This window comes from Artibeus jamaicensis, unplaced genomic scaffold (genome assembly GCF_021234435.1).
Source record: "Artibeus jamaicensis isolate MK-2021 breed Jamaican fruit bat unplaced genomic scaffold, CSHL_Jam_final contig_387, whole genome shotgun sequence".
NCBI classification, from domain to species: domain Eukaryota; kingdom Metazoa; phylum Chordata; class Mammalia; order Chiroptera; family Phyllostomidae; genus Artibeus; species Artibeus jamaicensis.
The window spans coordinates 46222926-46511283 of record NW_026521812.1 but is presented as its reverse complement, the minus strand read 5'-3'; the positions used below and the strand labels follow the sequence as shown (position 1 = coordinate 46511283).

The 288358-nt window shown below is 35.0% G+C and overlaps 2 protein-coding genes and 1 non-coding gene across 3 annotated transcripts; 2 read left to right on the top strand and 1 right to left on the bottom strand.

The window, feature by feature from the left end:
* Nucleotides 1-49197: 49197 nt before the first annotated feature.
* IRAK1BP1 (interleukin 1 receptor associated kinase 1 binding protein 1) lies at nucleotides 49198-80227 on the top strand. Its single transcript, XM_053664905.1, has 4 exons — nucleotides 49198-49602; nucleotides 62310-62375; nucleotides 77866-77996; nucleotides 78101-80227. The coding sequence occupies exons 1-4, from the start codon at nucleotides 49288-49290 to the stop codon at nucleotides 78369-78371; spliced, it is 783 nt and encodes a 260-aa protein (XP_053520880.1). The 5' UTR covers nucleotides 49198-49287; the 3' UTR covers nucleotides 78372-80227.
* A 15013-nt stretch (nucleotides 80228-95240) lies between these two features.
* Nucleotides 95241-230368, bottom strand: PHIP (pleckstrin homology domain interacting protein). Its single transcript, XM_037142891.2, has 40 exons — nucleotides 230105-230368; nucleotides 229931-229989; nucleotides 229767-229796; nucleotides 229516-229575; nucleotides 215498-215648; nucleotides 215303-215401; nucleotides 195846-196006; nucleotides 181676-181897; nucleotides 181310-181410; nucleotides 177233-177303; nucleotides 175200-175300; nucleotides 175066-175106; nucleotides 174235-174333; nucleotides 173088-173241; nucleotides 172558-172692; nucleotides 161262-161390; nucleotides 159888-160113; nucleotides 155083-155220; nucleotides 154220-154403; nucleotides 147766-147883; nucleotides 141844-141984; nucleotides 139736-139812; nucleotides 137144-137375; nucleotides 132329-132448; nucleotides 128783-128890; nucleotides 128120-128244; nucleotides 127918-128000; nucleotides 125596-125707; nucleotides 125349-125410; nucleotides 123187-123342; nucleotides 121793-121913; nucleotides 119086-119211; nucleotides 115993-116062; nucleotides 115293-115343; nucleotides 114879-115028; nucleotides 107505-107657; nucleotides 106588-106751; nucleotides 105885-106147; nucleotides 104749-104946; nucleotides 95241-100738 (listed from the first exon to the last, which is right to left on the bottom strand). Exons 1-40 carry the CDS (start codon nucleotides 230142-230144, stop codon nucleotides 100107-100109), a joined length of 5463 nt encoding a protein of 1820 aa, XP_036998786.2. The 5' UTR covers nucleotides 230145-230368; the 3' UTR covers nucleotides 95241-100106.
* Nucleotides 230369-237570: 7202 nt separating this feature from the next.
* LOC119047471 (U1 spliceosomal RNA) lies at nucleotides 237571-237730 on the top strand. Its single transcript, XR_005082144.2, has one exon. It is a non-coding gene; the product is annotated as a U1 spliceosomal RNA (small nuclear RNA).
* Nucleotides 237731-288358: the final 50628 nt, after the last annotated feature.

The following is a 288358-nucleotide window of genomic DNA, read 5'->3' as shown; positions in this document are numbered from 1 at the left end:
CCTATGTTTTCTTGTCAGACTTTTATGGTCTCTGGTCTTATAGTTAAACCTTTAATACATTTTTAGTTTATTTTTCTATATTATGTAAGAAAGCGATTTAGTTTTATTCCTTTGCCTGTGTCTATCCAGTTTTTCCAACACCATTTATTGAAGAGACTTTCTTTACCCCATTGTATATCTTGCCTCCTTTGCAATAGATCAATTAACCCTATAGGCATGGTTTCATTTCTGGTATGTTTATTTTGTTCCATTCATTAATCTGTATGTCTGTTTTTATGCCAGTACCATGTTGCTTTAATTACTATCACCTGGTGGTATAGTTTAAGGTAGCATGATACCGCAAATGTTATTCTTCTTTCAAGATCGCTGTGCCTATCTGGAGTTATATGTGATTCCATATAAATTTTAGGATTACTTGTACTACTTCTGCAAAAAATGCTATTGGTGTTTTACAAATGGTTGCATTGAATCTATCAATTGCTTTAGGTAGCATGGACATTTTAATGACAAGAACAATTAATGACAATTGTATAGACAATTTAATTAAAATCATTTTAATGATTTTCTTCCTATCCATTAGCACATATTTCCTTCAATGTATTTGTATTTTCAATTTCTTTCTTCAATATCTTATACTTTTCCAAGTACATGTCTTTTACCTCCTTAGTTAAATTTTTTCATAGGTACTTTATTTTCAATGCAAGTATAAATAACATTGTTTTCTTATTTTGTCTAATAGGTTATTATCAGTGTATAGAAATGCAACTGATTTCTAAATATTGATTTTGTGTCCTGCTAATTTAGTGACTTCATCTGTCAATTCTAATAGTTTTCTGGTGGAGTCTTTAGGGTTCTCTATATACAATATTATATCACCTGCAAATAATAAGTTTTTCTACTTCCTGTCAAAATGGTTGCCTTTTATTTCTTTTTCTTGTCTGATTTCTGTGACTAGGCCTTCCAATACTATGTTGAACATGAGTGGTGAAAGTGGATATCCATATCATGTTTCTTTTTTTTTTTATTTAGTTACTTTTCAAGTACATTTTTTTTTCCTCTTTCCCCCCGCCGCCCGGTCTCCCCCCTCCCTCCCATTCCCCCCCCCAGTCCTCATCTCTGTGTCTTTCATACTTGTTCCTCAAAATCCCTCCCCCTTTTTCCCCTTAAGTTCCCTTCCCTCTCCCCTCTGGTCGCTGCCCACTTGTTCTCTATTTCAGCGTCTTTGTTTTTATTCTGTTTGCTTGTTTGTTTTATTCTTTAGCTTCCTGTCAAAGGTGAGATCATATGGTATTTGTCCTTCAATGCCTGGCCTATTTCACTCAGCATAATGCTTTCCAGTTCCATCCATGTTGTTGCAAAAAGTAGTAGCTCCTTCTTTCTCTCTGCTGCATAAAATTCCATGGTGTATATGTACCACAATTTTTGGATCCATTCATTTACTGATGGGCACCTAGGTTGCTTCCAACTCTTGGCTATTGTAAATTGTGCTGCTATGAACATTGTGGTGCATAGGTTCTTTGAAATTGATGTTTTAGGATTCTTGGGGTATAATCCTAGCAGTGGAGTTGCTGGGTCAAAAGGCAGGTCAATTTTTATTTTTCTGAGAAAATTCCATACTGTTTTCCATATTGGTTGTACCAGTCTACAATCCCACCAACAGTGAACTAAGGTCCCCTTTTCCCCACACCCTCTCCAACATTTGTTGTTTGTTGCTTGAACAGACACTTCTCTAAAGAGGACATACAGAATATCCAGAGACACATGAAGAGATGCTCAATATCTTTAGCTATCAGAGAGATGCAAATTAAAACCACAATGAGATACCACTTTACATATCATGTTTCTGACCATAGGAAAACACTTCTAGCTTTCCAATGTTGAGTATGATATCTGCTGTTTGTCATATATGGCCTTTATAATATTGAGGTATGTTCTATTCCCATTTGCTGAAAATTGTTATAAATGGATGCTGTATTTTGTCAAATGCCTTTTCTGCATCTATTGACATGATTATATAATTTTTTATCAAATGATCCTTCATTATATTTATGAGGAGTATCACATTAAATAATTGTGGATATTAAACCAACCTTGTATCATCCCAGAAATAAATCCCACATGATCATGGTCATGGTATATGTTTTTTTTAATGTATTGCTGAATTCAGTTTGCTATTTTATTGAGGATTTCTGCATCTATGAGGGGGAACACCAATAAATAGGAATGTATTTATAAAAATTTTGTATTTATTCTTACATGTTTAAACTTTATTCACCTTTAAAGTACTCTCCATTTGAGCAATATACCTGTCTTGATATATCAAGACATCTTTTCCAATGCTCTAAACAGTTTTTTAGTTTTGAAAAACTAAAAAGTTTCTAAACTGTTTTTCAGTTTCCTCCTTATAACTGATTTCTCACTTCATACCACTGTGATCACAGAATTTGTTTAATATGATTTCAACCTTCTTATATTGTTGTGACTTATGTAATCTGACATATGGTCTATTATAAAAAATACTCTATGTATGTTTGAATAGGATGTGTATTCTGCTGCTTTAAGCTGAAATGTTCTAAAAATATCAATTAAATCCATCTGGTCTAATATGGCATTTAAGGTCATGAATATTTTTATGATTTTCTGTGTAGGTAAGCTATCCATTGACACCAATGGGGTGTTAAAGTCTCTTGCTATGACTGTATTACTGCCATCTTCTCCTTTTATGATAATCAATATTTGCTTTGTATATTTAGTTAGGTGTTTATGAGTTATATTCTCTTGCTGTATTAATCTCTTCATAATTATGAAATGCTTTTCTTTGTCTCCTGTCACAACCTTTCCTTTAAAGTCTGTTTTGTCTAAGGATTGCTACTCCATTGAGCCTGTGCGTGTCTTCTGAAGTGGGTCTCTGGTGTGCAGCATATGTACAGGTCCTTTTTAAAAATCCATTCAGCCACCCTATGGTCTTTTAATTGAAACACTTATTTTATTAATAATTAAAGTATTTATTTAAGGTATATAGCTACTGTGATTTTATTAATTGTTTTGTGATTGATTTTGAAGTTGTTCACTATTTTTAATTTCAGCTTTCTTTTCTTGTATGTTGATGACTTTCTATAGTGTTAGTGTACAGATTTCTTTTTCTTTATTTCTTGTATATCTCTTACAGATTATTGGTTTATGATTACCATGTGCTTCATACATACCAAAACAGGTTCATAGCAGTCTTAAGTTGACGGTCATTGAAGTTCAAATGTATTCTAAAATCACTATAATAATTTTTACTCTCTCCCTTCACATTTATATTTTTGTCATTGCTTTTTACTTTTTGTGTATATACATGTTTGTGTATTCCTTGATATGTTGTTAAAATTACACATGATCTCCCTACTTTTGTCTTTTAACCTTTGTACAAAACCAACTTTATAGTTGGTTGAGCCACTGCTTTGACTATTTGCCCTTGTCAGTGAGATTTTCTTTTCTTGTAGAAGTCACTTTAACATCTCTTATAATATTGGTTGAGTGGTGATAAAATCCTTTAGTTTTTTTCTTCTCTGGGAAACTCTGTCTTGGTTGTAAGTCTTTACCTTTCATCATTTTGAATATTTTGTGCCAGTCCCCTGTGACCTAAAATATTTCTGTTGAGAAATCAGCCAACAGTCTAATGGCAACTCAATTGTAGGTAACGAACTGTTTTTCTCTTGCTGCTTTTGAGATTGTCTTTAACTGTGGCATTTTGATTATGAATTGTCTTCATGTGGGCCTTTTTGGTTCAATCTTGTTTGAGACTCTGTGCTTCCTGGACTTTTATGTTTCTTTCCTTTGCTAGGTTAGAAAAGTTTCCAGTCATCATTTCTTCAAAGAAAATTTCAATCCCTTACCCTTTATTCTCTTTCTGGTACCCCTATGATGCAAATGTTGACATACTTGATTTCCCAGATGTCCCTTAAACTATCCTCTTTTTTTATTCTTTTTTCTCTTTGCTGTTCTGACTGGGTGTTTTCTGCTACTTTATCTTCCAAATCACTGATTCGATCCTCTGATTCATCTAATCACCTTTTGATCGCCTCAAATGTAGTCTTCATTTCAGTTATTGTATTACTCATTCCTGACTGATGTTTAAAAAATACTTTTTTTTAATATTTTCTATTTCTTTGTTGATGTTCTCTCTTGAGTTCATCTATTCTTCCCCTAAGTTCATTGAGCATTTTTATATGTGGTGTTTTAAACTCTGTATCAGGTATAGTGCTTGTCTCCATTTCACTGACTTTTTTTCTGGAATTATGTCCTATTCTTTTGTTTGGGTAGTGTTTATTTGTCTCCTTATTTTAGCTGACTCTGTGTTTGTTTCTATATATTAGGAAGATCTGCCATGTCCCCTGTTCTTGACAGTGTGGCCTTATACAGAAGGTATCCAGTGGGACCCAGTGGCAATTTTCCTGTGTGGGTTTTGTGTATACTCCTTTTGTAGTTGAGCTCTGATTGCTGTTGCCATATCCATGTGTGGTGTTGACCCCCAGACTGACTGAAATTGGGATTGGCTGTGACTGAAATGAATGAGCTATTGTGTGGGACTCACTCCATGGAACAGCTATTGCATTTAGCAGGGCTCTGGTACCAGCCAAGTCTGCCCCTTGGGTGTGACATTTGTGGATGTGGTTGGGTGGTACTCCGGTATTATCTGAAGTCAACCAACCACCCAGTGTTGGAGCCTCCTGTAAGGGGCTCTGGTGCAGGTCAAATTCAGCTATCACTTGTGCCAGTCTTTAGCCCCTTGAAGGACCTAGAAATTGATCTGCAGTTTGTTGCTGCTTCTGCCACATTTGGAGGCTACTGGGAGAGAATACACTGCAAAATAAAGCTAGCCGCCACTTGTGCTAGCTTATGGCCATTTAGTTGAAGGTACATTCTATGCCAGTCTATCCACCACTTATGCCAGACTTTGCCAGACTTGGAGCCACCTGATGGGAGTTACAATGCAAATGAGACCGTTCTCCATTTATGATTAAAGTGAGGCCACTTAGAAAGCCCTACAAGGCATGCTTTGAGTGGCCACTGCTGTTTGGGGTTTAGAGAGCTTTGAAAAGTGTGGGGACTTGGCTGGTGTGGCTGAGTGGGTTAGAGCATGATCCCATGCATCAAAAGGTTATGGGTTCAATTCCCAGTCAGGGCACATACCCAGGTTGTAGGTTTGATCTCTAGTCTTGGCTTATATGATCTCTAGTCTAGGTATGTACAAGGACAACTGATCTGTATTCCTCTCTCACATCAATGTGTGTGTTTCTCTCTCATTCTGTCTCTCTACCCCCATCTTCACTTCTCTCTCTCTAAAATCATGAAATGTATCCTCAGGTGAGGATTGAGGGAAAAAAACAATATGGATTCTGTCTGAGAAATACAAAAGGTTTCTAGAGATCAATGTGCTCTTCTTAAAAACTTCCCCCCAACCACATGCACACTCATTCACTCATAAAATCTCTCACTCTAAGCTCTATCACAGAGGTAGCAGCTCAAAAAGTGCCAGGAACATATGGGAAGAAACTACAAACTTCAAGGTAAGGCCTTGATGGGCAGGTATCAGGGCAACTCTATTTGGGGACAGAAGCACTAGCAAGCACCACCGTTCCTTTGTTGAAATCTCTTCCCACCCAGCCAGTGTGGGGCAGATTGGTATCTAATCAGAGCTCTTTACTAACCTGGATAACACTGTTCACCCTGCTCTAGAGATTCCCCAAGACTCTGTCCCACTCATTTTTGCCCATTCAGTCCAATCTTTTCTCAGTGGCTTTTCTATACAAGTGACCTTCCTCAACTCATGCTGAAGACATTGCCAATTTTTAAAAATATTTTTATATCCTCACCTGAGGGCATTTTTACAGCTTTTAGAGAGAGAAGAAGGAAGAGAGGAAGGGACCCTGCTCATTATTAGAGTTAGGTTTTATGGAGACTTCTCTTCCCAGCTTTGATGCCTCAGACTGGGGAGCTCAGTGTGGTGCTAGAATGCCTCGCTCCTCAGGGGGGGCTCAGCAGCCAAGATACCTTCATATTCTTAATGCCACACTATGGGTGTGAAACCTGTCCATTCTGTATCTCTGCCCTCCTGCCAGTCTCCATGTGGCTTCTTTATATTTTTAGTTATAGGACTTCTGTTCAGCTAGTCCTCTGGTAGTTCTCAGTGATGGTTGCTATATGATTCAGTCGTAATTTTCATGAGGTCATGGGAGAGGGTGAGCAGAGTTTACCTACTCTGCCGTTAGAGGTCCTTTATATACCAGTTTGGATGCCTACCAGGATGATTTAGGGGCAACACTATAGTGTGTTGGGCCAAGCCATGCATATTAGCACACAGAAATAATTAATAAGATTGCAAGAATTTATATTGTTAAAATGTCCATACTACCCAAAGAAATCTACATATTCAATATAATCTGTATCAAAACTTAAATGGCATTTTTCACAGAAATAGAAAAAATCTCAAAAAATGGAACCACAAAAGACCCCAAGTAGCCAAAGCAATCTTGAAAAAGAAGAACAAAGCTAAAGACACCATACTTCCTAATTTGAAACTCTACTTTAAATCTACAGTAATCAAAAGAGTATGGTTTGGGCATAAAAACAGACATATAGCTCAATGGAACATAATAGGGAGCCCAAAATTAAACTCATACATACATGAGCAGTTAATTTATAATAAAGGAACCAAGATACACAGTAGCCAAAGCAGAGCCTCTTCAATAAATGGTATACAGCCACATACAAAAGAATAAAACTATACTACTTTGCTTTGGGTAGTGAGTAAATGATGGAGTGTGCAGATGATGTTTTGTTGAGTTGTGCACTTGAAACTTGAATGGTTTTGTGAACCAATATCACCCCAATAAATTCAATAAAAAGTGTACTGAAGAACTGAATGTAAGACCTGAACCCATAACACTCACAGATGAAAACTTTGGGTAAAGCTCTTTGATATTAGTCTTGGCAGGAAATTTTGGATATTACACCAAAAGTAAAGTCTACAAAAACAAAAGTAAACAAATGACACTACCTCAAACTAAAAAGCTTCTGCACAGTGAAGGAAACCTTTGAAAAAATAAAAAGACAATCTACTGAATAGGGGGAAATGTTCTCAAATAATTTATCTGATAAGTGGTTAATATCAAAAATAAATAATTTATACAACTCAGTAGCAAAAAAAAATCTGATTTAAAAAAATGGGCAGATGAACTGAATAGACATTTTCCAAAAAAAGTCATACGAATGGCCAACAGGTACTTGAAAAAGTGCTTAACATTGTTAATCATCAGGGAGATACAAATTAAAACCACAAAAAGATAATATCTCATGACTGATTATCATCCCAAATAGCTATCATCTAAAAAATAAAACAAATGTTGGTGAGGAGGTGGAGAAAAAGGAAACCTTGTGCACTATTAGTGAGAATGTAAACTGAAGCTGTCACTGTAGTGAACAGCATAGAGGTTTCTCAAAAATTAAAAATGGAACTACCAACCCTTGCTAGCATGGCTCAGTTGGTTGGAATGTCAACTCCTAGGTCAAAAGGTCACGGGTTCAATTCCCAGTCAGGTCACATGCCTAAACATGTAAATTTGGTCCCTGGTTGGGGCACATATGAGAGGAAACCAATTAGTAGATGTTTCTTTCTCATATCAATATTTCTCTACCTCTCTCTCCCCTCTTTCCCTCTCTCTAAAATCAATAAGCATGTTCTTGGGTGAAAATAAAAAAAATTGAACTATGATATGATCCAGCAATTCCACTTCTGTGTATATATCTGAAGGAAACAACACAACTATATTGAAGAGATACATACAACCTCATTTCAGAAGTATTTAAAATAACCAAAACATGGACACAACCTAAGTGTCCATCAACATATAAATGGATAACTATCCAGTTCTTAAAAATAAGAAAATCCTCCCATTTTCCATAACATGGGTGGATCTAAAGGACACACACTAAGTGAAATAACTCAGAGGAAGATAAATACTGTGTGATCTCATTTATATGGAATAAAAAAAAACTTCATAGAAACAGAGAACAGACTGGTGGTTGCCAGAGGAATGGAGTGGGATGTGGGGGAAATGGGTGAAAGTCGTCAAAAGGTACAAACTTCCCACTATAAGATAAATAATCCTGGGAATAAAATGTACAAAATGATGACTATAGTTAACAATGCTGTATTGTATTTTAAAAGTCACTAAGAGAGTATATCTTAAATGTGCCTATCACAAGAAAAAAATATAACTTTGAGAAGTAATGAATGTCAACCCAACTTACTAAAGTAACAATTTGGCAATATATACAAATAGCAAATCATTGTGTTGTACACCTTCAAGTAATATAATACGTCAATTATATCTCTATGAAACTGGGAAAGAAATAAAAGAAAATGTGGCATATATATAATATGGAATATCATTTAGCCTTTAAAAGAAGGAAATTCTGCCTTTTGCAACAACCTAGATGAATCTGGAGGACATTATGCTAGGTAAAATAAGCCAGACACAGAAAGACAAATATATGAGGAACCTAAAATAGTCAAACTCATAGAAGCAGAGAATAGAATGGTGGCTTCCAGGGGCTACAGATATGTGGAAATGAGTATCTGAAAAGCATCTGAAAAGTATCTGAAAAGCATAAGCGGAATTCAGTTAAGGGATCCTCAGGTAAAATGAGTAAGAGAAAAGCATAGAACAAGAAGGTAAGGTGGGCATAATTTACAGGGCTCTAGCCATGCCAAAACCATCACTCAAAGCCAGAGTTACCACAGTAATTCAATTACCAACTGCATAGAACTGACAGGAAAAGTTGTGAAGAATAAAAGAGCAAAGGGCACACACCTGAGAAGGCCTTTGAGTTGGAGATGTACACTTTTATTCTAGTGATCTCGAAGTCCATCTGTCCTCTCTTACTGATCTTTCTCCATGTTCCCATTCCCAATATTGTTAACAAACTGGACTAGTTGCCATTGCTCAAACACAGAATGTCTGTGCCTGAAAACACCTCCTCTTCCCACAAGGCTAAGTACCCAAATACAGAAGATGGATTTAATTAACGTCTATTGATTACACTGGTTTTTCCTTTGGTAAAGCTTACAATCTAGTGACCCCACTGAGGTAAGTATAGCAAAGTAACCAGAAGCTAAATAGTAAACTATCTTACGATGATCAATGTCTCCAGAAAGTGTTCCAATAATCTCAATAAAAATGGCTCCTAACATTACTGCAAAGTTGGATCCCTCTCACAGGTCAACTGAAATGTCCTTAATAGAAGATTGAAGGCATACCCAATTCCTCACAGTACCAAAAGCCTCAGGAATTTGCCATACCTCAGGATCCACATCGAGGACTTGGCATTTAGCACCCACTGTGCCATTTCCCCAAACCAATTTATCACTGCCTTTTCATATGGGGCATCCTAGTGTTAGTCACTTCCCTAGAAAACTCTGTGAAAACACATTAATCATTTCCCATATTTTCAGAATTAATAGCATTGGCTGAGTTTGAGTTTCAGACCTCAAAAAAAAGATTTTTAGATTTTTATGGCTATGAGAAATTATTTTAAGACTAAAAAGATGAAAGCATAATTAGTTTTCTGAAACTCTCTGATATCAGTGATTTACTCATACTGAGTTCAGCAACAAGATCATGCTGTTCCCTTAGCTCCTTCTGACTGACAAGGCAGGAACCCCATGAGTCTGAACATTCTGTATAAAACAACTAATAGGAATGTAACTGGGCTTTGAAGTTGAAGGGCCTAGGGCAGCTGTGAGATTAAAATGCTGACTGACCAAGGCCAGCTCTCCATTTAACACTAACGAGAAACATAATGACCAGGTCGACCATGCAGCTCATTTGATTCCATGAGATGTTGGGCTGTCATTGAAGTGCTGTCATTTTGCAATATATCTTCTACTATAGAGAACATAAAAGACCAAGTACTTGCATATCAGTTTCAGCACCCATACCAACACATTCTAAACTGGATTACTTCCATTCCTATTTCGGTACTCCTGTATTGTTTAAAGTTCAAGGTATGACCTAAAAGCAACTTTTTGAGTTTATGCTGTGCAATAAACCTCTGCTTGTATTCTCTGAAACCAGGCTATTGGACCGTATCTTTAAATAATATAATAATCAGAGTTAGTATTTACTCAGTGGTAGGCACTACTCTGAGTGCTTTTATTCTCATTAATTCATCCAAGCCTCACGCTGTTATTAGACTAGATAATGAGTGTTAAAGAAGTTAAATCATTTGCCCCAGGTTGTAGATCTGGGGAGTGTCAAAACCAGTCTCTTTACGTACAGAGAACTAAAATTCACTCATAGTATTTTTAATATTTAGAATTGTTTTTATTTGGAATTAGAATGAAAAACCTGTCATTAACTTTGAATTTGATTGTCTTAGCCTGGCCCACAAAAGGATTGAAAAATCATTCTGGAACATATGACAGATTTGGATTAGTTACTCACTATAAATATAGAACACTTTTTGGAACACAATTTTGAATTTATCACAAAATTTATATAGCCAGATCCCTAGAAACATCACTTTTATTCATTTGGCCACATTACTCACTCATTCTTAGAAAGAAAAAATAGAAATGTAATTTTCAAACAACAGTAAAGGTACTAAAAATGTTAACTCACTTAGGACCTGCAGTTTTCCCTAAGCATTCTCTCAGCAAAATTGCATTATTAGTTTAGCAGGAAAATGACAGCCTTTGAAGACTGTCATAGGTTCTTATTTCATCTCATCCATCGGACCATGCGGTGTGTGAGCTGGACAAATTAGGTAACCTTTTGAATCTTTTCCTCCTTATGTTGCAGGGAAGATAATTGGAATAATGAGAACTGGATTTCAGATGCTAAAATTTTTTGGTTATTTGTCTTTATTATCAACATCTTCATCATCATCAAAAAACTCATTCTAAAGGTCAGAAAACCTCTAAGATTATGTCTCCCAAAACACGACAGCAGGTATTACTGGTACACTGAGGACTGCTCTATGAGTTAACAGATTCTTCCTCTAAATAATTTGACTTTTATATTTCTTTGTCTATATGATGACTTATACAATAAAAAATAATGGTCTTCATCCTTTTCCCCCACAAAAACTAGAATTAGAAACTATGCCCCACATGTCATCATAGAGTCTTTCTTTATTAGAGACAACTTGAACCTCCAATGATATATGGAGTTCCATTCCTTGCTTTTGAGTTTTTAATGAGTTTCCATTAGGTCTATTAACTTCTCTATTTTTGTTTTCATTGTTGTTTAGACCAACCTTATACAAAAGGAAGGACATCAGGAATGAAATGAGGGATCATGTACCTTACCTAAGACTAGACGTCATGACAATGATGTATCTGTAGTCTGGGCTCTACAAATAGGAGAAAAATTTCTGTGTCACTTTTTGAGAATTCTTTCAACTGAACACTTAGCAAACGGGATGACTTCCTAGAAATGCACCCATACAACCCCACTCTACTGCCACCTCCACATGGCACTTTATTACATCAGCTGTGAACCTTGCTGAAAGGTTTTTAAGTCACTGGTCAAAGCAGAATTGGAACTCCAGAGTTTGCAAAGTATTTAGTAATTAGCTTAATTGAGACACTGAGTCCTACAAATAACTGTCTTTATGACAGAATTAGTTCAGAATTTGTGGAAACAGTTTAAGGCCCTCAAGTAAAGAGCAGAAAATGACAGATCCGTCACTATGAGAGATAATAGTGAACTATAGATAATACTAAAGGATACTTATTGTGGAAGCTGTTGGGTAAAAGTGAAGGGAATCATGTTTCTCATTGAGGTTACCTGGGGAAGAATTGGTATACAGGGGACTTCTGGCCAAGATAGAGGCATAGGCAGATACACTGTGCCTCTTTGCACAACAGAAAGAAGGACAACAACAATTTAAAAACAAAAACAGCCAGTACTGACAGAAAACGGAACTGTACAGAAGTCCAACAATCAAGGAGTTAAAGTAGATACATTCATCCAGAATGGTAGGAGGGATGGAGCAGCGGAGCCAGGACAAACAGGGCTCGGGGCAGGGCAGCTGGCAGACCCCAGGCACACAATGCAGCAGCTGGTGAACCCAGCAAGGTGACAGATTGTGGAGGGGCTCTGAGTGCAAGGCAACTGGTGGGCCAGGCGGTCCCACATTTGCATACAGATAAACCCAGCAAAAATGGGCAGCAAGACAGACCATGCAACCCAGGGTCCCAGCTTGGCAAAATACAGCCTCAAAACACCAATTGAAAACACCTGTGGGAGTTGAGGTGCTGGGAGAGACTCCCAACCTCACAGGAAAATCCACTGGAGAGACCCACAGGGTTCCAGGATGTACATAAACCCACACATACAGGAATCAGCACCAGAGGGGCCCAATTTGCTTGTGGGAAGTGGCAGAAGGGACCGAAATCCAAGAGAGAGCAGAGCAAGCACCATTGTTCACTCTCTAACCCCATCCCCACATATAGCATCACAACCCAGCGCCAGGGGTGGGGGGGTGTTTGCCCCACCCTGGTGAATACCTAAGGCTCCGCCCCTCACTACATAACAGGTGCGACCAGACCACAAAAAAAAAAAAAAAAAAAAAAAGGCTCAAAGGGAAGAACAGAACAAAGCCCCAGAGCCAATACATCTAAGCAACCATGAGATAGCCAACCTATCAGATGCACAGTTCAAAACACTGGTGATCAAGATGCTCACAGAATTGGTTGATTTTGGTTGCAAATTAGGTGAAAAATGAAGGCTGCACTAAGTGAAACAAAGGAAACCAATAGTGATGGAAAGGAAACTGGGACTGAAATTGGTGGAGTGGACCAGAAGGAAGCAAGAAACAACCAAACAGAAAAGAATGAAGAAACAAGGATTAAAAAAAGTAAGGAGAAGCTTAGGAAACTCCAGGACATCTGTAAACATTCCAACATCTGAATTATAGGGGTACCAGAAGGGGAAGTGGAAGAGCAACAAGTGGAAAACTTATTTGAACAAATAATAAAGGAAAACTTCCCCAATCTAGCAAAGGAACTAGACTTCCAGGAAATCCAGGAAGCTCAGAGAGTCCCAAAAAAGTTGGATCCAAGGAGGAACACACCAAGGCACATCATAATTACATAGCCAAGATTAAAAAGAGAGAATCCTAGGAGCAGCAAGAGATAAGGGGACAGTCACCTACAAAGGAGTTCCCATCAGACTGTCAGTGGATTTCTCCAAAGAGACCTTACAGGCAAGAAGGGGCTGGAAAGAAGTATTCCAAGTCATGAAGTCCAAAAACCTACATCCAAGATTGATCTATCCAGCAAAGCTTTCATTTAGAATGGAAGGACAGATAAAGTGCTTCTCAGATAAGGTCAAGTTTAAGGAGTTCATCATCACCAAGCCCTTATTATATGAAATGTTAAAGGGACTTATCTAAGAAAAAGAATATAAAAAGATGAACAGTGAAAGGACAGCAAACTCACAGTTATTAACAACCACACCTAAAACAAAAGCAAACTAAGCAAATAAAACAACTAGAACAGGAACAGAACCACAAAAATGGAGATCACATTGAGGGTTAGCAACAGGGGAGTGGGAGGAGGAGAGAGGGGAAAAGAGAATAAGTAGCATAGACAGTAGGTAGAAAATAGATAGGGGGTGGGCAAGAATAATATGGAAAATGTAGAAGCTAAAGAACTTAGGACACATAAACATGAACTAAAGGGAGAATGTGGGTGGAGAGGGAGAAAGGGAGGGAGTGTGCAGGGTGGAGGGGAATGAAGAGGGGGAAATGGGACAATTGTAATAGCATAATCAATAAAATATATTTTTAAAAAAGATCATGAAGCCATAAACATAAAATTTAAAATGTCAAATGTAAAATAATAGCAATATTATCCTACAATGTTATTTTAAATTATAGCTTGTAATACTTACTGATTGACATGTTTTAAGATCTATTAATTTCCAGGTATGAAAGTTCAGTTTGACCACTACACTCCTCTTATAATGGCAAAAAAAAGAACACTGACAACAACAAATGCTGACAAGGATACAGAGAAATAGACTCTTATTCATTGCTGATAGAAATACAAAATTGTACAGCCACTCTGGAAGACAGTTTATTTCTTAAAAAACTAAACTAAATATAGTGTTAACATATGATCCAGCAATCATACTCCTTGGTATTCACCCAGAGGAATTAAAAACTTATGCCCACAAACCCTGCACATGGAAGTTTATAGCAGCTTTATTTATAATTACTAATATTTGGAAGCAACTAACATGTCCTTTAGTAGATGAAGGAGAAATAAACTATGGTTTTCATGGCCATCAAGCCATGGAAAAAGATGGCAGAAACTTAAGTGCACATTACTAAAAGAAACACGCCAATCTGAAAAAGCTACATACTATATGACTCCAACTGTAGAAGTAATGGAAAAAGCAAAACTACGTAGACATTAAAAAGATCAATGGTGGCCAGGGACTGGAAAGGAGGGATGGATGAATAAATAGAACAAAGAGAATTTTTAGAGCACTGAAACTATTTTGTATGAAACTATAATGGCAGATTCATGCTATGCAGTATACTTTTGTCAAAACCCATAGAACAACAAAAATAACAAGAAGGCCTAAATAACACCAATAGTAAATCCTAATGTAAACTATGAACTTTGGGTGATTGTGATGAATCAATACAGGTTCATCAATGAAAACAAATACACTATTGCAGAGCAGGATGTTGATAATGAGTGATGACGGGGGTAACAGAACCTCTATACTTTCTGTTCAATTTTGCTGTGAATCTAAAACTTCTCCAAGAAAAATGAAGTCTATTAAAACTTTTCAGTTATAACAGGTTTATAATATGCATATAAATTGATATATGTTTAATAGCATTTTAGATAAAAATATTTTCTTGGGTCTAAGAATAATAATATTGTAAAATAAAAGCTGTGGCCTTATTTTTATCTTAAGAGAATGTTTGTTAAAACCTACAAAATACCAAATCCTCCATGTTTACATATTTAAAAGAAACATCATAACCCTTAGTATTCTAGAAAGTTAATGCCAAAGAACTGAAATATAGTTTCCTTAGCATAAAAAGGGTAATAGTTGAACAACACAACATTTGTCATAGATGGAGTGTTTCTCCCATGGTAATTTATTCATTGGTTTATTGAACTCAGTTCTCAAGTGGTAACAACAAAAACTGAGACACATAACTTAAAAAACTGAGGAAAGAGGAAAAAAGTATGGAATACCACCAAAATAAAAACAACAGACAGAAACACACACACACAGAAAGAATAAATGGAGGCACAGTGCTACTAGAAAACAAAATATATAATGGCTATAGGAAATTCTCATACATCAATAATTACCCTAAGTGTAAATGAACTGAATTCACCAATAAAAAGGCTCAGAGTATTAGACTGTATCAAAAAAACAAAATTCAACCATATGCTGCTTTATGAAGACACATCTAAGCTGTAAAGACAAAATGAAACGGCAGAAAAAGATTCTCTAAGTAAATAGCATCCACAAGAAAAGAAGGTATAGTTATGCTTATATCTGACAAAATAGATTTCAAGATAAAGGTAACAAGAAACAAAGATGGACATTTTATAATGATAAAGGAGACACTACATCAAGAAAACATAATACTTCTCAAAATACATGCACCTACTCAGGGAGCACAAAATACATAAAGTAACTACTAAGGGAAGTACAAGGAGAAACTAACAAAAACACACTATAGTAAGAGGCCTAAATACTCCATTGACAGCTTTACATAGAACATCCAAATAGATAATAAAAAAGATTGGCCTTAAATTACACATTAGACCAAACGGCCATAATTGACATTTACAGAGCCTTTCATCGCAGAACATCAGATTATGCATTCTTCTCCAATACACATAGAACAATCAAAAGGGTGGACTATATGTTGGGCCATAAAACTGGCCTCAACAAATTTAAGAAGACTGAAATCATACCAAGCATATTCTCTCTCATAGATGAAATGTTTCTCCCATGGTAATTTATTCATCAATTTATGGAACTCAGCTCTCCAGGGATAACAACAAATCTACGTAAAGATTCTATATAGATAAATTCAATATTTCCATTCCTGACTTAGCTGACAAATGTACAGAGTTGTCCACGTTCAGGTGGTCACCTGGTGCTTATGGCCTAGTGTTAAAGAATACAGAAGTTATTTCAATATACAATATACAATCATTATTAGTCATCCTCATGTGCGGGTATCTCGAAAGCAGAAAGGCAGAAAGCAATATGTTTATCCTTCTTGAAAGCAACAAAAAAAATAAAGCTTACTATCTACACCCTATAAAACCTAGTTCATCTCAGATTTTTCTAAGATTTAAAATAATAGCATACTCTAAAAAATAATCCAGTCCAATAATCCTCAGGGAAAAAGAAACAGTAAAGAAATGGATCATATCCAGAAATTTACCCTTTGACTATAGTTTACAGTGGGCAACTAAGTATTTATATATTAAGATGATAAAATATTCTAAGAAATCTTGGTTTACTCTGTGATGTCAAAACTCCACAAAATTAAGCAAAATTTTAGTTTTTAGAGAGTTAGGCAGATAAAAATAAAATGAAATGTAACACTATGTGTGATTTATTTAAAGAAGCATGTGAATTCAAAATTAGAAGCTTTCTTCTTTCCATTAAAAAGGGGGATAAGTAGTCAAAGAAAATAATATATGTGAGAAATCTCGTATTCTAAAATAGCCATTATGTAATTGTGTTTATTATGCCTCACTTGCCAATTCCTTGGAACGTGTCACTCTGAGAGAAAACATTTATAATCTCCTACTGCCATCTTATGTAATGCCTTGTCACTGCACAGTGCAAAAGGAGAATATACATCAAGGAAAAACAAGAGCAGTTGCTGAAGGTTTTTATCAACTCACAGTTCCCACATAAAAATTAAGTATCTTTTGTTTCATTCCCCATCTATTTATATTAGGGTTTTAAAAAAATTTGGTTATTGAGCAATTTATAATTGCTTTCCTATTAATTTCTTAAATGTTCTATTCTGGTCATATTTATCTCATATAGCTTATTGTAATTAAAATGCTGTGTAGCATTATATAATATTCAGATACATGAGTAATGTACAAGCTGGAGTTTAAAATGTATTATATAACAATAAAGTAGAAGCAAAGCATGATTCTATTTTTTTAAGCAATAGAAGTCAACAGACATTCCTACAAAAGTTTATCATGAAACCAGCCAAGCCATAAGACATGAATTTTATAAAGAATTTTAATTTAATGTGTCAAATGTAAACATATGCCAGCATTTTAATCTAAAAATCATAATGCAAGTAGGTTAATTTGTTTTGAGTTTTCTGTAAATTCTAACAATTTTTAATACATGTCACTAATCAATTACTATTCAAAAAACCATATGGCCCAATGCAAGTAGGAGAGCCTCCTCACTCCTGTTTGATTACCTAATACCAACATCCCAACTATTAGAGAAATAGGTCATTAGGAATGTGTTCATCCATAAGTAAACAACAAACAAACCAACAAACAAAAAACCCACAAACTAGCCATGGCTCAAACAAATCAAGGTTATCCTCCACAAGCAGGATATATTATCTTTAATTCTATTTCTCAACAATGTCAATAGTTACTAAGATTCCTTCCAGCTTTGCATTCTACCATCCTTAGGCCATTGGCCTTTTTACTCATGTTTTTCACCTCATGGTTACAAAATGGCAAATAAAGAAAAACATGCTATAGTTCCAAACAGTAAATCAGTGTCAAGATTAAAACAAAGTAAAAAAAAGAGAGTGCCAGAGTCATCCATCCCCATATTATCATTATTAGCCTCATGGCCAGGACTATATAACCTGGCAATTTCCAGATGCAAAGAAAGCTCAGTAAAACGGTATTTAGTTCAGCATATTCACTATGAACAAACTTAGCAGGATACAAGGAAGAAATGGATAGTGGGAAGAAATAAAAATGTCTGCCACAAGGAATGAGATTAACATTGCTCTATAATTCGACTTTGGGCCCAGATTACTTAATGCTAGGTAAAATGTTAGGGAAAAAATACACAGCCAAGCTTGAAGCAAGTAAGGAAACTTTCAAGTGCCATAGACAAAGAAAACCAATAATAATGCTTGGGAATTGAAGTGCAGATTTCACAGAAGTAACTGGAATCAGTATACCCAGGAGGCAAGAGTAGAGATGTCAGACCCAAACACACATAAGAGCTGGCACTGATCTGGATGGAGAGATCTAGCCAGGAGAACACCAACATAAGGACCCACCAACATAAGGACCCACACTTTTATAGGCAGTATACTTCAGTCCTCGGCTAAACCAGAGTCTTTTGTAAGAAATAAGAACACCTGTTCTACATTGCATTCAGATACAGAGCCTGGGTTCTCAACTCGCCCAGAACAAAAATACCAATGAAAGAAAATAATGGAAATGGTCTAGACCCCTTCTAGATATCAATCCTGTAAGTACACTATAACTAACAACCATAAAACCTCCTCAATGGGACACCTTTACAGCCCAGAGCACACAGAAAATTGCTGCAAAAGATGAAGTTGCTGGCAAGTAAGGAAAAGCATGCAAAGAAATGCCAAGAGGGGCACAACAAATGAGATAAGTCATCTCAATAGATAATAGAGTATCTATTACTCTAGATAATACAGTAATCTCAAAGGGTCTTTTCTAGGTCTGTTCTTTGTCAAACTCTTTCAAGTGTAATAAATAAAAGCCATAAACAGGCATTCTGGCCAAGATGGTGATGTACATAAATGCAGTACTTGCAACCTGCCTAAACCACATCAAAATTATAACTAAACTACAGAACCATCACTGAGAACCATCTGAAATAGAGCTTAACAGAAGTCCTATAACTAAGGATATAAAGAAGAAGCTACATGTACACAGCTAGAAAAGGCAGAGACACAGAACAGGCTGGTTCCACATCTGTGTATGGCAGATAAAAATTGGGAGGGATAGCTCCTCTGCAGATGTCCTCCCTGAGGAGGGAGAGGTCCCATCACTACACCAGACCCGCCCCCTCCCGCTGACTCCGGAGTTCCAGTGATTGGAAGAGAAGTCTCCATAACTTCTGGCTGTAAAAAACAGTGGGGGTGGTGGCTGAGTGAAACAGAGGGCTACTGGTGTCCCAGATAGTTCCTCTTAAAGGGCCTTCACACCAACTTACTTGGACTCACTCACTCTGAACTCTTAACACTGGGGCAGCAGCTAAAAAGGTGCCAGCGACATAGAAGGAAGAACTGAATTGTTTGGCTTCACAACATGGACTGGAGGGGTAACTTTCTCCCCAGACAGAGATGCTGGTAGAGGCTACTGTTCCTTTACTAAGCTTTCCCCCAGCCAAGCCAGCAGACTGACATTTTTTTCTGAGACTCCATTAACCTAGCTATTACCGTTCACTCACCTTGGTGATTCCCTGAGACCCCACCCTACCCACCTTCCAGGCTCACTCTAGCCATTTCCAGTGGGTTTCCATACAATGGACTTCTCTTGGCTCATGCTGTAGACTTTCCAAAATCTTTCAAAAAAGCAGCATCTGGCCTCTTCATATCCGTACCTCTTGCTAAGTGGTCTCAGGCCTTGGACTAGTGGCAATCAGCCTTGGTTTGCAGCTTGGCCTTTCCCAGGCACCTCTAAGCCTAGTACAATTAGCTGCCATCTGCTGGCCATTTTATAGCTCATGGTAGGTGGCCCCAGGCAGAACACAGGTGGCAGCTAACCTTAGCCTGCACCTCCCAGTAGCACCAGAGCCAGAAAATCTGGTGGACAGCTTCTGACCATAACAGATTACACCCAACCACTTTAACAAGTGACACATTCAAGGGGTGGATTCAGTGAGCACCAAGGCCCCACTGAAGCAAGCCCTGCTCCGTGGGGTCAGCCCCTGCATTGCAGCTACTCCACTGTAGTTGCAGTTGGTCCTCACAACTAATCAACCTAGGGGGCAATCCCTGGCAGTAGTGTGCCAATGGCAATCAGGGTTCGATTACAAAACAAGGGTGCACATAGCCCACACAGGGTTGTGCCACTGGGTGCAAGAGCACCTACTAGGTAAGGCCACTCTACCAAAACAAGGGTTGTAGCAGCTCTTCCTAATACATAGAAACAAACACAGGGAAGCAACCAAAATGAGGAGACAAAGAAACAGGTCTCAAATAAAAGAAAAAAGAAGAAATCTCCAGAAAAAGGAATTAATAAAATGGAGGCAAGCAAACTACCAGATACATAGTTCAAAACAATGGTGAAAAGGATGCTCAAAGAACTTAGTGAGAACTTCAACAGCAAAGAAAAGAATATGGAAACCATATAAAAGAGCCAGTCAGAAATGAAGAGTACAATAACTGAAATGAAGAATACATTACAGGGAATGGGAATCAAATTAATAATTTGAAAGATAAGGATGAAAAAACAACCAATCAGAATAGTAAGAAGAAAAAAGATTTTAAAAAATGAGGATAATGTAAGGAAGAGTTTCTGGGACAACTTTGAGAGTACTAACATTCTCATCATAGGAGTGCTGGAAAAGAAAAGAGAGAGCAAGAAATTAAAAACCTATCTGAAAAATTAATCACTGAAAATTTCTCTAATCTGGCAAAGGAATTAGACATACAAGTCCAGGAAGGGCAGAGAGTCCCAAAAAAGACAAACCCAAAGAGACCCACATAAAGACACATCATAATTAAAATGCAGGTTAAAGACACAGAAAGAATCTTACAAGCAGCAAAAAGAAGAGCAGTTAAGTTACCTGCAAGGGAGCTCTCAAAAGACTGTCAGCTGATTTCTCAATGGAAACTTTATAGGCCAGAAGAGATTGGCATGAAATATTCAAAGTGATGAAAAGCGAGGACTTACAACCAAGATTAATCTACCCAGCAAAGCTTTCTGCTGTCTGGGAAGCTCTCTATCTATCCTTCAAGTCAAGAATAGATAAAGAGCTTCTCAGACAGCAAAAAGCTAAAGATGTTCATCACCACCAAACCAATATTACAAGAAATGTTAATGGATCTTCTTGAAGGAGGAGGCAGAGAAGGAGGAGGAGAAGAGGAAAGAGAAGAAAAAGAAATATGAATTATAAAATGGCAATAAATACATATTAATCAACAATTACTTTAAATGCAAGCGAATTAAATACTCTAGTCAAAAGATATATCATAACTAAGTGGATAACAAAACAAGACCCTTACATATGCAATCTACGAGAGACTACTTCAGACTGGAAGACACATATAGACTGAAAGTAAAAAGGTGAAAAAATATATTTCATGAAAATGGAAACAAAAAAGCTGGGACAGCAATATTAATACTAAGATGCAGCAATTCCATTTCTCGCTATTTATCTAAAGAAACCCAAAACACTAAGTCAAAAAAACACATACATCCCTATGTTTACTGCAGCATTATTTACAATAGACAAGACATGGAAGCAACAGATGAAGGGATGAAGTGGTGCATATGTCCTTCAACAGATGAAGGGATGAAGTGGTGCATATATACAACAGATATGATTCAGCCATTCAAAAAATTGTGGTACATACACAATGGAATTCTATGCTGCAGAGAGAAAGAAGGAGCTACTACCTTTTGCAACAACATGGATGGAACTGGAAAGCATTATGCTGAGTGAAATAGGCCAGGTGCTGAAAGACAAATACCATATGATCTCACCTTTAACAGGAAGCTAAACAACAAAACAAACAAGCAAGCAGAAAAAAAAACAAAGACACTGAAATAGAGAACAAGGGGATAGTGACCAGAGGGGAGAAGGAAGGGAAGTTAAGGGGAAAAAGGGGGAGGGATTTGGAGGAACAAATAGGAAGGACACAAGGACGAGAACTAAGGGGGGTGGAAATGGGAGGGAGGTGGGGAGCAAGGGGTGGGGGAGGCTGGGATGGGAAAAATAGACAAAAAACTGTACTTGAAAAATAACTAAATAAAATTAATTTTAAAAAAAAGAATGAAATTTGGCCATCTACAACAATGTGGGTGGACCTAAGGGTATTATGCTAAGTAAAATATGTCAGACAGAGAAAGACAAATGCCAGACAATTACATGTATATATAAAATCTAAAAACAGAATAAATAAACAAGCAGAACAAGATACAGACAGACTTGGGTACAAAGAACCTTTTGATGGTTGGCAGATGAGAGGGAGGTTGAGGGAATGAGTGAAAAAAGACAAAGAGATTAAGAACTATAAAGTGGTAGTTACAAAATGGTCATGGGGGTGTAAAATACAGCATAGGGATTATATCATTAATATTGTGATAACTATATGGTGTCAGATGGGTACTAGACTCATTGGGTTGATCACTTTGTAAGTTATATAAATGTCTAATCATGCAGTTGTACACTTCAAACCAATTTCATATATACACCAACTGTAATTTAAAAATAAAAAAAGAAGCATAAACAGAGTCCATAGTAGGTGCTGGGAAGTTAGGAAAGGGGAACAAGAAAAAATATTAAAGAAAACAGAAGGCTTGACTTTCCCCTCTCCTCCCATGACCCTAAAATGAGTTTACCTGTCATTCAGAGAAAACAAATGAAAGGGCAAAAGGACAGAGTCATTTACAAGAAAAAATCAATATGAAATCAACTGAATTTTAAAGAGCTAAGGGACATAGGGCAGAGGTCATATAATGGAAAATTGTGAAGACTTACTCCATGCCCCTGCAGGTCTCCAAAACATCCTCACAAAGAAGAATATAGTAAACCAGATGAGGGCAGAGCAAACAAAAGAGGAAATTTACTTGGGCTAGTTGTTATGTGTACTGAATGAGATAATGTATATATAGTGTATCAGTGTCTAGATGTCTATTAAAAAAGAGTCAACAATGGTGCAATTATGGGGCATTTCCATTCCTTTGTACTTTGCTGGATTGTATAAGTGTGTACAACCTTTTATGATAAGAGAATTTCAAAAAATAAAAAATTGAAAAACTAAGTAATATGCTTCAGACCATCTGAAAAAGGAGATTAGAAAAGATATGAAAGTCTCTCTGGGTCTTATTTTTAAATTTTTCAATTGATTTTGAGAAAGAAAGACAGAGAAACATCGATATGTTATTCCACTGATCTATGTGTTCATTAGTTAATTCTTGCATGTGCCTTGACTGCAGATCAAACCCACAACCTTCACAATATTGGGACAATGCTCTAACCAACCAAGCTACCTGGCCAGGCCTCTAGGGCTTTTACTTTATATTAAAAAAAAAAAAAAAACCCTTCTACAAATTAGGTTCTGTGTAAGTAATCTTATAGAATATTAATTATTCTTTTTTTTTAATTCTATTTATTTATCTTTAGAGGGGAAGGGAAAGAGAGAGCAAGACAAACATCAATGTATGGTTGCCTTTCATGCGTCCCCTGCTGGGAATTGGCCTGCAGGGAACTGGCCTGCAACCCAGGAATGTGCCCTGACTGGGAATCGAACCGCAATTGTCTGGTTCGCAGGCCCGCGCTCAATCCACTGAGCTACATCAGCCAGGGCCTAATTATTCTTAATAATAAATCTAAGAATGTTAATATATTCAATCAGTTCTTTAATATATAAATAATAATTATTAAGACCTGGACTGCTCAATTACTTTATAGTTATTTAATTTCTTAACAACATTATGGATGATAGAAAAAGTGAGGAACAGTAGGTTACTCCCTCAAAATAGAAATATTAAAATGTCTAACCAAGAAAAAAACAACATGTCATTTATCATTACAGGAATAAAGAATAAAGAAAATGGAAAATAATAATTGCCCCACATACTAACCTTCCAGGTCTTTAAATAATTTTCATTTATATCATGAAATAAGTACGGCAATGAACATATAGGAATATTCTTAACAATGATGATGTTCTGGTTCATGATATAGCAGAACTGTAAAAATTAACCAACAAAGTTACAAAAGAACATAAAATAATTCTTCCACAAACAGCAATAACCCAAATAAAAACTGGACAAAATCCAGCCATAGTAATATATAACACTTCTTGCTAAGACAATGACACAAACAGGAACACATAAATGTAACGGATTGATTTTAGCCTGGTTTCCTAAGATACAAGTATCTTACAAATCATTGTTAAGTCAACTTTAATTACCAAGTCAATTTACACCAAGTTAGGCCTAAAGCAGGCTCACCTAGTTTCTGAGAGCTAACAGGATTATTAACCAAATAACCTAAGTCATTTCTCTATTTCTGTTTTGCTTATTTAGCCTAAGCTTCCTAAACTTAATTCAGATAACTGAATTCGAAGAATTAAGCTGAAAAAATGCTACCTTGATGCCATCCTGTTCATGAAGCTAAGGAGCAGAGATACTGGAAGTCAAACATGAAAAGCTAATAAAATGCTAGGCAACAAAGAAGAAAACACATTTGTAAAAGCAGAGCCTCTCAACCTGACAGTAAACTTGAATCTCCTGGAAAGTCTTTTTTAAATTGTCATATCAATTGAATCAGAATCTTTAGAAAGTGAGCTCCTGCTTTTTAAAAATTCACCAGATGATTCTATTTAAGAGAGAGGAATAAAAAGCATTGCAATAGACAATATCAAACAATATTACTCAGGTTGAATGCATCCAAAAGAGAGAATTGTGTTCCAAACTGAGTCAGCTTCAATGGGAATTAGAACATAAATATGATAATTTTTAACTCCAGAATACAAAGATGACAAATTTTAGTAGCCAAGTTACCAAGAAATTATCTCAGAGGTTGATTGCTGAAAGATAGTGAAAGAAACCAGAGCAAAAATCCTCCTTGGTGTCCTTACTCTTCAAAGGCCATTAAAACAAACAGCTAATAGCATCAAGAAGTGGAGCAATGGAAAAAAGTGTTTCCAGAATACATATGTTGTTATTTAAATGCTGTTACTAACCTCAAAGTAAAAAGTCTTGGAAATAACTATATAAGTATTTTTTAAGGCATTCATCTAAATTCAGGTCACAAAAAACAAACAACAACAATAAAAAAACCCGAGGTGAATTTGTTAATAAAACTTATTTTTTAGCCTGCATAACTTGGAGGAAAACTTGAGTGAATTTGAACTTTCACAAAAAGGTTTCTCAACTTTTTGATGACCCTCACAATCACCCAACTGAGACTGAATCAATGAGAAATTGAAATTAACCAGTGTGGACAGAGATATAAGAAATATATTACAGGCTGGGACAGGCGTGACTCAGTGGATTGAGTGCCAACCTGCAAACCAAAAGGTTGCCAGTTCGATTCCCAGTCATGGCACATGCCTATGTTGAAGGCCAGGTCCCCAGTAGGGGGCATGTGAGAGGCAACCACACATTGATGTTTCTTTCCCTCTCTCTCCGTCCTTCCCCTCTGTCTAAAAAAATAAATTAAAAAAATAGAAATATATTACAGATAAACAAGAAGGTATAGGGAATGACAAATACAAGTATACCCGCTGCCTGCCTTAAGATAAAAACCATGAAAAATACAATTAACATCTTCTGTGTTCTTCCTCTCCCATTATTTCTTTCATTCTTACTAGCCCTCTACAAATGAATAGAACTATCCTAAATTCAGTGTTTGTTATTTTCATGAATATTTTTATAATTTAACCAAATATGTGTAACTCTCCTAATATATAGTATGGTTTATGTTAAAATTTTATAAAATGGTATTGTAATATACAAGTCTCACATGTACATTTGCTTTTTTCAATATTATATTACATGGTTTATCCATGCGTATACTCAATTAATTTTAACTGCTATATAGCAATTAGATCATACCACAATTTGCCCACTGTCACACTACAAACATGCTGAAATATATTTTCTCATAGGTAACTTCTGAACAGAGGCAGGAGTTTCTCCAGACAGTGTTTCTGGGCTTTAATGTATGTAAATCACTTGAAAATCTTATTAAACTTTAGGTTCTGATTCAACAGGTCCGTGATTGAGTCTAATAGTCTAAATTTCTAACACGTTCCCAGTCTAAACTGTTCAGTATGGTAGTAACTAACCACATGTAGCTATTTAAGTTTAATTAAATTTTTTTAAAATTAAAAATGTACTTCATTCACACCAACCATACTTCAAGTACTCAAGGGTTCTTGAACAGCACAAAGAATATTTCCATCATCTTAGAACTTTGAACTGTTGGATAGCAATACTCTGGGGTCTTGCTAGTTGTCTGGGGACCAGCATTAATATCACCAGGAAGCTCTCTAGAAATGCAGAATTTTAGGCTCCACCTGATCACTAAATGTATTTAAATCTATGACTTCATAATGTCTTTAAAAACGAGTTGGTCACAATTGCAGGAAATATTTATAGATAAAACTATATTATATCTAGTTTTTTCCTCCAGATAATATGGCAGAGAATGCAGGTGAGATTGGAAAAAATAATATTGATATGAGCTGGTAATTGTTGCAACTGAGTGATGATGGTACAAGGGTATAAACTTTAGATATTTTGTCTACTTTATATATATCTTAAATACTATAAAATGAAGAATTAAAATAATTCAGTTTTGCTTTGAAGTATTCTCAAAAAGTTTCTGAATTCTGGCCAAGATGGAAGCATAGGTGGAAATACTGTACCTTCTTGCACAACCAAGTTTAAAGACAACAAAGTTTTAGTAAAAAAAAAAACCACAACCAAAACACAGAAAATTGAACAAGCAGAAGTCTGACAACTAAACAGTTAAGCCAGACCAGTAAGAGGGGCGGAACCAGCGACTGGCGGGACAGGGTTGCACAGGAAAACTCGGCCACACTGACCCAGGTGCTCGGGCTGCTGGCAGATCCAAGGTGTGGGGTTGCAACAGGCAGACCCAGTGAGGGAGGAAAGCGGCAGGCTGACCTCGGTCACACTTTTGCGCGCAGATAAACTATGTGAAGGAGCAAGCAGTGAGAAAAACCACACAGGCCCCGGTGGCAGGAAGCAGCAGAGGGGACCACTATTGCTTCTTCTCTGACCCCACCCCCACATACAGTGTCACAACCCAGCAACTGAGTTGCCCTGCCCTGGTGAACACCTAGGGCTCTGCCCCCATACATAACAGGCGTGAACAGATCAAAATATACTGCTCAAGAAGAACTCAAAGCCCCAGAGCCGATAACTCTAAGCGACCAAGAAATAGCCAACCTATCAGGTGCACAGTTCAAAAAACACTGGTGATCAGGATGCTCACAGAACTGGTTCATTTTAGTCACAAATTAGAGGAACATAGGAAGGCTAAACTAATTGAAATGAAGGCAAATGCACAGAAAACCAATAGTGATGGAAAGGAAACTGGGACTCAAATCAAGGGAGTGGACCAGAAGGAAGAAAAAAATGACCAAACAGAAATGAAGAAACAAGAATTCAAAAAAATGAGGAGAGGCTTAGGAACCTTCAGGACATCTTTAAACATTCCAACATCCGAACTGTAGGGGTAACAGAAGGGGAAGAGGAAGAGCAACAAGTGGAAAACTTCTTTGAACAAATAATAAAGGAGAACTTCCCCAATCTGGCAAAGGAAATAGACTTCCAAGAAATCCAGGAAGCTCAGAGAGTCCCAAAGAAGTTGGACCCAAGAAGGAACACTCCAAGGCACACCATAATTACATTAGCCAAGATTAAAATGAAGGAGAGAATCCTAGAAGCAGCAAGAGATAAGGGGACAGTCACCTACAGAGGAGTTCCCATCAGACTGTCAGCTGATTTTTCAAAAGAGACCTTACAGGCAAGAAGGGGCTGGACAGAAGTGTTCCAGGTTATGAAATCCAAAGACCTACATCCAAGATTGCTCTATCCAGCAAAGCTTTCATTTAGAATGGAAGGGCACATAAAGTGCTTCCCAGATAAGGTCAAGTTAAAGGAGTTCATCATCACCAAGCCCTTATTATATAAAATGTTAAAGGGACTTATCTAAGAAATGGAAGATCATAAACTATGAACAATAAAATGACAACAAACTCACAACTATCAACAACTGAACCTAAAAAAAAATAAACTAAGCAAAACAACTAGAATAGGAACAGAATCACAGAAAGAGAGATCACATGGAAGACTGATCTCTCAGGAGAGAGACAGGGGAAAAGGTGCAGGAAATAAGAAGCATAAACAGTTGGTACAAAATAGCCAGAGGTAGGTTAAGAATAGTACAGGAAATGGAGAAGCCAAAGAACTTACATGTACAACCCTTGTATGGGAACTAACAGAGTGGGAGTGGTGAATGCTGGTAGGAAGGGTGGTATAGGGCAGAGGGGGATAAAAGAGAAATAAAAATGGGAAACCTGTAATAGCAAAATCAATAAAATATGCTTTAAAAATAATTGAATTTTCATTGGTTCTAAGAATTTATGTTAAATCCTCTTATAAATATTATATTTTCAAGTATTTTGTTAACCTGCCTAAAAGGCAAGGCAATTTTATTCAACAGGTAAAACAGCTACAGTGCTTAAGGCATATGTTTACTTACTAAAAAAACCTTTTTTTTACTTTCTTACACAAAACTTTCCTTTCTGTTTTCCTAGCCCTTTTCTCTCTTCCTAGGAAAAGAGAGAGGGAGGGATAAAGGGAGGAAGAGAAGAAGAGAAAGAGAGAGAGAGAGAGAAACTAATTTAAAAGCAGATAATTCTATGATATAAAGCAAGGCTGTAATAATTACAATAATCAGAGATATTTTTTAAAGTCAATCACCTAACACCACTTTGGCCTGTCAATATCATTATTATAACCATACAATGCTGTTGGGAACCACCCTGTCTGGTTTCAGAAACTGTAATCTCCTGTGTCTAAGGCTGGTAAAGGACCTTGGGACCATAAGTATTAAGGAGACAAAGCTTATCTACCTTGTAGGGGCACTGCCTCTGCTCCCTTTCACTTCACTCTGCTTGGCCCAGGGCAGATGACTGGTTGGCCAGTGACTGGTAAGATTCCTCAAAGGAGAAACAACCTAAGACAGGCATAGTCATGAAGGGGCCCTATGGGAAGGACTCGGGGGAATAAAGAAAAAGAGAGTGATGGATCCTGGGCTTTGATATAGCCTGAGTCCTCATTCTGTCTGCTAGAAGTCTCCTAATCTCTTGGCTGCCTTACTTTCCCTACCCTACTTAAGTCTGAAACAATGCCTTAGCCTGAAATGTGGTAGAAGGTGGGTGTGGCCCTGTGCTGGAAAGGGAGGGTTCCCTGGGGTGATCAGGCCTAAGAAAGAATGCATAAAATCCTATGAAACCTACTTTGTTAATACCCTCAATTTAAATGATAAGGGTCCAAGCATGAAATGAGTTTGTTCACCAAAGTTTTATGGCCCTTTAGCTATCCAACACCCTGATTCAGAATAAGCCCTCAGAGCTCTTTGAATGTTATCTATTGTTTGATCATTACTGCCTGACAATGACTGATGAGCTTTACGTAAATGCCCTGTATTCCTATGCAAATTAAACCTAATAAAAGTGCATTGAGGAACAGGTTCCTGGTCCCTCTCCTTTAAGAGATTGGCCACCTTTCCTCCCCAGGTCTTGGTAGACTTATTCTCATCCATGGCAGCCAGGGGTGCCCTGCGGGCAAAGCCCTCCAACACACAATGCTTAATTTTAATAAATGTAATTTCTCAGTAAATTGTCCAAGAATAAAATATTGCAAAATGTATTCAAGTCACCTAATGAGTCAACTACTAAAGGGGTTCATAGCTACAACCAAGTTAAAGACCAGGGAATATGTCCCCAAAATGTGGCTTTGCTTTTGAATAGTTACTATAAATCACATCTAAATTTCTTCTACCAGAGGGGGTAAAAATAGCTGAGCAAGTCCCTCTATTTCTAGTTTGTTACCATAAAGGCATACTATTTACACTAAGAGAAAGTTTAGTCTTCAGTTCTCTGCAGTGTGGTGGGTGAGGGGTAGAGTGGAGAAATGACAGTGGAAAGGTGAGACTGCTGGATCAAATGGTAGTTGTATTTTTAATTTTTTTAGTAACTTCAATAATGGCTGTACCAATTTACATTTCCATCAGTAGTGCAGTATAATTTCAATATGAGTTATGATATAAAATAAATAAGTACTGGGAAATAATGTACAACATGATGACTATATATTTTTAAAGTTATATTAAAAATAACCTGTATCTTTCCTTTATTTTTTAACAAGCTATATGTATATAATTTTATTTTTTCCTTATATTATCTGATTTGTACATGTTACTTTCCCTCTTGAATTCCCCCCATTTTGCCTTATATAGCTAATCTTCTTTTTAAGATGGAAGAGGAAAACAAGGTAATTTACTTTTTTCTTAAAAACCTATCTTTTCTAACCATCAAATATCTCTCTGGTTTCTCTAACACAGTGTATTAAATTCTCCTTTGGTGTTTTGAATATCAAAGACATCATTTCTTTTTCATGAAATGACATCTTGAATAATCCATTTTCTTTCAACCTTGCAACATATTATTTCCCTCCTGGGCATGACTGCTTGTCATCTTTAAAGTAATCACACTATTCAAATATTATTTACTATGGTAAATCCAATGCCTTTGAATTAAAGTCTGTTTTTCATTATATACTGAAAAGTGACCAATATCTATTCTTTTATTAAAGTGAGGATAGATGTGCATTTCAATATTCTTACAAGGGTCTCTAAAAATCTATTATATTTTACAAAGAAGTTAAATTCCCTTTGTAAACAGTGACCAGAAGTTTTTCCTGAAGAAAAATAAGCTTTTTATTGCTATCTTAGATTATGGGGTAACTGTATTTGGGGCTTGCTTAGCTTCCCTTAGCACATAAGATTGTAATATGAGTTTTCCTGTAAGAGTTATATTTTTATTATAAATTTATAAATGCTGAATACATAATTACATGAACACTAATCATTCCCACCGATGACTTTTTGTAAGAACCTTGTACATAAAAGTCTGCAATAAATTTTCTAGAACTGTATCTCTAGATATATGACACCTCATAAGTAAAATCTTCATCTCCTGACCCTGATGATGTGAAGGTTTGCCCTACCACATTTACTCAGGATTCAGATGAGAAAACCAAAGAATATTTGTGTTTTGAAGGCTAGAAAAACCTATTTTCCCAGATCAAAAACACCCAGAACACCTTAATATCTATATGTATTCTGCAGTGCTATTGAATAACAATTCTTGCTGGCATTGTTGAGCCTAAGTCACTCCAGATTCTGAAATTTCATCTGAATTATCAAAGAGAGATTTTATTATATTTAATCTTATCATTAAGAATTATATTTTAAAATAACTCATTTAAGGCTGATAATTCATGCAGGCTACTTACCTTAAATCACCACATTGTTCAAATATTCAGAATTATTTCATTCCCTAATATTTCTGGACAAACAGAAATTGTTTGCAAATTAAGGAAAGGACAGAACTTGAAGTGATTAAGATGAAAGTGGAGTGTGTTCTTCAAAGGTAGGTGACTAGTGAGCTGGCTATGAAGTGTAGATAAAATTGTTAGATGTATGTGATATAACCACTCCAAAGGCACATCAAAAGATTATTTAGGTTAAATGCTGATATATCTCATAAGAAACTTTGAAGTTCACAAACTTGAAACTTGAATTTGATATGAAAGACCACCTCAGGCCATTGAATTATGCAATTGGTTAGGGTAGGAAAGTCTGGATGCAAACAGGACAACTGTCTAGAAGGATGTTAACTATGGTAGCAAAAAAAATGTAGATCCAATGACACCAGTCATTGGCTATTTTTTTCTCTATTTTTGTATCCATTGCATCTCAGGAGTCCTGACTACTAAGTTTTATGAACACAGTTCTGAGAGAATACTGTTTTTTTCTTCAGTTCTATTGCCATTTTCAGAATGTTATATATCTAACCTTAAGCCTCCTTGGGTTAATCTTTTACAACCTCATCCTCTCTTTGAGAAAGTCTACTGTGAGAAATCCCATTGCCCTTCATCCTACACACTTTAATTCTCATAGTAAACTGTTGCTTCTGCTTCTGCTGAACTCTATATCACATCTCTCAGCTCTTACAGAGGTTTGCTTCTCCTTGTCCTACAAAGCAGTTCTTTCCTTGATTTCCCCAAAACCACATAGATAATGCAATGCTGTGAGTTGTTATACTGCCAAAAGGCCAACAACTAAATATCACAATTACATGTCTCAAGTCTTTCAAGTTCTTGGCTATATGCCGCCAGGGAATTTTTCTATCCTCCTCTACAAAATCCAGCCTCTTACCTATATTGTATGACCTTTCCTCTAATTCCATCCTTGTTTTTCTTTCTGGCATTCCTCCTCCCATACCTATGTTCATTTCTTTTTGCATAACTCTTAGCTCTCTCTTCGTATTGCAGTCTCCTTCAGACCTCATTCTGAAACCTTCACCATCCACGCTCATGGAAGTTTCTCAAGGCATTTTTCTAAATGAAGATGGTTCCCTAAGTATGGCCATAATATTTTCTGAAATATAAATACGTGTATGTGTTCAATTTTAAAAATAAAGCAACTGAGACTCAAGGGAGATAAATTTCACAGCTCATGTATCTTTTTTTTAAATCCTCACCTGAGGACATGCCTATTTACTTTAGAGAGAGAGGAAGGGAAAAAGAGAGAAAGGGAGAGAAACAACAGTGTGAGAGAAACATCGATGGGTTACCTTCCATATGTCCCTCAACCAGGGACTGAATCTGCAACCCAGGCACGTGTCCTGACCAGCGACCTTTGTGTTTATAGTAGGACTCTCCAAACAACTGAACCATGCCAGCCATGGCACAGCTTACATATATCTTGACGATGAGGTCATTTTACTTAAGAATATCATTGTCTTTTAAAAATACAATGCTCTTTTTATTTTGGTTTAATTAATGACGTTTTAGAGCAATTTTAGACACACAGTAAAACTGAATAAAAAGAACAGAGTCCCCATGTCCCTATCCTCTCCCAAACACAACCTTTCCTATGGTTGGTATTTAACTGCACAGTGGTAAGTTTGCTATAACTGATGAACCAACCTACACTAACACATCATAATCACAAAAAGTCCTTAGTTTACATTAGGGTTTACCCTTGGTTTTGTATACTCTATGTGTCTATACCATTTTATATTCCCATGAACAATGACTGAGTTCCTGTCGTTTCACATTCTTATCAACATTTGGTGTTTTCAGAGTTTTGGATTTTGGCCATTCTAATACACATGTAGAGATATCTTGTTCTTAATCTGAAACTCCCTCAGGACATATGATGGTGAACATCTTTTTAAAATTTTTTATGAAGATGACAGTGGAGTAGGAGAATATATCATGCACTGCCCCCTAGAACCAAACTGGAAATAAAGAGAACAATCATTGCAGTTAAACCAAAGACTACCTGAAAAAAGAGATTTATAACCAAAGACTGCCCCAAAACCACACCTATACCTGTAGGAAGGGCACAGACAACTTAAAGGGGCTGGCATGGCACAGCAGGAGGTAGGCCAAGAAGGCAGGGCAGTGGGCCCAGGTGGTGGCATTGCTGTGGGAGCTTCCCCTTGAGAGGAGAGAATCCAGGACCACAGACCAGGCCCCCAAGCACAGAGAGCCAGCACCAAGATGGGCCCACTACATGGCATCCAGCAGTGAAAGGCCCCAGGAGCTCACTCTGCTAGGGAAAAATAAAAACCTACCATCCTTTTTTTTTTTATTCCTTAAAGGGGCAAAGTACAGGCTTTGAGTTTGTGGTTACACACCTTGGGACCCAGCAGAGGGAAGGCCATTAGGACTGGAGTTGTGTGAGGGCAGTCTAGAGTGGGAGACACTGGAGAGAGACCTGGAGGAGCTGCTGTGGGATTTTCTGGGCCCAGATATACCTGAGCTCCACAGTAGCCATCTTTCTTGAGAAGAGCTAGTTCCTCCCAGGGTAAAATGAATCATCTTACCCTGTGGGATACTGCTCCATCCACCCTCTGGAATTCCCCTCACCACACCTTCTGAAATCCTGTTCACTCCACCTTTTTTTGTTCTTTTTTCAGTTTTGCTGTGTTGGTATTTTATTTGGGTATTTTTTTTCTTTCTTTTCTCTCATCCTGCATCTTGCTGAGGAGATAGCAACATAAACAGACTAAGGGGTTGTCAGAGACTGGCTATAGAGCCCAGCCAATCCATACACTTTGCTGGGGAACAGACTGGTGCTAGCCCCTCATAGGAGAGACACAGAAGCACCCTCCCAGCATCTGGTGGACTCAAAATGTGGGTTCTGGAGGCCTACTAGGGGCTGGCCTTGTTGAATAGGGGGAAATAATCCTGGATGGACTCAAACTAATGGCTTGGAGGAGAGCGAACATACCCATCATCTTCCCTGAAGTTTCAAAGGCATTTGCCATGGGAGATCTGGGAATCACAGCTCCCTGTTTCTGCCAGAAACCCTTTCAGAAATAGTCTGGTCTACAACTAGTCTAATGTTGACAGCAGACCAACAGGCAAAGACAGGCAGAAGTGGATTCTTCAGTGACTTGGGAAATTTGTTGACACACTGTTGGACCCAGTGCTGAAAAAAGACAGCTTCACAGAGCAGTGTGGCCCACCCTGGAACCAGCCAAGTCTGGAGGAATCAGCCACAAACTGTGGATTGCTTGTAGCTTCAAAAAGGCTGCCAAGGGCCAGACGTAGACAGCATCTGACATTGGCTTACACCAGACTCAGACATCAGAGTGATCTCCAAAGGAAGAAACCAGCAGGCAAGATCTAAATTCTCCTGAGACAACCCACTTGGTTCTTTTTTTATTACTTTTGCTATTTTTCTTTTTCATAATCTTTTTATTATTTTTTTATCTATTTTTTCTTCTACTTTTGGTACTCTAATTTTACTTTCATATCTCCTACTTTACTCTTATCTTTGATTACTCCATTGTCCCCTTCTTCTCTGCTTTTATTATTTTTGTTACTTTTTCTGTGTTCCTGTTCCCTATGTTTCTCTTTCAATTAATTACTAGTATCATATTTTGCTGTGTAATGTGCACCCACATTTGGGCCCAAACCTTCAGGAAAAAAATCTTTTGTTTTAATTTTTAATTAAATTTTTTATTTATTTACCTTTAGATACTTGTTTTTTGGTATTATAAAGGAATGTTAGCATTTTTTAACATATTATGATACAAGGAATTTTATGTAACAAATAATTACAAAACACAAGAATGGACACAAAGTATTTTAGGTACTACCCATGTATAATGTGCATCCTTATTTTCCCCTCAAAAATTTGGGCAAAAAGTATGCATTATATGTAGCAAAATAAGGATTAGTTCTCTTGCCCTTTTTGATCTCATAATCACTTTTCTTTTCAATGGTCTTCTCATATTTCTTTTTCCTTTTCCCCTTTCTCTGCTATTCCATTTCTCTTTTCTTTGCTCTCTTTGCTTTCTTTACTGCTGTTGTGGATGGGGCATCTCACGTTTTGGTGTTTTTGTGTGTTTTCCTTTGTTCTTCTAACACCTACACGATAGCATACAATATGTGGTAGGGGTTGAGCCTCCTAGTCAGCCAGCCAGAGGGGAATTCCCAACAAATCAGCCAATAACAATCAGGACCCAAATACAATATGAGATACACATAACCCACATGAAGGACATTCCTAGGCATTCAGATAAGGACATAAAGGAGTCTCCACCACTGGGTCCCACAGGATTCCTAGTGCACAAGGCCACTCCACAGGACAGAAAGTCAAAGCAGATCAATCTACTACACAGAAACAAACATAGAGAGACAGTTAAAATGGGGAGACAAAGAAATAACCCCCAAATGAAAGAAAAGGAGGAATTTCCAGAAAAAGAGCTAAATAAAATCAAGGCAAGCAGTTTATCAGACATAGAGTTCAAAATAATGGTTATTGTATGCTCAAGGAACTTGTGAAAAACACATCAGCATGAAAAAGGACATAGAAAACTTGAATAAGAATGAGTTGGAAATAAAAATGCAATATCTGAAGTGAAGATTATACTAGAAGGAATTAAAAGCAGGTTAGATGAAGCAGAGGACTGATTAAGTGAGTTGGAAGCCAAAGCAGAAAAAAACACCCAGTCAGAGCAAAAAAATGAAAATAGATTCAAGAGGAATGAGGATAGTTTAAAGGATCTTTGAGGCATGAAATGTAACAATATTTGCATCATAGGGATACTGAAGGGAAGAAAAGGAGCAATATATAGCAAACTTGTTTGTAAGAATGACACGAACTTCCCTAACTTGGTGAAGGAAAAATTCATGTAAGCCCAGGAAGCGCAGAAGGTCCCAATCAAGATTAACTACAAGAGGCCAGCTCCAAACACATTAAAATCAAAACTGCAGTATTTAAAGACAAAGAAAAAATTTTAAAGGCATCAAGGGAGAAACAGCTAGTAATATACAAGGGAGTTCCAATAAACCTATGACATGATTTCTCAAAAGAAACACTAAGAGCCAGAAGGGATTGGCATGGAATATACCAAGTAATGAAAAACAAAGACCAGCAACCAAGACTACCGTATTCGGTGAGGTTCTAATTTAAAATGGAAGGCAAAATAAAGAGCTTCCCAGACAAAAGAAGGCTAAAAGAGTACATCTCCACCAAACCAGCACTGCAAGAGATGCTAAAGGGACTGGTTTTAAGAAAAACAAGAAATAGAGAGGAACACAGGTACAAAGGGGAAAATGTCAATGAATAAGTACCGATCAATAATAACCTTAAATGTAAATGGATTAAATGTGCCAACCAAAAGACATATGGTAGCTGAATGGATAAGAAAATACGACCCACATAAATGCTGTCTACAAGAGACTCAACTCAACATGAAAGATATACCCAGGCTGAAAGTGAAAGAATGGAAAAATATTCCGTCCAAATGGACAGGAAAAAAGAAAGTTTGGGTGCCAATACTATATCAGACAAACGAGATTTCAAAACAAAGGCATAACAAGACACAAAGGCCACTACATAATGCTTAAGGGAGTGGTCCAACAAGAGAATGTAACTCTTTAAACATATATGCACCAAATATAGGAGCACCTAAATATATGAAGAAAATCATAGAAGACTTTAAATAAGAGACAGATAGCAATAAAGTCATTGTCAGGGATTTTAACATCCCACTATCAACAATGGATAGATCATTCAAACGAAAAAATCAGTAAGAGTTTTGCAGCATTGAACAACACTCTAGATCAAAATGGACTTAACTGATATTTACAGACCATTTTACCCCAAATAAACAAACCATACATTTTTCTCAAATGCACATGGATCATATCCTAAATTAGACCATGGAGAAGGACACAAAATAAGCCTTAAAAATGTCAAAAAATTTTAAATAATATCAAGCAACATCTCAGATCACAATGGCTTGAAATTAGAAACCAAACTCAAGAAAAAAATTTAAATACATGGAGGCTGACTAACATGTTATTAAACAAATGAATGGGTTAACAATGATATCAAGGAAATCAAAAACTATCTGGAACCAAAGAAAATGAACACACAACAACCAAAAACCTATGGGACACAGCAAAGGCAGTCCTGAGTGGGAAGTTCACAGAAGTAGAGGCCTACATAAAGAAGATAGAAAATCTCAAATAAACAACCTAACCTTGCATCTAAAAGTAGGAGAACAAAAACAAACAAAGCCCAGAAGGAACATATGGAAGGAAATAATCAAAATCATACCACAATTAAATGATATAGAGACTAAAAAGACAATTAAAAGGATCAGTGAATCCAGGAACTGGTTCATTGAAAAGATAAACAAAATTGACATCTCTTTAATCAGGTTCATCAAGAAAAAAGAGAGAGGACCCAAATAAAAAGAAATTATAAATGAAAGAGGAGAAGTAACAACTGATACTACAAAAATACAAAGGATTATAAGAAGTTACTATAAGGGTAAAAGGCAGAAAACTGTACTTGAACAACAATTAAAATTTTAAAATGATAAAAAAGAAATTATTATGAGTAACTATATGTTAAGAAATAGGACAACCTGGGCAATATGGATACATTTCTAGAAACAATCTTCCAAATGTGAATCAGGAAGAAACAGAAAACTTGAATAGACCCATAACAACTATCAAAATGGAAGCAGTAATTTAAAAAAACTCCCAGCACAAAAAAGCCATGGACAAGATGGCTTCACAAGCAAAGTTTACCAAACATTCGAAGAAAAACTAACACCTACCCTTCTCAACTATTCCCAAAAATTCAAGAAGAGGGAAGACTCCCATACCCTTTTTACAAGGCCAATTTATCCTAATCCCATAACCAGGTAAAGTCACAACAAAGAAATTATAGGCCAGTATCTCTGATAAACATAGATGCTAAAATCTTCAACAAAATACTACCAAAGTAGATCCAACAATACATTAAAAAGATCCTATACCATGCTCAAGTGAGATTTATTCCAGAGATGGAATAAAATTCAATGGAACAGAATAGACAGCCCAGTAAAAAATCCAGATCCTTATGGTCAATTTGACAAGAGAGCATGAGCATATAATGAGATAAAAATAGCCTATTCAATAAATGGTGTTTGGAGAACTGGACTGGTACATGCAAAAAAATGAAACTAGACCACCAACTTATACCATACACCAGAGTAAACTCAAAATGGGTAACAGATTTAAATATGTCTTGATATCATAAAAATCCTAGCAGGAAACATAGGCACTAACATTTCAGATATTCCACATAGCAATATTTTTTGCCAATATATCTCCTAGGGCAAGGGAAATAAAGGAAAAAATAAACAAATGGTACTACATCAAATTAAAAACCTTCTGCATGGCTAAAGAAACCATCATCAAAATGAAAAGGGAATTGACTATATGAGAGAACATATTTGCCAACAAAAATATATATCAGACAAAGATTTCATCTCCAAAATATACAAAGAACTCACAGAACTCAACACCAAGAAGTCAAACAATCCAATTAAAAAATGGGCAAAGGACCTGAACAGACTCTATTTCTCCAAGGTGGACAAACAGAGGGCCCAGAGACATATGAAAGGATGCTCAGCATCACTAGCCATCAGACAGATGCAAATTAAAACTACAACGAGATACTACCTCACATCAGTCAGAAAGGCCATTGTAAACAAATCAACAAACAAGTGCTATGGAGAATGTGGAAGAGAGAGAACCCTAGTGTACTGTTGGTAGGTATGCAGACGGGTATAACTGCTGTGAAAAACAGTATGGAATTTAGTCAAAACACTAAATATGGAACTGCCTTTTGACCCGACAATTCCACTGCTGGGATTTTACCTTAAGAATCCTAAAACACCAATTCAAAAGAACCTGTGCACCCCTATGTTCATAGCAGTGTTATTTATAATAGCCCAAGTGCTGGAAATAGCCTAATTACCCATCAAAAATGAGTGGATCAAAAAACTGTGGTGCATTTACACAATGGAATATTGCGCAGCAGAAAGGAAGGACTCCTACCCTTCACAACAGCATGGATGAAAATACAGGCTAATTTGCTAAGTTAAGTAGGTCAGTCCATGTAAGATAAATATCATATGATCTTGCTTATATGAGGACTCTAATGAATAAAATAAACTAATGAGCAAAATAGAACCAGAGGCATGGAATCATATAATAAATACGCTGACAGCTATAAAAGGGTAGTGGGGAGGTGGAGACTGATTGAAAGAAGGTGAAGGGATTAGTCAAAGAACATACATGAAGAATCTACGGACATGGACAACAGTGTGGGGAGTTGGGGGATGGCTGTGGGGAGGAGGCAAGGGAGGAAAAAATGGGACAACTGTAATAGCATAAACAATAAAACAAAGTATATGCATATTTTAAATTTTAAAAAGTTTGATTTTTAGAGAGAGAGGGGGAGGGAGAGAGTAAGAGAGACATCAAATTGTTGTTCTATTTATTTATGCATTCATTTGTTGCTTCTTGCATGTGCCCTGACTGGAAATCAAATGTGCAACCTTGGTGCTCTCACCAACTGCACCAGAGCTGATGCTGAACATCTTTTCATATGCTTACTTACCATCTGTATATCTTCTTTGCTGAGGTCTTTGCTCAGACAATGCTGGTTTTTAAAATAAGACATTTATGCCATAGTGTGGAGGTTCAGTTGGTTGCAGTGTCACCAAAAAGTTGTAGGTTAGATTCCCCGTCAGGGCACATACCTAGGCTGTGCGTTTGATTCCCATATAGGAGGTAACCGAATGATTGTTGTTCATTGATGTTTCTCACTGTCTCTCTCTCACCCTTTCTGTCCCTAAAAAATCAATGAACATACACTTGGGTGAGGATTAAAACATAAAATAAATAACAAGATAAGACATTTATAACACCCATAATTTTATATTGTCATTGATTGAGCTTTTAAAATTAAAAAGAAGCTACTCTTGTTCTCTCTTTTTACAAATAAGAAAATTGAGTCAGTAGAACTGAAAACTGAATGAATTAAGGTAAATGCAAATGTAAAAAGAAAAGAAGGAGGCTGAGGACTGAGTCAGTTACAGGAAAGGAGAAGTCAGTGAAACCTGCAGTAAAAAGTGACCAGAGAGAAGGGAGTAGTAGAACAAGAATAGTTACAGGAGCCAAAGGAGGCTAGAGGTGAGCAGCAATAGGCCTGTATATAGTCAAATAATCATTGATCACTAGGAGGCAGCATGGCACAGTGGAAAAAGCATTAGACAGTCTCTGCCCCATAACCTGGAGCATATAACTGTAAAAACTTTCTGGTTTGTTTTAGTTTGTTCATCTATAACATAAGACTATGTTTCTTCTAGCTTCCAAATTCCATATTTTCTTTCCCATGGCATTTTCTCTTTTACTTTATCACAATTTTAGATATTAGCTTTTTCTCCGATAATTTTAATAATTTATTTAGCATCTACCTCGTTGTGTGCCCTGTTAGATCTCTAATGATTATCATGCAACCAAGATGTTACAATGATTTTTTAAAAATACCTAATAAGTATTTGTTAGAGGAAAAACATTTTATATAAGTAGCCCATTCTTATCTATAACAACTTCACCATAATGTTATAGTATAAATGACCATTTCTTCTGGAAAACCGAACAAATTAAATAAGGTTTCCTTTATAATTCATTGAGGTATCTACAACGTCCTATTAGCTTGTACAGTACTAGAATTTGAAATTAAATAATTTTTGAAGATCAAAATACCTATTGTTAAAGTCATGTCTAATCCACTGTTTTCAAAGGGAATTAATATCAAGAAGAAGCAGTCTTTATCCAAATCAGAGTTTTACAGCTTAAATTTACAAATGAGCTGTCAAATATTTCTTGGATACAAATAGTGTAAATCAGTTAAGATATAATTACAACTAATAATTGTTACTATTACTATAATAGCTTCATTTATAAAATATTACTTCTTCACTAATTAAAAGAAACATCCAGTTCTTTGCCTGAGCAATTAAAATATAAGTAAGTAGTTACATTATGCAGGCAAATATGTGAAAGCTAAGAATAATAAGCCAGATAATATCAAAGGAAACCAGGGATAATGAAATGGACTGGGGAGAAAATTAGTAAAGTGAAAAAAGATTTAAATCAAAAGCTTACTTGAAATATCGAAGTGTCCAAGAGGTCAGTCAAGTACATATACAGAGTCAGGTGGTTTCCAATCCAGAGGCAAAATGTAGAGCAGCTCAGCCCAACACCAAGATGATATAGTAGGGAGGTAATCTTGTTTATTTTGCCTCAGAGAGTAGACAGGTACTTGACAGTACTTTTTCTGCATTAATTTGTAACTTTCAAGGTGAAGATATAGTCAGTATACTCTGGAACTCCATGTAAGGTACCCTGGGGAAACAAGCAAATATGTCTGGCAGAACCCTCCTTAGACACAACACACCCTATGCCAACTATCCTGTTCTACCCACATCTTTTAAGGTACCAGAAGATAAACATCTGTAACCTGTAAGAAAGTAATAAACAAACCTGGAAATAATGAGAAAACACAAGATAGCTATTTCTAGTAACCAGGGTATTTGTGAGATAAGATAGGATCTTATCTACTGTCATTTCTGGAAACCCTAAAACCTATTACTTTTTCCAACAACAACAACAACAACCTCATTTCAGATAATATTAACACATTCTTATCTTTTTCTACTTTTTGTAGTAGCACACTCATCCTTTAACCCTTTGTCATCCAGTTCCCAGTGAAACAATTCTTTAAAGGTCACTAATAATCTTTTTTTCTTTTTTGAAACACCTTGATTGAGCTATATCAAATACAATTACAGTTTACCAAAGTATACAGTGCAAGAGTTTTTAGTATATCCACAGATTAAAGTAACTATCACCACGGCATATTTTTATCGCCCTGAAAGAAACCTTGTACCCTTTAGCTATCACTCTCTATCCCCTTACCTTCTCTACCACCTTAAGAAACCACTAATCTATTTTCTGTCTTTATGAATTGTCCTATTCTGGACTTTCACATGGATGGTCTCATATCATATGTGGTCTTTTGTGGCTAACTTCTTTCCTTAACATAAATTTTCATGGTTTTTGCAAGTTGTAGCATGTATCAGTACCTCACGTCGTTTTATGGCTGAATGATATTCTATGTGAATATGCCTCATTTTGTTTCCTCAGTTGATAAACATTTGTGTTGTTTCTATCTTTTGGTAGAATATTATATTTATAAACATATTTCCATCCTTAAATTTTTAACCTTTTTGTAGCAATTGGCATTATTAATCACCTCTCCCTTCTCAAAAAATTTTATATCCACTTGCTCTATAACATTGTGCTATTTAAATCTTTCTCCTACCTCTTTGAGTCTTTTCTGCCTCTGATTTATTTGTTTACTGATATATATTTCCATATGCAAATAATTACAAAGTATTATGACAAAGTCTAAAGCAATTCAGTATCTCTAGCTTCTTTTTATGTAAGTCAAGGACCTTAAAATTCTTTAGCCAAATGCAATGAATGCCTCTCCTTTGTCATAAATATCTAGAGCTTTTTTTAGTTTTTTTAAATTTAATCACTCACATACAAACAAGAAATCATTTTCAGAGACTTCTGCCAAGATGCAGGCATAGGTGGAAGCATTGTGCCTTCTCGCACAACCAAATTTAAAAACAACAAAGTTTTAGCAACAAAAAACTCAGCCAAACCACAGAAAATTGAACTATATGGAAGTCTGACAACAACGAACCATTCAGCCAGACCGGTAAGAGGGGCAGAGCCAGCAGTAGAGCGGGTCAGGCAAAAAAGATCCCCTGACCCAGGTGCACAGGCAGCTGTGGGTGGATCCCAGGTGTAAGGTAGCAACAGACGTACCCAGTAAAGGCACAAGGTGGCTGGCTGACGTCGGTTACACTTTTGTGCACAGATAAACCAGCGGAGGAGCGAGCAGTGAGGCAGACTGCGCAGGCCCCAGGGGCAGGAAGCAGCAAAGGGGACCGCTTTTGCTCCTTCTCTGACCCCACCCCCACATACGGCGTCACAACCGAGCGACTGGGTCACCCCACCCTCATGAACACTTAAGGCTTCTCTCCTCCTACATAGCATGCTTGAACAGACCAAAACATGGCTCAAAAAGAACTCAAACCCCCGGAGCCCATAACTCTAAGTGACCAAGAAATTGCCAACCTATCAGGTGCACAGTTCAAAACACTGATGATCAGGATGCTCACAGAACTGGTTCATTTTAGTCACAAATTAGAGGAACATATGAAGGCTAAACTAATTGAAATGAAGGCAAATGCACAGGAAACCAATAGTGATGGAAAGGAAACTGGGACTCAAATCAAGGGAGTGGACCAGAAGGAAGAAAAAAATGAAGAAACAAGAATTCAAAAAAAAAAAAAAATGAGAAGAGCCTTAGGAACCTCCAGGACATCTTTAAACATTCCAACATCCCAATTATAGGGGTACCAGAAGGGGAAGAGGAAGAGCAACAAGGGGTAAACTTTTTTGAACAAATAATAAAGGAGAACTTCCCCAATCTGGCAAAGGAAATAGACTTCCAAGAAATCCAGGAAGCTCAGAGACTCCCAAAGAAGTTGGATCCAAGAAGGAACACACCGAGGCACATCATAATTATATTAGCCAAGATTAAAACAAAAGAGAGAATCCTAGAAGCAGCAAGAGATAAGGGGAAAGTCACCTACAAAGGAGTGCCCATCAGACTGTCAGCTGATTGCTCAAAAGAGATCTGACAGGCAAGAAGGGGCTGGAAAGAAGTATTCCAAGTCATGAAATCCAAAGACCTACATCCAAGATTGCTCTATCCAGCAAAGCTTTCATTTAGAATGGAAGGACAGATAAAGTGCTTCTCAGATAAGATCAAATTCAAGGAGCTCATCATCACCAAGCCCTTATTATATGAAATGTTAAAGGGACTCATCTAAGAAAAAGAAGATAAAAAAGAGGAACAGTGAAAGGACAGCAAACTCACAGTTATTAAGAACCACACCTAAAACAAAAGCAAACTAAGAGGACAGCTAGATCAGGAGCAGAACCATAGAAATGAAGATCACATGGAGGGTTAGCAACAAGGGAGTGGAAGAAGGAGAAGGGGGGGAAAGGTACAGAAAATAAGTAGCATAGATGGTAAGTAGAAAATAGATAGGGGGGAGGGTAAGAATAGTAGGGGAAATATAGAATCTAAAGAACTTGAGACACGTGGTCATAAACTAAAGGGGGGAATGGTGGGGGAGGGGGTGTGCAGGCTGGAGGGGAATGAAGGGGAGGGAAATAGGACAACTGTAATGGCATAATGAATCACATATATTTAAAAAAAGAAATCATTTTCATAAGTAATTAAATTTCTGGCCTTGTTACCAATTTCTGTGATTACTGTTATTTCTCCTATACCATGCCTTTCCTTTGTTCTTATTAGTATTACAGAGGCAAACACTATTGAAAAAATAGTGTTTGTTTTAATTTTCATTCTAGAGAGTAGGGAAAAAATTTTGGTTTAATTTTCATTCTAAAGAGTAGGGAAGTAAGGGAGAAAGAGAGGGAAAGAAACATCAATGTGAGAGAGAAACATCAACTGGTTGCTTTCCACAAATGCCCCAACAGGGATCAAATCTATAACCCTGGCATATGCCCAGGAATCAAACCAGAGACCTTTTGCTTTGTAGACAATGCCCAACCAACTGAGCCACACCAGCCAGGGCATGATAATATTTTCGTGAGAGTCTATAGATGGCACACTCCCTTAAGTCTTTGTATGTCTGAAAATATCTCCATTTTCCCATCATTCTTCAGATTCAGTTTAATACCTACCTCTACATTATTTTTTTCACTCAGCATTTGAAATATATTGCTCCATTCTTCTCTAAATTTTCTGTGAGATATTCGGAATTGCCCATGATCACATGGGTCCTGTCAGACACTCCAAGCCAGCTCAGTGGGTCCAGGAAGACAGCTCAACAGAAACCCATCAAAAGGTGAAAATACTACATCTGGGACACCAAGCATGAGCAAGATCAGAGGACATATAAGCAAGCTGGATGAACAGGTTAGCCAGAGTCCCATGGCACCCAGCAACGTTACACTAGAACACCATTGTCAGCTCTCACCAATGGTTATATGGGGGTTCTTGTATATCAGCTAAAGGAAGAGGAAAAACTCTGAGCTTTTTATGGATAGGTTTATGAATGTGTTGGCTGGATAAGCAAGTTACAGTTAGAAATGGAAGACATGACCTGGCTGGTTTGGCTCAGTGGATTGAGTCCCAGCCTGCAAACCAAAGGGTTACTGGTTCAATTCCCAGTCAGGGCATATGCCTGGGTTGCAGCCCAGGTCCCCAGTTGGGGGTACACGAGAGGCAAGCACACATTGATGTTACTCTCCCTCTCTTTCCCCCTTCCCCTCTCTCTAAAAATAAATAAATAAAATCTTTAAAAAATAAAAAGAAATGGAAGGCAGCTGCATGACAGCATCAGATCCCAGTGTCCTTGAATGACCATGAAGAGCAAAATTTTCTTAAAGGGTGAAGCTCTGAGTTGTGCACCTAATGATCCACTTTGTGAGGAGCTCTATAAATTCCTTAGGCTGAAAGCTATACAAGAGGTTTGAATTCTCCTTCTCTATTATATATTATTTTCAGTTAATATTCTTAATTTTAATATAAAACTGAGTCATTACTTTAATATAAAACTGAGTGCAAAAAAGGGGGACAGATTTTATGATAAGGATACAAATATTTTTTTAGCACTACAGGGCAAGAGTGAAAGCAGGCCTAAGGAAAATTCCAGAAACAGAGACTGGAATTACCTCTGACTCTTCCTCTATCTCTTCTCTGTTCCTCTCTGAATGTATGATATCCTGTCTCTCGCATCATCCTTCCTTTTCTCTATACACTGACATTTTCTTCTTCTCCACTAGAAATGGTTTGTGAAAAACTGACAATCTGTATCTCCCAAGGTTTTATGTGTATATATGAATGCATGCCATGTTGTGATATCTAAGAAACTGAATTTTTTAAATTTGGTGTAAATATGGATTTCCATATTAAAAACAAAACCTGTAATTGGCCCAACTTGAATCAGGTGCCTATTCTGGGTCCAATCGAATTGTGCAAAATAGTCATCTTACTCAAAATGGTTGCTAGAGGATCAGCCTTGCCTTTGACAGAGAACTAGGGTCACTGTGAACTGCACAAATACATATATATACTCTATCATCCCCATTCATTCTCCCTGTTAGCCAGACTGAAAACCTCAAAGTCAGCTATGTCTTATCTTGACCTTTTATTCACTATATAATGTCACCAAAAACGATTCCGCTCTTTTTTCAAAATTACTTTTATCTAATTATATCTCCATTTTCACTGCATTTCTTGTGGGATAATTCAGAAAAAGGATATTTCATTATAGTTAAATCTGCATTCTTTAACTACTGGTGGGGATAAACTTTTTTCCCATGTTTAGACCATTAGTAGTTCTGCTTAAGTGGTTTGTATTATGGACTGAATTGTGTCCTCCAGCCCCCAAGTTCGTATGTTGAATTGCTAAACCCCAATGCGGCTATACTCAGAGATGGGGCCTTTCAAGAGGAAATTAAAGTTAAATGAGGTCGTAAGGGTGGAGTTTTGATCCAGTGAAACTGGTGGTCTTATTAAAAGAAGAAACATTATCAATGCTTGCATATATAGGAAAGGCCATGTGAAGACACACTGAGATTTTCTAAAAATCCAGAAAAAGGCACCAGAAGACACCAAACCTATCAACACCTTGATCTTAGATTTCTAGACTCCGGAACTGTGAGCAAATAAATTTCTGATAAGCCATCTAGTCTGTGGTACTCTGTCATGGCAGCCTTAGCTAATAGAGTTTGTCTTCATCACCTATTTTTTTTTTCTGTTAACAGTTCTCTGAAAATTAGGCTATTAGTCTTTTGTATGAAATAAATTCACTGGTATCTCAGTACTCATGGTTAATTCATTCTGGAACTTGCGGTAAGTGCCAAAATCAACAAATACCCAAAGATGAAGCATTTTCTCTTGAGGAGTGGCTAGTGACTCCCACAAGTTCTAGCAAGTGAGACACGTCCCCAAGCAAGCACCAAGTACTGAACCACTTTTTTCTTGTCAAAATGACATATATGGAGTTTGATGAGTTCTGAAAACAAGTAGTAGTGAGGTATGGCTATTTAATTTACAAATTTTCCCAATGTACTTGTCTTCTCACCTTTTTGTTTTTGTATACCAAAATTTTTTTTCAGTGGTCAAAATTTTCATACCTTTCCTAATGGTTGCAGCATTTTAAACTGTGCTTAGAAAATCCTTTCCATTTACAGAATTACAAGTCTATTTATATACACCTATATTTTATTCCAATTATATCTCCTCTGAATTTTATTTTCAGTATGTGATGCAAAATAGAGCAATTTTTTTCATGTAGCTAACCAATTATCCCTATACCATTTATTAATTTTCCCATTTATTTGAAATCTTTTATCATTTCCTAAATACTAATATGCACCTAAAACTCCTGCTGCTTTGTACTTGTGACATTCATTCACTCAATAGTTTACTTTGGAGATTGTTCTACATTTATCATTAGGAAAAATGAATTTTCCATCAAATTCAAGAATCATTATTTTGATTACCTCAAACTATTAAAAGTATGGAGAAAAATTTTTAATGTTTTAAATAAAAATACTATCATATAACTGTTTTTAGGTAATGAAATACAGCAAAATAAATATAGAGAAAATTACTTTAAACCAGTGATAAGCCAATGAGAAAGGGAGAGAGTATCATCTAATTTAGTTAAATTCTTACTAGAAAAGAAAAATGATGGAGAAGAAAGTACTTGAAGATCAACAGTTGGCTTTTTTAGGCTCCTTTGGAGAGACCAGTAGTCCTTTTCTCAAAAATTAGTTACTCAAAATTATTTTTTCCCCCTCATGGGACAAGTTGTATATTTTCACATCCATGGAGGTAGAAGAAAACCTATCTGATGTGGGTCAGTGGTTTAAAGGTTGTGTTGTTCTCCCCAAAAAGGGAATTGACAAGATCTAAAGCAATGCTCACGTTGAACGTACTTTGATACCATTAAAAACTCTCCAGTACATACTCAAGGCCAGAAAAATTCCAGGGACTTTACAAAAAAATCGAAAATCCTGCCAAAGCTTTAGCTACTATTACTGTCAGCTGTCGGTTTCTCGCAGATGTCCATTTGCAAGCACTTCATTACCACATTGCAAATGTGAAATGTATTACCACCGTGGCGTATGAGCAGATGAAAGTGAAATTCGAGTAAACTCCCAAAAATCAAATTGGCAAAAAGTCGTTCATCCCAACAAAAATCTCGTGCGAACTACGGCTTTATTACGACTTAAGCTGTGCGCAAAAGGAATGGCATAGTCAAAGAATACAGGGCTGAAAAAGATTACAGAACTGCGTCGAAGAAAATACTGCGGGTATAAATGCAATCCCGTTCTGCCCGACCTGACCTCTCAGGAAACCGAGGTGCGCACGGCTAGGGGCGGAGGAGGACGCTGGGCGTGGAAAGGCGGGGCTCATTGAGAGGGCGGCCACGAAGAAAGCTTACTAAGTTTTTGACGGACGTAAGGTGAACATGTTAAAAAGTATAACGACCCGTTCAACCAACACCGTGTAAAAAAGATTTGTGTGCCAAACCCTCCACCACAGACTGTACCTCCCGCTCTCTAGAAGTTCCGGGACCTCCACACCCACCCCAGCATCCTTTGCGCCGCGAGACAGCCCTAGAGCGCTTTGACCCCTACGGCCGCCGTCAGCTCTGAGTTACTATGGTAACTCAGCTGCCATCAGGATGTCGTTGCAAAAGGCCTCTTCGTCTCGGGTGTTCGTGGAACTGGTTCCCTGGGCTGACCGAGGCCAGGAGAACAATCTGGTCTCGGGCGGAGAAACGCTGCCGGGCCTGAGCCGTCCCCTCTCCTTAGCACAGGGCCAGACTTCGACCCGCGAGGTGCACGTAAGCGGCACCGCGGAGGTGTCTGTGGTCCCCGACCGAGCGCAGGTAGTGGTGCTAGTGAGCAGCACCAAGGAGACGGCGGCCGAGGCCAAGAAAAGCGTTTGCCGCCGCTTGGACTACATCACACAGAGCCTCCAGCAGCAGGGTCTGCAGGTGAGAGCTCTGCGCGAGAGGTGCCTGGAGCCGGATGGCAAAAGATGAGCTGGGGGTGGGGGGCGGGCCGGGATTCCCGCCCAGGGCTTCTGGAGCAGGTGTGGAGGGTGTGGGGCACCCGAGACACTTTTGTCTCAACGGTAATACATGGTACAAAGACCCGGCAGAATGAATTCTTGGCCCATCCTTCTAGATGAAAATAATTATTGGCCACAGTGACATGTAAAATAAGATAATAGAAATTGAGTAGGGTTTTATATGGCAGTATTTACTATAACATTTTTGCTTTTAGCCTTGAAATAGTTACTGTTAAACTTGAAACCTTAATAGGGGTGTCCAGTCTGCAGCCCGAAGGCCGCATGGCAGTCAGGATGGCTGTGAATGCAGTGCAACACAAAATTGTAAATTTACTTAAAACACTATGATATTTTTTTATCACGTGTCTCAATGTATTTAATGTGTGGCCCAAGAGAACTCTTCCTCTTCCAGTGTGACCCAGAGACGCCAAAAGGTTGGACACGCTGCTAGATGTAAATACATTAATCTCTTTTTGTTGCGATGCTGCTACACGGTAGAGCTGTAGCTTCTCACCAGCTGGCAGATGAGAAGCAAGGCCTCCCAGCCACGTAAAGCTTCCCATTGGAATGGTTTTTCAGAAATTTTTGCAAACAGTGATGGGGGAGGGGAGAAATTAAGGACTTAACATTTTTCTCCAAATTTTTTAGTTTAAGTTTAGTAAAATTAAAGCCATTATATTGTGGATGCCACATATATTAAATGCCTTTAATTACCAAATATGTCCATGAAACAAATCAGTATATAAATCTAACTTTAAGCCTACTTCTAAGAAAAGAACAAACAAAATGAAACAGCCTTAATTCATCCATACAATAGGCCTATTAGGCAGACTTTAATATCCTCATTTTCCAGATTTAAAGAGATTAAGTAATAAGTAATGCTCTGAACTTTAAATATAGGTTGCTTCTAACTATGCCAGGCTCCAGATAATTAGAATGAAAGAAAATCAGAAACCATAGAATGGGCGGACTATCTCAGTTCTTTTCATTTTACAGAATAGGATTCTAAAGGCCAAAGTTGTGATTTATTCAGGGTAACACTGAGTTTATAAAAGTTCTTCCAGTTTATTGTTAGAAATGGCACACCCCCGAAAATCAAGTCTTTAAGGAGAAAATATATTTGTGCTGCATTTACAAACAGAATTATTTAAAAATCATTTGAAAAAGATGTCTCTAAATGATTTGACAGTTTAGAAGAACTCATGCTAATTAAAATAATAGGAATAAAGTGAGTTTAATATGTAGAAAAATACTTCCTCAGAAAAACTGCTTCCAGTGCTGCTGTCCTATTTCAATATTACTAATTCTTTTGATACTTACATGAAATGTATACTACTCTCACATGACTGTTACTTCTCATATGTGAAACTCAATAAACTACTATGTCCAGGTGACAGTTAAGATTACGTTAAGATTTAGTGTTCAAGGCAAGACATACAAAGGTCAGTAATCTCTCAGTACCCCTGCTAATGGAGGAAGGCATGATATAATTTGTTCAATAGGTAATGCAAAAATAATTTATATTACTTTGCATGATGAATTATAATAGGTCTTCACAAAGTCTTATATTCTTTTTTTTTTTAAGATTCATTCATTTCTAGAGAGAGGGGAAGGGAGGAAGAGAATCATCTTTCTGTTGCTTCTTGCATATCCCCAACGGGGACCTGGCTCACAACCTGGGCATGTGCCCTGACTGGGAATCTAACCAGCTACCTTTGGTTTGCAGGCTGGCACTCAATCCACTGAGCCACACCAGCCAAGGCTCTTTATTTGCTTTAAACTTTGGAACCTTAGGTTTATAAACATCACTACCCTGTTTGAAAAGCTTCAGTTATTACAAACTCCTTTGCTTTATAGATGGACCTAACACTTCACATTTCCTGTGATCTCTCTCACCTGGTTGACTGGCTGACTCCCATTCTTTTTTCTCTAAGAACTAGCCCAAGTTCACCACCTTGGCATTCCTTTCCTGTGTAACACTTGCTACGTAGTTATACATGGCCTTGTCATGCCACACTCCATTCCCCACTTGTAATAAAATTTATTCTGTATTCTATTTATTCCTTTACTTGTCACTCCCCCCATTCTAAAACTTCTCTATAGAAGACACTATTTTGTCTCGTTTGCTTTTGCATTCATAGGTTTTGCTTCATATATATTACAGTGTATTCTTAGAAAATACCATAGTTTCTGAATTAATAAAAAAGCAAGCACTAAATAAACAATTGATTCATCTATATTACAGATTATATATAGATTTATGATCACATGTAGTGTCAATGAAAAGTCATAACATTCATTTTTTAGTGTTTATAGCAAAATGTTTTCAAGTTCTAAGCAGTATTTACTGATTCAATCATCAAGCATTTATCAGGCATTCCCTATCACTGTTTACTTTTAAATAGCATTTAGTGTAATATGGAATTATTTTATTTTATGGTTTGTATGTTCCTGTGATAGGCTGTAAGTTCTAATGTTTTCCCACTCATAACTGTATGTTTTTGGATAAACATGTAAATGAGTAGAAATTTTGTATTGCGCTGAAGGAGCCCCATGATAGGAATATAGTCATCTATAGTAGGTTGTTGTGATGAGACTATGTATGATACCATATAGTACAGTTAAAAAAAAGGAAGTAATGTTCCTTTTACTTAGGAATTCCAGAAAGATTTCACAATGGAAGTGATTCGTGTCAAATCTTAAACAGTGGCTGAAGGGAAAGCTTTCCAATTTCACACTAGAGTGCAGCAAGTGTATGTGTTCAGAGCTCTAGACCCTGTTCCCTATGGCTGGGACACAGGAGGACTTAGAGAAAATGGAGGGGACTCTAGATAAGACTGAAGAAGAAAGCCGAACACAGAACACGAAGGAAGGCCTTGTGTTCAATACTGCAGAGTTGGGATATAATTAATAATAAAAGCTTCTTGCTATTGCTAGACCTTTTACAAATGTTATCTCATGTGATACTCCCACCATATGAGACTGGTAGTTCAGTTGCTGTGTTTTATAGATGAGAACACTTAGGACCACAGTGATTAAGGTCACACAGCGAGAAAGTGCTAGAGTTTAGACTCCTGTCAAGAACTTTGACCACAAAGCCCATGCTCCTAACCACTAGAATATATTGCTGCTTTAATGTCTTGGCAGTGGATGGGTGAGGGCAGGGATGTAGCAGATGCTATTGATAGTTCACACTTGTATCCCTTACTACTTTACTTTTTTGTGCATGCAGGTCCAACTTCCATCTGCCAAAACTTTTGAATTTTTTGCCAGCTTTTCCAGGCTGCAGGAATCTGCTGTGCTTACAAGAGGGGCCACCCAGTAGTGCCAGAGAATTAACAATCTCTTTTCCAGTTCCAGGTGCTTTCAAGTAATAGCTAAGGAGAGTGATAAAAGGAGACCACAGATTTCTCACCCCTTGGGCAGGATAACCCTGAGACATGTGTTCTACCTGTGTCCCCAGAGTTTATCTGCATAAATAAGTTCCTGTTGCCCACAGTGATAACCATTTGACAATATACCCTTGAATGGCTTTCTTTCATTCTCTGTTTCATTTCTCACTCCCCTATGATATTCTTGAGATTATCTTAAAAAATCACTCTTTGTACTCAAATTCTTGTCTCAAGAATCTGTTTCTGGCTACACGTAAATTAAAACAGGGAGTTAGTAGAAACAGATTGAAAATATCATGAGTTAACTTTAGTTTCTCATTACTAAAAATGGTGACAGGATGAATATTCTTGTTGCTATGTAGTTATACATGTTCTTTGGACATTAATTACTGGCTTATGCAAACTTTTAAGACCTACAAAAAAAATTACACTTTAGGAAGATAAGCTTACATCTTCACTAGATAAATATCTTTGGCATCATATTTCTTAACTTTGTAAATCCAGTAGTCAAAGGAATGTTACTTTTCTTTCTTGTTTTATTGTTTTTTAACATTTGATGTTAAACTTTTTTCATGTAAATTGCTAGTTCATAATATTTCCCCATTCTTCTATTGTCTTTATTAATTGATGAGAACTTTAAAAATTAAGAGTGTCAATAACTGTGTCTCTCATATATTACAAAATTTTTCCCAATATCATATTTGCCATATAACTTTGTTTAGAGTATGGAACATTCAAAATGTTAAAGACTTATTTAGTCAAACTTATTCATCATTTCCATGTTTTCTGCATTAAATATAATGCTTATTGGGTCCTTCTCAAGCCTAAAGCTATATAACCATTAACTAATATTTCCCGGAATCTTTAGGGACCCCTTATAGTACATCATATATTTCCTGTGTTTGGAGTTTATTATGCTATAAGGAAAAAGGGTTTGTTTTCTCCTAAGTGGGAGAAATCATTTACTGATTTCTTGCTATACTGAAATCATTTATTGAAGTCTATGTTTCCCTTACTGTGTGTGCAAAAAGCTAACTCAAACTGCCTTTAAAAATAAAAATTATTGCTTTACATAATCTTATATATAAGTTATAATTTGGGCTTCAGGTATACAATGGTCAAGATTCTATTTTGACACATTTCTCTTGGCTGGTTACCTGCAACTTTCTGCATAATACGCCTTATATATTACTATACCATAAAGAGAAAGACAGTAATTTTTGTTTCCAGCAACCAACTAAAAATAATTTCTATAGTTCCCTCTTTTTAAAAAATTATTTTATTGTTGTTCAAGTACAGTTGTCTGCATTTACTCCCCACCACTCCCCCCCACCTCAGCCATCCCCAGGGAGGGGATGGTGGGGATGCATATAGTTCACTCTTAATGGACAACCTAAACTTACCTTTGTAGATAGAGAAATGCCATATACTAATTAGTTTAGATTTGAACTTCTACCCAATTTTTAACCTAATCTTTTGGCAAGGTAGATGTGATAATCCTGAATGCTTTAGACCTAGATGGCTTACCTTGAAGCACATAGTAGCTGTTCAGAGAGAGTAGGGGTAGCAAAATGTGTGATGTTAGGATTACATATTTCTTGTTACGCTTATTGTTTTGATATGTTACTGATATATTTGCAATCTGCAGACATTATTGGATCAGTTTCAGAATAGTACTACTTATTTTGCTTCTTATGTTCCTGTGTTAGTACCACATTGTTAAATTATTACATCTTTGTAAAATATGTATAGGGCAAGTTCTTCCCTCATTACTCCTATACTGAAAAGGTTTCCTGTCTGCAAGGGACATGTTAACTGACACCATGGGAGTATAGTCAGAAAATTTAGACACTGAGAAATTCTACAGTCCAAATAAAATTTCTGTTCATATTTTGCATTGTTTATCTATTAATTTTAGGAGAACTGCTGATTTTATAGTATTGGATCCCAGTCCATTTATTCAAAAAAATTTTCTCTAAAGTTGTATAATTTTATGTTTACATTTTTTAAGTTTATTCCTGCAATAACACTTTTTAAGATTATTGAGAATGTTGCTTTCCTTCTGTCTCTGTGGAGTTAGTTTTTCTTAAATTGACCATTTTGCCTTTTAAAACCCTGCCCTGGGTAGATATAAAATAGCTTCCCAGTAGCCTAATTGGGAAAACTAAATGGAGTAGACTGGTATATTTAAATATTTTTTAGTTTGTACTCAGTATGGCAGATTTCCATACCTTGGACTAGATCATTCTTTGTCATAAGGGGCTGTTTTGTGCATTGTAGAATATTTAGTTACATTCCTGGCCCCTACCCATAAAGTGACCATTCTGTCAATATACCCAGGACTGTCCCAGTTTTACAACTGAAATTCTCACTCTTCAGGAACCTCCTCAGTTTCTGGTAGACAGAAACATTTGTTGACCCTGTCAACTTACTACATCACAGTAATCTACTCCCCCTTGTGATGATCAACTATGTCTCCAGACATGAGCAAATATCTTGGGGAAGAACAAAATAGCCCTCTCTGATCGAGAACCACTGCCCTATAGAGAAACAGGCAAAAAATCTCATACTTTATGTGGGAGCTCACCAGGTAAACACTGCCACAGATATAGCTATATAGTGAAACAAATTTAGGTATATTTAGCATCATGCAGCAAAGAAGAATGCATCACAGAGGATCTTAGGAGTGTTTCAGAAAGGGGAGTAGAGTGGGACCTATTACAGATTTGGACTTGTACTGAATGATTCTAAGGATCAGCAAAGTAGGGGCAATTTGGCAAGTGACTATTCATTTTTTTCATAGGAAACCCAGAAGATTAAAATCAGGTTAGATTAGGTTAGAGTTGCTTTCTATAAAGGAATGCAATCAAGCAGGGATAGAATGTTAATCATTTTTGTGGTTGCAGTTAATTTCTGTTAGAAACTTTGCTTGGGTTTTGTCTGTCCCCTGTTGGAAATATTTACATTCTACTTAGAATTTCTCAGTCTGTGATTTTTATTTCTCCATTCCCTATAATATTATTTGGAATCATAAATTTATCAAATATATGACTACATTCATAAGGAAGGTAACTGTCTTCCTATATATGTAGTTCTAATTGTAGACACCCCCTTTAAGAATCACTGGAGTAAACCAAATAAAAACTCTTTAAGATTTTTTTTTCAGAAAGGAAAACACTAGGGTATAAAAGCAATTCAATAGAGAAAGGAATCTTTTCAGCAAAGGGTGCTATAACAATTGAATGTCCATGTGCAAAAGCAAACTTTGACACACACCTCACACCTTTTACAAAAATATGTTCAAAATGGATCATAGACCTAAGTGTAAAACATAAAGGAGAAAATCTATGTATCATTGGTTTGAAGATGAGTTTTTTAGATATATTACCAAAAGCACAATTCATGAAAAACACATACAAAAAGATAAATTGGGTTGTATCTAAATTAAAAACTTTTGCTTTGCAAAAAACATTAAGAAAATGAAAAAATAATCCAGTTGCCAAAACTTGGTAGCAACCAAGATATCTTTCAGATAGTGAATAGGTTAGTGAACTGCTCTACCTCCGGACAATGGAATGTTTATTCAGCACTAAAAGGAAATGAGCTATCAAGCTATGAAAAGACATGGAGGAAACTTGAATAGATATTATTGAAAAAAGAGGTCAGTCTGAAAAAGCTGTATAGTGTATTGTTTCAACTATATGACATTATGGAAAAAGCAAACTATGGAAACAGTAAAAAGATCAGTAGTTGTCAGGGATTGGGGGAGAGGGAAGGATGAACAGGTGGAGCAGAGAGGATTTTCAGGGTAGTGAAGTACTGTGATACATGTCATGCATTTGTTCAAACCCATAGAATACACAGCACCAAGAGTAAACCCTAATATAAACTATGGGCTTCGGGTGATCATGGTGTGTCAGTGTAGGTTCCTCACTGGTAACCAGTGCCACTCTGGTGGAGAATGTTGGTAATGGTGGAGACTGTGCATTTGTGGTGATAGGGGATAAATGGAAAATATCTGTACTCTCCATTTAGTCTTTCTGTGAACCTAAAACCACTCAGAAACAAAGAATAAAGTCTTAAATTACATTCCACAACCTGTAGAAAATATTGGTAAATCACATATCCAATAAAGGACTGTATCAAGAATATACAAAGAACTCAATTCCACAGTAAGTAAACAAGCAGCTTAATTTAAAAGCACAAATTATCTGAACAGACACTTCACCGAAGAATTTAGACAGATGGCATATAAACACATGAAAAGAGACTCAACATTATTTGTCATTAGGGAAATAAAAATTAAAACTACCACATACCACTTTGCAGCTATTAGTATGGCTAAAATCCAGTATCACTGATTATAGTAAATGCTGGCAAAGATGTAGAGCAACAGAAATTTTCATCAGTGCGAGTAAGGTTACAAAATGGTAAAGCTACTTTGGAAGACACTGTTTCTTATAAAGTGTACAAATGCTTATAATGGCTTTATTTATAAATCACTAGAACTGGAAGCCACCAGGATGTCTTTGACAGTGGAATACTGTTTGGATAAACAGTATTCAGCAATAAAAAGGTACAAGCTATTGATTCACAAAACAACATGGATGAATCATAGATGTGTACTATAAAAAGGTTTATATTTTATGATGCACTCATGCAACATTCTGGAAAAGGAAAAGCATAGGGGCAGAAAACAAATTGGTAGTTGACAGGGGTTGTTGCACAGGAAATTGGCTGACTTAAAGAGGATGCACAGAGGAACTTTTCAGGTGAAAGAATCATTCTGTGTGGTACTGGTGTGGTGGATACTAACTGTGCATATGTCAAAACCCATAGATCTGTAAATCACAAAGAGTGAACATTACTGGGTATAAATTGAAGAAAAAGGCATCAAAATAAGGATCAATTCTAAGACAGAATCCAGATTAGGACAAATGAACCTAATTCTATAACAAATAAATGACATAACATGGGGGAGAAGGGTGAAAGGAGTATCCTAAGTAATTTTGGAAAAAAATTTTGACTGGAAACTAAGGATAAAGATGAAAGATACATAAACACTACACTAATTGGTAGATTTGTTTTCCAACCAGATACTGGTTAAGAATTCTGAGACTATTTTATATAGATATATATCTGGAAAGACTTCAACCATTAATAATATAACAATAATGGTTTGCACAACATCAGTGTAACCTGGCAGCCAGGGAGAGTGGACTAGAATGCCTGCATGTGAACAAAAACAACTTCTCTGTACTAGTCAGTGGGGGGCAGTAGGAGCTGTTGAGTGAGCATGTATACTATGTGCCCATCACATTCAAATTGACTGAGCAAGTAGAGCAACAAATCTGCATCATTTTTGTGTTAAGCTTGAACATTCCTGCTTGGAAACTATTCAGATAATTCAGGAAGACCATAGCTACCTGCAGCCGGTGATTGGCAGCTTCATCACAGCAGCACTGCCACTCAAGCAGCACCTCTCATGTAGAGTTTTTTTGGCAAAACATCAAATCACCTAAGTGGCTTGGCTCCCATACAGCCCAGATTAGGTGCCTTGTGACTTCTGGCTTTGCCCCAAACTAAAATCACCTTTGAAAGAGAAGAGATTTCAGACCATTGATGAGATTCAGGAAAATATAACAGGGCAGCTGATAGCAATTGGAAGAACTGTGTGAGGTCCCAAGGTGACTACTTTGGAGGGGACTGAGGTGTCATTGTCCTATGTACACTGTTTCTTGTATTTTCTTCAATAAATGTCTCTGTTTCTCATAGTACATGGCTGGATACTTTCTGGAAGTTACAGATAAGAAATGATGGTTAGAATGAACTCTCGTTGAGTTAGAGTTGGAAACTCATGTTTAGCTTAGTATATATATGGATGGATAGAAAACAAACAATTGTAGATACAGGAGTATACATGAATTTATACACAAACTCTTTACTGAGAGGGCCTACACGGAATAACACTCCAGTAGCAATGAGCATTCCCAGCACCCAGAACTTAGTTTTAAATACCAAACTCAAAGATGATACTAAGCTTCTTGGAGAAGGGGCTGTGCAGGGAAGCTGCAACATGAGCTTGTAGCATCTTGCACCAGAAAGTAAGGAAATACTCAAAAAATAAAAGGATGGGGCCTGGCTGGTGTGGCTCAGTAGATTGAATGCTGACCTGTGAACCAAAGGGTCACTGGTTCAATTCCCAGTCAGGGTACATGCCTAGGTTGTGGGCCAGGTCCCCAGTAGGGGGTGTGTGAGATCCAACCACACATTGATGTTTCTCTCCCTCCCTTTCTCTAAAAATAAATAAAAAAATTTTTAAAAGGATGTGAATATGTTAGAGGGATATAGGAAACAGCCTGAAACAATTCCCCAGAGTCATAGCTAGGACAATTTGAGCAACAAATGCAGCATTTGTTGAACAGTGCATCATTTACTGGGCAAATGTGGACTGGACTTAGTGACTTGCCTTCAACAAATAAAGCATGGAAAGAGAAAAATAGTAACTTAGCACTGGAGGAACCATGCAGACACTACCTTAAATAAGTGATCAAGGTTAATGTCATGTGGATATTATTTACCCTAGGACATGTCATGATGAAAAGGGAACTTCACTTCTGTGGTATTCTTTCCTATTAATTCTGATTTGATCATGAGAAAACACCATCATACAAACCCAAATTGAGGGACATCCTACAAAATAACTGACCAGAACTTTCAAGGTCATAAAAAAAAGAGAAGACTGAGAAACTCATAGACCAGAGGAGACAAAGGAGACAAAGGAGACATGATGAATTAATGCAATGGGGTGTTGTATTTGGATCCTTAATAAAAGAACATTGTAGAAACAGGTGAAATCCAGATAAAGTTCGGAGTTTAGTTAGTTAATGTACCAGTGTTTGTTTTTTAGTTCTGACAGATGTGTCATGGTAATATAAGATAGTAACATCAGAGAAATCTAAAATTGAGGTATACAGGAACTTTCTGTACTGTGGGAAACCATTCTGCATGGCATGGGCCCAGCCCCCAGTGCCAAACATTTACTGCCAAGTAATTTCCTAAAATCCATGCTAAACCTACCAAGGAGTAGCGTAACCTGTTCAACCACTTTTGCCTTTTCATTGGCAAATACCCCTTTTCTGTGATGTGATTAGCGGCATTGGCTCCTTTGTTTTCTGTAAAAGACAACCACCTTAAGCAACCTGTGCATAGAAAATAAGAACCATTATGTAATGTGCTGAGAAACCCAATAAAGGCTGGTCATGGCAAGGGCCATGGCTTTTGCTCCCCTTGAGAGAAAAGCCATGCTTGTCCCTTTTCCTCCACTGCACTTGGTAGTCTGTGTGAATGTCTCATTTCATCCATTATGATGTGGACACTGCAGGCTGGTGTCTGCATCACTGTACTACCTTGGCAACCTTTCTGTAAGTTTTAAATTATTCTAAAATTAAAAATTATTAAAGTAGGTTCCAAAACAGCATGTAGAATATAATTTCATTTATGAAAAAGCTCATACATAGATGTAGATATATTTATATGCATGGATAGGTGGGTCAGTAAAATGTTTATTTAAATACTAACAATAATAGGGTTTGGAGACATTATTATTTCTTCTTTACCTTTTTTTTCTCTATTTATTAAATTTTCTTTAATTGGCAACAATAACAATTAAATGCAACAATAAAAGATACTTTCTTCCCAGCTACTTTTCCTAAAATTATTTCTCTGATAATTTTTTCAGTCAGAAGTTTTATATGTATTTATCAAATGAAGTGGGGGAAAGATTTTTTTTTAAAGGAGACATCCGAAAAAAATAGAAGATATGTTTATGTGTCATAAAGGATTATTAAGTGATAGCAAAGTTCCAGGTCAACCAAATGAATAAAGCTGATTACAAGAAATATATACCATAATGTTTCATATTTATTGGTATTTGAAATTATCTACAGTGAGTAGTTACTGTGTCTGTCTATGCATACATATTTTCATAATAGTGATGGATATCACAGCTATAATTGGTACCTCAGTTCATATTTTTCAGTTAAAGTTCTTCCACATTTTCTGGATAATATAAATTGCTTGAACTTTATATTTTAAAATTTAGATGCAGCTAAGTCCTCTAGAAAAGAACTTATAATTAAATCATTATTGGGCATAATAACCTTTACATTTATTTAGTATATATTTTGAAGGACAGAAAATTTTTGTAGAACATAGGTTCTATCAGTCCCACAAAATAAGAGTAGGTAAAGAGTTCATGTCTCTAAATTTTAAAACCCTTCAGAAAAGTACATATGAAATTTGACATTTTTGTCTGAATTGTGTACCTGTATTTACCCAGAGGTTCAGAAAACATTAATATTTTCTAAAAAACAAACTGGCCTGAGTTCAGTGTTTTAGGAAATTTTTATATGATAATAGGATAGCATCTATATTTGCTTAGTACCTTCTCTGTGCCCAGCACTTACATACAGCTTGTCATTAAATCCTCAAAACAATTCTGTGTGGTATACATGATGTCAACCTAGTTTTATAAATGCAGAAACTAAGGCTCAAAAACAAAAATTGAGTAACTTGCCTAAAGTTGCATACCATTGGTATTAAATTTGCATTAAATTATTTGTAAATTAAACATTTAAAAAATTCTAACACTCCTATAACATTTAGAATGTTTTATGTACAAATTATTCTTCATATGTATAATACTCTTAAGTTCATAACTTTTGTATACGCTAATGTAAAAATTACTACAAATGGAATTATAATGAAATTTTTAGCAATAATTTGTAAGCTGCTGAATTTATTTTGTTATATTTAGGGAAGTTTTAAAACATCAGTCAAACCAGTTCTTTCTGCATACTTTGTCATTTTGATGTTAAGAGGTTCAGGTTGCTGCTTTATGCTTCAGAACAGTGATTTTCAACCTTTTTCATCTCCTGACAAACAATTTCCTAAAATTCTGTGGCACACCAAACAACATATTTTTTTACTGATCTGACAAATAAAATAGGTGTAATTTGATTTATTTACACCACATGACTATTGGTGTGCTGGCTGTTATTTTTTTATTTGACAGTCTAAGGAAAGAGTTCATGCCACTAACTAAATAGGCATTGTACATTTTAAAAATTCTTTGGCATACCCAGTATGCCACAGCACACAGGTTGAAAATCACTGTTTTAGAGTAATTCCATTTAATAGCCACTTAGTAATTATACCCTTGTACTTTCTATTTCAGTCAGAAAATGTAACTGTAACAAAGGATATTAGAAGAGTAGAAAATGCTTATCACATGGAAGCAGAGGTATGTACTTACCTTAACAATTGAAAACAGCATGACTTTGTGGGGACAATTTACATTTATTTTTATTCTTGAACTGAAATGGACAGAAGAAATGCTTCTCATGGTATTGATAAAAGGTTATTTTTCTCACAATCATTTTTGATGTTACATACCTCTTTTCAAATTTAATGAGATGTACTTAAGAGAAATTTTTGAAATGAAATAAAAATAACAAGGGGGAAGTAGCAGTTACTTGCCACCTGAATAAAATTTTAGTAATGTTATTACATACTAAGCAAGGAGCACTACAGAAGGCACATTTCTTCTTAGATAAAAAGCAAATTAATATAACAAGGGATCAAAACACTCTAACATTCTTTTGTTTCACAATGCAATTTCACTGTGTTGTGGTAAGTTAAGAAGAACAAAATATTTTAGTATGCTCAATTAATGATAACATTTAGCTCCTACAACTGCCTATACTTTTTACTTATCTTTAAAGATTTTATGATCAGGATTTTATGAAATCAATGTATGTTAAAACAGACTGCTATCTGTTTCTGATTTGGAATATCTTGGGGTATGTGCTTGGTCCATGCTGCTGCCTTGCCACAGGAAACAAGAATGGAGTAAGACCACCCCACAAAGACAAAAATCCAATTAAAAATGGGCAAAAGACTTGAACAGACACTTCCTTCTCCAAGGAGGACATACAGAGGGCCTAGAGACATATGAGAAGATGCTTATCATCGCGAGCCATCAGAGAGATACAAGATACAAATTAAAACCACAGTGAGATACCACTTCATGCCGGTTAGAATGGCCATCATAAACAAGTGTTGGAGAGGATCAATAAATATCCAAGATAATTTACAATAACCAAGTGCTGGAAGCAACCTAAGTGCCCATCAGCAAATGAGTGGATCAAAAAACTATGGTACATTTACACAATGGAATTCTACAAAGCAGAGAGAAACAATGAGCTTACACCCTTTGTGACAGCATGGATGGAACTGGAGAGCATTATGCTATGTGAAATAAGCCAGGTAGTGAGGGACAAATACCATACGATCTCACCTTTAACTGGAACCTAATCAACAGAAGAAAAAATCAAACAAAACATAATCAGAGTCATTGAAATTAAGAACAATCTAACAATAGCAAGAGGAGAGGGGGTAAGGGGGGAGAGGGGAGAAGGGTTTTCAGGAACTACTATAAAGGACACATGACAAAACCCAGGGGAAGAGTGGAAGCAAGGGAGGGAGGTGGGTTTGGCGGGTGTAGGGGTGGCAGTGGTGGGGGAGGAGAAAAAGCAGACAACTGTAATTGAACAACAATAAAGTAATTATTTAAAAAAAAGAATGGAGTTAGAATGGAATCTTGTATATCTAGTCAAGAATCTTTGCCTTTAGAGGTGGGAATTATCTCAGAAATCACCTAGTCATACCTTCAGCAGATAATACATTATTTTTCTGATTTTAAAAGATGTGACCTTAGGCTCAGATCACTTAGTCTCAGACTTCTCAAGTGTCATGCTACAATAATTAGAATGAAATGGATATTAGAATCCTGGCTCCTTACCTCTGAGATAGTCATTTCCACAATACATTGTTGCCCCAATAATTAACCTAGCAGTTTTGTGATTTCTTTACTTAAAATTTAAGTCTCTCAAGAAATTTAAAAATTTCTCATGATGAGTTTAGGGATTCAATTATTTTGTACTAGTAGGGACTTAAAAATACCTTTTAAAAAGGATGAAGAGAGCAGTCTGGTAAGATCTGTATTACAGAGGTCAACAGCTGCTATTTGTTCTAGCACTCCTCTGGTAGTTATTACCGCTTAGTTGTAGTGAACATAGATAGGCTCATGATATCTTAGTTAATGGGATTTATTGTGAGGGTACACCAAGAACTAAGGGTAAGTGGGGGGGCAGGAACAGCCCCAGCAATCACACAGCCAGGCTTCATGGAACACTGGAATGTGTTTTTCAGATTAAGTAGTAGGGACTGGCCCTCCAGGAACAGAAGTACATTAGAGCTATGTGTTTTATGTAAGACATGACTAAACAAGGACTTGGCTAAATTCTACTTATCTTCTTTCTGCTGTATTACATTTTTTAATGTCTTATATGCAAATTTCTTGAGAGAATCTGATTATATTTTATATAGGGCTCCTGGTAGACAGAACTCATATCACACATGATTCTGCTGAAGTAACATCAGCAGTCCACAGAGACCAAGGTGGTGGGCTCACGAGGTAAAGAACAATGTATGGATTTATGGCTATGGACATAGTGAATACTAAAACCTAATGTCTTACATATACCAGTATTCTCATGGGCAGTTTAATATATAGATTAAGATTCAATAGTAGAATATTATTTTCATGTAATTTCTGAAATATTTATCCTGAAAGGCACTTTAAAGACTGCTTATCTGAGACTTCCGCCAAGATGGAGGTGTAGGTGGGAACACTGTGCCTTCTCGCACAACCAAGTTTAAAAACAACAAAGTTTTAGCAACAAAAACGCAGCCAAGCCACAGAAAATTAAACTATATGGAAGTCTGACAACAACGAACCCTTCAGCCAAACTGGTAAGAGGGGCAGAGCCAGCAGCAGAGCGGGGACGGGCAGGAAAGATCCACCAGATTGGCCTCGGGCACACCAGGCTCGCTGGCAGCCGTGGGCAGATCCCAGGTGTGGAGTAGCGGGCGGACCTACTGAGGGCAAAAGATGGCAGGCTGACCTCCGTCACACATTCACGCGCAGATAAACCAGGTGAAGAAGCAAGCAGTGAGATGGGCCACACAGGCCCCAGCGGCAGGAAGCGGCAGAGGGGACCGCCATTGTCCCTCTCTGACCTTGCCACCACATACAGCATCACAAACCAGCGACCTGGGTGGGCCCACCCTGGTGAAGACCTAAGGCTCCGCTCCCCATACGTAACAGGCGCAAACAGACCAAAAATGGCTCAAGAACAACTCAGAGCCCCAGAACCCATAATTCTAAGCAACCAAGAGATAGCCAAACTTTCAGATGCACAGTTCAAAACGCTGCTGATCAGGATGCTCACAGAACTGGTTCATTTTAGTCACAAATTAGAGGTACATAGGAAGGCTAAACTAATTGAAATGAAGGGAAATGCACAGGAAACCAATAGTGATGGAAAGGAAACTGGGACTTAAATCAAAGGAATGGACCAGAAGGAAGAAAAAATAACCAAACAAAAATATGAAGAAACAAGAATTCAAAAAAATGAGGAGAGGCTTAGGAACCTTCAGGACATCTTTAAACGTTCCAACATCCGAATCATATGGGTACCAGAAAGAGAAGAGAAAGAGCAACAAGTGAAAAAGTTATTTGAACAAATAATGAAGGAGAACTTCCCCAATCTGGCAAAGGAAGTAGACTTCCAGGAAATCCAGGAAGCTCAGAGAGTCCCAAAGAAGTTGGACCCAAGAAGGAACACTCCAAGGCACATCATAATTACATTAGCCAAGATTAAAATGAAGGAGAGAATTTTAGAAGCAGCAAGAGCTAAGGGGACAGTCACCTACAAAGGAGTTCCCAGCAGACTGTCAGCTGATTGCTCAAAAGAGACCTTACAGGCAAGAAGGGGCTGGAAAGAAGTGTTCCAAGTCATGAAATCCAAAGACCTACAACCAAGATTGCTCTATCCAGCAAAGCTTTCATTTAGAATGGAAGGACAGATAAAGTGCTTCTCAGATAAGATCAAATTCAGGAGCTCATCATCACCAAGCCCTTATTATATGAAATGTTAAAGGGACTCATCTAAGAAAAAGAAGATAAAAAAGATGAACGGTGAAAGGACAGCAAACTCAGTTATTAACAACCACACCTAAAACAAAAGCAAACTAAGAGGGAGCAGAACCATAGATATGAAGATCACATGGAGGGTTAGCAACAGGGGAGTGGAAGAAGGAGAAGGGGGGAAAGGGTACAGAAAATAAGTAGCATAGACGGTAGGTAGAAAATAGGGGGGAGGGCAAGAATAATATGGGAAATATAGAATCTAAAGAACTTGAGACATGTGGTCATAAACTAAAGGGGGGGAATGGTGGGGAAGGGGGTGTGCAGAGTGGAGAGGAATGAAGGGGGGAATAGGACAACTGTAATGGCATAATCAATAAAATATATTTTAGAAAAAGACTGCTTATCTAACCTTCTACTTACCATGCTATTTCTTCTTATTTTAAAGATAAGAATATTGAAAGTAATAATTCAAATGACTTCATTAAGGGTGGATGCGTGGTAGTTATGCGTGGGGAGGGAATTGGATTAAAACCTTCACTTTGCAATTTTTATATCTCTTTTTTGTTGTCATTGTTGCTTTCTTTTCACAATCTCAGTGTTAGGAGAAATATCCAAAAAATTCAAGAGTAGAAGACTCTTAAACTTGTTTTATGAAAGCAGCATTATCCTAATTCTAAAACCAGATAAAGACACTACAAAGAAAATAATAGGCCAAAATCCTTGATGAACGTAGATGCAAAAGTCCTCAAAAATATTAGCAAATTGGATCTAGCAACACATTAAAAACATTATACACCATAATCACATGTAATTTTTTCTAAGGATGCAAGGTTGGTATATTACCAAAAATCAATAAATGTGATACATCACATAAACAAAATGAAGGATTAAAGTCACATGACCATATCAATAGATGCAAAAAAAAAAAGGCATTTAATGAAATCCAGCACCCATTTATGATAAAAACTCTCAGCTATGTGAGAATAGAAGGAATATACCTAAATGTAATAAAGGGCATATATGACCAACCCACAGCCAACATCATACTCAGTGGGCAAAAACTGTTTCCCTTAAGATTGGGAAGAACACAGGGATGTCTACTTTCACCTCTCTTATTCAACACAGTACTAGAAGTCCTATCCACAGCACTCATACAAAAAGAAATAAAAGCATCAAAATTAGAAAGGAAGAAAAACTCATTATTTGCAGATGACATGATACTGTATGAGTTTATAGAGAACCCTATTGATTCCACCAAAAATTATTAGATTTGATAAATTCAGTAAAGTAGCAAAATAAATATCCTGAAATCAATTGCATTTTTATACACTAGTAATAAACTAACAGAAAGGGAAACTAAAAAAACAATCCCTTTGAAAATTGCATCAAAAGAATTTTCTTGAGAATAAAAGATCTGTAAAAGAACTACACTTAGAAAATTATAATACACTGAAGAAGAAATTGAAGAAAATTCAATTAAGTGGAAGCATATACCATGTTCATCGGTAAGAAAAATTAACATCATTAAAATGTCTGTACTACACAAAGCAATCTACAGATTCAACACAATTCCTATCAAGTTACCAATGGCATATTTCTCAGAACTAGAAGAAGTATTCCAAAAATTTATATGGAACCACAAAAGACCCCAAATAGCCACAGTGGTCTTGAGAAAGAAAAACAAAGTTAGAGGATTCACACTACCTGATATCAAACTATAATTGTTACAAGGCCACAATAATCAAAGAGCATGCTACTGGCACCAAAACAGAGACATAGATCAATGGAACAGAATAGAGAGCCCAGAAATCAACCCACACTATTATGGCCAATTATTATTTGACAGAGGAGGCAAGGACATAAAATGGAGTAAATGATATATCTCTTTGGGCAAGGGAAATGAAAGAAAAATAAAACGAATGGCAATATATCGCACAAAAAAAAATTTTCTTAGTAAAGAAGACCATCAGTAAAATAAAGACAATTCATTGAATGGGAGAACATATTTGCAGATATATCTGATGAGGAGTTAATATCCAAAATGTATAAAGAACCTACAAAACAACACCAAAAACCAAACAATCCAATTAAAAATGGGCAAGGACCTGAACAGACACTTCTCCAAAGAAGACATACAGATGGCTAATAGACATAGGAAAAGATGCTCAATGTTACTAATCATCAGAGAAATGCACAGAGAAAACCACAATGAAATATCTCCTTATACCTGTCAGATTGGTATCATTAATAAACCAACAAACAATAGGTGCTGGTGAGGATGTGGAGAAAAAGGAATCCGTTTTACACCGTGGGTGGGAATGCAGATTGATGCAGCCACTGTGAAAAGCTGTATGGAGTTTCCTTAAAAAATTAAAAGTGGAACTGCTTTATGACCCAACATTTCCACTTCCAGGAATATATCTGAAGAAAACTGAAACACTGATTTGAAAGAATATGTATGTATACCACTATGTTTATTGCAGCATTATTTATAACAGCCATGATTTGGAAGCAGTTCAAGTGATCATCACTAGTAAAACTGTGGAGTAAAAAGCTGTGGTACATTTACACGGTGAAATACTACTCAGCTGTAAAAAAAAATGAAGAAGAAGAAGAAGAAATCTTATCTTCTGGGACAGCATGGATGGACCTAGAAGGTATTATGCTAAGTGAACTAAGCCAGTCAGAGAAAGACAAACTCTGTGTGATTTCACTTATATGTGGAATCTAATGAACAAAATAAAGAAACAAACAAAATAGAAACCGTCATAGATACAGAGAACAGAGTGACAGCTGTCAGAGCAGAGAGGCTGGGTGAAAGAGGTAAAGGGATTAAGAAAAAAATAGCACCTCATAGACAGTAGTGTGGTGATCACCATGGGGGAATGGGGTGGTGGGTGAAGGGGTTTAGGAAAGGGTAAAGGGGTGGTGCTAAATGATGATGTAAGGAGATTTGTCTAGAGAAGTTGAACAGGCAATACAATATATACTGATGATGTATTATAGTATTGTACTCCTGAAACCTATATAATTTTATTAACCAATGTTACCCCAACAAATTCAATAAAAATAAAAAAGACATTACTAGTATGCTAAGAAAAGAGAGAAAGGGAAACCATAAAATGCTCAATTAAAATCACAAAAGACAGAAAAGAGCTGAAGACAAAAGTACTAAAAAAGGAACAAAGGCAAGAAAGAGAAAACAGTAATAATCCAACTAACAGTATATTACTTTGAACATTAATGATCTACATGCACCAATTAAAAAACAAAGTGACTGTTAGAGTGAATCAAAAAGCAATACCCAACTACATGTTGTCTATGATAAAACCACTTTAAGTATAAAAACACACACATATATATACATATACATATATAAGTATAAAAAATATATATGTTGATTTTTAGGTATATAAAAGTATGTAAGTATATACATATAATGCAAGGAGAAAAATATACCATGCTAACACTAGTCAAAAGAAAGCAAGAATCACTGTATTAATTTCAGATGGTGTAGATTTCATAGCAAGAATAGTTATTGGGGATAAATAAAGGCATCACATAATTATTAAGGGGAAATTCTTCAAAAGATACAAAAATCTTTAGTGTATTTTTATCTAACAGAGTATCAAACTATGAGGGAAAAACTAATGGAGGTGCAAGGAGAAATAGATGAATCTACTGTAAGCGTTGGAGACTCCAACCCACTCTGTATCAGAAATGGACAGATCCACCAGACAAAATTAATAGGGACATGGATGAACTCGAAATGCCATCAACTTCCCTGGTTGGTGTGGTTCAGTGGATTGAGTGCTGGCCTGCGAACCCAAGGGCTGCCAGTTTGAATCCTGGTCTGGGTACATGCCTGGGTTGTAAGCCAGGTCCCCAGTGGGGGACACATGAGAGGCAACCACACACTGATGTTTCTTTCCTTCTCTTTCTCCTTTCCTTCCCCTCTCTCTGAAAATAAATTAATAAAATCTTGGAAAAACAAACAATTTTTAAAAAGCCATCAACTATCTGGATATAATGGACATCTACAGACTACTTCCTCCAAAAACATCACAAATCTTCTTAAGCTCCCATGGAACTTCCCCAAGATAGAACATATCCTAGGCCAAAGTATATATCTAGACAAATTTTAAAGGATAGAAATCATACAATGTCTGCTCTCAGATCACAGTGGAAATGAGAAATCAGTGACAGATAACTGGAAATTGCATAGAGACTAAACAAGACATGGGTCAAAGAACAAATCACATGAGAAATTTTATAACATTTGGAATTAAATGAAAATGGAAACATAGTTTCTTAATATGTGTGGGATGCAGTGAAAGCAGTACTTAGAACAAAATTTTAGCACTGAATACATATATTTAAAGGAAAACTCAAATCAATAACCTAAGTTTTTGCCTTAGAAAACTTGAAAAAGAGCAGTAAATTAAATCCAAAGTAAGCTGAAGAAAATAAATAAAAATTAGAACAGAAATCAATGAAATTCAAAACAAGAAATCAGTAGAGATAATCAATGAAACCAAAGGCTAATTCTTTAATAAGATCAATAAACTTCTTGACAACTGCAGAGAAATGGAGACAGAAGAGATAATTATTAATATCAGAACTGAAAAGTGAGACATCACTATAGATCCTTTAGAAATACAGGATAACAAAAATACAGACCAATACCTCTCATGATGATGGAAGAGCCAAATTCCTCAACAAAATATTATTTCCTGTATACCTGCAATGAACAAGTAGAATTTGAAATTAAAAACACAATTTTCCATAGCATCCAAAAACATGACAGGTATAAATCTAACAACATATGTGTAAGATCTATATAAGGAAATTATAAAACTCTAATGAACTAAATCAAAGAAAAACTACAGAAATGGATATTCATTTCATATTCAACATAGTCAAGGTATATATTTTTCCAACTAGATCTATAGATTCAATGCAACCCAAATAAAAATTCCAGCAAATTATTTTGGGGATATGAAAAAAACTATTCAAATTTACTTGGAAAGGCAAAAGACCCAAAACAGTCAACACAGTATTAAAGGAACAGAACAAAGTTGGAAAATTGACATTACCTGACTTCAGGACTTACTATAAAGCTACAAAAATTAAGATAAGGTATTGCTGCTTCAAGAGTAGACAGTAAATCAATGGGACAAAACAAAGCCAAGAAATAGATTCCTGTATAAGTCGACTAATCTTTGAGAAAGGAAGAAATGCAGTATAATGGGTCAGATAGTCTTTTCAACTATTGATGCTAGAACAACCAGATATATACATGTCAAAAAAATGAATCTAGATACAGACCTTATACCCTTCATAAAATGAACTTGAGCCCTGGCCAGCGTGGCTCAGTTGGTTGGGTATCATCCTGCAAAGCAAAATGTCACTGGTTCAATTCATGGTTGGGGCACATGCCCAAGTTGTAGGCCAGGTCCCTGGTTTGGGGCACGTGAGAGGCAACCAATCAGTGTTTCTCTCACATATCAATGTTTCTCTCCTTTTGTTTCTCTCCCCCTTCCCCTCTCTCTAAAACTAAAAAATAATAATAAATAAATTAACTCAAAATGCATCCCCTCTCTCAAAATTTTAATGGTAAAACACAAAACTATAAAGCTTCTAGAAGATAACATAGGAGTACCCTAGATGACTTTGAGTATCATAATGACTCTTTAGATACAGTGCCAAAGGTATGATTCATAAAAGAAATAATTGATTAGCCAGACCTGTCATATTTTAAAACTCCTGTTTTGTGAAAGACAGTGTCAAGAGACTGATAAGATGAGCCAGGGAGAAAATAGTTGCAAAACACACTTATTTTAAAGGACTGTTATCCAAAATATGTAAGGAACTCTTAAAACTCAGCAATAAGAAAATAACTCAAACAGACACCTCGCTAAAGATATACAGATGGGACTTCCACCAAGATGGAGGCATAGGTGGATGTGCTGTGCCTTCTCACACAACCAAGTTTAGAGACAACTAAATATTAGCAACAGAAAACACAGCCAGAACACAGAAAATTGAACTTTTCGGAAGTCTGTTAACAACAAATTCTTCAGCCTGACTTGGAAGGGGAGAAACCAGCAGCTGGTGGAGCAGGGTTGCACAGGAAAACTCGGTCGGATGGACTCAGGCTCCCGGAATCCAGGCGCACGGAATCCAGGCGCACGGAATCCAGGCGCAGGGTTGGACCTAGTGAGCGAACAAGCGAGAGAGCAGGGCTGCGAGTTGACTGTGGTCGCGCATTTGTGCGCGGATAGACAAGCAAGGGAGTGGGCGATTGGACCGGAACCCAGTGGGTCCCCACAGCAAGCTGCAGGGAGTGCCCGGCCATTTCCCTGCTCTGACCCCACCTCCACATACAGCGTCATAACCCAGCGACTCTGAGTAGCCTGGCCCAGGTGAACCATCTAAGGTGCTGCTCCTCACCCAGCGGCGGGAAACAGCAGAGGGGGTCGCCATTTCCCCGCTCTGACCACGCCCCCACATACAGCGTCACAACCCAGGGACCTGGGAGTCCAAGGCCCCACTCCTCGTACTTAACGGGCACGAACAAACCAAAAATGGCTCAAGAAGATCTCAAAGCCCCAGAGCCTATAAATCTAAGCGATGAAGAAATAGCAAAACTCTCAGACACACAGTTTAAACCACTGGTGATCAGGATCCTCATAGAACTGGTTGATTATACCCACAAATTAGACAAATATATGAAGGCGAAACTAATTGAAATGAATGGAATTGCACAGGACACCAATAGCAATGAAAAGGAAACTGGGACTCAAATCAATGGAGTGGACCAGAAGAAAGCAAATAATGGCCAAACAGAAGAGAGTGAAGAAGCAAGAATTCAAAGAAATGAGGAGAGTCTTAGGAACCTCCAGGACATTTTTAAACGCTCCAACATCCAAATTATAGGGGTACCAGAAGGGGGAAAGGCCACCAGTGGAAAACTTATTTGAACGAATAATAAAGGAGAATTTCCCCATCTGGCAAAGGAAATAGACTTCCAGGAAATCCAGGAAGCTCAGAGAGTCCCAAAGAAGTTGGACCCAAGAAGGAACACACCAAGGCACATCGTAATTACATTAGCCAAGATAAAAATGAAGGAGAGAATCCTAGAAGCAGCAAGAGCTAAGGGGACAGTCACCTACAAAGGAGTCCCCATCAGACTGTCAGCTGATTTCTCAAAAGAGACCTTACAGGCAAGAAGGGGCTGGAAAGAGGTATTCCAAGTCATGAAATCTAAAGACCTACAACCAAGATTGCTCTATCCAGCAAAACTTTAATTTAGAATGGAAGGACAGATAAGGTGCTTCTCAGATAAGACCAAATTCAAGGAGTTCATCATCACCAAGCCCTTATATGAAATGTTAAAGAGGCTTATCTAAGAAAAAGAAGTTAAAGAAACATGAACAGTGAAAGAACAACAAGCTCACAGATATTAACAACCACACCTAAAACAAAAGCAAACTAAGAGGACAGCTAGATCAGGAGTGGAAACATAAAAATGAAGATCTCAAGGAGGGTTAGCAACAGGGGAGTGGGAGGAGGAGAAGGTAGAAGAAGGTACAGAAAATAAGTAGCATAGACAGCAGATAGAAAATAGATGGGAGGGCAAGAATAGCATGGGAAATATAGAATCTAAAGGTCTTGAGACACATGGTCATAAACTAAAGGGGGGTAATGGTGGGGACAGGGGGGTAGGGTGGAGGGGAATGAAGGGGGGAATAGAACAACTGTAACAGCATAATCAATAAAAAATTAAAATTAAAATTAAAAAAATAAATATACAGATGGCCCTGGCTGGTGTAGCTCAGTGGATTGAGCACGGGCCTGTGAAGCAAAGGGTCGCCAGTTCAATTCCCAGTCGGGTCACATGCCTGGGTTGTAGGCCAGGTCCCCAGTGGGGGACACATGAGAGGCAACCACACACTGATGTTTCTCTCCTCACTCTTTCCCCTTCCCTTCCCTTCTCTCTAAAAATAAATCAATAACATATTTTTTAAAAGATATACAGATGGCAAGTAAGCATATGAAAAGATGTCCCACATCATGTTATTAGGCAACTGCAAATTAAAACAGTGAAGTGCCACCACACACCTATTAGAATGGCTAAAATCTGGAATGCTGTCAACACCAAATGTTGACAAGGATGTGAAACAACAGGGACTCATTCATTTCTGGGGAGACTGCAAAATGGTACAGCCCCTTTGGAACACAAATGTCCTTATAAAACTGAACATACTCCTACTATCTGGCCCAGCAATTACAGCCCATGATATTTACTCAAAAGGAATTGAAGGTTTATGTTCACATAGAAACCTGCACACAGATATTTATAGCAGCTATATTCATAACAGTCAAACTTTGGAAACAACCAAAATGTCCTGCAGTGGGTGAGTGGATAAATAAACTGTGGTACATCCAGAGAATGGAACATTATTCAGTACTAAACAGAAATCAGTTATCAAGCTATGAAAACAAGGAGGAACCTTAAATGCCTCTTACTAACTTAAAGGAAAAAATCTCAAAAGGCTACATAGTGTATTATTCCAACTATATGACATTCTGGGAAAAACACTGGTTACCAGGGGTTAGGGGGAAGATAGGATGAATAGGGAGAGCACAGGAGAATTTTAGAGCAGTGAAAATACTTTTTACAATGCTATAATGTTAGGAACATGTCACTCACTATACACTTGTCTAAACATACTGAAAAAACAATACCACGAGTGAATCCTAATGTAATCTATAGACTTAAGGTCATTATGATGTGTCTATAGGTTCATATATTGTAACACATGTTCCACTCTAGTGAGGAATGTTGATTATGGAGGAGGTCTAAACATGTGTGGTAGCAGGCGCTAAATGGAACTACTATAAAAAATAAAGTTTAAAAAACAAACAAATAAATCAGTAGTTTCCAGGGGCTGGGATGACTACATGGCTACATGACTTAATGCATCTGTCAAAATGCATTAGACATATACTAAAAAGTGTGTATTTTACTTTATGTAAGTTACACCTTAATAAGCCTCACTTTAAAAAATGAGATGGATAGACATGCCATGCTAATATGAATCAAAGGAAAGCTGGAACAACCATAATATCACATAAAATAGAATTCAAAGCAAAGAACATTACCACAGATAAAAATGATGATTTCATAGTGGCAAATGAGGCCAATCAAGAGAACATAATTCTAAATACATAAACATCTAATATCAAAGCTTCAAAATATGAAAGGTAAAATGATAGAACTTAAAAGAAATAAATCTACAGTTTTTGTTGGAGTTTTCTTAATAATGAAGTGAAACAGCAAACCAATACAACTGTAAGAGATTTAAAGAACACTACCAACCAATTTGACCTACTTGACAATTCCAACAACAGCAGACGTCACATTCCTTTCAAGACACATGGAACATTTGCCCAGGTAGACTATATTCTGAATCATAAAACAAGTCTTGATAAATTTCAAAGTATCTGAATCATACAAAGTAAGTTCTCTGACCCAGTACAATTACATTCGAAACCCAGTAACACAAAGATCTCAGGAAAATCCCCTTAAGATTTATAATTAAAAAAACATACCTCTCAATAATCCATGGGTCAAAAGAAAAATTAGAAACTATATAAATGCAAGGGAGAAATAAGGTCATTGGTATACAAACTTTTCCAGAAAATGAAGAGGGAATACTTCCCAATGCATAATTTAGGCCCAGAAGATAACAAACCTGGGGGTAAAAAACAATCAAACATTACAAGCAAAAAACTGTCCCCAAGACTACAGATAATAGCCATTGTAAACATTGTGCTAAAATTATAAATAAAATGCTAGCAAATGAAATCCAGTGATATATAAAAAAGAATAACCAAGTATGGTTCATTCCAAGAATAAAAGGTTGGTTTAACATTAAAAAATTGGCCAATCTAATTTACCATATTAATAGAATAAAAAAAGAAACACTATATGATCATCTCCCATCCAAGTACTAACCAGGCCCGACCCTGCTTAGCTTCCGAGATCATACAAGATCGGGCGCGTTCAGGGTGGTATGGCCGTAGACTGATCATCTCAATAGATGTAGAAAGAGCATTTAACAAAAACCCAACATCTATTCCTAATAAAAATTCTCAGCAATGCAGGAATAGTAGGGAACTTCCTCAAACTGACAAAGGGAATCTGTGAAAAATCTACTAACATGTTTGATGCTGAAACAAGCACTGAATGTTTTGTGCCTAAAGTCAGGAACAAGACAAACATATCTATTGTCACGACTTCTATTCAGCATTATATTTGAAGTTTTCTGGCTAATGCAGTCAGGCAAGAAAAGGAAGTACGAGGCATTGAGACTGGAGATGAGAAGTAAAACTGTCTTTATTCATGGACAACATGACTGTGCAGAAAATCTGAGGGAACCTTAAAAACACTATTGGAATTTATAAGCAGCAAAAATATGAAATACCTAGGGATAAATCTGATTTAAAAAAATATGAGGCCTGGCCAGGTGGCTGAGTTGGTTGGAGTGTTTTTCTTTACATCAAAAGGCTGCAGGATTGATTCCCAGTCAGGACACATACTTTAGTTCTGAGGGTTTTGAGTTCAGTCCCCCATCTGGCCATGTAAGAGAGGGAACCAGGTGGTATTTTTCTCTCACCTCAATCTCTCAACCTCGATCTTTCTCTCTCTCTTCTCTCCTGTTTCTCTCCACCTTCCTCTCTCTAAAAAAAATTAATAAATATACCCTCGGGTGAGGATTAAAAAAAATGTGAAAGAGCTGTATGCTGGAAACTACAAATCATTGCTTAGAGAAATTTTAAAAGACATAAATAAATGGAGAAACATACCTTGTTCATGATTTAGACGTCTCAATGTCATTAAGATATCAGTTCTTCCTTTATTGATATACCAGCTATAGATTCATAGCAATTCTGATCAAAATCCCAGTCAGCTTTTTAAAAAATAGAAGACAAAATGATTATAAAATACACTATTTACTTAATATTGAAACTGGATAGCATATGAGTCTTCACTGGATAGCATTTAATGATTAAAGGCAACTATTCTGCATCGTATGAGATCACTTGGAAGGTCACCTTACCTGTCTCTTTCAAAATCTTTGCTTCTCCAGTACCTGACCTTTTTTTTATTTTTCATTTTGAGCTTGTGTAAAGTTTCCTTGGAAGAAATGTTTAGTCTACAGTTTTATTAAAGTATTGCATAAGGATTGCTCCCACATTTTTAAAGACAGGACATAATGAAATAGGTGAGTTTCCACACATATATCTGAAAATGACTACTGAAAGAAGAAACATCTCATTAACAGCAGTGAAGTGTGGTGTAAATACTGCTAATCAGGAAGTTAATAGCGTAGATTTAACTTAAGTGTCGTGAAAATTTATCAGAATTAGAATTCAGCCAAATAATAAAGTTGAAAGGGGAAGCCTCCAATTCCTCATAGAAAGTTCCTGACTCCTTTTAAATGTATTTTAAAATATTCAAGTTAATATTAAATTATAAAATTCATAAGCACAAAATTTAATAACAAAATAATTTAGTTAATAAGTCCGGTAGGCTTTTCATATCTGTTACATACTATAAAATGACCGCATTGTAATATGGCTTTTACTATTTTAATTCACATTTAGAGAAAAGTTTGAAATAATGTGTCAGGCATGAAAATAATTTCAAGTGTCATTTCATTTACAGGTCTGCATTACATTTACTGAATTTGGAAAAATGCAAAATATTTGTAACTTTCTTGTTGAAAAGCTAGATAGCTCTGTTGTCATCAGCCAGCCCCGGTTCTATCACACTCCAGGTTCTGTTGAGACTCTTCGGTAAGTTAAACATATCTTTAACTAAATTATCAATTAATTAAAAACTATTCAGTGCTACAGTTCATTGAATGCCATATTAATAACCTCTGCATTTAATTCCTAAGACGGCAAGCCTGTCTTGTTGCTGTTGAGAATGCATGGCGCAAAGCTCAAGAAGTGTGTAACCTTGTTGGCCAAACTCTAGGAAAACCTTTATTAATTAAAGAAGAAGAAATTAAAGAATGGGAAGACCAAATAGATGATCACCAGTCATCCAGACTCTCAAGTTCATTAACTGTACAACAAAAAATCAAAAGTGCAACAATACATGCTGCTTCAAAAGTATTTATAACTTTTGAAGTAAAGGGGAAAGAGAAGAAAAAAAACCATCTCTAAAATTCCAACCAAAATGTACTGTGTTTGTATCTTTTTGTCTATTTTTATACTTTTTATAATGTTTGCTTTTGCCTGAATATATATACATACACATATAGAGTATATAATGTGTTCTTCCCAAAATTTGTGAATCCTTGAATATAGTCCCAAAGAATACTTATGTTTACTTTCTATTTTTAAAACCTCACTTTGGGAAATACTCTTTGGAAATAAATATGTGCACATTTGTACAATGAATTTATGCTACTGCATGTGTAACTTTTATATTTCTATTATAGGGAGAAATGCTGACACTATTATTCATATGACTATTAACATTAATAGAAAGAATGAAAAGCAATTGTAATTTGATAAATGGGTAAGGAAGTATATTGTGAAAATATTTTCATGCCAGAAATAAGAAATAATAAGTACATGGACCAGATAATATATAAGCTCTTCATCAGGGCTTCTTTGAGTATAACAGCATTCTCCACTACAAATATAATGCAAGCCATATATGTAACTTAAAATTTCCTAGTAGACACATTTAAAAAAATAAAATAAGTATAAACTAATTTTATATTTTATTTAATAGTATATCCAAAATATTATCATTTCAGCATGCAATCAATATTTTAAAAATAATGAACAGGTATTCAGAATAATTCATTTTTATACTAATTCTTCAAAATCCAGTGTATATCCTGTATCTCAATTCAGGTGCTAAATTTTCATCAGAAATACTTGATCAGTATTTATTTTCTAAAATTTATTTAAAACAATAGATTCACACACCCAGCTTGTTCCAAGTATGCTTAAAAGATCTAATAGCTGTATAACCATTGTTTTAAATTAAAATTTTTAAAAAATTAAAATTCAGTTACCTTGGTTATACTAGCTACATTTCAGATGCTCAAAAGCCATAATAGCTAATGGCCACCATGTTGAACAGGGCGGGTTAATACACTGAGATAATACTGATCCTAAGAGTATTTGAGATGTAACTGTGTATGTGTCGTTGCTTTTACATTACACATCATCTACATAGGCCTTCCATTCCCCACAATAACAGCCTAGGTTTTTCCTTTGAGATATCTTGATACTTATATACCAGTATTTCTTTCCTACAACACATTCCAATATATAGTTTCTATCCCCACCTTCTGTAAGCGGCATTGGAACAGTTTTATCCATTTCTTCTGTAGTGTCCTTGGCAGTAAGGAGTGTGGAAGCTAAGATGAAAGTGTTAGAATATGACACCACTATATTCAAATCCTGACATTACTCCCAGAGTGTAATCTTCAGAATAGAGATCTTGTCTTTCCTTTCTTTCTTGGGTGCTACATTCTCACACCTGGGATGGTGTCAGGGCCAACAGTAAGTCCACAACAAATATTTGCTCAGAAAATTTGCCAGTTGTGTAAACTTGGCAAGGCACTTTAATCTCTTTAAGCTTCTCTTTCTTCAGAGAGAAATGAAACTAGTAATACTGTAAGATTAAAGTTGATAAATATAAAACCATGAAATTAATGCCTAGTACATAGTAGTCACTCAGAAAATGGTAGCCATAATATCAACTACAACTATCATTATATTCTCTGATTACTGTCAGCTCAATTAAAAGTTGACTTTCCTAAATCTAATGCTAAGATGAATTTTTAGTCATACGAAAAATATGCCCTGGCTGGTGTGGCTCAGAGGATTGAGTGCCAGTCTGCAAACCAAAGGGTCGTCGGTTTGATTCCCAATCAGGGCGCACATGCCTGGGTTGCAGGCTGGGTACCCAGTTGGGGGCATGCAAGAGGCAACCAATTGGCGTATCTCTTGCACATTGATGTTCTCTCCCTCTCTTTCTCTCTCCCTTCCCCTCTCAAAATAAAGTCTCTTTAAAAAATAAAGTTACCAGAAAACCAGTATATGTTGAATTTTTTTAAATACACTTTTTGATTATGCTACTACAGCTGTCCCATTTCCCCCCCTTCACTCCCCTCCACCCTGCACACCCCTCCCACCCACATGCCTCCCCCTTTACTTCATGTCCATGGGTCATACATGTAAGTTCTTTGGCTTCTACATTTCCTATACTATTCTTAACCTTCCCTCTGTCTATTTTCTCTCTACCCCTTATGCTACTTATTCTCCATGCCTTTTCCCCCCTCTCCCTGCCTTCTACTCCCCTGCTGATAACCCTCCATGTGATCTCCATTTCTGTGATTCTGTTCCTGTTCGTAGTTTAGTTTGCTTTTGCTTTAGGTGTGGCTGTTAATAACTGTGAGTTAGTTGTCATTTTACTGTTCATACTTTTGATCATGTTCTTTTTCTTAAATAAGGCCTCTAACCTTTCGTATAAGGTCTGCCAGCTGACACCTTGCCCTCCCTGGTCCTCAGTTGTTTCCTTGCATAGAGTCCTCTCCCCCCAGCTGCTGTCTCCACCCCTCCTACCAGTCTGGATGAGTGTTTCTTCTTTAACTCCTTGGTTATTGGACTTTCGTACAGTTCAATTTTTCTGTCAGTTCTGGTTGTTTTTCGTTTTTAAATTGTTGTCCTCCTTTTGGTTGTGGGAGGAGGCACAGTGTGTCCACCTATACCTCCATCGTGGCCGGAAGTTCTGAATTTTTACTTTAAAAAAGTTCGTATCTTAGCTTTTATTTAACCAGTTGAGCAGAAAGTGCAATTTGGGCTGTATATCAAGAAAAAGTTGTGTATACTCAGTAAAAATTTAATTATGTGGGTAGATTTTTCTTAGTCATGGCTTCATTATATTTTTGGTTCCATCACATTTGGTAAAGAAGCTGTTCAACTTAGCTTGAAAAGAAACAAATATTATTTTAAGTTATAAACACTTTTTATGATTTACAGGAATTTTTTTAATGTTGCCTCACAAATATTCTATAAAATGGCAGTTGCACAATTCTGCAGAGCAGCTAAGAAAAGAAATTCTTCAAAGATTGGGCTGGTTTATGTATGATATCCTGTGTACAAAGAGCATATCAGATTTTGTGGACACTTGATGGTAATTTAATTTCTGACACATTGGCATACACTAGAGTCTCACAATGAATTACTCTGAGGCCCTCTACCACAAAGCCTACTAGAATAAACCTAGCCTGAACTTAATCCTAATGAAATTCCTTCCTTCTGAACTTCCTTTTAAAAAATCTTTTCAGAAAGCAGCAAATTATAGTTGCTGTTTTCTGAAAGAAAAAATTTATAATTGAATATTTGAAACAGACCTGCTATATTTGAAGCTCCTTTATAAAAGGAAATGCTATTATAGGTTTCTGAATATTAGTGATAAAATTTAGGATTCTATTCAGTTTTATGCTAAATTACTTTTTTTGTGGTAGCAATTACCTTTTATCAGTATAGTTATTTGACGGGCAAATTGAGTTTAATGTTAAGTAAATAAGATCTGGAAAAATAAAAATAATTTGTAACTTAAGATAGTGTACATCATATCCCATAATTGTCCTTCCTAGGTATGTAGGTCAAGGGTATCCCAATTCTGTTAGACTTGTTGACAATAATTTGATAGTAAGGAATTTTTTCACTGGCCTAAAGAAATAAAAGTGTGAATTATAAGGTCAAAAGTGGGAATTAATATATAATATATATTACCTGTATTATGAAATTATATGGGAGGCAAATGCTTTATTATTCATTCCAGAAAAAATAAAACTATATATGTATAGTTTGTGTTTAATTCCTAATACTATTCCCTATATATATTCCAGTTGAACCTCGAACAACACGTGTTTGAATGGTGCAGGTCCACATATACATGGATTTTTTTCAGTACTGTGCTGTTTTGGGTCAGTATTTGGGAATACCGCACAAATGTGGACAGCTAGGCCATTTTATACAGGGGACTTTGAGCATCCTCAGGAATCCTGGAACCAATCCCCAGTGGATACTGAGGGACAACTAGCTTTTCGGAGAGTCAGAAGTTACATGTGGATTTTCACTGTGTGGTGGGGGGTGGACAGTGTCTCTAAACCCCACATTCTTCAATAGTCAACTGTAGTTTAATTAAAATAAATATTTATACTGTTTTATGCATATTGTATTTCCAGCCAAATAGCCTCTACTCATAATCTAATGTGGCCTAAATCACTTTAACATGCTCAGTTATGTTAAAAGACTAGAATTCACTGTTCTTAGGATGAAATAATCATTTCCAAGAGGGATTATTTGTACTATTTTATTAAAAGAATACTGTTTTATAACCTGCTTGTCAGGATATTTCTGTTTCGGCCTCTCTTCTGAAGCCCAACCAGTAATTACTCCTAAATAGTTACATCTCTTGTCAGTGATCCCATCTGGAAATGAACAAATGCTGGCTTTCTGAGTTGGTCCTATTATAACAGTGAAAAAACAAAAAGATGGGGCAAACACATATTATCTGCTACACATTGAAGATTTATGAGGGTTCTGTATACTCAGTACAATTAATAAGAGACAATTAAAAAACAAAAATGCCAGATGGCAGGAGAAAGTGCTGATCTAAATGATCATGAAAAAAGTTAGCAATCCCTGAATTTAAAAAGAAAATCCTCAGCCCTTGATGGTGTAGCTCAGTGGATTGAGCACAGGCCTGTGAAGCAAATGGTTGCAGTTTGGTTCCCAGTCAGGGCACATGCCTGGGTTGCAGGCCAGTTCCCAGTAGGGAACACGTGAGAAACAACCACCCATTGATGTTTCTCTCTCACTGTCTCCTTCCCGTCCCCTCTCTCTATAAATAAATAAAATATTTTAAAAAATGAAAATCCTCAAAGTACCATGTTACTCACCATCTGGTGGCAGCAATGTGTGTGTGTTTTAAAAATAGTTTTAGCACTTACCCTCCACTCTTTCCCTTCTACAATTTTGGCAGTCAGAAACAGGTAAATAATTCCAACTCTTTCATACATACATCAGCTTTACACTGACTGTATTCATGCATCCTAATTATTCCTTTTGTAAATTTTATTATTTTTGTTATTTTTCAAGTACAGTTGTCTCCCTTTTCCCCCATCCCCTACCCCTACCCTCAGTCCTACCCGCCCTGCATCCCCAGCTTTGTCTCTGGGTCCTGGAGGACCCTTCCCCTCTTTCCCCTGTTATCCCCTCGCCCTCCCCTCTGGCTGTCTGACTCGACACAAGACTGTGAACTCCTCAAGAGCAGGGCTGTGTCTCACATTTGTTTTCCTAGTATCTGGCTAACAAAAGGCTAAAGAAGAAGAAAAGCTAGCTGTCGGGTGCTTAAACTGAATTTGTTTCCATAAGCATCAATTTTACTTTCAAAACCTATTTTAGAAAATCATATTTGTATTTGATAGCAATGAATTTGTAGTTCATACAAAAATATATGCCTTTTCCTTTTATTGAATTAGTCATCTCTATTTTAACTCCATTTTTAAATTAGTATAATGATTCAAATAAGTCAACTGTAACCCAAGTAAACAAATACCATGAAAAGAAAATTTGTCTTAGTCAATGTGAAATCAATGAAAAGTGTAAGGTATTATATTCCATATTGGAGTAGGGGGTGAAGTGTAACTCAGCTGTCACCTAAATAAAATAAAAATTATTTTTAATATATTGACTGTTTCACAACTCAATACATGCAAGGATTTCTTCATCTTCGTTGTACCTATTCCTAAAATGATAAAGCTGAAGTAACTGCACTTCAGAAATTACACTTTTTCCTGAAAAGGTTATTAAGTAACCTTATTTTCCTCCAAAACTGTTTTGACCCCCCACTTGCCATCAGTGCTCAAGCTAGTTTTAAAGAGATATCTTTAAGAGTTTCTTTCTTAAAGCTAATGGCAATTATTTTTAAGTACTCAGACCAAATACTGTTGAAAAGTATTGCCCTGAAGCTCAATAAGCGTTTGCAGAGCTGTAATTTATGGAGCCACGTCCCCTTGCCCCCCAAGAAAAAGATAAGGAGGGAAGATTTAATGATGGAGCATCCACTGCAAGAGAAGAATGCATACTGACCTTGGAGTCATTTTTCTGTTTTACTTTTTATGATTTTGGATGATTATATAATTGTGTTAGGGGATATCTATTTCTGGAGTTAACTTTCAATATAAATAGTAAAATGCATACATGTTGTTTTATATCTTTTGCCTGAAGCCACAAAAATTTTTAATCATTATTCTGCCCCTGCAATCCCAAAATATTAAATGATATAAAGGTGTCCTGAAGGATAGCTATTTTTTTAAGAATCAAAGAAAATAAAAGACAATTATAATACATTCACTGCAACCTTTTTACTACTTGAAGACTGCACAGAAGCACTGCTATACCCCTAGGACAAAATACTGCTGGAGGAGCTGCTGGCAGAACACAGACCTGCAAAACCTTCAGTGTACTCTTCAGGAATCTCCACAGGGATAATCGTCCAAGATGCTTCTCTATGTAGCGTATCAGGCAAAAAGGAGAAAAACATGTTTATTCACCTTTAATGTGCAAAATCCTTTAGCAACATTTACATATGAAACAATTTTTTCCAAATTATTACTGCCTACATTTACATATGAAACAATTTTTTTCCAAATTATTACTGCCTAACTCAGTTACTAATTTTTATTTTTTGGTATTGGATTGAAAGCTAATTAGAAGCATAAATAGGTTATTAGGTTTCTTCCTAGTCATGAGTACTCTTCTTAAATAAATAGCATACCTTATTTTCCCTGATTTAAGCACCAATTTTCCACAGAACTTGGGTTCACTTAACAGGTGTCTTACATTTGTGAGTCCAGATATATGGACTCACCTGATACATGTAGTAAAATAAAGAGAACTCAGGCTGTAAGAAAAGCTTCACATGATATAGAAGATCCTTTGTAAGGGAAAACTGAAGAATCCAAGACCCATTTAATCCATAGTGTCTGTGTTAAAACAAGAAAAGGTCAGAAGTTGACACAGAATGTTTATGTGTTGTGTATTGAACACAATAAAAAACTGAGATAGCTTAATTACTAAAGAAACAAACCTGATTCTGGGAAAGGAGTTGAAAGGCAGAAGAGAAACCAGCCAGACTTCTGTTGATGAAAAGTCAGCTGAAAGTGAAAAAAATTATTACACATTGCATTACAATGGCACCTGCATTACACTGACCAAGGGCAAGTGCTAATTTGTTACAGACTGAGACTAGCCCCACTCAGCAAAGAAGTCAAGTGTACAGGGATGGGCAAAAGTAGGTTTACAGTTGTCAGCATGCAAAACACAGGGCTTATTCTTATAGTATTATTTATTAATATTATATTATTTGTATTACGACATTGAGGAGGAGGAAAACTGACTTAAGAATTGAGAAAGCAGGCACATAACAGAAAGTTGTTACCACAGCCTTCTCTTTCCCTATAATGTGAAGATTTTAACCTAGTTTCTGTCAGCAAATCCACTGTATATAAATGCATAAGAGTGCACTTGTTATAAAAAGTAAATCAAGGATCCCCCTGAATGAAAGCACAATTTAAGAGACTTGTATTTATATGCTCTTCCTCACTTCCTGACTCCAAGCCCAAATGCCAGGCTTTAAAGGATTGAAAAATGCAGCAAATTCCACAACTTTAAATCTGAACATCACTGATGAGTCCATAATTTCATCATCTAGGAGAAGGCCTTAAAAACTTGTAATTTACTCCAATAACAGTAGAAAGTGGTACAGAGGCAGAGATGAAGAACATACATATGGAGGGAAAAATATATTAAACCAATTTCAATGTGTGGGGCTTATTTGGATCATGAGTCAAACAAGCAAAAAATATTCAGAGTATGAAACGTGGAAATTTACTGATTAGATATTTGATGCTATTTCTATATCTTTGCTATTTTTCATAATATGCTTGTTTTAAATGGCATCTTTCCATAAGTATTCTGTTTTTGATAAGAAGATAAAACCGAATGAAGACTTGAGCAGGTTATAAAGGATGGACATGCAGAGTCTGAAAGGCAGGCTGCAGCCAGATGTCCAAGCTTTCACATTTATGAGTTACGATGAGGATGAGACTTAGGGAGATTCAGGGGAGAAGGGCTTTGCTAGACTATGATGGAGAGAAACTGGAGTTGCTAGTCGGGATGGCAGTGCAGGTCTATGAGGGCATGCTTGGCTGGGTGGGTGGTGGGGGTTTTATAGTCACAAGAGGAATAAGAAGATACTGCATGAAAATGAGATAGATTATCAAGAATACACTGGAAGTCCACCGTGCGGCTACCAAAGTAGTGGGCATTATGGAATATTCAATACGAACACAATTCCCAGAACCTAGTTTAGGAATCAGCATCAGAACAGAATCAATGGAGCAAAATATTTATAGAATGAGGACAGCTTGGTGGTAAATTTGAGAGAAAAATCCATTTCTCTCAAATCAATAGAAACTGAAGAATTATACAAATGTAACCCTAAATTGTGTAAGAGTACGAACATACCTAAAGAAATTGAAAAATAGGTAGTAACAAAGAAAGGAAACATTTCAACCGAAAGAGAGAAAGGTGGAGCTGATAAAACACAAACCAAAACAAAACTAACCTTGATGAGTCAAGATAAACACTCATCATCCCCCTAACCCCAAAGAAACAATAAATTATACACGTGGCCTTCTTCCTCAGCCCCAAATATCTAAAAAATAAGAAAAAGCGAGGGAGAAGGTGGCGCTCTCGCCTTGGTTCCTCCTCAATCCCGTTACCTGCCAAGAAGTCTGGGTGCTGAGGTTCACTCGCCGGACCTAAGCTGTCACGAGGTTTCGATGCACTAGCAGCGACCGGAACCTGCCTCCTGTTGAAGCCTGGATCTGGGTAGGGCGCGCTCGGACGGAGCGCAGGAGGTGGTGGGCAGGGGCTCTCCGGGGGTGGAGGGTGAATGACAGAGGACCCCGGACTGGCCCAGCGCAAGCGCAGGCCGCCACTGGGGCGCCCCTCCCTGCGTCACGGTCAGGTCCCCGAGCCGCTCCTAACCTCGGGACCAGGAGCAGACGGCCGCTGCGGGACCGCAGACCTGAATGACGCACAGTAGCAGCGGGTCAGGTCCTACCCTGCCACCGCCCTGTCGCAGTACCCCAGCGCTCCGCACGGACTTTGCCGCTGCGCGGCGTGGGAGCGGGTGCGCGCACTCCACTGAAGCGTTTGCGCCGCTAAGGCGCTGCTGCGAGGGGTCTCAGCCTCGGGGCGTTTGAGACTCACCCAGCCCTGGACAGAATCAACCATACTTCACCCACATCTTTATGTCTTGCCATGAGCCCCATCCCTAGGCATAGCACTTTTCCTCCTTTACCCAGTTAGTGCCTCGGATCATAATGGCCTCCGGGTCCTCCCCAGTCACTTACCCTCCTTATGGCTCCAAGGGCAGTAAATTTCACGTCTTTCCCTCTTTCCTCCCAGGGCCTCTACTCCGTTCCTAATTCAACTACCTGAGACAGGACAGCAGCTCCCACTACCTACTTCCTCCCAGCTCCCACTGAGATTCAGCAATCCCACTTCTGGATACATGTCCAAAGGAAATGCAACTAGTATGTCAAAGAGATATCTGGTTACTGCAAATCCAGGACGCAGTGAACTAAACTTAAACAAGACTGATCGTGTTCTTTTGGTGGCTTCTGATAGCCAGCAGCTTGGAGGCCATCTCCCTCTGCCTGCTCTCAAGCGTCCCTCAAGTTCTGAGCCCTGAGCTCTCCTCAGTTTCATCCCTCCTCACGTGCTCCAGGAGAATCCAACAGACTCCCTTTCTCCGGGGTATTCCTCACTCCCATAGTCTCCCTGGCTTAATTTCCTCACCTTTGAATTAAAAATTCAGCTCTGGTATCATATCCTCCAGGATGGCCATTCCAGCAGAGTTAGCTTACCCTCTTGGGGTATTCAAAGCCCCTGCATATTTCTCACCACTGAGGCAAAGATCTCCAGCTTTATAGTTAGGTACCCTCTACCCCAGCTATGTAGATGTTCCTACTCCACTCCCAGCAATTTATCACCTGTGTACTCCAACACGAGGTACAGGATTAAGCAGGTGTTACAAATTATTTAATACAAATAGCCTTTGAAGTAGCTTCTATCAGCCCCAGCATACACATGTGGTATAGGTTAAGAGAACTTAAGAAATTTGTCTAATTTCCCATGGCCAGGATGCAGGGAACTCAGGCATCATTTTTTTTTTCCCTAAAAATCACCCTGCAGATGATTCCTGAGAGCAGTCAGGGTTGAGAACTATTGCTCCGGGCTGTGAGTTCTCTTGGGACAAGGGGGCCACGTGTTTCCTCTCTAGACATAGCACAGTGGTATGTTTGTGAAATAAACTAGGTTTTATTTGATCTTCTACACCACTCAAGAAGTCAGTCCACTCAGGAGTCATAACTGCTTTTTTGGGGGGAGGGGTGTGCAAAGAGACCCAGAAGGCTAAGAGACATAACAGTTCATAAACAGCAGTGCCATGGTTGAAGACTAGAGCTATCTGACTCCTTCCATGCTCTTTTCACCACTGTGGCTTTTTCTGGGACAGCCTTCCAAATGATTTCCTTTTTTTCCTCTTGAAAAACTTTGGTGTTAAGAGATTCATTTTCACATCTGACCAGATTTAAAGTATCTATAGTGCCAGAGTACAGAGCAGAGAGGAACAGGGTTAGGTACTGCTGACAAAAGGAAAGAGGAATAGTAGCAAAGCCACTCAGCGACATCGCTATTAGATGTCTATTCTAAAAAGGAATTGCTTGCATTAAGGTAGCTGTCCTAATGCTACCTTAGCAAAGAATTTTCAAAATTGATCTGGAGTGGAGGTGGTGGAGAGGGTGAGGCAGGGACGAGAGAGATTTGTTGTTCCATTTATTTAGGCATTGACGGATTCTTCTGTGTGCCCTGACTGGGATCAAACCCACAACCTTGGCATTTTGGGATGTTTGTCTAAACAAACAACTGAGCTACCTGGCCAGGCTGAAGGATTTTTAAGTAACAGAGTAACATGATCAGAATTGGATTTACTGAACGCACACACTCAGGGATGGGTTCTCAAGGGGTGTAAGCAAACACAGGAAATGATATCCATTAGCAGGGTTATTAATAACAGTGAAAGGATGGAAACAACCACAGTGTCTACTAGAAACAGAATTGTTAGACTGTGATATGTTCACAACATTATACAGCAAATTACACAGTAAATATACAAAATGAATTATATCTTATGTAAAAACATGACTAAGTCTTGGAAATATAAAATTACTGTTGTATAAAGAAACGGAGATGCCCTCCCCCCAAATTTAGAAAATATCAGATAGCAATTAGGCCCCATTTTGTTAAAGAAAAATGTGAGATCCATATTTACACTTGCACACAATATATGCAACTTATTTCACAAAAACTTGAGTGTTTATAATTCACAAGGCATCTAAAAGCACCTGTGTACATGTAATAGGAGCACATTATACAAGTCGTATAAAATGGACTGAATGCATAAGTGACGGCACAAATGTTATCACTGAAATTAGGAGGACATAATTTCACTTTTTAAAAGTAGAGTTTAGCAATACAGAGGTTTCTTAAAAATGAAAAATGGAACTATCATATAATTCAGCAATCTCACTACTGGGTATATATTTTCAAAGGAAATGAAATTAATACCTCAAAGAGCCGTCAGTCTGTACTGCCATGTTCACGGCAGCATTGTTCACAACAGCCAGGGCATGGAAACGACCTCACTGTCCATCTGTGGATGAATGAATTAAAAAAAGTGATACAATGGAATATTATTTAGCCATTAAAAAAAGAAGCCCTACCTTTTGTGCCAATGTGGACAAATCTGGAGGATGATTAAGTGAAATAAACCAGACAGGAAAAGAGAAATATTACATAATCTCACTTACAGATAAGTGGAATCTAATGATTAAGTTAAAGTCATGGAACCACACAGTAGAAGAGTGGTTTCCAGGTCTAATTGGGAGGAGAGTGGGGAAAAATTGGTTAAAGGGTCCAGAGGTGTCCCAACCTTTTGGCATCTCTGGGCCACACTGGAAGAAGAGTTGTCGTGGGCCACACATTAAACACACAAACACTAACGAAAACTGATGAGCAAAACAAAGGTTCTAAGTAAATTCATGATTTTGTGTTGGGCCACTTTCATAGTAATCCTGGAACTCATGCGACCCTTGGTTGGACACCCCTGTAGGATGAGTAAGTATGGCATAGTGATTATATTTAACAATATTGCATTGTGTACTTAGAATTCAGTAGGAGAGGTCTTAAGTGTTCTTACCACATCAAAAAGTAAAAAAAAGGAACTAGATGAGGTGATGGATGTATGAATTCACTTCAGATAATCATTTCACAATGTATATATCAAACCATATTATATTCCTAAGTATATACAATTTTTATCAGTTATGTTTTAATAAGTCTGGGAAAAAATAAGAGTTTAGACAAGTGATGTAAACGAACTAATTGACACATTTAAAATGAAACTCCCGTTTTTCTCTAGCAATAAGTCAGCATCAAAGTAAAAAATAAAAGGCATTTCTCAGATTTCTTAGAAAAACACAAATATTAAAATAGGGGGAAGCAAATAGGAAGTTAGCAAGTTAGCAGGTGACAGATGCACTTCTGTCTTGACACATTCTCGCTGCTTCTCGGTAACTACAAGGTGACAACATGTAGAATCTATATTTGTGATTGAAATATTACATTGGGTTGGCCAAAAAGTCCATGTGGCTTTTTCCATTAAATAAAAGGCACATTTTTTCATTTTCACCAATAACTTTATTCATTTGGGTATTTGGAGTATGTTAGCTATCTCCCACGTGGATAACATCGATTGTTCTCAATTAATGTCTTGATTTGAATGCTATCAACTTCAGCCAGTCTACCTGGGAGCATCATCTGGTGAGAAATCTCCAGTACAAAACTTCACAAACCACTCTGACACAATCAGTCACAACACCTTCCCCATACACTGTGCAAATCTTTTTGTGTTTCAGTTGCCTTTTTACTTTTCTTGTAATAATAAAGTATGATATGTATAGGGTAAACAGAGTCAGTCAGTCTGGCTTCTTTATCCAGGTGTCTGGGCAACTAAAGGAAGCAGTTTCCCATAACCTTCAGAATGGGCCTGATGAGCTGTGTTCTCATAGCCTTGAGACTGGGTCTGATAAAGGTTCCCACAGCCTTGAGTGGGCTTGCATGTGCAGAATCGAGCTATGTTATGTACCGTACTGACTTTCTGCCAGCTTTGTCTCTAGTATTGAAGAGGTAGGAGCTTTCTGCTGGGTGCCACACAAGGACTCAGGTGACATGCAGTGACACGTGCAGGAGGACATGCAGCCTGCAGTGTGCATGGATCACCCACCCCTGAATAAAGGCATGTTAGACATCCCAACAGCTCTGTGAATATTCTCCCATCTGCCTAAATTACGTGAACCTGTCTGGCTTTGAACAGTGGCAATACAATATGCCAAAAATGTTGCGTATTTTCTTCTATCTTCAATATTAAAGTGGCTATATAAACACTCACCAATTTTGATTTATTTTAAATGTATGCTGATAAGAAAGCTGTCACAATACAATCTAACAAAATTGTTTTGAACGAAGTTAAATACATCTAAGTGCCAGTAGAGCCACCTTATGGAAAAATCCAAATGAATTTTTTGGCCAACCCAATCCTATGGCAAATGCTTGAGTCACATGACATGCTTCAAAATAAAATTTCATTTGTAATATAGACCATTTTAACCATTCTCCTAAATTGAAAAAAAAATACTTGCTTTAACTGGGGATCAACAAACATAATTAGTTAACTCTAGGTTATTTTAATCATTTGTAAGAGAACACTGAAAATATTCTCAAAACTCAAGGAAAAGTGTGTCTTTGCCTTTCAACTAAGAAGAAATACATAATAATCTTTCCAAGGTTAACACAGATGGTAAACTTCTTTTAAAGTATTTAGCTAAGTGAATTTTAAAGATAACCCATCTGAGTTTTGGTATCATATTACCCAGCATAGTAAACTTACTTATACAATACTTGACTATACAATACTTTTCCAAAATAGAATGTCTGGCTTTTTACACATCAGAGAGTTATTGGTGGACAGGCATCCAAACTGTATTCTCCCATGTAATATCTTCCCTCCAAGCTTTTTGGTCTGTCTGCTGCTCACCCTGCATGTTCTCCCTGCTGCATGCATCTCTGGCTAGTATATTTGCCTTTAAATGCTTTGGCAAACCCCACCCAGGGGACTGCTTCAGAACTGAGCAAGTTGGAAAGTAATAAAACAAAGCCTAGCCCCAGAGCTGACCCTGCCAGGTTGTCACTAGAAGTCAAAAGTACTATTGTTTTAGAAGGTCCATATGGTTCCCTACTCCGGTACCAGGAATGCAAGGTCCCTGCAGCATCTTCAAAAAGGGAGTGGGGAACAGTGAGTGGGTAAGCTAAACCACCATAATTCTTACTGAAATTCAGCCACTTCTTTCTTCATTAAACATCCCCTTGGTAGTTTTCATGAGATTATAGAATTCTGAAAAAGTTTATTCTGACAGATTTTCCCAGTTTAGTGGGAGACTGCAGTTTATAAACTCCTTATTTTACCTTTTTTGGTGGCATAATTCCTACAGCAATCTTTTTAAAAAATATTTTATTTATTTTTAGAGAGAGGGGAAGGGAAGAAGAGTGGGAGAGAAACATCAATGTGTGTTTGCCTCTCATATGTCTCCTACTGGGGACCTGGCCTGCAACCCAGGCATGTGCCCTGACTGGGAATTGAACCAGTGATCCTTTGCTTTACAGGCCTGTGCTCAATCCACTGAGCCACACCAGTCAGGGCTTCCTTCAGCAATCTTACCATATTAAATTACAAATAACGACCTCAGATACTCTTTGGTTACTCCCTACTGGTTACATTTTCCAGAGGGCCCCTGGAAAAACCACAAACTTCAGTACTTTTTAAAATTAGTAGTAAACAAATATTTCAAGTCAACTCATCATTTATAGTGTGTTACAATAATAGAGTCAAAAATCCTTTTTTATATAATCCTAGCAGTGGAACTGCTGGGTCAAAAGGCAGATCCATTTTTAGTTTTCTAAGAAAATTCCATATTGTTTTCATAGTGGTTGTACCAGTCTGCAAACCCATCAACCCTGAAACACCAATCCAAAAGAACCTGTGTACCCAATATTCATAGCAGTACAATTTACAATAGCCAAGTGCTGGAAGCAACCTAAGTGCCCATCAGTGAGTGGATGGATGGAAAAACTGTGGTACATTTACACAATGGAATTCTGTGCAGCAAAAAGAAAGGAGTTCCTACCCTTTCCAACAGCATAGATGGAACTGGAAAGCATTATGCTGCGTGAAATGAGCCAGGTGGTGAAAGACAAATACCATATGATCTCACCTTTAACAGGAACCTACAACAAAACAAACAAGCAAGCAAAATATAACCAAAGACACTGAAATTTAGAACAGGCTGACAGTGACTAGAGGGGAGGGAATTTAGAGGGAAAGGGTGAATGGTTTGCAGGAACAAGTATCGAGGACTCATAGACAATAACAACCAGGAGTGGGGGTGGAGGGGTGGGGTGGCAATAAAAGGCAGAAAACTGTACTTAAACAACAATTAAAATAAAAAAATCCTTTTTATAAGGATTCAGGAGGTCTCCCACTTATACTATTCAGGTTATGGCCATAGACACGGCTTTCTTAGAAGTCATACATTAAATGGCATATCCTTTAGGGATGAAATAGAAAAAACAAGATTGGGTCATAAGTACAGAGGATAATGAACAAGTAAGGATTAATCATAGGCTATTCAAATTGAATTAGACCCTACAGATTATCTAACCAACTTTTCTTACTTTACAGATGAGGAAAGTGGAGCTCAAAGAGATAACTCAATTCCAAGCTCATTTCTTTCCATTGCACTATGCTGCCAACATGTGTAGCTAGTTAGGCAGAAAGGTACCTCACTGAATCCTTTCCACTGATCTTTCCCCAAACAAAACCAAAAAGTTACCAAATGGTACGTGTGTTGAGTGCACAAAGATTATAAATGCTAGGTATTATACTGCAAGAAATGGAAGTTTTGTGCTTTGTTTTTTTTAATGTCTTTAAATAATGAGGAAACAGTCCAGAACATAAAGTTTATGTTATTACAAAAGAGAAACCAGAAAAAAGTTTCTGAAAATGCGTTTTTCCTGGCTGGTTCTTCTAACTATATACTACGTATGTATTTTAGAAAGAAAAGAAAAGGTACCCAGCAATGTTTTACTCCTGATTTTCTCAACTGAGACATTTATTTTACGCAAAGTCATTTAAAAAATTTCTTGGGGAGAAATGATCATTAATAACACAAAAATCACAAATCATCTTCTCGTGTGCTTAATCTGATGGTCATTTTTTGTATATTTATGTATTCCTTATACTAAAATTGGAAGTCTCAGAAAGAGAAATGTATAACAATCTGAACAAATTACTAGAAAAACAGGTGCTTTATAAATCTTTCTGTAAACTGCTTAATAAGGAAAACTCTTCCATCATTCTTCCATTTATTTCCCTTAAATTTCACTTCATACTTGTGAGACAATACTTATGTGAACAGTCCCTTGCTATCTTACAGAAAATACCTGAATAAGTATTTATCACCCAGTAATCTGCATGTAGTAGCAAATCAGTAACATTATTTTACTAAATGTACACACTAAAAGGCAATTGATTCACTTTTAACCATATGTTGCAACTAAATATTAAGATACCCACAATCCTCTGACTGGCTAGTAATTTTAACAGTTTGCTAAATAGGGCACTGGAAACTCAATATTTACATAATAGCTTCTTTGATATAGTGCCTGTTGAAATTATGTACCAAGTGCTTCATGTGTTACCAAGAAAGAAAAGAGCAAATAATAAAGAAATCATGAGACTCTACCAAATAGTTTAGAAAAACAAGTTTTCTATTTATTTAAAAATAAGTTTGTAGTTACTACATTGCAGGGACAGGAATTCTTACACATACATTCTAGTATAAAAGGATTCAAAGAATTATGCATCAAAACTAACATAGAAAGTGTCCACATAACAGTAAAGAAAGGTCCAATCAATATGTACAGAAAGAAGGGGCACTGCTATTGTGGTGTGAGACTGCCATTTATAAACATGACACTCCAGGTTTCTGGAAGAAAATAACAAAAACCTCAATAGAGCTAAATAATTAATTTGTCTTTAAACTCTGTTACTTATTACATACAACAAATTTGCTTGTGTTTACCGTTTTCTGTACAAAATAAGCATAATTTTAATTTGAAAATGCGTCAGTTTCAACTTTAACCCTCTAGGTCAGTTACTTTTTAAAAATTGAGCTACATTCTACTTGTCTAAATATTGTGACAGGATTCAATATTTTCTAAAAAATCCTTAATAAGAGCCCATGTCTTGCAGTTTTAATATGGTCCAAAAATGTAACTTTGTATTTTATCTCAATTTATAGTTTACCATTGTGATTAATCAATACGCATAATCTTAAAAGTAACAAGCATACGTGTGCATCTGCACCATTTATGTGTACTATATATCATCTCAAACCTATCCTTGTAGTTCCTTAAATGAAGAAACTCATAGCCACCCACTATATGTATTTGGTTTGTGCCATATAAGGTTGGTTAAATTTCCTGATGATTTTATCTGCATTAAAAAAGTATTTCAACACAGAGCTATCAAAACTAAAAGTAAGTATTTATAGCTCATGATATTTTCTAATTGTTTTACTGCAGTGTATACAAGGTTTACCTCTGGAGTGTCGAAAGTGGTACCTACAGGCTTCTGATTCAATTTGACCACTTCTCAGGTACTGCACTTAGTACGAAATGACTTTTCATTTGCAGTGATTAGCTCAGGATAATTAGGGACAAAAATAGTTTCTTAGTAAATGTAATATTTAGTTTGAATCACTTGGAAATTTGAGGAACTGAGGATAAATGCAATGAGAAAAGAAAGGGAAAGGTCTATTTTTCCAATTTTAATAGGAAAATAAATTCTCACCTAAAAATAACTAAACCATTTCTTAACCTATTATGTAAAATAAAAACTACTTTCTAAGTATGGGGGTAATTCACAGAACATAAAAGCACTTCCTCTATTATGACTTTTAAAATTATATATTTCCTGCATATAAGGAACACACGGCCCTTTAAACACTCAAGTATCTTGGTCCTTTCAGTCTACTCAAAAGTAAGTTTCAGATGAATGAAAATATTCAGAATAATAATTTGCTTTCATGAGATAGAAAACTAAAAATCAAATTATTTCCAGTTGACATTTGAGAGATACAGGTACATTGGTATATATAAAATGGAATGCCAGAATTAAAGTAAACAGTATTAACTGGATGAGCTAATTTATATTACAAATCATATTTTAAAACATGTAAGTGTTGCTAATATCGCATAAGCAAAAATGTTATTTCAATACACTTTTTAAATGTCTAATTAGTCCACTGTACTGCAGCAGGGGGACAGCTCTAGATGTGAATACAGATATGCCACGAGGACTGTTTTGCTGATCAGTGTATCTTACGTAATCCATTTCCAAGTGATGCTTAATTTCACCAAGTTCATGTCTCAGGTGTGGCCCAAACTCACAAATATTCTATATTGTTATTCTGATTAAATTTGGGGATGACAGTTTGGTGAAAATTAGTCTTCAAATTTGTAAACTTGTGCAGTAATAAAAATAATGGAAACAAAACCATTACATCTTTACTACATAAATATATGCAGAAAATAGTCCAACGCCGTAATAGCAGACCATTAAAGATAGTATTTTAGGAAAGTAAATACCTATTGCCTAGTTGTGATTCTATAATTAGATTATATGTTCAACTGCTCATTTGCAACATTTTAGAATTGTTTAAGATTTGACAGGGATTCAAGTATGTTGTGATGAGCAGAGAAAATATTAGGGTTAGGTACTTAAAAATATATAAATTGGTTACAATTTCCATGCATGTAACAGGTTATATTTTCAAAATTTTCAGTAAACTTGAGTTTTTTTATTGCTCACCCAAGACAACTGCCAACATTTCATTTTACCTATAAACAGTATACATGGAGTCACTGTCTCCAAGAAGGTATTTTCCAAATGCTCAAACAAAACAAAAATATGATGGTGACTTAAATTTCTCAACTGAACTTCTGCAATGTATAGAAGCTAAATTATAAAAATATAAAATCTAGATATATCTGGTATTACACTAATACATTTTAAGTGTTTCAATTACAAATAATCTCATCCAAGTCATTTTTGCTTTACTAAGAAACCAGTGTCTAATTATGTCCAAATAAGGTCATAAATATACAGTGTCTTTAGAACAGGAGTAATACATTTACTTGCTGCAGGTAAAATGGTAAATACTCATTTCTTGCTCAAGAGTTAGAACTAATCCATACACTGTAGTAGAGGTATATTCCACTCAGACTGTGTACGTGCTTCCTTTTTCTGTACACACTTTAAAACTGTACACATTTTTTTTACAAAAATGAATTTATAGTCTATTATTTTTTCTAATACAATGCAGATAACATCAGGAAATTACGTTTCAAATAGATTGCCTTCAAAAGCAACAAATTACTTTAATGACAAATCTCAAACATATACACTATTATTGTCAATAATGGTGTAACTGAAAGACTCATTTTACTATACAACCAAGCCATCCATTTCTGCATTATGAAGAGTTCAGCTACTGAATTTTATATAGTAAATATATTTGTTAGAAAAAAATAAATATACAAAAACCTGAAAAATTTGAAATTATTTTTCAACTGCAAAATCACAGCAATCCAGTTAAGATCTGGAAAATGGTTTACTTAATTTCAAAGGATTTCTGTACAAATTTAGTTACAAACAATTTAAAAAGTCCAAATGCACTGCTTTCCATTTGTCTTCAAAACAATTAAAGGACAGCTAACATTTATCCCTACCAGAAATAAGTAGAGAAATAATTATGTAATGTGTTTTGCCATGGTTCAATTAAAGTCTTTATTTTTCCACATTAGGGTAATGCTAATACATATTTTTTTCTCATCCTCACTTTAAAAAAAATGTAGTATCTGAAAATTTTGGTTACATTTTTATACCATAGCAGTCCTCAGAAAATACTACATTCTTTCCACTTTTTAAAAATGGGCAATAATTTTTAAACAATAGAAATGGTATTTATGTTGGTTTTTAAGGTATAAAATAAGTAATGTACCATAAACAAATAAATAACTGCTTTCCTTTTCCATAGCAGTACATATAGCAATACATTCTCCTAAGTCATATAATTATCATTTACAATAGACAACTTAATTTTACGAATGATGCAAAAAATAATAGAATACAAGGCACAATCATTAAATGGAACTTTTCTTTAGGGTGTATATTGACATACCAGCGTGATAAGGATACCATAAAAAGTGCAGAAAAAACACAATGTGCAATGAGACCACTGTATAAAACATGATTGCATAAAAAGTGATTTGGCCTATTTTAACTTTTAATAATTGAAAATAACCAATCTTCCCCTTAAAATTAAACTATAAAGTATGACATTTTAAAATTATTTTTATTCTACCACTATCTAAAAAAATCCTGAAGAAAAGAATTTATACCTGGGTAATAGTATAAAGTATGTGTTTGTATATATATATTTAATTATACCCATTTATCAATATATATACACACACACACACAGACATATTTCTTTTTAAATCATTTTAGGCTATTAGATATGTCTAAAGTTTAGAAATGACATTAATCCAGATCAATAAGTAAACATCAAATCCCATACCTTTTTCCTGTATTTTCCTTGAATCCTTTAACCACTTAAACACTTTATCTAAAACATCTCTGTCAAAGGACCCACCAGTGCATTATTTTCTACTATTAGTACCAAAAAAAGATACATCTCAGCATAACTCTTTAATAACTTGCTCTTTAGAATAATATATAGCCTTTCCTATATTGAAAAGTGTATGCTGTCCTGACAGTCAAAAACAGGCTTCCCACTGCACTGATTCTCAGTCTTTGGCACAATAAACAGAGATTGAGTGATTGATACAAGAATCAAGGTCTGAAAAATTAGACAGTCAAATGTTTTCCAATGTGGATATGTTTCCTTTTCATCAGTACATTTTCTCTTATGCTTGGCAGAAATGGAATACAGCAAAAGCCTCCTCTAGATCCTTTGTAGATCAACATTGTCCAATTAAAATTAAACTCTTTATGGTATCAAATTGTGGGAATTTTATATATTTATTTTTAGAGGAAACACATTTCTTAATTTACCACTGCTCTGGTAACATATGTCTTCCTAGGGGGGCACAACTTCTGTATCAATAGAAATGTACCTGGCTTGGTCAAAAATAATTAGTTTTAACATGAAATGCTCTATCACTAGGAATATTATGCTCCTTAAAAATGTAGCAGAACTGTCATTTCCAGAAATAAACTGGATATTCATTGTAGGTCCTCAATTCCTTTTTTCCCCCAACAGTGAATGAAATGAATATTGAAATGCATAACCTATCTAAGGGTAATAAATAGCAAACATTTAAAATATATATATATGTATATATTTATATATATTCATTTAAAGAAGTGAAGTGTCTTATTAAGTTTGTTTACTTTTTTTTTTTTTTGCAAATCAAATTATAACATCCCCTAATCCACCACAGCAGCAAGGAGGCAGAAACATTAGTTCTACATATTCCTTAACTGTACCTGCTTTATGATTCTGAAGTAAAATAGTCTGGTACACACTACCAACCAATTAAATTAGCTTTTGCTTTTTCAGTCAACTTTCGGACTCGTCCTCTGCTTGAAGTTCCAAAAGTCAAAGAGGTGTCTTCAAACAACAGCTGTCTTTGCTCCTCTTCAGAGTCATCCTCATTATAGAAAGCTGTCCTTCGACCTTGGTTTCTAGTTCTCATGTGGGGTTCAGAGCCTTTAAGATCTTCAAACTCTTCTTCCTTATCCATGGGATCATCTGTCTTTTTTCGGTTACTTCTCCTTAGCATTTTAACACTTGTAGGAACTATGAGATCTGAGTCTAGTTTTTGTGTCATCTTCCTTTTGGGCTTTCGACCTCCACGACTCTTTTTCTGTAACAAATCCTCCTGTACAGTATTAGTTTCAGAAAGGAAATTGCATGTTGAAGAAGGAACTACTTCATCTCTGATAGAATGCACATTATTTTGCTCTGCAGTTTCTGGCTTTGCATACTGTAGCTTTTTGGGCTTTCTACCCCTTTTCTTGTGTATAAGTTCACCACTACCAGTATTAACTTCTACCTTAGGTTTCCTTCCAGGTCCCCTCTTCACAAGTTTAGATGGCTGCCCTCCATGGCCATTCACTTGAATGCTTCCTGGTATAAGAGCATTGTTCTTACAATCTGTTAAAAGGGAACAACATCACACTTAATATACGGAATCACTTTTTTATTTAACCCTGAAACTAATCAATAAGGCCATTGCTGTAGTTACACATAATGACACAATCCTAAATATATTTTTACTAATAATAAAAGACAAAAGGCTCACGGTTTAATATTATTTACAGACATACCTAATTTTTTGTATCTTTATACCACATTTATTCTTTTTTAAATATATTTTATTGATTATGCCATTACAGTTGTCCTATTCCCCCCCCCCCCTTCATTCCCCCTCACCCTGCACACCCCTCCCCCATCATTCCCCCCTTTAGTTTATGTCCACGTGTCTCAAGTTCTTTAGATTCTATATTTCCCATACTATTCTTGCCCTCCCCCTATCTATTTTCTACCTACCATCTATGCTACTTATTTTCTGTACCTTCTCCCCCCTTCTCCTCCTCCCACTCCCCTGTTGCTAACCCTCCATGTGATCTTCATTTCTATGGTTCTGTTCCTGATCTCTAGCTGTCCTCTTAGTTTGCTTTTGTTTTAGGTGTGGTTGTTAATAACTGTGAGTTTGCTGTCCTTTCCCTGTTCATATTTTTATCTTCTTTTTCTTAGATGAGTCCCTTTAACATTTCATATAATAAGGGCTTGGTGATGATGAACTCCTTGAATTTGATCTTATCTGAGAAGCACTTTATCTGCCCTTCCATTCTAAATGAAAGCTTTGCTGGATAGAGCAATCTTGGTTGTAGGTCTAATTTTATTGTTCCTCATTTCAAGGCATCTTTCAGATAGAGCTTTCTTATTTTTTTTAAACAAATTGAAGGCCTTGGCAATCCTGCGTCAAGCAATTTTATTAGTGTCATTATTTCAACAGGCTCAGATGACAGCATTTTTTAGCAATAAAATACTTTTAAACATTATTTCCTTTAACGTCACTGCATATCTAATAGACTACAGTGTAGTACAGACATAAGTTACATGCATCAGAAAGACAAAAATTTGTGTGACTTGCTTTAGTGCCACCTTAGCTTTACTGAGGTAGTTTAGAACTGGAGCTACACTATCTCCAAGGTATATCTGCATGCATGCCACCATTATCACGATTCAACCCCCACTGTAACGATCCCCATAATAAAGGCCATTGTGCTTTATTAAAATTTTTTTCTGAGAGATTGAACTCTAAATATGTAGAGATCATGATGCACTGCCTTTCTGTAGTTAAAATGAAATCTATTACCCTTTCGGATGAAGGAAAAGATGACATACATGTACTACCACTAACTTTTTTCTTCCAAAATTCTGAAGTTTTTTGTTTGGTTGTGGTACATGATCTGCAATGCAGTAAGGAAATCCACAGAAATGGAAACTGCTTTTAAAGAGAAAGCTTCTTCATAATAGTATTTTTGTCATAGGTTAGCATTGTACTTCATAAATATTAAGAAAAAAACCATCAAGAGACTCACAAAATGTCAGCGCCAGTAGCAGAGAAGGCAAAACCCTCATTTCCTGACCCCTAAAGTACAAATGATTTTCTTTAGATTGGTGGTTTCTATGATGATGGGGCCGGGAGGAGGGCAGGGAGAAGTGTGTGAGAGCACCAAGTAGTTAAGCATTCTCTAATAAACAATTATATTTAATCTGCCTGAGAGTTCTCTAGATCTTTTCACTTGTTTTCCAGTAAGACTACTGACAAGAGTCCACGTACCCATTATAGAAGTTCTATGGATTGGATTCAAGAACTCCAGGAATGCCTTGAAATGGCCCAAATTTTGTGTGAATATGCCTATGTGCATTTTCTGGTAAAAGGACTACAGTTTTAATCAATTTCATAGAGCAACATATAACCTAAAAAGATTAAGTGCTAATGCAGTTCTCTTAAAAAGGAATTCAAGATCCTTAAAAAAAAAAAAAGAAAAAGAAAAAGAAAAGCCACTGATTTGGACCTGCCCTGTCCTGGTAGTTAACAACTATGTGGCCACTGAGCATTTGCAATGTACCTATGCAATAGAGAAACTGACTTTTTAATAAAATTTAAATTTGAAAACAGAAGCAGCATATATTTCAAAATACTGATTGTATGTTGAAATAATATTTTGGATAATAGAATGAATAAAATATATTAAGAAAATGGATAATTTTCTCTGTTATTACTAGAAATAGCTACTAGGAAATTTTAAATTACCTAGCTGGCTTATATTTTTACTGGATAGCACTGCTCTTGATTCAAGTGGTTAATTCATGTGTCAATATTTATGTAATAAGTCATCGTTAATGACTTATTTAACAGCTAATTGTATTTCCACACTGTACTGGTACTCTTATGTATTTGTAATACTCAAAAATCATAAATCAAATTGGCTATTGGAATTCCCCTACTGTAATGTCAGTACCAATTCACTATATGCATTTGATTTCATTAGGATTCTGTAGTGATAAAAGCAAGGCCAATCCACTATTTAAAACTTTTAATTCAGTTCATAAAGGAAGAAAATCTAAAACACTTATATACAAAGTCATCTTCCTATTTATTGAACTGAATAATTAGACACAGGAATTCAGGTACTACTATAAATAAACACATGTAAAAAAAAATAATTCGACAGTTTACCTGCCACAAAAGGCAATGAACAGGGTGTTCTGGAAATACAAAGTGCTTGACTTTGTCTAAAGAACCCAGGAGGAGACTTCCTGAAGAAGATGACATTTCAAAGACTTAAAAGTAGCAGAAAACCATTAAACTAGAAAGAAAAAGACATTCCAAAGGGGGAAAACAACACTGATATTTAGGGACTTTCAAGTGGTTTAGGATGGCTGAGACATAAAACAGGGAAAGCAAATAAGCAAAGCTGGAATATTAGGCACCGGCCAAGTAATGAAGAGTCCTGTATAATATGCACAAATGTTAGAATCTGATTCCATATATGACTGGAAAGCAGGGCAGGATTTTAAGTGTGTGTGTATCACTGTGCACTCTGTACTAGGAGAAAAATGATCAGAAAGATTGCTTTGGCTGCAGTGTATAAGACGGACTGGGTAAAGAAGAGTTAAGAACTGAGACCAATTAGAAATAAAGACAATAGTCCACGGAGAAACTCTGTAAACCTGAATTAAGGAAATGGTAGTGAGAACTAAGAGGAGGGAAGAAGCTTTAGAGATGTTGAAGAGGCAGTAACAATAGACCAACAACTGTCAAGCAGATCTGGATGTTTCAGGGAAGGCTAAAATGACTTTCTGATTTAAAGCTAATGTCTGTTGATAGACCCCAACACCATTAATCAAAATGAGGGCATTTCAATTAAAGATTAAATAAGAGGTTTCTGGGAAGAACATTGAAGATGAAATGGTTTAGATACAATTGGAAGTCCAGATATAAAATGCTTATCGAGAAATCTGTTGACAATAAGCCATAATAGTTTTAACATGTCATAGGGCATATTTATATAATTTACCTTAATCTTTCAAGCATAATGCCTTTATAATGAAAATCTACAGGTGAAAGAACTTGGAAGAATAACTGCAAAAGGCCAAAAATTGTGTGCTAGAATAGAGGGTCTGGCTGTGGACAACCCTAATGAATTACTACTTAGTAAAAAGGTTGATGTATTGAATTTTGTGATGAAATAACAACTAATTTTTCTAAAACAGTGAAGAATGCTATATGGGTTAACAAAATCCAATTTAAACTTCTTGGAAATAGTTTTTTTAGGTTTTGTCATCATGAAGTTAAAAACTTATCCTTAAAAGCTTTTGATTCTACAATTTGTTTTCATTTCCTTATAGAAATTTTTTTTTTGGCCTTTGAAGTAATACAGTTTGTTTTTGGCACGAAGGTGAAAATCAAAAGATGTTTCACTAAGTTTCATCTACTATACTAATACAGATGTGACTTGTAAATGGGCAACCTAAAAAGTTGATGTAAGTGCTAACTTCAACTTCTGATGAAGTGATGCACTTCAACAAATGCGTCATTTCAAAGAAAGATCTACTACTGTATCCTGAAAGATACAAATAACACTTACCTTGTTCGATGACAGTTGATGACTTTGAAAGAGTGGATGTCCTGGAGAGCACAGATGATTTCATTTTACGTTTAACTGGCTTTTCCTTTTCCAAATTTTCTTTTGCAGAATTACTCCTAGTGTCATGACTAAAGCTGGATTGAGCAGGACTTGAAAGAGTATTCAAGGTTTTGGAATGTTTCACAGAATTCTCTAGAACTAAAACACACACACGCAAAGAAACATTATAAGCTAAGAGTTATTTAACTTAAAAACAAGCACGAAGGTTGGGATTACTTGTAAACTGAACTGCTTAAATTAGCCAAGAGGACAAAACCTAAGTGATGCTTAAACCTTCAGGAAATCTATTTTCAAAATAGGCATAAAGAAATAAATTCCTAATTTTAGAACTTTAGAAGCTGTCCAGTCATTTCAAGATTATGAAGTCATGTCATGACAAACTGCTAGCAAGTCTGGATAGTAGGGTTTAAATTTAGGCAGTTTGGGTTAGAGTTGCTATTTTTAAACAATGACATTCCTTAATGTCAATTTTCTTATTAAAAATAATTTTAAAAAATTTTTAAAGATTTTATTTATTTATCTTAAGAGGGGAAGCGAAGGAGAAAGGGAGAGAAATATCAATGTATGGTTGCCTCTCGTGTGTTCCCTACTGGGAACTGGCCTGCAACCCAGGCATGTGCCCTGACTGGGAATCGAACCATGATCCTTTGGTTCTCAGGCTCACGCTCAATCCACTGAACTACACCAGCCAGGGCAAAATAATTTTTTAAATGAACAAAAACAATAAAGAAAAACCAACAATGTCTGCTAAAATTTACTGACATCATGTATATTTCACGGCAAGGTAAAGTGTAAATTTAAAAAACCATTATATAGCCCTGGCTGGTGTGGCTCAGTGGACTGAGCAACCAGACCGCCTACGAACCAAAGGGTTTGATTCCCAGTTAGGGCTCATACCTGGATTGTGGGCCAGGTCCCAGTAAGGGGCATGAAAGAGGCAACCACACACTGATGTTTCAGTCCCTCCTTTCCCCTCTGTCTAAAAAATAAATAAATAATATCTTTAAAAATAATAATTATAAAAAATAAAAAATCATTATTTATACTTCAATTTAGAAATTGTAACTGATTCTTACTTGTTTTCCCTGGCATTGTAGATGTATTAGTAGTTTTGGAACTAAAAGTCTTTGCTTCTGAAGAAGTAGACGGTTGCTCTGTGGTAACAGGATCTACAACCACCCGGTTGCTTCTGGTTCGAACTACAGAACTGGATTCTGTTTTACCATTTATCTGAGCAGCATTGTGCCTTGGTGGTATTAATCGCGTAGGTGTACAGAATGCAGAGGTAGAGATATCTGACTTAAGTTGGGGTTTCACGATCCTTTTCTTCCTTTCAGGGCTGTAAATAAAATAGTATCATTAGCTATTCTCATAGCTCTATATGGATGAATAAAACACAGTTTTATAAATACTATTGGACTCAATATTTGCACTATTATGAAATATGTTAAAACATGAGATTTGTAGTGGATTTCATATGGAATATTTAGTGAAGGATTGCTGTAAATGCTGTAGTTATATATGACAGAAAGCATGATGCCATCACTATCCTAAAAATGCTGTTTTACTGTATAGATTTAGCAGTTTGAATTTAAGCACTTACACTAGTATAGCTTTAGTTAAAAGATTAAAAATCCTCCACATCATAGGCACTTGCATGTCAAATATATCATTCTGCAATATAGGGAATAGTAAAGGAAGTATTAAAAAACATCGAGCTCTATTACTTAGATTACAAAGTTATAGATCAGCTGATGCTGTTTAAAAAAAATCAAATACCTTGATGCAACACTACTGGAAACAGAGCTGCTCCTGTTTCTTTTTTTCCTTCTTTTTGTTATTGTATTTCTTTTATGAAAACGAAGAGCAGATTTATAATCTGATAAAACTGAACTGATGTGTTCTTCAAAGAAAGCAGACAGGCGCAAACTCATGCTGTAAATCTATGGTAAGAAAAATAACTATTCAAACATTTCTCAAAAGACAATGTCTGTTCAGTAGATATTAACATATAATTTAAATATTTATCTAGCCAAAGTTTCAAAAATTTAAACTTTGCTTTTTCCCCCAGTCTCTTTTGATGAAGGGTTTTGATGAACCCCCAGTTTTGATGAAAACTGGGGTATTTTACAATTATTTTTGTAGTTAGACTAGGAATTTTCCCACCTTTGAGATTCTTAAAGAAAAGCCCTACTATGAAGTGAGATGGCTGATACAAACAATATTTCTGTAAATTCTTGTCATAATGAAACTATCCCTGAAAATGTGAACCTGTTTTCCATTGCTACCTAGAACTAGCTATTTTTTCTCATTTCATTTACACATTATCACCCCTTTGTGATGTAAATGAAAGTTTTACCCATTTTTATGAATCATCTGCAAAAAGTGATCCTTTCTATTAATGCAGAATAGCTGCAAAAGTAAGTCTACATAGCCCTAATATATACCAAAACAATATGCACGTAGTTACCTATTCAATCATACTACAAGAAAAGTAACCATTCCTCAACATTAGTGACATCAGCGTTAGTTAACAGAAGGAACAAAGTAGAAAGAAGTCATTCTCGTTTCCACTAGAATACCATTAAGAACATAGAAAGTTAGTAACTTTTTGCTCTAAATTTTAAATTAAGATGGCAAACTTTTTCTAATAATTTCTCTAATTTAAAAACAAAAGAAAACAATTTAATATATACCCTTGATCTTTTGCTCGGTGTATATGCTTTAGAATTACTAAAAATAAGTCTAACATCTTTACATAACTCCATTGGTGACTCATAATTCCCAGCCTCTAACGTTTCTCTAACGGTAGCAAAATCCATTGGAGTGTCAATGATGTCTCTGTAGTCCTAAGAGAGGAAAAACAGGAGGTATTATTATCATTACTACCACAGGACATTACATTTCAGCATAGGGATGCACATACAACTTCTGTGAACAAAAATCCTAGAACTACTAATAACCATTCCTTATTTTCTCATCAAGGCTCCCTTTTTTCTAATGCCCTATCCTTTATATTGCAGTCAACAGAAGAGTTTTCTCATTTAGAAGCTATTAAGTTCTGCTTTCCTCCCCTCATCCCTTGGGGAAAAGGTAAATGGTGGACATGTGTTGGAAAAGAGTGATTAAAAAAGTACTGAAAAATTTCATTCTGTAACTAAATATAAGTTTGATATTGAAAAACCCAAAACTTTATTCTATCTATAAATTCAAAAGGCTGTTGATTCACTGAAACATAATCATAATTAAAGAAAAAGTTGTCACCAAGTCTATGCACTTCATTTCAGAGAAGTGGAATCACCCAAATTTTATAGGCAATTGTGTATTAAAAAAAACAATAAAAACAAACAAATGAAAGCAGAAAAAAGCAAGAGAATAGCAGAAAATTATTTGAATATAGTGATCTCTTTTTTTAATTTCATTTATTTATTTTTAGAGAGAGAGGAAGGGAAAGAGAGAAACATTGCTGTGTGAGAGAGAAACAGTGGCCTCTTACATGCTCCCAACAGGGGGCCTGGACCTCAACACACGTATTGTGCCTTGACTGGGAATCGAACCAGTAACCTATTGGTTTTAGGCCAGCACTGGAAATCCACTGAGCCACACCAGCCAGGGCTGAATAGAGTTATCTTTTAATAGGGATGTATAGCCCTGGCTGGTATAGCTCAGTGAATTGAGTGCCAGACTGTGAAACGAAGGGTCACTGGTTCTTTTCCCAGTCGGGGCACATGCTTGGGTTGCTGGCCAGGACCCCAGTGGGGGGTGCTAGAGAGGCAACCACACATTGATGTTTCTCTCCCTTTCTTTCTCCCTCCATTCCCACCCCCTCTAAAAATAAATAAATAATCTTAAAAAATAGGGATGTACAATACTCTGCCTTTTCCATAGCCTTGGAGTATGTAACTATACTTTTCAAAATATAATTTGACTTTGAACCACCAGGTTTAATGTATGATTAAATATGTTTTACCATAAAGCAAACAGGATTTTGAAATTTACAAATGGGAACACCTATTTCTTCCTTAACAATCTCCATACTTTTTATTTCCTTTCTTGCCTTATTCCATTGGCTAGAATTTGCAGTACTATACTGAACAGTAGTGAAAATGGACATTCTTATCCCCAATCTTGGGGGGAAAACATTCAAGGTTTCATTATGATGTTAGCTATAGGTTATTTTATAAATGTTTCTTTATCAAATTATGAAAGTTCACCTTTATTGCCAGTTTTCTTAGATTATGTATTTGTCTATGTAACATCTATTCATCAGAGGGCCAAATATATTAACTAAACTTTCTTGTTTTCTGTATTCTTGATGCTCTGGCATTTGGGGCCTTACAGAACTGAGAAGATTCTGCCCTTCCCAGAGACAGCCAGTTCTTAGAGATGGCAAAGGACTGCACTGGGAACACTTTTTTATATGCAAAACCACCCGCCCCTTATCTCTCTATGCCCCACTGAAATTATTCAAAGTAGCCAATCCTAAACTGTTTACCCTGCCCTGCCTGCTTCTCTCACAGATATCCCAAGGAAGGGTCTGGCCAAAGTTTGTCCCTTGTTCCTGTCGCCTGCCACCTGATGAAATTGTGGTGATTCCCTGTGGTGCAAAGTGGAATTTGAAGCCTCTTCCTTGGAACCTGCGAATATCAACAAACTTCTTCCTTCCAAGCTTCATTCTCGTTTCCCCCTGGAAACGAGATAATGGTATTTACCATACCATTATCATATCCAACATGTGCATTCGTAGAACAAACAAAAGCCATTTTGTCAAATGCTTTTTCTGCATTAATATGTTCATGTGACTTATTTCCTTCAATGTGATGAATTACATCGATTGATTTTTGAATACCGAACCAGTCTTATATCCCTGGGTATTAAAAACATTTTGGTATTTAGTCATGGTATTAAATCATTTTTATATATTGGTGAATTCTAATTTGTTGACAATTTATTAAGGACTTTAAGTTTTTTCTTTTGTACTGTTTTTGTCTGGTTTTAATATCAGGATAATACTGACTTTAGAGGTTAAGTGAAGTGTTTCCTTCTCCACCTGTGGAGAGATTGTGCAGAATTTGTGTTAAATCTTTAAATGTTTGGTAGAATGCTCCAGAGAAGATATCTGGCTTTAAGAGATTTCTTTTTTGAAAGTGCAAATTAAATTTCCTTACTAGTTATAAGGCTATTCAAATAATCTAATCATATGGGGTGAATTATAATCATTTGTACTTTTAAAACTGGCCTGTTCAACTAGGATGTCAAATTTTTATGTGTGGAGTTGTTTGTAGTATTCCTTTATTATGCTTTTGATTTCTGTAAGATTTGTAGTGATATCCCCTATTGCAATCCTGATATTGGCAATTTGCATCTTTTTTTTCTTTTTAGCTTTGTAAATCTTAATAGTGCTTTCTTAATTTTATTAGTCTTTTCCAAGTATCAGCTTTTGGTTTTGTGAATTTTTTCTATTGTTTTTCTGTTTTCCATTTCACTGATTTCTGCTCTTAATATTTCTTCTGCTCACTTTTGGTTAATTTTATTCTTTTTTTCCCTAGGTTCTTAAGACTAACTCTTAGATTGAGTTGAGACTTTTCATCTTCTGATGGACTACTTAGTACTATAAATTTCCCTACATTGATTTAGTTGGATCCCACAAATTTTCACGTTGTATTCATTTTCATTACATTCAATATACTTGTAAACTTCCCATAAGTCTTTGAATCATGGATTACTTAGAAGTATCTTGTTCAGTTATCATCTGTTTGAACATTTTCTTGTTACATTTGTTTCTGATTTCTAGTTTGATTATACTGTGGTCAGAAAATACTATATGACTCTATGTCTGTCACTTTATTGTTTTCTTCTGTTTTTTAAAAAAAATTTTTCCCAATCTTATGCATCACTTGAACAGGTCTTAGAACTCCATTTGATTTCTCTATAATGTTCATGACTATAACTCTCTATAGTTTTTTAAGTGGTTGTCCAGATATTTTATAATGTATATATAATTATCAAGACATAATGTTGTCAACATTTTACCAGTTCAAGTGATAGGTAGAAACCTCCCCTACCCTTATTTCTTATCTTCACATTCACTGATTCTTTCCTCTGTTCTCTTCAGTGAGTTTTTATTTCAGTCATTATTTTTTAGTCCTATTCCCATTTGATTCTTAGTTCTTTTCTAAGACTTTGTATGACAAGGGATTTTTTATTGAAACCTGGGCATTTAAACCTTGTGTTTCAGTGGGCCTACTCTGAACCCACTCTTTGGCCTAAGAGGGGGCACCGCCTTATTACTACTAGGTGGGTGTGGAATTCCAGGTTTTATCTAACCTTCACTGATTGATACTCAACGATTGAGGAGTAGCTCCTTGAAACATCTGGAAGCGATGGGAATGCACTGATACCAGTTAGGGTGGGAGTGCTTTTGTTACTGCATGACCTCTTCTGACACTATGGGGGTGGCTTTGTTATCACGGAATGATGGTCAAATTCCAGGCATCCACTGACACCACCTGGTGAGGCAGGGTAGGGGTACCTCATCACAGCCAGGTGGGGGGTTATCTAGGCTTGGTATTTGGGAAGCACGGAGATGGCTCTCCAGTAGCCTTTGCAGGTGATAAGGGGTGAGGTCACAATTTTTTCTATGATATTTGGTTGGAGTAGAGCAGCTATCATCTACAAGTTGTTTATTGCAGAGTTGCCCCTTTCTTCCTCCACTGGCTGGAGACAGCACACTTTTCTGATCAGTACATGTTAGCATTTCTAGGTTGTCAGTTTCTCCAGTATCCAGAGTTGAAATATAAGGCAAAACACATATCTAGGAAATTCACTATTGTGTTATTCATCAGGTCCTGAGGTCCCTAGCTGGTTCTTCTTCTCTCAACCTTTCAGAATCTTCTTACATTTCTTTTATACATACCATCCACAATTTTTTAGTTCTACTTAGTGGGGCAAACTCGAAAAAGTATGTCTACTTCTTCTTCTCAGAAGTCCAATTACACTGTGTTTGACCAAAATATTTTGAAATGTTTGACCTATAATGTCTGACTTTAGAACCACTTTTAATAAAGTCACACAAAATTAGTCTTAGTATCTTTCACTGGTATTTGGATTTTACCAAAAACAGTGTACCAGTCTACCTTACGTACCAAATCTGGTCAAAAAAACATGGCCATTTACCGAAATTAAATACATTATTAGTGGAAGACTGTCATTTAAAAAAATATTTCAAAGACTGAACCCCTGACTATTAAGACAGCTGAAGGTTGGGCAATAGTTGCAAAACTGCTTTATGCAATGGGAACAACATCTGAACAGTGTCCAACCTCTCTATCCTCTTAAAAGTATCAAACTAATTTGACAAAGATATATAATTACTTGGATATTTAATATTATAACATATTGAATTTGCAAACTGAAAATGTTGGGAATATAAAAATTTTTAAATGTTTTGAAAAAATTCTGTTAAATGTCAAATATATGCACAGCATTTTGTTTTTCTTGGTTCATATCTTCAGTTTCCTTCATTTAGTACAGTACATAGTAGCTGGTCAATATAATTCTGTTGAATGAATACACAAAATAGAATATTGAACATGCTAATTTCCACCAAAAAGTTTAATTTTCATTAATTTTTTAAAGATTTTATTTATTTATTTTAGAGAGAGGGGAAGGGAGAAAGAGAGACAGAAACATCAACGTGTGGTTGCCTCTCATGTGATCCCCACTGGGGACCTGGCCCTCAACTCAGGCATATACCCTGACTGGGAATTGAACTGGCGACCCTTTGGTTCGCAGCCCATGCTCAATCTACTAAAGCTACACGAGCCACGGCTAAAAAAAAATTAATTTTTAAACTCTTGCTTTGGATAGTTGGTTAAACTCAAAATGTAAAGTAATTATTTTCATACAAAGGCTGAAATATGAAGAGCATAATCTGCCCTAAATATTCTGCTGGTGAGGCTGACAGTTAATTATAGTTAATTCTGAAGTATAAAAAGTAAATTATCCAGTTTCCTCTTCTTCTCTGTGACAGTAATAAAAAACAGTTAATAGCCATGTTTCACATCTCCATTAAGGAGTACCAAAAGAGACAAGAGATTAAATTAAAATTTTTTCTTCCTTCTGATACTTTGTCTGCTAATACCTTTAGCTGGTAGGAGAGGTTCTAAATATAAATATCATTCTGTTATTTTAAGTACTTAAGGGAGACTGCATTCACATATTACCTATTTTCTAAGAATAATACATATAGCTGTAGTACACTTTATATATGAGCAGAAGCTTCTTGTTTTCACTGTCAATAAACAGCTACATATTTTGGAAAGCTGCTTAATCTGATCCTCAGTTCAACATCAGCTGGACCACAGTTTTATTGGGTCTCTTCTATATTTTCTATATGACTGCTTTAATGTTTTTCTTTTCTCTTTAGTCTTTATTTCCTTATGCTTCTTGTCCCTCCATTTATCTCCTAAACTGAAATGACAAATCAAAGTTTAAATAACAGTGGTTTTTCTTTCTCTTGGTGGTATATAAAATAACAGTCATCTTACAATGAACAGGGTTTTAGATCTGATGAAGTATAATAGTATTTAGGAAAAATCTATTATCTCAAGTTTTAGGAAAAAGGAGCTCATATTTCAATTTGTTGTTTCTGTTGATATATATATATATATATATATATATTAGATCACACCCTTACGGAGTTTGCAATTTCTTTTTAACGTTAGTTCAACTTTAGTAGGGATTGTTTTCTTCTCCCCTGATGAGTTTCTACACTACAGGGAAGTGTAAATTTAGACTCTACATCCTTGCACACTGCAAGCTTAGAGAGATTACTCTGACATCAGAGAGAGACAGTCTTCTTTGTAGAAGAAATTATTCTATTATTTTCACTGAGGGTGAAGTCTTTCAACAGTCCCTGTGGGATTTCAGTTCCAATTTCCTTCCTCACCATGACTGATATAGCTTCGCCTGTCTCTGCATAATGTTAATACTTGTGCTTTTAGAATGTAGACATTAACACTTATTTCTCTCTCTTCTTTTCTGGGGAAAAGTCCAGGATACAAAAACCTGCAACCAGTGAGTAAATTATAACTTATTTTCTAATATATAAAGTTGAGCTTGCAAAAAACAAAGAGAAAGCCACAGCCTCCAAAAACAAAAAACTGAAAAGCAGAGCACTGAAACATCAGCTCAGTTCCCCCTAAAGAGTTTTTGGATGGTAGGGTTTAAACTAGCCCAGTTTATCATACTGCTGGAATAAAAGATTTATCTTCTATACTTAAGATTCCATGCTTCTTAATTTTAAATGCTGAGATAAGGCATTTTTTATATTTATGATGAAATTTCTTTATTTCCATCACTGAAAGTTAAAACATATATAAACAGATCAGTTAGAGTACAACCACACCCAGCTCATGGAATTTTATAAAACATTTCATTTTCATTTGAAACCACTTATGTTACCACTTACAAACTGTACAAACTTTAGTAAACTGAGTAAGAAAATAAAACTCACTCTAAACTAATTTAGATTTCTAAGACTACATGCAAAAATAAACACTTGATCATGTTTACTCAATCTTTTTACCATGAACCCTGTAAAAGATCATAATTAACATAACCTAAATATACTTAATAATGCCACCTTACATTTGTATATAGTGCTTCAGTTTCAATTACTTTATTGTATTCTCATTCCATCTCTATAACTCCATAAGGAAGTTTAGGTATGTATTATTATTATTATTGTTTCCTAAATAACCACCATAATAAATTTATAAAGTTAGTATGGGAAGAAAACAGTAAAAAAAAATCAGATGAGAAAATTGTACAACTGGTAAAAGGCAGGGCTGGGACTACAACCCAATTCTTTGTTGTCTTAGTTCACGGTTCTTTCTATTTTACTACATCATTCAACTTTGATGCTCTATATAACCAAATGGATAATGAGTACATGTACGAAATCATTTAGAAATAAGCTATACCATAAAAAACAATTTAAATAGCAAACTTTCGTGAATAAGACATACACCAAAACCAACAGATAAAGTATTTTCAAAAATACTTACTGGATATTCAAGGAGATCTACCGGCTGGCGGAAAGGCTCAGAATCTTCACACTGAAATATGAGATTTAACAATTCTTGACATTGTTTTTTCCATGCTTGAATATCATAAGACTGTGCTCTATTACGTAATCTTCTTCTAGGCTGATGGTCCTAAAATAAAAATGATAAAAAATAGTAATAAAATACACAAATAAATTTTATATTTTTAATGCAGTTTTACATAATTAGGTAATATATAGTAAGTCAAATGATAGAAAATATCATTTACCTAGTTCTGAAAATCATGCATTTTGTGATGGAAACTTAATTGACAGTAATACTTAGCCAGTCTTTAAAAATAAAAGTTAAAAAAAAGCTCTGAATACATTTTAATTTATATAAAGTATTTTTCTGTTACATCAAAAACTATGTTACCTTCCTTTTTCGAGTGGAAGTTCCTGGCACATCAGCATCTTTCTCTTCTTCCTTTGAAGCAAGAATTTATCAAATTTATTACAAATTCTAGATTTCATGATTACAGTTGAACCCTTGAACAACCTGGGTTTAAACTGTGCAGGTCCCCTTATACAAATTTTTTCCAATAAATACAAACAGTACTATAAATGTTATTTTCTCTTAACATTTTCTTTTCTCTGGTTTACTTAATTATAAATATATGGCATGTAGTACATGTAAGACACAAAATGTGTGTTAATATACTGTTTACATTATCAGTAAGACTTCTGGTCAACAGAAGGCTATCAGTAGTTAAGATTTTGAGAAGTTAAAAAGTTATACGCAGATTTTCAACTGCTCTCAGAGTAAGTACCCTTAACACCATGTTGTTCAAGTGTCAACTGTACTCTATACCTGTTCATATACCAATTATCTGCTTTACATTTTAATAAATCTATAAATGTATATGTTGGAGCTCTTTAGTACACATTAAAAATTCTCACCCCTCCTACCTTTTAAAAACTTTTTTGTCATAAAAACAAAAAAATTCTGAACCATGTTTAAGTTAATTACAGTATTAGACAAAAATAATTTTCATAACAGCATTTATCTGAAAACTATTGTTTCTTTTTTATATAGAATAAGACCAATGTCGTAATCATAATAAAATATTAAATACCTCAGAGTCAGACAAAACTTTCTTCTTCATTGAATTGTAGAGTGGAATTATGTTATAGCAAGTCTGATCCCTAAATAACAAGGAAATGTTAGTATATAAGATTAGAGTTGTGAGGTTTTTTCCCTTTAAACCTGTTACTAAAACCAGATTTTAAGGTAAAACTTAAAAGCCTGAAGGCTTCTTTCATAGGTTGATGACAAAACACACATGACCCCGGTCCTCCACTCTACATGGAGCCCCCAATCTAACCTATTTCATTACACCAAACCCAATTCAATTCTCACCTCCAAGTTTTGCTCAGCTCATTGCATGCTTAGGATGCCTTCTTTAATTCGTCTACAAGAGAAGTACCTCCTGTCTTCTAATTCTTTCTTTTTTTCATTCTTAAATGCAGTCGTTCCCTAAAATTTTGTCCTTAGTCATTTTCTCTTGACTCTGTAACTTCTCTGTAAATGAATTTCAAATTCCTATAATTTGGTCTGACTCTTCTCAGATTCCTACTATCATCTAAAATCCCACATGTCTGAAACTAATTGTCACTCCCCAGTCTTCCTTTTTCTATTTCTTTTTAAAAACAAAATTCCCATTTTCATAGTGCAGTTTTTCACTATTCCATCCTGTGCCTCCTTATAATCCCAACCACTGGCCAAGTTCTGTGAGTATACCTTCAAAATCTCTTGGCATCTGCCTCTTTCTCACTTCCATAAATTAATCCTTTATCACTTGCTACTTGGTCAATGTAGCAGCCAATTTAGTATTTATGGTTTATGTCTCCCCCCATCAATTAATATCAGACGCTGCAGTAAATATTTGAAGGCATGCTATGCATCATATAATATTCAAGTTAGGTTAAAAAACCCTTGCTTCTGGTGGCCGTATTTTAAGTTTAGTTTCTTAGATCAGCATTCAAGGCGCTCCATGATCTGAACAAAACATGAGTTTACGACACCATACCCCTTACTTCTACTCATGTATTGTTTCACCCGATTTAAATTACCAAATTTATGTAATATCTCTTTAACTTCCTAGCTCATTCCATCCTTATTCCTACAATGGATTTCCTTTCATCTCACTTCTCCTGAATCCATCCATATCTATCTTGTCCATTACATCTTAATATGCACTCCCTCCCCCTGAACCTGAAACCGCATCTTTAATAGCTAGAAGTGAACCTATCCCTCATCTAAATTTCATAGAAACTCTTGTTACTTTTTCCTTATCTTATAGTTACTTAAAGATCTACCTGTCTACAAAACTGTATTAAGAAGTTAAATATACATCTTTCTATTTCCAAATATCTATTACATCACTTTGTATGTATCTACTGCTTGGAATTTGGCCAAACAACTCAGTTAAAAAGTATAAGAATCAAAATTTTGAAATAATATTTTAAAAACCACTGTCAGCTAAAAATGGTTTTAACGAATTGTATATATCTAAAAAATGCCAAGGATTTATTTTAGATATATAAAATATGAATGGCTTTAAACATATTAATCTGTTTTTATAAGTCATTCCCAGTAACTATTTGAAAAAGATACAATTTCACAGACTATTCAAATATAAAAATAACTGTTTTATCTAATTTCATTAAATATAAATTTCCTATATCTCTTGATTCTAATGCATATCTTAGAAATATAGATGTATATAAATATACATATAACACAAAATTACAGACTAAAAACTTCATAGTTAAAATATTACAAGCTATTATAACCAAGTTATAGAAACAGTCCTCTGAGGAAAACTAATTCTTAATTACCAGTTTTACTGAAAAGAAGTAAAAGCATTGCAACAATAGTTCCTAAAGCACTTGCAAGGAAACAGACTTCTCTAGAGAACAGGGTAGAGGAAGGACATGAAGTTTATCTATCTAAGTTCCCCAAGTGTTTTCTTATATTAAAATTAGCTACATTCCTTAGAAAAAAAAGGGACCCTCTGATTATGCTGTGTAATAAGAATAAAGCTGGAGGGTTTTTTTTTGTTTGTTTGTTTGTTTTAAGATTTTACTTATTTATCTTTAGAGGGGAAGGGAAGGAGAGAAGAAGAGAAATATCAATGTATTGGTTGCCTCTTGTGCGTCCCCTGCTGGGAACTGGCCTGCAACCCAGGCATGTGCCCTGACTAGGAATTGAACTGCAATGTTTTGGTTCCCAAGCCCATGCTCAATCCACTGAGCTACACCAGTCAGGGCTGGAGATGCTTTTTTAAAAGCTTCAATAATTCCTTCATGTAAAAATAAAAGCTGATAGCAGCTGAATATTTAAATTATAAAAGTCTTCTCTTAACAAGAAATAATTATCCAATATAAATAACCTTAATACAAACTCAGAGCAGTATCTTATACAAAACATATGATTCATTTCTCTGGCTTCAACTAGAAGACTCAATTCATTCTATGGTTACATTAAATCCGTAAGACAAGAAAATAAAAGTGCTGCTGCCTTACAAAGTTAGAATTACCACTCTTTGTATGGGATCAATGAATAAGAAAGTACACTTGACTTTAAATAAGAATCATCTTGAAAGTTAAATTTAGTCTACTGCTAGACTCTTTAAATACTTGTTTATAAACTTGACAGGGGTACTATAATATCAAGATAAAAGGGGTACTATAATATCAAGATTTGAGGATTTGCCATCCTCAAATCAGAATGGCAGATACTAATTACCATAAAAATTAAACAAGTTAACCTCTAAAAGATGTAGTTTCCTTAGTTACAAATTCCAGATAATTTCTCTCCCACATATAAGATTATCTGGGTTAAAAGAACTATTTTAGGCAAAACAGTTCATATTCAATAAACACTTATAATATTAATTATTATTATCTAAAAGTTGGGCTTAGAAAAGGATACATGTTTATTTACATTAACTATGGAACACAACTTTTATGATTTTGTGATATTTAGCCAATGAGCTAAATGGTACTTTAGACATAGGCATTATGTGCTTCCTATTTGAGTGGAGCCGTGGGTATAGCAAATCATGTGATATTATGTCTATAAAAAATTATATTTTATAATTGGCATTTTATAATCTTGTTATTATTACAAATTAATTATAATTAACTGTGGAAAAATAACTCACTTTATAAAATGCAGAAGAAGATCAGTCACAAACTTAGCAGATTTTACAATTGGGCTTCCAGGCTCATTAAATGTTCGTGTATTATGCTCTATATATCGAACTTCCCACATCAGGGAAGAAACCCGCCTTTAAAGAAACAAAATACAGAAGTATTAACCTTATTATATTTAGAAATATAAGCACAAAATTTAAAAGCAAGACATTGTAATTTTCAAACTGCAGTCTTAAATCAAGTACAAAACTCACATCTCAAAAAGTTATTTTCGAAAAAGTATAACCTCTTTGTGCAAGAAAAAAAAAGTATAGCAATGCTATGGATTTGCACAGAATACGTCTAGATTAGACACATTGAACCATAAACAACAGTTACTTCTTTTAGGAAGAGAGACTGCCTATAGGGAGAGTAATAGAAGAGAACTGGATTTTTTATTTTTAGCTTTACCTATTCCTGTCAGATATGATATCATTTTTTGATAATAAATATACCTGACATTTATGTAAAATGAAGCAATTTCCATCTAATTATATCACTGGTAGTTAAATGACATATAAAAATGAAAAGCTGATAGCATGCTTATGAGATACAAAAATATTAAAAAATATGGTAACCATGTTAGTTTACCAAGGCTAAGTAAATAAAAATTATTTTTAACACTGAATTGACAATACTAAAATAAATTTTGGTATTTTATTATTTCTGAAAGTAAAGAAAAACTCAAAGATAACTTCTAGAATATTACCCAATATGTGGTCTTAAATAAAATAAACACTCATAAAATCTTACTGATGTGCAAAGAAAAATGCAAAGAAACAAAATTTTTAAAATTGATAGTTGTGGATATAGAAATACTTCTGTGTATTTAAAATGGCATTCACAAAGTTCATTCTAATAATAAAATTAAAGGTATCTTCAGAATAACTTAAAGAAAACTGTGTAAAACAAGGAATTAGAACATCAGCAAGGCAAAGTGAGTGTAGTTTAACAACAGAAGACTAAGGGAATTACTGAAGAGGAAAACCATAAACTTTAAAAGTCTGAAGCCAATGAATAAAGGAAAAGCAAAAAAGCCTGAAACAGTGAAACAACAATTAAAAACATAACTTAGGTCTATAACCATATTATAAGAAAAATAGGCAGTTTCTAATTCATGAAGAGGTTGTATCCCCAAAAGGTTTTTTCTAAATTTGTTACTATGGCTAAGTCCAAAAATCCTATTTAAGGTGTAATTTACTTGAAATGCACACCTTAGAATTCTTTCCCTGTTACCTTACATGTCTTGTTTCATCTCTGAAACACTAGGTGTAACTCCTAAGATTTAACAATTACAGGTCTAGGAGAAAGAAAGATACAGTTAAGAATTTCTCCTCCATTTATTCTCTTAAACTTCCAACACCTGGAGTTGAAAAAGAAGCGTGCTCCCTGGGTGAAGATAAATGGGAGGCACATTATCATAGCTGATGTCCTCCTCTATGCTTCTGACAAACAGCAATGAAGCAACAGTGGAAATACCTAGCAAGATCAGAAATATCTTCAAAACAGGAAGTTTAATATCTTAATATCCTTTATTCCAGTGGTTACTAATGAGAGGTGATTCTGAGTGCCCAGGGACCATTTGGCAATGTGTAGAGAAATTTTTGGTTTTATAATCAGGGGCTGTTATTGACACCTAAGGAACAGAGGACAACCCCAAATGTCAGTAATGTTCTTATTGAGAAACCCTGTTTTCGTCAGTAAGGAATAACAAACAGAATTTTCAGCGGCAGGTAAAAGAAGTAAATTTTATACTAAAAGTAGTATAAAACTAATTAAACCAAATTAGATTTATACTTAAGTAACAAAAAGAATGGAAGGCACTAATTTTTGTAGGATAATATCAACACAAAATATGATTAAAACCATCCTAAGTTAAATAAATAAAATATAAAGAACTACAATAATATAAAACTGCTCATAAAAAGTTTTAATGTAGTATTATTTGAGTTAAAATGTTTTATGACTGTTTAGCAAAATTCTTACGAAAAATGAAAACTACAAGTATCATTTCATTATGTGAAAACTAAAAACTTAAACTCACTTTTTAACAAGACAATTTAGGCAATACACCTAAAAAGCCTGTCTGAGATTGGAACTCAATATTTACTGAAATTGTTACCTAGAAGATGATGATGATGCAAATTAACTGAAATTGTGTCTTTAAAAGAAAAAAAATCTAGTTTTTCAAGCTAACTATAACTATGAAAAATATCCTGAATTTCCTAATTTCATTGTTCATAAGTATTCATAAGCTGAATAGAAGCAAAATAAGAAAAAACAAATTTTATATTGTTCTATGAAAAATCAAGTAACAAATATTTCAATGTGATATCTTGAAGAAAATGACAGTTTTGTAAACTGTTATGCTTTTTATAAAGTGTGCTCTGAAGACAGCAAGCAGCAGCTCATATTAGCAGCTAGACAAAACTGTCTAGGTAACATATTCTAAGTGTGGTTACAAGACCAGCAGCATCAGCATCACTGTGAATTTTTTAGAAATGCAGAATCTCAGGTCATACTCTAAACCTATGAAAAGAAATTCTGCATTTTAACAAAATCCCCAGGTGATTTTTTTATGTAAAGTTTGAGAAACACTGCTATAGGAGATCAGTAAATGGGTGAAAGGATCATTTAGCTTTTTTTTTGGTAGTAGCTACAGCAAACAGTTCTAACCTGTAAAACCTGTTTTCCAGTCTTTGTTTAATTGTACTTAAATCTGTTGGATATGCCACTACAGTGCAATACATGGGATAGGCTTGCAGATCCACAGGGGCCACAAATGCTGAAGCAATATCTAAAATAAATAAGACAAATTAGTTTATAAATGTATTTTGTATTGCGTAAAATACTTCATGGAAAATTGTTCTTGAATTAAAACAAGTTTTGATCCATTTAACTATTAATCTGTCACTCTTCATAGAAAATTCATAGTTTAGCTAATCTAGTAAGTCTCATTTTTTATTATGTATACATTTACACTGCAAAATTTTACAGATATTTGCTACTCACAGAGTGTTTAAAAGAAAAAATGATAAATAATATACTATGACCTATTAAAGATACATACATTTCTCTAATTAAAACCTGGCCATTCCTGAATCTATGTTTTTAACATTCATTTTATCAATAACACTCTAACAATTACATTGCATTCAAACATTTTAAAGTCTGACTTTCTCAAAACTTAGCACTTTATCTCATCTTCACAACATAATTCTATGAAATATTAGTGAAACATAAAGAGGAAACAGAGTCCAAAGTTTTTGACTCAAAGTAAATGACTCTATGGCACACATTAAACTGGTAAAAATCTACAAACTATGGTCCTTCTCCATTTTTGCTCATTCGCACATAGTTTGACAACTTCATACCCTAAAATATTACTAAAGTTATCTAAAATAGTATTTGAGACAATTTTTGTAAGTGTTGCCATTCTATAAAATACTTCAGGTAAAAATATTATCCAATATGTGTCTCTAGTGTTTTCAGCTTTTATTCATGTTAATTTCTCCCTAGATTCTTTGAATCTGATTCCTTACTGAAGAACAGGAGGTTGCCACACACCAACATATTAGTTTAGAGTTCTGGATAATTTGTGGTCATTGTTTTTCTTTTAATGAAGCAAAGCAGTTCACATATCCTTTTCCCCTACCCTTAAAAATATTCTCTTATGTATATGTGTGTACAGTTAAGGAGAAAACTGGTAGAGCTATTTAATAATTATAATCCATCTTTCAATCACTGTCTTTCAGTTTATATCATGTCAGCTTGAGTATGTCAAGAGTTTTCAAACTGGACTCTGGAGGAATCAGATTGTTCAGAAGTTTCCCTGGCATTTTGGGGGGATCCTCATTCTAAATTCAGCTAGAGCAATCCCATTTATAACTGTTTTCAATATTTGAGTCCTGTGTTTAAGATCTCATTTTAAAAAATTCCAATTAGAAATGTTTGAAAAATCACTGACTTAATGATATTATGAAAGAATATTTTGTTTGAATTATAGTATTTTCCTTTCCTTTGCTTTCTGCCACTTTTTCCCACATTGATGTGCTACTATCATGATTTACCTAGTGTCATCAACTGGTTTATTCCTGCAACAATTCTTTCACATTCTTCATCCCTTGGATTGGAACCCCATTCTCCATCAAGAGGTTTATAGATCAATGATCTGCATTCAACATCAGTTAAAGGAACACTGGTACCTAGTTCTTCAGGAAATACAGCTGAAATACCCAGAAAGAAATGCAGATTTAGAGAAAATATGTGGTAGTTTGCTAATATTTAGGTCATCTTTACTTTGAGTTGATACTGTCATAAGACTAGAAGATAATTTTATAAAGATTTGGTAAGTATATTCTTTTTTTATTATTTATTTTTCATTAAAGAAAAACATGTTTCAATGATCAAGAAAATTTAAATTATTTTAAAAACATTATAATAATTATGTCTCCAAATTTTTTACCCCACAACTTCCTTTATCACCATTTACCAGGTAAAGTAGAAAGTAGTTTATAAAATGATACAAATTTAAGAGGTTTTGAATCAATTCATAATATATTCTCCATTTTTACTTTGATAAAACATACACAATGTAAAGTTGAACTAAAGTAGTCTTTTCCAGAATACTTCAAATAAAGCCTATTTTTTTAAATGTATGAACAGAAAAAATTATGATTACTGACAGGTAATCTCATGCTTATTGCTCTTAAACGATAACAATATGCTTTCCGCATGCCTGAATATGTAACAGAATCTCTTACTGAATCTTTAAGAGAATTGTTAGGGGCTGGTGATGACATAAAATCTACAAACCTACCAAATACATTTTTCTTTGAACTAGACCCAGATAAGAGAAACATGCTAACTATTTGTGTACAAAACTTTTCCTCCTCACAAAATGAAATTAAACTCTATGGTTGCATATGTATACATATCCAAATAGATCAAAAACATAAAGCACTCCATCCACATACAGATATACTTAGGTAGGATGTATCAACAGCACCAATTCGTTTCAAGAAATACCTCAGGCATTACAACTCTTATTAGCTTCATTTGTCTCACATTTATAATAGTGCAACATGACTTCAAATTCACAATTCCACAAAGGAAAAAAACAAAACCAGATCATAAGCCATGTAAAATGATCACAAGCTGATTAAGACATTTAAAATTCTTAAAGACTATTTTCTCATTTCTAACGTTTACCTGAGTTTACTTTTTCCAAGATATTGTTTTTTCTGACTTCTCAGAAATACAATAACATTTATAAATAATTATTTCTATGTCAAGTCAAAATTTTGTTTTTAAAAATCTTTACTATTATCTAAATATAATATTATTTCTAACAAAATCAAATACAGAATAATGTAAAAATTAATAAAGTCTTTGTATTTTTATTTTTTACAAATAATCCTTATTAATAATCTGAAATATATATCCTTTTGAACATTTTTATGCATATATAGTAATGTGAGCTTTTTTAAAAATTGAAACAAAGATAGGTAATGAGGTAAAAAGAAAATATAATCTCTGGGATTTAGCTACGCTGGCCTTTTCTCAGTCCTGGAAAGATATCATACTCACTGCCTAAAAGCTAACTCCCAAATTCCAAGGCAATGTGTCAGGCCATATGCAGGGTAATAGTTATCACATTATTATTAATTATAATTACCTACTTGTTGAGCCCTTACACGTGGCAGACTCTATAATAAGTACTTTACATATATGATATCATTTAATCCTCACAGAAGCCCTATAAAGAATATATTAGTTTACACAACTTCAAAGGCTAAACCCTAAGAACCTGGTTTGGAGAGTTTAAGGAACTTCCCAACATGGCACAGACGAAGGAGGCAGAGCTAGGATATGAACTTATGCTACGGCTCATGCAAAAGCCTGAACTCCGGAGTTACAAAAATAACTTTGCTCCCAAGTGCTCAGCTTCTAGGAATAACTCATCATTAGCAAAACAATTTCATGTTTTTCTGTAATTAATTAACTTCCATCATCCCTGTTAAGACTATAAATTCCAGGCGCTAAGTTAAGTCTATCTTGTTCTCTACTATGTCTCCAAAGTCCAAGTCAATAGTAAAGGTGCTATATTTGACGAATGAATATTTTCCATTTGACATTCCTAACAACCCCATGCAACAGCAAGTTAACAAGTCAGATTTCTTATTTAAAAAATTAGTTCTATAATATATATGAAAGCCTAACATACACTCACCATTATTAGGTATAAGCTCCATATCCCAAGGACTCATCTTTTCTGTATCACCATTATCCCAGCTTAAAGAAAGAAAAATCCTGTTATTAAAAAATCTAAACACTAAAATGTAATTTTTAAATAAAATCAAGTCATAAAATAATTGCCTTGAAATTTTAAAAAAGTATCTCTATCATTTTATTAATAGATGGAGAAAACATTCAAAGAAAGGTCAGGCTGAACTAAAATACAACAAATACTTCCTTACCAAACATTATAACACTGAAACAAACTATCAGGGTACTCAGGTTGAAGAGGTTCCTGGCTTTCAATTGTTCCAAACCACCAGGCATCATCTATGACTGATCTGAAACGGTCACCTGGGCAAGAATAGACAAGAGTAAGAGCTATCTCATTGGTCTGAATTATAATGCTGCTGTTGTTGCTCCTTTTCCCCCAAAGTATATTCCTTTAAGATACTTAAACTGCCTGTATGATTTCAGAAGATATAGAAAAAGTGACCTACAAATTTCAAAATAAGTAAATAAGTCAGCAATATTGAGGAAAAATGTTATTTAATAAGTACACCAGAACTGTGACTTACCAGTTTATACTGTACCATTTCTCAAATTTTATTAGAGTAAGGAGAAATTTACTTTTACCTTAAGCATTTTTAACAATCTAGCACTTTTAATTCATCAGTAGGACTATGCCCAAACTTTTCATTCAAATAAATATACAGTTTAATAATTTTGGCTAAATAGTTATTTATAGTCTATAATTTCTTACTTTCTGTAGCCAAGTTCCTCTGACAATCAATACTCCAGTCTAAAAACAACTAAACAAAACAAATAAATATCCAAACTGACTTCTTCACTTCAATTACCCTTAAGCTATAACACTCACGCATACACTCGTTTTCCATTTCCTATTAAAAACAAATAAAGAAACAAAAACATCTACTCTTTGTAAAATAGCACTCCTTGGGTCCCTTTCTCTACTTACGTTCAGCTATTGTCATATCGAGAAAACTGCTTTCCCCAAAGACCCTAATGAGTAATCCTCTCAGGTTCCCATTGTGCCATACAAAAGCTGTAAATCGGTCTCTTCTTTTTTCCTACATTTTCCCCTTCCCAGACTTTCAAACAAAAAATCAAATTTAAAAATAACCAAAACCAAGAAAAACTTTTAACTATTTCTTCTTGAAACTTACTTACACATTTCCAAATGAATGCACAGCTATTTCTTCACTCATCTATTTCAGACATTTAGTACTGACCTCTATCCATACAACTGTATATAAAAGTTATACATATTTTATTTAGTCTATATTCAGTTTTTCTTTAGCATGACTATGTAAATATTGTTTGCTAAGCCAACTTGTACACACTCTCACATTATTTTTAATAATTGTTTCATTTTTTATTTTAGTTTTCCTTGAATTTATGATTATCTTCCCACATTCTCTAATAGCTCAAAATATAAACTACTTTCTTAATATAATTCCCTACAACTCAAGCATGTTAGATATGGAGATCAGTTCCATTTTTTTCCCTTGAAGACTTCACTCTTGAGAGACAATATCTTCTGGTCTGGTTATTTTATAGGTTTGGTAATAGATGCTATTCTTGGACTTCTGTTGACTGTTACCTGGGAATTCCTTTCTGCTCTTTCCTGTCCTGAAAAAATTTCCTGTCTTCTAGAAAGATTCCATGTCTTTCTCTATCTTGATTTACATCCTTACTTTATGGAAAACATCTTTCAAAGCTTCCAGAGAAATGATACATGATACATTAACTTTTTTCATAACTCCTAAGGACCCTAATTTTAATAACTTGCATTTTCCTTTTTTTAGAGAACACAGTTAAATTTCTAAGTTTACGAAGTCCAGTAACAATAGACAAACCATCATGCCAATGCATCCCAATAGCACTGGAGAAGTGACGGACTAAAGTATCAATTACTGTGAATTTTCAAGCCACATTATGCCATACGTGCACTACATCTCACTCCAAGAAGACAAAGAATGCCACTATCTGAAGTTTTGAAATGAAATACTCTAATGAACAGCATACCCTCTGGACATAAATTAGTCCATCTTAAATGGCTGGAAACTTTAAAAGGATTTTAACACTTCTTTGAGTCTTGATTACAATACTAATTTTTAAAGATTATAATAAAGTTAAACAAAAAAATGTAGGTTTAACTCTTGTCTCGTCTAAATTAAATTATTAAAACATACTGACCTGGAAAACTTCTTTTGCTTCAATTTTGAATTGTTACTAATATTTTTTGGATAGAAATCTAAGTCAAAACATAAAACAGCTAAAGGAATAGGTATAAACAATCTTACAATAGTTAACAAATGTAAGAGAAAAAATGCTTAGAATTTCAGCATCAACTAGATTAAAAGTATTTTCATTCTTAAAAAAAAAAAAAAAACTGAAAAAACACCTGATACAATATTGTACTTGGCTACTAATATTCCCAGAAAAGGTAGACAACTTATTTCTTTTCCTAAACTATGGAAAATATTAAATCATTTATTAGATTAAAAACACACACACTCATGGCTTCTAAAATTACCTACCTATATTCCACCGCCTGTATCTTGCATCGTCAAACTGTTGTCTCAAGACTAGGAAATCTATAACATCAGGCATATCATGGTATCTAATTACAAACAGAAATAAATTAGGTCACATACCTAAAAATACCTATGATATGTTCAAATTTTTTTTTAAAACAATCTACAATACTAAGAAACCACTGCCTTTTTCAATAGTCCTTACTTCATGGTAAATGATCCACCAGTCAGTTTACCAGTATCAGGATCAAGAAAAGCAAGTTTAAGGCAGCAAAGGGTAGGTAATCCCACTTCATACTTTATGCCAACTATTTTCATCAGTTCTTGTTCCTGAGAAGAGAGAAAAAAATGAGAAACCATCTTCTCAAAATAAACTGCTAAATATAATCGAGAAAGCATTTCTTCACGTCACTCTTGATCTAGGTAATTACTCTGTGTATGTGTAAAAATTCAGGTATGTGTACTAAGAGTATGCAAATTATATTTCAATTTTAAATAGTAAAGAAAAAATTTTACTGAACTAAGAGTTTTCCAACACTTAGAGATCTAAGCCTCTAAGTAATTTTGAACTACTGCTGATAAATCTAGACATACTTATCAAATTATAAATGTATTTGCCTTAGATATTAGTGTTGCTATTTTCACTGTAATTATATTTTGTACCCCCAATTTATAAACTATTACAACATACAAACTCAATTTTGTATTTCTTAGAATGTTAAATACAATACCCTCTATTCCCCAGATTGCTTCAGTTAAGAAAGATATCTTCATGAAACCGTTTCTTATACTAAAACTATTAATAATACAATTTTCTCCACATTCTATAACTACATATTTTTGAGTTATTAAATAATAAACATCATACCCGTAGTTCCATTTTATGCCATGGCTGTTTTTTAGGATTGATACTATAAATTTTATTTTTCCGGGCCATTTCAACATAGGCTTCATGTCCTTGTCGGAAATAATAAACCTAAAAATAACATAAAGTCACAATTTAAAAACTTGAATGTGCTTCCTCAAACCCAATATACAAGAATTTAATGTCCTCTGAACTAAAATATTTTCTAATGCTATGAATTTTTTTCCTCAAGTTTTCCTGATGTCACATAATCATAAACAAAGTGTTCAAAATAACATTATTTTGGTTACATACTAACAGGTTAAGAAAAACAGTTACTTTAGGGTTTTGGGGGGGGTTATTTTATCACTTTACTTTTATTGTTTAAAGATTTTATTTATTTATTTCTAGAGTGAGGGGAAGGGAAGGAGAGTGAGAGGGAGAGAAACATCAGTATGTGATTGCCTTTCACATACCCACAACTGAGGACCCGGCTCAGAACCCAGGCACGTGCCCTGAGTGGGAATCAAACCAGTGTCCCTTTCATTCACACACTGGCACTCAATTCACTGAGCCACACTAGCCAGGGCACCATTTCACTTTTAAATTCAAAATAACTAACAAGCAAAGTAAACACAGGCTCATAGATAGAGAGCAGGCCAACAGCTCTGGGGAGGGTTGGGGCATGGAGGGATCAAACAAAAAGGAAAAAAGAGAAAGAACTCACGGACACAGACAACAGTGTGGTAACTGCAGGGGGGAGGAGGAAGGACAGACGTGGAAAAGAGCATAGGGGAATAAACTGTGATAGAACAGAAAAACAAACAGAGCTTGCTGTATTTAAAAAACATATAAAATACAAGGTTAAAGTTAATGAGTACTGAATAAAATAAATTAAATTTTCAATAAAATAAAGAATCACAGTTATATGCCCCTGCTGGTGTGGCTCAGTGGATTGAGTGACAGTTTGCAAATGTAGAGGTTACCAGTTGAATCCCTGGAAAGGGGCACATGCCTGAGTTTCTAGCCAGTTCCCCAGTTGGGGGCAAAGGGGAGGCAACTGGTCAATGTTTCTCTCCCTAAATAAAAATAAATCTTAAAAAATTGTAATGGTCAGGATAGCTAACTGTAAAAAAGAAAAAAAGAATTGCAGGTATGTAACATGTAAGACATCCTAAGAACTTGTGGGATGAGGGAATATAAGGGCTTCCTAGTAGAGTTCTTCAATGGGAGGTCATCCAGTAGTAAAGTCACTAGACCCTGAGCCTGTCCCCTTAACAAGCTCCCATATTCCCACCGCCATGCAAGCTCTGCAGCGTCAGATGGTGAGGTGCAGAACATGCTCTCTTCTGTTAATAACCACTTTTGTCCTGCTCTGCCTCCTGGATGTTTATAGGAATAGGTTCCTCCTAAGATGCTGGGTTAAGCCTTTGTAAACCATTATCCAACTAGAAAACATGCTTGAAATTTTTTAAATGTATTACTTTGGTTTTGATGATAAAGATGTTTCTTTCTTTATTTTTACTTAATTATTTTTCAAGTACAGTTTTCTGTCTATTACTATTTCTTAAGGCTTAAGAAGAGCACAGAATTGGAGTCATACTACCAGTTTGCTGGCAGTGTGATCTTTGGCAAATTAAGTTTTCTGAGCTTAATTTTCTTATCTCAAGTTGATAATGCTGTTATAAGGTTATTACAAAACTGAAATGGGAAACTGTTATGTAAAGCATTTATGACAATGTACAACAAAACAAATAAATGACTTAAAAACATTTTGTATTTATTTTATTTTTAGAGAGAGGAGAAGGAAGGGAGAAAATGAGGGAGAGAAATTCTTATCAATGTGAGAAAGAAGCATTGCTTGGTTGCATCTTGCACACCCCCAACTGGGGTACTTGGCACAGCCCGGGCATGTGCCCTGACTGGGACTCAAACCAGCAAGTGACCTTTTGGTTTGCAGGACAACACCCAATCCACTAAGCCACACCAGTCGGGGCTAAATTATTATTTTTTTAAATAGTTCATCTGGCCCTAGCTGGTGTAGCTCAGTGGATTGAGCACGGACCTTCAAACCAAAGGATCACGATTTGATTCCCAGTCAGGGCACATGCCTGGGTTGTAGGCCAGTTCCCAGGCCTACAACCTGTAGGCCAGTGGAGGACGCATGAGAGGCAACCATACATTGATATTTCTCTCCCTCTCTCCTTCCCTTCCCTTCTGAAGATAAATAAACAAAATCTTTAAAAATATATTTTAAAAAATAGTTCATCTGTGTTGCATAATGAAACTGTAACTAGGAATCATGATTAATTTATTCCTAACTTTTGGAGCAAGTAGTTTATACATATACGTAACTTTAAAGTAAAAAATGTATCCTCACATATATTTTATCCTTATGAAAACAGCAAGGCATCTATTTATCCTTTTATCAATATCAAATTTAAGTGACTCCTGACTACCATCCTGCAGAACTGGCACTCAAACATGGTAGTTTTATAACAAGTATTCTTCCTACTACTAAAAAATAGTATAGCTTGTTTAAAAAGTGCTATTAAACTTTTTAAAAGACAACTTAAACATCTTGAAAGGAAATTATTCAACAAGCAATTACACTTTATGGACACCTTCAAATAATATATTAAACATAATACAACCGAGTATTTTCTTGATGTCACAGATCTGTTAGGATCTACCATTGTAACTAAAATACAACAATGTGGTAACGTTCTTGTTCTGTGCTCTTCAAGCCTTCTTAGGCAAGCAGGGTATCTGCTTGAATTATTACAGACTGTTAAAGTTAGTCTTGCAATGTAAAGTTCTGGTTTTCCTTCTTTGATTCAACTGCCACCTGCCACTTTCTACAGCTAATTAGTGCTCTTTGCCAGAAAAACCTGTTTTAATTCCTTATTTTTTACTGCTTATCTACTGGGTATCAGATAACCATGTCTCTTACCATTTATGCATAAAATAAGGAGACATGAACTCTTGAGTGGAAAACTTGCATTTGAAATCTTACATTTTCATTTCATAGTGCAAAGTACATAGTCAAATAATGCCCAATCACATTTTCTTAAAAATGAAATATTTCTTATTCTAAGATAATATAATTTTTAAAGATCTAAGAATAGATTATGGACATAAGTTATTAAAATGAAACACTTCTATGAAAAAATTAAATGAAAATAAAACGCTGAATTTTTCTTTGAAAGGCTATATATTATATATAATACTAGATATACTTAAATCTTAAACTAAAAAAATTAATGTTTTAATTTAAATAAGAAAAAACTGGCAACAAAACAGTCCTTAAAAATACATACTAGTTTTTAAAATGCTAACAAAATTCCCATATTTAAAATATTTAGATTTACAATGGCAATATTTATAGCATCCTCAAAAAGTATGATCATTAATGCTTCCATCCTAATTTTACTTTTTCTGTAGTTACAAACATCTAGAATGAGATACTTTATAAAACCACTGCAATCTTCTAGAGCTGTTTCTAGTGTTCTAAAAATATTTAAAATAACTTAAAAGAAATGCAGTATGTTTTAAAAAGTTTAAACATACCTCATCGCCCATCTGTGGTACAAATGGACATCTTCGGGGAATAGTATCTGTAATCCATGTTGAAGGCAACCATTCTTCTAATGTCAACCCATTTTCCGTTAGTTCTCCTACAGCCAACCTCTAAGGTTTAGAACATTTAAAGTAGTATTATCATAAAAGCATTCATCTACAACCTGTCCTTTAAAATAATTATAAAAGTAATTAAATAAATAAAGGGAAGTGAATCATTGTGCAATATGTGTATTCTTCAGGTATTAAAAACCTAATCTGGAAAGATGTCAGTATTAGCAATACAGTATTTAATCTCTCCAAAATAACTTCATAAAAAAGAACTAGATAAACCCAAACCACACAGACACCATTCAAAACAAAATTAAGTGTCAAGATATTCCCATAAACACTAAAATATAAACTCCAAGTAGTATCCCTGTCAAAGTTCTATTGGTTTTATAAACTTTCCATTTAACAAAGTATATGAGAGTCTTTTTTTAAAAAGTCCTAGCCACAGTGTGTTAGTAACAAGTAGATAATATATTCTCATATGGGCTGATTAGTGCAAGACACAGAAGGCTAACTGTTTCCACGGCTGGGCGTTAGACTTCTACATAGCCCAAGAATACTCTTTTTCCCTTTAGAGTAACCATTTCACAATCTTGGCTCACATTTAGCTTTTAACAAAAAATTTTTCTTCATATTTTTTCCAAACAAAATATTGTTAAGCTGGGTCCCTTACTTTTTATTTTTTGTGGATAAATATAAAATTAGGCCTCTGAGAAAAACGTTTTTAACTTTGCTGCTCACCTACAAGTGGCCAAAATGATATAGATGTTGTTACCTTAGACAGAAACTTCTAAGAGCCTTTGAAACCTAATATTATTATAAGCAGAGAAAGTTCATGCAATTGATTAAAAATGTTTTGGTTCAGTGTTTGTATATTAAGATTCTAAGTTTTATTCTCTTGCGTTTTTTTTTTTTTTTTAAAAAAGAAGGCAGTTATCACTAAGTTAATGCAAGTTCACCTAGAAGAAGCAATGTCATACTGAGGTATCACAGAACACTATTTGCAACAGGTCCTGCTACAGCTGCTACTCAGTTTCCATTTTCTCTTCATTAATCACATCTTCCTGCTTCTCAAACACAGCAGGAGCACTCTCTCTTTGAAGAAAAATGGATGGGAAAAGATTGGCATTTACTACATGTGACATGGGTCTCCTGGAGAGAATTTTAGTCAGGAGTGATGGGATCTGACTTACATTTTAAAAGAACCACTATGGATGCATCAAAGCAGGGATTTTCAAATGATGGCCCATATGCAGTCCAAGCTTAGTGTGCGCTCTCTAAATCAAATGTTATTGGAACACAGCCATACTCATTCATTTATGTGTTGTCTATGGCTGCTTTCAGGCTACGATGGCAGAGTAGCTGGACCTTTACAAAAAAATTTTGTCAATACATGCTTTAGAAAATAGACTCTAGAGGATAAAGGGCAAAAGGCATGAAGACAGGTGCAAGGCCTACTGTAACAATACAAGTGAGAGTTCACAGCAGCTAACCCTAGTGACAGCAGAAATGCTGAAAACAGTTAAGTGTTGAAATATTTAGAAGAGCCAAGATAATTCCCTGATGGGCTGGATACACAATATGAGAGAAAAAGGAGAATTAGGCATAACACCACTGGATATAAATAACTAAAAGAATTGTTAGTGTTGAGATGAGAAGGACTAGACTGCAACAGGTTAGAGAGAAACTCTTAGAAAATAAGTTTTGTATGTGTAAAATTTGTAATGTTAAGTCAGGTCATATCTGAACAGTTATTTTATTCACAAAGAGTTACTGAATAGCCATTGTTACTATGTACTGAGTACATCACAGAGTTAGATCCACAGATTGTATCGGTTTTATGTACTGAGGTGTTGAGTTAAAGTGTGTTTTGAAAAAGGTATCCTTTTGACTTGTTTTCTACTAAAAACAAATAGAAAAAGTCTGAAAACTGGTAATTCCAGCCTCAATATGGACTATCAATTATACTAGGCAAGTATCTCTCCCCATAAGGAAAATTCTGTTGATTGGGATAGCCAGGTTAAGTTGGATATTAAACAAGAATAACCATAGTTATAACCGTAAGTCTCGGGCATAGCCAAGAATCATTATGAAAATTCTTTTCACCAATAATTTTTAAGAAACCCATAATTTTTGGTTAAAGTATATTTCTGTCACTTAATGCTTAAAATACTTAGAGAATAAATTGCACTGAATATTCTTCAAACTTTTCAGTTTCACAATTTGAGATTAAAAAAAAATTGAGATATAGGCAATAAAATTTTTTCTTCCAATCCACAGAAATTTTTCTAGGCCCACCTCAAATATTATTTCTTCTGAAGTCTGTCTCTGAAACTCTGAAATGAGATGTCCCCATTTGATTTCTGATTTATTATTTTCAAAATTAATCTGGCAACAACTGATCAATGTTTCTCTCATGCATCAATGTTTCTCTTTCTCCTTTCCCCTCTAAAAATATATAAATAAAATCTTTAAAATATTAATCTGTCAACTGAACACATATTTCTATTTCTATCTTGAGGAATTCAAACAACTTGTTGGTCACATACTTTTTTTAAGGTTTTACTTATTTAATTTTAGAGAGAGGGGAAGGAAAAAAGATAGAGAGAGAAACATCAGTGTGTGGTTGTCTCTCTCATGCCCCCTAGTGGGGACCTGGCCCACAACCCCTGCAGGCATGTGCCCTGACTGGGAATGGAACCAGTGACCCTTTGGTTCGCAGGCCTGCACTCACGACAGGTGCACATTATTTTTAGAATAAGTACTATGTCTTATATTTCTTTCTATCCACTGTATTGCCTTATAGACAGCAAGCATTCAATAAAAATTTATTGATCTGGTTTCCAGAGCTCTTAAAAGCATAAGGGATATTTGTCAGATATTATCTGAGATCTGCTTACTGCATTTTCTATATCTGCCTTACTGATTTTTGCTTAATTGAAAAAGAATGTCATATAGAAAATATTTTCATCTTTTCATACATGCAATACTATCAATTATTTAATGATCTGTTACTTTCCAGCACTACAACTCTTCATGAAAAGGGAAATACTACTTGAGATAACAAGACGACTAAGGAATAAGACCAAGTCTATCCAGTGTTCAATTCACTGGTAGGCTAACACCAAACCATGTGAATAAACTCCAAATTAGAGGAAACTGTCTATAATATCTTAAAACTTGTTAAATTTAAAATCAATCCCACATAAGTTTAATGGTAGTTAGATCCTGTTACAATATTTCAAGAGAAATAGTGAAACTACAATATCTCAAATGGTAATAGTGGATCCAAATGTGGCATTGCATAAAGGAGTCCAAGGTATTAGTTCATAGATAGTTATTAAATCAAGAGGACCACAAAGTAAAATGTGCTCTTGGGACAAAAGAATTATATTCTCACAGTGTAAATCTCAAAAGCTCATCAAAAATGTCTTGAGATTAAAGAAGTGTTTACATTACTAGTTAGATGCATGGCTAAACAAGGGTTACCACATAAAAGAATGGGTCCGTATACATTTATCACTGACAAAACAGAAGAAAAAGAAAACTGTGAGCAACAGCATGGCATTCTCTTTGGTAAATCTTCCCCAGACTAAAGTAAAGGAGGTGACAAGAATAGTAGGCAGTGGAATCCAAATTAAAGTAATTCATAATCACAGAGATGAAGGAAACACATGCTCAACTGACAGAGATAAAATAAACACTTCAGACAAATATATTCTTAAAAATTTTTCAAGCTGTCCCTGACCAGTGTGGTTCAGTTGGTTAGGCGTCATGCCACAAAGTGAAACACTGCTGGTTCGATTTCCACTCAGGGCACAAGCCTGGGCTGTGGGTGAGGTACCCGGTCAAGGCAAGTAAATGAGACAACAGATCAATGTTTCTGTCTCACGACAATCTCTCTCTCCCCCTCTCTTTCTCCCTGCTTTCCCCTGCCTCTAAAAATAAATAAAATCTTTTTTAAAAATGTCAAAATTCTTTGGGGATAAAGACCCTATAAGTTTCCCCAGTATTTCACACTACAAATGACAACCCAAGGAGCATCTAATTATGGCTCACAAACTGTATAGATTAACAAAGGTTTATTAAAACAATAGTATCCTACTTTAGATTCATATTTGCACTGTGGTCAGCTATGACAAGTTTTGCCAATCTTATTCCAGGGGATGTTCCCACTATTCTTTCTGTTTATTTTCAGCAATAAAAAAGAAGAATAAAAGGTAAAGGCAATTAAGAGACTAAGAAACTGTATATTTTATAGCATAACTTTTTAAATATACATAAATAAATCTCATCAGATTGTCAAGAAAAATCTGCTGTTATAAGATTAAATGCTCGATATTTACAATATAATTAGTTCTAGAAAGAAACACCCTCACATTCTCAACATTTAATACTTAAATAAACTAAACATATTTTGGTACACAGTAAGTTCCCACCATGTCAACAGGTTCTCTGACTTACAACAGAGTCAAAATGATGTATAACAAAAACCAATTTATGAGAGGTTAATTAACATAAACAAAAGTCAACTTCCTATAGCATCTTATCAACATAACATCAAAAGACATTGAAAGAAACACTATTCAAGGACCTGCTATACTCTATTTTACTATTGTGTACTTTGATGGTCTTTCATTACTACTTACTACAAGTATGTATACCTCAACAATGTTAATGTTCATCAATTGCACTTTTAAAGTGCTTTGCTTTCATAAAAAACATTAGTTTATATATATATTAAAAAAAATCAACCTTTTGTTTTCTTTCTTTGGGCTTTTTTTTCTTTGGTGATATTGGTCCATCTTTTTCTTCATTTACTTTTTTCCTTTCCTTTTTAATCTGTTTTTGCTTCTGTTTTTCAGATTCTTCTTCTTCATCTGAACTGCTTTCTGCCTTCTTGGTTTTATGCTTAGGAATTTTCTTTGGCGGCTGCAGATTAATTCCTGCATCAGCTGTCCAATCAGAATAGTCACTGGAGTAGTCACTATAAGAAAAAAAAGATTTAAAAGATATACAAACACAAGATAATGTTAAGACTTTGTCTTATAAAAATGCAGAAAAAAATATTATAATAAAGAGGAATAACAAAACAGTACATACTAATCAACTAAAAATACTTCCTTAACTTTTAACTTGTCTTCTAAACAGTTTTTAAAAATTCTGCAGGCTTAACTTATTTAAATATCAAAAACTTAACAATAAGGTCATAGCTTTAATTTAAACAATGAATTTAAGTGCCTTCTATGATTTTAGCCAAAAATTGATTTAGGAATGTTTCATCTGTTCAAAATATTGTGGGGCATACAAAAATAAGAGCAGAGAGTCACCTTCCTTAATTCTAGCAACAGTAGAAATACAGCCCTGGAGAGCACATGAGATAAACATTAAGAAGGAGGTATAGGGATTCCTTTCTTGAGAGGTGAGAGCTCTGAACAAGGGGGACTCCTATGTGAAAGCCCTGATGTGCCCTGATACTGACCGGCAGAGCCAGAAGTACTCTTTACCCACCTTCCAGTGCTAAGGCTGTCAGTGTAAACTTTACTTAGCATTTGTATATACCTTAGATATATCTTATACTTCAAAGCATGCCACGACTCAGAAAACTACAGGTTTTATTATCTTATGAATCACTACCTATCATATTTGATTATTTCTTTTCAGTTTACCTTCAGTGGACCTAAGTCTTACTTAACTGATATTGTTGCAAAATACAGAATTCAATTATGACATTTTCTGTTTCAATTTTTGTACATAAAACTGTTACTTGATGGTATACAACTTTACAAGTGTAAACGAATTAAATCTAAATTATACTATGTTAAAGTCAATAATCATTTGTCCATGTTTAGTGATGCATGACCTCACTCTTCTCTGAAAATATTCCTGGTAAATCCTGAAAGGACGTTTTCCTGGAGTTTTATTCTAGTACCACCCCTTCTTCCCGTGGCCCAATGTCTTTTATAAACATTTACCTCTTATCTTCTTCAGAATGATCATCATAGATAAAATTTAAATAATTAACTAGTTTACTAGTATGATTTTCATGACTTTATTTTAAAATTTAAAATGATTCTAAGGAACTTTAATTAAATACTTTTTAGACACTATTCTGTATGCATAGAAATGCACCTACAGGCAAAAACATCTATCCAAGAATAAACTGTCTTCAACTTATGAGCATTTATTTACACTTATCCCTCCTGGTCAGTCCCTCTAAATGGCACCTGCCAAATACTGATAGCTGCTACTCTCTGGAGCACTTAGCTCTTATGGGAAATCTGCTGCTGCCAGCAAAAACCTAACTATAAACCTGAGAGCGCAATGTTCTTTACAGCATTGCCCTCAACTGCTAAAGCCAAAAAAAAAATTTTTTTTGTTGGCCTATTTCAAATGTAGAAAACTACCAGACATAACAGTGGACACTTACATACCATTACTGGGAGTAAGTATTGTGGAAATAGGAAAGCCCTTGATTCTAACACTGATATAAGGAATTCTTTTTTAAAAAATAAAGGTATGTTTATTGATTTTAGGGAAAGAGAGAGAAACAACGATTGGTTGCCTTTCATACTTGTTCCAGGGGATTGAACCACAACCTCAGTATGTCTGGACAGGGAACCAAACCACAACCTTTTAGTGTACAGGACAACACTCCAACAAACTGAGCAATGCTGGCCAGGGCATATAAGGAATTCTGATAGCTTCTACCTCCTGGTTCCTTTGGAAATTTTATTTTAAAAGCTACTGCTGCTAGAAAATAAGTGTGTGGGGCTAAAATAATTACCATTTCCAAAGGCTACACTTGCTATTAAGGCCTTACAATGTCAGTCAAGAATATCAGGCCTGTAACAATGTAAATTGCTAGTATAAGGAATCGAAGGCATCCTCACTTAACAGTTAAGTAAGGTGGGAATAACAGGGGAAAAATGCTTAGTCTCATTGCTGAAAAAAGAAATTATTAATAGCATTTAACAAATTGCACTATATAAGATAGTAAATCTACAAGATCTCATTACTTTCATAATTTAATGCTCAAATATTTCTCAAAACTAATTTGTGGTTCAGTGCTGAAATCACAGCATTCAATAATAAAATATCAACTAGGAAGATAAAGTTAAAAGCACCATTTTGCCAATCTAGTTTTCCTAGAAACTAGTTTTTCTCTTTCTACTAAAGAAAGAAAACACGTCACAAAGGAAATCTAAATTTTGGACAACTCCAAAAATCTCTGAAGAAGTAGCAACTTTTAACTCAAAGAGACTCTGAAAAATGCTTTTGGTAAAGATCTTCAGCATTCTAAAGAGTTTATATTACATGTGAAAAAATAAAGATTCATTAAAGTACCTAGAACTGCCATCGCTGTGCCACGCTCGCTCTTCTTCTTCAGAGGTTCCGCCACTGACAGCAACAACTTCACCTTCCTATGAGATATTAAGTATACATTTTATTGTGCAATATTACCAAAAATGCTATTATGTAATATCACTAATCAAGTTATTTAAATTAAAACCTGATTTATATAAGTTGCAAAATACAGACCTTAGATTTTGACACAAAAAATTACTCAATGTATTTAATAATTACTGAATTTATCCAAAGATATAATACTTATTAATACTGGATTCAAAGCAATCTTTTGGATAAATAACACACAGAGTGGGACAAAAGTAGGTTTACAGTTGTTTATATGGAAAATATAATAATTCATAATAACACAAAAATAAATTCTGTTTTGTACAGTCACAACTGTGAGCCTACTTTTGCTCCATCCTGTATGTTGTTTGTTATTTTAAGAAGCCTTATAACTTATCTTCTAGATTGGATTCAAATTCCATAGCTGACAGAGCAAATCAATTTTTACCTTTGGCCTTTGTTAAAATTTAAGCTTTTTTTCTTCTACAGATGCTTTGGGAAACTTAAAATCAGAAACTTTTATGTTATATTAGTATTAAAATAGCTTTATCATACCAAAAAAGATAATATTACAGTTCTGGTATTATTCAAATGGTAGAAGATTAAAAACTACCCAAACACTGTTTTTCTTTAATTTCTATTTACTATAACTGAAAAAAATCTAAACAGATGATCTGATTACTCCCACTCCTAGTATATTACTTCTTTAAAGAGAGAATAAAAATTATATTGCTAAATATAAAATAGTCACTATATGAACCTATAAAATATCTGAACCAAAAATCCAGGAGTCTTTTCATTAATTAATACATTCTGCCCAAGGTGCTATTTTGTTCTCAATGTACTCCCCTAGAGTAATTTAATTGCTATTTAAATTAATTGCAATTAAATTAATTTAATTGCTTTAAAAAAATGGTAAAGCATAAACAAATTAGTTTGAGGAAGAATGAAGAATACATTTTTCTTATGTAACAAGTTTATCTAAAATTACATAAGTTTCTACTAAACTGAATCATGTATAAAATATATCCTATAAACTTAGTATTAAAAGAATCATACTTAACTGTTTCAAAAATAAAAATATATCTTATAAGGCAAATAATTAGCCTACATACATATTATGTTTTGCATATTTAAATAGTTACATGTCAAGTTTATGTAATTAGTAAATTTGGTCTTTTTACCAGATTGGACATCATTTTGACCTGGCCATACATACTAAGACTAACACCTCCAGAAATTAACTTTTAAATTATAGTTAGAACAGTTAATACTGCCCTGTCAATAAAAAATATACTCAGTGAATTCGCATATATGTCTAACATTCTAAAGCAAAGTTTGGCTTCAAAAATATAAGAGTACTCAATGTCTAAGATCATAAAGTCTTTGACCTTACTGTGGGAGAGAGGGTATGTGGGTGAATGGGGGAAGGAAGATGGTTGTAAGTGCTAAATAGAATTAATTTTTGCTTGCAAATGAACTACCCTTGCTAAAATATTTAATTTAGTAGGAACAATGATATTTACAAAAATATTTATACATGAGGAATATTTTTTTAATTACATTGACAAAAACTGAAGTGGTACAGAGATTAAAAAGTAACCAAGACTGCTAAATGCCTATTAATCAGTTATTATAGCTACAAATTAAACTTCATGGTACCATTTAAAAAGGTTGGCTTTAAAGTAAAAGAAACCTTGGCTTAATCCCTGCTCTACCATTTTGTAGTTAGGTAAATATGTAATCTAAACACCTTAAAACCTCAGTTCCTCTGTATATATTTTTTGATATATATATAAAATGGAAATAATTCATGCAAATTTGTTCTATGCATCTGTGATTATCAATGTGTGCCATGCCTACAACACATATAATAGGTCTTTAGTAAATGGAAGCTATCACTATCATTTTAAGGTCTAAAAATAACATGTTTGAGATAAATATAATCAAATCATCTATAAATATAATCAATGAATGTGAAGAATGAAAGTCATTTTTTTTAACAAAAATGCAAATTTATGAATGTGCTGAGATCTTACATCTGAAGAGCTAGTGCCATTTTCCATCTCTTCCGAAGGTCTAGGAATCTCTTCCAATGCAGATCTCGTGCGATAACTGTGTTGATTTGCCTGCTGTTTTTTAGATTCTCCAAGATCCAGGAAAGGCTCATGAGCATGATTCTGAAAAAAAGTATATTAAATTAATTTACAGCATGCCTAAAGAGCTAACTTTTTATTGTACTTTAAAAGTTGTATTTTAATTATTAAAAATCCATTCATATTTATGATACTAACAGAAGTAACTAGATTAGAGTATCAGCTCAATATTTTAAGATTTCAACAAGTTAAATAACATGTTTATAATACCTTGAAATTCACTTGCTGATCAGTAAGTTATAAAATCTTTGCTTTTGACTAATAGTAACTTAAAGATTCATAATATTAGACTAAGCCTAACATGAATTCTCCTGTACCCATACCAAAACAAACCTACAGAACAGGTATGAGAAAAAGGACCACATTTTTGTGAGGCATATTAACAGAGAGAGGCAAACTAGAAATCAAAATGGTGATCACAACACTACCATGCCACTAATGAGACTATGATACCAGGTGGCTGACTGGCTGTCTATCTTCTACTACAGATGAATTTGGAAGACCTCTTCTGTACCAGAAGAAAACATCACTAACAGCCATCAAAAAAATAAATAAATGGATAAAGTCCATATGGTGACAGAGATGAACAAATTCAGAAAACACAAGAATTTATACCTAAGAAAAAGACCCTTAAGAATATAAAAAATAAACATTAGTTTCAAAGAGAGATCACCATCATACTTATACATATAACACAGTAAGTCATACAAGACAAAAAGGAACACTATTGTTAAAGTGTTGATGAAAAATAACTGACCCTATAATTCGATCCTCACTTTTTTTCTCATTAAACTTTGTTTTAGTAGGTCTTAAAATACTGTTACAGATTTTGGCCAATTAGTTTCCATTAAAATGTACTGATTTAAAAATAAAATGGCCCACAAAATATTCTCATTTCCCTAAAGATTTTATTATGTCCTGTTATCATTAACCAGTCTTCTACTATTAAACTTAAATGGCCACTGAGAAAAACAGTTCTGAGATGTTCTTTCACCAATGATTAAGATGGTGTGGCAGGTATTAGGGATAATAAACATTTCTATTTTGTCATATATAAGGCACACTTTTTTGCCCAAATTTTTGAGAGAAAAATAAGAATGCACATTATACATTGGTAATGCCTGAAATCTGTTCTTATGTTCTGCAATTATTTATTACATAAAATTTCTTATAATATGTTCAAAACTAAATGCTAACATTCTTTTATAATTAAAAAACAAGTATCTAAATATAAATAAATAATTGAATTAAAAATTAAAACAAAAGATTTTTTTCTCTGAAATTTTGGGCCAGAAACATGTGTGCTCATTATACACGGCAAAATAAAGCAAGCCTCCTGAGCCTCCTGAACAGACTTGGGTGACTGCCAGCTGAAGCAGTCTCCTCGTCCACTGCTTTGATTACTGATTTAAACCCACAATAAATGTCCATATCATGTCACAACAAGCAAAATGACCCAGAGTAGGGTAGTCAGAGAAGCTCTCAATACACATGGGCCCTCCAGAAACAAGATCGACAATAGCAGCATCAACACATTTCAAGAATTTGGGGCCATTTTCTAACTTCTTCCTTGAAAGGCAACCAATGCTCTTCAGCTCAGCAAACTTACAAGCAGTATCAGCTGTGTGGCAAACCAGCACAGGTAAATGGCTCAGGATAATCACCTGCTTCCACTGGTGGGTTATTTTTGCTATCACCACCCATGTTACCACCACAAGCAACTTTGACAGATACATTCTTGTCACTGAGGCCCACAATGATCCCAGCAAAAGCTTCACTCAAAGGTTCATGGTGAACTTCAAAAGACTTTATTTCAGTTGTAAAAATAACTGGAACGAAGGTGACCACCATGCTCTTGACTCACATAGAACAGTACCAATACCATCAATTTTGTAGACATCCTGAAGATGAAGAAGTTGATAGCATGATAAAATCCAGAGCTTCAAGTGGCATGGTTCCACTAGTATTGCCATCTTTACAGGTGACTTTCCAGCCCTTAAATCAACCATGTTACTATTAACCACTGGCTCCACTATGTTGTCACCATTCCAACAAGAAATTGGCACAAATGCTACTGTGTCAAAGTTGTAGCCAGTTTTCTTAATGTAAGTGCTAATTCCTAACTATTTTCTTGTATTTCTTATGGTTATACAATGGCTTAGTGAAATCCATTTTGTTAACACTTCATGTGCATTTTAAGGTGATTTTCCTTCTCTCTCCAAACTTTCAGAATGTTCTGTTTTAGATGTTTTAATGTGCTTTAGTTGAGGTTTAAATTTTTTTTATTATGTTTTCTTTATTGATCCTGTTTGGCACATTAGCCAGAAGTTAATTCTAGGAAATTCTGGTTATTTTTTAAAAATGTTCCTTCTGTATATTTTCTCTCCTCTTAAGACTCTTATTAAATAATATTTATACTACTACTTCCATTCTCACAAACTCTACACATACACATTACATCCATGTTTGTTTTTTACATATCCTTCCTTCTCACCATCATCTTATTCCCTGTTGATGCATTCTGGGGGTGTTCTTCAACTTGATTTTCCAGCTTACCAACTCGTTTTTCAGTGTTCTATATTCTTTTATTCAACCCATCCAATGAGTTCTCAATTTCAATAATGATATGTTTAATCGCAATTATCTCTAACAGAATCCTCTTCAAAACTGCTTGTCACACCCAGCTTCTAATACCCCCTTCCTATCTCTGAGAATATTCTATTTTGAATATCTGTTCTGTGCATTCCACTGGTTTCTCTATGTAAGCCATATAAGTTCATTTGTATTGTGGCTTCCTCCCTACCCCCTCATCATAATTTGGCTTCACTATCAGGTAGTACTATTGCACTGGGGAAGGAGAGAGAGAGAGAGAGAGCTTAAAAATCTAGGGCTTGCTTTGTACTCCCCAAGAAGATTCTGGATGTGCATGAGGGGGGAGGGGTGTGCGCATCTAGAGATCTATAAATTGTAATCTGAACTCAACCATTCATATTCCTTTATCCATGACCACTCTCCAGTTCCTTCACCGCAACCAGACATGTCACTGAAACTCTTTCCTGTACTTCAGCCCCACTCTTGTTGGAGCAGCTACTAGGAATAGCCAAGAGAAACAGAAGACAATTTATACACTACAAGGACACAAGACTTACTCCAAAAAGATTCTCTAAAAAGAATACTGTATGCCCTGGCTTGTATGGCTCGGTAGATAGGGTGCTGACCTGTAAACCAAAGGGTTGCTGGTTCAATTCCCAGTCAGGGCACATGCCTGGGTTGCAGGCCAGGTCCCCAGTAGGGAACATACAAAAGGCAACCATACACTGATAATTTTCCTTCTTTCCCTCTTTCTAAAAATAAATAAATAAAATCTTTTAAAAAAATAGGAATACTACATTATTTGGTAACTTTGTAAAAAATCTGGGAAATAGTAAAAGTATAAAAAGGAAACTGTTCAACCACGATCTTGTAAGTCTTCAGTAATCCATTGTTAAAAATGTGATATACCCTGCTTCTTTCATTTAACAGAAATATATTTATCTATTCAATTCTACTTCATTAAAAAATTACTATTCCATTTTATAAGTTTTAGCCACAATTTTGTATTTTTTTAGAAAAAAATGTGATTCCAAGAACAAAAATATTTTAATGCCTTAATAAATAGTGCAGCACAAGGGAAAACTATCAACTAATATCTGTTGTCCCTTCTTACAGAAAAATTAGAATTTTCTTTGTTGAGATTTCATGAGACTAAATTCTGGCCAATGGGGTATGTGGCATGATGCTGCAGAACTTCAAAGAACTTCCCTCAGGAGGGCATATGTGCCCTTAATAGACTCGATTCTCCATTCTGTGGCTTTAAATAAGGATGCTGATAATCTTCATGCATGAGGTCAAATTCACACACAAAAAGACCAGAAAAATAGAAGAAATTCAGTTCTCAATACCGAAGGCATTATACTAGGCCTGAACACCTACTGAGGCTTTTACATCAAAGAGAAAGATATCTGCACCTTATTTAAGTCACTGTAACTTTAGATCCAAACCTACTGTCAAAAATCAACTTCATAACTGCTCTCTGAAGAGTTTTTACATTAATTTATACTTCCCACTAACACAGTAAGTATCCTGTATTATTAAAATTAGAAAAGCATTGTAACTCTAACCCTGGCTAGACGACTCAATTGGCTGGAGTGCCATACTATACACAGAAAGGATGCTGGTTCGATCCACATAGATGTCTCTTTCTCCCCCTCCCTCCCTGACTTCCTTTCTCTGTCCAAGATCAATAAACATATCCTGGGATGAGGATTAAAAAAAAAATGCAATTCTAAAATGAAAGATGATCTCATAAATTATACATCTGTGATTATCAACGTCAGCTGCCTAGTATCTATGCTTTCAAAGCTTTCTTTATTCTCATAAAATCTGAAAAGCAAAAATTAGGTCATACTGTAAACATTATTATTCTACTTGCTTTTATTCACTTAACGATAATATATTCTAAACACTTCATGAAGATAATGGAATGAACTCTAACTCATTTCTTTAAAAATATTGTATAATACCCCACACCTTTCTTCCAATGACAGACACTAAGGTTATTCTAGTTTTGCAACCAGGGGCACTGTAAATATTTGTTTGTGCATGGGTGCTTGTGTGCACAGGTATTTACATAACATCAGTTCTTTTCTCTCTTTAAAAAAGCATTTAAAGTAGTACATTTGGATACAAACATAAGTACATCCTTTTAATTTTAATACACAAGACCATATTCCATCTGTAAAAGTTGTAGCAATACAACCCACAATCATTATATAAGTTTATGTTCCCATATCCTTGGATTCTGAGCAAAAGATACAGGAAAAAGTATGCTTTCTAGCCACCATGAAAAAACCCCAACCAACTAACAAAACCCCAAAACAAAAAAATTATTTCAGATTATACCAACAAGAATTCTGTGTGGGGTCCTACTGCTCCCAGGGTATGATAGTGAATACTCAGTGAATAAAAACAACATAGCAAAGGACTACTTGAGTCCTTTAAAGGCAAAGTCGCAAAAGAGAAAAGAAAGTTCTAGAAAAGTAGACTAATTCAGGTTTAAGAAACTCAAATAAAAAGAGAAAGAAGCACAAAGGTGGGTCAAGAAACCAGTTTTTTTTTCATATAGTTTTCCTCAATTTCAGATTCTAATCTCTGAAGCTTTCAAGCTAATTGGTGTACAAAAACATGTAAGAATGGATAATTGTAACTCATTAACAGTAGAAGTAAGTACACAACTCGCAGATCATTGCCATGACCATCTAAAATACACTGGATCCAAGTTTTTCCAGATTAGGATGACAGAGAAACCAGCACAGAAATGTAGTAGAAACAATTTACCTACAGCAGCAGAGCTGACTTAATTATCTACAATAACAAATCCAGTGCAAAACAGAAAACATAATTATCTATCTATATATACAGGACCAAAAACAAAATAAAAAATGTTTTAGAGTATGCAACCAATTAACAGTACTACAAAAAATCCTGCTTAGGCTTCTCATATAATTTACTAAGATTTAACGGGCATATAAAAATTGGCATTTGGAGAAAAGGTATGCATGCTACAAGGCAGGAAATGTAAAATAAAAAATTTTAAATGGTAAACATAATACACAGTACAAAGAGGTAATCAAAAATTAACTGTATTTTTACTTCGTTAATGAAATACCCTATTTATTACAGTGTTAGAATTTTAAATTATGAAGTCTTAAAATGGTTAATATACTTATGAGGTAATATCACACATCAAAAGTAATTATTATTTACCTTTGAGACAGTGGGTGTTTTATTTTCCTTTGGAGCAGTTAAGTGTTTTCTTTTCTCTTCTGACCTGTAAGTTTTTATTTCTTCTTCTCCCTTTGCAGTTCTCCATTCTTCTTGCCTACTGAAAAGAGGATTAAAAAGCCACATGTTAATCCAGAATTTTTACAACTGATTTCTCACCTGAAGGAATACTAGTGTCAGAGAGGAAAGTCTACTCCAAATTTTTTCTTTTCAGATGAAGGTATGTGACAAAGATTTCTGAGTTTAAATTCATACATTATGTGCTCTGGACATTTGGCACTAAATGACTGAAACATTGGTAAGACAAACTTTGACCAAGTGAACTTGATACTACTGGTTCTGCTTGTTTTTTGCAAATTAAGTATTATATTTTAGAAACATGGTTATACTTCTGTTAGGGTAGATTTTTGCTGTAATAATCTTGCGTACCATAGAAAGAGCTAGAATCTTTAAAAAGGTGGAGTGGGACACAACAGAACCTTCAGGTTGAATTAATAAAATTCCTAAAGCCCTGAAAGAACTATGTTCTCTCCAGTGAAAGGGCAGTCAGGCTTCATCTACTGAAAAACTTCAACTCTATCCAGAAATCGAACTGAAATTGAGCAATAGAAAAAGCTGAGTTAACATTAACTGTGAATTGGAATTTCATGAAACCTGAATTCACAAGGACAAGGGAATTTTAATTTTTACTTTAATTTTTCACAAGTTTTTGAACTGCAAAGGTACTGATCTTTGACCTATAATTTTTCCTAGAGATTTCACAGTTGAGAGCTAATATTCAAATTTGGAACAGCTCTAGAAGGTTGATTTTCTTTTTAGTAGGGTATGTCAATGTCATTTTACTTAACTGTAAAAATCTCTATTGCAGCTGATCTTAATTCTGAATGGAAAATGAGTTAATTTAAATCTCATGCAAAGAATGGCCTTGATTTCTTAGTTCTTGACAATTTATGTGTTGTTTTTTTAAAGTAAATGTTTTGTTAAGATCATTGTAATTCATATACAGTTGTAAGAAATAATAGATTCCTTGCATTCTTTACACAGTTTCTTCCAATGCTGATATCTTGCAAAATTATAGTATAATAATATCATAATATGGATGCTGACACTGATACAACACATCGATATTTAAATTGTGTTGTGTTTTTATTTCTACTCATATGTGAAGGTTTATGTTTCCATCACCCCAGTCAAGATACAGAACATTCTCATCACCATAAAGATTCTTTGTAGTGCCCTTCTAATTATCACACCCATTATTATCTCCTCCTCAGCCCTTCCTCCCAACCCCCAGTGTCTACCAATTACTAATATGTTCTCTATCACTATCTGTCATTTCAAGACTGGTCCATAACCCTTAATACTGATTTGTCACTCAGCATAATACCCTCAAAAGTTATTCAAGTGGTTCTAGCAATAGGCTATTTCTTTATTGATAACAGAATACTATTTCATGGGACGGTGACACCAGTTTGTTTAACCACACACCTACTGAAGAATATCTCAGTTGTTTCTAGGTTTTGGCCATTACAAATAAAGCTGCTATACATTAGTGTACAAGTTTTTGTGTGAACCTGACCTTTAATTTCTTTGGAATAAATCCCTAAGATTATAATCACTGGTAATTGTGTATTTAGACTTTTAAGAAAGTGCAAAACTATTTTCAGAGTGGCTGTACCATTTTTACATTCCCATCAATAATACATGAGTGATCCAGTTTCTCCAAACCTCTCCAGCATTTGGTGCTCTCACTATATTTTAGCCATTCTGATAGGCATACACAAATTATTTAATTGAGGTTTCAATTTGCATTTCACTAATTGCTATAATGTTCAAATATCCTTTCATGTGCTTATTTGCCATCTGTATATTCTCTGATAAAATGCTTATTCATGTCTTTGTCCATTTTCTGATTGAACTGTTCTGTTTACTGTTTAGAGTTCTTTATATATTGTAGATACTAGTCCTTTGTTGGCTATGTGTTTAGATTTAATTTTAATTGACCTACTATTCTGACTCATTTAAGAGCCTTCCTGGGACAAACTTTAACTTACCTATCCAAAGGGTAAATATCCCAGAACGACTGTGAAAGGGAGAGTATTACCATATTTTTACGAGTATTAGACACACCGGAACATAAGACGGACCCAGGTTTTAAAGAAACAAAATTAGGGAAAAATTTTTTGAAGCAAAATATGTGGTAAAATATTTAATAACCTGTGACCTCACTCCACTGCTGCCCCCGCCCCTCGCAAGCAAGCCAGGTAAGCTACATTCGGACTATAAGACGCACCCCCTTTTCGTCACAAATTGGGGGGTGCATCTTATAGTCTGAAAAAATCTGGTGCATTTTGGCAGCGAAGTTCCAGGAAAGTCAAACATCCTAAAGTAATGGTCATAGCCTTGCTTGCACATAACCTCAATGGTTAAGCCCAATTAAAAAAAAATTAAAAGGAGAAAGATGTTTGGAAAGAAACAAGTATTCCCCATTCCTCATGTTTCCTTCCCTGTATGAGAACCTCTAACAACATGTGGCAACCCACTCCTGCCCTCCATTTACTTTCTACTCATTTTTCTCCAAGAGAGAAGTAAACTAATTCTGGAAGAAAAAATCAGCTTAGCAACATATATATTCTGCTCTGCCTTTTAAAGAAGTAAACCAACTGCTTCTCCATGGGGAGAAATACTGTAGCCTAGTGTTATACCTGTGTTTGGGGTTCAACATTAGAAAGCACCCTTTCAGGGGAGGGAATTTAAGGGGGAAAATGGGAGGGATTTAGAGGAACAAGTATAAAGGACACAGGGACAATAACTATGGGGAGTGAAAATGGGAGGGAGGTGGAGAGCACAGGGCAGGGCGGGGTGGGCTGGGAGGGGAGAAATAGACAGAAAACTGTACTTGAAAAATAAGTAAATAAGGAAAAAAAAGAAAGCACACTTTCATGCAGGTAAAAGCCACATTGTTCACAGCAGAGTCAATAATAAAAATTAATACTGTGATTTCCTGTCTGTCTTATTCTTTTGTGTTTTCAATTACTTCAGAACTATTATTTAAAAGATGGGTATTATTCATTGCACACCTCTCAAATCCTAACATCAGAATTAAAAAGTGAACAGGAATCCAACTAAAAACATACCGAGTTATTTTTATTAAGGACAACTGGGAACATTTTTAATCAAATAGTTATTTTTGAAATTTATACTTTAGGTGTATATTTAATCCTACCCTAAAACAAGTTTGAAGTATTGTCCAATCAAACAGCACAATCTACATAAACATTCACATTCAAAAGTATTTATTTTAATTATAGATGCTCCTCAATTTACAATGGGGTTACATCCTAATAAACCCATCGTAGGTTAAAAGTACTGGAAGTCGAAAATACAATTAATACACTTAAGCCACTTAATATTATAGTTTGCCCCAGCTTACATTAGGCATGACAGAACACCATACCCCCACCCCCCAAAACCCAACAGCAACAAAAAACCACTGGCAACAGAGATTATAGATTGTTTACCATCATGACTACATGCCTAACGGGGAGCTGTGACTCACTGTCACCGCCCAGCCAGCATCATGAGCAGATTTTGTACCATATATCGCTAGCCCAAGAAAAGATCAAAATTCAAAATTTGAAGTATGGTTAGTACTGAACTTTTGGCCAAGATGGAGATGTAGGTGGAAACACTGTGCCTCCTCACACAATCAAAATTAAGGACAACATAGATTTAGAAACAAAAACACAATCAGAACAAACAGAAAATTGAACTCTATGGAAGTATGACAATCATTCATCCAGACCAATAAGAGGGGTGAAGTCAGTGGCCGGGGTAGAGGGGTCACAGCAGGAAAAGGCAGTGGCCGCCAGATCCAGGAGCACAGGCGGTGCAGGGCTGACCGCAGTCACACATTTGCGAGCAGATAAACTAGGCAAAAAGGGGAAGCAAGACAGACTGCGCAACCACGCAACCAAGGGTCCTACCAATGGGAACTAAAGCCTAAAAGCACCACTTGAAAAGGTGCCGGCTTGTGGACAGCAGCAGACGGGACTGAATCTGAGAGAAAGTGGAACCAGCGCCACTGTTCCCTCTCTGACTTCGCCCCCACATATAGCATCACAAACCAGCAATTGGGTGGACTCACCCTGGTGAACACCTAAGGTTCCACCACTCATACGTTAACAGGCACAAACATACTAAAAATGGCTCAATCAGAAGAACATATCAAAGCCCTGGAGCCAATACTTTTAAGCCAAGAGATAGCCAACCTATTAGATGCACAGTTCAAAACACCGGTGATCAGGATGCTTACAGAATTGGTTGATTTTGGTCACAAATTAGATGAAAAAAATGAAGGTTACACTAAGTGAAATGAAGGAAAAAGCACAGGGAATCAATAGTGATGGAAAAGAAACTGGGACTCAAATCAATGGAGTAAACCAGAAGGAAGAAAGAACCAACCAAACAGAAAAAAATGAAGAAAAAAGAATTCCAAAAAAAAAATGAGGAGAGCCTTAGGAACCTCCAGGACATCTTTAAACATTCCAACATCCGAATTATAGGGGTACCAGAAGGGGAAGAGGAAGAGCAACAAGGGGTAAACTTCTTTGAACAAATAAGGAGAACTTCCCCAATCTGGCAAAGAAAACAGACTTCCAGGAAATCCAAGAAGCTCAGAGAGTCCCAAAGAAGTTGGACCCAAGGAGGAACACACCAAGGTACATCATAATTATATTAGCAAAGATTAAAATGAAGGAGAGAGTTCCAGAAGCAACAAGAGATAAGGGGACAGTAACCTACAAAGGAGTTCCCATCAGACTATCAGCTGATTTCTCAAAAGAGACCTTACAGGCAAGAAGGGGTTGGAAAGAAATATTCCAAGTCATGAAAGGCAAGGACCTACATTCAAGATTGCTCTATTCAACAAAGCTTTCATTTAGAATGGAAGGGCAGATAAAGTGCTTCTCAGATAAGGTCAATTTCAGGGAGTTCATTATCACCAAGCCCTTACTAGATGAAATGTTAAAGGGACTTATGTAAGAAAAAGAAGATAAAAAAATATGAACAGTGAAAGGACAACAAACTCACAGTTATTAACAACCACACCTAAAACAAAAGCAAACTAAGCAAATAAAACAACTAATACAGGAACAGAACCACAGAAATGGAGATCACATGGAAGGTTAGCAACAGGGGAGTGGGAAGAGGAGATGGGGGGGAGAAGGTACAGAGAATAAGTAGCATAGATGGTAGATAGAAAGTAGACAGGGGGAGGGCAAGAATAGTAGGGGAAATGTAGAAGCTAAAGAACTTAGGACACATGGACATGAACTAAAGGGGGGAATGTGGGTGTGAGGAGGTGTGCAGGGTGGAGGGGAATGAAGGGGGAGGAATGGGGCAACTGTAATGGCATAACCAATAAAACATATTTTTTAAAAAAGAAGTACGGTTACTATCGAATACAAATCATTTTCACGCCATTGTAAATTCAAAAAAATCGTAAGTTGGGGAATGTCTGTGTATAATGACTATTATGTTTTTTTAAAGATTTTATTTATCTTTAGAGGGAAGGGAAGGAGAGAGGGAGAGAAATATTGATGTATGGTTGCATCTCGTACATCCCCTGCTGGGAACTGGCCTGTAACCCAGGCATGTGCCCTGACTGGGAATCGAACCACGATCCTTTGGTTCTCAGGCCTGTGCTCAATCCACTGACCTACACCAGCCAGGGCTAATTACTATTACGTTTTGAGTTTAAGAACCAGAAAATCCTGAAATCAAATTCACGTTTTGATCTTAATTTTTTTTTAAGTTATTGTATGTAATGAGTGATGACTAGATTTAGATGGACCACATCCATGAATATTCCATTACTGAAGAATCAAAAAATACCAGATATAAAGTTCCCTAATAGCATGAACCTCAAGAGTAATATCAAATTATTCCTTTTAAATTTATACAAGTATATATTTTTATATAAAGATAATCACATTATATAAGATATTTACATAATGTAGTATTACCAATATAATTTTTACCAATGTAGTATTACCAATATAATTTTTACAGCTCTGAATGAATAAAATCCATAAAAACTTAATTATAACAAACTTATGAAGTGTTTCAAGCTACAGTTAAATAAGACAAATTAAGATTTAAATACGCTACTCAATAAATTTCCTATTTGGTCAATCCAAATTTTTTATTTCCCCTTATTCCCCTTAACACATTCTCCTCTCATATCCTTTATGTGAATCATTCTAGAAAAGAACATATATTCAAATTTAATTTTTCTCCAGTCATGAACAGTTTAAAATACTAGCTTTTCAGATAAATTTAAAATAAATTACCGAGCTGAACAGGTACTTTGAAGACTATAATTAAAAATGAACACAAACAACTATGGAATACAAAAATTCACAATTCCACTTACCTTGCTACACCAGCCGAAAGCTCAGGTACCACCACTCTCCGACTCCACGCTACAAGATCCCGCTCTGTGGCTATTTCACTCCTTGGTGCATTGCTGTGCATTTGCCGTACCCCTTCAATTTGTCCACTACGCCTTAGCCCTATATTTGGTGGTGAATGAACCTCTGAGGTAGAGCTTAGAGAACCTAAATGAAAAATATAGTAAGTTCTCTTTAGAGATACTTCTCCGTTATCTTACAAAAGAAAAAAATCTATACAATCCTCAATGTGAAATTTCGTATTTTGGCAAATAATAAGTGGTCAAATCAGAAGCTAAACCACAGGCAAAAGTTTAATAAAAAAACATACTAATTCAGCTGACTAAGCATGTTAATGAAAAATTATTGACTGTTAAGGTGGGAAGATGTAAAACAATTACTTTAAAAAATGCTCACCATGTACTTTGGGGGAAACTATATAAAAAGCAGAAACAGATAAACTTAAGGACGTTTATGCCCACAAATTTTCTTTAACATTTTTCTTAAAGTTTTATAATATACAACAAAGGTGATTAGATGTCTGAGAATGAGGCTTTGAATACATTCCATAAATTATTAAATATATTTACTTAAAATTTTTTTCTTAGTTCTACTTATAGGAAATTTGGAAGTATATATTTATATTAAAAACTCATTATCTACAGTTTAAAACCTTATACTATAAACATTTTCTTAGGTCATTAAATATTCTTCAAAACACAATCATTTTGGCTGTCTAATTCTGCATTTAACAGATGTAAATACTTTCTTGAAACTCTTCTCTACTGTTGATGGTTTAGACTGTTTCAGCTTTTTTAATGGTCCACCTAAAAGAATCAGATCTTACCTCTACTTAAACGGCTGGCATTATTGATACTTGCTTCACCAGAACGTCTCAGGTCTTGCTCCAGTTGTAGTCTTTGAATCATGCTGTCCAGTGGGCTAATGTCTTGATTTGCTTGCTGACTTAAAACTTGGTTCAGTCCTATGTAATAACACACAAAATACTAAGGATACTTTAGTCAACTATTCAAACCATTTCACTCCTTTACCTCACTTTGAGTCCAAAAGTAAACATAAATTTTGCTTGCATTAAAAGACCTAAAATTATCAACAGTAAATGATGGAACTAAATGGAAATATGTCCCCCTAAACCTTAATTTATTAAAAAACAAAAATGATGATTATACCTGAGTGTTTATCATGATTCAGGCACTCATGAAATCATTTAAAAAACTCAATTAGGTAAATATAATGAACTCCAGCTGGCACATATGAAAACCAAAATAACTACTTAAAATCAGTTAAGAGTAGGATTTCATCTTAGATCATAACTTTTTTTAAAAGGCAAATATGACTACCCAATTTCACAAAACTCTTTACGGCTTAATTAATTCAACAAACTCTTGGATATCTACTAGTATATACTAACTATTGCTAGGAACTATGACAAAGAACTGAGGATCCAGGAGTGAGTAAGGTTCTTGACCTTCATAAAGCAAGCTAATATGAAAATTGAACAATAAATCAGTACATAAATACAAATTATAAAAAATGTTAAAGATGATGATAAGAAAGAAAGAAAGAAACAGAAATGGAAACTACCTATGATGAGTCACAAAGGTCAAAGAAGTCCTCTTTGAAAAGGCAGCATTTGAGCTAACAAAGAAAAAGATAAAACCCTCAACAAAATATTGGCAAACCACATCCAGCAATATGTTAAAAAGATCATACACCATGATCAATTGGGATTCATCCCTGGGATGCAAGGATGGTACAATATTCACAAATCAATAAATGTAATATATCACATAAACAAAAAGATAAAAATCACATTCTCCTATCAATAGACACAGAAAGAGCATTTGATAAGGTGCAGCACCCATTTATGATAAAAACACTTGGCAAAATAGTAGAGGGAAAATAATTCAACAAAATAAAGCCCATATAAGAGAAACATACATCCAACATCAAAATCAAACAGCAAAAAATAAAAGCTATACTACTGAGATGAGGAACAAGACAAGGTGTCTGCTTTCACCACTTCTATTCAACATAGTACTGGAAGTTCCAGCCACAGAAATCACACAAGAAAATGAAATAAAAGGCATCCAAATTGGAAAGGAGGAAATAAAACTGTCACTGTTTGCAAATGACATGATGGTGTACATAGAAAATCCTATAGATTCCACCAAAAAACTATTTATTTGATCTAGTAAGTGAATTTGGAAAAACAACGAGATACAAAGTCAATATTTAGAAATGGAAGGCATTTTTATATACCAATAATGAAATATCAGAAACAGAAATCAGGAAAAAATCTCATTTGCCATAGCAACAAGAAAAGTGAAGTACCTAGAAATAAACTTAACCAAGAAGGTAAAAGACCTGTACTCAGAAAACTAAAGAACAATGAAGAAAGAAATTAAGGAAGATGCAAACAAATGGAAACATATACTGTGTTCATGGAAATAATTAACATCATCAAGATGTCCATACTACTCATAACAATCTATAGGTTCAATGCAATCCCTATTAAAATACCAATGGCATATTTCACAGATATAGAACAAACATTTCATAAATTTATATGAAACCATAAATGACTCCAAATAGCTGCAGCAATTTTGAGAAAAAAAAATAAGAGGGATCACAATATCTTATATCAAATGATATTACAAGGCCATGATAATCAAATGTCTGGTACTGGCATAAGAAGACACAAAGATCAATGGAGCAGAATAGAGAGCCCAGAAATAAACCCATGTCTCCATGATCAATTTATATTTGACAAAGAGGGCAGGAGCATAAAATGGAGTAAATATAGCCTCTTCAACAAATGGTGTTGAGAGATCTGGACAGCTACATGCAAAAAAATGAAACTCAACCACCAACTAACACCATACACAAAAATAAACTCAAGATGGATAAAAGACTTAAATATAAGTTTGACACTATAAAAGCCCTAGAGAAAAACATAGGTAGGAAAAGTTCAGATATCCCCACGTAGCGGTATTTTCACCAATATGTTGCCTACAGCAAAGGATATAAAGAAAGAATAAACAAATGAGACTACATCAAATTGAAAAGCTTCTGCATAGCTAACATGAAAAGGGAACCAACCATAGAGGAAAATATATCTGCCAACGTTATATCTGTCAATGTTACCTCAGAAAAGGGTTTGATCTCCAAAATATATATAAAAACTCACACTGACTCCACACCAGGAAGACAAACAATCCAATTTAAAAATGCAAAGGACCTGAACAGACTCTACTTCTCCAAGTAGGACATACAGAGGGCCCAGACACATATGAAAGGATGCTTAGCATCATTAGCCATCAGAGGGATGCAAATTAAAACCACAATGAAATACCACTTCGCACCAGTCAGAATGGCCATCATAAACAAATCAACAAAAAGGTGCTAGCAAGGATGTGGAAGATGTAGTGCACTGTTGGTAGGAATGCAGACTGGTGCAGCCACTATGGAAAACAGTATGGAATTTCCTCAGAAAACTAAAAATGGAACTGCCTTTTGACCCAGTAATGCCACTGTTAGGATTACACCCTAAGAGTCCTGAAACACCAATTCAAAAGAACCTATGCATCCCTATGTTCACAACAACACAATTTACAATAGCCAAGTGCTGGAAACAGCCTGAGCGCCCATCGATAAATTAGTGGATATAAAAACTATGGTACATTTACCCAATGGAATTCTATTCAGCAGAAAGAAAGAAGGACCTCCTACCCTTTGCAACAGGATGGATGAAACCGGAGAGCTTACTCACATAAGTGAGTAAGCCAGGAGGTGAAAAACAAATATACCCTCACCTATAAGTGGAACCTAATGAACAAAACAAATAAGTGAGCAAAATACAACCAGAGATATGAAAAGAACAAACTAACAGTGACCAGAGTGGTGGGGGGAGAGGGATAATGGGAGAAAGAAGGGGGAGGGTCAATGAGGGTTGGACTGAATGTGAGGAGGGGTAGGGCTAAGAAGAGAATTGGGCAATTTGGGAGACAACTGTAATTGAACAACAATTAAAAAAATTTTTTAAAGAGGAAGAAAAAGAATTAGTAATCCATATGAGAAGCCAGAAAAAGAACACTCCAGATAGAAGGCTAAGAGTCAATACAAAAACTTTAAGGTAGGGAGAAACTTAATGTGTTTTAACCCACTCAACTTTTTCAGCATCAACTATCTGTACCAGTCCTGTGGGACTACTTGACTCTTACTCTTCTAATAGGTAAAAACTTTTCTGTTTTGGAGCTTTTGACCACAATACTTCCACTTCAAGGATACACATGATAAACGCTAACTTATCCTTCAAGCACCAACTAAACTGGCATCTCCATGACATTTCATCTATGAAATGTATCTTTCCAAAGTATCCCTGAAAAAGGGAGCTGCTATCCTCTCTCATTTCATCAAATAATTGGTATATGTCCTAGTGCTCAGCCCAATGTAGAATGAAAACCTAGTAGATAGTTCCTCAAGCATGGACTGACTTACTTATCTTAATATTCTAATTCTAAATCTAGCACAAAGCTAGGCATATAAATATGTTTAATCTTGTTGAATGAATAAAAAGTGTTTAAGTGTTATGAGATGTAAGAAAGCACTGACACGAGAGTAGAGAAGGTAGCAATTAATATGAGGTGTGAGAATATAGAAGATTTGATGAGACTGGACCTTTAGAGTAATCTGGGAAAAGTTGTTACAAAAGATATTATGGAATAAAGTACACTAATGAAGGTACAAAGAAAGGGGAAAATACATGTACTAATCACATAATGTTATATAAAACAAAATTAAAATTCAATGAGTAAAAAGTGTACATAATCAGAAAGCTGATTCACCCTCCTTTATTTTACTAATAGCTCTCAACTCTTTTCATCCCTATCTAACATATAAACTTTTAAAAGTTGATCACTTTTTAAACAATCTTTGATGTGAATAGGCTATCTATATCTAGTCTTAGTTTCTCTTTCATATAACACTATTATCCTCTTAATATCACAATTTTAAACCACATCTGTTTATAATTGTTTATTAATCTAACAAATCCATAACAGCAAGGAGTATGTCTGTTTAGTTTACTACTGAATAACATAGCTTAGCAGGTGTCAGGGACAGAGTATATTCTCAACATATGTTGCTGAATAAACATCTAAGTTGATTCCTTTCATAGCAAATATAGGAACTTATCCTTTTAGTCTCCAGAGGTTATAAATGGATATACACAAAATTATTGCTTTCAATCTTCAAAGTTCTTAGTTATCTTGCAATACTCAAGTGTTATTTTAAAAACTTCAAAAGAATAAACTGATAGCAGTAAGAGGGAAGGAGGGAAAGGTGACTGTTGGAAAGAAGGTGAAGGGTTTAGTCAAGGAACATATCTGAAAGACCCATGGACATAGACAATGGGTTGGGGAAGTGTGAGGGTAGGCTAGGTAGAGGGAAGCAAAGGTAGAAATAATTGGAACTATAAACAAAAATAAAAAATAAACCAGAGAAGTTAGAAATTAATGCTACTTTTCATTTGTTCAAAACAATTAAAAACAAAGTGTCACCCAATTAACAATCTTATAAAATTTCACCGGGAAAAGAAAAATGTGGTTGACCATGAAAATGAGCATTTACCTGAGGAAGTTACTCCCATCTGTGGGATGAGCTGCTCTTCCCTGCAATTTTCACGACCAGGAACTAATCTCTGGTATCTTGACGGATGAGGGTTACCATCAACATCAACCAAAAAAGGGGGAGGCATGAGATGAGGTGCTTGCTGAGTCTGTTCATCTAACACAAAATTGTTGGCATCACGAATAAGGGGCCGATAATCACTATGAAAGAACATCTGATCTGCTATCTATAAAAAGGACCGTAAAAGATTGAAAACATAAAAATTTATCATTATAAATTTCTAACAGAAAGCAAATATTTTAAACATATTAAGCAACAATATTTTTTTTATGATCAGAAAAGAAGCTACTTTGAATTTTATCTGGAACAAGAAAGATTGTTTACAAACAAAATCAGTTATATAATTTCAAATTTCATGATAAAATCGTATCTAGGTATAAATTTTCCAGTGGCACTATTACTTTTACAGAACTGCCATGCTTTAGTTACTTTTTAATTACTAAATGTGGTAATTTTTTTTACATTTTTGCAAAGAGAAATCATTAATTAAACTCTTTGAATTTAACTTTTTAATGACATCACTTACACAATTTAAGAAAATCCTTCGGTTTACAGTAAAAATGGTTTATATGCTATTAATATAAAATTTAACAATTCAATTTTCCAAGCATTATTAAGCATTTTTGTAAAATTTTAAAATATAAAATTATTAAGGAGAACTCATGCCTGATATATCTGTAATTTCAAATTTTATTGGTTAACTTGGAATTTTTAAAACTAAGCCATGAGCTATGAAATTTTATAATAATCTTTTATATCACTCTACTGTAAATAGCAATTTAAATATTTTCATCACTAATCTTAGTCTTTAATATTTAAAATCATTAGCTACCATCAGTATGCCATGTATTTTTGAGGGTCACATAAAAGCCAGATTTGTAGCCAGATAAATGCTTATCACCCATATAAATAAAATATTTTACATAATTTCAAAGAGTCCCTTTATGAATATAATATAGCCATCCCCAGCTTATATGCTCAAACTTTAAGAACTGCAACCTATATTGCTCTAGCTGGCTAATTAAGTATAAAGTTATTCCTTCTGAAATATACAGATTATATTTTCACCTATTTAAATAAGATCTAATCATGACTAATGTCTATTACAGAAAAGAAATCTAAAAACAGTTGTCTTCACCCTCTCCTCTAAAACATAAGTCCTCAGACTAAAATATGATTCTTCTATATGCTCATATATTCTTCAAATACACTGAAAGCATAAATGATCCCCAACCAGCTTCCACCCCAAAATGCAACTAAACATACTGGGATTAAACAAAATAAGGAGAAGATAATATAGTCATTACTCCCTACCTTGTCATATTTGCTACTGGAGCCAAAGCCAAAAATTAAAAGATGTCCATGAGAGTCTGTGCATGCAAAATGCTGACCATCAGGAGAGCATTTGCAGTCAAACACTGCACCATGTCCTTGGCCTTCAATCTGAAATGTATTTAACCAGCAATCAAAACATTGCCATTAAAAAAAAAAAAAACTGGTCACTACTGTTACTAGAATTTTACGATGATATATAAGTATACATCCTAATGAAGTGAAGAAGTATAACAAACACAGTGCGGTAACAAAGTTCATGAATATTTATGAAAAGTGCCAGATTAATAGTTTTGAAAAATAAATTGTTCTACTTATCCACAGACCAGATACAATTCAGGAAATAAAGCACTACCAATCTCCCCCACCCATAGAATACTGCTTCACGTCTTTGACCAAGACTTAAGAATGTAATTGTGCCTTACATTCCATCTTATCTGCATTTAATGAAGCTCTTTCAGCAAAGGCTGACAATGTGTAGTAACAATAGGATTTTTTTTGGTAACTCTTGGAAGTAGTAGCCAGAGATCACTGCTTACAAGACACTATTTTTTTTTCCTTTTGGTAATAAGGTCCCTTGATGGTCTGACTCATATTTTAAATGGCGAATTTCAAAGGTTAAAGAAAAGGTTTTTTTTACCTGATAATTGTTTTCTGTTTTCCAGTTCCATTAATCCAGAACGAATGGGTTTCTCCCTGCAACCTGTCAATCAAACAGAGGTGGCCAATCACCACTCTGAATTTTTTTTGCTCTCAGTGCTTCTTCAGACTATGTTCCAGTTGAAAACTTCTTTAGCAGTGTTCTGAAAGAGGTAAAAATTCTACCCTATCTAAAGCACATCTAGGGACTGAATTTCAGAAAGAAATTAAAATAGGGAGTTGACTCCCTAACAAATAACAACTAAGGATAATTTTCAACAAATGCGATTGGATTTTCTGGATTAGCAGAATCGGAACACACACAATTATCAGGTAAGAAATACCTCCTCTCTGTTCCGGTATCCACTGATCTAGAACAAACTGAATTTTATTAGTAATATCCCAATATCCCAGGAAATGCTTGGAAAAGAGAGAAGTGGTCATTTTCTTTCTTTAGTGTTAAAAATATGGCATAGGGATGAACATGCAATTCACCAAATACAGAAGTGAAATTAAAATTTAGAAAAAGAACAGCTGATTTCTCAAGGAAAGTTACATTTTGGCAAATAGAGAAAACATCACTTTTAAAAAGAAGGGTTCTCCCTAATACATTTAGAGTAGCACAAATAAGATTTCTTCAAAAAAAACAAAACAAACAAACAAACAAGAAAAACAACCAACAAACAAAAAACCACCAGTTTTTCCTTTAGTTTGCTGGAAAGAAGAAATGAACCAACCCACTGGTGTTTATTAATGCTGTTTTGGATAGAGATAATAATGAAAAAGAAGTGACTTTCCTAGAAATTTTAATGTATAAAAGAAATTGTGAATTTATCTAATATCTATCATGCTTGAAGATTTACCAAAAAAAGGAAGAAAATGAATCCTAAGTGAAAACAGGATCATTTCTTGGTTGTGAAAAAAGTTGGAGAACAAGACACCAGAGGAAGGAAACTCCAAGTCCCTGAAAACTATTCAAAGACAAGAAAGAATATATAACTATTTCTCCACATTAACATACAGGAACTAAAAGGTATATAACTAACTTACTATTTGCCAAAATTGAAAGACTGTAAGTAGAAATGTCAGAATTCAAGCCTCTATTTTTCTGTTTTCCAGGCAAATAAAAAGTTAAAAGAACTATTATAAAGAACCACATCAACAAAGTTCACCTCTAAATAAAATTTAACATAAAAAAATCCAAGATAAAGAATTTAAATTGCACTGACCATGTATTGTTGGATGCCTTATTTATCTTGGTTCACTAACTTTTACAGAAGAGAAAACAAAAAACACAACTATTTTATAACTATACTCTAAGGTAATAAATGCTTCTAGAACTAATATTATTTTGAGTCTAAATTTACTATTCTAAGGATGCAGAACTCAGAAGAAATCTGAAAGAAGTCTTACTCAGCAATGCCAAAGAGTATCTGAAAGACATTCATAAGTATGGTATCCTCCTCCGCATGATGTTTAGACAATCTTGATCTACTTTTTGGGGGTGTTGTGGAGGAGGCATAGTGTGAAGATTAATCAACCCTACAATCATGCTATCTACCAATGTTGCCACATTTACAGTTCGTAGATTTCTAAATAAAAAAGTTCCCGGGGGACATGAAACTTACAAAGCTCTAAAAAAAACAAAATCAAAGAAAAAACAGCAATCCTATCAGAGATCACTATGTTCCCTATATAACACATGCCATTGTGAATATGTCAAGATGGTACCAACTTTCTTTGTGCAAGGCATCTGCATAACTTCAAAGTGAATTTTACATGGAAGAAAATGAAAGTGTATTTCAGTAAAATCAGAGAACAGAAAATACATTATAATGTATTTGGCTTAATCTTATTCATTAAAGAAGACATTGAAAGTATGTGCATTACACAGAAACCAATCAGAAAAAGTGCCATGACTTTGTTAATTAAAATGTCAAATTTATCTTTGGGTCCTCAGATAACCAACACCCATAAAAAAATGCAGGCAAGGATTTTCAGTTAATACAAAACAAGAAAATATTTTATATCCCTTATGTACTAAATATACTCTGTTTTTATTATTTATGCTATGCTAAAGCAAACCAAAGAAAAGGTGAAATATTTCTCTATGAAAAAAATTTTGTTTTCTTAAACAGGGGTCAAAGTAGTTATAAGAGCTCTCAAAGAAAAAAATTAATGCAATTATTTTAATATGTATGTGTAACTGAAAAGTAGTAAAGCTTATATTTAAAAAACAAAAGGAAATAAAAACCCTCTCTATCCATATTAAAGTTAGGCCTATTATAAAATTAAATGCACTGCTTAATAAGAGAGTAAGTCAATATAATTTTAGATGAATCAATCCTAACAAAATTATGGTTGCTAAACATTAGAGAAATGTTAATAATCACCACATAATAAAAATTGAATATATTAAATCACAATAAAAGCTGATAAAATCCAAGAAACAATATTTACTAAATAGTGCAAAAATTTTAAGTGTAGGAGCTAAAAGAAAATGTAAAAATATATTCATTGATTATGAAAAAGACGTTTTGTTTTATTTTTTTAAAGCAAAAGATGAAAGGAACAGACAAGTTAAATAATTCACTCCTTTGTAAGAAAATTCTCATAATGACTAAAGAATGCTGGAAATATTTGCAAGAAACGATGATGATAGAAGTGTCATATTTAATGAAGAATATTAGTACCTTTTCAAGCCAAAATACTATCTACAACTTCTAAGATAATTTTTGTGAAGTAGAGAGATGATTACGTAAAGAAACAGAGGAATGAGGCCCAAGACCCAAGACATCTTTCCTCTATTAATGAGCAAGTCTGTGATATGATAGTGATAATTTAAATGATCTTTAGAGTTCTACCTAGTTCTAAAATCCTTATATCTAATATTTGGGAAGGTTTTCTTGGAAGAAGTGGACAATTTTAGAATGAAGACTAAATTACAGGGTCTAAAATTGTATCAATCATGAGAAACATACATACAACTGAGTATGAGAAGTATGCACCCCTAAAGGAAAACAACATAACTCAGTAGGGTGAAAAATGAACTATCTTAAGCAGAATCATCCTGTTATGGAATTATCTAAAGTCTATGATCAGTGTCAATTTGTTTGGTCTCATTCACACTTTTTTACTATACCACTGATTAGAAGGGAGCATCTTACCTAGAAAGTACTCCACAATTTAAAATTAGGAGTCATTTAAAACACCCCAATAATTTTATGTGATAGACTCAGGAAGTCTTTCCTTATAAAGAACCTTTAAAGTCAATAAACCTGGGGGATAATAAAGTTAAATCAAGAATGTACACTAGATACTGAAAATAGTCACTATCATATGCATGATTAAAACATGCTTTGGCAACCCTCTATTTGTTACAACAGTTACAGTGTAAACAAATATATCTTAACAGAAGCTATCCACACTGTAATAGTCTAGGTGTCATCCCACACTGTATAGTCTAAATGTCCTCAAAGATCATTGCTGAATGTTTCCTTTAATATTGAAAAGTCTTTATGGTAACATGATTAGATATGAATTAAAGATAGCTACTTAAAGTAAGTGGTGCCAAGATAAGTTTACATAAAAAGGAAACTGCTGTAACTGCCTTGATAAATCGAGTAGATATATAAAAGTGATTTTAAAGTGTATCTACCTAATTTTCATAAAAAATACATTATCAAAAAAATAACTCATTTTGAAATTTAACAGCATTTTGTTTATCATATTCTGATTTTTCTGAGGGAAGCAATACTATTAATCAAGTCTTCCTGAAATCTATTCTCCTCCTTTGGTCTCTCTTGACATGGTGTCACACATACTCTTCAGAGACTGTGATCTCCACCACCCTGCTAAATGATAAGACTATTTCTAAAAGCTTACTTTTAAGCCCTGTACACTGCCTTCTCTTCACCATGATGAACTAAACATTATTCTACATGAAAGACTTTTAACATCGCCTTCTTTTTACTACTAGCTTCTCTATATAGTCTATCTCCAAGTGCATGCTGGAAATTTCTATACAGTCCAATACTATATCACAGTAAACATATAAACTAAGAAAATCACTTTTTCTTCACATCTTCATTTCCTTTAATATCAATGTTAACAAAATCACCTAGGCTCAACACTCTCCACAAATTTACTAAATCTATCACGCTCCAGCCATAATCTTTCTACCAGTCACAAAATACCAAATACACACACACACACAGTTTTATTTATTTCTTCCACAAACTTCCCACTACCTACCCCTTTAATTTTGCATTTTGATTTCAGTAATAAAAGTAGTTCTCTCCCCACTTATCTAATTTCATACCTGAAATACTACTACTGGCATTCAAAATATTTTTCTTTTAAGTTTATAGAATATAAATCTATTTTACCAAAAATCACCACTTGTGTTAACTATTCTTTAAGCTCACAAATTAACATAAGGCCATAAATAATCCACTTCAACTTCATGCTTTTCATTTTATCAGCCATTTTTCAAAATCTGTTCCAGACAAATTTTGTAAACTGCTCTATGAACATATCTTAATATTTCTTACTTGGTTATTTATATTATTCCACTGATTTAGAAAATTACCTTTTTTACTGATTCAATTATTATTTATTTTTTGAGGCATAATTTCAATTCTTCCTCAGCAAAACCTCTGATCATCCCCCTAAGTGATCTCTACATCTTTAGGTATAGCAATTACCTTTTCTTATATGCACACTACCATTTGAAACTATCAATACTTCTTTTAAGGTATATTTCATCTCCCCAATTTAACTGCATACTGGCTAAAAACAAGTACTACATCTTAGTCTCCCGTATGGTCCCCATATTTTGTGCTCATGAACAAAACAGCATTCAAATACTTGCTAATCAGACTGTCTTCACCTTAAATATATAATTTAAGTACTTTCCCTTATAACTATTAAATCTTTAATACCCTTGTAATATAGACTCATAGAGCATGTCAAAGAATTACAACCTAAACATAATTCCCCAAATATAGTGTAACAAGCTAGAAAGAGAAACTCACATTCATGGCAACAAATTTTAAGGTATTTCTTTGATATCAAGATATAGATGAGAAAGAGAATGACAGAATCTAAAGCACCCCAGAAACCTGAAAGACAGTAGCAATAACTAAAGTTTATAATCAAAAGACTGAAGGTTAATTCCTTACCCAGAAAGGTTGAAACAAAGACTGGAAGCACCAAAGAATCCTTTTAACACAGAGTGTTGATATGACATCTTGTTAGGTGATGACAGATAGGTAATGAGATTGATAGGAAAGAAGAAAGGAAAGAAAAAGAGGGAGAGAGAGAGAGAAATCTTGAAATCTGGATTTACAAGGGAACATGATATGAGATATACTGATTTAAAGCTTTTCGTTCTCCCTTTCCCAGATGGACACAGCTACAATTGTCCAAAACTAAATAGAGGTCACACTGAGAACATGGCAATGTCAGAAGTATACATGTGCAAAAATTCTGAGTGGTGGATTGGCAGCATCTGCTTGTTTGGAACGTTGCAAGGAGAATTTATGGATCTGGATTAGTGGACACTGGAACATTTATTTTTTTTTACTCTCAAGTAAAAGAAAAGTTAACAATTATAAAAATAACCAAAAAAATAACTAAATAAATAAAATTGTTATTTGGAACTTACCCATAAACAACAAAAACAAAGCAAAAATCAAATTCAGTAAAATAGCTTTCTAGCAAAAGGTATACTGACTCTTCAGTTAAAATCAGAACCAGACAAGAAGCAACCAGAAGAGAGTTTTGAACAACATGACAGAAATCGACATGAGAGAGAAACTCATAAACAAACACAGCTAGAACAATAGATATAGAGAAATAAAGAGCGCAGGAAAGATAAAGCAAAAGCACCAGATACATGAGAAAAACTACTAATGTGGAATCTACAAATCCCACTCCACTTACTATCTAATAATCAAATGGCCTAGTACTAAGAAATTTAAGTCTCTTTTCATATATTTTCAAATAAATTTAATATTCACTTAAACTTACAGTTAAAACAGCTGTACTTTGAAATTTAAGAGAAAAAAGGTTTAAAAACAACTTTGTGAACTTACAAACATTATGGTTATATAAACCTCTAAACTTGCCTACTACCTCTTGCAGGGAATTAAAATATTGCAAAAGCTCTTGACTTCAGTTCAGAGAATTTGCACACATTTTCAACTTATTTCTGGGAATAATTTATCTACCTCTCAGTAATTAACTGGAGTTGAGAGACTTTAGAACAACTGTCATCAAAACAAAGCTATACTGATGTTTACCGCCTGCCACTACCAACCACAAATTCATGACCTTGCTAACTATACCCAAAGAGTTAAAAATATTCTTTTTTAAAAAAGATTTTATTTATTTTTAGAGAGAGGGCAAGAGAAAGAGAAAGAGGAGAGAAACATCGATGTGTGGTTGCCTCTCATGTGTCCCCAACTTGGGACCTGGCCCGCAATCCAGGGATATGCCCTGATTGGGAATTGACTCTGCAACCCTTTCGTTCCTAGGCCCACACTCAATCCCCTGAGCTATACCAGTCAGTGCTTAAAATATTCTTAATATACATTATCTGCCTTCAATAAAATATCCAAATGCACTCCAGTTTTTCACTGAACACTCAAGTTACATAAAGTACTGTTCAGCTGAAACATAAGTAATTTACATAGTTTTAAAAAGAATGTATGTAGGTAAGTAACATTTAAGGCCTAGAATTCAGGTCCTTTCATAAAAGAATAAATTTGTCTTATGTTCGTTAACATTCTTGACAATACTCTCATCAGCTTCTTTCTTGGTCCATTAAAAGAAAAAGGTTTAGTGTTTCTTCCTTATATATTATGCTTTTCCAACAAATGCTTTTATAAGTTTATTTTAGGATCATTTCATTTAAAAAAATGAGGCAAGAGGGAGAGGGAGTGCAAGCTATATATACTGTCTACTCCATTTCATACCCTATGTCACTTGTCATATATCTCTTATAAAAAAACAATAAAAACAAATCCAACATCCATTCTTCAGCTGCTTTTATTATTCAGATCCTCTATTAAGAACAAAGCTATCAGTGAACATAAGAGAAATGATTCTATCACTTTTAATAAATAATACCACTAACAAGTTGAGAATCCATTTATAAGAATTTGGAAATGAAATATATTAGGAAATTATGCAAGCTTACAAATTAAATATCTTTATCTCAATTCTCAATCTCAAACCTTTTGTTTATAAATTTCGTTGATCCTAAAATAAAGTATAAGATATAAGATTTTTTGAAGTGTTATCATAGCTGGCTGAAGGAAAGAATAAATTAAAATATTTATCTGAACGATGAGTATCAGTGCAATATGAAAATATTAATGGCTCAATATTTTAAACTTACAGAATACATTAACAAATTTATTTGTTAAAATATAATTATTATATATCAAACACAAGTATTTAAAAATTTAACCATTCACCTTTGAAAGGCTTTTTAATGATAGAATTTTTTACTATTTCTAAAATTTCAAGAAACAATTTCAATCTCTGTAATAGTTAAGAAAATACAATAGAATGTTGATTAATACAAAGTAATTTATTACATAATTTCATTATCTTTTACTGAGGTATACATTTCAAGTGGAAATTCAATTATCATAAAAAGAACTGATATTAAAACAGTATTCTCAAATATACTTGATAAAAATCTGCATTTTTAGAAGAATTTACATAAAATTTGTTCTTTTTTTTTTTTTTAAGATTTTATTTATTTATTTTTAGAGAGAAAGGGAAGGAGAGAAACATCAATGTGTGGTTGCCTCTCGTGAGTCCCCTGCTGGGAACTGGCCTGCAACCCAGGCATGTGCCCTGACAGGGAATCAAACCGCAATCGCGTGGTTCGCAGGCCCACGCTATATCCACTGAGCTACACGAGCCAGGGCTAAAATTTCTGTTCTTTTAAAGGCACAGGTTTTTAAAATTCCTGATTCTTTTAATAAATTATTTTGTTGGTTTGACAGAGATAGAGAAAACATTGATTTGTTGTTTTACTTACTTGTGCATTCACTGGTTAATTCTTGTGTGTGCCCTAAGGATCAAACCCACAACCTTGGCACATTACAACAATACTCTAACCAACTGAGAGCTACCAAGCCAGGGCTAAAGGCACAATTTACATTCCTTATTTTCTGGACTTAGGTTTAATGGTGGATTCGCTTATTCATGTTATAAGTCTGATTTTAAAACTCACACAAAATACTAAATTTGTACTGGATCAACTTTAATGGTATTTTAGTAACACCAAAGCAGAGAGCCAAATAGTTATAATCACAGCCAAAATTCAACATTCATGTTAGTGGATAGTGAACACACGCTTCTACTACTCCTTCTAATTGTTTTTTATTTTCTTAATAGCAATGCTGGATGCTTTATCTTCCATCTGCCCACAGATTTAAAAAAAAACAAAAAAAAAACACAGAATAAAGAGCAAAAACTAGGGCACTTAGATAAAAAAATATCATCAAGCTAAGTTATACCTAAAAATATCTACACAGAGTTCATATTATTATGAAAACATTTTCCCACTGTATACATCAATGACTGGGAGAGTTGGACACTCGCTGTGCAGTGACTAAACACAACTAGAGTTAGCAGGGAGAACACAGGTTTAAATCCCAAGTACCCATTTAAGAGCTGTGTAACCTAGCTGAAGCACTTACCTCTGTAGTTTCTCTATTTGCAAAACCAGTACTCTGATTATATTGTTAAGGTTTTCATGAGACACAAATGAGGTAATACACAGAAGTATTGTGGAAGCCTTCAAAAGTTACCCCCCAAATTAAATAGTATCTTCATGTTAATGAGATAAAGAGTAGCTCATTTTCTGTTTTGTTAAATGTAGTACAAATTTTTAATCCTTTCTAGTTTGTTGTTTTTCTCATAGTTTGAAGAGTCTATGGATACTCTCCAGTTCTACTTATTACACGTATTTGCTTCTTCTGCCATTTAAAGGCTTTCCATCTCATTCCAAAAGAACAAGAGAAATATCCTTATCTAAACCACTTATTAAACAATAAGTAATTTTTAAGGCAGTAATGTAAAACTAACTCCTTAGCGCATTTCAAAGCACATACAATATAATATGGGTGACTTCTAGTCCTGATTATATCACTAATTTGTAATGGTCTAAGAGTAAATCACTTCTCTCTACAAGGGCTACAATTTTTGTACCTACTGCTAAGGTGTAGTGTTAGTGTGATCAACTTATTTGACGAGAAACAATTCACCTTTATACCTTAAAGGTAAAAACAATATTCAAGTACAAGAAAATTTTCCTTCTAAACACTCTACGAACATACCAATGCCATTTGAAAATATAAAATTACTAAATAAAGTCACTAATATAGTGACTAATAGTGACTAATACAGACCACAAATTTTTTTCTTTTGAAACTATAGAGAAATTGAGAAATGACTAATTTCCTTATTCAATAAGATATCCCCCCAAAAAGCAAACCAGAAAACACAAGAAAAGGTGAAAAAATTCTTGACCGGCATATTTCAGGATTTGTTTTTTAAAAAAATCTTCTTTATATATATAATCACTAAGGAAATCCATCCATCACTGACAATTTTACCCCAAATAATTAATTAACACTAGATTTTTAGAAAAATAAGAATTTGACAAATCTTTTTTAACTTATTGTGCACTAAGGCATATTAATAGACAGCTCAATTAATTCATTTACTAATAAAAATTCCTTTTATCTTCTACTTAATCCTTCAAACTATTTTTATACAGTATCACATTTCTGAAATTTTTTCACAAGCTATTATATTTCACAAGACTGTTTTCTGAAACAATTGTTTCCAAAGTAATTCTGACCACACACTATTAATTTACTGTTTTATAATATATTACCAAAGATTTCTAGTCTTGATTTTTAAAAGAATCTAAAAGTATCAAGCAGTAGAAACACATTGTTTTGTTTTCTTTGCTGAAAGGTATCAGTGATATATATAGGAAATAGAGTAAAAACATGTAACTGAACAGTCATATTTAAGCAGTGGTTAGAGAGGAATGGAAACACTGCAGAATAAGGTGTTTGTGATATTAAACCACTGCAATTCAAATACTCAGCAAAATATACTAAAAATCTATATAACCAGCAAAATATGGAGAACAAATTGCTTAATTACAAAAAATATACCATAACTTCATAAAAGGCAAGAATGCCTGATTCTTTGGCTTTAATTTTAAAATGGGTGTATTTTAATTAAATTCTGTTGTACTACAGGACTACTGGTAAAGTACAACAATATAAGTATTTATTTATAATTTCTTCACATAGTTTCCCCAATCTGTCTTATCTATATCTTCATACCTGTGAGTTTCTCATCAAAGCTCCACTGTTAAAACAATTTTAAAAATTAACTTAGTTATAACAAACTCATGTATTGTAATATGCACAATTTTATTTTAAATTTAGCATATAAAGTGTGGAATAAGCAACTTTTGAAACCAGTCAAAATAATGTCAAAACATGTTCATAAATGGATTTCCTTTGTGATATGCAGAGTACCTGACTTAAGAAGTCCCCAAATCTTGAATAGCTATGAAGAGACGGATAATTACCATATTGAAATAGGATCGAATTTTGACTCCTCTTGCCAGATCCCATACTATGACGTTTCCATCATGACCAGCAGAAAAGAGAACTCTTGGGTCAAATGGGTGTGGCTCAAGAACAAATACTTCATCTTCATGACCCTGAAATATTTTTGAAGTAGCAATAAATTATAAATATCAGAAAATTTCATCAAACCCCAATATAGAAGCATTTTGAGAATCTAAGTTTTAAGACCTATTAAAGTGGCAAAAATCTTCATATATCAATATATAATTATGAAGCTGAGCTAATATCACTCTCTAGGGCTTTGCTATAATTTAGTAAAACCTGAGAATACTACTGATGTAGCCCTAACACACTAAAAAAACTCAATCCATATTTCTAAAGCCAAACCCATTTAACTACATTTTAAAATTATTTCCAATATCTGGCAAGAATGTTTTATCCATCTCGCAAATTAGAGATTTTAGCTAACACAATGGCTTTATTCTATGAACAGCTTCAATACCAAATAAAATTAATCTTTTTTTCTCACCATCAAGACATGAATTAGTTGACCCGTGTAAGAATTCCAAACTTTCAGAGTCATGTTATTAACTGCAGTTATAACTGTGTTGTCATGTCGATCCCATGCCACCATAGTTACTTTCATTTTTGTGATTTTATCTTCTATTCCTTGAAGGTTTTGGCTGAAAGTCATGGAGGCAGTAGTTGTTTACACTAACATTATTTATTAAAATACAAGTGTGACAAAAATCAAAATATCTTCTCATACAATTTATATTAACATAATTATCACTTAACAGTTAAGAATAGTTTGAATAAACACAGGATGATAGCAGAAATCACTGCACTGAGTTGGTGAACCCAAGATTTTAGCACTCTTAAGCCCTTAAAAATGACTTTCAATAAATAACACTGCTTTAATCCTATCTAGACCCAGGAACTCTCATGCTACTCTCCATCTTTTATTGCAGCAGTATCAAACTCATTTTAACCAGGGGCCACATCAGCCTCACAGTTGCCTTCAAAGGGCTGAATGTAATTTTAGGAATATGAATGTAACTACTCCTTAACTAGGGGCAAAGAGCTTGGCACTGCTGCCGGGTAGAAAAAAAGGTGCCCAGCCGAAAAAAAAACAAGGTAGTAGGCTGGATTTGGCCCTCAAGTCTTGAGTTTACTACCTGTGTTTTAACTCGTACTATCGTCCCCACTAACTGCTTTGTTCTCCCATCTGAGACTACTATACACAATACCAACAGAAAAAAATATCCAAAACATTAAAACCAAAATAACAGTTACGAGATATAATATAATGTCTTTTGGCTGAAGAAAACCACTGGATATACCACATCATCTCTCTGTGACAGATAAAACATTGTTAAGATGCTCTGCTTTTTAAAAAAGTAGTAAAACTGACAACTATTCTCACACTACTCTATCTTAACAAAACTGAACTGAAAAGAGAAATACATAAATGCAGATCTTCTCATAATATTGCAAAAATCATTTCAAAAACTCGAAGTCTTGCATTCTCCAGAAGCACCTCTAGTCATACAGCAATCATTTTAACATGGACTATGATATACATACTTTTATAGGCTTGAGAGTAGTACCAACCTGTATATAGCATACATTAAATGATATATCTGTATTTTTGTATTTCAAATTTGATCTCTTACCCTGCTGGACGAGTAGCCATATCCAATAAAATGCTTTTCCATTCTCTTCGTTTAAATTGCCAAATACGTGCTGTCCCATCACGACTCCCACTTACAAATCTGCATTAAAAGCAGCCCACCCACAAAAGAAAAAAATCACACATTTTACTGAAATGTACTTTCCAAGAGTTGTTTTTTTAAAATACTCAAGAAGACAGAATTCATCTTTACTTAAACATCATTCTAATCCAATTAAAATTACTCTATCAGATATTCACTGCAAAACTAAAAACTTCTGAAACATTGTAGGTTTTTAAAATTTTATACACACATATTCTAATATGCATAGTTAGGTCTCGAAATAACATTCAAAAGGGTTTCAGGACCACTGTTTACTACCTTAGAAATAGAACTGACATATTCCATGGAAAAATACTGACCTTCCTCTCAATATTAATGACCTTGACTTGTTCTATTTAAAGATCTTAGAAATACCTTTCTTCCATTTTAAAATAAGAATATGGGAAAACTAGTTATGCCTCATATATTACATTGTAATACATTTCTAATGTCTACTAAAAGTTTCCCTCTACTTTGATATGTACAGGAAATATGTAGAGTGGACAAAAGTCCTTATTATTAAAAATGGCTAAATAAACTAACATTATTACAAATAAAACATAAAGACATGTTTGCATGTGAAGGCTATATTCACATTTCAGTATAACTGGTCAAGATCTTTCTTCTAGGTAGTTAATTTGTATACAATTCTAATAAAAATCTGACTATAAAAACTCTTTATTTTATAACTCTTAAAATTAGAATTAAATTTAAGAAAAATAATTATTTTACCTGTTACTAGTGTTGGAAAACTGGATACTGTCAACTTTGTCCTATACATAAACAGATAAAAAAAAAAGATCCTGAAAATAAACTGTTAGACTCATTTAAATTGTTCTCATCTAAAGCATTTTACCAATACTTACAGTATGAAACTCCAATTCTGATATTTTCTCTGGCTGACCTGAGCCAAAAAAATAAACCCTAATAATATGATCTGTGCTTCCTGTGGCCAGAAACATGCCGCCTGAAGAAGAACAGTAAACATTTATCAGTACAACACAATCTCAAAATCTCTAAAAAATGGATAATTTAGTGCAAACAACATTACCACAATATATACTGGATGATTAATACTTTTACTTTAAAACTATTCCTATTTACCATAAGTATATCTAACCTGAATTTAATACAGAAGTTTGCTAACAGAGCTTTGACTAGAATGAATTTTTCAATATATACATAAGTAAAGCTTTGCATCACAAATAATTTCACTGTGATTGCATAACCTTATGTTAAAATTAAGTTATCCTCACTAAAAAACATGCCTTTTAACTGCTGAAATCCCTCTCTTACCCCATCTCCCAACTATTAAAATTCTATCAAACTGTTAGGGCCCAATTCCTTCAGTAAGTTGTCTTCACAAATTCTGCAATCAAATGAGCCCACTCTCCTCTAAAGTCTCACTAAGACTTTGTCTTGTAACACATACATTCTATCTTCCATTACAGTAATTTGTATATTCAATTTACTCTGTCCTTGTACTTTGAACACATGCGCAATGCCCCTACATTTATGTTATTACTAGAAGGAAAAGTTGTCATCATGGAAGTAACAGTAGAAATCTAAAAGTTAGAAATTGAGACTGTTTGGATATTAGTGTGGCAAAAATAGATTCATGTCATCAGTTTACAATCACTTACCTCAGACACTATTGCTATCCACAATTATGAAATGAAAAGGTAAAATAAAACTGGAAATAAATGTGAAAGTAACGGGTACTAGGAACATTAACTGGTAAATCTTTTCATGTTTCATTTCATTTTCTCATCGATTCAATTCTGCTGCTCATAATTTGTTTTAAAAGACTCTAATACCCATCAAAATGCTGCATAAACTCAAAACTTAATTTGAATGTCAGCATTGTTATACAGCTAATTTCTAAAGAGGAAATAAAAAAATGAATAAGATAATAAAGTACAAATATCAATCAAATTTGTTACTTAGTCATGGGATAACTCCAAAATCCATGGAAATATAAACCAGATTTAAAATACCTTTCTTCCAGCAAGATAACTACTCAATGATTTATTCCTTAACAGAGTAAATTTTGAAAATATTCTCTCTTACCAGAGCGTTATAATCTTCTTAAAGAAAAATATTAGTCACATGAGTACATCAACTAAACTCTAGCAAAGTTCAAATATTATTAAATTAATTTTTATCTTCTGGCATATGTAAAAAATATTATTTACATTACAAGAGTAAATATTTTCCAAAATGTTTGCTCTACTATAAGCTAGCTAGCTTGCTTTTCTCTCTCTCTCTCTCTTTGAAAAATAAAAACAAAAACAGAAAAACCAAACATAATAGACACCTAGTTCTCACAGCTCTGGAGGCTGAGAAGTCTGAGAGCAGGATGTCAACAAGCAGGTGGGAAGGACAAAAACATTCAGTCCATGACAGTACTGTAAATGAAGTCAAGGACCTTGGACGTATCTTTATCATAAAATGCCCCATTTTCATTTCCTGTGCCTTAACAAATCTATTTAATCTATGAAAATCCTGGCATTTAATCTACAGCTCTACCACCTCTAAAATACAGGTTCTGTGCCTTTACATACAACATATGTACACTGTGTACATTAAAAGTTTTTGTTCATGGGTCACATTGTCTTTGACCATTTTGCACACAAATTACTCAGTGCAAGAAAACTTTCTAGGGTAGAGCTTAGCTCAAGCATATAACTGCCTTTGAAAATATAAAATAAAGAAAAACTAGGTTCACAATTGTATATGAAATGGAGTTTATTATTGTATTGCTATTTGTTAACTATTATACTATTTTCTATACAAACAAGTATATATCTTTTTTTCCCCATCCTGTATAATATCCAGGAAAAGAGAAAGATTCTAATGTGCAACTTTAAGCAGAAAATTAAGAAGAAAAAAATCTTACCAGCACTAAAAGAAGAACAGATCATTTGAACTCCAGGCCGAGGGCGCTCTGTAAATTTTGCAGGTCTTGGACTACAAAACAAAAAATAAACAATTAAAAATATCCCAAAGTGAATAGCAAGACCAGAAATCACTGTTTTAAAAAATAATCACAGAAGGACAGAATTAAGTAAGAAGCAACAGATGGCTACCTTCCTAAAAACAAGTTTGAAATCATTACACATCATGATCAGATCTTGTGGAAACTCTATGTACGGACTTTGTAGGAGCTCCTGATTATACAACAATCTACACATAAAACAATCCCAAAGCCACTTGTCATACCTAATCAAATTTAACGGTTTCTCAGTTTTTGATCAAATACCAATGCAAAATGCAAATAAGTCATTTGTAAACATGAACACACTAGGAAAATTGGTGTTGACTCTGTGGTGTATGTATACCACCAATAACTAAAGTTTTTCAATATCAAACATTATTAATTAGACAGCTCCTTTGTTTATCACCTAATGACTTATAAGATTCCAAAAACTAAGAATCTTACACTTATCCTTGTAAAAATCTTAAGATTATTTGACTCATATCAACTATAATGTTCATTCAAAATAGTGATCGGTAGAAAACAGGTTACACTCAATTATATTTACATTAATTATATAACTGTGTTAAATATCTCATTACTATGAAGTATATAGTGTTAATGTTATAATCAACCATATTAAGAAAAAAATACAGATTTTACATAACAGCTCCAATATGGTACAATGTATTTGTAATGCTCCAATACAGTGATTACATTTAAAGTCCTATTTAATATACATTTTTACCTAGTTTTTCAAATTAGTAGAAAATTTCAAAAATAGAGCCTCTGACCTCAACCAGAGTACACTGTACAACTTTTACAACTTATGGCGTTCTAATACAGAGTGGTTTCAATTTTGTAATATTTTTAAGGAGAAAAAAAATTCTGATCAATTTTATATTCTGAACAATAATTTTCTTACTGATACAGAACACAACAAGATGTAGATGTTAAATTTTTTAAATAAATTTTTGAATTGACATTTATAGTATTCTTCTTAATATCCACAAGCTCTCATAAAGCATGACACAATTCAGAGAAACTGTAAGTTATTAAAGCACTCTTAAAACCTAAATTTATTAGAGTAAAATTAAAAGAATTATAATTTAAGTAAATTAATCTGAAATTATAAAGAAAAATAATGAGCTACAGTTTTCTTAATAGTGTATTGATCATAGCCCTACATTTTTTGTTATTTTTTGGCACAATCAGTCATGTAAATGGCAAACTACCATTCAGTTGGAATTCATAACCAGAACATGCAAATAATCATACAGACTGCAATTTAAATAGGCTTTAATTTTTTTAAGGGAAAAAAACAGATAAGCTGGCAGAGATAATTTATTTTGAAGTCCATATCTGAGGAACTATTTTAAAGCAGGCCTTGGACTCAGACTGAATTCAATTCCCAGCTCTGCTAACTTACTCAGGTTTACAACCTTAGGCCAGTTAACATTTCTGTACCTCAGGCTCTTCATATGTAAAATGGGAGTAAAAACAATATATCTCAGAGTTGCAGAGTAAATTAAATGAGTATAATCCACATAAAGTGCCTATTACTGTGCCCAGCACACACAATAAATATTAGTATTATTAGTAGTTAGGTTCAACTAGTTCTACACACTCCAACAATGAGTAACTGCTATTTAGTTTGGCACAGTGGTTAAAAGTGGATTCTGACAGCATACTTCCAGTATCTGCCCTCAGTTTTCTTCCCCTTTGTCCTGAAGATAATAATATACCTTCTTCAAAGAGTTGTCACAAAGATTAATGAGATAACAAATGTAAGGTACTTGGTACTAGCTTGGCAGACTAAAGGCTTAATAAAAATTGGGTATCATTATGATTATCTGCATATTTTACTATTCTAATTCTCTCCTTACACCTATTCTACATATGCTCGGACAACTTTTTCCTACTCTTAGATCTCTTGAGCCATCTTCTGAGTCACCCAACCACTTAGATTACTAACTTAAGAAGCAGCATCTTTACTAGAGGGAGTAGTTACCATACACATAAACCTTATATATAATAAAGTGAATTTATCAAGAGATTTGGTTTTCCAGAACAAGTTTCATTTAGTGATCAATCTGATTCTTTCAATTAGTGCAGAGAGAGAGGTGTTGAAGTCTGTCACACAAAAACAGTATGATACTGTAATACAATTTGCCTTTCATTAGTAATTAAAGTGTCTCTGACATAAATAAGGTAATTTAAGTCCTGTCAAAATTTTTTGGCAGCCATCAACTATGTATAATGCAGAAAAGAAAACAAGTGTCCTTATTTAAGGAACACCTATTTCATTTTAGTATTTCCCTAGCTTAAAAGTTTTCAAGAAAAAATTCTCAAAAAATAATACTACTTATAAAAACAACTAGAAAAACATGTGTGTCCAAAAACAGAAAATCACTAAGCAAAGTATAAAACAACTCCATGGAATACAATGCAACTACTGAAATTATTAAAAATGGCTATGGTAAACTGTTAAGAAAAAAATTATATTCATTTCCCCATTCATGTCCAATTTTTTAATATTATGTGAAGAATTAAGGTAGTGAATTTATGGTTAAATCTACATAAATGTTCTGAAATAGAAATCATTTGTATGGAATTACTCACTTTCCAAGTGTAGAGATATATATTACTATACTTAGCAATGTAATCTTCAAGAGGCACAAAGTGTTTAATTTTGTAAAGCCATTTTTATTCCTATGCTAATTTTAAAATTGCTAATCACTTTTCTTCTCTGCAAAAACAAAACAAAACAAAACAAAACAAAAAAAGACAAAGGTATCTTAATCAGGTCCATAAGGAGGTAAAAAATACACAAAGGAAAACAATGAACTATTGCTACTGTCCATATATAAAATATTTCAACTTTTATCTAAATGTCTACAGAAAGTCTTTAATATTCTAAATATTAGGAATACAACTAAAGTGAAGTCAATTTGCTTTCTCTAAAGAGCATGTCTTTGACCACAATCCTTTTTTGTTACTCAAGCTGCAATGGCCCCCTCATGCCCTTCCACAAAAGGCACGCTCCAGGAATGTTCATACACATGAAGTTTACTTAAACACTACTGTTTTAAAGAACACTGACTTACATCAATTATTTTTTAAAGAGCTCAATTTGTGTTGATAATTTGTAAGCGGAAGAGATAATCACTGGAATAACTTCCTAATCTGTATGACTTTCTATTCAGAGCACACAGAGATGGCCATTTCAACACTGCAGAAACACTAGATGCACCACCTCTCCATTCACAGACTGTCTATGGAATAATTAGAGCACTTCCTCTCCCTAGTGGCATAGCACAGACATCCCAGGACCAAGAGGCAAGAAGTGTTCTAGTCCTGGCCTTGCCAATTTTTAAAGACTGTTTTAACTATGGGGAAGTCATTAAACCTTTTATTTGCCTCAGTGTCCTTCATCAAAAGATAATATTGTCCAGCTCACTTGTTTTGATACACTGAGATAATTTAAGTGAAAGCACAAATACAAAAACCTCCAAGGGGGAGGCTACATTTACCTACCTTCACGTAGTAGTGAAAATTTAATAATTCTGTTTTCCTAAGTTTCTTTGGATCTACAATGAAATCTAAAGTTCATAGATGTGGTAACGGAAATAATTACAATTATTCTAAAGAACAGCCTTAGGAACTATAAGATTACATTCTCAGAAGGATCTATTCAGACAAAACTATGTAGCATACAGAAACGAGTGGTAGTAAAACAGGTATATTCTGAAGAAAAGAGCTAGGGCTAGGATAAGGATAAGACAAAAAAGAAACAAACATGTTAACATGAGATAACTTTCTTTGAAGCAAGAAAAAGAAAGCATAAAAATGAAGAACCAAAATGATTTTGTTATTTACTCAAGGAGAAAAAGTAAATTCATTTCTATTTGTCAACTATTTTATAACTTTTGTAGCTTCAACCATTTAAACACATTTATGCTTTTAATGTTACATCTGTGAAATAAAAGAGCAACTGACTTTATTTTAAGGGTTCCAGCATCCCACAGCCAAAAACAAATAGTGCCATCTGCTCCAGTAGAAGACAGATATCTCTTGGAGCCACTGCACAACGGTGAGAACTGAAAAACAATACAAGAAAAAAAATCCTTAAAAGAAGAGTGACACACTCCAAATAATATACTCATTTCTATCATACAAATAGCAATAAGAGAATTAGAAAATGCTCAACAATGACGAAAGTCATGACTACCAAGTTATTTAAAGCCATATATTTATAAAGAAAGCAGAAATATTCCTTTTAGTGGGCTTTATGCAATGAATTATAAAAGTGATTTCTTTTAAAAAGTACTTTAAATTATAACCAAAAATGATTTTAAAAACTACCTGTAGTGATGTTATAGAGGCACTGTGACCCTGAAGAACAGCCAAAGGTGCACATGTTCGAAGACACCAGACTCGGATCATTTTATCACAACTTCCAGCTGCTATCATGGTATTCTCATAGTTTACAGCCATGTCTGATATTTCAGCAGCATGTCCTCTTAAAGTAGCTAATAATCTCCCATCATCTGTTGCCCAGATTTTCACAAGACAGTCATCAGAACCCTTAAAATAAGAATGAGTATTAACATAATTAACTCTATATTTTAATTCCAAATCTTACCACAGATAAAGAAATCTTATCTTTATGTACACAAGTTTCCCATCATTGATCTTCAGTTAAGCATACATATAATGTCATCTAAAGCCAGTTTTAAAAATTTCATCTGTATGGAGTTTATAAAAATATATAAATTACTTGTTTACTCTGCAACAGCAAAATAAGCACAGGAAGAGACACTATAAAAGATAGTGTACTCTATGAATACCTATATTTGCAGTACAAATAAACATTCCAATATGACATAGCCGAAGTAAAGATTAGGACTTCTAGACTTTATTTTTATGTTTTTTAATTCTCTAGTTTTCCCAATTCATCTTATAGCTAATACTCTATTCTCAAATCTCCCTATACCCTGCTATTTTTATTATTAAAAAGTTTTAAATATACAAAAAAGTGGAGAATATTATCACTAACCCCAGATTCAAAATTAACCAAGTTTCAAAGATTGCATGTATTAAAATTCTTTACAACCTCCCAGTCTAATTCTTTTAAGAAAGCACTGTTGTACCTGACATTACTCAGACGACCTACAAAAGTGAATGATACAGACAAGTTAGCTGCTTCATACTGACAATAGATATGGCATATTGTTTGATCTCATGGTATTAATAGAACGACCCTAAACCAGACTCTGCCAACACTACCCAGAACACACTCAATTAACTATAAAGCCAATTCTTCTAATTGAGCTCTGAAGCAAAATAATGGGTCACCAACCACTAATGGGTCAAAGTTAAGTTAATGAAACTTAACTTTGGTAAATTACCCACATTAAAATCTGGTATTACCATCATGTTCATTTAATATCAGGCTCTTCATTATAAAACAAGGAGGTTAAACTGGATGATCTCTAAGGTTCCCTCACCTTTAAAATTTGGTGATTTATGCATTCATTTATCCATCTGCCTTGCAATCACATATGTACCACAAAACATTGGAGATATAAGGATAAGATACAAAGACACAGTATTCCTGTCCTTATGAAGCAAAGGAGAAGACTGAAAATATAATAACATGTCCTAAGAGCTATACAGATGAGATTCAAACAAGGGAGGAGACTGTTTTTCCTAAGAAGTGGAGAGATAAGATCTGAAAAGGAAACCAGAAGCAGTGATCCTTAGACAGTCTTATGTATGAAGAGGAAATGTAGCATAATAGCTTAGAGCACAGACTCTAAAATCAATGTCTGGGTTCATGACCTACTATGACTACTTTTTACATGTTTGACCTTCAGCAAGTTACACAGGTTTCCTATGTGTCAGTTTTCTTATTTGTATCTACCTCATGGGGTTTTTGCAAAAACTGAGTAAATGAAGGTGGAGTGCCTAGTACATGGTAAAAAGCTATGTATATATATGGACTATCTACCTACACTACTTTTGTTGGTGATAGTATATTTATTCTCAGAATAAAGTCAAGGAAAAACTATTATGGACCTTTTACAGTATATTAAGAAACTGTAATAATGGGGACTAAATGGCAATGGAAAAAATATAATAAAGATTAAGAAATAAACAACTAACTTCTAGAAAGAAAAGAAATATGGTATATAATTTGGATCACTTTTAAATTACCAAGCAGGAGACTATCAGGATCAGATACATATTTTTCAAAGATCATCCTACATCAGTGTGAATTAGGCTACGAAGTAGAAAACCAGGTGGAAATTATTAAAATAGTGCAGGCAGGAAAGAATGAGTGAGAAAACTGAGATTATTATAGAAAAGATCAGAAGAGACAAATGGAATAGCTGTTTGGAAAATTAAAGAAATGAGGATTATGTCACTACTATTTAAGGGATGTGAAGGAGATATATTAAACTATGACTTACAGGAAGCTGGTTTACCTGGCGTATGGGAATATATCATGTATTTGTTGAATTTTAAAAAATGGCTTTAAAGCATTCATTCAACTCTCAATTTGTCTAAATTCCAAAAATGAAGTCAATTTATTCACATTCAATCAATTGAGGCAATATTTGGTTCTAGCTTATATTCACAACAAAAATTAAAATTATGCCAATACAGACAAAATGTGTAAAAAAAACCATATCATCACATTATACATCACAATGCTACTATAATTCATTTGTTCTTATGTATCTGAGTAAGACTTTGCACTTTACATTCTATTATAGAAGGGGTTTCACATATTTTTCATGTTAATGGTGGGGAGGGACCCATAGCCTTTTGACCAAAACTCTACTGAAAGAAACAGTGGCAACCTATTATCTAAAAATCAGCCTCCAATGACTTTTTACCAATTAAAATCTAACAAAAAGACCCACTATATTCCTACTGAGCTCATTATTTAGTAATCTCATCAATTTAATGTTACTTTATAATTGTATTCTATTTCGGCAAACAAAACACCCAACACCAGAAAACACTATGCACATTTTCATCTAGTGTGTATTATCCCAATTAATTAAGAGAGAAACCTCTCTTTTCTTCCATTAAATTGCAGGAGAGAAACCTTCATCCTTTCAAGGAAATCTCTCATCATTATCCTCTTCCACGATCCTGTAGTGTGTTAGAATCATGTGCCACCCTCACCCCTGTTCCTCAGAACTAGCAGAATTTCAAACAGAAATCTAAGGCATCCTTAAGCAATTTCTAGACCATGCATCATTAATTGTGATCATTAATTTATTTTTATGGGAATGTGAAACTAAAGATGATCTGACATTCAACTAAGTTATTTAAAAATGACTACCAGAAATATAAATACACTAAACAACTGAAAAGGACTGCAGAAGAGAAAAAATTAAATTTACTAGGAAACATTTTTAAAAGCACTATAAATGTATTTAAATCAAAGGTAAAAGGACAAAATTCTTCTTGAAAAGACCAAACTGTAGAGCAGAATTTTTGGAAATAGATGAATTTTCTTTCTACAAGCCTACCTCAAATGTTAGTAACGTTAATAATAAAGCAAAAAGTAGGAAACTATAGTGTTTCAATTAAAATGCTTAAAAAATAAAGATTTGTGGACATTAAAATAAAAGCAATTTTATATTGATGGTGAAAGGGATGAGATCAACTACAAGCATGACAGTTTGTCTTGGGTAAGAGCAATACATAGGCTTCTATGATGTATGAAGGCAAGAAAGGTTATAATAGAGCAACTTTAAAGTAAACAATAAAGGAATTCAATGATTCAAACCTTAGCAAGTAAAACAAATATCTGAGAATTATTTACTAAAAGGGGAAACAGGAAACAAAAAAGTAACGCAGAAAAGGAGCTTAGAAATATGAAAAAAATGAGAATAAGAAAAGAAGAACAAAAAGAAATCCATGAGCAAGAGTTGAAAGTCCTGATAAAATTAGATAGCATGATTTTAGAAAAACCTCACTGACAGATTTTTTCTACAAAGCTCTAAGGCCTAGGAGAAAACAAAGTAGTCATTTTTTAATAATACCAAGATGATGCTAGGACTGTGGACTGGCAAAGTAAAAAAAAAGTTGGGAACACAAAGTATACTAGAAATAACAAGAAATTCAGCTGCAAAGGTTTTATTTGAGAAATATGATACAATATTTTTTAAATGCTTGTTAAGTAGTTTTGGATTTAACCCAGTGAAGTAACTACAAAAGAATTTTAAGCAAACAAGACATGGTAACTACACTATTTTAGCCACAATGTTTTAAGAAATCCATGAGCTGGCTAGATACAAATTGAAAGTGCTTTTTTTCATTTTTCAATCAAATTGGAATATTATGCTGGGGTTTAATGCTAAGCAAACAGCAATAAATCACTAGCTTCACTTTTCAATAATGTAAAACTCTTGTAATGACTATGAAAGTGTGCTCATTAATGTCACCACTTGTCTACATCAAACCTAGCATAAACTGAAAAAACTACAATAAGAATGTATAGTTTTAGTTTACTTAAATACCCAAACAAAATGTTACAAACACATCTTGTCAAAGCAAAGACAAAACAAAGGAAGCTGAAAAAAAAAAAAAAAGTACCTTTTCTATATTGGGGGGGGGGGGGGGGGGTGATGACAAAAAAAAAATGGTGTAGGTATTTGTAAAAAAGCCTGGCAAGAAAGGTTAAGACTTATATAAACCTTAAATTTGCCTAAGCATAGGAAGTTAGTTTGAAGTTCCCTATAAATTTTGTTATTCTACCACACATAAAGCAGCCATGCACAGAATGATAAAAAACCTGTGCCTTTAAGACCATCAATATACTCCTTAGCTTAGGACACAGAAAGAAAACTGAATTGTGGACATTTACTCCAGAATCACTGTTACTTCTCTTAATACTTTTAAGGGCTCTGTGGCATCAATGACCTTTTCTTCCAGCATATAACTAGATCCAACACTGGATAATTCCTTTTTTTTGTTTTTTGGGCTATAGCTCCCCCAAAAGTTCCTATTTTGTGAATTCCTTTTGTGAACTACAAAGCCTTGTGAAAATAATGTGGGGTTTTCTTGAGGCAAAATTCAGGTAAATAAAAACAAACACTGACATTCTCCATAGATAAAACACAGGGAATGTCTGGTATACATCTAGCTTTGGTAAGTCTGGAAAAGTTCCACAGGTCTCAGTGACATGGCTTTCTATTTTGTCATATACCTTGATATTAAAAATCTCCTTAAACCAAAAAAAAGTGCCCAATAACTTATATGAAAACATCATATGGGTCTTTTACATATGGGTCTTTTAATCACTTAAATTCTATGCAGAGACTAAAGCAGAACCTAAAGTCTATACTCTCCAAATTTTATAGTTTCTGGAATGCAAGTTTTAAACTGTTTAATTAAACTATTTATTTATCCATTTAGTTATGTAAACTAAAAGCTAGAAGATTAGAAGTGACAACTATGTAAACTGTTCAATAAAAAGTACAGCATGGAGCAGTAAATGACAAAAAATTGTAGACTTCAGCAAGTAGAAAGCTGCATACATTTGGAAACAGTATATAGCATGTTATTTCTGCTCAGATGGACTTAAAATGAAAAAGTATATCACTAAACTTTTTCCTGCTAAGAGAAGCACCAATCATAAAGACCAACCAAAGATTACAACTCTGACATGAAGACAGAAGAAATTACAGAATCTGGCCTTCCTTGGCAGAAGTAACAAAGAAAATTCTAATTTCTCTTGCTACTACCAAATAGCTTTATTAAGTCAGATTTTATCTCTTGGTGTCGTTAGAACAAAAAGAATTAAATGTTTAAAACGCCATTTATTCTACAATGTCATTTTCTTATTCAAGCTAAAAGTACCCTAGTCTTCAGGCAGCTAAAAATTGCTTACAATTTAAATTCAGTTTAGTCCTTTTGTTTTTTTCAAGAAAAGACCACTGCTTTTCTTTCTTACCTATCACACCTGTTTCATTCTCCTTACAAATTAGCCTAAACTGCAATGTCAATCATTTCAACACATGCTCTTTTTTTTTCATTCTCTGCCCACCTAAACCACCAATGACTAACTTTGTATAAATCTAATCATTACTTGTTCTCATCCTAATCCCAAGAAGCTAAGTATCATTACGAAAAAGAAGATAAGCAACTAAGTCTCCAAGACTGCAAATTCATAAATTTGCTATTTATAAGAGAAGCTCAGGCTAATTAAAAACCTTTTTTAAAAATCCCTAATTGGTCTCTATTCATCACTCTTTTCCCATTACCAGACTTTATCACTTGTGTCTAGAACCTAGTCCCACTTCCTAACCAAAACTCTTAGCAGATACAATATTCCACATTGACACGTAGGATCTGTTGTTCATTGTGAACCTAATTAACTGTCTAGTCAAAATAAGCTGCTCTTTACACATCCCATTTCATCTATTTATTCATCTATCTATCCTCCCTAAATACCACTGTGTATCAATTATCTCCTCTCATCTTTAAGTCTACTTTCCTAGTTCCTTCCCCCGTGACCCACACAATTTTTCAGTTATCTTCCTATAAATTACCATATTCTAACTCTCCCATCATTAACTGACTGAATATTCACCATCATTTCTTATACTTAAAAAAATAAATGCACTTTTAAAAAATAAATTTGAATTTCAAACTTAGTTTCTAAGAATAGTACCAATGCCTTCCATATCCCCACCACCCAGATTCATCAACCATTAACAACTCACTACATTTGCTCCATCATCACCTTTCTTCTCTTCCTAGGTCTCCATATAACACACACACACACTACTATTACTACCACCACCACCACCACTACTACTACAACTACTACTACTACCACCACCATTAATTAGTCTTTTTATGTACCACTTATCTTTTTCTGTACCACTTAAGAGCAGGCTACTGAGTTGAAGATCTATCACTTCTAAATATCCCAGGGTGCACGTATTTCTCTAAAACAAGGACACCCATCTACGTAACTTGGAAAGTTAATATTGATAAAACTACCATTAATCCTCAAGCCCCACTGAAATTTTTTCAACTATCCTAACGAATGTTCCCTTTTCCTTTTTGCCAGGATCCCATAAATCAACACATGTTACATTTTTAGTAACATTGTCTCTTCAGTCTTTTTCAATCTGGAATACTTACTTCCCCAGGCTTTCTCTGTATTTTATGTCCTCGGAAATTTATAAAGAATACTGACCTTACTTATGTAGGATGATCCCTGACCCTCAGTATGTTCAATGTCTCTTTTTAAAAATTTTTATTTATTTTTAGAGACAGTGGGGAGAGAGGGAGAAAAAGGGAGAGAAACACCAACGTATGGTTGCTCTCACACACCCCCTACTGGGGACATGGCCAGTAACCTAGGCATGTGCCCTGACTGGGAATCAAACCAGTAACCCTTTGGTTCACATGCTGTCTCTCAATCCACTAAGCCACACCAGCCAGGGCTGTTTATGATCTCTTCATGAGATCTCTTTATGTTTATGTCTCTTCATAATCATACCCAGGTCATACTGATTTGGTATCCTAAAGACAAGGCTGTGTTTTTCTCAGTGCTCGATTCAGAGGACACATACTGTTAAGCCATCCTCAATACTTTTAAAGTTAACTTTGTCATGTTAGTATTTCCAAGGTTTCTACCCTGTAAAGTTGCAGTTCTCTCCCTTTTAACTATTATCTTTAATAAATAGTATGTTGTAAGAACATACTAAAAAATTATGCCAAGTTCTTCAAACCAAGACCCTCTACTAGTGTTAGTCTTCATTGATGACATGCAAATGAATCGACCAAATGTATGATAGTTGCTAAACCATCCTTCTTTCTTCTTAAGTATATTTTACTGATTATGTTATTACATATGTCCCATTTTTTCCCTCCCCTTTAACCCTCCCTCCACCCTCCACTTCCTCACCCTCCAGCATTCCCCATCCCTTAGTTCATGTCCATGGGTTGTACATAAGATCACTGGCTTCTACATTTCCTATATATTCTTAACCTCCCTCTGTCTATTTTATGCCCACCAATTATGTTTCTTATTCCCTGTACCTTCCCCCCCAATTCTCCTCCTCCCCCTCCCCACTGATAACCCTCCACCTGATCTCCATTTCTGTGAATCTGTTCATGTTATAGTTGTCTGCCTAGTTACTGTTTAGGTTCAGTTGTTGATAGTTGTGAGTTTGTTGTCATTTTACTGTTCATAGTTTTTGATCTTCTTCAGTTTCTTAGGTAAGTTCCTTTAACAGTTCATATAATAAGGGCTTGGTGATGATGAACTCCTTTAACCTGACCTTATCTGAGAAGCACTTTATCTTCCCTTCCATTCTAAATGACAGCTTTGCTGGATATAGTAATCTTAAATGTAGGTCCTTGACTTTTATGACTTTGAATACTTCTTTCCAGGCCCTTCTTGCCAGAAAGGTTTCTTCTGAGAAATCAGCTGATAGTCTTTTTTTTTTCCAGCTGATAGTCTTGTGGGAGCTCCTTTGTATGTAACTGTCTCCTTTTCTCGTGCTGCTTTTAAGATCCTCTCCTTCTTTACTCTTGGGTAACAATCAATTATGATGTGTCTTGGTGTGTTTCTTCTTAGACCCAATTTCTTTAGGACTCTCTGAGCTTCCTGGACTTCCTAGAAGTCTATTTCCTTCACCATATTGGGGAATATTTCCTTCATTATCTTTTCAACTAAGTTTTTAATTTCTTGCACTTCCTCTTCTCCTTCTGGCACCCCTAATAATTCAGATGCTGGAATGCTTAAAGTAGCCCTAGAGGTTCCTAAGCCCTCCTCATTTTTTTCAATTCTTGTTTCTTCATTCTGTTCCAGTTAGATGTTTATTTCTTCCCTTTGTTCCAAATCGTTGATTTGAGTCCTGGTTTCCTTCCCTTCACTGTTGGGTCCCTATATATTTTACCTTATTTCAGTTTGGGTAGCCTTCATTTCTTCCTTCATTTTGCAACCGAGCTCAAATAATTCTACAAGCATCCTGGTTACCAGTGTTTTGAACTGTGCATCTGATAAGCTGTCTATCTCCCCATCGCTTAGCTTTCTTTGTTGTTTTGATCTGTTGTCTCATCTGGCCATATTCCTTTGTCTCGGTGCATCAGTCTAGATGAATGTTTCTTTTACTCCTTGATTGTCAGAGTTCTATGCAGTTTGATTTTTCTGTCAGTTCTGGTTGTTTATTGTTTTTAAATTGGTTTTTATCCTTTTTTTTGTTGTGTGAGGAAGTGAAGCATTTCTACCTATACCCCTATCTTGGCCGGAACTCCTCTACTTTCTAAATTATTAGTTGGCATTCTACTGTAAAGAAAAACATTTCCTTTCTTTCTCACTTTCATTTAGTTATTTAAAGCAATAAGTATTGCTTTATTTAAAGTATACACTCATAGATTTCTATGTTAGCCAGTGGTAATAAACAATCAAGGTCCCTGTCCACACAGAGCTTGATAAAAGATACAATAAAAAAAAGAACATTTGAAAAGTAAGAATTTCAAAGAATAACACTATAGGAAAAATAATGAGATAGATAATGACGGGGTATGGGGAGGGAAGGTAAGCAGGGAACAATCTATAGCAAAGTGGTATCTGAACTGCTAATAAAGGAATCAGCCAAAGAAATGTTTCAGAGAAGACAATTCCAGGCAAAGAGAACAGCTCATACAAAAAGTCTCTAGGTCATAAATGGGTTTTGCAAATTTGCAGTACAGTAAAGGAACAGTGTAAATGAAGCACTGTCCTACCGACTTTTGCATATATCTCCCCTAATAGAGTCTAGGTTTTTTGCAACAAAGGATATTATTCATTATTTTTCCCCTAATTGACTGGTTGATCCATTCACTTGTTGTATGCCTCCTGTATGCAACAGTGTTTGGGTGCTATAGATCTAAAAAATTTAAGAGAAAGTCTTTGCTATTAAGCAGTTCATAACTTAGACATCTAAACAAATTTATTGCAAAACAGTAGGAAAATACAATAAAATGGAAATATGAAGTTCAGTGGCAGTACTTACATACTCAGAAAACAGCCTTTCTTTATTCAACCGTCAAGATTTTTGGAGTATAAATCTATATTAAGTCTCTTCAATTTTTCAATTTCTAATCCCTCCTCAATGCATTGCAATCTCACTCCTACGCCTAATACTAAAATAATCCTTTTTTTTTTCAGTCAAGATTATTAATGGCCTTGCCAAATCCCAAAGATGTCTTTCAAGTTCTAATTTATTCTAGGTCTCCATCTCTCATGAAATACTAATCTTTTGGCTTGTAAGATACTATTTCTTGTCTTTTTCTAGCCTCTTATGCAGCTCTTTCTCAGTCTCAATTACTGATTCCTCTCCTTGTCTTTGGTCGGCTTTGAAGGATGAAGTTTAAGTCTTCTTATTACATGAACATAAGGTAATATAGTCAATTTCCATATCCATTGATTCCTAAGCTGAATCTTCTAACCTAGCTCTCTCTCCTGAGTTCCCACTGCCTTTGAATATTTCTATTTGGCTAGCCACATGAATATCTAAAATTCAGTATGTCCCACCTTCACTAACTTCTCCACTTAAATTCCTATACCTAAGTAACAGAATTTTCTAACCAGTCACACAATTTAAAAACATGTCATCCTATAATGTTTTCTCTGCAATACTCCCTACATTCAAATGAATATCTTAAACCCTAGAGATTCTATTTTTAACCTGTTAATTCCATCCCTATTTCCATCGTGCCTCTGCTCAAGCCCTGATGTTTTTTTTTCATGGATCACTGCCAGAACCATTCCTGTTTATAGACTTAGTTTCAATCCACCTCCTTTAATAACGCTGAAGGGGTCATTAAAAAGAGAAATTCTACTACTCCTCTGTCTAAATCTGTAATTTTCTCTCCATTGCCTTAGGAAATAAACCTAATCTTTCATGTCATAAAAGGATATTTATTATTTTGTCCCCCACCAACATCAATAGCTCTTGCTTAATGACGATCCACACTTATTCTTTGCCATATCCAGTAACACAATTGCATGTTATATTCTCCTAAAGTTTACAAATAACTTTCACTAAGCCTGCAATATCTAGCTCAATCAACTTAGGTGTTACTTCTTATGTTACCCTTACCATTTCCTACTACGCAATGGATTAGATACCTCAGTATCTGGTACAGCTTCTATCTTACCATATTATATCAATATTGTCTGTTGACCACCTGTGAACTCTCCAGAGACAGATTTGTGCTTTCATTTTCTATATCCTAAGTGTTTTAGAACAGTGCTGGCTCCTAAAAGACTGAAGTTTGTTAAAGGAATGCATAACCTCATAGTCTTTACCATAACTTTGTATTTATGAAAATATTTTATGCTTTTCTGCCTTAATTGAAAAAAAGAGACTTTTTTTGGAAAAAAAGAGGAGGTTGGGGGTGACCTTCTTAAATGGTCCTCAATGTACTTTTGCATTTTGAATGAATGGCTTATTATTGAGAGAATTCATTAACTTTATTTTTTCGTCAGTAAATATTTGAGGCAATGATTCTGAAACCAAGCAAAAATAATTTAAAAACTGAGACAGAAAATTCCAAAGCAAATTTGACTTGGTAATTACGCTATCTCCCTCCCTGGGTTCTTCTCATTAATCTACTGAGAAATACCCATCATTAAAATATTCTAGTATAAAATACTGGTAAATTATCCTAATACAGAATTTCATTTATCAATTATGATTTCAGTTTAAACTCTGTATACAGCATTCATAAAAAAGATTTTAGTTGGATAAAAAATAAAATGGATAAAATCTATTTAAATTTATCAATAAAATTAATACCAGCAGGTAAAAGTTAATGACTGCTTACTATATATCTTGGTCTATACTAGTAATAGAATTATATCATATAATCCCACAGAACTATGGGTTGATATTATTACCTATTCTCCCATTTTTTTTAAATGAGATACAGGCAATTAAAGGAGTGAGGTCATCTGTCCAAGCTGCACTGCTAGGAAGTGGTAATGTTGTGAGCCATCTAATGCCAAGCTGATGCTCTTAACCACAGTGTTGTCTAAACCACTTCTAACTGTTCCTACTGAGAGAACTGGTCCCTTGGAAAAAGCTTTCAAATATATCACCTTACAAAAACCTTAGTAATAAATGTGCAAAGTCTTAGGATACCAAACACATGAATAGGAAATAAGTGGTTGGTCTTTCATGATCTACTATCATATTTAAAGCCTTATCTTATCAACTTTCAAAACTGATTTTTAAAGCATTAGCAGGTAGTGTGTTCCCAGTGGAACGAGGGAATAGATAAAGCCATCTGACTTTATAAAGTATTATGAACAGTGAAAACATATTTACCCTGCCTGGTACTTGAGGAAATAATCACAAAAATATATGAAAATCTTAAATAACAGTACCCTTATATCTTTGCATTTCTATTCACAAAGAAACATTTTGAAATCTGCAACTGCAAATCATCAATAAAAAATTACAAATGACACTGACTTTGGCACTTTGCAAATTATATCACATATGTAAAGCGTCAACCTTTTTAGACTCTTGGTGACACCATATAAAGTAACATAGTGATAGTTTTTTCCCTTTATTTATACATTATCAACAAAGAAAAATAATCTGAAAGCAGCTCCCTTTTCATATATCATCCCTGTTTCCCAAATCAAATGCTCATAAAAGTAGGAATTACACATTTAGAGCAGGCTGTAATTTTTTGTGTGTGTGGGGCTAGATAGTAATTAATTTAGACCTTCTAGTCATAACTATTCAATTCTGCTATTGTAGTATAAAAGCAACCATAGGCAATACACAAACAACTAAGCATGTCTATCTGAATAACATTTTATTACCAAAAACAGGTGGCAAGCTATATTTGACTCACAATAGTAGTTTGCTAACCACTTGGTCAGAATGGGACTCTTCTAACTCAATACCTACCACTCTGACTAGACTTATGAGATAGCAAAAGAATTGTTATTTCACTAAAAAATTTTTAAATTATGGACCTTGTTCAAATCAAAACACACACAATGCTTCATAAAATACAGCAACCAAATGCTTACCATCCCTATTGTCTTTAAAGAAAGAATTCCCACAATGCACTTTACAAACATTAAAACTTAAGAAGTTACATATTTTTTATATTCTCAATGCAATGGCATAACTTACACTCACCAAAATGAGGTACAAACACAATGTACCTTTGTTTTCATCATTTATGTTTATTATTATTTTTTAAAGAATTATTTTAAACATTAGAAATGATACATTTACTTTGTTTTGGGAACTGAATTTAAAAATTAGTATATTAACTTAAAGCTAAATGTAATTTTCCATTACCATTTGAGAGCAAATTATTGTTGCAGATATGTCAAACATTTTACCAAAGACATGCCTGTTCTTCACTGTGAAAATAATAACCTTTGCCAGAAAATTTTTTTTAATTTCACTTTTATGTTGCTTTATGGAGAACAATGGAGAGAAGAAAAGAGGGCAAAAGGGGAGAATACTAAGGTAGGAAAAATGACCTACAAATGCCTGAAGTGGATTAGAACCAGGGAAAAGATATGTATGAAGCTATTATTTCCTACATCCTGCTGTTTAGCTGTTTTATAGATGAGTGAGTATACCAGTAGAGAAGTAGAAATAAATAAATCTGTTTATGAGCATGTTTACTTAAGACAGGAATCTATAATTGTCTGAACTGTGTAAAATTCATAGCTGCTCTATTCAAAGACAGAAATAGGAATTTCCATTTTAACTTTCATATGCTATTTTCTTATTTCAAAAGAAATTAAGAACTTTGTCAATAAATGCATTATCTTCAGCTCACGGAGTAGTATTTAATTGTAAGTACAACCATATTAGTTCAGTAAGTACTACCTTTAGTGGATATAACAGTTAAGATGCTTAAAAATAAACTGAAAAATTTCCAAAATTTTCTCACTTAAAGCTGTGTTTTCCTCTATTCAACAAAAAATAATAAATAAATAAACTCAAAGGGCCTCTTGGAATATAATATCATATACATTAAATTCTGAGGTGTAAAGAAGAAAAGGTAATACACAAACCATGTTAGATACATTCACAATTTTTCTATCATTATTCTAAAGGGAAATTCCCCACAGACCAGCAAGTGGTTTTGTACAAATAATTCAAACACATGTAGTAATTTCTTCTAATATGCTTAACACACTTTGGAAATGCCCTTAGTTTAAAATTAAAATTGTTATATTTTACAAAATTTCAAACTGCGTATTTGTTTTAATGCTGGAAATTACACTTATCCATTATGAAGGATTATAATATAGCTGTGACTGTGGTATAATATGTCTTTCAGGAATTTTACAAACTTGGATAAAGTCCAGCCTTAAGTAAAATCATCTGTTAATAAGCTAAATTACCTAAATGTCCACTTTTTCACTAAAAGAAAAGACAAAAGTTTTACCTTTAGTTCAACTATAAGCAATGTTTCTTCAATCCCACATATGAATTAAGGTATTTTAAAAACTACTTACAGTAAATATCCGCCGGCCAGTTCTATCAAAAGTTACGCAGTACACAGATGACAAGTGTCCAAGAATTCGTTTATGCATTTTCATGTGCTGATATACTGCAGTTGGAACAAGTCGCTCAAGCCTGTATTTCCCATTCAGCCTCCGTGAAAACAAAGTATCCGCTATAAAAAATAGGAGGGGAAATAATTTAGAATTTTTTTGAGTTATTTTTTAAGAATTCACATATTCTAATTTGTCATAGGCTGGTATAAATAAAGATGCTTTCTAATGTACATGGCTCCTAATTAAAAGTATACAAAAAGTCAACAAAAACAAATTATTTTACCTGTAACACACTGAGTTATCCTCATTTTAGAAAGAAGCAAATTCAGTTCAATGACCTGTCTAAAGTCACAAAGTATATAAGGAATGAAGCTAGGATTTAAATTCAGACTCTTCTACTTTCTGGCTAATAAGCTCCTTTAAAAACCCAAACCATTTCATGTGGTATTATTTTTTTAAAGGCTCCTATGAAATAGATTTTCTGCCCTGGCTGGTATGGCTCAGTAAACTGAACACCAGCCTGTAAACCATAGGGTTGCCAGTTTGATTCCCAACTAGGGCACATGCCTAGGTTGCAGGCCAGGTCCCCAGTAGGGGGCACATGAGAGGCAACCAAACACTGATGTTTCTCTCCTTTTCTTTCTCCCTCCCTTCCCTTCTCTCTTAAAATAAATAAATAAATAATTTTGAAAATAGATTTTCTTACAAAAGCGGTTAAACTGGATCCATTAATTTTTAGTTTTCATCATCCACAAACTTATGAATACTCTAAATCTGACATGCCAAATGTTGTTTTAAAAAAACTTCACAAAAAATAAAAACAGAAGAGTAATTCATTGCATTTTTTTTAGATTTTTTAAAAAAGATTTTATTTATTTATTTTTAGAGAGGAAGGGAAGGAGAGGAGAGAAACATCAATGTGTGGTTGCCTCTCATGAGTCCCCTGCCAGGAACTGGCCTGCAACCCAGGCATGTGCCCTGACTGGGAATCGAACGGCGATCGTGTGGTTCGCAGGCTCGCGCTCAATCCACTGAGCTATGCCAGCCAGGGCTCATTGTATTATTTTTAAAAATAAAAATTCAACTAGGGATCTTGCTAAACTGTATAATAATTCTTTCTCCACAACTTATTTGCCCTTTTCTCAACTCACCCATTTTAACCATCTTTCAAGCTATTACTGAAATTTACCTTTTATCCCAAAGCCTGATGTGTTGACTCTAGCACCAAATCCTCTCTTCCATCTAAATTATGACTGTACTTATCTTCTACAGATAATTGTGGACAAAGAAGGCATTCAATAAACATATGCTGACTGATCAGTGGGCATATTATTCACCTATAGATTATCTTTTACTATAAGGCTTTTTTTCCTTGACTGTGACTGCCATCTAGTAAGCACTGAATGGATAGTATGCACTAGTTTCTCACTTGAATTTAGTCCCAAAGATAATTAAATATGTATACAAAATACTATTTAACTGATATTTAGCACCTAGCAATTATGCCCTAAAATTGATGAAATATAAATATCTCAGCTATACTGTACAAAATATCAGTATTTACTGTTTTAGCCACATATGATAAATGTTTGTATATTTTAAATGTTTGTATATTTGAAAGCAAAAAAAAAGTAAAATAAAATCTTGGCGAATGGCGAGGAGATATGTAGAAGAATGGTTCGCAAGTTCTAAAGCAATAATAAGTCAAGAAATAATTACATTATGCTTACATGTTCTTTTACTACATCCATCATTTTATATTCTAACAGAGGATCTCACCTGCTGTTAGTATGAAAGTTCTATGCAACAATCTATTTCAACTTCTAAAAATATCCAAAAGATAAGCTTTAATTGTGAATTAGCATATTTAAGCTTAAACTGGTTATACAATAACTTAACAAAAGTGAATGAGTTTGTAACAAGCTCTGATACATTTTTCCTTATACACAGAAATGGCTGGTAAAAGACAACTCCAGTGCTTTGACTCCAAGCTGATTCAGAGAAGGAATAACATAAAACCAGACATAACAAGAAAGCAAATAATCGTATGCAAACACTAAGAATGAATGACATTTCAGGCTTACCTGTCTGTTCTGTAAGAATATAAGTAATGAGATATAATACAAATGTTGACAGTGTTAGTAGTTCAAGTCCCTCCATTTAAAATTTAACAAAATTCTTGAAATGTCAGATTTTACTAAGATATTTAACATTGCCAGAATTTAAAATGAATTTATTTATAAAGACCATTTGGAAAATCAAGGTGATGATGTATTTTTCTAAGCAAAAAATACATCTGTTAAGTAAAGAGAAAAAATGTTACTGCTCTCTTAAACACAGTTTTTACTCAATCTATATTAAACTGAGATTAAATCTTCACTTTCATTTTGGTAGTCAACTGGGAAAAATAAAATCCTTTCACAAAGTTACTTGACAGTCAACTTTTCAAGTAAAACTTTCCAGAAACATAACATTAAGTGCAATGTATTTATAGTTAAAACTATATTCCATACTACCCTTTGATATGCTTCACTACCACTTAACTACTGAGTGTCTATAGTATGACTGTATTGTAAGGGAGAATGTATCTAGCCAAGACCTTGCTCTCAAATCACAAACTTGTGTTAACTGTGCTAAAAGATATGACCTACAGAAAGAGCAGTATGCAGAGTTCCCAGGTAATAAGTTATAATTCAAACTTGATACTGGGAGTTAAAAAAGAAAATATAAGTATGGTTCAATAGTTACAGTTCAACTTGAAGAAGCTGAATAAAACCACATTCAAACAGTTACAGTTCAACTTGAAGAAAGCCTGACCAGATCAAAAGGTATAGAGAATTTATATAGAAGTAGATAGGGGGACATTCTAGGATTCCCAATTAGTAAACTCACATTTTATTTTACTATACCATTTGCATAATGTCTATTTCCCTTATGGGACATTAAGTACCTTAAAAACAGAAATTGTTAAATATTTCCCACAACTGAGTGTAGAGCCTTTTAAATAAAACATACATAAATGAATCTTGGTTAATAATAAGATATACAAGATGGCTCAATTTAATTTATAGTTTTATGGCAGAAAAGCAAATGGCAATTATTCACTTTAAGTTGTTAGACTAATTGGATTTGAGTAAAAAAGGTAATGTTTCTTGGATTATAGGAACTTCTTAAATTTTATTAAACTAAAACATCAATTTTCTAAATGAGCATAGTTAAACAGATATAAGAGGTCACAAAGGAGTATGTTCTTTACATGACATTAGAATAGTTTAACCTTAAATCAAGTAGCATATGTGGCTTTGGATTAAAAGTACATTTATTTTCCTAAGTATAGTCACGGGAAATATTATTAAATTAAGCCTGCCAAAGAAAATCTCTATCATCTTCACTTGGTATAAATCCTTTCTTACCCTCCAGGGCCAGTTAATATGTAACCACCTCAACTTCTGACCAAGATATAGGTAAATACACGGTGCCTCCTTGCACAACCAGAAGGACAAAAAAATTTAAAAACAAGAAATATCCAGAACTGCCAGAAAAATCGAACCATATGAAAGTCCAACAACCAAAGAGTTAAAGAAACATTCATCCAGACTGATAGGAGGGGTGGAGATGGACAGCAGAGGTAAAAAGGACTCCCAGCAAGGTGGCGAGGCATCAGCTGCAGGATCAGGGTGGGCGAGGCAGCAACCGGTGGAGCGGGCAGTCCCACATTTGTGTATGGATTATAAGGAGTAACAACTAGGGAGCGAGACAGACCATGAAACCCAGGGTTCCAGTGCAGGGAAATAAAGCCTCAAAACCTCTGGCTGTTAAAACCTGTGGTGTTAGAGTGGTGGGAGAAATGCCCAGCCTCACAGGAGAGTTCGCTGGAGAGACTCACAGGGTCCTAGAATGTACACAAAACCAGCCACCTGGGAATCAGCAACAGAGGGCCAAATCTGCTTGTGGATAGTGGAGGAAATGACTGAAAGCTGAGAGAGAGCTGAACAAGTGGCATTGTTCCCTCTTGGAGCCCTCCCCCACATACAGCATCACAATGTAGCAATGTGGGTTGCCCTGCCCTGGTGAATACCTAAGACTCCACCCCTGACTACGTAACAGGTGTGCTGAGACAAAAAATATGGCTCAAATAAAAGATCAGATCAAAACTCCAAAAAAAACAAAACTAAGTGATGAAGAGACAGCCAACTTATCAGATGCACAGTTCAAAACACTGGTAATCAGGATGCTCACAGAAATGTTTGAATATGGTTGCAAAACAGAGGAAGAAGTGAAGGCTATGAAAAGTGAAATAAAGGAGTATGTTCGGGGAACCAACAGTGAAGGCAAGGAAACTGGGATTCAAAGCAATGGTTTGGAGCAGAAGGAAGAAAGAAACATTCAACCATAACAGAATGAACAAACAAGAATTCAAAAATATGTGAAGAGGCTTAGGAACCTCTATAACAACTTTAAATGTTCCAACTCTGAATCAAAGGGGTGCCAGAAGGATAACAGGAACAACAAGAAATCAAAAACTTATTTGAAAACACAATGAAGGAAAAATTCTCCAATCTGGAGAAGGAAAGAGACTTCCAAAAGTCCAAGAAGCTCAGAGTCCCAAAAAACTTGGACCCAAGGAAGCACACACCAAAGCATATCATAATTACATTACCCAAGATGAAAGATAAGGACAGAATCTTAAAAGCAGCATCAGACTGTCAGCTGATTTCTCAAAAGAGACCTTACAGCCAAGAAGGGGTTGAAAAGAAGTATTCCAAGTCATGAAAGGCAAGGGCCTATATCTAAGATTGCTCTATCCAGCAAAGCTATCATTTAGAATGGAAGGGCAGATCAAGTGCTTCCCAGATAAGGTCAAAGTAAAGGAGTTCATCATCACCAAGTCATTCTTATATGAAATGTTAAAGGGACTTATCTAAGAAAAAGAAGATCAAAGCTATGAAAAGTAAAATGATAACTCACAACTATCAACAACCAAACCTAAAAACACAAAAACAAAAACAAACTAAGCAAACAACAAGAATAAGAACAAATTCACAGAAATGGAGATCACATGGAGGGTTATCAGCATGGACCAGGAGGGGGAGTGAATGAAACAAAATACACAGGGAATCAGAAGCATAAATGGTAGGTACAAAATAGACAGGGGGAGGTTAAGAATAGTATGGGAAATGGAGAAGCAAAGAACTTATGTCTATGACCCATGGACATGAACTAAAGTGGGGGAATGATGGTGGGAGGGGGTTAAAGGGTGGAGTGGAATAAAGGGGAGAAAAATGGGACAGCTATAATAGCATTATCAATAAAATATATTAAAATTTATTTTAAAATGTAACCTCCTCTAGCAAGACTGTAGTGAATTACAAAAGCAACCTAACTGATTGCCTTGAAACATTACTACTCTGCTCTAAACTACAGTGGTCTTTGTCGTACTCAGAATAACAACAAGTTCTTTATATATCAGTTTACCAAAGCCCTAAAAATTCTTGTCTACTGTCACCTCTCTGAACCTACCCACTTCCTCCCCCACCCCTATTTAGTCTGCTCCAGCCATTCTAGTATGTCCTATTTTTTTAACATATTGGCTTGTTCCTAATTTAGAGCCTCTGCATTGGCTGTTCCCTCTGACTAGAATACTCCCCCAACATATATGGCTAATTCCTTGACCACTTTTAAGTGTCAACAAGGCCTAATCTGATCAACTCACTGAAAACTGTAAACCATTCCCTACCACCACCACCCATAACTCCTAATCCACCTTTATCTAGCTCTATATTCGTTCTTTTTCTATCATTTATCACCTGATGTTATATACTTATTTATTATGTTCACTACTTGTTCCCTACTCCCCCACAACATAATGAGCTCGATATGGGCAGGATTTCTGTCTTGCTCTTTGATTATTAGCCTAAGAGCTGATATTGGTGGCTGGCACTTAGTAGATGATCAATATATATTTGGTGAATTTAATGAATAAATTAAATGTTAATAAAACAACTGGGTTTAGGAATAAAACAAAAATAAAGGGTTTCTTTATCAACAGGACTATAGATTTAAAATATCTCTAAATAGTTTTTCATTTCAAATGCTATGCTAAATGGGTTTAATCTGGAGAAAAAGGAAGAAGTAAACATATTTACTCAATTGTCTGAGTAAATAGACCAGTAAATGAAATAAATATACCAGACATCACTGCTATCCACTTGGAATATCAATCTATTTAAAGTCTGAAGAGACAAAAGGAGCAAAATAGAGACATGCCATTTGTAGCAAATCACTGAAAAGTCATTGAAGCAAAGTCTACGTGTACAAGTACACAGAACTAAATACTAGCAAGAAACAAAAGGCCCATGATTTCTTCATGTTAGATATAACTGAGTATACATCTAACCAGTACATTCTTATCTATTACTTCTCAACACACTAGAATCAAATTTTATCAAATCAAATTTTATCACAAGTCAATTTTTCCTAGTTCACATCTAATTATTTCGTATTGCAGGTTTGGAAAATAATGCCTAATGTATACTGAGTGCTTTACCACATACCAAACACTGTTCAAGGTGCTTTATATATATTCTCATTTAGTCTTTGCCCCTCTTTTAAGGCAGGCACTACTATTACTTCCAATAAGGTGATATTCCTTACCAACAAGAAAACTGAATGACAAAATATAACTTTCCCAGAAATGAAATCCAGGAGTACACACACTCCATACTGGCTAGGTAGACAAATATTTTTTTTAGAAAGACTAAAAGGAAACATACCAACGTATCAAAAGCAGATAATCGGTGAGACTGATATTTGAGCTTTTTTGTTTTCCATGTCTTCTCCACTGAGCATATATTCATTATGATTAAATTTTTAATTATATAAAGTATAGCTCAATCTACGTCAAGGAACACAAAATACCAATATAAAAAACCAAATTTGTCTAAAGAGATTAATTTATAGTTAAGATGGAGAAAGATGGGCCCACAGATAAAGATGCAAGGGCTTTAAGTTTATTTAATCATAAAAAGGAAAACATAAAGACAAAGGTGTATTAAAGTATCTGAATGTATATATACTGCAGAGAATAACCACTGCCTATTTGACAGTGGATTGAATGATATGCTACAAAAAAATCACATCTATTCAAAAGCCGTAATAGAAAGGGACATCAATTTGGTGTATAACTTTTGTTTCTAATACATCAAAGAGAGTTTAAATTCAGTATTATTTGGGAAGGTATTGTTTAAGAAGTAGTTTTTAACATTTAATTCATTATAGAGATACAACTGAAAAGCTTACCACAATAATCTTTTTGAAGTTACTAGTCAGAGATAATCTGAGAAATAATTCAGTGTAGGTTGGTTTATTTCTACCATCTGGTCTCTATATCATCCTATACCAATAACTAACAACTGACCGACACAGAAACAAGACAAATAAAATAACAAGTATAATGAACAAAAGTCCCAACTTTAGTTAAAGTAGAAAGGGTTTTAACATCAAAGGGATAATTCTGTAATCAGCTGTTTGTCTACCAATAAAAAAGAAGGAAAGCAAATGAGAATGAAGGGTAAAAGGAAATAATCACCTGGGCAACACGATGCCCATGAGAGCTTCTCTCATTTTACTACTGTAACTAACATAATTACCATGCACAGTAGTTATCCTCCAAATCTTTACATAGTCAATTTTGATGTTTAGTTGTATCTCCTATTTGAAAGATACCATATTTTTAAGATTTAGCATATACCACAAAGATGAATGTCTGAAAACACAAATACTAACTGAAATAAAATACAAAAAGCAATGATGACTGCAAGAGTTAAGCAAAACATCACAAACCAAATATGTAACAAGCACCAAAACAAAACAGATGTTACAATACTAGGTTTGTACTTTACGAGAATTGTATAATTACTTGTTTGATTTGTATTATTCTGCCTCCTCTTCTCTGGAAACTAATCTGATGGTACTTCCAAAAACATACTACAATGATATAATATTTTCAGTTTTAAATATCTTATAGTTCTTTTAATAAAAATATATTTAAAAAAACTATACAGTTCTGCTTTATGTCAAATATTTTAATCATTCAATTTTGAGTCAACAAACATTCATAGAGTACCTATTTGGGCCAAATATGGTCTAAGGGATATAACAGAAAAAAACAAAAACAAAGCACATAGTCTCTTGGAGAATGTAGTCTTAGCAGGGAAGACAGACGTGAAACAATGACTTACAACAAAAGGTGTCATCAAATAAAAGGTATAAGGAAATTTAAAAACACAGGGTCCTAAATATTAGTGGGGAAGAGGTTATCAAGGAGTCAGGGTAGACTTCTCTGAAAAACTGACATTTAAACTGAAAAAGTTCAGCCTTTAAAAAAATATTTTATTTATTTATTTTTAGAGAAAAGGAAAGGGAGGGAGAAAGAGAGGGAGTAAAACATCAATCAGATGCTCCTTGTACACACCCTCACTGGGGACCAAACCTGAATCTTAGGCATGTGCCCTGACCAGGAACAGAAATGGTGACCTTTCACACTTTGAGGAACAATGCCTAATCAACTGAGCAACACCAGTCAGGGCAAAAGTTCAGCCATTTTTTACTGAAAAATGAACAGCAAAAGAATGTTGGTAGGAAGGAAGCATATTCTAGGTCAAGGAAAAAATGCAATGGTCTGAGACTGTAAAGAGCATAGCATTCAAGCAACCTAAGAAAGCTGGGTATGGTTAACATACAGAGCCCAGAGGGATGTCAAAAAAGAGACTGAGAAGGTAGAGGGCACACTACCGAATACTTTCTAAGGTATGGTCAAGAATTTTGGACTATTTCCCAAGAACAGTAGTATATTGAAGGCTTATAGGAAGAAAGAAGTGGGAGTAATATAATAAGACAGCTTTGAGGTAATTGCAGTTTTATCTCAACTTCCATGAGAACAGATCAGAAAAAATATAACTAAAAGCAAAAGCTGACTTTGCAAAAGAAATCGGAGCTTTCAAAAAAATTTTTTTCATAAGAAATTCATCACTTTGCAAACAAGATTCTTAAAGCTAGATCAAGAAACTGAAGATATAAATGTGAAAGAAAGAATGTATCATGTGTTACTATTCCAAGAGTTCAGATTCTGAGGCAAAAGGCTCCTATACCAAACTCAATATAGGCATACCACATTTTATTGTGCTTTGCTTTACTGTGTTTTAGATGTCGTGATTTTCACAAATTAATGAAGAGACCTTCTACCAGCAAAAAGATTATGACTCACTTTACTGCAGTGGTATGAAACTGAACTTGCAATATCTCCAAGGTATTCCTACAGATGGACACAGATGGTGTAAGACTAAAGCATAAAGAATTTCAGAAGGCAAAAAGATGCCATACAAATGCATAAGATCAGAGCTAAAATAACAGGGATATGAGTTTTAGTTACCTCCATTAAGTTTGTTTCCTCATTAATGAAAGTGGGAGTATTTTCCAGAGTTGTTAGGAAAAGCAAATGAGACAAATGTTTGTAAACTCAAAGATATTTTATACTAATTTCTACACTGACTGTCCTTAAACAATCAAATCCTTTTATTTTTAACCACAGTGTTCACAGCAGCACCATTTACAATAGTCAAGTGTTGGAAAACACCCTAAGTGCCCACCAGTAAATGAATGGATTGAAAAATTGTGGTACATTTACAGAATGGAATACCACACAGCAGAAAGAAAGGAGCTCCTACCCTTTGCAACAGCATAGATGGAACTGGAGAGTATCATGCTAAGTGAAATAAATCAAGAGGTGAAAGACAAATACCATATGATTTCACCTGTGAGGGGAACCTAATCAACAAAACAAATAAATGAGCAATACAGAACCAGAGACTTGGAAATAAAGAACAAACTAACAGTGACCAGAGAAGGGGGAAAGGGGATAACAGGAAGAGGGTCAAGTCAAAGAATATGTATAAAGGATTCATGGACAAAGACAACTGGGTGGAGGTAGGACTGAATGTGGGAGGTAGGGTGGTTGGTAGGCAGAAGAGACTAATAGGAGAAAAATAGGAACAACTGTAATTGGACAATTAAAAAAGAAAGAAAATCTCTGTTCAATGAGATTTACTTTTGTAAGATATAAGAATTTAAGGAAATACCACTGAACAGAGTTGTTTCTACTATTAAAAAAGATTTTTGAATGAAATCATTTTTCCCCTGCATCTTCATTAAGGAGCTTAACAAATTACTTATCTGTTTATATACCAGTAAATATCTACTCAGCCTGATCACGAACTTCTCAATTTCAGTATGTCTAGGAATATATTAAATCCTTAACTTCAAAGGTTCCCTGAAGAAATTCAAATTAAAAAGTTAAAAACTGTAGGAGGAAAATATGCTAATTTGTTTTACTTACAGAGATATGAAACTCAACATCAAACCTAATAATTAGTCCGGAAAAACATGTGACACAAACTAAAGGGGAAATGACCAATGCATCCTAATTTCTACTGGAATTGCTCATAAAACACATCACATGGTATGTGTGTATGTGGGGGCCTCAAAATAAATTTCATCTTACTACTTAAAAAAGAAAATAGAACTCAGCAATAAAAGCAACAATGTCAACTCACCTAAAACTGTCAATCTTCAAGTGTCCCCTTTTTATAATCAATCATAATTCAAGAAGAAATCCAAGCAAAAGAAAAATATAAATAATGTCTATTATTTGTTTGGTACTTTGGTATAATGAAAATTAGCATTATTTTCCTTAAAAATCAAAAGCTTGCCCTGGCCAGGTGGTTCAGTTGCCCAGATCATCAGCACGTGCACCAAAAGGTTGAGAGTTCAAGCCTGGCTGGGTCAGGGAGCATACCTAGATTGTGGGATCAATCCCCAGCTGGGGTGTGTGCAGAAGGCTGGGATCAATGTCTCTGTCTCTCCTCCCTGGATCCCCATCCCCCTCCCTCTCTAAAATCAATAAAAATATACCCTCTAGTGAGGATTTTTTTAAAAAATCAAAAACACAGAAGTCTCTCACAGCTACTGTTCTTAGGGGACAGGAAAAAAAAAAAGCGGGGCCAGCATGGCAAAAACAGAGTTAAAAAAGACAATCTGTGTCAAGTGGATATATGACTATCATTATAAACTTTTCTTATCCCACCTATTTCATCAATCACCTATTGCCTCTTCATTTAATATTTACTAATGCTGAGGAGTTGAGTCTATAAAGAGAAATAAAATAATCTCTTCCCTCCAGGCCCTAGTAGTATAGTACAAAAAATAAAGGTAAATAAGTGAGCATCATTCATGGGAAAGATTAAAAAACACAGCCAAGTCAGAAATTGTACAACAATACAAATCATAAAACTGTAAGACTAGAAAAGCAGAGAATAAAAGGGGAAAAGAAAAGAAATTTTGAAACAAAAAAACGGCTACTGATTAAATAATAGATTAAGATAAATATATTTAAATAACTGATGAGTAGACATTGAAGGATAAAGTATATACTAAGGCAGAAAAGTTGTAAGACTAATTAAGAATATTAAGAGAAAATATAAATAAATAGGAAAGAAATCACAGATTATTATAATCTTATAATTTACTGAATAATGTCAAATGTGAGATTATAGTCCTGGCTGGTGTGGTTCAGTGGACTGAGTGCTCACCTGTGAACCAAAGGGTTGGCTGCTGAATTTCCAGTCAGGACACATGCCTGGGGTGCAGGCCAGGTCCCCAGTAGGGGGCACGTGAGAGGCAACCATAAGCTCATGTTTCTCTCCCTCTCTCTTAAAGTAAATAAATAAAATCTTCCAAAAATAAATTACATATCTATTAAACACTGCAGATTTATAATGATATACAACAATCCTTCTAATTATTAAGAAATATAATCACATGAGGCAAAATTAACCCTGTCACTCTAGATCCCAGCACAGTGCCAGATATATTAGCAATTGCAGAATAAGTCAAATACAACACTGGAAATATGGCAAAATATAAAATAAAAATGAGAAAACAACATTCTCTTCAAAAGAGTACTCTTCAAAAAATTATTAGCAAAATAATTCATTAAATGATAATTACAGGAAAAACAGGCAGAAATAACGTTTCCCGTCATATATTTTGTGCTTACTTTTCTATCTCATTTAGGCCTCCAAATAACCATATTTAATAGTTATTTTTCCCATTTCAGAGATGAAGAAGTTAAGGAGCTGAAAAATAATTTGCCTAAGGCACACACATCTCCACTAAAACAGAGTCAAGATTACCTAATTTTTACTGAATCCTTGTTGCCCTTTGCTGAGGTCAGTTTTCTTGAATAAAATTATGAAGGTAGACAAGATCATCTAAGAATTGTTTAATGTATAGGCTTGATAGCATCAACTGGATATTTGTGTAATAAAGCTGTATTTCAAGGCAAAGTAGTTTATTAACACTCACACATTACTCCTTTTTATCCCCACCAACCCAGACTGAAACCTTGCTGCAGAAGCAGTAAGTAAAACAACAAAGATATGGAAGTAAGTAGGCAAAACAACAACAAAAAAGATCAGATATGGATAATCTAGAAATAAAAAGTTTACTTTGATAACACAGGAAACATAATTAAAAAATACAAACAAGGCAATTCACAAAAGATTGCTTTAATTCATTACACTCTTTTTTTATAAGATAAACATGCATTACACAAATCTCCACATTTAACTTTAAAAACAACTTTAATGTATCTAAGTGTCTTCTGTCCTGGTCTTCCCTAACCCATGCCACTTATTACCGGATTACGGTTTATTATTGTGGGCAAATAAAAAGTAAATTATATCTGAAAACAGGCATAATATGTGTAAGGAGGCTGGAGAAAGGACAACACTAGACATACATTAATATTTTTGAAAGCAAAAATTAGGATGTAAAGAAAAATAAACTCTTGTGCACTGACGGTAGAAATGTAAATGCTGCAGCCAATGTGGAAAATGGTATAGATGTTCCTCAAAAAAAAGTTGAAAATAGAACTATCGTGTGATCTAGCACTTCTATTTCTAGGTATTTACCCAAAGAAAACAAAAACACTAACCTAGAAAGATATCCGCACCCGTATGTTCATTGCAGAATTATCTACAATAGCCAAAACATGGAAACAACCTAAGTGCCCACTGACGGATGAACGGGTAAAGAAATTGTGATACACACAGACACAGTGAAATATTACTCAGCCATAAAAAGAATAAAATCTTACCATTTGTAAAAAAAAAAAAAGCAAAAATTATTCTAAATTATTAAAGGGGACTTTAGAGGACTGGAAAACAACCGACCACTTTCATTTTTGTCTAAAGAATAAATTCAAGTTCAATTTTCATAATTTATATCATGGACTAGGAGGTACAAAGTAGTCAGGATAGGATTTTTAAGCATACAATAAAATAAAACAATGTAAGAAAGCATGAAGATAAGCTCAAGAGTTGCTTCTTAAATTTACAGGTATGGATTCTAATAGTCTAAGTATAATTAACTGATTTTCACTAATGAAACTTGATTTCCTAAAAATAAGCTTCTGGGTTTTTTTTTCCTTACCTCAAAGCTATCTTTGGACCAAATCTCTCTTCTTCCAACCATCTGTTCCATTTTACCCACATCCACCTCTGAACTTTTCTACTCTCACCCCAGTTTATCAATTATCTACTGCCTTTTCATTTAATACTTACTAATGCTGGGGAACTGGGTCTATAAAGAGCAACAAAAGATCATCTCTATCCTACAGGACCTAAAAGTATAGTGCCAAAAAAAAGGTAAATCGCTACACATATGTGATAAAAGCCACAGAGATGGTGATAAGGATTTAATTCCATGCAGTGATATTTAAGTTTTAAAGGATGAACAGACAAGAGAGAGAGAGAGAGAGAGAGAGAGAGAGAGGGAGAGAGAAAAAGACACTGAAGAAATACTGGATTGGCCAAATTTTGTTCAGTTTTTTCCATACGATGGCTCTAGTAGTACTTAGTTGTCTTGAACTTCACTCTAAACAATTTTGTTACACTGTATTGTGACAGCTGTCATATCAGCATACATTTAATAAAAACTTTCAAAATTGGTGAATTTTTGTGCAGTGATTGTAATACTGAGATGGAAGAAAATATACAACATTTTTGGTGTATTATGCTTTATTATTTCAAGACAGGTTAAAAAACGCAACTGAAACACAAAGAAAAGATTTGTATAGTGTACGGAGAAGGTGTTGTGACTGATTGAATGTGTCAAAAGTGGTTTTTGAAGTTTCTTGGTACCGCTGACATTTTTGCCAAATGATTCATTGCTGTGGGGCTGTCTTATGCAATGGAAGATTTTTAGCAGCACCTCTGGCCTCTACCCCCAGAAGCCAATAGTGAGAGACAGCCAACATACTCAAAATATTTAAATCAATAAAATTATTGATGTAAATAAAAAATGTATATTTTACAGAAAAAACTAAACAGATTTTTTTGGCGTACCCAATAAATAAATCATGTTCAGAGACAAGAGTATGAAAGATGACTTGGCTGATTATAAGAACTGCCAAAGAGTTGTACAAAGCTAGAATACAAAGTACAGGTTAGGAAAAGTGGGGAAAAGTTTTGTGAGCCACATTATAGAGCTGAGACTATTCACACCTGCATTTAAAAATATTTAGAGCAGTAATTTCCAACTGGAAGTAATTTTACACCAGGAACATTTAGGAATGTCTGGAGACATTTTATTGTCACAATTGTGGGGGAGGTATAGGAGCAACTGGTTTGCTAACATTTACCGGATATGAGGCTGATAAAACACCCTATAATTCACAGTACAAAGAATGTAAACAGTGTCAGGATTTAAAAAACTCTTCGAATTTAGAAATCCTCATGGAGCCCTGGCAGGTGTGGCTCAGTGGCTTGAGCACTGGGCTGTGAACCAAAGGGTGGATGGTTCTATGCCCAGTCAGGGTATGTGCCCAGGTTGCGGGCCTGCCCCCACTAGGGGCAGAGGAGAGGCAACCACACAATGATGTTTCTCTCCCTCTCTTCTTACTCCCTCCCTTCCTCTCTCTAAAAATAGATAAATAAAATCTAAAAAAAAAAAGAATGGAGCTACATCCTATGGTACAGGAATAAGACTGGAGACAGAATCAGGCAACCTAGAAGTTCTAAGAGAACAGAGACATGATCTTGTTTATCCTGAAATTCCAAAAAAAGACACGTATCATAGCCCACTGACAGACATAGGTTAGGGACTCAATATTTAGTGGGTAAGTGTATAAATGAAGTAGAGTGCCAGGAATGAAGTATTAAGGCTTGAAATGTGGCAATGGTAAGGGAAAACAGATTCAAGAGACCAGAACAGAGTATACTGATTTTATTTACTAAAGACTCACAAAAAATGAGTAAGAAGTCTAAAAAAAATGACTCCTGGGTTTAGAGTACTAAGTTTCTGAGGATCAAAATTTCTAATTTAGACATTTCAGAGTTTGAGACAATTGTGAGATATTCAAATAGAGAGATCCAATAGTTTGCATACAGTTTGAAAATAAACTAAGAAAGTAAAACCCAATTTACCACCACGGATCTTAAATGATCATCTGAGTTATAGCGAGAAGTTCAATGAAAATGAATAAACACTAAGTGTAGTATGGTATACTGGACTGAAAATCCTGAAACAAGAAAATATAAGTAGTATGGGAAAATTTGCTGAGATATGAATAAGGTCTGCTGCTTAGTTAATAAGAACGTACTAATGTTGGTTAAGTAGTTTTGAGAAATGTACCAGACTATAACATTGAGAAAAAATGAGTAAAGGGTAAAGAGGAGCTCTTTGAATTCTCTGGGGAGCTTTTTGGTAAATGATTTCCTATTCCAAAATTAAAAATTTATTTTTAAAAACCTCTATATCCCAAATGTATCAAAATTTAAATATTTGGATCCATAGTAAATATTTAAATCTATGTTAGGAAAAGCTAGAATGTTAAGGTTTTTTTTTTCCTTACTTCCACTGACACTTGGTAATACCATATTTACCAAGGAAAAAGCAAAGAAAATTTTTAAAGGTAGCCAGACAGAAAATGGCAAAAAGTAATTGACAAAGCAAGTCAACACTACAAAAAGTTCGTATTTAAAAAAAATGTCTTCTGACCCACACTGTGATAACTTGAAATGATACACAGAATCACTATGCAAACTAATGTCAAAAAAATTTCATGAGTTTTTCCTTCCATTGCCATCCTAATTCATAATTTTCTAGCAAAGACACTCAAATCAACAATTTGGAGCAGAAGGATGAAAGAAACATTTGAGCAGAACAGAACAAAGAAACAAGAATTCAAAACAATGAGGAGAGGCTTAGAAACCTCCAGGACATCTTTAAACATTCCAACATCCAAATCATAGGGGTACCAGAAGGAGAAGAGGAAGACCAAGAAATTAAAAAGCTATTTGAACAAATAATGAAGGAGAATTTCCCCAATCTGGCAAAGAAAGTAAGACTTTCAGGTAGTCCAGGAAGCTCAGAGAGTCCCAAAGAAGTTGAACCCAAGGAGGAACATACCAAGGCACATCATAATTATATTACCAAAGATTAAAATTAAGAAAAGAATCCTAGAAGGAGCAAGAGAAAAGGAGACAGTTACCTACAAAGGAGTTCCCATTAAGACTGTCAGTTGATTTGTCAAAAGAGACATTACAGGCAAGAAGAGGCTGGAAAGAAGTATTACAAATCATGAAAGGCAAGAACCTACATCCAAGATTACTCCATCCAGCAAAGCTATCATTTAGAATGGGAGGGCAGATAACTGCTTCCCAGATAAGGTGAAGTTAAAGGAGTTCATCATCACCAAGCCCTTATTACATGAAATGTTAAAAGGACTTATCTCAGAAAAAGATAAAGAAAAAACCATGTACAGTAAAATGACAGCAAACTCACAACTATTAACAACCAAACCTACAAAAACAAAAATAAATTAAGCAAACAACTAGAATAAGAACACAATCACAGAAATGAAGATCATATGGAGGGTTGTCAGTGGGAGAGTGGGACAGGGAGAGAGGGGGAAAAGGAACAGAGAATAAGTAGCATAGATGGTAGGTAGAAAATAGGGGGAGGTTAAGAATAGTATAGAAAATGTAGAAGCCAATGAACTTACATGTATGACCCATGAACATGAAGTAAAGAAGGGGAATGCAGGTGGGATAGGGTGTGCAGGGTGAAAGGGAATAAAGAGAAGAAAATGGGATAACTGTAACAGCATAATCAATAAAATATATTTAAAAAAAGAAAAAAGTCTTTCAGAAAGATACAATTATCTGCTTTAATTAACTTTATTACATGAATATACCAGTAGCATTTTTCTGTGTAACACAAAACTCAAGACATTTTTGTCATATTTATATTCCCTATATCCATGTAAGCAATATTTGCTGATCAGACAAAAAGTCTAACATCTGTTCAACCAGAGTCCCATAGGACAGAGAATGAGGCAGAGACAATATAGTAAAAGATAATGACTGAAAATTTTCCAATGCAATAAAAGACATTATAGATTCAAGAAGCCAATAAATCTCACACAAGAGTAATTTAAAAAAATTGACAAGACACAAACTGCAGAAAACCAAATAGAAAATCTTAAAAACAACCAAAGGGAAAAAAGAGATCATTTTCCAGTAGCAATAGAGTAGTTTTAAACCAAAATTGCATATCAGTAATTATATAAAGACCAAAATGCATATAAAATACACAAAGACTGTCATATTGTACTTTTTAAAAACCACTTCTATTTTTAACAGATACGGAAAATAAAAGAGCACAAAATGCTTGAAAATAAGACAATGAAAAAAGATATAGTATATAAACATAAAGCAAAAGTTATGCAAAACTTGTAATATCGATGACTGGTATAGTAAGTAAGCACAAGATGAAAAAAATAAGCAGGATTTGAATAGATGGAAGAGAAAGAATAACTCCTGGCTAGACAGAAGGTGGAAAAAGAGGCTATGATTAAAATATGAAGGTCTCTAAAATTCACAAGTTTATACTTGGTGGTAGGGGAAGCATAACACCATTAAAATATCTTAACCTCTTCATACTACCATGATCACAAGAGCAACATAGCTAAAGTAGAATAAAATGACTATTACAGTGTTATACCTTATGACCTGGAAGAAGGGAGGGAGATGATATCAGAAGCAATGAGACTAGTTTGGAGGATATGTAGGAGTACAGGTAAGACAAGGACCTGATAAGATAAAAGAGATGAATCTAGGAGGCACTTCAAGAGGAAGACCTACTTGCACCAGTTTTCCTTATTTGAAATTCTGAAAGCAAAAAAAACCCCTGCACTATGTACTTTTAAAAAAATAAAACTGTTTTTGTTTTCCAGCCTTATTGCTATTCTGTATTAAGATACAGCCACCCATTAAATCAACCTAGTAATACATGTGTTAGGAAACCAGCAATTTTCAACCTTTTTCATTTCATGGCAGACATAAACTAATTACTAAAATTCTGTGGCACACCAAGAAATAGACTGTATTTTTTTGCCAGTCTGACAAAAATAGGTATAATTTTGATTGATTTATAATAATAATAGTAGTAGTAGTAGCAGCAGCAGCAGTAGTAGTAGTAGTAGTAGTAATAGTAATAATTACCTACCCTTTCTGCTCCACGTAGACTTTAAAATTTCAGGTAACTACACTTGCATATAAGGATTTCTGGTAGCAAGAATTAACCAATCAGATGCAACCTTATACAATATGACCAATAAGATGTAACTGTATTATATGACCTACATATTATGGTTCAATACAGGGCATTCACAGTGGACAACTACTGTTTTTGCTAACTGTTGTCTTTCTTTTTTCATTTGACAATCTAAGGGAAAAGAGGTCAGTGCCCCTGACTAAATAGGTATGTTTTAAAATGTTTTGAGGCACACACAGTGTCCTATGCAGCTGAAAAATCACTGTCATGAACAGTCTTTTGTAAAAAATAAAATACCAATGAACTAGTTAGCCTATATTAGGTAAAATATACATAATCCATAATTACACATTATTATGGTATTTTCACTATTAAGATCACTTATACAGGGTTGGACAGAAGTAGGACCTGCTTGAGAGTGGTTGGTAGGGTAATAATATGGGTGTAATAATTTGCAGTTTTAATTTGAGCATTTCACCTAAAATGTCTTATGGTATACTTGAGTGTGATGATATTGTTGTTATGGAATTACATGCTCATGATTTTGTAATGAAAGATTTTGTAATAAAAAGGAGTATTATCTGTGCCAGACCCTGAATAAGAAAAAAATGACATCTTTTTTCTCTTTGAATGCTAATATACATAATATGAAACTCTCTTATTTCAATAAAAAACAATTTTATTTTGAAAAGCTCTTTACCAAAAGACCAAAAACTTGGTAATGAACTTAAACAACTCACCAATGCTGGGTGGACTACCATAGTTAATTGGTGACTCAGGTGGTCTTCCACAATGCAATGCAGCCAGAGCAGATCCTTTCCATACAACATGCTTGCAGCCTATTAAATACACATATTTTTATGGATATAAAGATAGGACACAAAGACAAAAAGGGGAAAAAAGAATGTATAAACACTATTAGAAATTTTCCATACTTTTGTTTGTGCGTAGCAAAGACTGTCTTCCAGCTCCTAATAATGTTTGTACTCCAGGAACGCTTTGTGGAATTTCTTGTTCAAGAAGAGGTCCTAATCGATGACATATTTGCAGCAGGTGATCAGGTGCTAAATGTCTGTAATACTTCACCTATTATATAAAAAAACAAAATATTTGCTAAATAAAGTGATATAAGTCTTTATAGGAATAAAATATACTTTAGAATATATAGAAATATGTTCTGGCTAGTCAATATTTTGTTTTACTTGGGAGAAAAGTTCATGTTTATTCTGTAAAATCACTTGACTCACAGAATAGAATTGCTACCCAACCATTACTAAATACTAAAGAATTAATGTAATCTAAATATAGCAAGTTATAAATCAACAGATGCCAGTCAATGCAAATACTGAACAATGAAAAATATACAGCATTATTCCTAAGATGATGTTTCAGTTTAACATTTTAATTTGCAAAAACTTCAAAAAATCAAATTGTAAAATATAATAAATGTTTTATATCCTTGGTATTATAAAGATTAAAGAACTTGATTGTTCATGTTCTTATACAGAGTTTTAGAATTTATCTAAAACCTAAGAGAAAGGCCAAATTCCAACTATTAATTTAAATATATTTTGATGATCATTAAATAAATCTACCTATCATTAGAAAAAGTTTGAGCATACCTGAATCAACTTTGAAATACTGCTTAATTACTGAAAACACAATATGAAACATTATTTTTATTACGTGTCCTAAAATCTTTTTAGTAAAGACAATATTTGTATAATAATCTGAAGAGACTTAGAGAAAATAAAATACACTATGCTATCACTTTATATTTATCAACTTCATATTTATTTAGTTATCAAGTTACTAAAAGTTTCTCACTGTAGACCATGAATGGTATTTCTAAAAACTTCGCTAATATTCATCCTTCTAAGCTGAAGCTTATTAAAAGGAACTTACTTTACTTTTCCTCATAATACACTCCTGTTATGGAGACAACATTGAGCCATCCTGTCACACTTTGACAGGCTAACTGAAAACTGTATGGAGTCTGGCATATAGTAGATGGTTAATAAGTACTGATAAAGTGAATAATTCTTTAAAAGAGGTTCTAATACAAATTGTACATACATTACATCTCTGCTTTGAGGATTCACAAAGCTCAATGACATTAAAGCCTCTTAAAAATCTTGAAATAAAACTACTTTTGTTTAATGCACAATTTCCAAAACTCAGATAGTAATAGGTTCCCTTTTTTCCTAGTATTATCATCTTGACTCAAAACATACTTTTTTATTTGTTTTATTTTTTTAAGATTTTTATTTATTTATTTTTAGAGAGGGAGAAAGAGAGATAGGAAAACATCAATGTGTGGTTGCCTCTCGTGTGGCCCCCACTGGGGACCTGGCCTGCAACCCGGCATGTGCCCTGACTGGGACTCGAACCTGCGACCCTTTGTTCGTAGCCCACGCTCAATCCACTGAGCTACACCAGCCAGGGCTTTCAAAACATACTTTTTTAAATATCTGCTTCAGTATGATCAGCTAAGCAGAAAAAGCACTTGAAAGAAAATATGCAAAAATAAGAACTTTTACAACTGTATAATTTTCTCTAATCTTTCCTAATTTGCTTAAAATACAATTTAAAAGAAAAATATCTAAAATATTTATAGGGTCCCTTCCAGTTCTAAACTGGTATATGATAATTATTTTTTGAGGTTTTTAAAAATATTTTATTTCTTTATCTTTAGAAGGGAAGGGAAGGAGAGAGAGATAGAAATATCAATGTATGGTTGCTTGTTGTGCATCCCTGCTGAGAACTGGCCTGCAACCCAGGCATGTGCCCTGATGGGGAATTGAACCATGATCTTTTATTTCACAGGCCTGTGATCAATCCACTGAGCTACACCAGCCAAGCTGATAATTATTTTAATGTAACTCCTTTAAATTCATCAAAATTCCTTGTAAAAAATTTACTTTAACAAGAAAGTTCATTATTAATGTTAATTTTGTGATTTTGTTTTAGTGTCTTCTTGCAAAATACATTTTAGATAATGAATCTGAGAATCCTTATTGCAGAATTTCATCTTTTAATAAAATATTATGAATACACTTTTCTTACTAAATCTTTCCTTGATGATTTAATATCACAATTTTTCAAAATCAACATTCATTTTAAAGTTAGAAGAGATACTTTCAGTTCTTAAACTTCTCATGCTTTCTGGTTTCTGAAAGTTTATACAAGTTGATCCCTCTGCTTAAAATCTATTCTTTACCCACCCACCTCCACATATCATTCCCTTTCATGTCTTCGACTATGCCTTACATGACCTGTTACACCACAGCTGCCCTTCTTTATGTTTCCATAGCACATTATACTACTTCCAAAATGTTCTTTTATGCTCCCCACCCCCAACACTTTGTAGTACTTATCATACCATATAAACTGTCCTTAATAAATTTTGATATTCAGACCTCAGTGGAAATCTAGTAACAGTTATGATCCTTTCTCCCTCCCCTCCAAAAACCACACATTACAGGCCCTACCACAATCTTGCCCTGTTTGTGGGTTTAGTAAGACCCCTGCACTATACCAAAATTGCTAATTTATTGATCCATATCCTGCATAAGACATGGAATTAGATCTTGTTTACCTATCAACCCAGTATCAAAATGCAGTACTTACAGTTGAGTGCTTAATAAGATTAGTGAACACATGAAAATATGCAGAAACCACTAACTTCTAAGTATTAAATGGTGAAGTTCCTTATGGTCTGAGATCTCAGAAACCAGTTCCAGTACCTCTTTTCTACACACTCTATATTCTCTCATTGGACAATTCTTATACATATCAAACTTTCTTAAAAGACATCTCTCTTTGGAGTTCCCCAAACCTCTTCAACTCAACATACATAAAAATGAACTCACAATCTTCATGCCAAACACCCCCCAAAAAATGTCACCCATCTTTGTGAACGGCAACACCATGTATATATCACACCTCAAGCCAAGAAGTCACTTTTTTTACCTCGCCCATTCCTCCCTCCCACCTCATTCCCAATACCCAAACTGATTTTCACCCAAGACCACTTGATCTTTCCTTCCTAAAATTCACCTACCTCCCTCCTTTACCACAATAACAGCCCAACTTCAAATTACCTTTGCAATACACTCCGCATCTTTGCCGCATCCACTTATGACCTGTATCTCATTAAAATCTATTTTCCATTGACCTTAGAATCCTCTTTCCAAAACATGTATCTGGTCATGTCACCCCTACTTAAAACCACCAGAGGCTTTCCTTGTTCTTTGGAGATTCAAATCATTAACATGGTCTACAAACCCTGAAATGCATTTTCTGATTCACTCATTCCTAGTTTTCTCCTTTACCTGGCACATCCCCAGCCTTACACCCTCCAGCCCTCTTTCTACATTTAAACACAACAGTCTTCTTTCCCCTCTTCTGTCAGGCTTTTTCTATATAATGCATTTAACTTTCCCCCACATTCCCTTGCCCACACAACTCTTTTAGGTGCTTCAGATCTTCCCTCCAATGTAACTTCCTCTGTTTTCCTTTACCCTATTTAGTGTAAGTATATTATCTTGGATGTACGCACTCATGACTTTTTCTTAACTCATACATCAGTTTATGATTATACATTTAAGAGTGTACTGATTTAATGTTTTTCTTCTCAAGTTCACCACAAGCTATAAGAGAACAGGGATCATATCTCCTTTTGGTCCCAACTATGTCATATACACTTAATACTTATTTCCAAAAAAATAAAAATTATCTTTTATGCCTGCCTTTCTCTATACATTATTCTTCATGAATATGAATCCATGTCACTATGGCCAATATTTAAAATGTAAAAACAGAAACAAATTTTAAAAAATTAAAATAGCTCATTTATGGACATATACATAATTTTATGTCCATTTTATATATCCATTTTAGTGTCCATTTTATATTGACATACATAAAGAACTTTTATCTTTAATATTAAGCTTTTAGTTTGAATAAACTTTTATTTATACTAATAAGTACTTAAAAGAAAATTAAAACTAAAAGGAAAACTTGAAAAGATATTCTAACAAAATCCCTTATCCAAAATATCTATATTTGGATTCCAGTAATTATATACTATTATTTAGTAAAAACAAAACAAAACTTGATATCCTCAGTTCTAATACACCTACCCATTCCTTTCTATAACCAGAAGTGCTTTCAGTCTCTTTAGATGTTCAACAAGTAAAAGTATGACCAAATTACAGTGTGATTAACAGAGCTAACACATAATGCCTCTACATCAAATGCTATAGCCCTTATGGTTAAGTGTGTCAGGTTTTACATATAAAAAGTTTAGTCAATTAACTTAACACTAAGATATATATACTATTATTATTCCCATTAATAAAGAAATTATGCTGCAAAAAGATAAAATAAACTTAAAAGATCACACACATTTAGTGGATGGCAGACAGGAGAATCAATCCAATGCAGTGTTAACTACAGAGCCCACATTCATACCACCCAGCCTCAAAGTACCTATTGCCTCAAATATATGCACATATCACTGGGCAAGCAAGCTATAAAAGAGACATTTTGAATAGTTTTCAAAATACATTAAACTGAGCCAGAAAAAGGAATGTTTTAAAGTTCACTCTCACTATGAACAACCTAGTATAAAAGCATAAATTCCACAGGTAAAGGGGAACACTTAGAAATCTGAGGATAGAAGAAGATAAAACTATCACAATGATATAGTGACAAAACTAAATACTCTCTCCCAAAATGGCTAAAGGAAATCGATGTGATCAACCCTACTTTTCTCAATATTTCTAAGATTAAAATTTTAAACACTTAGAAGGGAGGTATAATTACACAAAAGGATTAATATTGCAAACCTTGATAGCACTAAAAAATAAGAATTTTTTAAAAGGCACATTTATCAGTAGTGCTCCACTTTTTAAAATGCATGTCACCTTTGATAAACATTTCATCTCTTCTCCCACTAAGATGCAAGAACCTGCTTTATGAATACAAACCCTGATGCAACCTCACTGAGATCACTCCTACACCAGCGGCTAGTTAGAGATTTTCCACATTTCTCATATCCCTGCCCCCACCTCCAGTAGCAACTGAGAATCATTTGATATAGTAACAACAATCTTTGTATATAATTCATAGTTAAAAACTGATTTAAATAAAGGCATCCTTTTCGTAAATATCATGTTACATTATCTAAAGCAGAGGTCAGCCAGCCAACACATCCTGGACAGGGTCAGATGGTAAATATTCTAGGCTTTGGAGGCTACTATCTCTGTGGCATCCGCATATACATTTAAAAACTATTTTTAAAAAGCATTACCTTTAGCTCAGGAGCCTTGCAAAACAAGACTTCTGCACAATTTGCCCACATCAGGCACAGCTTACTACCTGGACCTAAAAAATGATCTTTGGTTCTAGCAACTTTTCCAGCAACAGGGTAATAGATTTCTTTAGAACAGAGGCAACTCTGTTCATGCCTTCTCCACCTTGGCACAAATCATAAATCTGTTATCACTCTTTTCTCAAACTATGTATATAAAGTTCTAGAATTATCAATGATCAAATCTCACTATAATTTGAATAGGACCATCTTTGGAAAATATGAATTGTAGCAAGGAAGGACCAAAAAAAGAAACTGAGCTCTTTGAGTGAAATTAAACAATTTCCTCTATGTTTGGCTAAAACTATCTGCTTCTGCTTAGTATGCTACTTCATATAAACAGTTGTCTTTTCCAGCCAAGAAAAATTTCTCCTTATCAGTAAAATGTATTGTTAAAATGTAGGTATTACCAGTGAAAAGAAATTACAAAGAACCTGGAAGCCACTGCATTCTCCCAGATATACTGATATTAAGAACTTCTCTAATCAATTTTTAAAGAGAAGGTCAGTAGTTTGATTAAGGGCTCCAGGTCAAACTGCCTAGGTTTAAGCTCTCACACTAAGTGTGAGAAAAACATTTACTCCAAGTCTTTATTGTCACTATCTGTCCTCATCTGTTGTCACTATCCTGGGAGATAATCACAATACCTGACATAAGAGTTGGCTTTATTTTAATTATAATCCACATTACATATTACGTGTTAACCTTTCACGTTGGAAAAAAATCTTTCTAAAGATAAACAAGGGGAAAGAATTGGTTATCTTTTCAAGGTCTTTTCCAGGTGAGACTAGATCAATATATTATTGTAATTCCAATTATTTAATTTACCTGTGAGACTTAAATGCCAGTCCTTCCTCTAGCATATAATTAAGAAGTCCCTATGAAAATAAAATCCACCTACTGAGTAGAACTAGTATGATCTGATTTGGCTATATTTCTAGAAAACCTGATTGGTCTTTAAAGTCAGTTTTTCAGATTGTCTCATCTATTTTCTCACAATTTTTTCAGATCTGAAAGCCTAGTTGCTTCTGCTCTCTATGATAGTTTGGATTACTAAAAGGTCAGCTTAATGGAATACAGCTCCTATTTTTATGAATATTCTAGCATACAAACAAGCATCATAAATTTTAAAAAACCTATTTGCTATCTAATCATTCCACAAGTTTATTACTAAACTCAGCCCCTAAACATCTCAAAACTTCTTAAGTTATAATTATACATCTCTTACCATTATTAAAGTGGATGTTCAATTATATCTATAATCTTTAAAGCAAGTTTACCTTTGTGTACTTTTACTAACAGCATCTTCACAAAGACAAATACATGGAATATTTTGTGCCAAATAATTTCCAAATTTATTTATCTTCACAAACAAATAAGGTTAAGTATTCTTCCCATTTCACATGTAAAGAAAACTGAAATCCAAAGGTTACACAATATGTCCAAAGTCATACTCTTAGAAAACAGAAGATACAGTAATCAAACCCAGGTCTCATGACTTCAAGTTAACTGCTATTTTTTATTATATTAGTTTCCTTCTCAAAAGTTTAGCCACCCCCCTTCTGTCATTACACAGGTTTTACGATTATAAATTTATTAGGACTCATACCACTTTTCAAGTCGAATCTTCTAAGCTGGGTATCTACTCTTCAGAAGTACTCTCAGATGCTTTTGATGTCTTTGTAATTAAAAATATAGGTATCAAAATTGATCTTGGTGATCTGTATACTCTTTTTAAAAATTTTTTATTTGTGTGTGTGTGACTTGAGAGACACACACACACACACACAAACGACAATTGTTAATGTACTTCTTTATGCATTCATTGGTTGATTCTTGCATGTGTCCTGACCAAAGAGCAAATGCCTCAACACCTTGGTGTACTGGGAGGACACCCTAAGCAACTGAGCTACCCTGTCAAGGCCTATTTACTCTTAATTAACTGTGAATAAACACACTTGAAAGACTGTGTTTTATATTCATAGTTTGGTCAACTACCTAAAACTTCATTTAGATAATTCAGTTAGTATGATGACCACAATTATCAACACAAATTTGTCATCTAAAAAAAATGCAATGCTGCTCTTCTAAAGTTTACTCATCACAATCAATGTTCTACAAAAACAAACAAACAAAAACAAACAAAAAAAAAATTCCATCCAAATTAAGGTTTCCATTAAGGTTCCCACAAACCACAAAGGATGCTCTATAAAAATTAATTTAAAACACAACTTTTTAAAATAATATATTTTGAAGTTTTGTTTTTAAATCAAGTTATATTTGCTAAGCAAAACTTGTACAATAAACAACTCCTTTAAACATTTGCTTAGTAAAGTATAATTTAAAATTCAAATCTGTAATTCTGTTGAAGTTATCATCTATTAATTTAAAGACAGGAAACTCTTAGACTATTTGTGCTTAAGATACCAAAGTAAATAATCTTAAGAGAACGACCAGTTTCATTTTCAGTCATGTTTTAGTTTTAAACAGTGTACTCAAAATACTAACACCACACATCCAATGTCAGTGAAGTTGTTTCAGAAAATGTGTGTTTCTCCAAGTTGACTGGAATTTATTATTTGCACACTCTGAAACTAAACCAAAACAAAGTGACACAAGCAAGGGTAAATATTTCTTGCATTTGTATGATAACCTCTGTGAAGACAGACTATGTGCCTGTTATCCATCTATGACACAGACCAAATGGTTCATGCCCCCATGACAACGGGCCATCTGGAGTCCAGAATACATATATTCTTTATGTTTCCTTTGCAGAAGACTGCCACAATTCATGCTACCATGAATAACCTAAGCCTTAGACTACAAATCTCTTTTCTCCTACAATTTAAAATACTTTTAACTTAAGTAGAAGCTGTATCAGACCATGTTGCTACCTAATTTTTCTTTGTATCAAAACTTTTCATCCAGCCATCCTTTTTCTTTTGTGATTCCTGAGCTCAAATAAGACTGCTTGTGTGTGTACAAAAGACAAACTACTAAAGGTAGACCTGCTTTAGACTGCCTTCTCTGTGGAGACCTAAGACTCTCACACTTAAAATATTTTGCTGTTCAATATCATAATTTTAATTTTTCAGTACCCTGAATTCTCAAATTCCATAAAGAAAAAAGTACTAACATTTCCCCCAATCTGTTATAAAATATTAATACTGTATATTCCACATGCTCAGTAACATATTAATAATTCCAAGTGACTTATTTTCAAAAATTACTCACTTCACAAACACAGCATCTCACAAACTAGAAAACAGAAACTGATAACCTTGACACAATTTTTTAAACTTTGACACATTTTAAATTTGTTTCTAAAATTTTAAATATGGTACCTTTTATATGATGGCCTTTATCACTTTAGATAGTTATAAATGTTAAATATCCTAAAAATTTTACTGTAATTTTTTTCTAATGCACTCATTTTAATGACTGGCTTCCTTGAAATTAATTAAAATAGAAAGTGATTCTAAATGTATATGCTCAGTATAACTGCCATTTTGCTTAGTATGACAGACATTTTTATGAAATCTAAAATTTAGATGAGGAACCTACTAGCAAGAATAAAATTAATCTGATATTACTTGTCCAGAGTAAGTTGGGTAGAATGCAATTTTATTTGCTACAATTCTGTAGTGACATGATAATTCACCAATTTTGAGGAAAAGTATGGCTGTAGGAAGAAGAGTTTCTAGATAAAAGAAAAAATCTTGTGGTTATATGATAAAGAAATTCTGAGTGGATTAAAAAATTGACATTCATAGGATTTACTTAACCTAATGTTCACTTAAGACTTAATTCAAGAAAGTCTTTATTAAATTCTTTAAAATATATGTATTATTAAACCAGATTGGCAAAACAAGGAAAAACATCTCTCTGACAACTTCCAAGAAGAATATGAACTGTCGTTAACAGTTTTAAATTATACAAAATTCTGGACAAGGGGAGCCAGATGCAACAGCCACACTCCCCTCATATATTCCTAAAAGTCACCTGATCATTACCAAAAGAAAAAAGCTTCATATATCCTCTAATCAATTCTGGATATTTCAACCACCGAAATACTTCTTAATGTTAACTGTTCCACAAAAAACAATTATAGTTAGAATCACTATACAAATCACCAAGGTTTTCTAAATGTTCACCCAACATGCTTTAAAAATGATTTATTTTTTTTATTTACTATACTTTTTTCTTTATATCTTAGGCTTAATTATATTATCCTTGACTCTGAAAGTAATTATACTTAAAGTATCTTCTAGGGTTTTAAGGTGGCCTTTTTTTTAATACTGTAGCTGTTATGTTCAGGAAGTTATGCACACTTGTTTCTAAAATAAAAATGTTTTTCTTGAACTTTAATACACTATAAAGTTATAATTGGAACAAACTTTACTACCACTACTAAAGTTAGTAATAGCAAACACAAACCTTTATTGAGTACTTGATTTGTGCCAGTCCTATCACTCATAGAATCTTACAAAGTTTAAGAGCTATATTATTAGCCCATTTCACAGTCTGGGAAATGGACTCCTGTGGTACTTACAATTCTGTCCCATAACATTCATCTAAAACACCACTGTGTAGTTAGGGAGATAATCACTCTCTCTTTACATAATTCCATTTCAAGGGTATTAAGATTTTAACAGGTACTTATTTAATTTTAAAATATTTGTAAATGTCTCACTTTTCAAAATAATGATTAAAGTACAAATAAAATTGCATGTGCAAGAAAGGATGAAATTTTTTCCATTTCCATCCATACTATATTAAAGCCCCATCTTAGAAGCTACCAAGCTAAGTTTACCATTTCATTGGCAATCCATAAAAATAATGAAACGGAAACTCTCTAACATTTACTTCATATGCCATACCACACTCCAAATTATACTGGCCGAGTTTTAAGAAGTACTATATTATCTTTAATGTAGAATGGGAATCGCTGATTCAAAAACATTTGAAGTGTTATGTATTTTTTTCCTTAAAATTTGTCTCCTAGGTTTTATAACTTTAACTTTCGCATTAATCAGCACACTCTAAATAAATGCATATTTAAGACACATACCTAAGTAATTCCTATTCATGGTTCCTAATCATCTGACTTTAAGACCACCCATTAATTTATGAAAACTAATAGTTAAACCATAGTGAAAAACATTAATTACAGCATAAAGAGGTAGCCTACAACGTGGTTAGTGCCTCAAAAATCTTCACTCTTACAAAGAAATACATTACAACCTGAGAATACCCCTACCAAAAGCGCTTATAAAATTTAAAATCAGCACAATCTCTGTATCTTTCTGGGTTTTTGAATAATCAAACTCCAAACAGAACTCTTAGAGACAATGTACTGCTATTTATAGTTCAAAAATCAGATTTTCAGATTAGAAAAAATGTAATTCACTTATTTCACAAGTGAGATAACAGGGGCCCCCAGAAATTCCACAACTTGCCTCAGATTTGAACAAATTAGCAAAATATGAACCGAACTTAGGGGTGGGTGATACCTTTGTACAATAAGAAATGTGATCCCAGTCCCAAATCTGGGAAAAATGCTTAAAATTTTTGCCTCAAGACCTCATAAATATGTAATTACTAATAATTAAGGTGGTAACTTAATTATGAAAACTAAGAAATAAACAAGTAATTGTCTAAAAACGAGTTCTTATTCTACAAAAACTTTGCCCTCTAAGCATGGCTCTATTCAAAATATAAGAATTCTTATAAAAGCTTTAAAAAAAAGTCCTTCTGCTTTAAATTCAATCCATATTTTTAAAAATATAAAATTTATTAGACACATACCATGGAGAAAAAGAAAAACCCTCCCTTTAACTTCACATCAAAAATATTTTAAATCGTAGGGCGGATGGTAATAACCACAATGCAGTTTTACAATACCTTTATCAGTAACACTTAAAATGCATCTATTTTTTTAAAAATATGTAAACTTTTAAAAACTGCTCACAAAACTCCACTTTCCTTTTGGTCAAAACTCAATCACTGTGATTCTATCTGCAGGCTGACTACAAATGCTAATCTATACCTATTTTAAGATTATAAATATAAGTATTACATCCTATTTCAAATATCTATAATTTGAGATGTTTCAAGAAATTTAATCTGACATGTGAATTCTTCCATTTAAATTATTACCGAATTATCAGTAACTTAGCAACAAATTTCCAGGTAGAGGTACACCCTACTGAAACTGCAAACGATATTAGTTTGGTTTCATTCACCAAAATAGTCTTCAAACCAATTAAATGAAAGCAATTTAATAGAAATCAAAGCTAAATCTGTCTAAGTTATAAGAATAATTAAGACAACAGAGAATAGCATACAATGTTATGCGTGGTTCACCTAGATAAAATTTCAAGATCCTCCTATTAAACAAAAACAAACTGATACTTGGTTTTCTTCCAAAATGCTTTTAGAACTAACTAAATCTCAAAAAGTCTAAGTTAAACCAAATACTGACACACATCTAGATACATTTTGATGGACAGGAAAGCACCCTGAATGATGCTTTGTATCCAGAATATACAGAGTGAGCAATATGCTCAATGAATAAAGAGAGAAAATGAACCAGACAGCTCTGAAGTCTAATGAGAATTCTTAACTGCCTCAGAAGTATGCCAACATGACTGATCTGGTATAAGGATGAAAATACTCCAAGTAAGAAGAACCACTTCCATGCAAAATAAGTTGATTTTTATAAATGACACCATTAAAGACACTGCTTATTGTGTCCTAAGTTTTAAGAAAGAGAACAGGAAAATAAATTCATTTTATTACACATGAGAGATGAGAAACCTCAAAAAAATTAAATAAAATAAAAATCAACATTGGTAGCCTTGATGTTACTGGAGAAACAAAATGATATTCCTACAAGGATGAGACATTCCAATTACTTGGCAGATAACATTAACCACTTCCTTTTAAAAAGACAACTGTCTCCCAGAAAATAGCAATCTTCAACTACTTTGGTTTTGTGGGGTTTTACAGGATGCAAAGATGAATTTCGTAAAATCTGCCCAATTCTTAAAAATTGAAAATTATAATCTTTATATCTTTCAAATAACAAGGAATACATAGAAATCCACTTGAGATTTTGTCAAATTGTTACAATCCAGAAAGTTAAATATTGCAGTTATTGCGTTTGAGTTGGCTTCAAACTCTATTCATATTAGCCAAGAATTGAATGAAACTGGCCTAAGTCACTTACTTGAAGGCTGTTACGTTTCCATTATATTTACTAAACCTAAAAACCCAAGTACCCTTGCTTATTTCCACGGTTGTGAGCACTTATCAACAACCTAGATTAAATCAGAAAGATTCTGATGCCTGTTAAATGCTCTACATCCAAATGAAACAAAAGCCATCAAAATCATGTCATGCTTTCACCTCACAAGACATTCAATTCTAAGCTACCTTTGAAACTTCCTAATCGTTTCAGAAGCCCTCATTAAGAAACAGTCACTATTAACTACATCACAACATCAGTTACAAATGTCTCAGAAAATCAATTCACTGCATGGATTTCAAAGGCTTGATTCGCGGCATGTGAGTACTTTAACTGCCCTGACACACACTTACTCATACAACTTAAATCAGTTTAGAATAACACAGAAAACGTAACTCTCAAAGTGACAGGTCCACAATTTAAACGTCAATTTCCCTAAATTACTAAAATATTCACCTTGAAGACTCAAAAAAACTTAGTAGGTATTTTTAATCTATTTACCTACTTACCTCAAGATAATCTAAAAAACTTTTACAAGCCTAGTTCCATCCTAAGTAAATACATGGATAAAAATCAAAAGTCTTCGGTGGCCTACAATAACAGTTTTTAACTGAGCGACGAGTATAACACGAATACTAGCGATAGGAAGAAAAGCCTGTGAAACCTCTGGTTTTAGGATTACTGGCTTTACACTTCTTCGCGTGTATTTCATACACGCAAGATGTTCTGCTGGCCAATTATCATCACACATCTGAATCCCTCCAACAAGAAAACGGGCTCTGAATTTAGAGAGCAAAAGAAAAAGCAAAGTAAAAATATATAACGTCTCGCTAGGGCTCCACGGTGGCGGAATAGCCAGCTTGTGAAATGCTAATGCCACTTCGGAGCAGTTAGTCACCAGCTATTGTGTGGGGCTGGAGAAAGCCGAGCGGACCGCGCACGCAGAGCGAGCGAGCGCGCCCTCTTCCCTCGCGCCGCTCCCGCCGCAGCCAGCACCGCCGCCTTGCGCGCCCCCGCGTCCTTACGGACGCGCGCGCCGGCCCCTCCTCCTCCGGCCTTGCACTGCACAACACTCATGACGTATCTTTATTTCTAGCACATTAACAAAATATCACAAATAAATTGTCGGCAGCCCCTGCGGCCCCGGGGTGCAGGCACCCCCGGCCACTGCCCACGCAGCCTCCGCGCCGGGCTCCCAACCCTTCCCCTGGCCTTTGGAGCTTTCACGTTCTGGGGCCAAGTTTTTGTCTCTGTAAAAAATTGCGGGAAATTCAATTTTTATTCGACTCGGGGAAAAGTTTCTTTGCTCCGCGATGTGAATGTCTCACCAGATTCTGGTAGGTCCTGGGATGCTCCTTTCCGGTCCAGTCAGTGCGTCGGGGCAGCAGCTGCGGGGAGAGGACGCCCCATTAGCCGGCCCCCGGCCCCAGCCCGCCCGCTCCCCTCCCCCGCCCGCCCCGCGCCCCGGCTGGGACCCCAAACCCGGAGTCCCACGCCCCAGTGGCGACGGCAGTGGTGGCGCCTCGGCCCAGGGACGGCCATTCTGCAGCAGGACGCAGCGGGCCATCGCCGCCCTTACCTCTTTCTCGGCCACCTCGCGGATCAGCACCTGCAACAACAAAGCGGGGAGAGCTGAGCCCCGCGCCCCGGGCCCAAGCCCCGCCACCGCCGCTGCCGCCACCGCCCTCCCCCACGCCCGCGAGCGAAGAATGCCGGCCCTGCCTGCGCTGCGCGCCGTAGTACCTGAGCCGCCTGCTGACAGGGTCCATCTTCCAGGAACCGGGCGATGAGGAAGTAGAGCTCTGCGCGGGAGAGAAGGACGGGGAGACACTTAAGCTGAGCGGCCGGGCGGCGGGGGGCGGGGGACCGCGAGCGGAATCGCCCAGTGCCAGCGGCCCCAGCAGCCCCCCGACTTACCCGATCGCAGCTCCGAGAGGCCTTTCCTCTCACAAGACATGTTTATGGGTCACTTAATGGCCGCTGGCGGGACACCCCGCCGCCGAGGGGAAGCGGGGATGGTGCCGCCGCCTGCCCTATAGCTGTCACTGTGTGTTCACGAGCTGAGCCTCGGCTCCACCATTCAAGCAACGGCGGCGGAGGCGGAGGAGGAGGAAACAACAACTCTCAGGCAGCGGCTACGGCCGCCGCCTCCGCCGAGGATCCTTCCGCAGCAGAAAAGAGTCCCCCACCTTCGCTGTCCCGGGCTCAGCCAGGTCCTCGGCCTGTGCCCCCGCCCCCTGGCATAAAAAAGGAGTGCCTCCGACTCTGCGACCCCAGCACCCCAGTACTCGGCCCGGTGAGACCCCCGCCCCCTCCTCCAAGGCTGAGGGTGCGATTTATTTATTTATTTCCAGTGGAGAAGATGTCGGAGCTACAGCCGAGGGTTGGCTGGGAGGTGCTTTCTCTGTGGAGGCCGATAGCAGGAGGGAGGGGGCCAGTCACTGCTCCGCGGAGGGATCTGACGCACATTGCGCCGCAGCACAGGCTCTATTCAGTGGCGCTGCTGGGGCTGAGATGGAAGTTAGTTTCTATGTAGCAGAAATAGGAAACAAATGAAGCAAAACTGCCCAAAGAGGGGAAATGCCCTGAGGATGGGTCTCACTCTCACGCGCGCACACAGACACACACACGGAGCGCACTCAGGCTGGGCAAACTCGGGATCGCGCTACCCTGCCTGAGTTGAATGATAGTGTTTGGTTTCTGTCTCTTGCCATGTGCATGTGTATAAATGCTGCGGATTGGAATCTGTGTTAAGTCCTGTCCTGCGTTATTTCTGCAGCCTATGCAAAGTGTTGTGTAATTTATTGAGGGCTCTATGTTGCGATAGAGGATCGGGCGCTTTTTGTTAAGCATTTGGTTTGCTAGCCCGGTATTTACCGAAGCCACCTATGCATATATCTTTCATTACTGCCGTTACCTTAAAGCGTACATTTTACAAATGTTTTTATTGTTGTTTGGGCAAAGCGAACTCCTGATCTGTACTTCAGATACTCTTTTTTCCTATTACAAAAAGGCTAATAATGGATAAGTAGAGATTCGGGATTAAAGAACCTTAAAGGGTTTTTTTTAGTGTTTACCAGAAGGAATAATGTAAACATGAAAGGAAGGAAAGAACACTAATATTTATCCTTACTGATCTGGAGGTAATTTAGTGACAGATCAATAACCTACCGAAGGATATTGAAACAGTATACTACACTTTAGCCTGGGTGATTACTGATTAAATAATTTAAATAATCTGTGAATCTTGTCGACTTAGTCATTCTAATTAATGGCTTCTAATTTGAGGTGTAAACCATTCCTGTTTACAGTTAATCAAGGGAAGACTTCTTGTAAACTGACAAAAAGAAAAATTAATCTTTCGTAAACTAGTATGTAATTACCGGTTTTATGTGCTAAATCATACATCTGCATTTTGTGATGAGGATAAGGGCCTTGTTTGTTGAAGAAGAAGAATATGAGTGAAATTAATAGAAACAATGGAAAAAGACATTTGTTAGAAAACAAGGACACTAAGTGATATTTATCTCCAGTTGATTTAAGCACTTTTCAGAAAGACTTGAGGGTTGAATTTTTTTTTAAGGATTCAATTATAAAGGGAGTTTGGATAGTCGTTCTTTTGTTAACATTTAACAAAAGATGCTTCTTAAAATTTTTAGATAATAAAGTACATTTCATAGATCTAGTCTAAAAAGGTTATTTGTGGGGAAAGGACAAACAAGCTGTATTGTGATTTTCTAGATTGTTTCCTCAAGCCTTGTACCCACCTAGCTCCTAAATATTCCTAGTGGGAAATACTTGCTGCAGCTGCCTTGGGCTGCACTGCAAGACTGCATCCTTGTGATGACCGATACTAAAACAGCCAGAAATCATCACACATGCAATGAAGAAGAAAAAAAGCTTCAACCTCCTTGGAATAATACAATGTAGAAATTATCTCTTATAACAATCAAATAAAAAATAAAAGTTACAATGATTTGTCCCAATGCAACATTAATTATGAGAGAAACTTACTTATTGAAATGGCTACCCTTCAAATATCGAAAATATTTGCATTTTTAAGGGCAGTAATTCCACTCCAACTATTATAGGTAAAGTAACTTGCTTCTAAATGGTTAGGTTTGAACAGACAGACATTTAATATGCCTTTGTGCAATTCTGTTTATTTCTGTGACTGGTGCTTTCTAGTTTATTTTTTCTTTTTAAAAAAGATTTTATTCAAGTAATTGTAATATTTTATATTATGATATTCTTTAAATAAACAAATTTTAAGAACTAAGTATCATAGTCAGAATCTTGTGGTTTTGAAATGTATTAGTCTGATTTTTACTAATAGATGTTTTATCCTTGTGAAAGAAAATAAACCAAATTATGACATGGAATATAAAATTACCCTGGGTAAAATTTTCCATATATATATATATTGTGACCATTATGTAAACACAGAAAGCTACTATGATCATCTCATGTATGTTTTTCATTTGTGAGTTACAAAAGCTATTCCTAAGTATGCTACTATACTTAGCTCTTAAATTTTTAAAGAAAATTCCCCTTCTAAGTTTCCTGAATATGATGTTCCCATCACTTTGACTAACCTGTGACAACGTTTATACTTTCTTTTCCAAAGATGTAATTTGAAAATGGTGTCATCCTGCTTTTGTTGAACTAATTTATAACTACTAGTCTGTTTTAAGAACATATATATTAACTACTAGAAAGTAAAACTTCTCTTCAGCCAAATAAAGTATTTGCCTTTAACAGTGTAAGTTAAATTGAATTGTACTCGGCTTTTAAATGTAATAAATACTCCTTATAGCATTTTAAAAACATTTCTTTAAACATTAAACATACATTTCTGGATTCTTGTATCATCTGTTAATTATAGGGTTTATTAAGTCATTTATTTTGCACATGTACACAGGAAGTCTGTGCACATCAAATAGAAAAAAGATCTTCCCTTTAAGCCCTGTATTTTAGTTCCCAAGGTAATAGCACTTGCACCTCTTTCCTAAGTCTTCTCTTTTGCATGTAAGGATAGTTCAGATTTCATCTCTATCCCTTTCATTTTATTTTAACTTTTTCATGGACTTCAAAAATAAGATGTCAATTAAAAAAGATTTCCTTGCCTTTTGTATAAAAGAGCTAACAAAAATAGTAAAAGATTAGAAAGCCAAGGATTAATGTGTTTAATATAATAGTCTCTTTAGGAGAAGTGCAAATGTTTTTTGAAATGTGAAGTTTCAAGAAAAATTCCTGTGAAATTCATCACTCGTTTTCACTATACATTCCATGAAACAAGATACACTTTTAACAAAAAGTTTGTCTTGATTGTGATAAGCTATTATTCTAATGAAATAATCAAATGGTACCATTAGAGTTTTTTCTGGAACAAGATGGTATACTATTTATAAGTAAAAGGATTCTATCACATGTAAAAAATTTGGTTCGTCTGTATTACTATGAAATAATACATAGCTAAAAAACAATCTCTGCAAAAAGTTTCACAATTATATATTCTCATTTTTATTTTGATATACTTTTTATAGCTGTATAAATAAAATATACAAATAAGAAAAGTTGAAAACACTGTTGTTCAAAAAAATACCTTCTTTTTTAATACTCATTTTTCCTGGCAACAAAATACATCTGGCAAACAAATCTTGTATAACACACCACACTCCCCCTTCTGGGTTTCTCCACCATTGTATGTTTCTGTCCATGACTGTCTGACTTTCTCTGAACACACACATTCTCCCTTCACAAAGCTTAAATATATATAAAACATATATATTTGGCTGCTGCAGAAAGAATAGAGGTGACTCATTTTATTAAGCCAAGTTGTTATTTAACCATTTGTATTGTCTCCCTTACATCTCCCTGAGAAATTTTTTCGCTTTAATTAGTGCACAATTCCTTTTAATCTAACAAAAATTAGCCAATAACCAACAATTAGATAATCCCTTACTTGTTGGTTTGGCCAAAAAGTCTGTTTAGTTTTTTCCATAAAGTAAAGACAAATGTTTCATTTTCACCATAAGTTTATTGATTTGGATATTTTGGGTATGATGCTATCGCCTTGGTGGTATAACATTGATTGTTCTCAGTTAATGTCTCAATTTCATCACTGTCAACTTCAAATGGTCCACCAGACTGTAGAGCATCGTCCAGCAAGAAATCTCCAGCAGGAAACCTCGCAAACCACTTTTGACAAGTGCGATCAATCATGGTACCTTCTCCATACACTGCACAAATCTTTTTTTTTTTTGTATTTCAGTTGCGTTTGTATCTTCCTTAAAATAATAAAGCATAATATGCCAAAAATGTTGCGTGTTTTCTTCCATTTCCAATATTAAAATGGCTACACAAAAATTAACCAGTTTTGATAAGGTTTTTTAATGCATGTTGATATGACAGCTCTCACAATGTAGTCTAACAAATTGTTTTAAATGAAGTTAAAACAACTAAGTGCTACTAGAGCCATTTTACAGACAAAACCAAATGAACTTTTTGGCCACCCCCATATTTAAATGTCATTAGTAATTCACCAAACAACTACTTTTTATCCAAAGTTAATATTCCTTGTAGCTTAGATTTTTTTTTAATCTAAGTTTTAGTTTGCACAAGAAAAACATATCTTCATGGACTTATTTATATGTTTGATTTTTAATATTACTTCATGATCTAACAGTACAATTACAAAGGTCAATGGAGAAAAATAATTTTGGAATATATGCCTCCAAGATTAGGAGCAACACAGTGGACAGAGTAGAAAAAGCTGTTCCACAGTCTGTAGGCATGTTCTTCCATGTGAAGATGTCTGATGGCTCAAGAGTGGGCTGGACAGATCAGAGAACAGCTGAAGGCCAGAAGATAGACCCCAGGGGAAGGGATGCGGAGGGAGTCTTTCAAAGTTGGTAGTGGTGGTGTATTAAATAAACATGCTATTATCAATGTGATTTTCAGATGGATTTGATGACAGGAGTTATGTAGTCACTTGCCTTTACATGTACCCAAATTCAGTAAGAACTCCAAAGAAGAAAAATTATTCATGTTAAGGAAAGAAGGGGCGGGGGATTTACCTGACAAGTTAGTGAGGAATCTTTACATAGTAAAAACAGTCAGAATCAACACACCAAAGTAGACACTGATGCTGGAAAAGGAGAATGATTGTTTAAAAGAGTAGCATCTAATCTGAGACTCAAATATGAGGATAAGATATATATGAAAGTAAGATGCAAGTTAACATTGAGAATATAGCCAATTTAGATCTAACCTGACTTTGTAATAAAAATCATGTTTCCATTTCCTGAATTCCTATAGGAAATCCTGTTTAATTTACTACCTTATTTTATAAATTGCTTATATTTTTCTTCCTTTATTTATATACTTGGTAAAGATTTTCTTGACTTAATGTCTCTGTTACTTTATTCCCTTTGATGAGTATAGTCAGTTGTATTTATTGAAATAGTGGTTGGCTAACTAGCCCAAAGAGTGAGTTCTATTATATATTTTACAAACTTAAAATAATGTTGATAGCAAGTAGCTATCTCTTTTAACTGAGATGTGTATGTATGTTCATATTTTAAGAAAAGCTTATAATTTGGTTTTGAGGTTATACCTACAAATCTTATTACATTCATAATTTTTATGCTTACATTTGAGTGCATAAACATATAGGTGTAGATAAAATGGCTATAATGGATTTTTTCATGTTCTCTAGAACTTACCAACTGTAATTGTATAAAAACTAATATAGCCTTTAACTAGAACCTACTAGTAATAACATATGTGTTATTTCCCCAACAATTATCAGAAGCAATGTCACTGAACATTATTTGAGAACATCTTTGTTAAGAATATTGAGTAAGTCGTATTATATAAGAAGAAATTGCCTTTTTGTCTTGCCATCTTTACCTCTTTGGTTGCACATGCTATACTTTATATTTGTTTTTGTCAATCAGTACTTTGGATATTTTGGTAAATCTATGTATAAGATTGCTATCTTTCCCTGATATTCCAAATGGTTTGGCTTCTTGTTTTTTGTGGGGTTTTTTGTTTGTTTGTTTGTTTGTTTGTTTGTTTGTTTTAGCAGCTCTACAAATTCCCTTCTATTCTATCACTGAAACTTTAGTTTCCAGGGGTTAACCAAACATGGGAATTAAGATACGCAATTAATTTAAATGAGTCTTAAGGGCTCTAAAAATATAGAGGAATCTGTTCTTTGCTTTTTATAGCTGAGACACTCACACATTAGGATCTTCAACATCTTTTAGTTTCAGCCCCCCTGGTCATTAGACAAAAGACTAGAGAGAGAATTTACACAACTGGTATGAAAAAGAGGAAAAACAGGTACTTATCTTTTCTACTTTTCCATGAGGAAAGAAATGAAGTGTCAAACAGCACAAATTTTCTGTTTGTGAAGTATATATATGCATTTTTGTGTTATTAAATTTTTCTTATTTTTGCCAAAGTCAAGGTAAATGTGACCTCTTTAAAGTTTGCTGAGTTACAGGAATTACTGATTTTTAAGAAATTATTCTTAGAATAGTTCATGCATCTTTCAGACTCTAGTTTATAAAGTTTCCAAGGAATCCTGGCTGAAGAGGAATGACATTGACTCACGCGGCTCTGTGGGGAACAGTTTGGCTTACCTTGACCTCTTTGAGATGTTTAGGATGGGGAACTCGCTTTATTTTTGAAAGCCAGATGTCATTGCACCTAAAAAACATTTAAAAATGAATTCTTGATGAACACACAATGGTACATATCAGTGGCACAATAACAATATATTTCCTGGTGACTATTAACATAGCATTCTTCTATTAGGATAATAATTACAAAGGTCATTCCCCCTTACAGCCAGTTTCCCATGTTTCTCTTTTTTAATATTAAGATATTTTAATAATTTATTTTTTTAATGTTAAAGAGAAAAGAAGTTTTGTTACAAGTTCTGGTGAGTTAACATAAGGACTCAAAGTCAATCTCTAATATCTTTCCCTTGTTTCCATATGCCATTCCTTCTCCTATCTTACCCTCATTGCAGCACTCTTGCTTTCTCTCTGTGCATCAGCTGAAGAACCATCATTTAAACACTGCATTTTAGTTTGACACTCAGGTGTACAACATTGTATCTAACACATGGAGATACCCAGCTCACCATAGGCTGATGGTAGGTATGAAAGCTGATCTGGAGCAGCTGATCCCCTCTACACCTGGAAAGCATATGTTTCAGTGGTAGTCTCGCCAGTCTCCAGAAATGATCAATTATTAAAACTTAACTTTATTTAGGAACAATAACTCAACTTATTGAATGGACTGTAAGAGATATGAATCAATGGCTATATGTACCCTGTAAATTTAGCTGTAGAGGATTCAGATTCTTTATACTTACCTGGCAGAGGAGATACTATGATCACGAAGGTAGTTTACCTAGGGTGAGGCTTATCCATTGCACTCCAGATGTGCTGACTCCTACAATTTCCCCAAATGTGGGAAAGTCTACTGCATAATTTGTGGTAGTGAAGGACTACATGTGCTCTTCTTTGAGGAAAAGAAAAAATCCATATTCCTGAAAAAATATACATATATAGAAAGAGATTTTAGTACAAAATGTATGTATTTTACAAATACAAGCAGGAATAAATCCCACTGAGTTATTTTTAGTAATGACAAAATAACAAAAAATTTTGTGAAGTAATCTATTGAGTATGATCTAGATTAATGTGAAAGCATTTTTAAAGTACTTTTTGGAATGAGCATATGATTTCCATATTTTAAAAATTTACCAACGAATTTCTAACATTAATTTTAGTTCTGTAATATAAACTGTGAAGAGGTTTAAAGTCATAAGTTCTCTAGCCAAAATTAGATTGAAAGCTTACATACCTAGAAATGAAGAGTTGTATAGATTCCAAAAGTTTCTCATAGTGTCCAAGGTTTTTCTTTTATGGCAGTTTTTTTTAAGTTACAAATTGTCATTCTTTAAAAGTCTAGCTCCTTTTAAACTTGATATTTATGCTTCAACACATTAGTCTTTGGAATCTCGAAATCAGGTCACCTTAACTCAGGAACAATTTTTAAAGCCTCTTTATTAGGGAAAAAAGAAAAAAAATACAAATGTGCCCCAGGTACCAAATTCACAGCATTCATAATTACCCACATTTGGTCAATAATACTTTATCCTTTCAACCACCCCCTTTTCTGCTTAAATGTTTTAAAGTAAATCTCATCATTATCCCTGTAAATAATTTGATATATAGTCCAGAAGCAAATTCTGACTAGCTTAGCTCTTTGTTGATTGATGGATGGATGGATCTATATAAGGATGGACTTCCTTATATATTAAACATTTTTTGAGTATCTGCCATATTCTAGACACTGTATTAAGTTCCAGAAATTGATTGGCAGGACAAAGTCATTGGGATCCTTTCTAAGAAGTTCTCATATGGTTGGAAATGTAAACTGCTTACAAGTCAGATCATATTACTCAACTGCTTAAAGTCTATTAGTGATGCTTCATGAACTCCTGGATCATCCTTAGTATGGCATGTGAGACCCCTTATAATCTTCCCCCCTCAAAACTCTCCACACTTAACTCTACCCACTGGACCAGGAGCACTTTAAACTCCTTCTATGTGGAAATAGTTATTTAAATATGCCTTTCTTTCATTTTCTGTACATCCTGGTCTCCCTCTTTCTGGACTCTTCATTCTCAAAATCAAACCACTTCTCGTGCAGTTTTCAAGACATGACATTATCAACACGTTGAGAAAACCTGTATGCCACTCTCAGCAAACAGCTAGGCATTCATTCTCTGTGTTTCCAGAATCCCTTTTGTATGTCTCAATTGTAGCACAGCTTTCACATACGTTATAATTTGATATTGTTCTGATTCACCAATATTTTTTCTTTAGAACGGTCTCTCCATTTTAGATTTCTGTATTCCCAATATTTACAACAATTCAGAATATATAACAGGCACTTAATAAATTCAGTTTTTTCTTGGAATATGTTTATTAGATAAAGAAACTATGGTAATTTCTGGAGTTATATTACTGTGGTTCCTATCAATGACCCTAGTTCACCATAATTTCACAGGGCTAGGTGAGGCACATGGAACCTTTGAGAGTCATCTTATTCAAAGAAAGGCAATGAAGTATATGCTGTATTTATAGAAATACCAGAATAATCATGCAACATTTGGATATCAGCTCTGTCTTTTCAGAGCCTTCATTACAGTATTATTTGACTATAAAATGAAGGGATGCCATGGTCACTGAAAGAAGGTCACAGAATACCAAAATAATGACCAAAAAAAAGAAGCCTAACCTGAAGTGAATGACATCAAATCCACTTCCACCCAATTTTTGCCACTTAACTTTAACCTCTTTTTTAGTACATTTTTCTTACTTGTCTTTTACTTCTGTCTTATATCTAATGCTCTAAAGAATCAGAAGGAAAACAAACATATATGTAAATAGGAGGTCAAATAAATGGAAGGTGCATCAGCAGGGCCCCTATAGCAAATGGGAAAAGAGTGTCTGAATCAATACATCCGTAATTATGAAGAGCTGGGAAGGCCCCAGAGATTATCTAGTCCAAATCCCCTTTCAAAGAGGTTAAATGATTTGTCCAAATTCCCACCCTCCTTTTAAAATTTCAGTCAATCTTACAGTCTTTCTGAGGTTATTGGTGAAAATGGAAGATAGCTGAATAGCCAAAGGAGAATAATTTACCGTAATTGAGTCAACATGATTTCTGTACAAGAAATGATGTGTTTTAGTATGACTAGACTTGTTTGAGGGAATAAATAAGCATGACTAAGGAGATTTGGAAAGATTTATATTTAAACTTTCAAAGAGCTTTTTGACAAGTTCTTACATCAAACTAAATAATTCTCATAAGAAATTGACTTGGAAAGAAATAAGGAGAAATTTGAGTAGTTAATAAATCCTAATTATGTTTTTTACTGACTGTCCTTGGGCAAATTATTTTACCTTGCTTATATCATCATTTTCCCACAAATAGTAAAGGCAAACTGATTTTACCTAACTCATAAAGCTACTAAGAGGTATGGATAAAATTATAATACTATTATAATTAATGGTAACATATTAGTATATGTTAGACACTGTACTGTCTAAGTGTTTAACAAATATTGTCTCACTTGACACTCACAAGTCCCCCATATGGCAAATACTGTTATTATCTCTCTACTGTTAAGAGAACTGAGGCGTGGCGTATTGAAGTAACTTGTCCTGAGTCATGAACCTAGTTATTTGTGAAGTCAGGAACTAAACCAAATAAAGCTGATTCTAAACCCCTTACTCTCAGCCAGCCAGTCTCATACTCTTAATATCCATAAGAGGCACTTATGTGCATAGCCTAGGTTCATAAGGGCATAAAAATGTTAGTTATCAATATTTTTGTACTTTGTCAAGTGAGAGAACAAATAGAGGCCTAATATTGACTGAAGACCTACTTTCAGCATGTGGCATTCTCTTTACGACAGCTTGGAAGGGCACAGAAACCCCAAGAGTTTCTCAGGTTTGACCATGGTCAGAAGTCCAGATAGGTCAGAACTGGGATTCAGAGGACATTGATCTTGTTCCAAAACCCATGTTACGTCTACTATAGTCCAGCCTGCACTCTTATTAGATTCACTACATACTAAATTATTTAATGCTTATTTAGTATTTGTGTCCTGCCTCTTTTTTTCTTTGTTGTCTGGTTAGAAGTTTATAAATTTCACTGATATTTTCAAAGAAATAGCTTGTGGTTTTCTTGATTTTCTCTATTGATACCCTAATTTTGGCTTTATTTCTACCTGAATTTTTATTCTGCTTACTGTGAATTTAATTTGCTCAACTTTTTCTAGTTTCCTAAGGTGGAAACTTAGATGATTTGAGCTTGTTTTGCTATTCTAATATATGCCTTTAATGCTATAAATTTCCCTCTAAGCACTGCTTACACTGCACCGAATAAGTTTTGATAAATTGTGTTTTCATTTCTATTTAGTTAATAAGTTTTTAATTCTCTTGAAATTTTTCTTTTACTCATATGTTATTTAGAACTGTGTTGTTTAATCTCCACATGTTTTGAGACTTTTCTATTATCCTTCTATTATTTACTACTAGTTTAACTCCACTGAGGTGTGAGAGAAGACATTGTTTATTTCTATTGTTAAAAATTGTTAAGGTGTGTTTTATAGCCCAGAATGTTTTATCTCAGTAAATGTTCAATGTAAACTTGAACATTCTTCTGAGATAATGCTGTTGTTCTGCTATTGTTGGATGAAGTAGTCTATTGATGTTAATTATATCTAGTTGTTGGTGTTGTAGAGTTCACCTATGTCCCTCTAATTTTCCATCTGCTGGATATGTCCATTTCTGATAGAGGGGTGTTGAAGTCTGCAACTGTGATCGTGGATTTACCTCTTTCTCCTTAAAGTTCTAGCAATGTTTTTGCCTCTTGTAGTTTGACACTATTGTTACATGAATACATATTAAAGATTCTTATGTCTTCTTAAAGACATAATTGACTGCTTTATCATTATATAATGCCCATCTTTTTATATATATATATAACTTTTCTAACTATGATGTCTGCTGTGTCTGAAATTAATACAGCTACTCCCATTTTCTTTAATTGGTGTTAATATGGTCCATTACCTTTTGAATAGAGTTGGAGTGGTATCTAGTAGTTTTAATTTGCATTGTCCTAACTACTAATGATTTTCTGCATCATTTCATGTACTTACTTGCTATCCCTGTATCTTTTTTGGTGAAAGGTCTGTTGAAATCTCTTTGCCCCCTTTATAATAGCATTATTGTTTTCTTATTATTGATATCTGACAGGTGATTTTTAAAGAACACCTAGATAGAAATTCTGTATCATATATCATGATTATTTTCAAATATTTTCTCCCAGTCATTGGCTTATATGTTCATACAACAACTTTTACTCCCTTTATAATTTCCCTTCACTCTCTTAACAGTGTCTTTTGAAGATAAATTTTCAATTTTGAAGCCAATTTGTCACTGCTTTTTGTTTTATAAACCAAGCTTTTAGAATCATATCTTTAAAACCTTTGCATAACCCAAGATAATTCTAGTATGTTTCTTCTAGAATTCTTATAGTCTTACATTTTAAATTAAATTCTATGATCCATTTTGAGTTAATTTTGAGTTCATGATATGACATAGGAATCAAAATTTATCTTTTACTTCTGGTCAAAATGGGAGCATAGGCAGACACGGCTCACCTTTTTGCACAACCACAGCAAAATTACAACTAAAATATAGAACAATCATCACTAAGAACTGTCAGAAATCAAGTTGAAAAGAAGTCTTGACAACTATGGAATCAAAGAAACTTCATCCATCCAGACTGATAGAAGAGGCATAGACACAGAAGGGGCAGATCCCATACCCAGGTGTTGTGGATAAAAATTTAGGAGAGTTATCTAGGGAGTGAGAAGTCCCAACCCCACACTAGGCCCCCCATCGCAGGGTTTCAGTACCAGGAAGATAAGTCCCCATAACTTCTGGCTGCAAAAACCAGTGGGGATTGAGTTGGCAAAAGAAACTTCTGCAGCTCCAAGCAGTTCCTCTTAAAAACCCCCACACAGATACTTCCTGCCAACATAGAGGCATAGGTAGACACACTGTGCCTCCTCACACAACCAAAAGGACAACAATAATTTAAAAACAAAAAAACAACCAGAACTGACAGAAAATCAAACTCTATGGAAGTCCAACAACCAAGGAGTTAAAGAAGACACACTCGTCCAGACCTGTAGGAGGGGCAGAAACAGGCACGTGGAGAGGACTCGTGGCAAGGTGGCAAGTAGCAGACCCAGAGGCAGATTGTGGAGTGGGGCATGCAAGGTTGCAGCTGGCCGGCAAGGCTGTGGTGGTGGCTAGTAGAGCACAGCGGTCCTACATGCATGTGCAGGTAAACTGGGAGGAACAACTGGGGAACCACACATACCTTGTGACCCAGAGCTCCAACGTGGGGAAATAAAGACTCAAACCACTGATTGAAAACACCTGTGGGGGTTGAGGCAGGAGTGGAAGAAACTCCCAGCCTCACAGGAGAGTTTACTGGAGAGACTCACAGGGCCCTAGAATGGACACAAACCCACCCCCCACCTGGGAAACAGCACCAAAAGGGCCCAATTTGCTTGCGGGTAGTAGAGGAAGTGACTGAAAGCCTACAGAGAGTGGAGCAAGTGCCATTATTCTCTCTTGGATCCTTCCCCGACATAAAGCATCACAACACAGTGACGTGGGTTGCCCTGCCCAGGTGAACACCTAACGCTCCATCCTTCACTATGTAACAGGTGCATCAAGACAAAAAAAAATAGCCCAAACAATAGAACAGATCAAAGCTCCAGAAAAAATACAACTAAGTGACAAAGAGGTAGCCAACCTATCAGATGCACAGTTCAAAACACTGGTAATTGGGATGCTCACAGAATTGGATGAATTTAGTTCCAAATTAGATGAAAAAATGAAAGCTACACTAAGTGAAATGAAGGAAATGAAGGAAAAATGTACAGTGAACCAATCGTGATGGGAAGAAAACTGGGACTCAAACCAATGGTGTGCACCAGAAGGAAGAAATAAACATCCAACCAGAAAAGAATGAAGAAACAAGAATTCAAAAAAATGAGGAGAGGCTTAGGAACCTCCAGGACATCTTTAAACATTCCAACATCCGAATCATATGGGTACTAGAAGGAGAAGAGAAAGAGCAACAAGTGAAAAAGTTATTTGAACAAATAATAAAGGAAAACTTCCCCAATCTGGAGAAGGAAGTAGACTTCCAGGAAGTCCAGAAAGTTCAGAGAATCCCAAAGAAGTTGGACCAAGGAGAAATACACCAAGGCACATCATATTTACATTACCCAAGACTAAAATTAAGAAAAGAATCCTAGAAGCAGCAAGAGAAAAAGAGACACTTACCTACAAAGGAGTTCCCATTAGGCTGTCAGCTGATTTCTCAAAAGAGAACTAACAGGCAAGAAGGGGCTGGGAAGAAGTATTCCAAGCCATGAAAGGCAAGGACCTACATCCAAGATTGCTCTATCTAGCAAAGCTTTCATTTGGAATGGAAGGGCAGACAAAGTGCTTCTCAGATAAGGTCAAGTTCAAGGAGTTCATCATCACCACGTCCTTATGATATGAAATGTCAAAGGGACTCATCTAAGAAAAGGAAGATAAAAAATATGAACAGTGAAAAGACAGCAAACTCACAATTAACAACCACACCTAAAACAAAAACAAAAGCAAACTAAGCAAACAACTAGAACAGAAATAGAACCACAGAAATGGAGATCACATGTAGGGTAATCAACAGGAGAGTGGGAGGGGGAGAGAGGGGGAAAAGGAACAGAGAATAAGTAGCATAGATGGTAGGTAGAAAATATACAAGGGGAGGGTAGGAATAGTGTAAGAAATGTGGAAGCCAAAGAACTTATATGTACCACCCATGGACATGAACTAAAGGGGGGCAGAATGTGGGTGGGAGGGGGTGAGCAGGGCAGACAGGAGTGAAGGGGGAAATGGGGCAACTGCAATAGCATAATCAATAAAATATATTTAAAAAATGAGCTACTACTATACACCAATTAGAATGACCAAAATCTAGAACACTGACAACACTACAAGCTGGCAAGGATATGGAGCAACTGGAACTCTCATTCATTGCTCTTCAGAATGCAAAATGACACAGCAACTTTAGAAGATAGTTTGGTGTTTCTTACAAAACTAAACATACTTTTACCATGTGATCCAGCAATCACTATCCTTGGCATTTACCCAAAGGAGTTGAAAAGTTATGTCTACACCAAAACTTGCACATGGATTTTTATAGTAGTTTTACTCATGATTGCCAAAACTTGGAAGTGACCAAGATGTTCATTCAGTAGGTGAATGGATAAATAAACTGTGCTGCAATGGAATATTATTTTGTACTAAAAAGAATTGATCGATCAAGCTAGAAAAGACAGGAAGGAGCCTTAAATGCACATTGCCAAGTGAAAGGAGCCAGTCTGCAAAGGCTTCATACTATATGATTTCAAATCTATTATATTCTGGAAAAGGTAAAACTACTAGGACAACAAAAAGATCATGGTCACCAAGAGTTGGGGGTGACTACATAGACTGAGCGCAGAGGATTTTTACTGAAAACACTCTGTATGTTACCATAATAATGGGTACATTTATCCAAACCCATAGAATGCACAATGCCAAGAGTGAACAGTGATGTGAACTATAAACTTGGAATGATCAAAAAAGAAAAACAAAAACCCACACACACACTCAGCTACTCAGACTCGCTCCCTCTGAACTCCAGTGCAGAGGTGGCAGCTTTCAAGGCACCAGTGGCATACTGGGAGAAACTGAAGTGTCTGGCATTAAGGCAAGCAGAGGCCATTGTCCCTTTTCTCAACCCAACCTCCACAGAGTCAGCAATATCTGGTGCCTTATCTGAGACTCCATCAACCTTGCTAACACTTTTTTACCCACTTAGGAGATCCCCATAGACTCCAGCCACCCAACTTATGGGCCCACTCAAGCTGCTTTTCCATATAAATGGCTGGTCTTGGCTTATGCTTCAGAACTTCCTAAATCTTCTCAAACAAGCAACAGCTAGCCTCAGTGGGCTACAAACCTGGCAGTAAGTAGCAGCAGCCACCCTTGATTCACAGCTTGGATTTACCTGGAAATCTCCAAGCATGAGTAGCAACTATCTCAGATTGCTTTATAACTCATGCAGGGAAGCCCCAGGCAAAACAGTGAGGGGCTAAATTTGGCCTTCACCACCCAGGAAACCCCGGGACCAGTGCACCCAGTGGACATCTGTAGACCACTTCAGAGCACTCCTACCCTGCCCCTGCACAACTGATTCTCCACAGAGGGTGGAGGTTGGTGGTCAGTGGTCACAGTCAGTCCTTGCAGCTGACTGGCCTGGGTAAATCCCTCCCACTGATTTGCCAACAGCAACCAAGGCTCAACTACAAGGGGAGGGTGTACTTAGCTCCTACAAAGGACACATTTCAAGTGACAGGGGAGGCTGTGCCAGTGGACCCTGCAGGACACTTGCTTCATTAGGCCACACTACCAAGGCGTGGAGTCAAAGCATCTCTTTCTAATACACAGAAACAAACATAGGGAGGCTGCCAAAACAAAGAGACAAAGAACCATGGCCCAAATGAAGGAACAGATCAAAACTCCAGAAAAAGAGCTAAATGAAATGGAGATAAGCTATCAATCAGATATAAAGTTCAAAACACTGGTTATAAGAATGCTCAAGGAACTTAGGACCTCAGCAGCATAAAAAGATCCACTCAGAAATAAAGGACATACTAATTGAAATAAAGAACAATTTACAGGGAATCAACAGTAGAGTGTATGAAGCCAAGAATCAAATCAATAATTTAGAACAAAAGGTAGCAAAAAACAACCAATAAAAACAAGAAGAAAAAATAATCCAAATAAATTAGGAAAGTATAGCAGCCTCTGGGACAGCTTCGAGAGGTCCAACATTCACATCATAGGGATGCCAGCAGAAGAAAAAAAGAGCAAGAAATTGGAAATGTATTTGAAAAAAATAATGAAAGAAAACTTCTCTACTTTAGGATCTTAAAAGCAGCAAGAAAAAAGTAGTTAGTTACTTACAGAAGAGCTCCCATAAGACTGTCAGCTGATTTCTCAAAAGAAACTTTGCAGGCTAGAAGGGATTGGCAAGAAATATTCAAAGTAATGAAAAGCAGGGACCTACAGCCAAGATTGCTCTACCTAAAAACTACCATTTAGAATCGAAGGGCAGATAAAGAGCTTCCCAGACAAAAACTAAAGTTCTTCATCACCAAGCCATTATTATATGAAAGTTAAAGGGACTTATTTAAGAAAAAGATTAAAATGATGAACAAAAAAAGTAAAAATACATATCTATCAACAATTGAATCTAAAAAAACAAACTAAGAAAAAAGAAAAACAGAGACTGAATCATGTATATGGAGAGCGTTCTGATGGCTGCCAGATGGGAGACAAGTGTGGGGGAGTGGGTGAAAAGGTGAGGGGATTAAGAAGTACAAATAGGTAGTTACAGAATAGCTGTGGGGATGTAAAGTACGGTACAGGAAATGGAGCAGCCAAAGAACTTACAGGCATGACCCATGGACATGAACAATGGTGTGGGGGTTGCCTGAGGGAGTGGGGGTGCTGGGTGGAGGAGGTAAGGGGAAAAATCAGGATCACTGTAATAGTATAATCAATAACATATTTAAAAAATTTATCTTTTGGGCATATACAAATACAATTTTTCTCCTATCATTTGTTGAAAAGATAATCATTTTCCCACTGTGCCATCATTGCTTCTTTGTCAAAATTTCTTTTATGATTTCCAATTTTTATTGCTAGTGTACAGAAAAACAACTAAGTTTTGTATAATGTATTTTTATACTTCAAACTCACTAAACTCCAGTCATTTTGAAGTCTTTTATGTGTTTCCACATAATTTTCCCTACAGGAAAATCATGTTTCCTATTAATAAAGGCAGTTTACTCTCTTTCAAATATCCAAACCTTTTATTTCTAACCTCCAGGAAAATGTTGAGTGGGGATATTGAGAACAAACATACTTGCCTTGTTGCTGACATTAGGGGAAAAGCACTCAATCTTTTGCCATTAAGTCTGATGTTAGCTGTAGGGCTTTTCATAAATGCCCTTTATCACATTAAGGAAGTTTCCTTCTTCCCTAGTTTGCTGAGAGTTTTAATCAGGAATGGATATGGATTTTGTTCAACCATTTTCTGTACCACTTGAGATAATGATATGGCTTTCCTTTTTAATTTGTTGCTGTGATGAATTGCTTTGATAGATTTTTCAGATGTTAAACCTACCTTGTGTTCCTGAGAAAACCCCACCTAGAGTTTACTTTTTGGTTCAAGTTGCTGAAATTTTATTTTAAAAAAAGTTTGTATCTATGTGAATGAAAAATACTAGTGTTTGTCTTATATAGTCTTGGTCTGTATAGTCTTACATAGTGCTTGCCCTATGTAGTCTTGGTTTGATTTCGTATCTGAGTAAAGCTGGTCTCATCGAATGAGTTGGGAAGTATTTATTTTTAATTTTCTGGCAGTTTTTTAAATAAGTTTGTTATCTCTAAACTTTTGAGCAGTATTCACCAACAGAGCCATCTGGACCTAGAGATGTTCTTTGTAGAAATATGTTTAGCTAAAAATTCAATGTCCTTAATAAATATATTATCATTAAAATGATTGATTTCTTCTTGGGTGAGCTTTTTTTGTATGTGCAGGATATCTCTGTTTATAGAGTTTTCTCCTCTGTGCCCTGCAAACTCTAGCAGCCTTGGCCTCCCTGGACTCCAAGTGTGGTTCCTGAACTCAGAAAGTTCCCGGTCTCCCTATGGTTTCCTCCATTCTGCACCATAATCTAGAACCTGTTTATGGGCATTAAGCTTGGGCAATTTTGGTGCTCATCACATTTGTACCCTGCTTCTTAGATCACCATCATTTATTTTCTGTTGTTAAATTTCTTGAAAACCAATGATTTATTTATTTTACTGTTTTCTATTTGTTCCAGGCAGGAAAGTAAGTCTAATCTCTGTTATTCTATCTTGGCTGGAAGCAGAAATCCATTCTTCAACTTATAAAATGTTTATCTCACCCAGATCTGACTAGCTTATCTCTCTTACATTATGCTTATTTTTAAGTAATATTTTAAATTTTGACACTGAGTAAGTGTGACTTTTCCCCAAGGTGAAAAAAAGCTTTTCACTCTTGTATTTATCTTGGTGCTTGACTCATACAATTTTTACCTATCAGCTTCAAAAATGTCTTCAGTGTAAGCTGTTGGTTCAATTTGACAGTAGGACTTTGTATGATGAATGCATTCTCTAATTGCAAAAAAGAAAACATCTAGGCAAGAGATTTAACTTCTATGCCTGATTCTTCCTCACCACTGCACTATTCTTTGCAGGAAACCTTGAAAACCACTCATATTCTCTTGTGTTTTTTTCTTTTTTTTCTTTTTCTGCCAGGAGAGTTTGTTGTAATGTCATCATGACATATTTTTTAACCATTAAAGAGGAAAATATAAATTATTTAACAGTTGCTTATGTAAAAGCATGCACTTGTATTAAATCTACCATAAAATCAAGAGAGAAAATTTGAACATGAGACAAATTTAGGTTTGACTTCTTTGGGGCTGTCAGTGAATAAAGAAGCCCTCATGGCTTAATTCTCAGGGCTTCTTTATTCCATTTGTGTGCTGGGGTTTACCGCTGGTAGACAAAGCTCCTCTCCTTTGGTATTTTATCCTCAAGCAAGCACTATACCTACTGGCAGATGAGAATATTGGATTATGGAAGGTATGGAGACTTCAGTGACAAGGAAAAGGCTGTGCTCACAGTAGTTCATAGCATATGTGACGCTGCAAAATAATTTCTTAATCTGTCACTAGGTTCACAGGAGCTCTGGAATGTGAACATCTTGATACTGTATGCAGGTGTTTGTATAGCTTTCCTATTTTCTGTACATATATTCTATAACTTTCATTTGGCATTCAAAGAGAGTTTTTATATATTAAGACCCTTCCATTTAGCCCCTTTGCAGAGTAGAGCAATAGAAAAACCAGGCCCAGTCAAAGTACTGTAGAAGGACACCTCCATAAAAATATCCTCCGAGGATAAATTATTAAGCATCTAGATTACTGAGGCCTCAGGGTGAACATTTTTGGCCTAATGATCTCCTTCCATATACCGAATTGTAGATGGTGGTTGAACATGAGGATAATCATCCCTTTTTGTGCCTTAAAAATATAACTGTCTTATATTTGTTTGTTTTCTTCAATTTTAAAAAATAAATAAATACATATGCATATGAAGCTTTTGTTTAAGGCTAGAATTTTGACATTAAAAAACAGGTTGTTCACCCACATAGTCAACTTTGAACATAAAAACAATGAGGTGTTAGTTTGCCAATGTCTATGCTAACTCATGAAGCCAGTTAATAAAATTAATTGCATTATATACCAAGATGAGTGATTTTTTAAATCATATTATTCTTTATCACAGTCAGTCACTTCTTTGCTACTTTCCTCTTTCTAGTCTGGCAACACTAGCTCTCAGAATGTAGGTTAGTCGTTTTAATCATTATATAATCATTCACTCTATCATGATTATTATGTGGAAAGTGTTACTATTTCTGTGCCATTTCTAACATACCAGAACCTCCAAAACAGCTTACATTCATGAGCGAGTTTACCTTCTTATTTTTGAATAGTGTTTATTAAGTAAGCACCATCTTTTGTCTAACGCTCCCTTTAGTTTTATTTTTGATACCTGGGAACGTTTCTGTGGTAAAAAGAATGGAAAAAAATGAGGCCTTCTTTAAAAAATGCCATCATCCATTCATATTCTTTATTTTTCATGCCATATCTTAGACTCAACTTACACTCAGTTCTCGCTTTAGTAGTTTCCCATTTTGATTCCTTTACTTTAAAAAGTAAGCAGTATATATTTTAAAAAGCATTTCACACATAAAGAGAGTCAGTAATATATCAAAATAAAATATATCAAAAAAGGAGGTTCTTTCTTTTATCTTTAAAGCATTTTACTGCATTATTAATTTTCCAATACAATAAATAGAGGTGGAGCTTCTGAGTTTTTCTACAAAGTCAAAGGTGGGGTTTTTTGTTTGCATGGGGGTAAAAACTATACTTTTTGTTTTGTAACTATAATGAGTGAATATTGATTTTTAAAAACACCATCTTTTTCTAAAAATGAAAACTCATCCTTTTATGTGTTCTTCCTAAAGTTAATTTAAATCATTATTTAAGTTTGTCCATTATACTCATTATATTGGTGAAATATTTTTCTCTCTGAAAGAAAATTTTCATTTAGCTATGCAATATTGATATAAAATGTCAGGGTTCAGAAAAAAGGCTACATTTAATAGCAGTAATTGTAATCTCAAGAGTAGTATATGATTATAGGAAATGCTTTTAATGGGTTCTTTTAATTTATGGACTATAATAACAATGATAAAGATGATAACGTCTGGTCATGCCTGCCTGTAATTTTACTTGAACAATGGTAGGCAGTTGGTGGCACAGGTGGCAAAAGTGACAGGTTGCAATATCTTAGCATGATATAGGGACTACTTTAATATGTATCACTGTGAAAACTTAAGCAGATCAAAGGAATTGAATCTGATCTGTTAGTATTGATATCAAGCTGTAGTACTCCACAGTGCTTTTTGCCAGAGTCCTGGTAATAGAAGGTAGATATTCAATTACTTTTAACAGTTAAACATCTTTACACAATGAAATTTTTCTTTAGTGAAGGTCATATTGACATTAAAATATTGTGACACAGCTACTTAGAAAAATATCAAATAACCAAGAAAGCTAAATATTCTTGTCATAGAACACAAATTCTAAATAGGCTATAGAATTCAATTCAATCAGTGATCCCAGAATAAAAAGTCAAAATACTGCTGCAACTCTGAACTAAAGATCACCTAAATATTCTTAGATCAACTGATACCAGAATAAAAGAAAGTGTATAAAAGGACCAGCATATGTCTGGCTATGTTTACTAATGATCTTGCCATCTCAGTTAACACTAGCCTCAATAAATACAGTTTTCAGTTTTCTGGAGCAGGTTTATTACATGTTTTAAAGTTGGAGATTTCTTTTTGTCTCAGTCCCAATCAATTCTCAATCTCTACAGGAGCTTAAAAAGAATTTCTAAAGTGGGAGTGAGACCATTTCACCATAACCAGTGGTTTTGAATAGAGTCCCTGGTGGAAATCTCTCACAACAGCTTTAAAAATTTTTTTCTACAAAAGATTATTTTTAAAAGCATGGTAGATGAGACTTATAGAATTAATTATCAATCTGCAACAGGTAATTATATCCTGGAAATTTTAGAGGATGAGGAGATAAAATTATTTATTCGGTAATTCAATTGGACCTGGGTGTATTTAATCCAAAAAAATTTTTTTACGTCTATGAATATGAAAAACAGATACTCAAGTCCCAACTAGCAATCTGTTAGAAGTAGAGGAAAAATATATGGATCTCTCAATTATACAATAAGTTGCCAGCAATGTTGAGATACCTCATTCATTTTGCAGTAGCTTTCAAGGATAAAAACTGTATTAAATGAAGATAACTTATTTTAATTTGCCAATAATATAATGCACTTATCCATATAGTTATGTATTTTTTTCTTTTAGCATCAAATCAAAGTTTGAGATTAAATATACAGCTGAGATTAAGCCTACAGACTAAGTCTGACAGCTAAATCTGCATTTTGTTAGGTTATTTTTAATTATGGATAATACTGTGGTGGCCTACTGCATTTCATAATTTATGCTCAAACTTTGACTTTTTTTAACATCATAAGGATTTCTAGGCATATTTGAGGATACCAGTATTTTTCCCACACCTTTTATTTGGGTAAAATCACAGGGTTTTTTGTAAATTAAAAATTACTTTTCTTAAAAGCCAGCTGGGAGCTTTTGACAGATAGATGTTCAATGCTTTAGTGAAAGGCTTTCACTTCACATAAACAAGATTGTCATTCAATTTGAAATTCAACAGCAAATAACAAAGTTGAACAGATTCTTTCTAAATACAGGTTTGTACATGTGCAGACAATGACAACATATTCTCTTCCCTTGCCCCATAGCTGGCATTTTTTTAAAGAAAATATCACTATAAAATATATTCCAGCTCTAGACACATTACATGTGAAGAGAGAAGACTAAAGTTTGAGAAAATATGGTATGTTTCAACTTCTTTTCTATTTTGCGGATCAGTCTGATATGTTTCTGTCACACTTTTGAATGTTATGGCAGCATATTGAAAGCATTCAAGACTTGAAGCAAAGCTAAACTGAGCAACAATTACAACAAAATCAATGGCAACTGTGTAATAATATCTCACAGTACATACAAAGGCAGAGACAGTGTCAGACAGTTCGTTTGGTTTGAAAGAACCGATGTCTTGACTGTGTAGTCTTTAATACTCACTGGGTAAAGTTCTTTAATCTTCTCATATTACATGATTTTTTCTTTGTTGGCAGCTTACCGTGGCTTTCACGAGACTGCTTACTCCTACTGTATACTTTCCCATTTGAACTGCTCAGTGCAGCATCCTATCTGACAGACATCAACTTAAATATGTAAATCTTAGTTGTAGTAGGTACTAGCTGGAAAGAGAGATATTTTACCATAACAAGACAAGAGAAGAATTAAATAGATTCAGGTAATCCAAGGAAATATAGAATAACCAAACCATTAGTAAGTCAGGAATCACTGAGTCTTAGGAAACACTGGATGAAGGCCCGGGGCCAATGTTAATTATGTGGATGAAAAAAGTCATTTTCCAGAAGAAAGTATGAATCAGGAACTTTCAGGTGTCCCCTTTGCAGCAAAAAATAAAATTTATACATGGTTGATAATTTGTGAAAGCTTTGTGACACTCTAGATGGGAAAATGTGTCCCTGGCCGGCGTGGCTGTGTTGTTTGAGGTGGTGTCACCTCAATTGAAAGATGGTCATGGGTTCAACGCTCGTCAGGGCACATGCCTAGGTCGCAGGTTCATTCCCTATCAGAGCACCTCCAAGAGGCTATGAATGCATGTTTTCCTCTTGAATTGGTGTTTCTCTCCCTCCTTTCCCCCCTTCTAACAAATCAATAAGCATGTCCTTGTGTGAAGATTTTTTAAAAAAGCATAGATGGGAAAATCTGGTGTACAAGTGCTATGATTATGTCTAATAAAATGAAACATTGGTATAGTGGATCATTGACACATTCTGAATTTTTATTCTCTCCAATACTACCTTTTAAAGGTTTAAAAAGTCATCAGAATTGCAACAGTTACATTGTTGGTAAAATTTTTATTTTTAAATTCCTGTGGTCATTTGCTTTTTTAGTGCCTCAAGAACCACAAATATAAGGAAGCACAAATAGCTAATGCTTTTCATTCTTTTGTCTGTAGTCTATTAATATTTTGAGGCTGATTATAAAATCTAAAGAACAACAAAAGTGTCAGAGCAAATGCATTTTCTAATCTCCTAATTTTGTTAATAAATATCTAAAAAATGAGAGCAAGATGCTATTCCTCTGGGTGGAACAGGAAGAAAAACAAACAATAACACCAAAGGTAAACATTTTCAAGAAGAATAAACTGGTGATGTAAGAGCAGAGAAGCAGTAAAAAAAATATTTTAGAGCAATTTTAAAGTCAGATGATTCAAATAATCAAAACAAAGAAAACATGAAAATCAAAGTTGATATAGTTCATACACCTTAACCATAATATTCACATCAACCCTAATCCCTATTTGATCACACATCTGACAGTGGCAGAGTTAAGAGTTTGAACCCAAGTTCTCTGGCAACAAATTAATGTTCTTTCTCTTACTCTATACTGCTCTTTACATACTTGAAATCAAGCATGCGTCCTACATGCTTAGAATCATAATCCTTCTTCCAGCACCTACTAGCTCAGTGACCTCAGGAAAGTTACTTTAATCTGTTTTCTTTACATTATTCATCTTTGCAGTGAGAACTATGCCATCTTTCCTATCATTATTGAGTTGTTGAAAGATCAAATAAGACTGTTTTGTAACAATAGCATTTATACATATAAGAGGCAGTTATAATTAAAATGCATAAAGAAAAAGGTTGATGAGATTTCCCAGCCCCTAGTTATTATTCTTAAGGACTCATGGTGGCAATGATTGGAAATAATTTCTCTCTCAACCAGGCACACATTGGGCCATTGTGAAATTAGTATTGCATCCACTTTATGTCTCCTTACCTTGAGGATGCTGTCAAGTGGAGAAGTTTAGAATAGTTTAATAATATGATTAAAGTAGTGAATAAATAAGACCCGTGAGAGCAGGTAGAAGCAGTTGGAATTAATTAGTCTGGAGACAATAATTTCCTCCTAATACATGAGACATTATCATAAGAGAGACGTAGACCAACTTTTATCCACCTTCTCTGAGAAATGACATGAAAGTAGCTGAAAATACAGTACAAACATAAAAAAGAAGGATTGTTTGTTAAATAATAAAATAGGCTATTAAAAGAAGACGTGGAGTCTCCTTTGTTGGTGTCTTTTCCAAAGAAAAATGACACAAGTCAATTTGGTATGGTTGGGGAAAAGATACACTTGCAATCAGAAAAACTAAATTATTAAGATCTTCTTTTAACTCTCAAGAATTCTACAGGTCTCTGGCTAATTAATTCCTCTGATTAACCATAAAATCAGCAAGTAGCCAATTTTTCTAATTGTCCTTGTACAAATATGCAGACTTTGTTAATTTGTTACCATCCTACAACATATATAGTTTTATTATTTTATTTTATTTTATCTTTTCTTTCTTCATTTATGTTTATCTTATCTTATTTTTTTTATTTTTTTTTTAGAGAAGGGTGGGAAAGATGCAGAGGTTGGGTTCATCTAAGTCTTTGGTCCTTGACCCACTGTGATCATCAGTGGGCACAAGGCCAAAAAGCAAGTTTAAATGGATTTCCTCCCATCATCACATCACTCCTGTAACCACCGCTCTTATGTGTTTGGTATATATTCTTAAGTTTAAATTTACCTTTGGAAATACATAATGTCATTTTGCATGTGTATTTTTAAATGTTTTTTAAAATTTATTTTAGAGAAGGGAAGGAGGGAGAAAGAGAGGGAGAGAAACATCAATATGTGGTTGCCTCTCATGTGCTCCTTGTTGGGGACTGGCCTGCAGCCCAGGCATGTGAGGGAATCAAACTGGCCACCCTTTGGTTTGCAGGTCAGCACTCAATCCACTGAGCCACAGCAGCCAGGACTGCGTGTGTATATTTTAAAACTCACATACATAGATCTCATTTTTTTGTTCATTTCCATGGAGCATTGTGTTTTTAAGCTCCGTGTTGCCTCTGACTTCTATATGTTATAATCAGTAGTGTGCATCCAAATCCTCCTCCTCCTTCTAGTGGTAGACAATGAGGTTGTTTCTAATCCCCTGCTTCCACAAACAATGTTTTAAAAAGATATTCTCTTACATGCATCTTTTTGTAAGGTTTCTCTTTCCCCCTTTTCTTTAGCAGTGTGATTGGATAACCACACATAATCAGTACCATTACTTTGCCAGATTGTTCTCCAAAATGACAAAAAGGAGTTCGTGTTTCCTCATCAACACTTAGCACTATTGAACTGGGTAATTTTTCCTTATCTGATGGGTATAAAGTAATATCTCATTGTTGATTGTCGATGTTCTTTTTTACTTACTGAGATAATGTAATGCATTTGTTATTTACTCCTATATCTTTTCATCTTTCTAGAGTTTTCCATCTTGATTCCAGGAATTCCCTTTACAGTATAGCTTTTTCCCTTACCTATTCCTTATGTCTATTCCATTCGTATGTCTTTTACAACTGACATTTGGATTGGGATTGCAGTGAATTTACAGAATAATTCAGGAATAATTGATATCTTTACACTAAATTACTCCATTTATATTTGTAAGCTGTCTTCATTTATTCAGATCTTCTTTAATTTATTTATTAGAGTTTTACATTTTCTCCTTAGAGGACTGAGGTATTACTGATATCTAATATGTAGTTATCCCTCTACAGGTTAACATTGTTATTTTAATTTAACGAAAATGTTCAATATTAGCCCTATTTATGCTATTTACATCTGTAGTGTTTATAAACTCTGCAAAACAAGGTCTATTTGCTTTCATTTGTACAGATCTACACAGTTCCATGTAAAGACAGAAATTAATATGTACTTTTGATTAAGTAATTATTTTTCTCTTACAAAATACCTCAAAAAAGATAAATTCTAAAAATTATTTTTAGAATAAAGAATTGCTGAGTCAATATAATAGACCAGTGGAGTAGGATAATCCGGTACCTCATTTATATTACAAACATTTTATTGGTTTTCTACCATATAGCAACATGTTCTCATGTGGTCTGTGGATCTCTGTGATCCTGAGACTCTTCCAGGTCTGTGAGATAACAATACATTCACAAAAGCAACAGTGGGTAAAACTGCCAGTGCCTGAGTGTGAATCAAGGCAGTAGCACCAGACTGTACCGACAGTCATGTGTTTTTTGCTGACAAGCACTCTTAGTAAAAAAAACAATAACACCAGTTTTATTTATTAAGAATCTCCTTGCTGAGGCAATACAATTATTAATTTTATTACATATAACTCTTGAATGTGTCTTTCTGGTATTTTGTGATAAAATGGAACATATGAGGGCTGAAGTGCAATGTTCATCTTGAGGAAGAGCACCTTGCCTTTACTTGAAAGCTGAATTAGCCACATTTTTTTGGTGTGGAACATTATTAATGGAAAGAATGACTGTTTGACAAGCTATGATGATCAGACTTGGTATTTGACAAATGTTTCCTCAAAAATGAAAAAGTGAGTATTTCATTTCAAAAGAAACAAAAGTAACAATAGTTGGTACTAGTAAAAATTAAAGTTTCCAAATGAAAATTAGACTTTTGGAAATTTTTTATCTGCTACCATGAGCTTAACAGCTTCCCAATACATGAGAACTTTTCTGATGATATCAGAAGAAATGTGATTTTTTAAACATTGTATAACAAAATGTATCGACATTTGAAAATTCCACATAAAGAAGTTGCCAAATGACTGGTGCACGAGGATACAAAATCATGTGTAGACAAAAGATCCATTCAGATTTCAAAGTAGATCAACAAATTCTAATTCACGGTGAAAATAGCAATTGATATCAGACTCCATGTTATGACTAGCCTTTAAGAAACTGCAACTTGCTGAGTTTTGGTGTAGAACCAAAGAAGAGATACACACGTATCTGAATATCCTTTCTTTTCCAACTGTGTGTCACTGTGAGGACTGACTTTCTTCATATAGTTCAACCAAAACAACACATTACAACAGAAACAGAAATGAGAATCCAGATGTCTTCTAATAAATCAGATGTTAAAGATATTTGCAAAAATGAAGAATAATATCATTTATACTATTTTTTGTTTTAGAAAATAAAATTATTTTTAATAAAATATTGATGCTAATGTGTAATAGGTTTATTATTGTTGTTTGAAATAAGTAGTGCATAAATATTTTCTAAATTTTTGCATTTTAATTTCTAATAGTAGATAGTAACAGGTATAACTCACATACACAAAAGTCTTTGGGGGGTTCTGAATGACTTTTAAGAGTGTAAATTTCTGAAAATAAGTAAGTTCAGAAACTACTGCTCTAAGAATTTAAGGAAGAATGAAAGAGGCAAAGTCCCTGTCCTCGTTAATGTTAAGGGACGGAGATGAACAAGTATATAAAGATAACCTTCAGCCCTGACTGGTGTGGCTCAGGGGGTTCAGTGTCATCCTGCAAACCGGAACGTTGCTGGTTCAATTCCTGGTCAGAGTACATGCCTGGGTTGCAGGCCAGGTCCCCAGTCGGGGGCATGCAAGAGGCAACCAGTTGACGTTTCTGTCACATATCAATGTTTCCCTCCCTCTCCTTCTCTCTCCCTTTCCCTCTCTCTAAAAATAAATAAAGAAAAGCTTTAAAAAAAAAAACCCCTTCTGATTGTGTGAGGCTATAAAAAACATCAGGTGATGTGATCCAAAATAAAATGCTTTAAATACTGAGTAAAAAATGCATTAAATACTTAGCTCAGGGAAATCTTCTCTAAGGAAGTTACAGTTTGACCTGAGATTTGAAAAATGAGTAAAAGTGATGAAGAGACATGGAAGAACACTCTAGGCAGATGGATAGAGGATTTCATCAGTCTGGAACAACAAGTGATTGCATGTTTGAGAACTAGAGAAGAAACCAGTATGGCTAGAGTAGACTGGTCATCAGAGAAAGCAGTCGTAGGAGAGGTTGGAGCAGCAGGCGGAGGAGCAAGGACCCTGTTGGCCGCCATTTGGTTTAAAACAGAAGTCCAATGGGAGCCACTGAAGGTTGAAGTAGGGACTATACGATTGATTAAGATGTTAGAAACTTACTGTGGCTGCTGTGTAGAGGACAGATTTGCTGGATAGTAAGAGTCAAGACAGGGAGACTGGTTAGACAGCTTAGAGGTGAGTGACTAGGCCAAAGCTATGGCCACAGAAACTGAGAAGAGGTGATAGATTCCAGATGTATGTTGGAGGTAACTGTAGGATCTACTGATGTGTTGATGTAGGGAATAAAGAAAGGGAGGAATCAAAGATAATTTTTGTTCTGAGGGTAGAGCAACCACCCTCAAAACAGGGTGTTGAGAGTTCATTAGCTGAGATGGCCTATCACTATGTAATCGCCACGTTGCCACACTTTCAGCTGCCCTGCAGCTCTCCATTAAACTTGCTGGGAAAAACCCCAAACTTACTCAAATCTAAATCTCCACTGACTCCTCACTTGAAGCCGAGCAATGAAACATGGATGGAGAAGAATCACATGCCCAAGCTGACTGACTTTTCTTAATAACTTCAAACTTCAAGTGGGACTTTGCCCTGTTATGCAATCCTATGATCATTTCTTAGTTAATTTGCCTTTCTACTCTCCTAGATTAAAATGTACATGATTTTCTCTCCTTTACATCCAATACCTGTCCATTCTCCATTTTCTCAGCTGACAATGGCCTTGCTTCTTATTTCAATAAAAAATGAGCTTTCACATCTCTGGCTACATCTGTCAACTTATGCAGACTGAGCTTTCTACCTTTCCCTCCATTGCAGTGGATGAACTACTTAAGAGCACCATCTCCATCTAAATTCTGGCTCCCCTCTTTCTTGCCTGCTTGGGAACGTTGCTGCAGCAGATAGCTCCTGTTTTTCCTGAGTCATCAATGCAGCATCTGCAGCACAGTAGTTAAGCTTCCATTCCTATTATTCCACCGAAATTGTCCTGTCAAGGTTGTCGGTGATCCCCACATTGTTAATCTAATGATCATTTCTCAGACTTCACCCTATTCACCTCTTTAGCAGCATTTAACAGTTAATCCCTTCCTTCTCCTTGAAACACTTCTTTCACTTTTCTTCCAGACACCATCCTCTCTTGGTTCTCCTACCTCACTGGCAACTCCTTCCTCAGTCTTCTCCATGAGGTCATCCTCGTCTTCCTAATCAGTACATTCTGAACACACCTGCCCCATCCCCTAGGTTTTAGTCATTGGACCTCTTTACCTTTTCTATTTACACTCACTTTCCTGTTGATCTAATCAAGTCTTGTGGCTTTAAATACTATTTATAGACTGATGAGTTCCCATTAGTATATTTATCTCATATCCAGCAGCCATTTAGCATCACCATTTGCTTGTTTAATACTTATCTCAAATTTAACTTATTCAACTGGGCTCCTACCCACCCCCCTTCAAATATCTGTTCCTCATACAGTCTTCATTTCAGTCACAACATAACTTCATTTGTTCAAATAAAAATGGAGCATATTTGACTCTTCTGTTGCCCAATATATCAGGAAAATTCCATCGGCTCTAACTCTTGGCATATCCAGAATCCTACCCCTGCTCACCATTATCTGTTCCCACCATTCTAGGTCAGGTCATCATCTTGCCTATACACTCCTAATTGGTATCTCTGCTTCTGCCTTCATCCACCTACAGGGTATTATACAGCAGCCAGAGTGATCATTTAAAACATAGTTTTAATAATATCTGTTTAAAATCTTCCAAGGTCATTACATTCTGGATAAAAGTCAAAATCCTTACCATAACTTTCAATAAATGATCAGGCCCTTTGCCACTTTTCTAACTTCCTTTTCTAACAGTCTTCCTTTTCATCCCACCTCTCCACTTCACGTCAGCAATACTAGACTCCTTGCTGTTCCTTGAATACATTAAACAGACTCCTACTTTAGAAACGTTCTCACTTGCAACTCCCTCCATCTGGAATGCTCTTCTTTTAGATATCTGCATGCCTTGTTTCCTCACTTCTTTCAGGTTTCTGTTTAAATATAATTTTCTTATAAAGACATTCCCTTAACACTCTTCAACTTCTGGGTGAGGATGGAGGATTGAACACCTGCATTTCCCTCAGCACTCTCCTTAAACTCTACTAAATGGCGGTTAATGAATGCATTTTAAACCCATGAACCCACAGAGAAAAAGAGCAAAATAGGAGACACTAATGACAAAATTTGGGGAACTGAAAGGGAGAAATAACATAAAACACAGACAGTCATGACTACCTGTTCCTTTTACTTAGCTATATTTTTCTCAGTAGTTCTTAACCCAGATAAATATAAATAAATATAAACACAAGATATAGATTGACTTCTAAATTTTTTGTGGACTCCTCCTTCACCTCTGAGAATGGAAGCTGCATTGCAGCTGTGTTTCCAGTTTGGTTCCAGTGTTGTATTCTCTGGTTTTAGAATCACGTAGACATTCAATACAAATTTTTGATTGTGTAACTGATATAGCCTGGGCAAAGTGCAATTTGTGGAGGGTTGTGGCAATCAAGAGTTCTGATTTGGAGGTGAAACTTGAGTCTGTTAGACATCTGTGTGAGGATATCAAGTGAATAGCTAAGATGTCTCTGGGGTTGAATGCAGAGCTCAGGGCTAAATGTATAAATTTTGGAGTCACCAACATCAGAACAAGGTGAGATCACCTTGGGGAGTGTGAATGCAAAAAAGAGAAAAATGCCCAGCTCTGAGCCCTGGGGAACTCCATCACTGAGAGGCCAGGAGGAGCAGTGGTCTTCAAACCTCTGTAATCATATGCTATTTCTTGTGAGAAGAAGAAAAAGTAATTTAAATTGAGTGATGCTATAGTATGTATTTATTTAGAAATTTATGTGTGTATTATTGTACCAATATATTATGTGCATTATAAAAGACACAGACACAGATATTTAAAAAGAATGAACTGAGGGACTTCTAGTTAAAGAGGAAGTGTTGCACACAATATTTTCAGCTCCCTCCTAAAGACCACTACAGTGTCAGTGAATGGATTTTTAAACATAAGGTGTAAACCCACAAGGATAAAGAGAACAAAAGTAAAACAATATCATTAGAATGTAGGGAGCTGTAAAAAAGAAAGATAAGTGGCAACTAACTCAGCAGACCCAGGAGAGCTGAGGCTGCAGCGGGGAGTTCCCAAAAGGCAGCATGATTTACATGTAGCAGAATCCCACCCCCTCCCCCACCCCAAAGGCTCAGGAGTCCGTGTCTGGCACCTCTCTGATAGAGGAGGTGAATTCTGGGCAATAGACTTGGCTGCAAGTGTGTTTGAGAAGCAGTTACACCCACAGACACCTTCACTACTCTGTATTGCAGATGACTAACCCTCTACTACACAGTGAGAGACTCGGGTTATTTCCTGGAAATTAAAGAGAGGTCTTTCCTGGAGAACAGGCACACTTCAGGATGGGCATTCCAAATGGAAAACAGGCAGAGTAAGACAAAGTGTACATCAGAATGCTTAAAAGTGAAATATCAAGAAGCAGCTCCATATATTTTTTAGAGCTATGGATATGAATAACAAAAAGAACATTATTTTGTTGTGTAACAATGATTGCCAATAGTATTCACCTACGTAAAGAGAAGTTAAGAAAAAAGTGAATGCTATATAAAATTTTCTTTATTTCTTAGAGCCATTACAAATATTTATTTCTATTTTTTTAAATAGCATGGATTGTTTGAATATTATCTTGGTACATGAATGCAGACATTTTAAGCAATTGCATTTTCTTAAATCCTAGATTGGAAGTAGACATAAATATTGATTTTTTTTTCTGTTCTATGTAACTGATGATACAGAGTCTACTTTGAGTACCATGGCATCACCAAAACTTACTTACACATTTCACATGATGAATGTATATATCTAGAGAATCAGTCCTTGGAAATGCAATAATATCTTGCTTTTATAATATTACATTTTGATATTTATACACCTTGGTTATCTAACATATTTATATTTTCTTCATGTAAAATGTCTCTGTTCTTGGATATCACTATGCTTTTATTATCCTTTATCTGTAATGTCCTTTCTTTCCCTATCTGCCTAAAAAGCTTCCACCTACCTTTCAAGAACTATCTCAAATATGACCTCCTTTTAGAGGGCTTCCTTGACTCTCCTTGGCTGTTATTACTCAGTTATTTATGTAATGCAGCACCTTGTCTGTCCTTTCATTATGGCAGTCCCTGTATTATTTTGTAATTATATTTATGTCTGTTAACTCTCTTAGCACAGATATTATTTCTTATTTATATTTGTAGTCTGTTAACCTACCATACTGCTGGGCACACAATAGTTATTTAATAAATGTTTAAATGGATGTTTGAAAATGTTTTTGTGTTCATTAACTCTTGATTATTCCATATTCAATCAGTCAATAGATGACATTTCTCTAAGTATTTATTATATCCATCATTTCTTATCCATGACAATATCTACTGCCAAGAATTTATGCTTCTGCTGATCTGTGGCTCAGACTCCGAGTTTGACTAGCACTTAACCTGATTTTGGTCTCTACTCTCACCCTCCTCCATTTAGTACTTCATTTGCCCAATAAAGTGACAATCACAAATTTTACCATATTCTCTATACCTTAAAACATTTAAGTTGGCTACATTCACTTTTAGATATCCTAGTGTAAAGAGATCATATTTATTTTCCAGTCTTAAACAATCAGAAACCAACAAAACAATTTTTAGACATTGAGACAATAGACAGTTCAGGACATTTGATCCCTAAGAGTGAGGACTAATAAAGTTAACTCTGATTGCCCCAGTGCAGTGCCTGGAAAAAGTTTCCAGGCCATAGTAAAGTGAGAGAGAGCCAAAACAAAGCCTGGAGGTCTTGCTCAGTTGAAAAGACAGTTTGGAGTTCAGAGAGATAAAGGTAGCTAGAATTCTTAGAGCAAAACAATGAAGAGGTATATGCTTTTAGGGAAAGGGTAGCTCCAGAGAACTGCCTGAGGCTGAAAAAAAAAACTCTCAGGGAGAAATAGTTTATACTAACCTTAAACTCACAAAGACAAATGAAACTTGTATACCAACTAGCCAAAATGAAACAACCTCCTGCAACGTGGGCATTAAGTACAGTCCTCAGAAGGATAGTGCCTCAGTAATAGAGACATATTACCTAGGCTAAAAGTTAGTCTCTCTCTGCTTCCCAAAACCTAAAAGCAAATCTCAAAGGGTCAACATGATTCCATATAACAAAGCCCAATAATATTTAAGTGACCGCTACAACATCTGGCATCTAACAATGTGAAAGTGCTGTCAGTATCCAATGTAACATTTCCAAGCATTCAGAGAAGCACAAAAATGCAATCCATACCCAGCAGAAAAATCAATTAATAGATATAGACCCAGAGACTATATAGGTAGCAGAATTAGCTGCCAAGGGTGCTACATAGCTATTTTAAATGTATTCCATATGTTCAAAATGGTAGAGACAAACAAATATGAGGATAAGATAAATGAAAGATATTAAAAAACAATTTGAATTCCTAGATATAAAAATATATGATCTGAAATAAAAAGTAACTGAGATTAATAGTATATTATACTCTGCAGAAGAATAGTAAGGGAGGAAAAACAAAGTATATTTTAGAAAACAATGGCTAAAAATTCTCCCAATTTTATGAAAATTATACATCTGTAGATCTAAGAAACTGAATGAGTCTCAATCAGCAAAAATGTAAAAACAAATATATCCAGGCACATCATAATTAAATTACTAAAGATTAGTGATAAAATAAGTACCTTAAAATCATCTAGAGGTAAAGAGCACATTATTTTCAGAGGAATAAAGACAAAAATGGCAGCAGACTTTTCATCAGAAACCACGCAAGCCAGATGATAATGGGGGAACTTCATTAAATAAGTAAAACCAAAGAAAACAAAAAAATTTAATCTATAGCTTTATACCCAGAAATGAAGTTTAATAATGAAGAAAACTTCTGCTTCTCTTAGGGTGCAGAAAGTTAGAAGGAGTGCTTTTTCTACCATAACAATTAGATGATAGTTTGTAATAATGAGTTACAAACACACACATTTTCTCAAACATGTCAAAGAGCTAATTAACAAGGCAAAAGTGAAGTCTGAAATCCAAAAACAGGCCTCTCAGGAGAGAGAGAACGTGAGAATTGGCTCATCAGTGACATAGCATGGGAAAGAAAGATGATATGCACCATAAAATCATGTAAAAATGATTCACCTAAAATTTTCAGAAACTGATAAAAAGGCTGAGTGTGGGCTAGCACAGCAGTGTGACTCGGGAGCCACAGAGAGTCTTCACCTGCACGCAGACCCTTTTCCATGGATTTCCACTGGGTGCTCACTAGAAATACTGTGAGAAGGACACGAGACCAGAAAGGACTTCCTCTGGCAGTGCAGCGTCACTGACGAGATGGAGTCTGGCTGTGGAAAAGGCAGGAAGCACCTCCTGAACCGTTTACCACTAGGAAACAAAAGACTGAAGTTACAGAGGTAGAAGCAGCAAGCCCTAATGCTCCCAGGACACACTTGAAGTACCACTGGAGCCTGTAGATGGGTAAAAGAAAAATGCCCTCTACTTAGAAGAAAGAGGCAGAAAACAGTCCTAGACACAGATCCTGTATCAATCAATACCATGAGAGGACTCTTATTGCTGGAGGGTTGGAGTAAGGGGAAGGGAGTCTTGAAACTCCTTAAGAAGACCCAGTAAGAATACAAAGGCAGAGTTTGGCCACCATGGAGCGGAGGCACACAGATTGTAACTAAGATTGTGGTGGACCAGGACAAAGAGAAACTTCCTGCCTCCTTCCCAGATAGCAAACTGAGTAATAAGCAATAGTAGACTATGTCTGGGTAGGAGGCAAGATTATGGGGAAAGATCTCCTGTGTAGTATAGTTGCATAGGAAAGGATGAAAACTAAGAGTATAATAGGAACATTGAGGAAAAAAAACATTCAGCAGAGTCCTCAAGCTTAACCCCCTTGTTATGTCTTTGTCACATTTTGTTATCAGAGTAATGCTAGCCTTATAAAATAAAAAGAAGTGTTCCCTCTGATTTATTTTTTGAAGCATTTGTATAGTTTGTATTATTTCATTTTTGAATACTTGATATAATTACCCAGTGAAGTCACCTGGGCCTGGTGTTTTCTTCTTGTGAAGATTTTTGACAAATTCATTTTCTTTTATAAACACTGGCTATTTCTGTTGTTTAATTTTTCTTTTCTTTATTTCTCTTTCTTCCTTCCCCCCTTTATTTTGTGCCTACCTATTATGCTTCTTATTCCCTCTACCTTTTCACCCATTCTCCTCCTCCCCATCCCCACTGATAATCCTCCATGTGATAATCCTACTCTGTGATTCTGTTCCTGTTCTAGTTTGCTGTTTTTGTTTTTATTTTTTAGGTTCAGTTGTTGATAGTTGTGAGTTTGTTGTCATTTTATTGTTCATATTTTTGATCATCTTCTAATTCTTAGATAAGTTCCTTTAACATTTCATATAATAAGGGCTTGGTGATGATGAACTCCTTTAACTTGACCTTATCTGGGAAGCAGTTTATCTGCCCTTCCACTCTAAATGATAGCTTTGCTAGATAGATCAATCTTGGATGTAGGTCCTTGCCTTTCATGACTTTGAATATTTCTTTCCAGTCCCTTCTTGCCTCGAAGGTTTCTTTTGAGAAATCAGCTGGCAGGCTTATGGGAACTCCTTTGTAGGTAACTGTCTCCTTTTCTCCTGCAGCTTTTAAGATTCTCTCCTTATCTTTAATCCTGGTCAACTTAATTATGATGTGCTTGGTGTGTTCCTGCTTGGGTCCAATTTCTTTGGGACTCTCTGGGCCTCCTGGATTTCCTGGAAGTCTATTTCCTTCGCCAGATTGGGGAAGTTTTTCTTCATCATTTGTTCAAATAAGTTTTCAAATTCTTGTTCTTCCTTTCCTTCTTCAAGCACCCCTATGATCCAGATGTTGAAGTGTTTGCAGTTGTCCCAGAATTTTCTTAGTTTGTCCTCATTTTTTTGAACTCTTGTTTCTTCATTCTATTCCAGTTGAATGTTTATTTCTTCATTTTGTTTCAGATTGTTGATTTGAGTCCCTATTTCCTTCTCTTCACTTTTGGTTCCCTGTATATTTTCCTTTATTTCACTTTGTATAGCCTCCATTTCACTTTGTATAGCCTCCATTTCTTCCTTCATTTTGTGACTGAGCTCAATCATTTCTTTGAGCATCCTGATTACTAGTGTTTTGAACTCTGCATCAGATAGGTTAGCTATCTCCTTGTTGCTTAGTTCTTTTTCTGGAGTTCTGATGTGTTCTTTCATTTGGGTCATATTCCTTTGCCTTGGTGCACCTGTTATGTTGTAAGGGGAGGAGCCCAGGTATTCACCAGGGCAGGCAACCCTCTTTGCTGCGTTATGGCACTGTCTGTGGGGGAGCTGTCAGAGAGGGTACAATGCCACTTGCTGGCTCTGCTCTAGCCCTGCTTTCCATCACTTCCCATGAGCAGATTGTGGCCTTTCAGATGCTGATTTGCAGATGGGTGGGTTTGTGTACATTCCAGGACCCAGTGGGCCTCTCCCAGGGACTCTCCTGTGATCCTGAGAGTTTCTCCCACTGCCACAACTCCTGCATATTTTTACTTGCAGAAGTTTTGAGTCTTTAGTTTCCCACACTGAAGCCTTCAGTTCTGTGGTTTGTCTCCCCTTCCAATGGTTCTTCCCAGCTTATTGGCCCACAAATGTGGGACCAACTGGTCCACCAGCCACCTCCTTGGCTGTGCTTCCTCTCCACCTCAGCTGCCCATCTTCTCCCCTCTTATCAGTGTGGATTAATGTTTCTTTAACTCCTTGGTTATTGGACTTCCATGAAGTTTGAATATCTGGCAGTTCTGGTTGTTTTTTGTTTTTAAATTTGTTGTTGTCCTTCTTTTGGTTATGCAAGGAGGTAAAGCAATTCTAGCTATGTCTCCATCCTGGCCAGAACTCCTGGGCTACTTTCTTCAGATCCTTTGTGTATCAGTACATGAGCAGATCCACCTAATTTTTCTTGAGTAAACTTTTATATTTTGTGTCTTTCAAGGAATTTATCTATTCCATCTAAATTCCCTAATTGGTAGGGAACTACCAATCACTAATTGGTAGGCATAAAGTTATTCATAACTATTTATTATACTTTTAATGCAGGTAAGATCTATAGTGATGTTCATTTTCTGACTCCTGGTATTGTCCTTCTAGAGCTGAGCCTTGCCTACCTCTCCATTTAACTTGCCTACCCTCCTTTGTACTCTATCTTTACTCTGTTTTATGTCAACTCTTTTGCAAAGTTCTTTGTGTGCTTCTCATAGCTCACTGCTAGGCACTTTTTTTTCCACTCCATATCCTTTGCCCTCTGTACATCACTCTTCCACTTCCATGCTTTCAATCATTATGCCAATGATGGCAAAGCTGGGAGACCACCGAGGATGCTTCTTTTCTCCACACTGTCAATGTGTTCTTTGGCAATGAGACAAGCTGCCTGAATTGGATTTGGAAATGGAGAAAAAAATGGAAGTATTTATGGAAGCAGGTAAAGATGGGCAAAAATGAAGAAGAGAATCGACATTGGTATTTCAAAATTGTCTTTCCAGAGTTAGTAGTGTTCTCTCCTAGAACCCTATATTCCTTCTTTGAAGCACATACCGTACTTGAAATCAGTTGTATAATATCTGTGTTCTGGGCTAATCTGGAATCTTTTTGAAAGTTTGTTTCATTTACTTCTAGGATGTTCCAAATCAAACAGGGTGCTCAGCACTTACTAATCAGTTGATAATTATTTGTTTACTAACTACTACAGCTCTCAAATTTGTTGCTTCTTCCGATCTAAGCTTCTTCACTATGTTTCATGTCCCTGTACATTTATTTCAATATTTACTCTTCCTGGATTGCCCAATCCTCCCAATTTCTTCCTACCCACCTTCCAACCCTAAACCACCAGGAATATTCTTACTTTTCAACCTGAGTTTAAAATGTCTTCTCTGGAAATCCTCCCTGATTCCCTTTAGCAGAGCTTTGTGCCACCCAAGTACCTTGTAGCTAGGAAATGACGTTTTCGTGCCAGTTTTCCCTTCTTGGTTGATTCTGACCCTTTCACAACTGCTGTAATAATTGGCACACAGTAGGCTCCCAATACATATCTGTTAAATGAATGATTTATTTTCCCATTAGTCATGGGATATATAGAGAAGCATTATGCCTAATTATTAAGTTTGTGAAGATAATGAGCCCACATTCCTTTTTTTTCCAAAGGTTTTATTTATTTATTTTCAGAGAGAAAGGAAGAGAGAGAGAAAGAGGGGGAGTGAAACATCAATGTGTGGTTGCCTCTAGTGCACCTCCTACTGGGGACCTGGCCTGCAACCCAGGCTTGCGCCCTGACTGGAAATCGAACCAGTGATGTCACAGGCCTGCACTCAATCCACTTAGCTACACAAGCCAGGGCCCATTTTTTTTTTACATGGAAAATAGTTTTAAAAAGTGAATAAACTCCTACAAAGGTGGGTCCCAAACCTCAAATCCTTGGAGATTTGAGGTTTGAACTTCAAACCACTACTGTAATGAAACTTAAATAGATAATAAAGCAACCCTATTTTATCAAGAAGTTTTCCAAAGGAAAAAATAATAAATGCATGTCTATAAGTCCTTTAAAATTATAGGTTAGCTATATTCGCTTGGAATCTGCTTAACTAAATGCAAAGTCATGAAGAGATTATTCAAAGAAACTTTTCATGTGGTCTGATTCAACCTTGTGTGAGGCAAGTGCCTTCGTTAACTGAAGTGATTCTTTTTAGTATTATAATTGTGTTATTTATTTAATTCTAGGAATTAGAATTAAAATGTGATTACCAGGAAATTTCTGACCATGACAAAAAAAAGTTTGTTAGCATGTAGGACAAATTATTTGTGAGTGTATGGTTTGTATATTAGATATGTAAAATAATAGTTTAGATGAAATCTAAGAACTTGAAGTAAACAGTGCTTCCATTTCCACAACTTTTACCAACGTCCTAGAAAGAGGGGTCTGTTTTTCAGAATTGGGTCAAGAGTCAACATATTCAATTATCCCAATGACACTGAGATCTGAAAGCAGTGACTTCAGTGATGGAAATCAGTATAGTAACAATTGTCTGAAAAATACATAGTATTGAAGCTAAAACCTCATCTCCTCCTTCTTGGTTTTATATAAGACACTCTGTTACAAAACCTAAAATCATTTTAGGCTGAAAGAAGAAGAAATAATAAGTATGAAAAAGTTCCTAAATAAATGTCTGTTAATTCTCTATGATATGCTTGTCTCAGGGTTTGAATTGGGAGTGGGGCAAGAAGGAACTGAAAGGAGACCTGAGTTCTAGGTGCTAATCAACTATACTTCTAGAGTCACTTTAGAAAAACTTTAATTTCTTTCTCATGTAAAATAAGCCTGCTTACCGGAAGCTTCCTGTACAGAGCCAAGGTCACATTCAAACCTTGTACATTTGGAGGAAGCAGGATGGTGGTCACAAAGGATCTTCCTTTTTTTCTTTTTATTTCATTAAACTCAGTGATGAAAATTCTCCTGGAAACGTATGACTTACCAAGTGAGATGATTTTACTTCTACTTAAAGATCTTATTGCAAATTCCATTCCATTCTTATCAAGTCTTCTCCAGAATATACATCCAGAATTAATACTAAATTGTCATATGTTTGTGTAAATGATACTCTGCAATTATTTTCTAGTTGCTTCACTCATTCAATATTCATTCAACAAAATTTATTGTAGACATAATATTATCCAAGTATTTCTCTGCTAATAAGTGGAAGAAACATGCCATGATAAGTGAACAAGTATATACAACACCAAGTGTGAACACTAATGTAAACTGTGAACTTTGGATGATGATGATATGTCAATGTAGATCAGTGGTGGCAGATACTAATAATGGAAGAGGCTATGCATGTGTAGGGGGTTGGGGGGGATTTGGGAAATCTCTGTACCTTCCTCCCAACTTTGCTGTACCTTCCTCCCAACTTAAAACTACTCTAAAAGTAAAGTCTTTATATATTATAGGGAATAAGAGGAAGCATGTGAAGTGATTTACTTTGACGTGTGAGTTTCAGGGACAGTCTCTCCAGGAGGTGATGCTTAAATTGAAACTGAAGAATGAGAAGGAACTAGCTATGGTGTGGTATGGTGTGTGAGTGTGTGTGTGTGTGTGTGTGTGTGTGTATGTTTGAATGTTCCAGACACAGAAGAGGCATATGTGAAACTCTAAATTGGGAAGAAGCAAGGCAAATGGGAGAGGCTGAAAGGCTGTGGATGGTACTGGCAGGAGCTGAAATTTGAGAGGTAGAGGCATGGTCTTATATAGTCATGCACAACTGTATAAGACAAAGTGATTAGTCTGGATTTTATTCTATTGACATGGGAAACCATTGAAGGATTTTCAGCAGGTAAGTAATAGGATTCTGAAAAGATTAGAGAATACAAGAGCAAGAGGATCCAGGTTAGGTCTATCTTCTCCCCTGCAACCAGATTGTAATGGCGAGTGGAGAGTATGTGCTGTCTCTCAGGGCATAGCCCTGGGCACAGAGTAGGCATCCAGTGCATGATTATTGAATGAATAAAAGTAATATTCACATTTCATGATATGGTATACTCTTCTATTTTAATAACATTTAAAATAGTAACTAAACAAAATGTGAGTGCATTACAAGACCCTGCATTATGAGACTCATAGCACCTCTTTTTTTTTTTTACCTCTAGAATGGGGTATAAAATGAAAATCACACTGAGCCAGGCAAAGAAGATGAAAAGCAGAGGGAAAAGAGATGACGATTTTTTTCCCTCTTGCCCATGATCCTATTTCCTCCAACTCATTTTTCTGTGAATGTCTTTGGCTAATTTAAGGAGCCTATTCTTGACTACAGGAACCATATGTTGTTTCTAAATGTTATGCCCTTAGAAACAGCTTAAGCTTTTTTGAGGGGTAGGGGTTACTCATACTTGATCTTTACAAAAAAATCGTTATAATAATAAATAAGTGAACTAGGATGTGATCTTTTTAATGTTTTATGGAGATAGTAAAATATTTCACCTTTGCTTATTCATTGAAACCATGAAGTTCCATCATTAACTGCGCATATACAATATGGTCTGGAGTTTCACTCGTGATCACATAATTCTCAATAATAGGTGATTTGATTCAGCAATTATTTGATTTATGTATGGGGGTCCACACCATCAGAAAGATCAGAGCAATATACTTTATACTGTATTTTACACTTCTACTTTGTCCACCTAGTCAAAAAGCCTAAATTGATTTTTATATGTTACAGCCAAATCACTCGCTTGCAATAAAAAAAAGCCTTCATGACTTAAAATGTCCTATGGCCAAAATTATACACAGATCAAAGACATGAGTACTTGGGTTCTTTGTGGATATTGTCCAGTTTAACAATAGCTAAGTGTGGAAATGGGAGCCATGCTCAGCCTTCAAAGACCCCTACTTTCTGAAACAAACATGTGCTGATGCCAAAAAAAAAAAAGAAAGAAAGAAAGAAAGAAAGAAAGAAAGAAAGAAAGAAAGAAAGAAAGAAAGAAACTGGCCAATCATGTTTGTAGAATGAAGTGTCTTGGGCACAAGTCTGTGTGAATCACCATCCATCTGCTGTGGCTTCTACTTAGAAAGGTGGGTCTTACAAAGCAAAATCATCTAAGAAATTAGGGATCTGAAAACTGTTGTTTTAAGAGTAATTTAAAATTACACAGGAGTTTTATATTCTCTAAGCAATTAATATCATTATTGCTTCCGGTAATTGTCATCCAAGATTGATGTATAGCGTTTTTGTGATGGTGATGATAATAATAATATTAATAATATGTAATGTTTTAAATGATTACTATATGCAAGCTCTGAGCTGAACACTTCTTTATATCATCTCATTTACTCTTTACAACAACACCGTAAACCAGAAATTACCATCCACACTTTACTGATGAGGAAATAGAGGCTTTGTGCTCTTAACCACTTCCTCGTGATGCCTCTTACAAAGGTCGCCTTCCCTTAGAGAGGAAATTGGTTCAGGTGCAGTGCTCTCCCTATGACCAGAAGAGGCAGTCCAGTATCTTTGTCATGTTCATACTCACTTCAAAGATTTTACCTCTGGACAGCTATGATGGTGTGACACAATTTTTGTTAGATTAGTAACAACACATTTATTCCTTGACAGTTGAATAAATTGAAGCTCAAAGTAAATGTATAACTTGTCTAAAGTGAGAATTGTAATTTGGGAGCCAGAGCCAGGTTTAACTGACGATTCCACTATTCACTAGCATTTCCACCTTTGCTCAATTTGTTAACCTCCCTGAGCCTCTGTATGCACCTAAGTCATGCTGGTAGTAATGCCCACATAATAGAATCCTAACTGTCAGGAACCTATTGTAAAGATTAAAACAAGAACCCATGTCAGTGCGTGATACAGAGTAGCAGCTGAATGAAGGTACTTATCATCATGACTTTGATTTACCAACTTCACACAAGAGAAGAGATGATGTCCGTTTCTCTCTAGTCATTCACAGACACTGGCTGGGATATACTTTTCTTGTTATCTAAGGAGGGAATATCCATGAAGCGTATCTCCACCATAGAAGAATTCTTGGCCATTTCTCCCTGTAAAGGAATTTGAAATTTAATTTTGCCAAGGTGCCAGTAAGTGCAAGACCATTATGTAAATTTATATGTGCTTTTCTTAATATACCATAGTCCTTCATTACATAAACAAAAGAGCAAAAAGTTGACTTGATGCTTTCCATTAATTCCTACTAAGTAGTAGATGAATAAACCAGTAAGATGGAACAGAGCATATAGAATGATTGTCAAATATGTGGTTACTATCTTCCGGGTTGGGGAAAATATATGTACATATTCCTCTTATATAATTAAATTTAAAACAACATATACAGGGGAGAAAGGCTTCTATGAATTTGAAAGAATTTCTCAGTGTTAAAAAAAATTCTCAGTTGCAGGTTTTTACCCTTGGATTTTGAAATGTTAAGACCTTTGCTCTTTTTCTTGAAGAGAAAGAACATGTTTATAAGAGTTGAAATGTCAGAAGCCATTCTTCATGTCTGCAGGCCTTGAGATCAAACCCCCCAGACGGGGAGGTTAAGAATTAACAAAAGTAGAAGCAGGATGAGATGTCCAGCAGAATTCTGAACAGGCCTTCTCACTCTTTGAACAATTCTTCTGGCACCAATTCATTCCCAGCTAACCACACTGCTCACTGCCTTGGTTACCTCTACTCCTCCTCCTTGCTTTTTCTTTTCTTTTCAATAACTCTTTTAGGACTCAACTTACATTTGATCCTTGGCTCCAGTTCCTGTATTTGGTCTGCACCTATGTTCATTTAGGCTTACCTTGACTCCTTTTGGTTTCTGAGTCCCATGGCAGGGCAAACCCTTGCTAAATGCTTGAATGTTTAGGTACCCCCTCCTGATTGCTTCCTGGATATGGATATGGATATACACATATATGTATATATACTGGTGATGGGTTTAATATATAAAAGAATCTGTGTTTTTTAAAAGCAATTTCTAACAAAAGCAAGGTCCTCATTGTCTAAATTCTATATGGTATGACTTATGATGAACAAATGAATAAACATTGTTATTTGACCAGGATCTTTTTGTCTATTTGCTTATATTCTAGAACAAAAGAAAGATTCAGAGGATAGTTATTTTCATCCTACAATTCAAACCAAATGGTAGAATATGATAACTAAATGAATAAGGATTATAAAAATGCCCCAAATTAATGGTTAAAATGATACCCTAATATTTTAGTTTTATTCATAGCCCAAGCCTTATTCTCTATCCCAAATTTAAATTTAAAGAACTTAGACTCATAACTATAAACTTTCTCAGAGTATTTAAAAATATGTTTCCAACCTGGCTGGTGTGGCTCAGTAGACTGAGTGCAAGCCAGCAAACTTAAAGGTCACTCGTTCGATTCCTGGTCAGGGCACATGCTTGAGTTGTGGGCCAGGACCCCATTTGGGGCTGTGTGAAAGGCAACAGAGAGATGTTTCTCTCACACATTGATGTTTCACTTCCTATCTTTCTCCTTCCTTTCCTCTATCTCTAAAAATAAATACATTTTAAAAATAATAAATAAAAGTGTTTCCTTAAACATTAATTTATCTTTATTATTATTATTTTATTACTACTAATTAGTCAACTCTTTTCAGCATTTGTATTTTACATTGGAGGGGACATATTCATTTATAATATCTATGCTTCACGTGGAAGTAAAATTTACTTGGTATTATTGAAGTTATAAACATTATCACCAATCATGGGAGACATGCCAGAGCATTCACGCTTTATTGCAAGGCACTGTATCATAACTATGGAGATAAACTTTAATGCCTTTAAATTAATAGTTTGTTTAGTATGTGTTTTGTGTTATGCCATGTTTGTTTAATGTTTCATAAATAATAAATTATAATACAATTAATAATTCTTTACCTCATGATACTTCTGCTACCAACTAAATTTGTTAATAAATAGTTATTTAATGTGCTCTTTTAAAAATGATAAAACAGATCCCTGATATAAACAATACCTCAAAAATTACAACATACAGTCTCTCTCATTCATTTTCAGAAATTTTACTATTCACTGATTTATTCACTAAACATTTGCTGAAGGCCTTCTGTGTACCAGGTACTACTATGCAAGCTGCTGAGTATGTGAATACATAAAATATAATTATTCTCTCAATGACCTCAGAGTTTAGATGGAAGCTCAAGAAATCATGCAAATAATTATAATACACTGTAATATAGGTTAAATGCAGTTGCCTGTGAATTTCAGATATGAGAACCTTTTTTGCTGTCTGCAGGATTTATGGAAAGCTACATAACTATTTGGGTTGGCTTTGAAAATGAGCAGGGATATTGCAGAGGCAAGGGATGTAGGAAGCACATTCCAGGAAGGAGCATCTCTATGCAAGAAGCTGGAATTACATAAGGGGAAGAAACAGAAATGCTGTTGAATGCATGAGGCATTGGGTAACCTCAAGCAGTGCAATGTGGCTGGGATATGGGGAACACATAAGAGAAGTTATGTAGATGATATAGCAGGTAGGCACTTGTCAAGATGGTTTAGGCTTGGCACTTAAAATTTTTTTTTTAATTTAATCTTTATTGTAGTTTTTCCATTACCATTTAGTCCTTTTATATACCCTTCTCCCCAGCATCACCACACTATTGTCCATGTTCATGAGTCGTTTTTCCTTTTTGCTCATTCTCCCCATCCCTTAACCTCTCCCCTACTACACTAGCTGTCATCTGCTCTCCATCTATGGGTCTGTCCACATTTTCCTTGTTAGTTCAGTTTGTTCATTAGATTCCACATGTGAGTGAAATCATATGGTATTTGTCTTTCTCTGACTGGCTTAATTCACTTAGCATAGTATTCTGGGAATATATCTGAAGGAACCTGAAACACTAATTCAAAAGAACATAAGCACCTCTATGTTCATTGTAGTGTTCATACAATCGTCAAATTATGGAAGCAGCCCAAGTGTCTATCAATAGATGAGTGGATAAAACAACTGTGGGACATATACACAATGGAATACTACTTGGCAGTAAAAAAGAAAAAGAAAATTTTACCTTTTGCTGCACTATTTGTGATAAAAAACAAAAGATTCATCAAAATGAGCAAGATCGATAATACAAAGATGAAACAATTCTATATAGCCCTCAAATTTGTTTTATATTTTTCCTTCCCATGCACAAAGAAAATTTCATTTCTAGATCCCTTGCTGTTAGGTGAGGTCATCTGAATAGTTTTAGGCAAATAAATTGTGAGCAAAAGTTTAATGTATTAATTCTGGGCCAAGGCAGTGAAAAGTCTCTGTTATTTACAGGTGTCTCTCTTCACTTGTCATGGGAACCAAGGAGGCCTCATGTTGATTTGGGAACAGCAAGCTCATAGCTGCCTGAATACATGAGTCACAACAGCAAAGACAATTGCCCTAGAGAGATGCCCAGAACCATAATGGACTTGGTAGACAAAATAAATTTTAAAAATTTTGTATTAAGACATTAGATTCAGGGGTTTTTGTTTATTTGTTTGTTTTGTTTTGTTACTACAGCATAGTGTAACTGATCCTGACCAAAACACTAATTTGAAAGTCAGTACTTAATGGGCATACAATTCAAAGGAGGCAGAAGGAGATGGATTCAAGACCACGAGTTAAGAGGTCTGCAGAGAAACAGGGCCATTCCTTCCTCTGCAACATGTAGGAAAGTTTAGGGAGGGAAAAATATAGGAAAATTTGCAGAAAAGGGGGAAGTTGAGTTTATTAATGATGTATGCTATATTTTCTGTGATATTAGAAATGAAGTCTTCTGCTGAGTAGGTGAGTGGCAAGATGGAGGGAAGTAAAATTATTGAGCAGTTGCTGAGGGGACAGTTCCTATACACATTAGGAAGGAGAGCTAGGTAGATAGAAGGGAAAGACTGTAGGGCAATGATAGGTGTCCACCTGGGTCTGTACCTCAAGTGTTTATAGCAGTGTCAGTCAATATTCGTTACTAATTTAAAAATTAGCAAATAAAGTTCAGCAGTATATCAGTGTATTTATAGTTACCAAATATTGGTTTATTAATAGAAGCTGAAAAGGCACTTGGTTTAATTCAGCATCCGTTTCTATCAAACTCAAGTCAAAATAGGAATGAAAGGAAACTACCTGAATATGATGGATGCTACCTACTCAAAATCAAGAGCAAACATTTTAGACATTAACTCAGGAAACTCTATTTTAAAATTGTTATAAGGAAAGTTGGCAACACACCTGTCTACACAATACAATTTTAAAAGCAACAGTATGGCCCTGTGCTAGAAATATATAGATAGTATTAGAAATGGAAAAAAATAATCTATATAGAGTAATACAAAAACTTTAAAGCACATGGCCTATAGAAAAAGAACCATAGCCCTGGCTGGTGTAGCTCAGTGGATTTAGCATGGGCCTGCGAACCAAAAAATCATGGTTCGATTCCCATTCAGGGCACATGCCTGGGTTACAGGCCAGTTCCCAGCAGGGGACCCAAGAGAGGCAACCATACATTGATATTTCTCTCCTTCTCTCCTTCCCTTCCCCTCTAAAGATAAATAAATAAAATCTTTTTTTTTAAGAAAAAGAACCATAAAATCTTATTGAAGGACTGTATGGAGAGCTGAACAAATGGGAAAACATACCCAGGTCTTCCAAGGGAAGACTTAATTTTATAAGTACATCACTTCTGCCTATTTTGTTATACACATTTAATGAAATACCAATTAAAATCTCTATGGTCTTAGAAAATTGAATTATCTTACATTTTACATGAAAGAAAAATGTCCAAAAGAAACTAAGAAATATCTGAACATGAAAAAGAATGACAAGGTTCCTTGCTAGATATTAAAATGTTTTAAAGTTAGAATAATCAAGATGGTTGGGTATTAGCATAGATACAGACTAATCAATTAATAGTCTACAGAATACTGAGAACTCGATATAGGATAAGGGCGATTTTCATTTCAAAGGGAAGAGAATGGTTCAGTAAATGAGCATGTTTTATTTTCCTATTAGTAAACAGCATAATTAGCTACTCATTTGAAAAAAAATTATAGTTGGACTGCTACCTCATGTGATATATATAAAACCCTTGTGTTATTCTTAAAAGTTAAATAAAATAATAAAGTATATAAAAGTTAAAATTAGGTCCTGGCTAGTGTGGCTCAGTTGGTTGAAGTATCATCCCATAATTAGAGGGTTGCAGGTTCAATTCCCAATCAGGGCACATGCCTAGGTTGTGGGTTTGATCCCCAGCCTGGGCACGAATGGGAGGCAACCAGTCAACGTTTCTCACATCAATGTTTCTCTCGCTCCCTTCCTCTCTCTAAAAAAAAAGCAATGAAAAAATGTCCTCAAGTGAGGATTTTTTAAAAAGTTAGATTTGGGAAATCATGTGTATAACCCATATGTTGGGAATATGTTTTAAAACAAGTTAGTAACCCAGAAATTATTAAGTAAATACGTGACCTTTTTGAGGAAACTCCATATAGTTTTCCACAGTGGCTGTACCAGTCTGCATTCCCACCAGCAGTGCATGGGGGTTCCCTTTTCTCCTCATCCTCACCAGCATTTGTTTGCTGATTTATTGATGATAGCCATTCTGACAGGTATGGGGTGATATCTCATTGTGGTTTTAACTTGCATCTCTCTGATGATTATTGATGTTCAGCATTTTTTCATGTCTATTGGCCATCTGTATGTTTTCTTTGGAGGCATGTCTATTCAAGTCCTTTGCCCATTTTTAAATTGGGTTGTTTGCCTTCCTGGTGTGCAAATAATGTTTGATTGAATTGTACACATGAAACTTGTATGGTTTTGTGAACCCATGTCACCCCAATAAAGTCAATAAAAAATAAAGAAAAGGAAATACGTGATTAACCCTATATCAATATTAAACCTTTTTATAAAGCCAAAAATTATCAAAATATCCAACTGATACAGGCATTTTATGTGTTCACATGCCTGAAAGTCCAGAGGCAGGATGGACTTTAAGAGTGGCTTACCCCAGTGTCTTTACTGAAACGATTTCTCTGTGATTCTTTCATCTTTGCCTACTTTTTTGAATTGACTTCTTCCTGAGGCTGGTATCAAGATACCGATAGCAGTTTCCGTGAAAGTGGCATCTACATTTGAAAATGGCTGGAAGAAAAAGAGCTGATTCCTTTTAATGACCCATTTTTTATTTTTCATGAAAGGGAGAGAAATAACACCAATGTGTGAGAGATACATCTACTGGTTGCCTCTTGCATGCACCCAGGTCCTGGACTGAGGACCTGGCCCACAGTCCGGGCATGTGCCCCAATCAGGAATCTAAGTAGTGACCTTTGAATTCTCAGGTTGGTGCTCATTCCACTGAGCCACACCAGCCAAGGCTTAAGGACCCATTTTTAAGAGTGAGAGAAAAAAAAACTTCACGCAGATTTCTTCTCACGTCTCATGGGCACCAGCTGGATCCCCGTGGCTAGGGAAATGAGCCGATGGGCATAGACCTAGGTGTGCATGTGTTAAAGAGTGTCACATAATTTGATTTTCTCAGTGTGGGAGATCTTGTGTACTTTTTACTTTCTTCTTTAATATAAGACTGAATATTAGAGGTAAGCATATATTTACTATAATCAGAAAAAGATGATAAAGCTTTCTGCATATGTGGAAAGCTTGTTTCACAACAACAGATTGCTGGGGGAGAGTGTGGATTATATATACATTTTCTCGTTGTCATGTTGTTTCATCTTGGTCCTGGCAGGAAGGCTCTTTTAAAAAATGTAATATTCCTTAAAAAATGACTCCTAAATATTATGTATGTATAAGAATAAATTTTCCCTCATTAATCTTCAATGTGTTTAATTATGTTTGCTAAACATTAGCAGTTCGATTAACATTTACTTCTCATCAAACTTCTCTGCTGAGTTGGAACAGTGGTATGGATGACAAACAGGCTTGAATTACATTTCTGTCTCAATGATCACACTGGTTTTAGGCCCTTGAAACAGTAAGTTATGCCACTCTCATCTGAGGAAAGGAAACACACATTCTTTTTGATCTGATCTAAGGGTGACTATGAACAAATTCCTGCAGAAGTGTGAGCATCTTAGCAGTGGGTGCAGGGGAGAGGTATAGGGTGTCCCCCACTCGCTTACAGAATTTGATCATCTCATCTCACCCACTGTTCATACTGGGACTCTCATACCCCAGGAAATGCCACATAATGGCCTATTTTTAGCACTGGGCCTGCTTGGGGAAACTGGAGAACTTGAACACTCAGTGACAAGGAAGTCGAAGAGAGCAAAGGCTTAAGAGAGAAAGATGAGATGCTTCATCTTTTCCTCCTGCGATTTTATTTGGCAGCTACTCACCCAGTTCGCAAGGTCTAGGAGATATAACAAAGAGATAAATGTTGAGTAGTGAGAGATGGTTGGAAGAAGGGACGCTAGCTGGCAGTGGGAAGGATTGTGGAGCATTTTTGTGTGGAGAGGAGGAAAAGCAATGGAATTGAGTTACTCAAACATAGAGGTAAAGCTAAGGGCAGAGAGGCTGTTTCTGGAGAAATCAGTCAAGACGTGAAGTTAGAATCTTCAAGAGTTTTAAAAGATTAGCTAAAATAAATCAGACAGGACTTATGATAACTTTTCAGCCATATGAATTTAGACACATTACTTAAACTTCTCTGAGCCTCACATTTTTTATTTATAAAATGTGGATATTAAATAACTATCTACCTCACAGGCTTATGAGGTTTAAATGGGCCAATGTATGTAAAACACTCAGCATGGTGCCTAGAACATAGGAACCACTTACAAAGACTGGCCAATTATTATTACTTTGTTTTAATTTTGATGTTCTGAATAAAATTGCTCTAGTGTTCATAGAGAGGCAAAAAAGTAATAAACTCTATGGCAAGGGGGACATTCTACCTCTGGTTCTTCATAAACATACACTCACACCAAGGGAAACAAATTACAGATGCATTTTTGGTAGCATAATCCATCTATAATGAGGCAATGCTCAAGAGAGTTATTACACCGCATTACTCGGACACTGTTCACTTCAGTGTTGCAGTCATTCAGCAAAGAGGGAAAATGTTCTGAATAGCGGTCATGAACATGGGTTAAGTGTAGAATGGGTTTGGGGACAAACCAAAGTGAATCAGTGTACCTCCCTTACATGCTCTGCACTAACTAAACGTCATAGATCCCAGAGGCAAAATTAGACATGAGTAAGTAAATTAATATTAACACAATCAGAGAACAAGAAAAAGCACTGTACTGCATAAAGCCTCAGGTTGGTATTTAGCAAAGATTATTAATTAAACTTCAAAACAAGAAAACATAAAATTAATATTAGAAATGTATTTGTGTGTTGTAAACAGAAGTACAATAACTCACAGAAGATATTCCTGCACTAGCCCAGACTTTAGGTTATATGACTTTTAAAAACCTTCCAACTCTCAAGAAAAAGTAATGTTATCATTCCTCTGCACTTAAAAAAAATACAACAAATATTGTCTTTTTTAATCTTACCTTTTATTCAACTTAATTTTCTTCAGTTTTCTAGGGAAAAGCAATTGACACTAAAAGTCTTGGCATATATTTTATAATCTGCATAACAAACACCAGCTGTAGTCTTTAAAATGACGAGACAAGTTATTTTGTTTCTCAGAGAATTTTATAAAATTTTGTATTTTGTACTAAAAAATTTTCAGCAATATTCACTTACACCTCTTTCTTACTTTTAATTCAATGCACTAAATCTATCATTATCTATCTATCTATCTCTCTATCTGATCCCTAGGTAAGTGTGCAAAAGTTTTTGTCTCCCCTATCTTTCCCTCTCCTTGCAACAGTATCCCCATTGACTATATCCAACATTACAGAAAAAGCTGTAATTCTATTCCCATGTCACTTGCTTAAAAGAAGACTCAAAGTAAACTAAAATTTCCCCATTTTTAGGTTTCTAAAACTAGGAGATAGAATTAAACAAACAAACGGACAGACATAGGGGACTAAAGGACAAGTCTCTTAAGAAGGAGACTGAAATAGAGATTTGTGTGCAGAAAATGTATTGGGGGCTGTTCAACACTTAGCAGGAAAGAAAGGGCTGGGCAGGATGGGATCCAGAAGATGGGCTATAATGTAGTCACAACAAGACTCCAGCCAGCTCCTGGGATTAAGTCAGCAGAAGGGGGCGGCCTTTGGACTGAATACCAGACGACTAAGGCAAGGAAGGGGCTGGAACCTAGGCTAGGAGGCTCTCTATAGCTGAGGGCAATTTCCAGAAAGAGCTGAAAGCTGTTCAGCAGGCAAAATTCCTAGTTCCAGGGGAATAAGACCTTTAGTCACAGAGGGAGGACTTAGTGCAGCACAGGGTCCAGAGACGTCATGGAGAACAAATGTCATGTTCGGGTCAGGTGCTGGCTGTGAATGTGAGGTGGAATGACAGTTGGGACAACATTTGATTGGCCCCCTCCCTCACATACACATTCCTATACCTCAGGCTTTTCTGCTGTCCCATCTGCCATTGTCTTGGCAGAGGGATAAAACAACAGGAGACAAAACAAAGGGATTAATTCTTTGCTTTCGAGTTTCAAAAACTTTGGCTTTGGCAAAGACTAAATATTTGGAAGAGAGCAGGAAGTGTAAGAAGAGAAGATTTCTCAAGCTCTCCCAGACTAGATAAAGATTCCCTGGGCTTTGGAGAAAAGAAAAGCAGAGGGGGAATTCCTGACCTTGGAGGACAGGATTTCTGAGTTAGAGCCTGAGGGGCCAACAGCACAGGAGTGAAGATAAGACACTGTCCCTGCCCTCAAGAAATTTACATACTTGCAGGGAAGATACTTTCAAGAAATGAGTGCAATGAAGTGAAGTGACTATTCTGACAGAACAGGAAGGAAGTTGAACATCCTGGCCTAAAAATCTGGGAATAACTTGCTAAAAAAGGAATATTTAATTGGGAACCTGCAGGATACGTAGATATTGTCTAAATGGAGAATGGCGAGAAAACAGGGAAAAGGAAGATATATGGAAACACGTGGAGAAAGAAGATGTGACATGTTTTAGAAGTCAAGAGAAAACCAAGTAACCAGGAATTAATTGTCTGATGTTTATTTTTTCTAAATTTAAAGTGTACTTGACATTTAAAAATAAAGATTTCTATCTTACAAACAATAGAAAAGGTTTTTTTTAAATCCTCCTTCAGTAAAACTGAAATATAATGTCAACACTAAACAGGTAACTAAATGAAACACACACACACACACTTCTAGTAATTTTCACAAATCAAAAAGCTCAAAATTTGAAAGCAGGACCATCTTTTTAAAGATTTTCAACTCACAAAAGACCATTTTACTAAGTGTTCTCAGACAGCATTTGCTAAATAACAACACACATCTACACATCTACCCCAAAGTCAACCCTTGCGTACGACCAGCCTGTTCCACGCAGGTCAGGGTAGAGGCAAGGGAAAGCAACCTCCAATAAGGGATGGGAGATGACATCAGACCTCTGTCTTTTATCTTTCGGTTTAGTTGTAAATATTATGTTCCAGCAATAAAAATAGAAAAAGCAATAAAAATTAGTGTTGCCTCTGTATGCATTTTTTTTTTAATTCAGGAGTATGCTAAGCATAGAGAGAGGCTGACATGTGAACTATTAACAAATTCCTTAAAGTAGGTATACCTGCGCTATATAACATATAGATTATAGGCATTGTGAAGACTTCTTGGTAAATTTTTAGGTAATTGTTTTAAAAGTTTTTATTTATTTATTTTTAGACTGAGGTAAGGGTGGGAGAAAGAGAGGGAGAGAAACATCAATGTGTGGTTGCTTCTCACACACCCCATACTGGCGACCTGGCCTTCAACCCAGGCGTGTGCCCTGACTGGGAATCAATCAAATCAGCAACGCTTTGGTTTACAGGCTAGTGCTCAATTCACTGAGTCACACCAGCTAGGGCATTTTTAGGTAATTTTTGCTATCATTATAAATACTTCCTTAGAATTATTTCCAGTGTTCAATGTAACATTCTGCCTGAACAATATTCACTCACCCAAAAAAGAGTTAGATTAAAGCTTTTAAGACTTCACAATCAAAAGGAAAGATGGGGAAAATCCCCCCAAATTATTTATTAAAGACCTTTGTATATATTCTTCCAAAAATAATTATTTTTTAGAGAGAAGATAAATAATTATTCCCGCAGGCTAATTCTTAAGGACTTTTCATAAGTATTTTTGAAAATGAATGCCTTTTTAAACTTACTAGCTTAATTTATTAAGTGTAATTAAAAATTAATAACAGCTAAAATTAATAGTGAGCTAATTAAAAGTATTTACATAGAATTTTTCATATATATTCATAAAATGTATTTGTAGCTTACTGTAATAAATTAAGCTACAATTATGTAGTATTTTCTTTAATTTATAAATTTGATTTGTTTTATTGTTTTACTATTACCTACATAAATAAACCAGTGTAACTTAAATATTAAATTTAAGGGAAATCTATGTCAGGCCAGTTAACCAAGAACTTAAATTTTAAACTGTAGAAAATAGAGAAAATCTGTAATATTGCATAATTTTTTATTATTTTATTTTAATTAAGTCTTTTTTTATTGTTGTGCAATTACTTTGTCCCCATTCCCCCACCCATTATTCTTCCCTGCCCTACTCACCCCCACCTCCCACACACAGTCCTCCCCAAGTCCCCCCCCCCCCCGCCCCGTTGTCTTTGTCCGTGGCTCCTTTGTACATGTTCCTGGATGACCCTTCCCCTTCTTTGCCTCATTATCCACCTCCTCCCCACTCTCTGATTACTGTCAGTTTATTCTTTATTTCAATGTCTCTGGTTATATTTTGCTCACTTATTTGTTTTGTTCATTAGGTGTCACTTATAGGTGAGATCATATGGTATTTGTATGTGGCTTATTTCACTTAGCATAATAGTCTCCAGTTCCATCCACATTGTTGTGAAGGGTAGGAGCTCCTTCTTTCTTTCTGCTGCATAGTATGTTGTTGTGTAAATGTACCATAGTTTTTTGATCCACCCACTTACTGATGGACACTTAAGCTTTCCAGCACTTGGCTATTGTTAATTGCATGCATAATATGTTTTTATACAATAGTTACAAAATTTCAAGCCAAAATATTAAGACATCTCTATATTTTCATGTTAAAATCATGGTTGACCTGCTTTCCCTTTATAAACAGGGGTGGATAAAAGTAGGTTAATAATAGTAATAAATAATACAACAATCAATCAATAAATAATAATGAGTAAACTCTGTGTCATGTACTCCCAACTGTAAACCTACTTTTTCCCCCACCCCTGTATATTTTAGCACAGTCTGTTTTTCTCTTATGCAGTTATACATGTACGAGAAAACATACCCACATGCACACACCCCTTTCCCCACAGTTCTGTCTGTTTTTGCTGGCTTGGTTTATAACCATAAACCATGACTAAAGTGGACTTACAAGTCCAATCACTACCAGAGTTTGACTGCAAGCAATGAAAACAAACTCTGCTTAAAGAAAAAGAAAAAAAAATTTGTGGGATACAGGAATACAGGTTAGCTCATGGAATCAAAGGGAAAGCTGAAGAACGACCCTGGGGAGGGCAGATCCTAGAGTAGTTCCAGGGATCTAGGTCGCAGGAATCAATGTCCTCCGAAAGTTCACTGGAATGAATCTGCACTCACCAACTTCAGTCTCAGAATCACTCTGCGCAGCATTCGGACTCCTGCAGAGAGAGATCAACCCAGCCTACAGTGCTAACTGTGGTGATTGGTATTCATAGGGCTTTGGGGAGCAAGGAAAATGGCTCCCTCTCCACTATAGGAGAGGGTCAGAGGGCTGGGGATGGTTCTGAGGTGGGTGAAAGGAGTTTGGTTCATTCATGCAACAGTTATTGAACATCTTTGTGAAGACACTGTGTTAGGCAATGGAAAAATCGCCATGAAGATGAATGATAGGCAGAGTCTAGGAGATAGGAGTGAGGGACAAGAAGAAAGAAATGTCTCAGAGAAAGAGAGAAACATCAGGAAACAGCACTACATAAAGATAGAATAATACTAAGAGCAAACCATGCTTATTCTTTCCTAGGCACAATTTTAACTGTTTACCATGTACCAATTAATTTTTGACACAGGAACTGTTATTATTCCTGTTTAACAGTTGAAAAAACAATAGAGTGTTTAAGCAACCTACCCAGAGTAATATAGCAAGAATGTAGCCGATTTGGGATTTGAACCCAGAAAAGTGAGGCTCCAGTGTCCTTACATCTAACCACCATGCTTTATCTTTCTGTGCATATGTAATAGCTGAACAATCATCCAATATAAATGTAGTAGGGGTGGTATATTTTAGACCAATTCAAGCTACAGAGCTAGTTTAAAAGAATTAGTACCCATAGCTACAAGTATTCTTTTTAGAATTACACTGTTACTTCCTCTAGTTAGCTTCCTTTTTTTTACCCTAGCGCTAAATCTCCCCCAAATTCAGCCTTGGTGACAGAATCTTTGGTCAGAAATTAGCACTTGGATAGAATTGGGAAAAATCTGATCTATTTAGGCCTTCTTGGGTTAGAAAAATAAAACTTCTCTTGAAAATTGAAAACTATGGTTATTATAGTAGTATGAAAAGTAATTCTGGTTCATAATAATCCCTAAGTGAAAAACAAATCTTTTGGATTTGAAGAAAACCTGAAGGACAATGAATTAATGCACTACTTTAGGAGAGTCTGGCCACATTTCCCCCCTCAGTTGTAACTATTAAGGGTTATAAAATTTCTTATTCAATGACAGGGCTTTTTGTTTTCTTAGTACCACTCATTTTTATAACTGTGAATTTGTACAAATACATTATCTGAAGATATATAGTCATGCAACTAATTTTGTTTTTTATTGTTTTTAATTGGTAACCATAAGAATTTAGGGACTAAAATCATTAAAAATTAAACAGCACAACACGCCTAAATCTCATAACAGAGCCACACAGCACAAACAAGTTTGAGGCCTTATGTAAGATTTAACTTCTTGGTCACTATAGAATTATTTCACATTAAATAATGAAAATCTTAAATACAAAGCTTCAACTTTTTCTCTGAATTCTCCCTAGACCCTTAAACCCATAGATTTTTCTTCCTCTAAAATGTCTCCCTTTGACAGTCACTCTCTCTTCAGCATATCATTGGCCCTCATCATACCCTGCCTGTGTGATAAATAACTGTTGCTTGTGTTTCTGTTGTTATTACCTTGTTGGAGCGCAAGGTCTTCCAAAGTGATGGCATTGGTTCACATTTCTCTGTATCTGCTAATACAGCCTACCACATGGTAGGCCCTCAGTAAACATATATTAAGGAGATATTTGATTAAATAGTTAACACATTGGTTAAATGTGTTAACTATTTAACACATTTAAACACTCAGGCTAAAAAAATATCATTTGAGAACATTATTGAAACAATTTGACAGTCTGTATAGAATCATATGGTTGATTTCGAAGTTCCATTTCACATTAACCTGCCTACTTTACACA

What these genes read in the sequence shown, in the direction of transcription:
- IRAK1BP1 (XM_053664905.1), top strand. Translation starts at nt 49,288, where the DNA reads ATGTCGTTGCAAAAGGCCTCTTCGTCTCGGGTGTTCGTGGAACTGGTT. An exon ending in TCCAGCAGCAGGGTCTGCAG is followed by an intron (nt 49,603 to 62,309) that starts GTGAGAGCTCTG and finishes TTTCTATTTCAG; the next exon opens with TCAGAAAATGTAACTGTAAC. An exon ending in CTTATCACATGGAAGCAGAG is followed by an intron (nt 62,376 to 77,865) that starts GTATGTACTTAC and finishes TTTCATTTACAG; the next exon opens with GTCTGCATTACATTTACTGA.
- PHIP (XM_037142891.2), bottom strand. Translation starts at nt 230,144, where the DNA reads ATGTCTTGTGAGAGGAAAGGCCTCTCGGAGCTGCGATCGG. An exon ending in GGAGCTTATACCTAATAATG is followed by an intron (nt 123,343 to 125,348) that starts GTGAGTGTATGT and finishes TGGGTATTTCAG; the next exon opens with CTGTATTTCCTGAAGAACTA. An exon ending in CTGGAAAACAGGTTTTACAG is followed by an intron (nt 119,212 to 121,792) that starts GTTAGAACTGTT and finishes GTTTCTTTAAAG; the next exon opens with GCGGGTTTCTTCCCTGATGT.